Source organism: Grus americana, chromosome 14 (assembly GCF_028858705.1).
Source record: "Grus americana isolate bGruAme1 chromosome 14, bGruAme1.mat, whole genome shotgun sequence".
Lineage (NCBI taxonomy): Eukaryota > Metazoa > Chordata > Aves > Gruiformes > Gruidae > Grus > Grus americana.
Genome location: NC_072865.1, coordinates 19,180,550 through 19,391,410, shown reverse-complemented (window position 1 = coordinate 19,391,410; position 210,861 = coordinate 19,180,550). Strand labels below are relative to the sequence as shown.

At 47.5% G+C, this 210,861-nt stretch overlaps 2 protein-coding genes across 4 annotated transcripts; one reads left to right on the top strand and one right to left on the bottom strand.

Annotated features, from left to right (window-relative positions):
• Window positions 1-6,071: 6,071 nt before the first annotated feature.
• CTNNA1 (catenin alpha 1) lies at window positions 6,072-125,185 on the bottom strand. 3 transcript variants are annotated; one of them, XM_054841419.1, is made up of 19 exons: window positions 125,051-125,185; window positions 116,631-116,699; window positions 107,327-107,433; window positions 104,920-105,115; window positions 98,267-98,433; window positions 97,358-97,477; window positions 95,077-95,343; window positions 92,229-92,432; window positions 54,347-54,427; window positions 53,373-53,525; window positions 39,548-39,640; window positions 28,812-28,968; window positions 23,152-23,352; window positions 21,905-22,056; window positions 18,952-19,062; window positions 17,231-17,412; window positions 16,348-16,453; window positions 9,790-9,924; window positions 6,072-7,265 (listed from the first exon to the last, which is right to left on the bottom strand). In XM_054841419.1, the coding sequence occupies exons 3-19, from the start codon at window positions 107,429-107,431 to the stop codon at window positions 6,978-6,980; spliced, it is 2,718 nt and encodes a 905-aa protein (XP_054697394.1). In that variant the 5' UTR covers window positions 107,432-107,433; window positions 116,631-116,699; window positions 125,051-125,185; the 3' UTR covers window positions 6,072-6,977. The 3 variants fall into 3 exon arrangements, with proteins under 3 accessions (XP_054697394.1, XP_054697393.1, XP_054697395.1); XM_054841418.1 differs by lacking the exon at window positions 116,631-116,699 and having other exon boundaries at window positions 125,051-125,184; XM_054841420.1 differs by lacking the exon at window positions 116,631-116,699 and having other exon boundaries at window positions 125,075-125,168.
• LRRTM2 (leucine rich repeat transmembrane neuronal 2) lies at window positions 62,514-65,361 on the top strand. Its single transcript, XM_054841421.1, has 2 exons — window positions 62,514-62,932; window positions 63,278-65,361. The coding sequence occupies exons 1-2, from the start codon at window positions 62,929-62,931 to the stop codon at window positions 64,822-64,824; spliced, it is 1,551 nt and encodes a 516-aa protein (XP_054697396.1). The 5' UTR covers window positions 62,514-62,928; the 3' UTR covers window positions 64,825-65,361.
• Window positions 125,186-210,861: the final 85,676 nt, after the last annotated feature.

Below are 210,861 nucleotides of genomic sequence, written 5' to 3'. Positions count from 1 at the left end.
GGTTTGTGCTTGTGCAGGGGGCTCGGTGGTGTTTCCTGGCAAGGCTGGTTGGAGGGGCTCTCCGGAGGCCTCGAGTCCAGCTGTCGCTCGGAGCGGCGCTGCCCCTCGGGCCAGTCAGCGTGGCCGAGAGCAGCGCCAGGACGCCCAGCTCCCCCCCCAAGCTGTGTCACCACGCAGCTCCGCCGCGGCAGCTCCCCGGCCGCCCCTCTCCCCTGGGAGCCCAGTCCCAGCCATCTGGGAGTCAAAGCGTCTGGCTTAGCCCTGGTGCACTGCAGCCGCGGAACTGCTCCTTCCGTCGCGGGGGACAGCGCGCTGGCGGAGCACGCTTTGCCCCTCAGCAAACCACCGAGTCTTTCCGCTTGCGTTCTTCTCGCCCTTGGCGATGCTGCCAAGATGACGATCTCCAGGCCTGAGGCTGGCCAGCCAAGGGGTTTTCAGCCGTGATGTGGAGGCCGCTCTCCTTCCTGTGCCGGGCTGGGCCTCTCCCTTCACACCCCTCTCCCAGGTGCAGCTTCTCCTTTTTCCTCCCGGCTCAGGTCCCGTTCCCCCCCCAGTCCCCCTCTGCCGTGCTCCTCACGTGGATGGTCCGGTGGGGACGATGTTCTGCTCTGTCCTTGCAGGGCTGAGTCCATCTGCCCCCATCGGCCTTCCTCAGGCGAGGAAGAAACCCAGGACTTGCCCGAGGCCGGGAGATGTCTCCCACCTCCCCACCATGCCCAAAGACGATTACATTTATTATTTCATCTGTTTAATTTCAGTCCAAACCCCTCCTTGTTCTGAACCCTTTTTGGGGAGGGCTGGAGTTTTTTTAATAGAGATCAATTCCATTTCTCCCGTGTCCCCCTGAGAGAAACGTGCAGGGTGGGGGCTGCGGTGAGCCCGGCGACCTCCGTGGTGCTGCCCCGTGCCTGGGGCTGGGGGAAAAGGGCACTAACGGCTGGGTGGTGGCCACGGCGCGGAGAGGAGGACGAGGAAGAGCAGAGCTCTGTCCTGCTGTCCTGCCTGGCGCCATGTGCACGGGGGGGGGGGGGGGGGGGGGGGGGCCCTTTCACACCATGCTTTCCTCTTCTGGCCCACGCGGCCGAGTGACTGGTGCCTGCGTGGGGACCATCCCCAGCTGTGGGGCAGGCCCGTTCCTCTACCGGGGGCGGGGGGGGGGGGGGTGGGGGGCCACCCTTGTGGCCTTGGGGCAGAGGGCACCCCCCTGGGATTTGGGGTCTGCAGAAATGGAGCAAACTGCACAGTGGTTTGGGGGCAGGGGGTCGCATCGCTCCCCACCGTGGTGGTTTTCCTACAGCAGCACGTGGACACAGCTCTGGAATTCAGCGGCAGCAGCCAGGTGCTGGCCACTGGCTGGGGCAGCTTCAGCAGTTTTCCTGCTGGCCCCAGCTGCAGGGCGCTGCCCAGGGCTGTGCAATGCCCTTTGGTGCTCGAATACAACAAATTAAATCACCTGGAAATACTGATCACTGAGTGCGTTAGGTAAAACACAGCCGATTACCCAGGTGGTTTAGCTCTGGCAGGACCATGCACAATCATGTGAAGCCACTAGGAACCAGCACCATGGGGAGATGGCACCTCTGCCCCCCCCCCCCACCCCCAGGACCCCCTTCCTGCCAGCACGGCCCCTGCCCTGACGTCAGCCCTGGGGCCCTGTGCATCCCCCCCCCCCCCCGCCCCGCCATCACTGGCAAGCAGCCCCAATGTGCAGACATCACATCTCACATGTTTGTCTGCTGGCACCCCACGTTTCAGGATGTGCCCCCCCCCCCCGCTGTGGTGCAGGCAGCTGGACGCTCTCCCTCTCAGGGCTGACCCGCTGCTTGCAGGTCACTGGCAGGATAGAGTGGCAAGGGGGCCCCGAAATGCTGCTCAGCCGCCCCATGATGTCACTGGGAAGCAGGGACACGTCAGGGTGCTCTGACAAACACCAGGTCCTGTGCCGGGCCGTGCTCACGTTGGGTGCAGGAGTGTCCCGGTGCAGGGGCTGGCACGTGCCTCAGGCCCACCTGCAGCATGGCAGCCCCCCCCCCCCCCCCCCCTTCCCAAAGCCCCCCACTGCAGGACAGTCCTCCCACAGGTGCCTGGATGCCACGGGGATGGGCACGATGTAGGAGGAGCAGTGGCCCTGGAGGGGACGGGCACTGTGCGTGGCCCTCTCCATGCAGGGGGTGGCCACAGGGGTCCCCCCCAGGCTGGTGCAGGTCTCGGGGCCACCACGTCCAGGCTGCCCAGCTCTGTCCCTGCAGGGAGCAATGGGAGTGCTGCCAGGGCAGTGGCAGGGGGGAGGTGGTGGCAGCCGTGGGGCGTCTCAGGGGACACCAAGGGCCGTGCCGTAGGGCAGCCACAAGCAGGGTTCAGCCTTGGGGGCTGCAGCCTGAAACAGCAGTAACCCGCCACCCTGCCCAGTGTGCACGGCCCTGCCTGTCCCAAGAGGGTGGTGGAGAAGCACAGGCGAGCACTGGCCTGACTTCCCCATCTATCAATGCCAGCCCTGGCTGGTGTCCCCGCTAAATGACAGGTTTGTTCCCAAAAACAGCGTGGCTGGTCTGAACCCCGGGGTAATGACAGGGCTGCTGCCTGCCTCTCCCTTGGCGGCTGTGGGAGGACACGGGTGGGGACAGGGACAGGCCCATGCTGGAGCAGAGACGGGGCGTCATGGGCGGGTGCCACTGCCGTGACTCACATCCACTGACCGGGATTCCCGCAGCCTCCTGTGGGGCTGCACGGCATCTCTGCCTGCTGCCGGGATGCCGGGCTGTGGCTCGTCCGCACAGGGACCACATCCCCAGCATGACCCCAGCACGGCACGGGCAGGGACTGGAGGGGTCCCGGGGCAGATGGAGACCCCAGGCAGGGCTCGCCAGCCCAGGCACCTCTGTGGGCCCAGGGGAGAGGAGCTGGGATAGGGACTTCCCTTCACCCTTGATTTTTGCAGATAACAGGTCCCTCCTGCTCCCCACCCACCCGAGGTGGGGTAAGGCATTAAGTAGCAGTCGCTCCACACTGGCATCGTGCATGTGCCCAGACCAGCAGCAGCAGTTTCCCTTCGCACCCACAAGAGCTTCAGGATGGTTGTGCTGGCTCAGCCCCAAACCCAAATTGCAGGGAGGGGGCTCAGAGCAGAGGCCATCAGCCTGGGATGCTCGCCAGCCTCCAAAATCCACAGCACAGGAAAATCCTGAGCCTTCAGCATTGGAGCATCTGCTGCCCCTTAATGGATTTTTTTTTTTTTTTATTCCCCACCATTTGTTGGGGGGTTGGAACCCACATGCCCCTCACCACCCACTGTGAGGTTTGGCCACCTCAGCTTGTTTGGAACCTGCCACCCATCCTACCATTACGAAAAAAAATGCAGCTTCGGGAGGGTGCTTTGCTCCCCTCCCCGCACCCATCCTGCCCTGCTCACCCAGACTTCCCCCCCCCCCCGCCAGCCAGGAGAGCCCCCGGCCGCCCTGCCCCGGGCTGGTCTCTGAGCCAGGCAGTAGCCAAGGGAGAGCTGAATGGCAAAGGCATTTGTTAAATGGCATTAAACCTCATTGTGAAGCCTTCACACGTAATTAAAGCGGCATAAATTCAACGTGGCTTGATTCACCACTGAATTGAATTAGGAGCACTTGAAATTTGGAATCAGACTATCTCCTGGGGATTTAATGTGGTTTCACTAATACACTGTAGAGGATAATGCAGGTTTGTCTTCCTGAGCATCCCTGTGCAGCCAGGCCCCGCTCCCGGGGCAGGCAAGAGGGCTGCCGGGCTGGTGGGCTCAGGCACGGCCTCACCAGGCGCTGCTGTCCCACAGCAGCACAAAAAAAAAAAAAAAAAAGCCCCAAATCCTTCCTGTTAAACAAATAAATATTTTGGCGTGTTTCAAGTGGTGATGGGGGAGCAGCCGTGCCCGGCTCCCAGAGCCCTTCCCTGCCCAAAGCTGCGGTGGGTCCCCTCTGTCCCCAGCCCCTGGAGCCCCGTGAATTCTTCTGTGAACGGAGAGCGATGCCGAGCAGGAGGGGAAGGGACGGGGAGGTTCAGGGATGGGGAGGCTCCGCTGGCCGCACACCATCGGGCAACGCGGCTGAGCAGCTTTCCCACCTCGTACCTGCACAGCTTTTACAACCTGACACGGTCGCGCTCGCTCCCTCCTGGTAGAGGAGAGCGTTCCCCTCCAGCAGCCACAGCGGAGACCAACTGCACGCGCCCTTCCCCAGCGCTTAATTACATCAAGCAGTAATTACTGTAATTCTTTTCAATTGGCTCTCTAATAAAGTTACAGCTTCGCTGTGTCCAGACCCCCCCCCCGCTGTGCAGCGCAGCACCGCTGCCGCTTTCACACGGCAAGTTTTGATTAAGACTGGTATTATCTGACACATCGGATCGGCGCATTTACCTTTGTTTCAAACCTCCAGCCACCCGCTCGCAGCACCTCGGGTCTGGCGCTGGACAAGCCGGAGTGGCCCCCTTGCTGCTTCGCTTGGGGCCACAGGAGTAAGAGCTGGAACTGCCCCCACGCTGGGCTCCTCCCGAGCTCCGGGGTTGCTCTGAAACGAGGAATTGCCGCGCACCGGGCTCCTCCAGGCCTGCCAGACCAGGCTTTCGGCTGCGTGCACGAGTCGCAGGCATTTCCAAAGCCCCGTCCACCCCCTGATGTACACGTACGCCATCGGAGCTTCCTCGCAGAGGCCACTCCATCCATGTCGCCAAGTTCACTCGCTTGGCTGACGGGGCTGGGTTTAAGAGCTGAGCTTTGCTAAGCCACCGTCCGCAGCACCCACGCGCAGCCAAGGCTCGTCCCGGTGAGCAACAGCCGCACGAGAGCCAAGTGCCGATAACCTCGTGCTATTTATACTGCGGCAGAGAGATCGAAAATCGGATTTAATGGCACTAAACCCTCCCTCCGCTTTGGGCAGACTGGGTTCTCCTTTCCCCCAGCCCCTGCCAACCCATTCCTAAACAACAGAGCAATTAAATAAGTCACAGCCATTAAGGACTGACCTCCTCTACAAACCCCAGGCAATTCCCAGAGGAGCAGCAATTCCCGGATAAAAATGAGACTGCTGGGCTGGGGCTCGTGGCCTCGCGTCCCCCGGCGCCGCCTCGCGAGCTTCCCTCGGGTGGGACCGAGTTTCAATTCGTGGCCGATTTGGTGCTTCAAGTTTGTAAAATAAACATGTATTTAAAAGCTAAATATGCATAAATTTGTCTGTACATCTTAATATATGGTTGTTTTTTAAAGCTAATAAATTAATTAAATTGCATTTTGGGGGGAATAAGAGGCACTGAACAGCCCAGGGAACGTAGCCTTTAAGACAATTATATTAATACCAGGAGAGAAAAATATCCTCTTGTATAAAAGCAGTTAATAATTATATATAAAGCCAACAAGATCCACAGTTTATCTGTCTCGTTAACTCTTAGATGCCAGTGGAACGAGCTCACCCTCCCAGCAGATGCCTGTCGAGATGTTAAAGGCGTATGAAAACTAGTCCATAAATCAGCTGTTTATCATCTGTACTCACAGGACTAAAATGCTTGAAAACATCATAAATTTGGCAAAAATACCCCAAGAACTATTTAGCTTAATTCTGATCAGCATTTTGGTAACATGACAGCAATAACCTCGATATAGTAATTTATAAGCTGATCAAGATAAATAAAATTATAACGCTGCCAAGGATCGGCTCTAAAACGTAGATGCAGTTTAAAACATTAACTACAGAACAGGCTCCTTTCCATTTGAATGGATGCTTTACAGAAACAGCAAACGCGACTTTGACCCGCGCAAGCGCTTCTTCTCCAACACTGGACTTTATTGGTACGTGTAAACCACACTGAAATTCATAAAATTTAAATAAGACAGTGAAATTATACCTTGTAGCTATAGTTATCACAAATAATGTATAGTCTAAATTGCAGCCTGAGCAAACAGTATTTGCTGGGTGCCTTTGGAAGCCCGAGGCGGGATGCGGAGCAATTATGAGAAATGAGTACAAAGCCGATTTGCATCTGAATGCTGGGGAGGGGGAGCAGGGGCGGGCTGGGCGCCCGCTCCATTCACAGCACCACAATACGCCGGCTGGTAAAAGCAACTTTATTAGTGTCCCGCAGCAAAATACATTAGTAATTTGTAACCAGGCATTGAAATTCCCGTCCGGTGTCATACAGAAGTAATCAGCCGCCTCCGTGATTGTATGTGTTACGGGATTTGCTCGGGGTGCTCCCCCAGCAGAGACGCGTGTGAGAACCCCTCCGGAAGGCCGTCGCAGCGGAACCCCGGGGTGCCCCGTTCGCCGGGAACCCCTGGAAACGGGCAAACGGCTCTACGGCAGCCCCGGAAAAGGCGCATCACGTAACCGGGCACCACCGAGCCGCCGCGACCCCCCAGCAAAGCCCGGCCCAGGGTCTATAGATTGTCCAGATGTTTTCCAGTTGTGGTCCCACTCTTGCAGCAGCACAGGTAGCGCTTGCTGTATTTTCGTACTCCTCGGAGCGTACAAAGCTTGTTCCCTCTCCACCCCAACAGCAGGAATACACTAATACATACAATACTTTAATTAATTTTTTTTTTTAGAGTGAAAAGATCTAATTTTCCCCTCTTGATCACAATGAAAAACTGCAGTCTCAGAGTAGCATGATTCATCTATTAGTGTTAACCGCTAGTGTTACTGTAAAATCCTCTTTGGTTATAGAATATTTTATTTAAAGCAAGATTATACAAAATAATTTTCCGCTAGAAATACACCCCTGACATCTAAAAGCAATCTAAATTAACACACTTCCGCAGGCCGAAGCTATACTGATAGGACTTATAAATCTGAGTATTTCCCCACGTAATCTAAACAAAGTTATCAAAATTATATTAAGTAAATACATTTTGAGGAATAGTAAACTTCTGAAAAAATCCTTAGGATATTAAAAGTAGAGTTCTGGAAGTAGCAGTAGTGGGCTAGAGAAAAAAAATTAATCAAGACAGAGACCTCTCTTTAAATACTCTCCATCGCTTTGAATTCACTGAGAGCCTGCACCGGGTTCACGTGTTTCTTCTGGGACGCTCTCTTGATTTTAGTTTGGGTTTCGTCTTGTTTCTCCCTCTTGACCAGGGGTTTCTTCTCCGGAGCCTTCATCTTCCAAGAGACGGCAGGAAGATTGAGCGAAGCCATGCCCTGGGACTTCTGGTACTTGGTCGATGCCACGTAGGAAGCCTTCACGGTTTGCACCACCGCGTTCATCAAGTTCTTGGCTGCTTGGATAAGAGACATGGCACTGTCCACCTGCAAACGGTAACACACGAGCGTTACGCGCCGTAAACCCCCCACAAATACAGTATTCCAGAAAACACGATGGTCCTGGGGTGTAAAAGCACTCGAAACCTGATTTTTCTGAGGTTTCTTTTGAAGTCTGAGGTTCCAAACTCAAGGCGGTGACACTAAGCGGTTAAAAAAAGCGCAAGGTTTGCCCACGATCTGTGTCTTCTCCATATTAATGGCAATCAAAAGGATTTGTATGCTGCTGTTTGCTTTTGTGACTAAGCTTTAACAGTAGCTTATTCTCTAATGAAATTAATAAAGCTGTAGTAATATCTTAATCATTGATAATAAATATTTAAATCACGCTAGAATATTAAGTTGTATGGGAAAGGAAGGAACGCAACTGCATCTTCAGCCAGGCCCGGAGCCCTTTCCCAGGTGCTTCCCGACTTACAAGAGCATTAAAATGAGGGGGAAAGACAAACCATTTGCCGAAGCTTTAGCGCGTGGCAGAGATGAAGAGCCGAAAATGGGGCAGGGGGGAAGAGAGAGGGGAGGAGCAGCGGGGCGACCTCGGTTGGGGTGCAGGTGCCAGTGCTCTGCTCAGGGTGGCACCTCCGGCTGCGAACGCCCCACGGTCTGGGCAGGGTTTCGGCCCTGGGCAGGGTTTCTGCACCTCTGCTCAGCTTACACTAGAGCTCAGCTGCCTCTACACATTAAATTCCAGCGTTGCAGACATCTAAGGAAGGTTTGGGGAAAGGCCTTGAAGCCATTGCTCATCTCACGGCAAAATAAATTGAGCGGGAGGTTGGTTGCTTTTCTTACGGTGGTGGTGCCTTCCTTTCCATCACGCCGTGTTTTGAGTACCACAGCAGCAGAACTGATCTGCGCCCTCCAGCAAACCAGTGTCGTCTGCGTTCCTCGCCCCACTCGTCATGCTGGAAAACACTTTCATTGCATTTGACTATTTCCATGAATCTTCACAGCAGGAAGAATCATATTAAATGCAATGAAAGCAAGAAGGTACTTCTCTAAATGAATTTTCAGATCGCTTAGGGTGCAAGCTCTTACTGCCGTGGTTATAGCTCTGCTTTCACAAAATTTCTGCGGTATATAGATGGGGGAGGATGTTAACGTTGAAGGGAATTTTACTTTCAGACAGGTGAAGTCCCCAGACTGGCAGAGGTCTTCCCCTGATAATCTGATAGAAGCTGAACACTACTACTGGCAATATTTAGCCCCAGTGGACAGACTTGTGGAGAACAGATAAAACCAGGAGATTAGACCACAGATGCCAGCCTGTTCATATAACTAATTTATGGCAGAAGGGTATGTAAATTCTGAAGACACTGAATAACTGCACTAAAACCCTGGAGTACGTTATTATTGCATAATGACACATCTACTTCTTTGACAGCATGATGCCTTCAGCCTTCCAGCTAATAGGACATCAGGCATGCAACAGAGCCGCGCAGCAACACATGTTTCATTACATCTCGTCACTCGGCTCCGCTGTGCTGGAAATCCGAGCGTGCGGGACTGGCAGCAGCGGGAGGCGCAGCAGAGAAGCCGTCTCCCCTACCAAGGTGCTAAACTTCTGCAAGTGCGGCCCACGGCCACCGCTGCTTCGGCAGCGGGTTGCTGCAGAGCTCCCTCAGCTGCTGCCGTCCCGAGGCACGCATTCTACAATCCCAGCTTGTTTGCGGGGAAAAAAGAGATGTGCTAATAAGTTTAAGCATTTGAAATATCTAAATGGCAGAAGGTGGTAAGTTTTTTTCCCGTTTTCTTGTAAGGATTCAGATAGCAATATTGGACTATCAGCCATTTCTGTCCCTTCTTCAAACCTCCTACCCCAGTCACGGCATGGATGGGCAAAGCACCAGCGATCAAATGTACGCACCTAGGGCAAGGAAGAATACGCTGGAAGAAATGAAGAATTTAGCTCTACTTCCCTCCCCCCACATATCCGTCATACAGATTCCTCTTAGGAGGAAGCATTTCATGAACTACAGTGAAAAAATGACTTGCTAAGTAATGGCTGGAATAAGGAAGCAGGCTGGCCTACGGCAGCGTTCAGCCGTCATAAAACAGAGCAGCCACTAAAAATCCCTGCGCTCTTCCAGGCACAGCAATTTTGAAATATTAACATCTCTGGAGCATTGCAGGACCCCAGCATGTTCCAAGGCTGTGCAGAGACATGGGGTAGGTTTAGCTATGCTGATTAAAGTGATTTAACCTCACTAAGAGTGAAAAACGGTCTGGAAAAACACAGAGATTACACAAAGGTAAGGTGAATCTGTCTACAAACACGGCTGAGTAAGGAAAAGTGAAGTCTGTATTCTACCCCCTTTCAAACAGTATTTTCTCCAAGAACAATGAGGCAGCGCAGGCAGTGTTATAAACTTTGCAGGCATTAAAACTTTGGCTGAATGCTCCAAAATCTGTTGTCTATATTCTATAATGTTTAGCATAAAAGCTTAGCTTGGAATAATTGTTACCCCTGGAAGAAGAAACCGCATGAACCGGACACGTCATAGTTCATACATACCCCGGACACAACCAGCTCCCCTCCGAGGTTCTGAACTTCAGCCTTCACTTTGCTACAGATATTCAGCTGATGGCAATAGAGTGCGATGCGCTGCAGGTAGGCCAGGAGGTCCTGCTTGCACGCAGAATCGGGACACTGGAAAAACAAAGGTGAAGTTTGCAATCACGACAACTGGAACAGAAATTTAGGGAGAAAAAAAGACAACTCCGTTCTGTAACAGCGAATGTGCTCCAGAGATCATTCACCTTTCTGTTGAGCTCTGGTTTTCAAAAGACAACTGAGCAATAGACGGGCATCGCTAAATACATATAAAAAACCAGATGCGATAAACACGGGCTATCAGATAACACAGGCGCAGCCGCTGGACAAAACTGCCAGTTCAGCTGCACGGCTGCCCTTGAGCTCCCTGGGGGGAGGAGGAGGAGCAGGAGGGCTACCTAATCTTTCCAGAGCAGGTTTGTTAACTACGAAAGGTGTTTCCTGTGCACCAGACACAGCAGCAGTGATTTGACATCCAAGATCTCAAGTTGCAACTAGCAGATATTACCAAATCCAGCCTCAATTTCCTATCTTAAGTATTTTAAGCTAGGAAACGATAAACCCAACAGTTACTCAATTACATCCAGCAAAGTAGATCTTTTCCTGACTTCTGCTCCCATTTCTTAGCAGTGTGGAAACTAGATTCCTCACCAGGCATGAAATAAAATTTTTAAAGTGCTTGCTGGAGCACTCATCCGTAAGATAAAAGTAACTTTTTCAGCTTTGCAATTGAAAGACTACGTAGGTAACGGAGACTGCAGCACAGTTCAGAAAGCTGTTTTCTCGGGCAGAAACGCAGGGCCATCCCTTGCTTTGCAGAGCCGAGTGGCGAGATGATTAATGAGCCAGTCTCACGCTGGATTTCAAAACAAGAGCAGCCCTGCTGAGGGGCAGCCACAGTCCAAAACGGGATCTGCAAGCATAAGACAAAAAGGCTACGGGAAGCCTTTTACTACCCACGCCAGTCCTGCAGTAGCTTTAAAAACGGCAGCGAGCATGGTCCCAAAGAATAACGGGCCATCTCAGATCTACTGGCACGCGCTGGCTGTGTGAGGACTAGTGAGTAAAGCAGCTGGCACGCACTGAACTCCACAAACCCTTTGCCCACCAGGCTCCAGTGCTGCTGCTGCTGAACAAACCCAAGGGCACGCGTGCCACGCTCCTGCCCTGCACACGAAGCGCTAGCGGGGCACCTACGGCCGCCTGCACCCCATCACTGCCTGCGCTGCAAGCAGCACCCAAGACAGCAGATTTTTAAACCAGTCTGGATATACTGGTGATGGCAGAGGCTATTGCGATAGGGACGCAGGGGACGTTAGGGTCCAACAGGTCACGTTCTGGTGCCTCCTGGTGAGGAGCCCATGCCGACAGCACGTACATTTCTGACCAAGGCAGGAAGTTTAGAGTTGGGTGTTACGTGCATCTACAGAATGCTTATAGCTTCGACGTCCACATGTTTTACATCACATTGTGTCAAAAACACCGTTGCTTAAACCCCGATCTGAATCCCAGAGCAAGTACGAGTAGTTGTACTGCACTGCAAGCTCCCGTGCCATTTCCTCCTCTGAAACGGCCGCTTTGCACATCCTCTTCTCATCTTCCCACCGAGCATTCACAGGTCTCCTGGACAAAACCAGTACGAGACTCACAACGATTCTTAAGTTTTCTGCTCTAAGGCAGGCAATCCAGCTTTATTTCACCTCTAGCACCGCACCAGCAGATTAGGAATTGAACTGGCATTAACCAGGGACAGGACTAAAGGCAGACCCTGCAGCGATCTCCATCCTTCCTACATAACTGCACAGAAACTCATCAATCTCCAGCATCCAGGGTCGAGGCACGCAGTTCCCGGTCACTGAACTCAGGCTTTCCAGCACCCCCTACATGCACACGCTCACAGGCAACATCCAAATGCTTTTCCCGGGCCCCACAGCTGAGCTTGACGGCAAGCAGGGCACACCGCCCTCCACTTCTCCCCTCCAGGCAGCTGCTCATCCCGGAGAAGGCGGGCACCGGCTGCCTCCAGACAAGCACCAAAATCCCCACAGAAACCACGAGCAGCCGCAGTGATTTACCAGTGGTAGATGTGACAAGGAGAGAAGAGCGTTGCCCTGAGCAGCATTTGCTTCTCTTCACCCAGCACCTGCTTGCTCTTCTCACCAACCAGACCCTGCTGAGATTCACAGATCTGCGCAGGCTGCGAGAGCTCTTCTCCACTCACCCCTGTTCACAGCAAAACCCCATTTCATCTACTACCCTGATCCTGTACAACGGACCGTCAAATGTAGATTCATAATGGACATGGTATGCTTGGAGGAGTAACCTTCAACGTGGCACCAATTTACTACTTAATGCTTCACTCAAGCTCAGGTTTATTGCTTACGGCCAGACAGCCTCTCCTCTCCTTCCAGAGCCAGGTAAAAATCCCTTCCTGGGTGTGTGCAGTGGGGTCTGAGCCCTAATTCCCATTGCAGACCGTCTCTCCTTAGCTACAGCTCGAGCCGTACAAGATGGAAGCAGGAACCAAAGTCTCCCTGAACACAAAAGGCACAAAAGGAGACCGCACCAGAACAGATCATCATGTTGCACAAGCAACATGCACGCGGAGCATTTGCTTCCCACAACAGTTACTGATCTGCCACAACAGCCACTTCAGTCTGAGAGGAAGGTGAGCGCAGCTAATGAAGCCGTTTGTTTTTTCCAGCGCCAGAAGAAGTGAAGTTTTGAAGGCGATGTGGTGTTTCAGCACAGCAGAGAGAACACAGCTGTACCATACGCTGCACATAGAGGTGCCTCTGTAGGGCAGGCTGCTGAGCTGGGATCCAGGGCAGCACGCAATGCGCTACAACAGGATTTCTGGCAAGCTGGGACAAGCAGATCAGGCTGTGTAACGCAGGCTACAGAGATCTGGATGGCTTTACCGGCATTTGACCCTGTGCGTCCATAAACTAACAGAAATCACCTTCATGTTCCCAAGGAAAGCTCATGAAAACACCCGAAGTATCCTGCAACTCTTACATAGGTACGTTGCTTCCATCGGCGAAGTGAAAACCGTGAATAACAAAGCAGCAAAGCTTGCAGGTTAATTTTTTAAGCTAATCAATATTAGTCAGCAGTACAAGATGTTTTAAAGAAAGTCCACAAATAGCGTCGGCCAAAGAGCTAATGAAAAGCTGAAATTACCATTTTGGAAAATACTCTCCATCTCCCAAACAGCTCATCTAACAAAGTGAACGAGCAGCACGGCGGCAGATTGAATTGAATGTTGACAAATGCACAATACGGCACGTCAGAAGGACCGCTAAACAATTCAAGGTACTTTATGGGTTGTGAGTTTATGGAAACCATTTAAGGAAAGACACTCTCAAGGAAAGAGGCTGCCGCATGTTTACCAATGGCTGAAGGAGGCAGCAAAACATCAGTGGGGGAAGCAGTGGAATAGGAAATATTATTTGGTTGTATATATCAATATGACGTGAGCTGGAAAACCACATCCTATACTGTGTGTGCTATTTCTACGAGCAGAATAGCAAATTCAGTTCAAAGACAGATGATGTTTGAATAGAGATGTAACACAAGATAAAAAAGAACATCAAGAAAAGGCACTGCGGCTGCCTGCATGAGCCCTGTCCTTTCCTACGCAGGAACATTCAGATAAAACCCAAAAAACCCAAAAGGCAACAATTTCAACACTGATTATGAAAGATTACATTATTGTATTAACCTGCAACAGCCACAGACACAAAGAAACCCGTGTGCAGAGCTAGCTTGGGAGGATGCCCACAGCATGGTCACAGCAGATAGCCGCATCGTAGACAGAAACAGATGTGTGTTGGGGGACCCCCCACCTCCCCAAACCCCCAAGATGAGATGCTGCCACAGACTCAGTGGTGGTTGCTGGCAAAAGCTAAGCCGGCTGCTCCAGGTCAAATCCAGGATCCATGCCGGACAGAGCAAACACGCAGGCACATTCGCTTCCTACCACCACAGCTGAGCCTGCAGAGAAGCAGAATCACTTTTTTTTTTCTCCCTTTGCGAAAAGAAAAGGGGAAGAGAAGACAGAAAAGCCCTCCCACAGTGTGTGCTGATTAAGACAAGCACACAACCCCCATCCCCACGTGTCTGGTAGGTGTAAGCCAGCAACCGCAGAGACTTTTCTTCCTCCCACTGTATCCCCAGCTTAGGGTAACAACAATTCACAATAAAATGCCCCCGCCAGCCCTCTGTAACAGCTGGGCTTGGCACCGTTTGGTTAGAGAGGCTGAAAGCAGGCATTTAGGGGAGGCAGTTACCGTGGCAGGAGAGGCACGTGGCAATGTGTGCCAGCAGCTGTCACCCAGGTCAGCCGTCAGCCTGCGCGCGGAGCACCTCTCCGGACCAGCATCCGCAGGCACGGACCAGTCTCCACAGCAAAACCCTGCTGGAGTGTTTTTCTGGGAAGTGGGACAATCCCTACGCTTCCCCCCAGCTCCTTTCAATTTAATGATCCGATACTGATACAACCTCCCACCACCATCGATGAGAAAAAGCAACAGAATTTCTTCTGTTTCTTTGTAAGTAATTCAGCACTGAATAAAAATAACACGGAGAATCATTGTCTTGCTGCAAATCATTTTCATTTGTGTAGTACTCATAACTTCTTCATATTCCCCCATTCAAAACAAGCAGACTGCTGCTTTGAGTGAAAGATGGAACACCTTTGGGAAAATCTGCCGGCTGATGGCTAGACACTTTTCAACAGACGTGAAATACCTTGGATAATAGCTTTTATGGTTTCAAAGGAAATGTGCTGTAAAACTGCCTGACGGCAGGAGTTAGGAGTTCCTGACACACTAGCACGAGGGGTCATGATTCACCCGGTGTCACATGGTGAACAGGACATAAAAACCCATCCATTTGTTAAAAGCCCGTATTAGGCATGGGAAGGCATTAGTGCTCCGCTGAAACGGTTGCATTGTACGTCCTCTGTAACTGTCAGATAGTTCTACATTAACAGATCACTACAAGTTTCTACAGAGTATGTAAGCATATCTAATGAAATATGCAAGCTGAAAGTATTAGTAGAGTACAGAGTCGGAAAAAAAAGCTATATTCTTGTCAAAATGACTAACTGTACAGTCCTGCTCATATTTATCTTCAAACATGTGCTTAATCTTTTACATTTTTAAGGACCTTACTTCTACTAAAAGGAGCCATTTAGTTTTCTTCTATATTTTGAAATGGCTCAGCACAGAAAATTGTATCCCAAGTTTGCATAAAACATGCGAATTAAAGGAAAAAAAAGCATTGTAAACCTTCAGCCCAAGATCCCCCGAGATCTATAACACAAACGGCTCCTTGCTTCATTTACCTACAGCAGCAGCATACCTGCTCCTTCCAGAAATATGGTTGTCAAAACGCTACAGCAAGGAGACTCGTTTTAAAAAGCACTTTTCAACTTTAGCTCCCCATTGAACATTTCTCACTGCATCATTAATAAATTAGGGTGAAGACAACATCCTCTGGATGCAACATTTAAAGAGAGATCTGCATTACAAAGATTTACTTCCAAAGTGACATGGTTTTATTTAAAACCTTGCATTACGAATTTAAATTCAGAGGAGGACTGCAAAGCGAGCGACAGCTGTACAAAATAAAGTTTAGTCCATGATCTCAGACTTAACCTACCTGCATTTCAGGGTCTCTTGAAGGCAGAATATTATTACTAATGCTGACGTTTCTCTGCAATTTGGGCGTGGACCGAGACCAAAGGTGCTTTTGTTTGGCCCAACCCAGTTTCTGAAGTGGCTCAGGACAGGCAGATGCATTGCATAAAACCCCAAGCTGGCCCATGCTCATTCAATCCTATAGAATCCTTTTCAAATATCTTTGTACATATAGCTCAACAACACGCACAACAGTCTGGGACAGCATCGAAAATGCTCGGGTCGCTACGTGCCTTGCTCAAAGTCCTGATCAACTCTGACTAAACAACAAAAAAATTACCAGAGTTCTGACAATCTCATCGTTCAGTCTATGGGCATCTGAAAATTGTTAATATTAAAAAGCTGCCTCAAAAATAATATTAGAAGTTATGCAATAAGCCACATGCAATAATTATGGCTTTGCCTGTGCAGTCTCGTCATTGCTTTGGAAAGTACTGGGCACATTCTGAGCATGACGGAAGTGACATGAATTCAGTTTCAGTCCTGTTCAGTTAGAGAAACTGGCCTAGATACCGTGTGACATGAAGCAGTGTTGGCATATCGCTACCTTAAACAGGTAGGTGCTTGATTTAAGCCAAGGAGCTGCTGGAGTTACTGCTGGACATATTTAGCTGCCTACACTGTTTAGGGTGGCAGGAGAGCAGCGAGAAAGAAAAGGCTAGAATTTTCCAGCAGCAAATCTGGACAATCAATTTAAAACCCCCCAAAACCTCAAAACTAAACACATTTTCTTCTGTTCATCAGCTCTGCAGTACTAAAAGATCTCCTATTGCTCATTTGTGCTGGAGGCTTATGAAAATGAATTGTGACTTACGTGGTCAGCAATAGTCCGTCCCAGCTTGTCCATCCTTGACCCAGCCTCTGCAATCTTCTTGGCTGCACTAATCACATCTGACGTATTTTTCAGTGGACCTTTACCTCTGCAGAACAGAATCTACCTTTTAGCACCAGAAAACTGGAAGAGCGAACTACATATTGCTTTACTCATCCTGTTCCATACAGAACTGGAAGTGATTCCTCACCCAAACTACATGAATAAGGTTGCACAGAAATAGGCAGGTGTAACCATTACAGCACCTTCATTTTCAAGACAGTTTCCCTCTTTAAAACCCTCACCATATTTAGATTAAATCTAGGAATAAAACCATCTTAAATTTTACTGTTTTAAGCAACCTAATGATGATAAGAGATAACATTTTAGAAGACAGATTTGCAATTTTCATGGAATGCAACATCAAGTGTAAAAAATAGTGTTGTATAAAATCTGGTAAATGAATTTCGAAAAGCATCAAAACCCCTCTCTTTCTTTTGCAAATAACTGTACTAGGAACTATTTCTGCAGTATAGCAATATCAAGAAACCCATAGAATTTAATGTTGTAAGGAACTGAGCAAGTGTGTGCATATATATATATATATATTTTTTTTTTTTTCCTTGGGACAAAAATCACCCTTAAGAAAGAAAGACAGGCAATAACTGCTGTGTATCTATAGATAATTTAAACAGTTATTACCACCCAGTCACTGCATAGTAATGCATCTCCCAAGTTAATAAGCAGGCTTTAATAGGGTAACATTTAAAGGAAATTATAAGAAGACAGACTCTCTTAAGAGTACTTGCAAAATAGTTCATTGAAAGATCAGCATCCCAGCCAGTTCTGAGAGAAGGTGTTGTGTGCACAAATTAAAAAGACTCACCTGGTGAAGTCTGTCATTTCCATCATAATCATACACATTTGTTTTGCCAGAACAATTATATCATTACCGCTGTCATCCCATTTTGATACTTCAGCATCCAATTTACTCTTTTCCTCCTGGAAGCTTGCGACTTGCTCAGCAATCTTAGCTTTTTGTTCTTGAGGGAGCTGAGCCATGATAGCCTGAAAGAGAGAGCTTTCTTACATCGCCTCATGCCACCACTTGTGGAAGGCTTTTTGGAACATTTCACTAATAACCAATTTAAGTCATGTAGATGGGGGATAAAACTTGAAGAGCACTCCTCCACCTGGAGTCTCTACAGAACCATTTCCTTCTGTTTTGAACCAAAGCTTCTGCTCTTTCTTAAGAAAGAGTGCCCAGAAAGACAGGCTGACATCTGAAACACGGGCATTTGCATGAGGAAATTGTTACTCTGAACAAGTTGGCCAGATATTACCATCCACCAAAGAAAAACTGCATGAAGAGGAGGGACTCGCCTTTTCTACAAATTTTAAAGCGTTTTAAAAGGATGTTCCACTTGGCTATCTTTCGGTGTTGCAACGCACGGAAGAAATATTACGAGTCTCTCTCCTGCAAAAAGCTAGAGGTACTGTTTTGAAACATGCATACTGAGGAAAAGAGTAAGCAAAAATAAAGAGTATGTGCCTACCCCTGAATAAAATCTATTAGAGTAGGTTTACAGCCTGTATGAGACTCAATGCCCTTGCCTTCATAAATACTAGGAGCACTCATGCCTCCAGGAGCAGGTGAAAAGGAGTCTTCAGTACAAAATAAGCCTCTGGCAGCAGCCATGCTAAAAGGTAAATTAGAAATGTCTGCATTTAAATAAAAGGGGAGAGGGGGATACAGGAATAGAGAGTGCCTGTGCAAGGAAGGAGAACATAAAAACTACTCTCAGTTAGTATAATTCCAAAGCCAATGTGGCAGAAGTTTGATAAATAAGGCCTAGCTACTTCTTGCCTGGTTGCAGGCTAGAAGAACCTTCACAAAAAAATCTTTCGTGGCACTTTCCCAAGAGTGTAAATTGTTATTGATCCAGAAGGGGACATGTCAAATAAAAACAATAGGTGAGGCCTGTTTTTCCTTCAATGTACTGATTTTAAGTTTTCACCTATTAATGATTATATATTGCCTAGCAATGCTTTCATTTTTAACAGTCATAGGAAATGCAGTTAGTTTAAATGATTTCATTTTTGAGCTCCTCTCAACATTGCCTTGATTAAATGCTCAGTGGCCAAATACACATCAACACGTGCGTGAAAAGGCATTTTGTAAAAATGCCTGAACTGCAGAGTTACCTATTTCTTGCCCACAAACTTAGTATTTGCCTGTTGAAAATAACGTTGGTCCAAGGGAATGATTTGCCCCATATCTCCCTGCAGGCGCTCACCTAATTAAGTGGCAGTGTCTATGACGTCTGCAGTGTCAAAGTATAAAGACGTTCATCAGTATTAAATGGATTTTGATCTTTCAGAACATCCAAAATAAAACACAGATGTTTCTGACACCCATCAGACCAACACATGCTGCATTCCACTTAACCTCTTTTTCAGAAGGAAACTGGAAACAAAAGGATGCCAGTTTTCTGATCCAACATTTTCACCACCACCCCCAAAAAATTTAACCTGGATTTTCAAAGCATGTTGAACTGTTTCTTGAAGGCAGGTCATAGTTTTATAATGCTCAGATTTCTTCCTTACCCTCGCACTTTGTCCAGCAATAAGCTGATCATCTTCGGTCTGAATACTTGTTCTGCTTCGGACATCAAAATCCTCAGTCTCAAAGTCAGAATCATCCAACTCTTCAGGAGTCTGAGAAAAGAGTAATTCAGTCAGAGTCAAACAGTAGATTTCATGGCTCTAAATATCAACAATAATATTGTTTTTCAAGCAGAGAGAATGGAAATAAGTGAAGGTAAAAATTATTCCATGTTTTCAACAAAAAGGTAAATACAGGGATTGTACTCAGCTTGTGAACGTGTGCGATTATATATGCTTGACTGCTCGGGTTAAACACCAAAGGGATCCCCAAAATTACATACCAGTAACTAAACATCTGAGATTTGTCAGGACACTAATGCACTCAGCATTTGAAAGACAGAAAAAAAGTTTTTTGCAAAACGAACAGTATTTTTGCAACTTGGTTAAATGTAAAAGCTTCGCTTGAGATTCTGAAGCTAAAATTACATACAGCTTTAAGGCCTGGTTCAAAACCACAGACGTCGTCTTTAGCACAATTATGAATCAAAGCATCGACGAAATTAACAACAGATAAAATATATCGAAATTTATTCTTATCCCCCAGGAAAAGCAGAAAATTTTGAGCTGGTAAGGGCCAGCTTTTATGCTGTAGGCTAAACACATCTGACCTAGTTCCTGCTTGCCTAGGATTTATTTTTGCTACTGCCAGTCTATAGCTGGCAAACTTTTTATAAAGCTTATCAAGTTTAAACAGCATGTTTGTCAAAATACTACATCTTTGCCTAGAGTGGCACTTCATGACAATTTTGCAGAGCTGGATCAACAAAGAACTTAACTGATAAATGCAATAAATTGCGATTAACAGATAAGATGCAAATAAACTCCCTGTTCTTCAGATTTCTTTCCCATGATTTGTATTTTACAAACTTGTTTTCCAATACAGACATCTTGTGATCCAGAGATGGAGATGCAAAATAGTTGCCAAAAAGCAACAGTGACTATGCTGGCAATCAAGACCTAGGGTATTTCAGCCACCATCTCCTCTCCATGCCTTGAAGAACAGAGTATATCCCCAAAATCAGCCTAAGGACATACACTAATAAGTAGCTCAGTGTATCAATATTTAAAAAATTAAAAAAAAAATAAAGAAAACAGTTCTGCTGTATCTTTAGAAACTGTTTCTGATTCTCAAGGCCCCTTCTCATCCTAATGCCCAAACAACCTGGAGTATACAAAGTGTAATTCTGCCTTTCGGTCTGTCAGCAAGGGCAAAAACTCCTCTGGGGGTGATGAGAGATTGCCTGGGGATCAGGAAGAAAAGAGCTTTACTTCAATAACCTACAGAGATAATAAGATTTTAGTTCTGAAAATACACTGCATAAACACAAAAGTTAGGTGTGTAAGTGACTTTTCCTTCTGGTTCCTGGAAAGAACAAGTGCCGCTGGACGAAGCTGCCAGTGAATCAGCCTGTTTGCCCCGCTGCGCTCAGCTGCATCCCCCTGTGAGCGTGGTTACTCCTGCGGTCCGGTTTGAGACAAAGCCCCGGAGAAGTGGTGGCCTGGCATCTCCATTTGGATGGCTCTCTTCTCCTAAATGCATTCTAGACCTTACAGCCCTTTGGACAACAAATACTAACATTTTAATAGGTCACTGATGTGTCACCAGTGAGGTGCCGTTAGCTACTGGCAGCTGCAATAAAGCCGTGGCACCCTGACATCAGAGACGCGGCACAAGGGGAAACGTCACGATTCCTGGCATCGCTAACTCGGCTAATTACTGACGACGTGGAATTGGCAGTCATGCTTTCATGTCCTGAATAACAACAAGGACTTTAGTCGGGGGTGAATCAAATTAGTTGGCCTGTATAGCAGGAAAGCACTGATATCTTCATCTACCATTGGTTGTCTGTAAATCCTAAGCTTAAGTTTGAAAAAAAAATTGTATGGAGAGCACATATGTGCTTGTCGGCTTTTCTGCTGGTTTTCCATCTGATTCTTTGCTTTAAGCAGCAAACATGGAAGATACTATTGCAACGGTTACTATAATCACATATATTCTGGGGCTGTATGTCCCTAATTTACTTATCACCAAAATGCATCTGCCATGGTTACCATTCTGAAAGATGAATACAGTTTCTCCGCAAGGCATTTACGTTTGAGTCAGAGGGGTACAAGGAAAAAAGAAAAAAAAGAATAAACCCCTTACAGTTGTTTTTTGCTGTGTCTGGCTCCTGCCCATTTTTACCACGCTAAGATTCAAGAAATATGCCTGTAGCTCAGCCTCAACCAGAACCTTCTTTTCTGCAATCCTTCAATCAACTGCAGAATCCCTTCTGCGTCTTCCCCGCACACCTCCTTCCAGACTAATGCTGCCTGACCTGCCAGAAATTAGGACTTCCAAGTCACACTCGCTGCACCTGAAACACGCAAGCACAGTAGAGACAAAGCCTGGTCCCTCTTTACTGAGGTGAGCCAATTAACAAATTACATGCTCTAGGAACTGCAGACTGAACTCATCTAAACCACTTTTTGACTAACTAGAATTAATTCTCAAAATTTACTCAATAAAGAGCCATCAGGTTTTATTTCTAAGCTCTCAAAGCATCAAAAAGTACCCATAGTTAAGAATCCACTTGCTGTTGTTAAACCAAAGGTCACTGATTTTAACACGTCAAGCAAGGCATTAACACGATGTTACAAAAAGATGCGTGAAGGGTATTTAGCATCACAACTCTGGCTATCATCGATGCTCAGATCTGTTTAATGAATTTGAATCAAAACATACTTCTGAAGTATTCCACAGAGTGATTAGCAGTTTTTAAGACACAGAATGTTAATATGAGCTAAACGAAAATCTTACGCTGTCTGCTCTCAACGAAACTGATGCATGTCAGTTCAATAAAGGTGGGGGAAAGCGAGTGGAAAAACAGAGAGCTGTTCAAGTTACACTCACCCGGATCATCAGTACGGCTTTCCTGATATCTCTTATTCCGTCGTACACCAGTCGCGAAGCATCAATAAATTCGTTTTCATCCATTGGCTGAGCAGGGTCTGAACTCAGTGCTTCCACAGCAGCTTCTACTTGCTCAGTAAACCGCGGCATAACTGAATTAAGAACACAAAATAACAGTCAGTGTCCCCCCCGCTGCCATCTTCTGCTACACACTCCCGTAAAAGACACATGTGCTTCGTTGTTAACTATCACTGGAAACTGCAGTGCCTCCCCTGAAATTCAAAACCTTTGTTATAGAAGGACACCAATACTGTAGCTCCAGTCTTACGTCCACTTGAATTTCTGTTTACTCTTCTGCTATTTGTTTTTTTCCCCTTAGACAGTGAAAAGTTTATCACGCCCTTCTCATGGACAAGGAGAAAACACCTGGGGAAGCAGCTAGAAATTATGGGATAAAATCTTAAGCATTTAATATTCCCTACAGATGTACATATTTTTGGGGGGGAAACCCCCCAATATTACCACCACAAAGCTGAAGTTTAAGGCGGCACTGGAAGAGGGCAGGTTGCACTGCCATACATCGGTGACTCACTGCACCCCAGGAAGAACATCACAGAACCATTTACAGTCTGTTCGCTTCTTCAGTGGCACCCTTGATTCTTCATCAAAGTTGTAATTAAAGCAAAACCAACAACTACTAGTTGGCACAGCACTCACTGAAGCCATGAGAGTCATTCCTTACCCTATATGGATGTTACTGGCTAGTTCACAGGAAAACACCCTAATTTATTGGTTTGGGTGTTCCTTTAACATTTGTAAAGATATTTTACAAAATTTACCCTTAATGACTACCCAAAATTTATTCTACTCGGCCAAGGCGGCAGAAATCTTCTGTCTGGATCCTGAACACTGACAGAGCCCGGTACCATACTGCAAGATGATCAGCATAACTTTCAAGCCCCGACTCGCTGTTTGGGACTTGTTCCCCAGTGTTTTAGCGTTCTGCAGCTCAGTCAATGACAGCAAGCACGGTCACGGAGACCTTGTGCACTGCTGAGTTTTAAGCCAGTCAACACAGCAAAATTACATTTCTCATTTTGCAAGAGCTCTGCAAATAACTCCCACTAATTTTCATTATAGTATGGAAATGGAGTCTTCAACAGATTTCACAGGTACATTAGTATCCGGTTGCCCGTGCGCTCATAAGCAAGATGAATTCAGGGATCTTGGGAGTAACCGACTCTTACCTGTGTTGGACAGTAACTTTGTTGCTTCCAACACCTTCTCCGTGTAGACTCCAGGTTCGTAGTTATCCATTTCAGAAGTGACAACATGAATGACTCTAGCAGCACGTCCTCGAATTGCACCAGCTGTGCGGTCTAAACCATCAACATCTTTTTCTTGGAGAGCAATGACACATTTGTTTACATCTTCTAAAATATGATTCTCTGGTGGTAAAAGAAGGAGGATTTAGACAGTAATATCTTCTTTTCTGTTGCAGCCATCAGCATTGCAATTTCTCAGTTTGTGACCTGGTCTATAAAACCTCCAGTGAGACGCTGTAAAGCATTAATTTTTAAGCTTGCTATGACCAGCAAACAGCTGACCTTCCCAACCAAGTGTCAAAAAAACCCATCGGTCCATTCACCTACTGGCATCCACACTTCTTGCCCCCATTTGTACTCGATTTTACCAACAGAAAAGCCACGTTCAGCTGCATTCTCCCCTAACGTGTTTCTTTCCATATTCCTCCCCCGGACTGCCAAAGCCCTTACTCCAAATATTTGCAAGCCACTCCCTGTCATTCCACGTGTGTGGGACGATGAGGCACCCTCCCCAGCACCACACCTCATCCACTCAATGCTCTAATAGACTGGGGCACTTGTTGCACGTTTCTAGCTTCCTACATAGTGTTTTCCTACAACCACACACATACCATCAGAGAATATTAAACTGTTAGTCCTCCATTCAAATTTAAGACATGTAACATATGCGGTGATTTATGCAGAAAGCGTTCCAGCGACAGAGTACTCATTGCTTCTTAAGAAAACAAAAAAATAAAGCCAAGACCTCTGTAATTTACTTTTAGAATATATATTTTCTTTTTTATACGGAGATATTTTCCCCCATTTATCAAGTCCGAGAAGCTCAAAATGAGTATAAACCCCTAAGAGATCTCTGAAGATGCCTAAAGAGGTTGGGATCCTCACTGGGGGAAACCCACCCAAAAGGTCTTCCAAAATCTTAGAGACCTCTTTAATCTACCAGTACCAACGCTTTGACGGTGCCACCCAACATCAGCATTTGGGCTGCTTGGTATGAAACCAACTTGGAAACATTTCTGCTCTGTCACTTAAAATAGTTTCCAGCGTTACTTACCATTGACTTAATCATGCTACACTGCCAATCCGTGCCACTGAAGTGGCTTTTATTCCCTACGCAGGTAGTAAAAGAGCCATTTTGCAAGAGTTTGTAGAGCCGAGAAGCACATAGAGTTGACTGATAGAGGATATGTATAAACTGGTTGAAAGGATTGCTGCTGGAAGCGTTACGCTTAATTTACATAAAATTAACAGAGCCGGGTGCAATGTTGCGAGACTTCTGTAAGCAACCTGGACAAAAAAAACGCTTGTGAAATACCTCTGAAGCAACTCAGCCTGAACAAGTTCAGCTGAGGGCAGAATGCGGCCCTAAGAGAGAAGCGCAGGTTCATTAGTGATTTGACAAGTCAGTGAGCAGGCAGCCAAGGTACAAGAGCTGCAGCAAGGAGCACACAGAGTTTCAGTATTTAAAGCAAGAGACAGACATCCCTGCAAGCTGGAACAGTAAAAAGAAAAAGCATCGGCGTCAGGCCAAAACACAGACTGTTTATTGCTTGACTTCCTTAACGAATAAATTAAGCCACAGACTATTTAAGAGCTTCTTTGGATTATATTAATTTTAATAAAAGGCATGGACAAAACGAGGATGAATATTTAAATGCCTGCTGATCATTTAATGTCTTTTGCAGGTGCAAAGTTGCCAGAAAGACACTTCTATGGAAAAATAATCCCTCACAGGCCGGTCTGCAAGGGGTCCCGGGGCAGTACGGGACTGTCAGGTGCATCCACTGCGGTTACACTCTCCAGGTGGATGGTAACAAATCACATTTGACACTGTTCCGTGTGCTTGCATATACACACACTGCCACCTGTCCTACAGGCACATGGACCACAAGTGTCTGGCACAAAATGCCACCTGCTGAGAGTGGGGTGGCAGAACCCAAGAAATGCTGACGCACGGGTTCACCTCCAGTACCTTCGGGGACGTGATAACGCCATCCTGCATCCAAGCTAACGGCCTTCCTGCTGCTGAGCTGGAGAAAAATCTCACAGCAATAGAATATAACACAGAATATAACTCAGGCAATGGCAAAGGGATCTTGTCCTTTTTCCCTGTAGGGAAAAAATGGTGTGGTTTGCCAAGAAGGTAAGAGGAAAGGCAACATTTTTCCAATAAAACTGATTTTTAGAGCAAACAAAGAAATATGAAAAACTGTGAAAAGCTAACAGAATTAAAAGTCCCCCACAACTGTCAATCCTCAATCCACCCCCACCAAACACCTTCCACCTCCACCCACCTCCTCATTAAAAGGACTCAGAAATCCTTTTCCAAACATCCCAAGAAGCCTGCGAGGGAGTCTGGGGGCTAAAGGAGATCAAAACCTAAGAGCAACAGTCGGGAGATAAAGCCACAGATACATAAATGTAACTCTGCTTCTCCGCTGTGTGCCCTGTGGAAGGTCTTAGAACAATTTCCATGCTGGACCCTCTCTTGACAAGGGACGCTGGAGGAACCAGGTCAAGCGGCAGTGTCAGTAGACGTGGATATGGACCAAATACTTGAGTGTTCACACACTTGTAAATACAGTATTCATCTTGTAATGAAGAAGGACAATCATCGGGCCCAGCCGATATTCATCTGGAGGCTCTTAAGACAAAACAGCTCCGCTGTGATGGGCAGTCTCTTGCGTAAACCTCTGTCAGCGGCAGAGGAACAGAAGGCAGCAAATGGAATGATTTTTTTTAGAGGGTTTCAAAGGAGATCCAGGTAATTTCAGAACATTGAATTTGACAATTACATGGTGCTATCAGCAACCACTCTAAAGAGCGGAGACAGTGGGCGCACAAACACACCCCGAGTGCTTAGGGAAGGCACTGACAAGAGGGATAAGAATTACAGAAGGTACAGAAGAGCTTTGAAATCAGGAATAATGAAACAGGCAAAGACTCTGCAGTCAAGAAAGCGATGACTGACTAAGCGTACGACAGAAGTCTGCACATTTACAAACAGCATGAAAAAAGCGAGTAGGGGAAAAAAACCTCTTCACCACCTTCTACTACAACTAGGGGCATCAAATGAAGCAAATTGGCGACACTGTAAAAACGAGGAGGTTCTTCACACAGAGCACAGTTAAGCTGTGAATTTTGCACAGGATGATGGAGATGCCAGCGGTTTATAATGGTCAACCAAAGAGCAACACAAGCTTAAATGAGAAAAATCTGTCAAGGACTGTTCAGTGGATAGCACCGCTGATGCTGGAGCTCCCTGAGCTGCAAATCACTCGTGGCTGGGAGTGCATAGGAAAGACCTTTAGGCTACAGGACTCCTCTGCTATTCATCGCCTGTGCCCTGCCAACTAGCCACCGCCAGAGCGTTGTCCTAACTCAACAGGGCCCTTCTCGCACTACGCCCTTCATAAAGCTTATCTGCAACTCTGCGCATTTAAGTATCCTTCTTCTGTGATACTCTGCTATGATCTAAACCCAACATCTCTTGCATCAAGCCTTTACTTGCGGATAATTGTTACAATTCCGTAGCATAAGCTGAACAATGGAGCATATACTTCCTGACGGACAGCGCAACACTTCGTAGGAATGTGGGGGTGGTTTTTTATATAAATACACACACACATATAGACTCACAAGAACTCTTTTAAATTCTGCTTACGTCCCAGTTAGTAACTGATACAAACTGACACAAACATCCTAATAAGCCCAAACGGAACCTGGTATAAATCATACCCGTCACGATTTCATCCAAAGAGATATTCAGCAGACGAATTGGAGTTGTGGCATTTATATGGGAAACATTTATCAAAGTTCAAACAAATAATATTTAAAACAATATTTATTGCTTTAGTATTTTTCTAACATCTCTCTGATAACGCAGCGCATACAAATAATTGCTGAATGCACTCGAGCATCTGAAGTAGTCTCAAACTAGAGCATTTCCACGGCATCATTTTGGGTGCCGAGCATACGCTCGGAGTGAACTCTCTCCCGAGTCAGCCCGTGAGAAGCAGCGTTCCCTGCTTATTGCCAAGCCCTTGAGACTCTTCAGAGCAGCTCAGCAATGGGCCAACACCGTAACCTCTCCCCTCAAAAGCAGAGCACCCATCACCTCGAATGACCTACACAAGGACACAGACCACTCGGTTCCAGTGGCTGGATCCATTCTGAGCCACACCTGGAAGTGAAATACAGTAAGGCAGCTTTATACGGGCTGCGTTTTCACGGACTGACAGCTCTTTGTCTTTAAAATGTTTTGTACACTTGTAGGCAAACTCCAAGTGGAGCCGTGAACTTCAGCACACAATTCTCTCTAAATATATTTCCCCAGAAATAGGCTCCTTGCAGCTGTGCAATTTCAACTACTGCTGCAACAACGAGCACGCAGACAAAGAACTGGGACATTCAATTGCCTAATAAGTTTATGCTAACTCATTGCAAAGAAAAATTGTATTCAGAACCCAGGGAACCACAATACAACATGTATGATAATACAGGTGATTCATTGTAGAAACACTACTTGGGTTCTTTTCCTTCTTTTTTTTTAAACTATAAAATAAAGGATGGTCTTTTAATTCAGGATCTTAATTTTTCATCTATATTTTCTAGCTATGTTCACCTGGTACTTCTGACTCCACACATTTTCCTGTGTCAAATCTCTCTTTACAGCTGGAGTTTTTAGGTCACTCGAGATGCCCAAGTCTGCTTGCACCAGGAAAATGAGACCCTCAGTTTGTAGAGGTAATTTGCCGACGCTATTGCAGACACAATTTGTGTGGTTGTATCACCATGTCTTCTGACTAGAGCAGAGTTAGACGATGTGGAAATAAAAACGCCCCCCTTATTTCTAGGTCACAGCAGCTAATTGTGGGTCTTTATCAATGATGCTGATAAAACAGATTATCTTGGCAAGTACTCTGCCAAATGGAATTATTAATCTATTATAATTATCTAATCTTTTTTAAAAAGTTGAAAAACTTTACTAAAGCTGACATAGTTAAAAATATTCACAGAACATTTTCTAAAGGAACAGTTTTATTATAATTAACTTGTACACCCATGGCTTGATATTCATTTTTATGTCTAAGGTGAAGTGAGGGATTGTCTTTTTTCTCATTCATAACTTGAACATAAACATATTCTATTTCCTTTGATGTTACCGGTGAGGTTTGTCTACAGTAGCTAGATGGTAATTCATCGGTAGCTCAGCTAGCAAATCAAAATCTTGAGACATAAAGTGTCTTTCACTACGTTTAAGCTGATCTGTCTACTGACATGTAAATATATACATTTCTGCACGCACACGCTGTAAGTGCAATGACAGGTTTCTACAGTACCTGCTGAACAAAACTATCACTGTTTTCACACTATAAAAATACCTCTCTTCCTCACGCCAAGATCTCCTGCTCTATTTTCACACCTCACTCAGCAGAAGATGATGCTTGCCAGGTGAAGTGTACCAACACCATCCCCTCCAAAAACCCAAGAAGACTCCAGAATACGTGCAGAAACCACCCGTTTCCAGGAATAAGCTCAGTTTTGAGAATGATTATTTCTGAGATCCAACCCCTGATTACCTGATACAGCCAGGAAGTCATCGATGGAAGTGATGTCATCAACAGCATCCGTCAGCACACGGACTTGCTTCTCCCACTGCTCTTTGAAGAGATCCATGTTTTCCTGAGCCAGCTTGCTTTGGGGCTTAGCAGCCAGAGCCAGTGCAGCGTTAATGACCTGTAACACACCTCTGGATTTTTAAAACATATCCTTAACAAAACAATTCGTTTTCCTATGTTTATCCAATGAAGTCAACAGCAAACAAAGCCAGCTTAATAAGTTTTCAGGAACAAAACGCCAAAGTGTTTATTCTCTTGCTCTCGCATCCAACTCATACCTGCTTCCACATTTATTATGGTTAGTTATTGCAAGCAAAACACTTGGCAAGTATTCACGAGAGCTAGCTTCACCTTTCTTTAACAGCTCATGTTAAAAAGGTGTTGCTTTCTGAGTGCAGGTTGTGTTGTTAAATATTTTAGACAGGATGACATTTGGTACACCGGAGGCTGCATTTCCTAAGCTACTCGCCAGAACCTGAGAAAAAAGGTCAAAAAATGATTAATCTTACACATTCTGAAGTCGAAACAATATGCAAATGCAAAATTTAAGATAAATTTTGTATTTCTCTTCTTTTCCTTAAGGCTTTACTCTCTATCGTGCCCATAATTGTTATATAAAACCTTAAGATTTCTGTTACGGCTGTGGAAAAGCCAGATTAGCCAGGGAACAGGAGGAGAGAATAGTATTTGATGCTCCTCCTGAACAGCCCCCTTCTAATTTTCTTCCAACCCTACAACTGTAATTTACTCCAGATCCTTGTTTTTCTAAGCAGAACAAATGCCACACATACTGCTGGGTAACAAAGTTTATGCTGTGCCAACTAATTGGTCAGTTAAATGACCAAAAAAGCCTCTCTAGGTGTGGGAAGAAAGCAATCTCAAAAGCCTGCTCCTGTTCTTGCTGCACTATGCTCCAGCAGAATGACCTGGAAACATGCCAGGCGTGAGAAACCATCCGCAGCCAGACTGACGTGACAATCCTAACCTCATTTTTAAGCACCTGAGACTTAGAGCTAATTAACTTATAAGTTCAGTGGGTAATTTTTCTTCTCTGCTTTAGGACTGTATTAATTTCACAAAGTTGCCAAACAAAACATGCAAGCGCCAGATGTTTCTAGTGTTCCAAAATCTACTTTCTCTACCTGCTTCATTTAAAAGTGTCACAAAGCATTTAAAAAAATATATAACTCACTAAACATGGAAACGATGGTGATGTCAAACATATCACAATGGCACTGAATGAATCGGGCAGGAGAAGGAGGCTGATTGACCTGACGGACACTAGAAATTAGCAGTGACTGAGAAAATCCACAGAAAAGCTGTATTGTTCTCCACGCTACCATCCTGCCTCTGGAGATGGAGGCTGCAAGTCTGGGTCACTAATCAAAACGAGCTTGACGGGTCTGATAACACAGACAAATGCGAGAAACAATTTGGCATGAGCGGCAATCTGTTCAGGAGACCTGTGGGGATAAAACAAGCCTTTGAACCCCGGCAATAACAACAGCGCCCCCATCCTTCACAGAGAACGTGGGGTCCTCTGCTGCTTCCCCTTCCTCAAACCAGCCACTGAAGTCACATCTTCTGTGTAGGCAGCTCCGGGGATCAGGGTGTCCCTTCGGAGAGAGACCTGCTGCCAGCCATGGTCCATGCTGCTCTGCTACCCTCACTCATGTTGCCTCTTAATAGCACAGTTCTCAAGTCCCGAAAGCCCTGAAAAAAGCCTTGCAACACCCAAGAAAGTGATGTTTAAAAATTTAAAATCAAACAGAAATAGAGGTTTTCAAAAGGGAAACCTATTCTCCACTCAAGAGCCCTGCTTCTTAAGTCTAGCCACTGCCATTTCTTGCCCCAGTCTGATCGATGTGATGAATTATCCACCTGTCAATCAAAATCTAGATATCCAAGTTTTATGAAGATGAATCCAAATAACAAGCATCCTGGAAACAAAAAGGGTAAACCAGACAATGCTCCAGAAATCTGCTCTCAGCTTTTATCCTGCTAGTAACCGTAACTGCAGAGACAGAGAAGATGGCGATACCAAGGGTCAGGACATTTTCTCCTGCTCTCTTCTAGCTGCCCTGGCTAATATCAGATATGAAAACATCCTTTAAGCACTAAGGTCAGCATTAATGCCCAAGGAACACATAGCCTGTGTACCTGTGTGATGTATGTCTGGGCAGCAGCATCTGTCCGAACAATTCATCTTTGTCAACAGCACACGTCCAACCCCAGATGCCCACTTAAGCAACTCTTTGCACGTAATGGAAGAGCTGTCATTGATAGAAGGCTCTGCAAGTGCTCAAGAAACTCAAACAGGGCGTCACCACCAAATCCAAATGCAGGAGGCACCATCGTCCTCCCAACAGACAGGCTGTCCAGCTGAAAGAAGGAAATTGTTTTGTACAACAGCAAAAATGTATGGCCAAGGCAAATGTATTTGGAAAAAAACGGCCAAGCAAAACTAGCATGTAAGATCTCCCCTACAAGCAGACATGTCTTGCATTTGGAAAGCAGCCAGCAGTGCTAGAGATGAGGACAACCTGGTGGGGAAATCAAAGGCTATCAAGTGTCACTGTGGAGCTAAAGACAAGACTACAGCTTAGGAAACCCATACACTACATGCGTGCTCAGGAAGAAATTCAAGACAGCAGATGCAGCTCAAGAGTCCTTTTCTGTAGCACACGCTCTATCTCCACGCACAAAGTGGTTCCAACGTTGAGTTCTAGCTGGGTTGGTAAGACCCTTCACTCTGCCAAATATGTACGGCTTAGCATTTACGTGGGCAAGTCATCCTGGATGCGTCTTACGTGTCTGCTTGGGGTAACGTCCCAGGGCTTACTGACAAACCCCTGCACATTGTATATTCGAGTAAATCTACCAGGATGCCTGGTATCCAGCACAGAGTGACTTTTCCAACAGATGCTTAGAAAAACATGGGAAAAGGACAGGGATGCTGGATCTTAAATAGTCTGTATATGTAGCAGGATCATGATTCATTTATTATCTAAAAATGAACACTTGGGGGGAGGGGGAAGGGACTGATTATACACTATTGCTTCTCCAAAAACCATGAAGCATTGGGCAATTACTTTAAAATATGAGTAACTCTTACAGGAAGGAGATATATATATATATAGTTCAAAAAATAGGAAGAATATGGCCAGACTACCTGAAATGTAGCCGCTTCCATGTAAAACATTTGGCAATTTCAGGGAAATATTCTGTATTTCAGAGCTTTTCAAAATGCTGCCAGAGCACTGTGATCACAATGACTCACTGAATTTGTACAAAGAAAAGAATCAAACAGGGACATTTTGAGACTATCCAGAAGGAAATGAAGCATGGCAAGAAAACACACTATTTTTATCGGTGCTTTGTTTCATGTAGCAATTGCAATGTTCAAGTCAGACAGCCCAATGCTCGATAACGTGGTTCCAGCGAGTTACTTGGAGTCGCTCTCCTCCGCCTCGCAGCTTCCCGCGGCAGCAGCCAGGACTTGGCAACGCGCGCCTGAGATCAGGCAGGCTTAGGAGTCAAAAGACTTCCAAGTGAGGTCTCATTCTGTACCTCAAATCCTCTTCTCATGTTGTTCATGGGAAAAACTTGCTGCTTTTTTTTATTTATTATTATTTTCCCTATTGAAACCACAGATGTCAGACTGAATTTATATATTTATACCTTTGCAGGGCAGGACTCTCCCAGGTTCCCTGAAGAGTGACTTCTGCCTGGGTTACAAGACTGCAGCCGCTTTGCCCAGAGGCTCTCTAAACAGCACAGCTATTACCAGGACAGAAAACGCCTTAACCTGAGATATACTTGTGGGTAAATTAAAGCCACCAGGTCACCCAGAATTAGATTTTTTAGGCTTTTTTTCCAGCCTCAGCTTTAGAGCACCCCATCTGAAAGACTAAAAGACAGCTCCTGTACATGGTAGTGTTCCTACAAAGAATTGGCATGACCAAAGGAAGAAATATCACTTGGGAGAAGAGAAGCGTCACCTATTTATTGTGCTTTGCAATCCCTGCCTGTTGTATCTTAATAGGGTCTCAGGGTGCAGGCTGTCTGTAACCAATATAACTGTAAGCACTTTTTATTTTTTGCCTCAGTCTTTCTCATAGGAACTTTTTGTTCTTTCTGCAGCTGGTTTAACTTTGCCCTGTTTCCTCTAGCATTGGTTTTAGGATGCTACAGTGCCACAACAAGGATGAGTTTCTCAGTTTCAAAACCAAACACCCAGTCCTCTCCCCTCTCCTCACTACACACCTTTCCTTTACAACCAAAACATCTGCAGTTCCCAAATAACTCACTTTTTTGTTTTTCAATAATCATCTTTATTTCCCAGCTTTCTTATGGCATTTAGGTATGAGTTGGGCAGTAGCTCTGTGGCCTTCAAATCCAGGATACTTTACATTTGTGTAAAAAAAAAAAAAAAGCTAATAAAAGAAGCATCCATCAGCTATTATCTCAGGGGTAGAAGAAAAAGTGACATGCACAAACCAAGCCCTAGCTCGGATGTGAAAATCAGTTTTATTCTGGAGTACATGAAAGGGAGCTGATCAAGCACAGCACAGGATCGAGTTTGCTTTAGGAAGAAGATCCGAGAGTGAGCAAGGGCAGAAGCAGCGATCTCAGCTTTGCTTTTTGGAACAACCTCAGCACAAGGTTGAGTGGAAGCAGTCTCCTACTCAACCTGCCAAAACCAGTAATTGCACCAGGCAGTGCCCCTCATTTGCTCTATTTTATTGCTGCCTCAGAGTGCTCCTGTGATATGGAGGGTGAGTTATAAGGTAGAAAGTAAAAACATGATTCTCAGATCACAGCTTTCCAAATGGTCAACAAATGGATCCATGACCTTACCCCCAAAGCTGCCACACCAGCTGAGCCCAGCCAGGACTCTCCCCTTGCCCAGGTGGATTTTAATGCCAATATTTTTCTGTATTAAAGAAAGCATAGCTTGCTTACTGGCAATTTGTAAGAAGCTGCTCGTAATCTAATTTTACATTTGCCAGATGCCAAAGTTACCTCCAGTGTTCACCCTATTCATGTCTCCTTCCCTGCTCCTAATTGCATTTTGCTCTGAGTGGAAAAAAACGGTTCGTAAGCAGGACATTTAAGTCGCTTCCAGTTACATCCAACCCCAGGTTTGCATCCACACATCTACGCGTGCTAACCCTCTACATACTTCAATACAGCAAAAAGCACTCTGCAGACTCCGATGAGCCGAAATGCCTGGAAGCAAAACATACAGAAGATTGTTTTGCACTTTCTCCAGCTATAATGGCAGTGACCAGCAAGTGTACGAAGGCTGATACACCAAAAGAAGGAAAAGTTTGCTTTGATTTCCAATACTTTGTTCCGATGTATAAAAGGTACTTTGAGCACTTTCCTGCACAGAGTGACTGCAGGCATCTCTGCAGAGATATTTATTCTTGTTGTTACAGTGCTATAATGACCCACAGATATGCCCTTTTACTAGAATAACATGACCTTTTCCAGTTTAGCATATACTACTGTCAAAGTATTTACTATTTGCATACTGTGTATAGATAATTATCTTACCAACTTCCCCATACATAGAAAAAGTATTTTCATTTGTAGCTGAGGACTGATATTACAGTACCAGTCAATGTAGAAGCTGCAAGAATTTTGGTGCCATTTGTTTTGGTGTCCGTTTGCATTGCTTCATTTTGCATTTCACAGACTTCAAGCACTGAAGCTTTAGGGGTTTTAGGGACTCTTCTGGAAGCTGTTCCGCTACTGCGCTCCACAGCTCATACCGTGCCTGCGATGAACACACAGGGTCCTTACATGCTATCATACCTCCTTCTACAGAATTGAACCCCTTTCTCCTATCTTCGCTTCTTTTTATGCATCAGGAACTGCTCGAGTTTCTAATATTGTTTCTTTGATGGCCACTCCTGTCCTGTGCTGACTCTTCTTCACAGCAAGGCTGCACAATACAAAACTGCAACCCAAGTGTTAAGAATTTTTTATAGAAGTATTCCTACTCAATGCCAATAAAATGCTTCAAGCACCTGTAATTAAACAGTCTGGAGACAGATCTGCTAGTTAGTACATTCAAAAAATCTGACAGTCTTTCAAAGAGAAGAAAAAAGGGGACAATTGTTCGATATAAAGTCTTTACCGCAAGAAAAATGAAGTTATCTCCTTCTCTAACAGCCACCAGGGAACTGGCAGTAATTGGGGACTCGAGGAGAGAAAGCCTGCAGGTCGCGTTTGGCTTTGGTTGAGTTGAGGGGGTGGACTTGAGGGGTTTTTTTTGTTTCTCTGAAATGCTGCAACTTTTAAACAAAAGTTTTCGTGCTATTTGGAACCTCTACATGGGTTTCCTCATGCTTTGGTATTTTGTCTGTGTGTCAGTAGGTGTGATCAGCATATGTAACCATCTGCCTCATCAGAAATCCATAAGCAACAAATTGCTCTTCAAGCAGTTCAAAACTGGAATGTAAGGATGTGGAACAGCAATTATTAAAACAAGATGTTAATATGAGAAGAGCCAATTTATTTTTATTAAAAATGTAATTTAATCCAAGAATTATCTGAGCTCCGTTTAATGGGCAACACTCACTTGACTGTGCAGGGGACGGCGAGCTACACTAAACATGCCGTCTGTGCTAAGGTAGACAGCAGGGAAAGGACAGGCAGAGACGCTGCCCAATGCCCTCCCAAGGCTTCTAAAGAGGATGAGCTACTTGGGCAGCAGAGGAAAAAGGCAGCTGGCAGTGGCTCAGAGCGAGCCCTCCCTTACAGATGGAAGAACAGGTCCTCTGTGCCCGCACCAGGGAGGTGCGGGTCTACCCTGCTCCTGCAGTCTGCTTCCCAGAAGATGATCCCAGTCTCAAGGGCAATGGGCTCCAGCTTTTGCTAGCGGAAGCAAACACCCAAACTGATGGAAATTCCAATCCATAATTATGTTCTGAAACTCCCAGCCTGACTGCAATTTGGTTAGAAGCCTACAGATGAACTTCACAGAGGCTTAAAAGAATGAGAAAGTCAACATATAGCTGGGAGAAGCAGCTGCAAGTGACAGCAGACTGTCACATCAAAAGGCTGGAGCAATACTCTTTCCTTTCAAGAGCTGTACTGGGGCATTTTCACTGTTGCTTTCTAAACACCTACAGCTTGTACAAGCAGAAACACTCCCATGGTTAAGCTCTCTTCTCAGACATCTTTAATTCAAATGCTGTTACAAAACAGCTTTTGCAGGCTCCCAAAGCAAGTACTTCTTGGAAACCGAACTCAGAAGCCAGAGTTACGAGCGAGGATCCAGGTTTTTGAGTCGAGATAAACAAAATCTTTCACTAATTTACCATTGGCAAGCTCTGTGTTTAGCAAGAAAGCAAAGAAAAACTTCCCCTGGCACTCTGCTAGGCAAATGGAAGCACAGGCAACTATTCCAAGCATTTCACAGCAGTACTTTTCCACTTCCATTATGAAAGACATCTTAAGCATTTTTAAAAACACATTTAACTGTAGTGATGGAGGCCTTTTGCTCCTTCATCTTAACCCACCATAGGCAGGTGTGTTTCCCCCACCATCGAGCAAGGCATGAAGCTGCAGGACTGCAGGGAACTCCTACGAGATGCTGGACAAAGTTGTTTGTTTCACTGACATACAGACTTTCAGCAAGATGTGACCTCAAAAGAAAAGAATTCAAGCAGGCTTGTAAGTCAAAGCTTCATGAAGAAAACCAGCAGTGACCCCCTAATGCTGCCTCGTTCCTCCCCTGTAAACCCGACCTAGCACAAGTCACCCAGCTGGCTGGCTACGACAGAGCACGCACAGTTCTTCCTAACACCTCCTCCTGCACCATCAACAGGGAGCTCTAAATACCACATTACGTCGTCAACTTCGCATTAATTTCGGCGTTAACTGGCTGGGGACTCACAAAGAGGAAGGATGATGTTACTTTTGAGGACGAGCTGATTTCCAGTAACATAGCCACACTAAACAAATTGAACTGCTTGCTTTTGTAGAGACTTTTCAGATGAGAAATCTTCTGCATCTTTTTTTCCCCCTCAAAGAATTAAACTTCAAACCTGAGAATGTCTGAACCCTTAGGTGACACTGGCAATGAACGACTTCTTGTTCGTACTGACAAAACTTCCAAGTTTTCCCTAACCAGTTTGAAGTGTTACATGTTCTTACTCCCGCTGCTGGCTCAAAACAGCTAGTTATGGCAAGGGACCGAATAACTGTTCTATTTGAGATACAGCTTTTATAATTAACTCTACAGATTGATTTCTGCAGAAATCATTCTTTAACCAGGAGTTCCCTACTCCCAGAATGGCTGCTACTCGGCTAAGCTATTGAAGAGGTTACCTTGGACTCAAGTGCATTAAATTTCAGTTTCATCCTTTCAACTGCAGCAATACCTTGAATTAAATTTCATACATCATCTTTCTGTGTGATAATGATATATTCACTTGAGTTTCAGAGAGTATTGTAATTACTGATTGACTTGACTCATTCTGAATCCAGCAGCTTCCTGGAAAAATACCATCTAAGCAAAAAAAAAAAAAAAAAAGCAGATAATGTTGGATTAAATCTGTATTTTGTGCCTAATTCACACGTTTGTTCAGCACAGCCACCTGAAAGGATTCAAGAAGCAGCTGTGAATCTCATCACGAATAAACTGCAAAATAAACAGATAATGGTCTAAAAAAAGAAACAAAATCCCACTATGCTGTTCTTTATATCTAGAAGCATTTCAAGATTATAGGGAATAATCAAAGTTTGGGGACCGTTCAGTAACGCAGTCGAGGAGGACGAGAGTGTGCTGCCTCGCTTAGACTGGCACGAGACAAACTTCTGGATTGTTAGGAGAAAACACAGATGCCACTTGTAAAACAGTTTAGACAAGTGCCCCTAATTATCTCTCAGGATTCACAACATGTTTAAATACTCTTAGAGCATTAAAGAATCAACCAGAGAACGCGTAATGTAATATAAAAGCACTCTTTCAAGTGCTATGAACATCTATAGTGTTATTTACTAATCTCTTGGTGACAACCCTGAAATTAAGGCAAGACTGTGCAGCAGAGCATCTAAACTGCAGGCTTGGAAGTTCAGATATGTGACCTCTGTAAAGGCCAAACCCACCAGTTACAGACCTTGTCCATTTATAGATAATCAAAGGTTCCAATGGGTGTTAAAGATATTATCCATAATCCCTGAAGTCAAAGGTTAACAACTGCACTTCAGTAGATGTGACTATTGACTATAGTTTGTTAATTATTTTATGATGACTATCATGATGTTTATTTTATAAAGGAGCAGGTTTATTTAAATCAGCAGCTGTTGGAAAAACAAAGAGAGAAGAGTGCGAAATACGCACCATTTCAGCAGTGGGGAGGCCCACAGGGTTGGACAACTACCAGATACATTTAGATTCAAAGAAAACCTAACTTTAAGATGATTATTTTCAAAAGCATCAGCATTTGTCTGAAACAACATGCACTAGACATCCATATTCTTGGAGATAACACAAAAAAAAAATTTACATCCAGCCAATTGGTTACTTTAGGAAAGAGCAAGCCCTTACACCAGATTAGATGTATTTTTAAAAGCCTGTTCTTCCACATGCTTGGTTCCAACTGTAAAAATTGACCTTTGGTTTTAAGAAGCCACACACACCACTTGCCCCAGATGTGGGAGGCAAAGAAGGCAGCTGATGCAGGAGTGGGAACCACCCCAGGATGACAAAAGGCCTCCTAGATGATATTTAATGTTTTATGTTCGGGTGCCTATCTCCACCTATTGCCTGAAAATTCCCCTCCTGCTGAGGCGGGTACAGGTGAACATCTCTCTCTTCCTTTCGACTGGTTTTAAAAAGACCAATATGTGTGGAAAAACCTGAACAAATTCCATATAATCCTGAAACAATATTTCTTATTTTCATAAAATGCCATTTGACCTATTTTTTTGAGTATGTATTTTCCATTAGCTCCTCATTACCAACAGCAGCTTATCTGTATGTTTTAGATCTGAATTTCCCGTTGCTTTAAAAAATGTAAATTACAAGAATTGACAGAGCACTGTAGTCTTCAGGGGTTCATCCAAGTATCTAGTTGTTGACATTTAAAACGTCAGGGCTGTCAAAATGGAAGAGGATAGTCTAGTGCTTATGTAAACTTAATTTCCTTCTTTCCATTAAGAAGTTATTAATTAAAAGGTAGTCTCAGCCAGGTTCAAACTCTTCACATATAGCCAGCTTCCTCTGATCCTACTCTATTGAGATGATTTTTTTTTTTTTGGCATATTTATATTCTACTCAGGCAAAAAAATAATATATCTATAACTCATCCTACAGCATGCAGAAGAGCAGTGGTAGTATCTTCACAAGACATCTTCCCGCAACATGACTGTGCACAGCAAACCACTGAAGCTTCACCACTTTACTGTCTTGCAGGTTACTAGAATCCCCTGGCCAAATGAAATTAGAGCTGTTACGTAAAAAAACACCCATTCGTATCACTAATTACTTTGTCACGTATTTTAAAGTTTCTAAGTCTCGATGTCTATACTGCATTTCATTCTCTACATATATTAAGGAAAAAGTCAAGTTCTGCAGTAAGTCCGTACACAGCCACCAAGAGGGCAGGACACGTCCTAAGCAGGACCAGTTGCCCATCTTACGCAGGTTCATCTTATGTTCTTACGCTCTTCATTACCTGGGGACATAGGGCTTCAAGCTGGCTGGCTGACATGCGAACCAATTTCACACCTTCTTCGTTGTTCGAGATGGAACAGGCCAAGTTGGCAACCTGTGTCAGAGGTGGGAGAAAACAAAGCACAACTGTTAGAACTAGGTTTTGTTCCCTCTGTAGGAAACCTTTTACCAGTGACCAGTAACCCATCATGAAATACAAAGCATCCGCATTCGTTCAGTTCTGAGTTTGAAACCATTAATCAACATCTGTTCCTTCTCTAGCTGTTAAATCGTAACACAACAGATCATAAAACCAGTCACTCAAACAGGACAGACAGATCATTGTTACCACTGATTCAGTTAACTTCTCACCAGCAAAACATACAAGAGCATCACTGGCAGCACTTGAAGTTACAGTTAAAAAGCCTGTTCCCACTCGAGTGAGACAGCAGCAACCACAATTAAAAAAAACAATCCAGCTCCCATGCATCTGAGAATTACGTATTCCGATGTCCATAAGCGTAGGGATGCTCCCTTTTTCTTGAAAAATTTCTATATCCTACTGTGTGTCGACCCAAAACCACCTGGAGGCTCATCAAGCAATTCACCTATGCAAGCGGCGCAGTGGTGTTGCAAAGCTCGAGCTGTTTTGCTGGTGTTGCACGGAGCGCACCTCTGCGACAGGATACAGGTATTTGAATGCATTGGCTTAAACTACTCGATGCACTGCTTTATCTAGTCAAAGGCTGCAGCATCAGGCAGGCGTTCCTCCAGCCCTCCATTTATGCCACGATTCATCAAATAAAACCATTTGCTGGTACAGGTGATCTTGAAAATCCATCCAAAATTCTCTGAAATTTGAGTATCATCTTGTGATGCTAAAAACTTTACTCCAAAACCTTGACCTGTTGCACAGCAGCATCTTTAACTAGGTCATCTTGAAACAGAGGACCTTTTGTAAACACCGGCCTTTTAAGAGCACAGGGGAAGGGGACAGCACAGAAGTTTTTGGTAATTGAAGATACTCCTCATATCGGAGCTACTCTCAGGGGAAGGAAGTCTGAAGTAAGTTACATTTCTTAGTTGACAGGTGAATGACAAGCATGTTATTCTGAGCCATTTGAACACAGAAAGCTGTAAAAATAGCACAAAGTGAACTGAGATGAACACCAAGTACTGTCCGTTCAGAGACAGAGCAACCTGCAAAACCCCTCGGTAAGCATGCTGTAAAAGCATCCTCACAAGCCAGCAGATGCTCAGTAACACCAGTGAATCAGATTTCTCCATCTACTTTTCTCTATAAGCTGGGGAAGTTCCATTCTCCCTTTAATTAAACTATCCTGCACATTCGTACACAAGTCATTCTGAAGTCGTATCTGCAGCTTTCCCTCTCCCCAAACCATTCCCTTATGACAGATGTTCCCACACAGAATACATTACTGTCCCACAAACCATCAACCACATGCCAATGTATTTGAACAGTGTTTTTCATCAATCCCATTATTAATTTTGGGACCAAAAAGCACGTTCCCGTTGCAAAGCACACAGCCTCTTCCTCCCTCCAGCTCCAAGTCAAGTTACAAAGGATAAAAAGCAGTGCGCTGTCAAGAAGAGAGGTACATTTCCAACACCGAACGCCCAAGTAAATAGATGCAACAGCATACATTTGGATGAAAACAAACTGAAGTCGAGAGAGACTACGCAGCATCAACAAGACATAGAAAGCTCTGCCAGCTTTCAGGAATATTCGTGTCCTTCTCCACAACTTTCTTTTCCACTAGTCTTTGTAGACAAGACCTACATACCAAGAGGTGGAGTAGCAGTTAAGTCTTCGATCATTGCAAGGTCATGCAGTTTGCACCTAGCTTCCCAAGGCTCTTCCCTCCCTCCTTTCTGTTACCACATTTGCTGCAGTCTCCAGCTCAGTTCCTCTCCACACACCACCACCAAACAGCTCTACTCTCGATTTTATTTTGAGCATAGCTTTTTTTCTTTTGTCTCCTGTATATTTGCCATGTCTTAAATCCCTAGTTCACAGTGAGCTGTAGTATATTATGCTTTTGTTTAGAGGCTCAAAAAAAAAAATAATCAAGAGACAGTAAGATGTCATGATTTAAAAGTCAAATAAAGATTTTGCTGTTGTTTTAAGCACAGGTCATATTTTTGATACACACCAGTTTGCCAATATTTTTTATGGTCCATATTTTCATGTCATTTCTGCCTCCGCGGCAGCAGTTACAATCTCTAGGAGCTAGAAGAACACAAAGCTCTATTGAGTAGGGGCTGAATAAAAGCGACATTGAAGCACTACAAAATCAGCCTCTCCGATATCTGGAGATGTTGTGCTCTCTCTCAAGCCAAGTGTGATGAATCAAGCACACAGAAACCCCGCTCTGTCTGAATACAGAGAGGCAAAGAAGTTTATAATTGAGTGTCCCCGCCATGGTACGATGAAATTTTGCTTTTTTGCACAGTCATTTTTGAGCAGTCATTTTTCTTCTGAATACCTCACTGATGGCAATTCTTCTTTACAAATCGCCCGACTGGGACTGCCAACCTTTATGAAAGAAGCGTGTGTGCTTCCCTGACTGAGGGTCTTTGGCAGTTTAAGACAATCCGACTGTTGGCTGCCACATCCCATCCTACTGCTGCGTCTCCAAATCTCAACACTTCATTTCAGCATGCTCGTCCAAAAGAAAGCTATTCGCTTTGGCGGATTAGTTTCTTTGCCAGATTAACACACAAAATTCCCAGCAAACTATTTGCTGAACATGAGAGAGAAGCAGGGATGTGGCGGCAGCGGAGACAACTTCAAAATGCTGCGGACATGGTCCTAAATTCACAGCAATTGCTGCACCCACGGGCAGACTCCTTCAAACTATTGGAAAACACCCACAAACCTCTTTGAATTCAAAATTTAAGAAGTGCTATGTCAACTAATTCACCAGCTGTAAATGACATTACAATAAGGTATTTTAAATTGTCATTAAATTAATTACCAGGTGCTCTATAGTATGAATTCTAAAGCTGCATGTACTAGCTGAGGCGGATGGTTGTATGATTAAGAAATTTAATTTAAAGGTGTCTGAAAGAGCCCATCATCAATAACTCCTGTGAGATATTTGACAAATAGCTTCACACGCCCTGTCTGTAGGGAGCACAGGGTACTGCTGGCCAGTGATTTGACAGGCACGCATAATACATAGGATTTTGCGGCCAAGATGAAGATCAACTGCAGCCAAATTTGTTTTAAAGCACGCAGAGCGCTTGGAAATCATACATTTCTAAAGTAAAATAGAGCACCTCAAGCAAACAAAAATTCCCCTTAATCAAATGTAAATGAAATAGTTTCTCTGTGTCTCCAACAATGTAGCTGACTGACATAGTAAGTGGTCAGACTTGATTTAGAAAGAACACTTGTGCTCGAGAGCAAAATAGCAACTGAATTCCCGCTGCATTTGTTCATTCTTACCATTCAGTATCATCAAGCACCGCTGGCACAGGCAAAGGAGACAAAAAAAAATAATCGCAAATAATGTAATCGGCCATAATGAGCAATCTCTTGAAAAAAATTAAAAATACCTAGGGAATGAAGACAGACTAGAGGAGCCAGACTGACGCAGTTCAGAGATACCTCTTGCAGCACTGACAGACCAATTTAAAAGCATATTTTTGCTGCAATACCAAGGCGCTCTCAGTTCAGAGCACATACAACCACGTCCCAGAGACGTCTTCATGTATCCTAAAAGGCACGACGGACCCAAAGCAGCTGCTGATATTTCGATGAACGAGCTTAAATTTACCCCCGTGACAAAGGCACCGAGCACTCACGAGAAGCACAGAGATGCAGCCACTTCTACAAACTGAACTAATGAACCGGTGCCAAGTAAAGCTCAAAGCCGGACGAACTGAGCTGGGAAGTGGGTTTCAAGCACAGATCAGTTTTTGAAACTCAAATCTATTTGTGTTAACAATGACATCAGAGTACTGCAAGATGAGATGATGCCTTTGGAGGAGGCATTACTCACCTGGTTCCTTCTAGAGGTAGGCAACATCTCAGTGCAAAGGGTCAATCAGGGCTAATGTTATTAACAGGAAGGTATAATTCCAATATAAAAAAAATAAGTTGTGCCATCTGTCACAGAGTGATTCCATCACAAATTCTAGTTATTTTGATTCTTCAGAATTTACTAATTTTAAATCAGGAAAAATCTTGACATTTCTAAAGTGTTTTTTCCTCCATTAGTGACAATTTGTCAGCCTATGTTTGTGTTGTCAGCTGTTGCAGACAACTGCCTTCTCTGACAAAAGGCAGTTTGTACCTTTTTCACCCGAAATACATTTTTTTTTTTAACTTGAAATTTGTTCAGATAATGACTAAGGAGCCATGTCTTCCAGCAATTCAAAGACTATAGTAGCCTCAACTACACGAGCCTGGGGTCATCACTAAGCTTCTTAAATTACACTGTTGAAAATAATCAAGAAATATTGCTACAGCTCTGTACTTGTTAAACTTTCTCTTTGCATTGACATCCTAGCTTAGGTAGAGGGGTTACTCTACATAGAACTGTTTATTAAAGGATTGACAAATTGTTTTTTTAATAAGAGACAAAAAAATCCAAGAGAAACACAGAACTATAATCTCTAAGACATTGAATCGTCTTTTTCAAGGATTTCAAAGGCTGACAATGAAAGTTTGTATTAAAGTCTTTGCTTCGTGCACCCTGGATTGACTTCAGAGAAGCAACACCAAGTTTTTCCTCCTCGTTGACAGGTCATGTTTTTAGGCCAGCTTCTTCCGAAAGTCAAAATCCACAAAGCCCTCCTGCGTGGGTGCTGGATGCAACCATCCAGCAGTGGTGGCATCCAAAGAAGGGTTGTGATGTGTTTCTTGCTGCATAATTTAAAATTGTCAGAGCTGCCTCTGCCACACAGCATTGTTTTAAATAAGGATGATACATTGCTATGCAGGAGACAAACACACACTAATTGAATTCTAAGAGTCTGACTCCTCTCATTTGAAACTGCAGTTGTAAAAATAGCATCACAGAAGTAAGAGTTTTCAGATGGTCTTACCATTGAAAAAACTTAACTTTTTCAATTTAACATTAACTGGTAGCCTCTCATAACTGATGCTCACAAACCCTTATGCAAAAATAACAAAACCTACTCATTTATACACAGACACTTTCGGACTTTCAACACAGAAAGAAAGCTTTTCAAAGGTGTTCCTGGCATTTTAACTTCTGATTAAACTTCAAAACTTCAGCTTCTTGTTGTTCTGTTTTTTGCTTTTCATTTACAATTTCTCTGGGAATGCAAATTCCCACTTTTAAGTAGCTTAAAATCACTCATTTTAAAAGTAAAAAAAAAAAAAAAAAAAGAGTGGACAGCCAGCCATTCAACATTTTCCGCTTGAGGACCTGCTAAAGAAAAGCGTATCTGATATTCTCACAAAACTCAGATACAGCACATCTAATTTCTTCCTTCCCCATATTAAGAAAACAGTCCAGATTCACTTCATGACGGTTAAAGCCCATGAAATTAATTTATCGACAGAAACAATTGTTCTGGCAAAACTAAGTGGCAACTAAGGACTCTCAGAAGAGATGTGGCAATTATGTAATTTCCATGCCCCTTAAAAGCCTTTTTTTTTTATTATTCAATAAGTCCATACATTTATTTATTCACTCATACACTACAATATTTAAGATGAATGTGAGCATTTTAATGTCCATCCTACTAGGTACTGCATGAGGGAGAAGTCTGCATTACAGCTGTAATCCTATAAACTCACTAGTTTTGCAGAAGCACAGCTAATTATGAATTATGCAAAACAGTTTCACTTCTTTAATGCGTGGCGGGATGGCAGGAGGACTTTGGTTCAAGTCCGTAGGGACTCCGGAGCAAGTCACTGGGAGTCATGTTGTAACTACTCTGTGATTTTATATGACTTCAGTAGTTGCAAGTGGCTGCAGCTCCGCAGACGGTACCTTGCAAGAGCTTGTTGTGGGCAACAGAATCCCAATGTATTAATTTAAAATAGTGGAAGTCTTTAAATAAAAGAAGCCACATGCAGAAAAACTCCGGAGGTAAAGCACCAAGGGGAATAATGGACGAAAATTGAGATAACTGCTATTTCCAGAGCTCTGCAACCTCACGCAGAAGATGAGAGCAATTTTAATTTCAAGTCTAGTTATAAACACATGGAGGGAAACTTTCAGCTAGATGGAACGACACTGGCAAGCAAAATGTTTTCTTTTTTGATTCTAAATTTTTAGACAATGAGAAATAGGGGTTTTTTTATTTCAACAGGCTGGCAACTGATTGAAAGATGAAGGGGATCAGAGACAGTATTTCTGCTCCCTATAATACTGAGGCAATTGCTTCATATTTTCATGGGTAACCACCTTCCTTTTGGGATCGATTCTCAAAACTTGCACCTTACAAGTTGTGTTTGCGTGTCTAAAAATCCAGTTAAAGACTACAGCTTTGTGTTTGGCTCTCAACCCAAACAAGCTGTCTCCAGCTACCTGGTGCCGTTCTAGGTACAGCTGCCCATGAAAGCTCTGTTCGCTGCTGGTGAGCTCCCTCCATACCCAGAGGAAACGTCTTTTTCCAACAGAGTACAACCCCACGTGTTGTCAAGGTTTCTCAAGAAGGGAAATTTTCCACACAGTTGGGCAAAACCAGAGCTTGTGCATCACGGCAACCCGAACTGGGCTCCATTAACTGAGCAGCAAGGGAGAGCACTTCTCTCTCTTGCCAACAGAAAGATTTCTCAATCAAAGAGGGGGAAGAGGTGTTTGAAGGGAACTAATACATTTATAGCATAAAACACAGTCATGTAGTAAAGTGCTAGCAGTACAGGAATACCGTCATTCCCAGACTGGGAGATTATCCTTTCTATAGACCTGACTTTAGAGAGCAGAGCTGGTAAAGAAATACCAGTGTGCTACGTGGGCACCGTGCCCCTCGGAGGCGCAGCTGTAGCAGCAGATGTAACTATTGGCACGGGAACCATTCCTTCCTCAGACAAACAAGCTAAAGTGATAAAATGTTGTTATAAGCACAAAACACATTAGTTACACAAGTCGATCTGAGCTACCATGACAGAAATCACACTGCTGGTACGTAATGTAGATCTGATCTTAAGCTAAAACTTTCAAAGCGAATCCTCATCTTAGATGCTTCTTAGCAACACAAATTATTTTCTTTAAAATACAAGTGTTTCCAGTAGTAATAGTTGGATAGTACCTGAATAATTATCCAAAAAAGCCTCTATGTTTATCAAAGTAGAAATCATAATTCTTTCCTATCTCATTTTGCTTATCGCTCAGAGCGTGCTGCATTGTGATCTTACTAAAGGCTTCCAACTTGGTGCCTGTTATCGGCTGTTTAAACCAGTTTTTGGCAATTCAGAAAACTGTTCATGGCAAGTTTAATGGTAATAAGTACATTATGCTCTTAAGAAGGCAACAAAATAGTAAGAGGAATGAGCCTTACACAGACTTTGGGCAACTCCTTGATGACACTACATGACTAGTATTCCAATATTGCTACTGACTAAGATGATGAAAATCCAGACATGCATCGAGGCTTTTAGTTATATATCAAGAATTATAACATTTATGCTACATCTATAAAAACTGTACCCAAAAAACTACTTAAAAATGCTGTTGGAATTAACACTCAAATATCTGGAAAATAAAAGAGGCCAGGACTCTATAGCTTTTCACCTGCCTCTGAAGCCATCATGGCAACAGCATCTCTGCTCAACTGTGCTTGTACCTCCTGACCTCTTTTACAGATTTCCCCTTCCCCAAATGCTTCTGCTTCCAAAGGAAAAAGGAACCAAGTAAGTACAGGGCTGTTTCTATTGGGGTAAAAGGACATTAACACAGTTGTCCAAACCCTAACCTCACTCACTTCCCACTTCAACACCCTTCACATCTCCCTTGGCCCAACTGTTTGAAGACCAAGCCCCACACTCTCAGTGACTGCCCCTATGGAAAAGGTATGGCAGAAACCCCTCTCCTCCATGTAGCAGCAGCTAACCGGGATGATTTTCAAATAGAAGAATGTCTCCAAACACCCCAATTGCTGTCCAGATATGTGAGGGTTCAAATTCATCTTCAATCGCTTCCCCTCTCCCATCAGTTTCACCGTCAGATTACTGATAACCTTGCTTCTCCCATGGGCACTTACAATGAAATCTGGATAGAAAGATTATTCTGAAGTCTCTTATTCCTCTTCCAACATGCCTTTTAATCTGTACTAGCATTCTATGAACCCTTTCATACATAATTTGGTGTAGCATTAGAAGATTAGCCTCAAAAAAAACCTTACAAGAACAAAAGTTATCCTATTAAAAGGTCACTTGCCTTTATTTATGCATGATCCATTAAATTTGTATATCCAGTTTTGTTGGAAAATGGAAGAACTTTTTTCTGCTGAGGCTTTCCTACTTTACTGATTATGAATGTAAGGAAAGCATGTTCTACAAGTAGAATTTGATTTATTTATGAATTAGTTGACTAATAAAATGAACTTACAAGGAACGTGCATCAATTCTTAAAAAGTATCAGACTTTGGAGTGCACATTAGAGTTATACTGGTCATCTACTGAAGACATTTGTTTTAAATTGCTGCCAAGGTTATCTATAGACAAATTATGGAAAATGTGCTTGGTCTTGAGACATTTTGCTCTCCATTTTAAAATGGGAAATTATTCTCAAGTTGGACTAACACTCTGCCTCACTTCTCTGGACATTTCTCTTGTAATACAGAGTTACCTTCAAAATAAAAGCAAGTAAGAAACAAACTTGAGTTTGCAGATTTTTCTCCCTGTAAATTAGCTTACTGAACAGGAAAGATAGGTGCTCAGATACCACAGTGATCACTGATAATGACCCTAGCTTGGAAAATGCTGTGCTTTGAGAGATTAATATATGCAAAGATTCAGAAAAGCTTTTCAAGTCAATATTTGATTTGGGTGTCAAGAGCTCTGCTTGTTTGCACTTTTTACGAAAGATACATCATCTCTGTCTTCCAGTACTGATACATACCTCTGGTGGCAAACATGAAAAAAAAGAGTATTTAAAGAAGGAGCAAAGCTCGTCCACTCCCCTCCAAAGATGATCGTTTTATAAACTTTGGAAATCAGGTAGCTAATAGACACACAAGGAATAATCTTGTGAGACCAGATTTATTTCTGGATCTGCTGGATACTTCCATTCCATGCTTCGTTTTTAATAAACGTATAATGTGCACAAACCACTAAGCACATACCTCGATCAGACAGGGAACTAGCTCTGCCCAGGTTAGTTACATCTCCTGAGCAGAAGATAAGCAAGTCTCAGTTTTTCAAAACCTTTGCTGTGTCTGAAATCTAAAAGCTAGTTATTATTTTAAACCCAAGCTGTGTTTTACTCACTTTAGATTTTTTTTAAAAAGCTTTTCACATGTAAAAAACCTGCAGCTGTTAAGCTCTCTGAAGAATATATAGGCTACAAGTACGGGCAAATCAGGATAAATTGCAATAAAAATCTTGCAGCGTGCAAGGCTTTGGGCTTTTGGAGAGTGGTGTTTTTAGACGGAGGTCTGAAGAATTGCTCTAGGACATCAGGCTAGACAGTTAGGGCAACAGAAGGGGAAAATGTCAGTGCGAGAGGCTACGGATAGCTTATGGAGTTGCAAGTGCCCAAATGTGATTCTTTCCAAGCAAATAAATTTGCAGTCTGCATCTGTTCATGGGTTTTCACTGAAGATGAGAAAATCATCTCTCCATATGCAAGATACAACCCAGTGCATTAAAAAAAGGCACAGAGCAGTCTTTTCAGATAAATTAAAGCAACTGGAAAAATATTGATGCTTATGAAACATCATTGAGAGCTTTTGCCTCCTAGGTCTTACCAAAGTTTCTCTGACGAAGAGACATAAAAATAAAATTTAAGTTGAGAAAAAACATTTGACACAGGGGTACTGGGTTCCAGAATAAGATTATTCACTGTTTTTAAGAAATTACAAACTCTCCCTTTCCAAAATATTCTTCAGCAAGCAAACAGCTACTGCAAGCTTTTAACCCAGACTCTGTCCTCATCCACCTTTTAACAACCTAATTTCTTAAAGGTCTGAAAAACTTTTCCGTTAAAACTACGCAGTACAAAACTGTGACAGACAACCTAATTTTTTATTTTTCTAAAGCACTCAATAGCATAGCAAAAGTTTCTTCTTAACATTTATGGCTTTTTCACTTTTCAGAGAATAGCCAGAACTGCCACTGCAGTGACTATGGGGAGCGGTACAAAGGCAACTTGTGCATAAGCACACTTCAAAGTCTGGGATGAACAAAAAGTCAGCGTGGTGCTAAGTGACATCATTAAAAATGAGCCCCAAGTTGCAGGACAGCCTAGTTTCTTCCAGGGAGGAGCATTAAATCTAAGGATGCCAATGCCAAGCTGCCTTTCCTCAAGAGCAAAGTTAGAGGTCAGAGAGCCAAGGCTACTTTGCCCAGCATCGTAAACGTTAAGTATTTACAATCTGTAAATTAGGAAGACTTTCATAGTTCACAGATGAATTTAACTTTTTCTTACACTGGTTCCCAAAATGCCGTCTCTTCTCTTCTTCTTGTGCGCTGCATTTAAATTGGCTTCTCAATTCCTGAATTAAACTCCTTTAACAAGATTCAGGCAGAGTGCTAGCTAGTTAATGGACTGTTAGTACAGAGCAATTTTGAAAGCTATCTTTGAAACCTATTATTCAACTGAGACAAGTCTCATTTTATTATTTTACTGTTACTCAGTTTTCAAAAGGCAGGATAAGGGGGTCAGTATTTCACTATGTGAGAAAAATGAGAAGGAAGCCCTTTGGGACACAGCTTTGGTATGGTTTCTCTAGAAGATACAGAGCCAGTAGGCAAATCTGATTTTTGTGGTTATTGCACCTTTTGGTCAAATTTGGCTGCCTGGACTTCAGGAACCACAAAGCAGACAATGCGCTGCTGCCAAGAAGGGAATATTTCAAACTCAAATTACCCAAATCACATGCTTGCATCTCTTTACAGCAACTCGGAGGGCCCACAAACAGCTCCGTGCTGCAGGAGCAAGAACTCCCCATGCTAAGCCAGGGCAGAACCAGCACTGCCACTCCTCCTGTCTAGCCAAAACCTGCAGCAGTTTAGTGTCAAAAATACATATATATCACAGTCCCCTCTAGTGGCTGGTTGACCAGGAGAGCAGCACTGACTCTTCCAGGTCACAGGACAAAGGGGTACTAAATCCAAGGTGTAAAACTCCTCACTAATTCAGAGGGGGATCTGCTGAGTTACCTCGTGCAGAGCAGGTCTCAATGTGCGTTTCTTCCCATCCTTAGCATGAAAGGAAAGGACACATTCTCATCTCCATCTCAAACACAGGAGCCTGTCAATCACGGCATGATACACAACACAGCTCCATTCTGCACTGCAGCTGTTTTGTCACGTTTGATGTCTTGAGTCACTCAGCGGCATTTCTGAGGGTAGTTACGACAAACTCCCTGGCACACTTATCTTCCACTGAAAAGAGGTAGAAGCAATCACTTCTCATCTCACCAAGTGGAACATCTTCTGCTCAGCTCTTACACAATCTTTTATTGTTTCTCTGGGTACCTGCAGTCAAGTTTTCTGCCTGAGAGCAGAATCATACGGGAACTTGCAAACATCCTTCTCCATTCTGGCAGAGACACACCGAGACATTGCAAGTGCAACCCGCTCCGACCTGCCTTCCTTCACAGTAAATTTGACATCGCATAAGAGTCTGCAGTGGCTCTCTATCCCCTTGAGACAAGGGCTCTGCAGGAGTTATTCCCCTTCTGTTGAAGCTAAGCATATAGATTAATCCATCTACATTCACAGAAGAGGTTTATAAGCCATCTAGATCATGCTACTCCATAGTTATAGTTACATTTTAGACAGCAAAAGCAATAAACAAGCCTTCAAAAAAGTTGTTGCAGCAGCGTATCATTTCAGCAGAACCTTTTGATGCCAGTCAGAAATATTGTTTAATACATACTTTCAGGGGAATAGTCTTTCTTGAAAGACAGACTGTTTGGCTGACTAGAGGTTCTGTAAAACTCATTTGCAGCTTGGCATTTTCACACAAGGTAAGGTCAGTAAAAACCGCTCTCACATGCCAGTGAAGACAGCCACCCATTGCTTTTCAGACAGCCCATGGATTCTGAAGGAGTGGGGAGTAAGGGCTCACCCAGCAACAGCAGGAGGGAAGCTTGTGGCCAGAGCAGCGCGATTACTCCTTTGTAATTATGCCGATAAACCTGGTGCGTGGACACCACATGTCCACTGAAGAGGTGGCAGAGATATGGCAGAATAGGCGCTGCTAGTGTTATGCCAGTCAACTTCTGTAAACAAGTTCTAAAAATAATTTTCTAGATAAATTAGGCTTGCAACATGAAGAAGGGAGGTTTTAGACAAGACCTGCTTCAAAGTAGTCCCACTACTGCACACGGAACAGCCGTATCCTGCTCCCAGGGCAGGGCACAGCAGCACCATCTTCCGCCTGCTGTTCTGTCAAACAATGTTAGTTACTTAAAATTCAGAATAAAATAACCTGGAAGTTATATGAAGATGGCATTTACACTGAAATGCAGCAGGCCAAAAGCGAAGAATGGATACCTTTGAAAAATTAAAGATTTGCGTTGCTGAGACAGCAACTCTGAAGAGCTGGACTAGCTTGACGCACCCCAGACTATGGGGCAGTTGCTCACCGCATTCAGAGCCCGTAAGGCTTTAAAAAAAGTGAGAAAAAAAATATATTGAGCAAGAGTCAGAAACTAGTTCTACTGATGGTCGATAAGTCTTATTCTTGAGTAATTTACATCTGTCAAGTTGCGTGAAAGTATTCCCGAGGAGCCTAGGAGCCACGTGCACTCAATTATCAAACACTGTGATACTGAGAGAGCAGAAACACACGAGCCAGGATCTGACTGTTCCTGGGCAGCTGCTGAGTTCAGCACACGCGCCAGCTGATGCCTCAGCGCACGCCCAAGCGCACAGGAGGAGTTTTTGAAGTTTATTCCTGGTGGCACGTTTCTTGAACAATACCCATAGATGTCTGCTCCTTGCCATTTAGCATCGACAGGCACAAAACTCTCATGCGAAAACAACGGCAAGAGGACAAGGTTCCCAGGGGATGAACTGATGTTGCTCTTTGCAAATGCACTACCTGTTGGAAAACTAATGACATTTAATGCATTTTCGTTAAGACGGGTCAGTCCCATTTAAGATGATCTTCCCACAGATTAGCTTTAGTCTTGAGTAACACCAGTCTGAGCGCCTTTGGGGTTTTATTAGAAAAAGGTGGCAGGGATCAGGTTTGTCATTATTGTTTTTTGTTTGTCTGTTGTTTGCTCTTTACATGCACGCAAGCAGGTTTTCATTCTAAAAGTCTTCACATGAAAGGTCTGTTTATATTCACTGGTATTTTACTGAAAAAAGCCTACAGACTTCAAGCAATGGGTCAAATTGTGCAGCCCGACAGTCATGCCACAGTCTCCCTTACTCTGTATCGCCATCTCCAATTAACAAAGCAAGTAAAGGTAACAGCACAATATGCTCACATTGTATAGTATCTAAAACTGCACGGGCTATGTAAGAGCAGCTGCTCCCATTTGATAAGCTTACATTTTTAATTATTTAAATATTAAATTGTGTTTAAATTCATTAAAATAAAATTAAAAAGCAGATTTATTACAGAATTTGCCATTTGTTCAACAGGATTGAAAAATGTGTTTTGCCTAGTCTTGCCTTAATTTCGCTAGCGATAATTTAATTTTAATTTGTACCATCTTACCTCAATCAATTTGTTGGCATGTTCACGGAAAACCTGGGCATATTCTTTAACTTCTTTTTCATTCCCATTCTTGGCAGCTTCAATCAATACTAAAAGCGGAACATTTGTTTCCAGAAAAGAGTCTGATACATGGTCCATAACAGCTTTGCGGAGCTAAAATAAAAATAAAAGAATGAGTTATTTTTCAGTAGTGTTCCACTGCTGTTTTCCTTTTACTGTATGAATACGTAAAGCTTAAGTACTTTTGCCGTTGATCCTTTTTCCTTTGTGCGACCAAGGCTTTCCCTGCACTAAGTCTTGTCTATACACTTTTTGCTTCAATTTAAATTAAATCTCCTTAAAAAAAATGGATTAGTTATATAAGTGCAAGTCACCAGTTTGGCCACAAATATTGATTTAGCAGCTCATATTGGTTTTGTCTGAGTAAATTTGCTGCTTTCCCTCAGCTGATTAAACAACATGCTGATTTAACTTTTTTATTTTTCTACTAGAATAAAAATATTTTTCAAACTTGATCCATATTCACATTTACTTAAAAAGGGGAATATATTGCTTTAAAAGCCAAACAGACAAAGGACTGATGTTACATAAATGCAGTCCTCAAAGAAAATAAGCTCTCTGAGATGAATACCAGCAGAATTATAAAACATACCTGATTATGTTCAAAATCCATAAAATTTGAGTTGGTTTTCAGGGGGTTGGTTTGCTTGCTTGCTTTTAGTGTGTGTTAAATCTTTGTTGCCACAAGGATGATTAAGAATCCAACACCTTTGTTACACAGTTAACAGAGGATTACATTTCCACACCACACTTCCCTGTGAACCGGGCACTGGAAGCTTCGAGCTTTTAATTCACTAAATACAAGCAGGCAAGCCCACTGGAAACAAATCAACAGATAACCTATTTCCAAGAGGGCAAACATGCAGGAATGCACTTGTTTGTCTGAACAAGTATCAACTTTGTATATTAATTACCTGTCTGCGCAAGTCTCTGGTCTTTTTGGTCATTTTATCAATTGCAGAGTTCAGTGCATCACTTCTTTCTTTGCGTCCAGCCTGAAAAACAAGAGACAGAGGTAAACGGGTATTCAGGGTCTCAAAGTAGAACCAGCATTACTCATTTCAAGTATACTGTCAGCTTCTTTACTTTTTTTTGGTAGGTGATTATGCACACTAGCAGTAAGGTCTCCACCTCCCCAATAAAGCGCTCTCCTCCTGGCTGGTATGAGCAGTACAGGAACATCTGACATCTCAAGATTTTACCATTAACACTCCAGCTTTCTTTCAGAAAAGGACGGTTTCATAAATCTAGACGCCTTTTTGCTCCTCATCAGCCAGAGACCATATTCAATCTCAGAGTTTTTGATTTCCCTTTTCCTCCAGCTCAACCACCCCACAGCTGGCACTGCATCGAGCCCAGACCAGCCCCGCTTCAAGCCTCAAGCTTCCACAGCCTCGGCTGTTGAGATCGCCCAAGGCCAGGGGACCGCACACAAACATCTCGCACGCCGTTCAACCCGCAGGTACGAGCACCGTGCGAGCGGTCCACGGGGCCGCGCATCCAATACAACGGTGCTCCCCTGCGCACCCTCGTACCCAGCTATCACAGAAGACTGCCCTTGAGCAGTCAGTCGAAAGCCAAAAATCAATTATCTTAAAAGGTAAAATCCTTCGAAAACTTTTGTCGGGGATGAAATCCAACATTTCAAGTGAGTATCCAGGCCCACCCGCCGAGAGCTGGATTTCACCAAGGTTCGACACAGCGAGATTTGCAGTAGCCCCGTTGTTAAGGGGAGGGCAAGGGGCCACGAAGCAGTGGCACCTTCTGGCTTTTTAAGCAGACGCTGGGTCAAAAATACCCCAATTTGATACAAATTAGGAGTGTTAGAAAAAACAACAGTGGCATTCTGGTTTTGCTGAGAGTTTTCTCTGTATAATATAGTTTTTATTAGAGTTTTAAAACACACTTTATGCAACTGCAATCCAATTTCTGAAGTTCTAAGCCACGATCAATATAATTATCCTGTTGAGAAGAAAAACCATTTAGCATCACTAAAGCGAGGGTATGCCAGTTATCAATTCTCCAGATGACAGGCTGGTTTGAAATACCTGGATGGGCAGCCTTGAATCTAAAACACGGAGTCCACTCTACAGCAGAAATAAAAATTAAACAAAATCGGGGGGGAAAAATTAGGATGTTGTAAAGTCATTATAGTTTAATGAATTATTGAAGATTTGTCACCTCCCTGATCAAGTAATTTGATTCTCATCAGAAAAGGTAACTGAAAAGTGACTGAAATTAAAACGAGGAGCTTGTCTGACTATGCCACAGCCTTCAGCAGACCCAGCATTGGCCCATTCTTCACTCCACATTCAAGTATCAAAGCTGAAATCTCTAAATAAAGTGAAGATTAATGCGATGTATTTATTGAATAGTTTACTGTTCCCACGCTTGGCAGACACGAAAACCAAAACACAGTTAGGCTAAAGTCCCCGCTCAGACACGATCGCTCTGTCCCAAGCCGCAGCTCCAGGCACGCTGGCAGCGGTGGGTGCTGCCTGCACCCCAAGAAGGGCAGCGCGCGATTCACCCAAAAACAGGCAGTGCACAAACTAAAAGTCTGCTTTGAGACATAAACCTGCCATTGCAGCGCTCATGCTTTCTGCTGCTTTCACACCATTTTACCTATTGCAATGTGACCATTTTGCCGAACCCACGGCACCCCCTTGTACACATGGGCTGTTTTTTCCAGGAATATCTTTAGATCTAAGATATATATTCATCTATTTTGTAGAAAGCCAAACATTCAGCTGTTCCGAGAAGTGCCATTTTACTTCTCCCTGGGTGCCCCTACATTACCATTTTAACGCAAAGCAGGAGCACGCTTTTGAAACGAGTCCACCCATCGCTTCCACTTTGCCATCCCTGGCTTCACAGCCCAGAACAGCCTTGGCGCACAAGGACCAGATGCCTTTCAGATGAGAGGGAAGCCAAGAGATGGTTTCCACTAATGGACATTCGGTTCATGAGATCAGACCACAGCCAGTCCTATGTAAAATGCCCTGAAAAGCAGGCAATGCATACATTAGAGCCTAAGCGGCACCAATTTCGTACTGCTGATCCGCTCCTATTAAGCCGCACCACGTACTTGCACAAAGAGCTGTATAATCTAAACCCATTAGATTTTAGCAAGGCAGCTCCAGTTTATTTCCACCTTGTTGGCATTCAGAATTTTTAGCACAGAAGCTCGTCAAAAGTATTACCAGAATTTCCTTCTGAAGGTTGCAACATAAAACACCCTGCTAATTTAGCTGCGGTAATTTAGCAGTTTATCACATATAGCTACTAACCCGGCTTCTTCGTTCGGGCTGGTGCAGCAGGGCAGAACAGGACAAACACGATGGATGCCCATCGACGGACGTGGCTACAGAAACCCTGTTGTCATTAACATCTTAAATCATCACAGCCAACTCTACCCCAGAGGTCCTGGCCCAGAGAAAAGGATGACAAGTTTTGCCCATCTGAAGTTTCTTGACCTTTTTTGCATGAAATTAAATTTAAACCACTAACCGTGGGACCAATTGCACCCCATTAGGTCCAAGTGGAGGCAGGTAGTGGGACAGTGTCTGCTGGAGCATATGAAGAGCTGTACAGCCAGCAGCTGCACGAACCCTCCAGGGCATGTAAAAACACCGAAGATCATCCCTGAGCACAACAGTCACTTTGTCCAGGCCCCCACACATCTAAGCCCCGTGAATTTTACCCACTGGTTCCACCCTACAGCTCAACAAGTCCTGTTCGAGTTAGTGTCTCTCTCTCAAGTAATAAATTGTGTTTTAAAGGCTCCAAGTGACAGTTTAACCACCTCTGGTTAATTTGTTCCAGTAACCAACTACCCTTACTATAAAAAAAAAAAAAAAAAAAGAAAAAAAAATTGGTCCTTGTTTAGAGTCCAAACTTTCACTGAGGAGCCAAATAATGACCTGGCAGCACAAGAGATCCCAGCTATCAGCTTCTCTTATGCATAGGATTAGAAGGTCTCACAATAGTGAAACCTGAATATTCAGAGTCCTAATAGGATTTTTAGATACTCAACATAAAACTCTGCTGAGGGAATCACAAGCTCTGCAGTCAGTAAGCAGCTAATAGATTCAGTAGATTTAATAGGGTCATGTTGACCATGTCAGTCATTTTACAGTATGATACCACAGCTCTGTCCAGTATCACGGATAATAAGTTTAGCCACAGTGCAAATTTGCTTTAAATTAAATCAGATCTTTATCAAAGAGGCTAGAATTGGTGTTAAAAATTGCTCGTTTCCCCCACTCTCCGTAATCTCTGCTCTTCCATCATCTTTGCTACCCTGCTTGGAAAGCAATACAAGCAGTCACTGTCGCATCCTTGCTGTTCCAGCTCACACAGCTATCCCCACCAGGGTTTGGTTTTAATCGCTTAAAGCAAAGAAAGGGGATTTGTATACAGGGGGGCAAGTGGAATCACCATCTCTGTCACAAAGCATTCCCTTTGTGGGCCTGCCACCTGAATTAAAGAAAAAAAACCAAAGTGAATCAAGTTTTTCCTACAGCTACTGGTGTTAAAATCTAACCCCAACTGATTTATAAGGGTAACAGAGCACAGTGGTGGGGGTGCATGAATGCTGTCTTAAAGCCACCAGGATGGTATTACAATGAGGTACTCAGAAAACCATCTTTTTATAGCTAAATATCAAAACCTTTCATTCAATCTCAATGGTTCATCATCAGTTTAGGTTAAGCTAAGACCACAGAGCTGCTGAGAGAAATGTGCCTCCTGCGCAGCGCACCCACTCCAGCAGAGCCCAGCACCCCTCCTCCCCAGATCAGCACCCAGATGTGAGCCAGCTGTGCCAGCACTGTGCAACCAAGAGCTACTGCTGCCCTGCCTGCCACCCAGCACACAATTACCTAAAAAAACCCCAAACAGATGGTTTGCAGAGAGGTTTCTGTTTCAGGTAATCTGTGAATTGTCTTCTGAGCTGTTTGTACAACAGGCAGCATCGTGGCTAATGATGGTAATTTAATAAGTGAAAAAGGAGCGTTTGGCATACCTTCCTCTGGGCAGGCAGTGACAGAGGAAGTTGTGCGTCAGCGTGCCACTGCTGAGCCGTGCTTCATGGGGAGGCAGGAGATTTAGTGCTCAGATTCAGTTTGTCACATGCTTCATTTTTGCCTTGACACCTAGCCTAATTGCATGCCTACGAAGGATAACCATCCATATCCCTCCATTACCATATTAGGGCTGCAAACAAGTTCCAGATATAATAGTGCTGATTCAAGACCAGGAAGGGCAAGCAGCAAAGTATGACACACATGAATTTCAGCAGTGTTCTCATATCCGAGGTCTGCTGTTGAGGAAGCAGGACTATACACCGTTTTCTTGCAGGAAGAAGTCTCCCACGGTGAGCCCACAGCTCACCAAAGCACGGGGGCTGCACGGCATCGACTAGGAGTCAGCAAGAACCTGAATCAGAACAAAGACGCCTGGGCTCCCCCTCCCACGCAGCCTGCCGTGCCGCTACCACCCCAATGTCCCTCCCCAGTGCCAGGCTGCAGCCACGGTGGCCCCCCCATGCAGAGGGGAAGCCCGGCTCCCGCAGTCGTGCAAGGGCAAAGAGCGATCAAAATGTGCAACCAGTGCCTGGTGCAGAGAGCCGCCAGACAGGGAGGGGACAGTCACCACGCCTAGCCACAGCAGACGTGTGTCCTTTGCTCCCAGGAGGACAGTGACACCCAACCCATGGTGCCCTGTCTCACCCCTCCCATCACCCTTGCCCAAAGGAGTTCTGGGGCTAGGCTGAGGAGCTGGGCACGTCCATTGACGATGCATCACCTTTTTTTCCTCTGTCCACTTCTTGGGGCTCACCGCTAACCCAGCGCCACAGTAGCACATCCAAGTGACAGTACGTGCATGGTGACGCCACAGCCACACGTCTGTGCTCGTCTCCTTCACCTCACAGCCTTACTCGCACAGCACAAAGGCGCGCGCTCAGCAAAAAAGCAGCAAATAGTCCTGTGACCCCCAACGTGCTAACATCCGGCAAAAATTAACGCAATCGTCTCTTTAGGCAGAAAGGTGAGCTGTCTGTTCGCATGGTGTCACGCGCATGGATTCAAAACCCGGGTGCCCCAGCCTCACCTGCAGCTCTGGGGCTTGCCGTCCTCCAAGCCCACAGCACCAAAAAGTCACGCAGCCCACATCTACATCAAGTAAAATTAGCTTGCTTGTTGTTCTTAATCCACTAGGAAGGCTTCCACAAGATGTCAGCCTAACTAAATGACAACGCTAGCCTCAGGGTGCAATTCTACTTTTCCAGCGCGCGCGTTTAGCGGGAAAACCAGTTCTTTTGCTGCTGGAGGAGCGCGGTAAGGGAGACGCCCCTGAGAGGGTCATTTGGTCCTAGCAAGCTTATTCCCGAGGCAGACATGCCATCTTCCCTCTCCATGTTGGACGTGATGATTTAGGCCATTACTCGGAAGCGCCCTTTCTGGCAGAAGTTCCCAGATGGCACTCGTACGTGGTTTTCCTCAGCATGCAAGCAAGCTTTCAGTCTCGGGAGAAATGCAATCGCGTGAGTTTTGCGGGCAGCTGGAGTTTATTCCCAGCCTATTCCACCTCGACACCCCAGGCAGCTCCCAAGGAACAATGTGAATATAAAGAGAATCAGATGCACGCTTTCTGTATTATTTGTTATTTCATGACAAGTGCACACAAAACCACGTTTCGCTAAGAAAAGCGCCCATAAAGTTCGCATTAACAGTTTCCCAAACAGGAAACTCGCTGGCAAGGTGCTAAATAGCCCTTGTTTGGTTACGGGCCAAAGAACGGAGAGTTTTAGAAAGGAAGCAACTTACCGTGTTTGAACATTAACTCTTAACTCTGCCAAATTACACAATCTTAATGTGAGAGGAACCTACCAACAGATACTGATGCAAAAAAGGAAAACGTTTCCAAAAGACACCTAAATTCAGCCACCTGGTAATAGCAGAAAGAGGTAGCACAGGAGAGGAGTAACATTTGACCTTACAGCTGTTGTCATTTTATTAATTACAGCCTTTGGAATGTTGTTTGTAAATGTTGTGTTATCGAATTTGAATGTTATTTAAATTCAAATCAACCCTTCAAATCAGGATTTTGCACCAGAGGAGCTGCGATGGGAAGCACGAGCACAGGTACTTCAGCTCCACCAGACAGCTGGCAACTGACAGCTAGGGCTGGATTTCAGCTTCTCTCCTTCTACAGTGAACATTAAATGTGAAGAAACTCTTTAAATAGGTTTATGGCATTTATTTGCATGTATTTATTTCACTCTAGAGCAAATGTGGAGATATTTATTGAGGCTGAGCAATTTAAGAAATGTACCTAGCATTTCCTGATTTGCGTTATCATTAGTTACTGTCCTGATGGGTTGGGGGTGGGTTTTTTTGTTTTGCTTTGGGTTTTGGATGGGTTTGAGGGTTTCTTTTTTTTGTTTGTTTTTAAAGAGTTCACCTTCTCCATCCCTTTACTTAGCACGTCCCTTCAGTCTGCTCTGGATAGGACAGCCCACCACAGAAAGGTACCACCGCAGTCAGTGTTACAGTCATGACACAGGGCAGAGAACGGAGAAGCAGGCAGAAAACAGCAAGTCTTAGTTTAAATAAGTACCTGTAAGGAACCAAAGCTTCACAACAAAGATACTTTCTTTTAGAATCTTCTTTTGACACAATTCATCATCTTCCTCCATCAGCACGGGAAGTTTGTTATTCCCAGCTCATCCCATATCTTGAGGTTGTGATACCTCGCTGCTACAGAGCAAACATTTTCAAGTGCCTTCTACTACATTATTGCTTTATCTCTCAAGGTGAAAATAAAAAAGCTTATTCAAGTTCCTCAGAGTGGGAAGCTAACACTCCTCTGGCTCATCCACATCGAGTCAAGGCCAGAGCAGTTGCTCCAAAGGCTTTCCTGCACATGCACGCAAAAATCCTAAAACCATAAAAAACATAAATCAAGTCTGTTCATTTACCTTTCAGCACCAGCTGTCCTGGAGGAGAGTTTGCTCCAGTTGAAAGGGCAATGAACTTTTAAAACAAGCAGCCATGACAGCACATTTGCCACCTCCACGCTGTGCGGGCACGCTCTGGCCAGAGACCGGCTCGGCTGTGACAGCACAGACGGCTTTGCAGGGTCACCGTTTCTGCAAATGCAAATTTCTGAAACTCTAAAACACACGAGATAAACGGACCTACCCCATAGCGAGATGCTAATGGGAGTAATGTCCCCCCTTTCACGGGGGGGCTTATGACACCAGAATGTAATCGGTGACTGCAAGGGAGCCCTCAAACTGCCTTGAGCCCCGACGGTGAATGCCAACGTCACGACTTCTTCCCCTGCACTCCAGTTCCCAGGAAAAAGCAAGCACAAAAGCCACCGTTTGGGGGGAAAAAATAGATTTTCTAGTTTCGTAACTGCATGCTGTCAAGCTGGATTCCAATTAAATTTTCCCTGTGCCCTAACGCAAGCTTTGCTTTTTCCAGAAATTTCTCATGGCTTGAAACGTTAGCTCCTGTCCTTTGCTCCCGCGCTGCGTGCTGTACTTTCTGACACACTGCTTCATCTAAACGACTGTTCTCTCCCGTTACCACTTTTACAGGGACCACAGTCGCACACAGTTGTTACGTGTAGCTTTAAGCTGCCAAAACCCTCTCACCTCTGCGAAAAGCTGGTGCTAACCAGCATCCTCTGTTCAAACTGCGCGTACTTTGCATCTAAAAGTTCCTTTTATGCAGCGATATTTAACAGAAACCAGGCAGCAGCTAGCACTAAGGCACTTCCAACCGCAGCTCTGCGCTGCTTTTAACGCCAGCTGAATACAGCCAGCACAGATGTAGGAGGGGGGGAGCGGAGTGGTGCAAGTCTTTCCTATTCCTTCTATCGTGGGGACGAAGGACTCCTACCGTTGATTTTTTTTTTTCCTCCGCTCTCTATCAGTGGTCTTTAACATGATCACAGTATGCACCACAATGCTTTAAAACAGCAAAGCTTCTGGAAAACCCAAACAAAAGGAACGTCACCAGGTGACGTCAGCCTATATACAGCCCTGTGTGGTCGCAGCGCATAAGCAAATCCATTCTTGTACCGCTTCCCTGAAAAGCTTTTCAGTAAATGCACTCATGCTACTACAGGAGCTTCTCTCAGCAATAAGCCACCCATCTGCCATCAACAAGTTAGGACTAAAGGAAGCCACAGCTGCGGAAAAAGAAAACGTGAGCTTCAATTAAACAGCTGAGCAGCCACAGAGGATGAAAACTTGTATTAAGCATTGATTTAAAAATTGCAGACCTGTCAGAGGAGATCAAGCCAGTGATTTCAAAAGGAATATTCCAAGAGAGCATCGTGGATTCAATTTTGCACTAATATCAAAGGACACTAAACCCAGTAAATTATTCAAAGGCTATCTTACGTTAGAGCCTTTTACAGACTCACCGCGTTGAGTCTAAAACTACGACTGAATGCAACCTCCAATGTACTCAAAAGAATGGGTAAGTTCCTGCATTTCTATATACCTTGTATAATGAATGACCGGCTGTGCTTTAAAGGAGCAGTTAGGTGCTAAAGCAAATTTTTCTGCACTGAACCTTATAAAAAAAAAAAAAAGAAATGTTTTCTGATTGTGACCCTGTAATTCTCCGTAATAGAGATAAAGACTCATCCTAAGTGTAATATCCAAGTATTGTGTGTTTCGTAGTAAGTTGTTTCTTGCATTTAGAATTAGCTTGTCGGAAATGCATGGCAATGTTATCTGCAGTGAAATCTTCCATCGTGATGTTCAAAGTGTACTGATAAGGCTATCCTATCTTGTTGTTTTCCTAAATTATATTCTGCAGGCTTACATTTCAAGTGGCCATTAGGGGCTCGTATGCTGGCAGCACTATATGCAATGAGTATGGTTTTAAAAATGCTGCCTGCCTTGGGCATGGCTTGTCCACCAAAATGTCGCTGTGAGAAGCTGCTCTTTTACTGTGACTCTCAGGGGTTTCACTCAGTGCCAAACACCACTGAAAAGGGCTCGCTAGGTTTGTCACTGAGGCACAATTATATTTCTGAACTTGAAAGGGATCAATTTGCAAGCTTCAGTCAACTTACTTGGCTTCACTTAGATCATAATCAAATTGCAACAGTCAGAGAAGATTCTTTTCAAGGACTGTATAAACTTAAGGAATTAGTCTTAAGTTCCAACAAAATCTTTCATTTGCCAAACACAACTTTTAGCCAGCTGCTTAACCTGCAGAATTTGGACCTCTCTTTTAATCAGTTATCCTCTCTGCACCCCGAGCTCTTCTACGGCCTTCGCAAGCTACAGACCTTGCACTTGCGTTCCAACTCCCTGCGGACCATCCCGGTCCGCCTGTTCTGGGACTGTCGTAGCCTGGAGTTCCTGGATTTGAGCACAAACCGCTTGCGAAGTTTGGCTCGCAACGGATTTGCGGGATTAATCAAGCTGAGGGAGCTTCACCTAGAGCACAACCAGCTGACAAAGATTAATTTTGCTCACTTCCTCCGGCTGAGCAGCCTGCACACGCTCTTCTTGCAGTGGAACAAAATTAGCAACTTGACATGTGGGATGGAGTGGACCTGGGGCACCTTAGAAAAGCTCGATTTGACTGGAAACGAAATCAAAGCCATCGACCTCACCGTCTTTGAAACTATGCCTAACCTTAAAACCCTCCTAATGGATAACAACAAGCTCACCGTTCTGGATTCCAAGATCCTAAGTTCGCTGACATCCCTCACCACCGTGGGCCTCTCCGGCAATCTGTGGGAATGCAGCCCAAAGATCTGCGCCTTGGCCACATGGCTGAGTGGCTTCCAAGGTCGGTGGGAGCACTCCATCCTCTGCCACAGCCCCGACCACACCCAGGGAGAGGATATTCTGGATGCAGTCTATGGTTTTCAGCTTTGCTGGAATTTATCAACTGTTGTTACGCCCGTGGCTACGACGTACGCAGTTCCGACTACCGAGCACACGAAAAGAATAAGCTCTTCTCATTTCCATATGGGAGACAAAGAGATTCCAACTACGGCAGGCATGGTCGTTACCACCGAAGAACATTTCCCCGAGCCAAACAATGCCATCTTCACTCAGAGGGTAATTACAGGAACAATGGCTTTATTGTTTTCTTTCTTTTTTATCATTTTTATAGTGTTCATCTCCAGGAAGTGCTGCCCTCCCACATTAAGAAGAATTAGGCAGTGCTCAATGATTCAAAACCACAGGCAGCTCCGATCCCAAACACGGCTGCATATGGCAAATATGTCAGACCAAGGACCCTATAACGAATATGAACCCACCCACGAAGGACCCTTCATCATCATTAATGGCTACGGACAGTGCAAGTGTCAGCAGCTGCCGTATAAAGAATGTGAAGTATAATGCCTACATGCCATCAAAAATTAAATCAGATAAGTAACCTATTTTAAAATTGTAGGGGACCTACATCAGATTCTAATTTTTACAAATGTTGACATAAAGCCTAATTTTCCAAGCTACTTAATGGAAACATTGTTTATGGAGTGGTGCAGTATTTTTTATTTTTAAGTTTTTTAAAAAATAAATCCATAATATTTTCAGTGTTAAAGAAGCAATGATTACATTAAACTTGCACTCCTAATGTTTAAAAGTCTAAAGAGATGCTCACCTCAAACTATGTAAAATGTTTCATGTTATGTAATTATATGACTGTGTGTAAACATTTATACCCAAGGCTCCATACTCTACTTTTTCTAATGAAAACAGTCCGAGGGGAAGGATACTGGATATCTGCACAGAGATCTGCGGGGGGGACATACGCTCCATTTGTTCCACTGCAGCTGTAGGATCCCAAACACTCCAGCTGGCTCTGTTCACTTTAAAGGCAGCCGTGGAGGAAGATTTTCCTCCTCTGATAATTTTACTCCAGTAAAAAAAAAAGGGGGGGGACGGGGGACGGATGGACGGGAAACAAAAAAAAAAGGGGGGGGGGCACGCAACAAAAGTCCAGGTGGGGATTTAAATGCATCGGGGACTGGTACGTTTATTTGAAATACAGTTTTCCTATCTGCATTCATAGTTTGGCTTGCTTAAAGGGACCTTGCTAAAGCTCCTAAGAGATACAGAAAGGAGCAGTTCACATGGTCACAAATTAGCAGGACGGTCACAAATTAGCAGGACTCTCCAGGCGCTTACCAAGTAGGCAGCGTAGCTTATTTAGGAAAGCTCTGTCCGACGGGATCGATTCGAAATATTAAGTGCATTCAATTCTTATCAGCTCTCTGGTTTGACTTGATGCTGCTTTTCATGAATTCAGGCTAATTACTGACGACTATGAACAAACGGCATTTCAACACCTTTTCATGTGTAAATACCCTTAATGCAAGTTTTTCTTAATTAAAAGTAAATATCAAGGCGAGGTTAAGGAGAAGAGGAAAGGAAGGAAGGAAGGAAGGAAGAAGCCTCTCTTTGTCCCCCCGCTGCCCCCCCAGCTGAGGCTTCCTCTTGCCTGGAAGCGATTTTCATGCACTAACTCCACTGGTTTCTCTGGAGACAGAATTAGCCCCTGTAATATAAGCTCTCACTTGTCCTCCTCTTCCAAAATTCAAGGTAATTACCAGTTAAAAATAACCCCCCCACCCCAACAAACAAAACCATACCTTCTGATAAGTTAGGAAAATATAATTAGTTTATAGAATAGTTCACTGAAAAATGTTTCATTTCTTACTTGATATGGGGCAGAATCTAAACTAGTATGCCATTTAAAGAAAATCATATATAAATATATATGCATACACACGCACCTCATTCTTAAGGAGTAATTTGGTTTCTTTAGCCAAAAGTACCATATTGCTATTTATACTATATTATGAAGTTATATGTAAATATTTGCAGATCTATGCAGCGACGGTGGTACCCGGGTGCCACGGGGGCAGGGGGGGTCTGGGGGGTCTGCAAAAGATTACATTATTTTTAAGTCAACTGCTCAGATATTGTAAACATTCTAACCAAAGCTAAAAGGACCAGAGGGATGGAAAAAAATTTATATATATATATACATGTATGTATAACTAAAAAACGTGTTGTGTCCAATGCTGCAGTGTTAAACAATTACCAGCACACACCGATGAAGAAAAGAAATTCCTCACAGTGTTGACATACCTTGAACAAATCAGTAATTACAGTATGCTAATTGTGTTGTACTAAACTATTCTGCAAACTTTTTAAAGAGAAAAATCACTGCATAAAAATCTGTTTGCTATTTCACTCTGCTTTTATATATCTGTATTACCACTTAGTGAGGTATTTAGGGTGCAATTATACAACAGTTTGATGTTTTATTGTGAAATGAATTCGTCCAAGGCAATTATAGCAAGATAAGTGTGACTTCTGTTAAGATTTTACATAAAGATTTTTCAAGTACTGGTTTTGAAGATATTAATTTGCATCATTTTGCTTTTACATACAGTGCCCTTATTATAAAACAAGTATTTTGTTTACTTCTTGGGACTCTGTACTTTAATGGAAGAGATTCAGTGAAGTCTAATGGTTTTCCATAGAGATCCCTTTGAACCCTCGTAACCGTTTATACTGCGATGAGCCGATTTACACCTATTGTAGGAAATCAATTACTGCTTTTAACTGAATACAATAAATCCTGCAGGGCAGGTGGTCAGAGAGCAAATATTCTGTATGATTAAACCCCAGGTGAGCCAGAAGGCCAGACCTAAGCTGATAAATACAAAAATGTATTGGTATCCGAGGGTATTTAGCTGCTTGTAGAAAGACTTGCTTTATTCCTTACCGTGAGTAAGTACTTGCAGCTTTTCCCTTACATCCAGGCTTTTGCTTTGCTCCGGGCTGCCCCAGCAGCATCCCGTCCCTGCCCGTGCACCTCCCTTACCTCATGTTAACTACCACGATGGTCCGCACCGTGGGGAACTGGAAAGCAGACACTTTTGGGAATGATTTTCATGTACAGCTGTAGGGTACCAGCAGAGACAAAGTTCCAACTGAACTCATTAATTATACTGGCAGCCAAATAATCTTGCTGCACTTTCATCAACCATCAGATGTCAATACTGAACTCTGGTGTCCTCAGCTGCATTTGCAAGAAGGAATTCCACCTTTCTCCTCCAGGCCCAACAGAAACCCTTGCTGCAAGACAGCTGAGAAGTACCACGTCAGTCTTCCACACAGTGACGAGAACCGGCCGCTTGACCGAAGCGCTGAGGTTCCTCCCGAGGAGGTGCTTTCCCAACACCCCAGCTCTGTGCAGAAGCCTGCTCCGCTTTTATTAACTTACAATTATGCCCAAGAAGAGTAAAGACAGATGTTCCAGCAGTGCTGGATTTCATCTTCTTCTCCAACCCAGCCGCTCATACCAATTTTCCAAGCATTAAAGCACTGTTCCAGTGTCTCTCCAGCAAACACACCCACGCGCCAACTTCTCTCCCTCACCAGTATCCCCAGTTCCCACTGGTCCTGCAACGCTGCCTTGCCTTGCAGACAGTGAAGCAGGAGGCCAGCAGACACAGCTTAGCACGGCATCGTTCAATTTTACTTTGACTCTCTGTACTACACGTTAATACGCAGCCAATCTCCCAAATGCCGTGGTTTATGTCTGCCATTTCCAAAACCATTTGTTGCCAGGTTCCAGGCATAAGCAAAGCAATTCCGCAAACATTACATTTAGAGTAACAGGTATCATAAAACTCACAGAATGTCAAACACTAGCAGCGAAGTCAACTTGAATTCCCTTAGGAGGGACAGCAAACAGCAGGCAAAGCCACCGCTCTACACAAGGACACAACCAGAGGCTGTTAATTTCTGGTTGTGGGTTTGTTTTTTTTTTATTAAAAAGAAAGCTACTGTCTTCCATTCTCAATTGCTTGTGACTCTTCCAGGCAAGGAGGGTATTGTAATAATTGCGTTACTCAGCAGTCTCCTATTTATTCTGTTTATGGAACAAGAACCACGATGATTTGGTTTAAATTCATGGTATTTCAGTACGAGCACTGGCTGACGACAAGAGGTTGTTAACACGCTCTCCCCCAAATACCCTCTCTGTTGCACAGCCTCAGTCTCTGCAGATACTAAGTGGCATTATAGGCGCTTCACCACCTCTAGGCACAGCCTCATGCGAGTGTTCAGGGCCTTTCAGAAATGAAAATGTTTTCTACTGCTCTTGAGATCCTCGTCCCATCCCAAGATCTCCTCCAGCCTCACTGATCTCTAGCCAGCTTTTCTTCCTCCCCACCCTCATGTCAGTGAAATGCAAACCTAGCAGCACAAGTTCAATTTTTGAGTCATCATACTGGAACAGGTCTGAATTAATGCTTTCCGTTCCCCTCTCGTTAGTCGCTCTGCATTAGATCATCATTTAAATGCACACAGCTAAAAATTACTCGATAAAGAGTAAAATGGGTTAGCGTTTAGTCTCCGGCTGAAGTGTTCCTCTGCACAGAGTTCCCATTTCTTATCAGATGGAAGCATAATTAATGCCGCTGTATCAATGTTTGGTTTTGTTTGCTTTTCCCCCCAAGCAGAAATTATCTGATTTTTCAGTGATAAGCCTAGCCTGCATGCAAATCTAAGCATCTGAGCTTATGTACTGTTACCCCCCTTAGAAGACAGTGACCTCTTGCTAACACATAAAATCAGAAATATCCAGTGGCTTTAAACCGGAAATCTGCACTACACACTTATTTTTTAATGTGTCTAAGTTAATTTCTGTACTACTTTAATGAAAATAAAGTTGATTTAATTTTGTAATCTGCATAGCTATCAAAATCCATCTGTTCAGACCAATGAAATCTACCCAGAAGCTGAATTTCATCTTTCTTATGAAGTTTTCCATAAAAATGAAAAGTTCAGAGAGGGATATAGGATTTCTCCTCCCTCAAAAAAAAAGGAACAAGCAATGAAACAAAAATCAAAGGCAGTTGCACAGCAGCAGCTCCTCCCTCCTCACGCCTTTCTCCATTGCAAAGAATCCCGTACGCCGGAACTGGTGCCAGGCTTTGGTTTTTAAGCCATCACGCTAGCAGGATGCTTAAAGATAGTTTCAGAGTCATTTGGAAATTCAGCATTTCACATCTTGTATAAAAACCTTTTGAGAGGTATCTAGGGAAAGGTAACAGAAGTTTTGATGGATCTCACCAAGCCTCAGACAGGGCAAAACACCGAGCAGCTTGTGCACCTCTGGTGTAAGCAACGAAAAGCTGCACCTACTATCCTTCAACTGCTCCTTTGTAAAAAAAAAAAAAAAAAAAAAAAAAAACCAAAAACAAAACCACAAAACAAAAAAAACCAAACAACCCCACACCAAACACACAAAACAAAAACCACCAAAAAATCACCTCACTCCATTTTTCTGTTTACCATCACGAAAACATTAGTGAGTGAACTATTCTACCAGCTTAGCAAACAGAGATTAAAAAGGAGTCTTAGATGCATTGTATTTAAATTATGTTTAAGGAGCCACTTTCTGGTGGGAGGGGGTGTAAGTAATGGAGTAAAACAAAGTGCAGTGTACAGAAAAATTTTGTTATTAAAATTGTGTATACTGTAAAACTGAATTTGCCTCTTTCTTCCTCCCTTTTCAAACAGAGGTGTCATAAGCTCATTCTTTCACAACACGTGAAGACCAGCCTACATTCTCTGCAGTTTAAGAGCACATCAGCACCATCCAAAGCAGACCAGCCAGGTTTGGGCCAGTCCATTTGCCACAATCATATCAAATATAGCCTTTTCTGCTTTACTACAATGAATGAGCTGGTCTGCATGGGTTCTTCTCAAACAAGATGTCTCTTGACTAGCAAAAATTGTTTGTATAAGCAAGATGAAAGAGTGAAAAACCAAACCAAAGCCAAACCCTCAGCCCTTGAGGCTGCACCCCTGTGAGCACCTGCATCAGAACCAGCACAGGCGGCAGCATCCTCTCCGCTGTGCTGGCGTGAGCCTCCGCACCACCCGGCAGAGGCTGCCTGCAGGGCTGCTGACACCTGGCCCTAACCCCGGGTGTCCCCCTTGGGTCACCCGCTAGAACAATGGTTGGTTGCGGTGCCAGCCGGGAGCGTGGCGTTTCCAACAGGACCACCTTGCCAAGAATTTAGCAAGGGCAAACAAACCGTATCATTTAGTGATGTCAAATAGCAAGGTATCACTTCAGCTCTGAACTACAGCCATCTAGAAAGTGTCAGAAATACGTTCCCTGTACAAGAAGTGTTCTTTATATGGGCTACCACGATGAACGTAACATTCAAAATCACGGTACTTCAGTAACACGAGAAAGATTTCTGAGTTAGAGAAGTGACAAGTTCACAGACACAACCCAAAAGCCTTGATACAACAGCTGAACAAAAGAACAAGTTTCAGGATGTTACAAGATGATTACATGCACTGAACTGCCAGCTAAAATCATTTTAGTAACTAAGCCTTAGCTGCATTTACTTTTTTACAAAAGGTTTGGCTGGAACAAGTTCTCAAGGGTTTTAAATGTCAGTTGGCTAACTGCCTCTCAAATCCTTCTCATACTTCAAAGCAGCACATGATAAATCTATTTTCTTAAACTCTCAAAGAGACTAATTTTAAGATAAAAAGCATCTCTCAAATGCAAAACTAGTTGTTTTCACAAGCAAAGGTAAGATACATAAGAGAAAAAAACAGTATTCTGAATATACTATGCAAAACCTTAAATCCAATTAAGTAACAAGGAAATGCCAACATCACTAGTAACTTACTTTTAAGTGTAGGCTGTGTTGGGACAACTACCCAAAGATTGAGACTCAAGAATCTGACCGCTGAGGACTGCACAAAATAACAAAAAATTGCGGCACATCTAGGAAAGCACCGGCTCCCTCCTCCGGTGAGTGTACAGGCTAAGGACAGCGTTCATCCACCATAAAACCCTAATGTTAATATTTACTGTAATCTGTTCTTAAGGAAAAAAGCTCTGTGAAATCATCATTACCTAATCAACAATTTAATTACTGTGAAGATACTACGAAAACAATTGTACTATAATGAATTAAAGCTCTATCAGTCATATTTGACGTCAGGAACCATGTGCTCTGAGAGTTACTTTGGAAGAAATTCTTTATGCTGAGGGTGGTGAGGCACTAGCAGAGGCTGCCCAGAGAGGTGGCAGATGCCCCATCCCTGGAAACATTGGAAGTCAGGCTGGATGGGGCTCTGAGCAACCTGATCTAGTTGAAGATGTCCCTGCTCACTGCAGGGGGTTGGACCAGACGGCCTTTAAAGGTCCCTTCCAACCCAAACCAGTCTGTGATTCTATGAAACAACAACTAAAAAATTACTACTGTTGCCTCATTACAAAATGTCATGTTTATTTCTGTGACACATGACTAAAGAGGTTTGGTTACTAAGGGCATTCAGCAAACATTTCTGGGCTGAGAGGGAACCAAAACATTATTTCTGTTGATTAAAACTAGCAGAACAACTAAGTCCAAGAAATTTGACTTTTTTTTTTTCTTCCTTCTTTCTTAGTCTGCTAAATGGACGAGACCAAATAAATATACACAAAAATAATTTGAGACCTTCTGAACTGGCAGCATAAGAAACAGCAGCTAGGGGCTGAGCAGTGACCAGAGAATATACCTTGAGTTAAACACAAGATCTTCTCCCCAGCGTGCACCACAAACACTTCCAATACACACACAAACAAAACTGAAGTGGGATTTTCTACTACCAGGATATTTTAAGAAACTAATGAATCTTCCTTTTAAAAACCAAAGTATTTATTTTAAATGCTGTTCAAGTCACTTACCCCTATTTTCTCCCAGCAGGCTCTGCTACTTGTAGGTTCAATACTCAAACTAGCCAAAGTGCTGTTTCTCTTTTCCACCAATTCTTACCCCTAAAGAGCATGCAGTGCATCCACGGTTTGATACAGGTGCATTATGCTTTATACCAGTTTTAAAAAGCAGCCTTGTTTCAGGAAAAGTCTTGAAGTAAGTGGAAAAGATTCATCCATCAAGAAGGTCCTTAAATAATGAATGGGTCATAATTCTTTACAGTCAAAAGCAATTAATTTTCTGTATTATAATCAGGAGAATAAATCTGAAAAATCCATTCTAATGGCTCTGAATCTGAAGGTAGTGTTGCAGCTGAATTTTTAATCTTAAAATACAGGAGCAATGAGGACTTCTGCTGTTTACATATACAATCTTCTACCAAACAGAACAGCTTTACTGCATATTTAATAGGTAGAACGGGTTTTGTGAGACCGCATGAGATTAAAGACAGCACTAGATACAGGAAATGCATTTCAAGCAGAAAGGTCCTTCCAAGATACTTCTCAACCGTATAGCTACAAAAAATTCTTGAAATATCATTTATGAAGTGTACAAAACACTGCAGAAAAGCTTATTGCAAAAAGTAGTTTTACTCATGTGTTTGCAAAGAGCTAAAAATATTGAGAAGAGCGTTAATGTGGAATCCAGCTCAACCCTACAGCAAGTATTCTTATTAGGATGCATTTGCTCTCTTCCCTTTAACTAACTCCTAAATAATCCATGGCATTCCAGAACCTCTGCCTCAAAAGCCACATGCTGTTTAGCTGGGACTATCAACTTCTGCCCTCAACTAGATTGCTTCAACCCAGATAGCACCTTAGTTTTTAATCTTTCAGAGAAGAAAAAATGTAAAATTAATAGACCTCTTCATAAAGCTAGTAATGACACAACCTGTTAGCAGCGAGAGCATGGGGAAGGGGACAGGGACACAGACTACCAGTGCGCTCCCATCTCTAAAGGCACCACACCACAGTTAACTAGGGGAAAACACATATCCATTCCCCTGCACTGCAGGCACTTCCACAAGCTTTGTTAACAATCTCTGCTTTGAGTAAGACCAATTTTAGCTACTCCAGCTGACTCACCTGACCCAGAAGGGTGACACAGTGAACATTCTCAGGACGTACCTATTAAAGGATGCAAGCCAGGAACAAACTACTAAGTTGGGAAAACCACACAGCAGGCCGTTCTGCAAGCCCCCAGGTCTAACCAAATACCTCTCATTTGAAGAGCAAGAGATATTAAAGCATCATCTATGTTGTCCTCAGGATAAGACAACATGCTTCAGTAAAGACGCAGAACTACTTATTGATCGAGTCTAGCCCTGAAGCATGCCATCCCCAAACGAACAGCAACATCTGCTGTACCAAGGTCTACAGAGACCTAGGATTAACTCCATGCTTCAAATTCTGGTTGGATAATTTAAAGGTTAAGAAAATCCTCCTCAGTCTTTCCAGATAGTCCTGAAAATGGAAATAGCTTCCAGGTAGGACAGACACCTAGCTCAGCACCCGAGGGAGCAGCAGACCACTGCAAAGCAGAGACAGAGGAGCACAGGCAGCCAAGTTTGGTGACTCCTAATGACAGCTGGAAAGTCTATAGGGATCAAGTGTAGATCTTTAGGGTTCAGGGCTTCAAGAATTTAACAGCCACAGGGCAGGCAGGAAGAGAAAGCTATCTCTAGTTTATATTCTTCTCTATGGATGACCGGTTCAACTCTGGGACACATATTAGCACCGTGGCAGCTGTGGAAATAAGAGCACTTTGACTACATGACAGATGCCTTTTGCCTGCAATTAGCATCCAGTCCTAAGACACCAGAAACTTCAAAAAAGGCTGAGGTTAGACACTTGATTAGGCTGAGCTACAGAAAAAAATACAGTAAGCTTTGGCAGCTACTACATCTCTAACATGACACTACACTCCTGAGCAAAACAAAAGTAATAGATACCTTCGACAAGTTCCTATAGTCTATAGTGACAGTTAACTTTTAGGAGATGTCTGTACATCCTTGTCCTTTCAGTAAAAGTCGCACGCTGAATGTCCCACATGTAATGAACTTTTGCCAGTTATTACTTTCTGCCTGTGAGTGGAGACCAAGTCTGTAGACCAGCTAAAATATGTCAGTCCTTTGGCTGAGGGACATCTGCTGCCCATAGTTAAAATAATTCAATACCGACATAGTCCACTGTGTAACACAATGTAACAATGAAATTAGGACTAAGGCATTTCAGCTATTTACAGACCACACGTGCAACTTCAAAGTAACTTCTGTGCTAGGAACTGCTGAACAAGTTTCAGTGCCTCTTCTGCTCCATTTTGGATTTGTCAGCGATGCAGGTATTTACTGACAGATCTCAAACTTGGAGAAAACCACCACTTTGTTCCAAATCTGAGAAGCGTTTAGGGAATGAACTCGAAGCTCTTGCTCCCACGCTGCAGAGATGCACCCTTACCAGCAGGGACCAGGCCAGCCAACGCCACCTGACACACAGCGAGGTGGTTGTGCAAAAAACACTTGCACAAAAGCAGTAACGTTACATGGAGACCTGGCACGTGGAAGTGCTCAGCACCCTCCTCTACCGCAGCTTAAGAGCACTCCAGGACCTTCCCGTGACTAACAGCTGTCTGACAGCACGCCGTAAAACACGGTGGCCAAATGAAAGCACTCCACAAAGCAGAGAACGACTCCAGCGCACCGTGCAGATAAATTTCAGGGATATTACCCCTTCATACCTACAACTGTCTATGCACAACAATTAACTTGACAAAGCATGTCAATGAGAGTGTCCAGAGACACATGAAAAAGTTTTATACTACATTCAAATGAGCTGATGCTACTAGACTGCAGACTGCTTTCTTCTTCTTAGTGGGCACTCGATCATTCGAATATACCACAGGAAAGTTGCATCATTAAAAGAGGAACTTTCCGACACTTACTTTTACTCTCCATTTATTCAAAAATAGTAATCTTCATCAGGCAAATTAGTAAGAGATCACCAGTTTCAAAAAACAGTTTCAATTGTTTATGCAAACCTAGCTACGTTGCACCACATTCTGTTCACTGCAACTCCTGACTTCAGCCTGTGCCCTAACAGTCAAGAACAAAATTCAGCCCATACTCACTGACCACCAGACACCCACTGGGAACCAGGAAAATACAGGGAAACCACTCCAAAAAAGATGAGGTTACGTAAATAACAAAACTACCCAAATCCCCCCTCCCCCCCAAAAAAACCCAACTTTCATTATGCACACATAAGCAATCAATAAAAAATATAATAGAGCTTATACACAGTAAGTCTGCCTAAAATATATGCAACCAGTGATCCTGGGGTACTAACTGAAAGCAATATTTAAAAAATCAAAACTAAAATCTTAAAAAAAAACCCAAAACCCACCACCAAAACCAAAAAACCTAAACCAAAAACCACTAATGGGGAAGTTTACCTATGGAGGGCAGGAAAACTTCTAAAAATTCAGTTTCAAGAAGGGTTTGTGCCTCTGCAGATGGGAATCTCTGCACAGAGACAGTTTCAAGGATATAGTCTTAGTACCAGACTGCTCTGTTATTATGTTAACCAATAACTTAATGTTATCTTTATCTATATAAAAGTATATCACCTCTGACCATATCATCTTACCCTAAACCTATGTCTGTTTGTGTGCCTACTACTTGACAACTGCCTTTTTCTGAGCTTTTTACCCGTTACCAGCTGCAGGTCATCTGTCTTGCACTTCGGGTATTTCCTGGTCATCTAACCTTTAGCTAGTCTAAGTACTGCTCAGTTGCCATAATCTGATTAAAATGGGTAAACTATGCCAAAAATATTACTAACTTTTAATCCTGAGGGGATTTTTTTTGAATAATTACTAGATACCGTTTCCAACATTTGCTTATGCAAGACAAATATTTTAAACTACTGAAGGAATTAGGACTAAATGACAAGTCCATATACTTGATGCAGATTGTTCACAGACACAAGGTGCAAAACATGATAAAGAACAAGAACAGGTTTCAGTGATCTGAGCCAGGAAAAAACCCCACACCATTCTGAGCAGAAAAAAGGGCTTCTTTTTGATTTATATTAGAACAGCTTCTACCAAGGCCATCACACAGCCTGATTTCTATTTTGACAAGTGGTTTGGTTATTTCTTTTATGTAATGCAGTTATCATCAGGAAAGGCCTATTTTACCAGCATGTTACCAAAAGCATTCCACTGCCTTTGAAACAGATATTTCAAATTAGTAACTTATTTCCAGTATCTTCATTAACATTAAAAAAACCTCCAAAAGTCTTACTTCCTCATATGAGAGCTATAATTTGCAGAGTCTGTTCCTTAAAAAAAAAAAAAAAAAAAAAAAAGGAAAATCAGGAGAACACACAAGTTAGTCTTCTTCCATATTTCATAACATCTTTTAACTTTAATGGCAGCTGACCAAAATCTTCAGGACTGCTCCAGACTAAAAACCATTCCTAATCCCCACAACTTTCTCCAGAATTCCCACTCAGGGCAATGCTGGGAGCAGCGGAAGATGGTGGGGCTGGTTTGTAATCAGTTCACATCTTAAGGACAATCGAATCTCAGTGACGTGAAGTGATAAATTTCATCCCCAGCCCATGCAGGAGCCCAGTTACTAACTTGTATGTCTATACATACATAAATACATCCACCCCCTTGTGCTCCAGCTGCAGGGGTAACGAGCAGTTTCATTTAAATACCTTCACAGGCAACAGTAACCGAGCAAGTCTTTTTTTTAAGCAATGGTGAAATCAAACCTTTAAAATTACTGACTAGTGCTATCAATGTACTGTTTCTTGAGGGGAAAAAGTGGTATTGCAACAGCACAAAGTAATTTTTTTTTACTATTCTTTTCACATGTGATGTGGGGGAGGAGGGAAAGGTATGAAGAGAGAGGTCTGGTCTGGAAAACAAGATTCTCTCAAACATTTTGTACTACTTTTGTACCACTACCAGGTAATGGAGCTACAGGTGTTCTCTTAAGGCTTATCCTTGCATTTAAAGAAGTTAACAGCATCAGTTTTATGATACAGAGCACACAGGTTCTATACCTTTACACTACGTTTCCACCACTGAGGCAAAACTATCTATTCATACAGATAAGTAACAGTAGGAAAGTGCCAGGGTGCCAAGAAAATCATCCTGCAACAACGTGCATCTTTTCCTTAAGAGCTCAAAAGAAAACTGAAATTGGCTATCATACATCATATGCTGAAGCTGAGTTTTCCTAGTTTCCATTAAATCATGATACTGGGCCAAAGTTAGGACTCTACAAGCCAGACTTGGACCCAGCATTAACAAAGCAGGCACACCTGTGTCTTTTTGCAAAAATGTAAGAGGTTTGTTTCTTGTTACCTTGAAACAGTTTTCTAGCTGAGGTCCGAGAGCCAGGCTGAAGGGCTCTGACTTGCACCTGGTTGAGTTACCAGGTCCCCACCACCCTTCAAGCAGCACACTGCTCCCCAGAGCCCTCCATGAGATGGCAGATCATACCTAGTCAACAGATGGGAGGCAGAAGAGCATCTAGGCTCTATTTTACACAACTCCCAATGTGGAGAGGTTATTTGCAGTGGGTCTGGCATCCTACTCCTTCAGGAGTTAGCAAGCACGTATTCCTTTTCTCTTCCCTGCCCATCATGAGCAGGCAGGGTTCATGTTGGAGCTGGGGCTCAGGACTCCAGCAACCCAGGTCCAGGCTGCTCCTCTGCAGCGCAGGGGTGGACCAGGCAGGTGTCTCTTTCCTGGGCCATCCTGGACCACAGCCCCAAGGCCCAGCTCCCACCAACCCAGCAGAAGAAAGCACGCAATGGAAAAGCACCGAGTCTGCACCATCCTGCAACAAACAGCCTCCACAATCTTACAACGTGGGTCTACACAGACCCTACAGATTTGCTGATAAAAAGCTCTATTTTAAACCTACAGTGTTTTTTCTTGCAGCACGCAGGTGAAAACGACACTGGATCACCCCTGATTGCTGTGCAACCAGGTGAAGCCTAATCCAGGCTGCTTGGGAATGACAACCCAGGAGCTCAAGGAGGGCAGCACAATATTTTGTCAATACTTACAGCTGTTTCCTCACAAGCTATTTTGTTGAATGACGACTAGTTAAGTTTGGCTACAGGTCAATTCATCTCACTTTCCGTATGGCTGAGTAGATGGGAGTAGCAGGATGGATGGGGGAACGTCTCAGAATACCAAATCAGAGGGACAAAACGCTTCTGCAGGAGCCACGAGACAGCTGCTGGGGCTGGTGAGTAATCCGCTACTGCGAAGCCGCCTTTACAGGCTTGATTTTTCATTTTTATGTTAATTAGTAACCTTATCTAAAGAATATCTCAAGTTTTTCCTTTGCAAATTACATGAACTAATAGATATATCCAGAAATATGAAAAGCAGGCTGAAGTTTACACCCGCGGTAATTGTAAAAGCCTTGAAATATTTTAGTTTTTATCATATTTTACATGCATGTGAAAGGCTTTAGAAATAGAACAACTAAAATTGGAACAACACAGACCCCTGCAAAACTCAAATTAAATAGAGTGAGCCAAGACAGCATATGCCCTTTCCAAGAGGAAGAGAACGCATTATAAATCTGGGAGTAAAGCCACCTAACTCCTGGCAAGACAGCTCAGAGAAACAGATAATAAAACAATCCTACCAATACAGTCATAAGACATTCAAAGCTAGATTTAATGTATCCTTTATTCATTATTAGGAATATAAATAGCTTTGGTTTGTGACAGATTTTTAAGTATTTCCTGTAGGAAGGGATTCAGCAGCCTTAACCTGCAATATAGCAACAAAAAAGCTAGATATGAAGTTGCCTTCGACAGGAAGCAAAAGGCATTAAAAAAAAAATAGGGGGAAATAGCATGAAAAGCTGCCGAACTGGCGAGGGACTAGCTACTGAGCACCTCTAGCCTTGCCAGCACCAAAAAGCAGGAGTATCTCCTCGCCTTCCCGCACTGCATCTCTAATATCTTATGTGGAGACAAGCAAAGTTAAAATTGCTTGAAACACGGCCGTCCTCGCTGACCGCCAAGTTGTCACCACCGATGGCAGTTAAAGAAAACCAGCAACCTTATTCCCATCACCTCCATTTACCTAAAGCAAGTGACTCACCAAGGAACCGTGCAGGATTAGAGAGGCACTAAAAACGTGGCATGCATAACGTCATCTTTTACAGAGACACTATCAAGTCATTATTTACTAAGCTGACTAATTAGCCAGCCACCCTTGCAGATAATGAGAATGCATTAAAGTATTTAAAATTCCAGTGCAAGCCTGACACATACAAAGTGGCTGCCCTTCTTCAAAAGAAAACGAATGTCAAAGGAAATAAACTATTTAGGAGCAGTAAGCACATTTGAGATGGAGCAGGAAGGTAGCATCACCCAAGGTAAGCATTCGGAAAAAGGAAGCAAAGCGAAGCAGAGCGCTACGGGATGCAGAGGTATTTCGCATTTTTATTGTATCAGCTTCTACTTGTAAAGGAATCATTAGATAGATGACTTAAATTAGCATTAGATAAAGCAGCAGCTATTCAAAACAAACAGAATTAATGTACAGAACTGTACGATCTGGCACAGAGAAACAGGGAAATTTAATGTACTTAAGCTGACAGTGATCTAAAAAACCCAGCTGGTTAAATTCAGTTTTTACACCAAGAAATAAGCTTTAACTGAACACAGACTTCACTGCAGTCTAGTATTGAAAGCACCCTTCCCTTTACGTAGGCACTGCTCCAGAAGCGGGTAATATAACCAAAGTCACAGAGCAAGTTTACAAAAGGCATAAAATTAATCCATCTACTGGAAACACCACCAGGAATACTCCCAGGGGATACAAGTTCCCTGGGTACCTGATAACAGTCCTGCTCTTCCAAAAACATTTCCTAAACTCCAGCTGAGAGTACTTATATTTTTTTTGGGGGGTGGGGGGGGGTGGGGGGTGGAAATGTTTCCACAGCACTACAAAACTGATCAAGGATAAAAATTGAGAGGAAGTTTAGAGATTAAGAGATTTCAACACCTGTCACAAAAAAGCCAGTTTTACATTCTCAGTTAATAAGTCGTCATGATAGCGTATGGGGGAGTATCAGGACACAAAGATTTGCTGCTTAATTACTACCTTTTTCTCTACACACACATTCCTCCTAGGATCTCCTTATTCAATGTAGTCGCAGTTCCCATAGAGTCCCACAGCACCTCCATACCCAGGAGCAGCGTTTTGGGGTGAGAAACGCTGTGTATGACAACAGAAGGGGGAGATGAGCAGAAGACCACTGTACCCAGGCAGGCCTGGGCAGCAATCTTACCGGCAGCTACGAGAGCGCCAACCTGCTTCAGACCAGCTCTCACAGCACAAGAACATAAAGTTTTAAGTTTGTGAAGACCCTGCCTTCCTCAGTTAAAAGATCCCACAGGAAGAAATGCGACCATCTTGTAGAACATTCGCTCCAATGGGGTCAACTGCTCAGGTGCATGACAGAAGGGCTTTCAACTTTTTCTTTTTTAAACATTCCAGTTATTTCTGCATTAACTTCTCATTTTCTTGGCTTTTTTCAGTCCAGTGACCTCTAGAATTGGGATTCTTTGACTCCTGGAGAGGTGCCCAAAAACTCATTCTGCCTCTGAGGAAATTCACAATTTGGCATTTAAGGGGAACAGTATCAAATGATACAGCTGCAGTCTTATTTTGTACTTGACATCAGAGCTCTCATGTCACCTTCTTCCCCCAAAGTGACTCAATAAAGTGAGTCCTCAAAGGAGGGGTTCAAAGGCAAGAGCAAGCAAGCCCCAAATAGCAGATTTTTCCCCGCACAGTCCAAGAAGCTGACTGGTGAGGTGGGCAAAGATACACACAGGAACCCTTCAAAAAACAGGACATTAAACTGAAGCCACAGAAGCCACCTGGGCAATCTAACATAGCCAGTTGCTCAACCTCAACACAAGTAGAATTATTTGGTAGGGTTTAGCGAAGATGTTTTGAATAACATTAATGCATACTTAAAAGCAATGCACAGTATTCGATTAAATACATGGGGCTAGCACATAAATGGAGGTACATGACTTGGGCTGCCACTGACATTCACATCTGTAATGCTGGGAAGCTCGAAAAGGAGAAACATCCATTGTGACCTTCCAACACTAGGTACAGGACAGACTGTGTGTGCTACAAACAAGTCCCAGGGTTATCCTCCTAGTCTGGAAACAGGGTTTTTTTAAAAAGCATCATATACCAATGTTGCTAACTAACACCTGGAATGAACCTGAAACCTGTCAATACAAATGGTCACAAGCTGATATCGGGACAGAAGAGAAACTTCAAAATATAGACAAGTCTCAAGCACATAATGAGGGGTGTCTTGAAGACGTCACAGGAAGATACTTCAGGATCTCCAGCATTCCTTAATACTTCTGTGTGTATTTCTTTTGAGATAAGCTATGCAGCTACATTCATACATTAAGACAAGATAAAAAAAAATTTAACAGCATCAGAATTATCTGAAGTCTCGATTAGTTTAAGACAGTAAGTGCCCCAACTTCCCGAATTTGCCCCTATGTGCAGCCTCAGACTGCACAGACAAAGATTAATCTGTCATTATAAAAAAAAACCAACCAAAAAAACCCCAAAAAAGGTGCCTGCATTACTTGTAGGTGGGAACCTTAGTCCAAACTTCTATCAACTTAACACAAAGGAAATAAAGTTTTTTTGTTTGGGGTTTTTTTTGTTTGTTTGTGTATTTGGGGGTGGTGGTGGTGTGTTTGGGGATTTTTTTAGGAGTCCTTTTAAATACCAGGCCAAAATATGTTCGCTAAAATGCAGGGGATGAAAGGCAAGCTAGAAGGAACATCTGGAGCAGGCAAAAAGCAGAAAGGGCTGGGTGGCCAGAGACTCCCCCCCCAGGACACCTGCCTGCTGCCTGAACACCCCAGCCCAACAGAGCTGGAAACTCCGTCTGCAACCACCAGATCGATCTGTTTGCATCCACAGCACTGCACCTCATCTCTCTCCAGTTGTTTCACTGCACACTCCCACATCACCTGCATTTCCTTTGCTCCACAGAGATACTTAGCTCTCAAGATACCATACCTACAAAGTTAAACAGTTTCTAAACCAAGAACCTTGTGTTTTCAAAGCCTTTCTATCCTCCTCCCCCCACCCCCCCAAGAGCTACCAGGCTTCATTTTCCAAGTTCTTTCCGCAGGTTTCATAAAGTAACTGATAATGTCAATTCAAGTTATCATATTCAGTAAACCACAGATGACAGCACCTCAGGCATACAGAAGAGACTCTGAGCTGAGAAGCAATTTTTTTTTTTTTCCCTGGCCACATATGGCAGCAGTAGAGCACCCAACGAATGGCAAAAACCTTTTTCTTGACAGTCAGAGGTTAACATATATGCAGTATGAGTCAATAATCCACAAACATGCAACATTTGCATTCAATCTGAAACAGAGACATTAAAGAAAAATATACTCAGCTTATGAAAGGCAAGCTCAGAACCACACCGCTTTGCCTTTTCACTGACTACTGCTAATTTTGCAAATGCCCTGGGTTTCCCCTTATGGCCTGTTGCCCAGGGAAAACTTTTTTTAATTGGTGCTAAGCAAAATGCATCTTTTAGCACAACTTTGCAAGGAAGTTCTTAGTCTGAGAGGCTATAGGTTTGTTGCCATTACTCTAAAGAAACTACTTGTAAAAGAGTGTCAATTTAGCAGGAATAATTTTTGAGTATACGGTCGTCTCCAAAGTCATATAGTAAGTTTTTTCATATAGCTTTGAGCAGAAGACTTCTAACCCTGTCTCTGTTCTGGTTCTCCTCTGCCTATTTGCCTGTAACTCCTGTCTCTCCTGATGAACAAACACGTCTCTGGGCAGACCAGGAGGAAGCCAAAATTTTCTCAAATTTTCTCTTTCTCTTTTCAACAGCCTTCCAAGATACAGCTTAACCCTCATCCTTTCCTCAGACATGAGAAGGATTAAGTCACTCTTCCGTCTCTTTTTACATTCAAGAGGACTACTTGGATAAGCCACAAATGCTAATTATTCTGTATAGATTCAGTTGACTTTCTGGGACAAAGTAGGTCTAAAGCTCCAGGACACATTACGAGCATTACAGAACATCAGCTTTCTTACACAGGATAAAACAGATGAAGCAAAGAGCACAGTCTAGATGTTAAACAACACACCTAGAATAGAAACTCCGGATTCCTGTCAAGAAAGATTTCCACTGGTTGCATTGGGATCTATAAAAAAGTTGAAGAGATATTAGAAAGCAAAAAAAATAATAGAGCATAACAGGTTTTGCATATCCCCAGAGAACCGGAGAGGATATTAGCAGTACCAGACAGTAACAGAGCCATGTGTGCACAGACAGCGACTGTTCTCATTCTCTCCCTTCTTTATCTTCTGAATCTCATCTTGTAGGAAGATAGGAACTTAATCGAAAGTTTGTATTAGATCAAGGCTAAGGAAAAAAACGGGAAGCCCAGAACCTGAGATGCAAGTATTCTGTTGTAATGCAAGATTTGTAGTATTCCAACTTTGTAATAATTCCATCATCCCTTTCCTCCAACAAGAGCAATTCAAAAGCCCAGTTGTGTGTGTAATACTTCTGCACACTGAGAGCATGATCCTGCTGGGGGCTAAAAGACAGTTTATCCACAGATCAGTAGTCACTGTGCAAACTTACATGCTCTGATCTGTCTATACTCCTCAATTTTGGCTTTGAATACTCAAGTATCACCAAATGGGAGTTTGATTAGGGGTGACAATATATAATCTTACATAGGCAGACAGAGTTCAAATATTTTCTTACAAAAACTGTAGGATTCAAATGAATTAAGTCACAAAACACAGAATTTTAAAGCAGAATCCGTGCATAGCACTACAGCATATTTATGTAAAATGGTTTACAGCTCAAAAGTAAAACGCTGCTAAATGCCAACTACCGTATCAAGCGTGCACAGCTTGTTTTTTCAGTTAAATGTTATTTGAACAACATTAGATTAAGAAAGGTTTGGATTTATAGTGTAATATTAGAAGATATTAGATATGTGGTAACATTGGAGATAGATACATGTCCGACAAGAAAGGAAAAAGAGATGTTGCATCAATACCAGCCTTAAGGGGTGGGGGAGGAAGGGAGGGATCAGGTCGGATGGAAACCTTCATTGCCACACAAGGTATCTACAGGGCTCAATTCTCAAGTTTAGAGATAGCATTAGACTTCGCTTCTGCTGCACGCATGAATGGAGTAAGGATTGGCAGTGAGGGCAGCAACCTTCCTTCTTTTACATATATGAAGAGTCTACATCAAAAATGCTGAAAAGCATGGAAAGACCACAAGGTTGAGTCCTGCTGCACAAGACCATTTAGACCAAGTCCCAGCTACTGTCAAGTCTATTCAATTGAAGAGTTATTACTAGCAATTTTGTGCCAAACAAGCAGCAAAGGCTGAAGTTAGCGGATGGAGAAGAGCAATGATTTAAGATTTCAGTAGACTGCCAAGCTCATGCTGGAACTAGACTTCAGGTGTGAGTTGGGCTTTGTTGGGTTTCTCTAAGTAGGCATTAAGCCAGCCATATGCTTCTTTAAGAAATGCATTCTCGCTGCATAGCACAAAGGCTGCCTTGGGCCTAAAAAAGTATTCAGGACTTTCAAAGTTGTGCCACTTGCTCAAACAAATTGGCTGGCTGCGCTGCCGTTCACCACCAGCCACGACAAAGAACTGAAGCCCAGACGTGCTGCCCTCTTTCCCCTCTGAGGCTGAGCGCCCTCATCACAGAGGCTGTGTGGGATCTCTAAACCAGCAATTCCACGTGTGTGTTGGGACAAGCTCAGAGTAACTGTTGGGATGAAGGGGAGCTCTGAAGAGCTTTAAAACCCAAAGCTCACAAGGCTGACAAAGCTTTGCATGAGCTGGCTTCCACCTATTTCCATAGGCCCTTGTATTACTACCTTAGAAGTTCCCAGAATGCCTTCTAAAAACGTACCCCATGTAAGTCCCAGGCACCTGGAAACTTGTTTTTGTGCCAAAACACCCAGCTGATGCAGTGTGAAATTCTCATCATCTTCATCGGGCTTCACGCCAAGGATGCTGAATTATTTAGTCTATGTCAGCCTGTAAGCATTAAACTTAAAAACTGTTATCGCTTCAGAAATATTTTGTTTTTAAAAGCAGCATCTTTGTCAAACTGATAATGTCTATGGAAATTAGTGCCCAGCATAACAGCATAGCTCTCTCTACTGAACAGCAAAGTCCATGACAGGAAAATCTATCCAGGCTTTCAAACCACGTCCATCACGTCAGCATTCAAGCATCTTAAACTGACAGAAACAATATTAAAAAAGAAAGTGCAGATTATCTCAAGGCAGAATTTTTATCAACATCTTTATCATAAATATGGATCAGTCTGCCATATTAATTCACATCTCTTTCCACAGAAACAGTTGCTTTCATTAAAAGGGCTATGCAAGAGCCCTTTCGAATACATAGATACTTGCTGTAAGTAAGTTTTAGTCATGTGAAAAATTCACACATGTTCCTTTCCAAGCTTGGATCTTTGATGGGAGTACAAAACTGTGGATCAACATTATTAATAGGCAAATTCATAATGAAAATACATCTCCATTCTGTAAATCACAAGTGCGTCAGGAGTAGAAATACTCTTTGCTGGTAGTTCTGAAGACAAAATTATTTCTGCCAAAAGATACTGAATAGATAAGCTAGGCGCTTTCTTGCCCATTCATTTTCAAGCATCAAAAATCTCAAGGACACTTTGGAAAGAAAAGCAAAATAGTGCAATTAAGATTAAGAAAACAGTACTTGTTCAGAGAGGTACACTTCTGTAAGCACACTAAACAGGGAAACAGGGTGCAAAACAAGCATTTAGCAAGTTATGAGACCACCAAGGCTAAAACTATAAGTGCTGAGACCTACTTCAGATACTCTGAGAGCCAAGTCAAGCTGCCCAGCACGCAAGAATTCCTACTAAGAACCTGGGGTTCCGCCACTCTGCTTACCTTCAAGCTGTGCTATACAATTGTTAGATTTTAATCTGATTTACATTAAAAGAAATACAACCTCCGGCCCCAAACACACCCAGCTATGGTACTCAACCACTTGAAGCCAAACAGAAGATGGAAACAAGAGAAAAGAAAAGAAAAAAAAAAGTCAGTTGAAATAATCTGTGCCTGGAATGCCTGCTCTGAAACCGGCCCCAAATGGTTTTTCTCCATTTGCTGCCAAGCACCTCTAATGCAATCCAGACAGTCAAGGACACAGTCAGAATGTTAATATGAAAGCATTAAAATTCCCATTGAAATAAGACCTGTCAAGCTACTTTATGTAACATGATTTATCGTTTCCAAATGTAGTAACAAGGGATTTTATTGTACAAGAGCATGTTGTACACAATGGGGCTCTGGGTTCACATTCCACACTAGCCAAACTAGAATTTCTGACAAAGTTTATGCCAGTACATGTCCGAGTTACTGGTGTGTGTATGAAAGGGTAGCTATATGCATTAGAAATTGTTGGGGTACAGAACAGGCTTAAAGCAAGAAGTCTCTGCACATTTCTGTGCATACTAAACTGAACTGGACACTTCTGCTTGCTGCTGCTGAATGGCTCTAAACCAGTGCTTATGGAAAGAAGTCAAACTGTCCCCATGCCTCAAGGCACTGGCAGCAAGCAATAAAAATGAACTGTCAAAAGCTTAAGGAAGTTTTTATTTCTGGTCTTACATGTCAATCAGATAACTGATTCAACATAGTCAAACTGAGAGTAGGCTGAAAACTTCTGGTGAAGTTTCCAGCGGATGTCCTGCACTTTCTAACCCGCTAAACCCCAACTTCAAAACCCCAACCTCAAAACCCACAGTCTCCTATATTTACCACAGCAGCTAAAACCAAAGCAAGCTGCCCAAGTTCTGCGCTAACACCACCCATGGAGAGTTACAGCACAGAGCACGTACCCTGTCACGAATTAAGTTTGTGGCTTTTTGTGTCTGTAGACACATTTTCTTACCTCTCCATTTTACATACCAGCCTTCTCGGAAATGCAGAAATATTTCAGCTCCATCAGGACACTGTTCTTTTTTATACATTCAGTTTAAGTAGCAGTTTAAGCTAATGTAATGGCAATGAAAACTACATGTATAAATTTGAGGCAGAGTTGGAGACATTGACAAGAATTGTACCTGCTTTCTACACCGGGGGAAGTATCACACCAGCTGCCAGTGGAAAGGCAACACTGGCATAAATTGGTAGTAGTGTTAAAAATATATTCTGCTTCATACTTTTTATGTGGAGCAAACTGCAGCCAGTCAACATCTACCTACACAAGATTATGGAGTTAGACACAAGAGACGGTTTCTGTTGTATTTTGTTATATTGCTGACCTCAGCTTTCTTACTAACTTCTTCACTGATGTACGATTAATCTTGAATATCATTCAAATTTTGTCCTCTTCCTCTGCCAAAGTCTGGTATCGATATCCAACTAAATTCAAACATGCTTTGAAATTTTTTCATTTAATAAAATACACACCAAGAATGCCTGAGCACAGAATCACACAAAGATCTGAATCTTGCCATGAACAAGTTCTGTTACAAACTTAGCTGTGACTGATGTGGTCGATTATTGCATTCCAGGCAGTTGATCCCAGATCCAAGACCTTGTACTACTCTGCTTTTACAATGCTAGTCAGAACCAATAATGAGTTCTGTTAGGCCTTCCCGTTCTTGCTCTGCCATTCAGCACTAGCAGTAAGAATAAAGCTTACTCCGAGTAATAAAAAACCCTCACACATATAGACATTCTTGTTTGCCATTTCAATCCAGGAGGGATCTGCAATACAAGTTTAAAAAGGAAAACTATTTTCTGTTGGAATTGTGAGAAGTGAGCAAAAGCCATAATGGAAACCAGCTCTCCCTAGGCGAAGTGCAAGATGAGGGGAAAAAGCTAAAGAACTGGCTGCTACAATTAAGGGATGAACAGCTGGCATTTTAAGGAATGTGGCTTATAAACCAAGAGGCTGGGTAATAAAGTGGCAGATGAAGTTCAGTGGACATAAGTGATACACAAGGGAAAGACCTTCTAACTTAACATCCACAGAAACAGCCTCCTACCACTATGACTCAGAAGCTAAATCTGGATGGTAGCAGTTTCATCAAGATACCACCTCAGTGCTCAGCAGCCGTCCAGAAGCCAATCAAGTGTTCAGTGTTATTAGTACAGGACTACAGAACTGAACCAGAAAATACCATTACTCTGTGTAAGTCCACAGCATGCCTGAATCCTAAGTGGCAGATGCAGTTCTGGTCCCCAAATCTCAAAGGGAATCTGGAGACCCACACAAGGCACGGGGGGAGACTGAGGAACGTGTCTACACCAGCATTTTGGCTCAGATCAGAAGTGCAGTTTTGAAACCCATCTCCTGATCACTGCTGCTTTGCATACTGTGGTTCTTGTGCCCAAGAAGGATCTGTGACAAAAGCTGGATCCCCTTTCAGTGAACCTAAATAGGGAGACAGCCACCACCACACTAAATGCTAACTGGCACCCAGTCCACAGGGCTAGACTACAACCGGCAGATGCAAACTTCTTTGAAACACAGCTAAGTGCGGGCATCAAGTCCTAACTCGTTCTACAAATCCCACCCTAATCCACCATGCTGTATGATAATGAGGGCATAGCCAAAGCTGAGAGGTAATGTTAAATATCTCTTATGACCAGCACCTAACAGAACCAGGGCACTTCGTTCTGGGGAAGACAAGACAGAAGTCTCCTACATGATATGGCTGTGAAACAAGTGGTATAGGAAGGGATGAGCAAGGAGTAACTAACTGCTCAGGGTCTGTTCAAGACGAGATGGAGGAAACATCCAACAGAATAGGCAGAAGGTCGTTCTGCTTCAAAACAAAAGGAGATGCTTCTTCACGCATCACCTATTTAAGCAGGAGAACTCCTTGCTAAAGAAGATTAGGGATGCTGTAATTTTATTAGGGTTCAGAAAGACACTAGACAAGATTCACTGCAGAAAAGTCCATCAAGAGCCATTAAATGCAGTCAGCAGTGCTAGCTCTGGAAGTATCTGAGCTGCAGACTGCTAGCACTTGGGGAATACTTCGGGCAAGTAAAACTACACAGCTCCCTTGTTACTGTCCTCTTTCTTGTAGGCATCCACTACTGACCACTGTTGAGACAGAATATTGGCCCTGATACACAAAATTTAGTGTGACCAAGTTGGGCTACTCTTGAAAGTGGCAGGAGAGGTGCGCCAAATGGAAAAGGAAATAAAAAGCACACCAAGCTAAGAAAAGAGGATACAAACTTTTGTAACAAACTACTGAACAAGCAAACCTTGCCCTCCTTTTAGGGGCACAATCACAGGCATTATCACCATGCCAGCAGATGAAGCAGGGGTCAAGAGATCCTACAATTCAGTTTCTAACTGAAAGCTCTTATTCAGATAGAAACTTCTGCTGCACATCGTAATGTAGCCTGCAACGCTTGCAGACTTACAGATCCTTGGAGACAGAAACACAGAGACAATTAAACTATGGGTCCAAAACACTAAACTTTGAGTTATAAACTATCTAGGAAACAGCCTTTTTATTGCCAGAGATCTGAAAGAAACCCCAAAAGCTAGAGGAAGTCACTAAAACAGAAGGCATTTAAAATCAAAAGGGAATCAGCCTCAAGACGTTCCCCTGCTTCAGCCTTTCCCGTGCATTCCTCATGCCATCTTCTCTCTGAATTTTTACACTTGGCCAATAAATACCTCTATTCTAGCACTCTGATAAGATTTATGATGCACTGCAAGTGCTGTGCAATTAACAGATTTAATGCCTGATTCATTTCCTCCTTCAAAGGGAGACTGGAGAAAAGCACAACAGGAGATGGCTGGGTACTGTAGCTGTGGGTATATCATACATATACATGATATGACATTTCCTCTACCACTACTGTAAGTCAGCACATCTCCACTCTTCCTGTAGAGGTATCAAGCCTTTTTCACTGGTTAGATTCCCAACTATTATTCATTCTTCAGCTTAATCATTGAGGGGTTTTTTTCTATCCTCAGTATGGATTTTTACACACCATCCCACATTTTCACCATAATTTATCAATTGCTTTTTCCACTCCATTTCACTGAATTTCTAATCTCATTTCCCCAACTATGCTGTCTACAATCATAACATAGCAGTGACTTTAAAAAATTCAGTATGCTCCACAAATTTCACAATGTGTTAAAAGAGATAACACAGGGAATACATTCTTTCCATCTCAGCGTGATTACTTTAACTTGCATATCAGAGGCAACAGTACACAGCCGAGGAGGAGGATAGGCATTTCTGCAAAAGGAAGTCAAAGCTCTGCAATCTTACATAGGTATTGACCAACTTCCAGTGAGGGAAATGCCACCAACTCTTATGTGCAATACCGAGCATTTACCTCTTCCATGCTTTTAATTAGCATTTGGTGGATGTTTTATTCTGAATCATGTCGACAGGGCTTCAACCCATCCAGCAGCACATTTGTCTGAGGGATTATTACAGATGCATCATATACTAATAAACACCCTGCTCTGAAAGGAATTTTAAATGGCACAACTCGGCGGCTTGCTTCCCAGCTGCAGTCTTAAGTTCTATATAATGTCAATGCTGAGCGCAAGCTACTTTCACAAGCAATTAAGACAGACTACATGAAGTACCTAGCTCAACCCGCAGGCTATATAAGACTTGGCTTTCAGTTTTGTTCAATTACTTTGTCCTTGTCTTTGGTAAACAGAAATCCTTGTTTTACTTTCTCTCTACTACACACTGCATCTGTTCTCCAAATTACAGCACCCTAGTCTGCACATGGCAGCCTTTGGACCAGTTTTACCCTATGCTGATGTAGTTCTCACCAAAAGATTTGAAGGCAAGGTGCAGAACGCAGCAGTGTTCCTAAATAAATTTTACTGTCTAAAAAAGAAAAAGGTATCTCTGAACTAAGTTTCACCTCAAACATGCTCAAAAGGATAAATAAGACTTCGCCTCATCCCATTAGGATTTCTTCAGCCAATTTTACTTGCCACAGTGCTACAAGCCATGTAGTTTGCTTAAGTTGTTGCCATTTCTGCAACTTTTTTTCTGAAATCAACCTTAACAGTATTTAAGTTTAAACTCTAGTCGTAGTTTAAATCTTACGATATCCCAATCTCATCTCTCAACACAGCAAGAGCTGTTCAGATTAAAACCTAACAGGATAAGAACAGGCAATGGAGGGGCAGGAAGTCCAATGTTGTATCATGATGCCCTCAAACGCAGAAGCTCGTCTGCATGACTTTAACACTTACTCCAACCACAGAAACACTCCCCGGCTTCAAATACTGTGTGCACTTTAAATGCCTAAACACTGGAAAAAACCGCTCAGAGTCCAGTATTTGTACCAAACTGTTCTCAGGATTTCTTACTAAATATTTAACTTCGTACATCACCTCAAACTGAGTAGCAGCAGTAATTAACTTGATTCTGAGAATCTATGCCTTCAGCTAAAAAGATGACACAGTTAAACTTTCCATGCTTCAACAGAAGTAGTACTACTTTTTCCATAAGCCAAGTTACCTTAAGTAAACCGAGGCGGAAACACAGAGAAATTCAATAGAATTAGTGTACAAGCCAATATTAACAGTCATAAAATAAAAACAGTGCCGAAGGGTTAGCACTTTATGATGATAATAATTGCTTGGAAGACTAGAGATCAATTTTAAGATAAGCATCATTGATGATTTAAGTATGCTTGATCCTGCCTCCCAAAAAACCTTTCAGGACTACTGGTTACTGTTCAAATTCTGTTTGGGAACAGAACAAACGAGCATCGAGACACACAGCTTCGATTCCACATTTTAGATAATCACATGGAGTTAAAAACCACACAAACTAAACAAACAGAACAGAAGATACTCACATTCCCCATGTATTCTGAAAGTAGATCCTGCAAGGCCTGTCGCACTGCATTACACTCGGCAACTATACGTTCCCGTCGGTCATCACGTGTGCAGGATGAATCAGCCATCAGGGCTGCTCCGCTAATGATGCTCTCCAGGCGCTCTTCCAGGGAAGGCCTGAAACGTTCTTCACTGAAGGTCGACGGATCCACAATAATTTGTTTCTAGTAAAATAAAGGGTTTAGAAATTAGTAATCAGATCAAGCAGTAAGTTGCTGTTAAAGACAACCACTGTTTACAGGAAACCCCTGATCAGCAGAAAAAGGCCAACACCACACTATTTTGGCACCGAGGAAGATTTTCATGAGTAGTTTTGTAAAATTACTAAAAGGTTCCCCAGCAGATTACATTGCTCATCATTCCTTGTGCTGCTCTGACAGCTAAACAAAACTTGGCCACAGGAAGCCTTGTTATATGAATGGCAAAAATCAAACGTGCCACCACAAATAAGGTTCAAAGTACAGAACTCTTCTTAACTACATGTCAATCCAGACATGCCTTCACTAGTTAACTTGTCAGATATAATTATCCCATCATGAACAAAAAAACCCAATGAAAACAAATGCCCAAAATTAGCCCTATATATAGTGCTCTATTGTCCTAGTTTATCCAGTCTTTCTTTTCTTCACCAGTACGCAGGTAAATACACCAGTATTCTCAAAGTGAAACATCAACGTGAATGTTTCAAACAGCACAGAAATTAATTTCTTCATGGCAGAAAACTATCACAGGTTTATCTTGACAAAGTCTTTGTAAGCGCAGCTCATACTGAGGGAGGTATGGCTGAAACAGCAGTACTGATCTATCTGCTTTTCAAGGGGCCAATCCCACCACCCACAGAAGTTCACCAGAAGTAGCAGTGTTGTATTTATCACCTTGTGACTACTTTCAGGTGGCTTATTTAAACAGGTTTGCAATTCATTAAGGAAAAATTCTTCAGCCATTTCAAGATTTGGTGGTTTGTTTAGGGTTTGGGTGGGATTTCTTCACACTGTGGGTGCAGGAGGGGAGGATGTTGCTCACTCTTTATAAAAGAAGCCCCTAAGTTTTTTTTGAAATGGGAGTTTTCACAATCAGTTTGTATGCCAGATAACTTCAACAGCAACATCACAACCACTGCTTCTCCTGCCAGCCAGCACATTTTGTCTCCCTACGGTGTAACGACACAGCCTTCACAGCAGGATTAGAACACGGCACGTGTTCTCCAACATGCTCCCATTTTTCCTGAAACTTTTAGCGGTGCGGATAATACAACAGTAATATGCTACAACTCCAGAACTGCACCATCAAAAACAGAGATAATGATTATCTTGTTATCTTCTGGTAGCCATTTAATATTTTACCATCACAGTAAAAGCACCGGAGTATTTGGGGATGTGTGTGTGCAAAGCCTCTATTACAAGAGCGCAATAATACTCAAACGTTAGCAGGAAATGAAGTGCAGGGATAACATCTGCCAAGAACCTGAACACATTTGTTTTGTCATTCTCCTTTGGCAGGAATGAGACGACAAAGCTATCACACACAACGTGCGTTGAAGCTGGCCTGCTGGACAAGCCCTGCTGCAATTAGAGAGCCTCGCAAAGCGGAACTAAAAGCTCCAAAGCTCCATGTGAACTGCAACACTCAAAGTCTCTGGCCATATATTAGAGAGTTCATATAGTAAAATATGTCCATATATCAGAAATCACATTAAATAGTTTGAGCTGGATTAGCCAAACCATGAACCTGAACTGAATTGCTTCTTCAATTCTACATACCTGAGTCAGTCCTTAACACTGTGTGCTGTCACAGGACCTGCCTTCCCCTCCCACGGATACCTGCTCAGACCTCTGATCCCTTGGCTGCCAAACTGAGACACAGTCTTAAGACTTACGTAGCTGAACATGCAACTGATGGAATTTAAGAAAAGCAGACTTAGAACTGAAATCATAGTCACAATGATCAAGACAACCACGACATCCTCTCATTACCCAAGGGATCACACAGAAAGGCTTCACATCAGGCACAGGGAGAACTCAAACAGTACTTTATCCTGGTAAAAGACACACGGCCAGAGGAAGTAATGTAGGGGAGGAACGAGAGTGGTAAGAGCAAAAAGGTGAAGGTGAGCAAAATCTGGCAAAACCAAAATGACTAAACACCTTTTGAGCGATAGCTTTGCAATATTAAAGTTTTAGAGGTGAGTTAGTGCCAAGGTGTTTAAAATTCAGAGGCTGAATCAGTGGTAGACAGCGAATATTGCCTTCAAAAGGAAAGCGTTCTCAGTAAAAATGCATGGCTATCCTCAGTAACTTACTGAATGCAAGATAAAGAATATGACAGATCACTACAACACATCAGTGTGAAACGACTTCATTCCCAACCAAAGATCATATTAAACTTCCCACTTCATGTTCCTCTCAATAGGTAGTTTGGGCAATTCCAAATACATTATTCACTTTTAATAAGTCTTTCTGTCACCTACAAGAATATATTACATAAATATATTATGAAATAATCAATTTCAAATAAACCAAGGGCTTACATCTAATGTAGCAGTAGGCTAACTGCCATTTCAGAGCTAGTTTAACTTGACAGCCTTCAATCACCAAGAACCACATATATAACTTTCTATATTCCATCAATCCTAGTTTGGAAAAAGACTTTCTTAAAAATAAAAGCCTACTTTACTGGGACTTGCTGTATTTTGGTAGAAAATCATCTTTCAGGCAATATAAATAAGAGCAAGCTGTTGCTAGTAAATCAGGTGAACGAACACAAGAGTTGGAGTTACCACCTTTTCTCCATAAAGGGTTCAAAACTTACATCAAAGTTGTTCAGAGCGTAAGCCAGCTCTCCACCTCCACCCTGCTGCTGGGCAGCATCATCTGATGCAGTTGCTTGAGCAGCGTTTGAGATGCCTGTGACTGCCTGCTGAAGCTGCTTGTAGATCAAGTCCCTGTTAGCTTTGTAAGCAGCTACATCAGGGTGCTGCAGACAGGCCTGGGATGCCGTATACAGAATGGGAACATTCTTCTGCAGAATTCCTCTGGCTGCCGCCATTTGATCACGGTGACCCACATCTTTCAATTCCTATTAGGAAAATTAAAGAAAAAAAGCATTTGAGAACATTCCACACATTTAACATTCATACATCTTCAAAAGACAGGCGGGTTCTTTGCCTAGTATGCTCAAATCTAACTATCTTCTGACTTAGTATCCCTATTCTTAAGGGCTCAACTAATTTTGAAAACACAACAGCTTCATAAAGACAACAAAAGAAGTACTGTAGGGCAATTCACAACTCCACAATTCAAAATCTGAGGTTGGATTTTGGTCCTCTCTACAGCAGAGGACCAGCATTTTGAAAGCTGGTAACACCTGTAAATCAGGAGCATGCAGAAGTTGCAAGCACACATTTTTCTCCCCACTCCTTCCAGTTTGCATTGCATCTAAAAAAACTGCAAAGAAACCTAAATCCTCAAAACAGAATATTCTACTTTTTTAGATCACTTAAGAACCAAGCTTATTTTTAACTATCAAACAAGAGGTTTCTCCTGCAATCTTCTCTTGCACACGAGAAGTAAGATCTTTAAATTAAACTCCAAGACTCACAACCAGAATGTTTTCTTCAATCACACCTAGAAGATTGAGTTTACTCTCCTCAAGAGACTCAGGTACTTAATTTTAGAACAACAAGTATATAATCTCATTCAACTTCTTGTTCATCTCCAATGAGACAAAATTAATCCAATGACTGTAACTGCCGCTAATTTAAGATTAGCGAGCAAGTCCATACGTCTTTTCCCAAACACTCACAGCTGCAATTCTCTAAAGCACCATCACCTCTGTTTTGGAATAAAAGCACTATGATTAGATAAAGCTTCTCAGTCCAGCATGAGCAGTAAGTTTATAAAAAGAAGAACAAATACAGTTATTAGCAGTACCATAATTTTAAAGTTACCTCTTAAATCTAACAAAGAGGTGATGAAAATGAAGAGGAAGACTGCATTACTGAGAAAAGGGAGAAAAACCTGACAGACTCTTCAAAATGAATGGGTAACACATGACCTCTGTAAGATGCACACTAAGCAGGGAGGGCACTCCAAGCAGGCTTACAGATTTACAGATTTAGTACAACCACTTCCCACAGCATGAAACAATCCATCACAAAGCAGTTTAGAACATTTATTGCATTGCCATCACAACCCTACTCCCATTTACTGCAATCAGATTTTAGATACATAACCAACTGGCAATCCATTTCTGACTGTGCCCAGTTTATTTTCAAAGATGAATCTGTGCAAAAAAAAAAACCCCAACCAAGCAGTGTCAGAGGTGCATAAGCAGTTTTGGTTTGTACATATCAGCAGAACAAACAAACAAAAAATGCTCTACAAGAATTATGCTATTTCTGATAAATGGGACTGCCCACACCTCTGCTTTCTTTTGAAAGCTTACCTACACAAGAGTGAGTCACAACAGCGCTGTTGAACAAAACAAATTTTACATGCAATTTGAGGTTAAGCACAAGCTATCCAAACACAGAACACACACACATAACAAACAGGATTTTAAACCCCTTCTCAAATGTGCATTTCAGTGCAAGACCAGCCAGAATCACCACTCGCTTTCTTGGAAAGAGTTGTAATTCTGTGCCCAGCCATGACTTTTTTGTTTTAAGTGGGGACATTCAGCCCATGAGTGCGAACCACAAAGGCAGTGTGGTCTAGCGGTGAGTGCACCAGGCACCGAGTCACATCTCGATTCTCTTTCCTTACCCACACCCGCACTGCTTCAAAATGGGAAGTGCAAATCTTGGGAAGCAGCATTTCATTAAGGTACTAAAGCATTAACACAAACAAATGTTACGAGAACAAATTCCATCAGAAGCAGTACGCTACAGCTGAGCACACTTTCTGCTTACCAGGCAAGCTCAAATTGCCTCAACATGGCACAGTGCAACACAAAGTACCCAGTAACAAAGTAAAAAAAAAAAAAAAAAAAGTATCAGCAGCAAAGGGTACTGTGTCCAAGAGCAGCAAGGCTGCCTTATTTTGGAAAAGGAAGAAGTAATATACAGAAGAAAGAGCCGCCATCACTCTACCTGTTGTCTTTTGGCTGCCATTATGTTAAGCTTGTCCACTTCTGGTTTGAGGGCTTTGTACTGGATACCCAAATCCTGCTCTGTGCCAGCATTTCTTAGTTTCAAGATACCTTCTTCCACCTAAAAGAATATATATTCACATATTTTTCCAGGAAATACAGTCCACAGTTCAGGAAATAATTGAGAATGTACTTTATAGCAGACAGAAGAAGCAATCTTCCTCTGCCCCTTTTTATTTTTTGGAGATACTTCAAAGGCTAATAGTACTCAAGGCTTAGCTACTACTTCTTAGTCACCAGCTACCAGAGACAGCCAAGGACACGCATTTGAAAGAACACAAAGGAGCCCAGGGCCCTGGCAGAGCTGCGGCAGTGGCTGAAGGGCATGAGGAAAGTCCTCAAAGCCCTGCTGCAAAAGTGGGCCTGGTATTGAAACTCCTTTCATTTTAAATTCTGCACAAACCAACCACCCACCCTCTAGCTTGTGGGAAGAAAAGGCTTCCTCAAATATTCCACATTCATTTTATTTAGTCTACCAAAGCTACTCATCCCTGGCAGCTGCAGAGGAGCACTGGTTATAAGAAAGCCAAATTATTTCTTTCAGATGAAAAAAAAGCTGGTTATCACCTGCAGTTGCAGACCATAGTTCATTTAGTATTCTGAACTTTTAGTATGGAAAAAGTGCAACAATGTCAAAAGCTATGACAATCAGTGTAAAACCAAGTGACAAACATCCATTGCACATGTTTTGCTCAGAGGAAAATCCCTAAAAGTCTCCCTGCTCCAGAAACGAGGCGCTGACAGAGCGCACACCAGGGTCAGCACACATGCACGAAACAAAGCCACTTGACAGAGCACGCCTGGCGTGCCGGGCATGGCAGAGTGAATCACAGCAAAGAACTATACTTACTACTTTAAGCTGGACAAGCAGCTTGTAGACGTCTGCCATGTCGGCCAAAATCAGCAGTCGGGTAACAGCGGAGAGGAGGGCGCGTGCCGCTCGGACCATGTTCCCTCGTTTCACAGAGGAGCAGGGGTCATCTGCAAACTCCCCCGAAGCGCTCTTCATCAAGTCACCTGCACGTGGGGAGAAGATGGGCTGACTATAACATCACTCAGCTTTTCTCAAGGGGCTGTAAGGGTTACTGAGCAAGTCAATCCAAGTTTTGAAAACAAAACACATTTGCTTAAATACAGCCAGCAATTAAGATTGCACATGGCTACCTCTAAGTATGGTTACTGCATGGTATCTGGGTAGAGGGGCTCGTGCAGGGACGAAGGGCTGGGAAATAACACTTTGGTCCTTTTTTCCAATTGTACTGGTATTTTAACATGCCAGAATCCTCTAGAGAGGCAAATTCAGCATGCCTTCGCTGTTACACACAGGACTGCAGTTATTTCACAAACTACAATGCTTTCAAAGCTCAAGCAAAAGCTTTGATTTGTGTGCGTGTAGGAGTTAAGCAGAAAGCAGCAGAAAGTACTGTAAACATACAGGGAAACGCCACAGCTCATGGGACTGTAAACAACTCGGAGCGATGACCTGGCTGGATATGCCCTGGTTTGCATTCAAAGCAAGGCACCGCTTAGTAAAACGCTTCAACGTTTCATAGCCTGTGGGTCTGCATCTGGTGCAGGAGGAAAGAATTTGGGTTTCAGATGGTAACAATGCAATTGGTTAACTATGAAAAGCAAAGGCCACTTTACACAGCTAGAGAAATTCCTCCAGAAGGCATTCGGAAAGCATAAGAGTAATGTCTGCATATAGTCAGACAAGTAAATTCTGGATTTCTCCCCCCGCTTTCTGGGGCAGCATTTTGCTTCCAGTACCACAGTTCCTACACAGCAGGAAGTTTTGGAATCCGCATTATTATTCTTGGATCTCTTTGCATTTCAGAAGCATTTGCTCAACAGCTAGGATTTAGTTTAGGAAACACTAGGTACTCAAGGCCAAAGATTTGCAGGCAGCTGGAGGTGACCAGAAAGCAAGCAAACTGTGTTATAACTAACTGCTGTGTCAGAGGCTTCCCAAACCTGTATGAAAAAGTGCCCATATGGCCAAATGCCAAAACAAAAATAGCAAGTCTCAGATAAGAAGAAAAGAACCTCCAATAGTGCTTCACAAGTAAAAGCGGACAGTGACTCCCATCGAGTCCACCACCAAATGGGGCTGGGTGAGATTTGCACCAAAATCTCTAGACGATGCAGTGGCATCACCCTGCCAGCGGCTTGCCCACTCCTACAGCTAGGCTATCGGTGGTGCGTGTCCCCACTATGGGAAGTGTTTCACTTTTATTGACCTTTTTTTTTTTAACTACTCAAAAATACCTATAACTGGTGAGCCTGGGGTTAACCATCCACACACTTACACAATTAAACAATTAGTATCTTGCCTTAGAAGAGTTTCTAGCACCCAAGCACTCTACACCTTCATAACTAAATACAGCCCAAACACAGCTGCCAGCCTGTCCAAGCAACTACATCAAGATACTCAATTTTGTTCAGATGCTCCCTCCTGTGTAACACCCTTCCATCATCTTAAATAATACGAAGAAGAGTGGCATACAACATTTTAAGATAAAAAAAATATGCTACTTCAGTACTGTGACATATGAAAAAAGCTTCTGTCCAAGTACAGACCAGCTATAAATATCAATCTAAAGCTATCCCTTACCCAACTTTTTGAGAAACATAACTCATTATTTTAACAAGTGTTAAGAGCCTCAGATTTCCAGATGGGTGAAAGACGATGCATCTCCAACGCTGAAAAACTGCAACCAGCCCTGAGATGATAAAACCCCTACATGGCTGACCTGATCCTTTCTTTATTCCTTCTGGAAGAGGCTAATAATAGTGCAATTAGTGTCACCACCACAAGTATGAAATCTAGTAACAATCTCGGTATTTAAGGATATATGCCAGAACCAAAATTCACTACAAATATTTCCTCCCTTATTTACTTATATGTAAAATTCCCACATTTCCAACTCCCAAAAGACAGGAACGTTGTTTTCATTTTTTCCTACTTAAAACAACTTAGAGAGGTGGCCGCTCACTTCATCTGGATCTCAGAAATTGCAAACAACGTTAAAAACCAAAATTACCTTCTACCCATCTCTTAAATTGCAACCGTACAAGCCAGTCCTGAAACAAAATGCTATTCCTTTTTATTTTAACCAGAGACTTGAAAAGATTTAGTGAGTTTCAAACAGCTTGTCAGGGTGCCAAAAGATAACCAGCTTCCCAGAATTAAAGGAAGATTTTATTTAAAGTTGTTGCATATATATAGATTTTTCTGCAAATTAAAGAAAGCTGGCTTTCAGAATTCTTTTACAAAGGAAAAGCAACACGGTAGTTATTTTAGCTAGATTCAAAGTGCAAGAGGGAACTCTACGGTGGCCTAAGTATGCAGTTACTGCATTATGTGTGTGCATCAGCGGTTCAAATTGGATCCAGCATAATCTTCTCATTTTCAAATTTGAACCAAAGGCAATACAGGAAGTTTGAAAGCAGGATTTCAAGAGTTAAAAGAAACACACTGCAGAAGAGTCAGACTATGAGACTCAGATTATACAGCTGGTATGAACTCATATATGAGTAATCTGTTTTTCCAATATAACCTTAGATTTTCACTAGATATTACAAGGGAAAGATAATAAAATAGAGTATAGAAAAGATGAGGCAATGGTAGCCATACTATGATCTTGTCAATAAAGCACTAAGAATTCAATTAAATCTAATGGAACAAAGCCCATTTCAGAAATAGTAAGATTTTAGTCCATCAAAAGAAAATTACCATTTTCTAGTCTCATTCCCACCATGCCCACGGGCTCTGACAGCACTTTCAGACAGCACTATTAATCCTCCTCAGCAGCACGGTACACGATGACCATGACAGAGAAGGTTTTCTTTATACAAACACTGACGGAACGGGAAAGCAGCAGAGAAGTTAGGCAAGGCAGGGAAGACCTAGGACACACACAGGCACTGATGCTTTTTTCCAAGCTAGAAATCTGTGCCCACACCTCACCTTGTACCCTTCAGCACCTTCCAGTTCAAAGTCTGCCTCCAGGCTTTCTTTTTTACTTAGGTTATGGCTTTTCAAAGTTCTCAAAGTTCTTGGCTGAAGGATTACTTCTAATACAAGCAGTACACTCCCAAAACGTTTTTCTTGTGGGAAAACAAGTGAGAACTCTTTGCACCCTTCCAAGAAATTAAGCTAATTGGTCACAATAGAATTTTAAAGTTGAGTTTTCCAAGAAGAATTCAGTGCTTAAGTTAAAGTTATTCCACGACTGGCCTCCTTCAGGATTTCCAAGGAACAGAAGCCACACATCTTGTATGAAGTACAGTTGAAAAAGCATTTTACTCCTTCATAATTTGCCTCTCACTGTTCAGTTTTGGAGAAAGCTTTGCTCAGAAACACAGGGCAGAAAGACACCACGCTGAATCAGTGCAGTCACTCTCCTGCATTTGCAACCATGAAACATGATCAAAGTCCACAGGATTCACAAGACCATTCATCCATTCTCTTACCTCAAGCCCTATGCGCAGGCTTAAACTTCTTAATTTGAAGCCTTAATTTTTGGTCTTTTATGTAAAATTACCATAGGAAGAAACACAACAGTAAGACCATAGCTAATGCCCTGGATCCTCACAGTAGTGTACAGATACATACAGAGGCAGTGAACTGTGGTCATCAGTACGCCAGAACAGGAACAGCCTGGTCAGCCTGACCAAAAAGAAATTCTGTTCTTGACCCCGGAGTTTGCAACCTGTCTCAGTGCCAAGCACCTGGGTAAGAAACTGGTTCAGTTCCAAAACACCTCCCACCAGCACCAGAGCGCTGACCATTTCAACATACAATCAGTCTTCAATGCTTCCTAAGAAGGTAAAACCCTACAAAGGGCTTACAAGGGAGAGTAAGACTGGACAAGACCAATACTGCCCCTTCTATTACCCAGCAAAACTCCAACGGTAGAAATCAACGTAACAAACGCTGTAAGGCTGCTGAAATCAGAGACGTTCACATCAGATGTTCTCCCAGTACTAGGTCTTTTCTATAACCACAGCAGGATCTATTCTGCAAAACACTTTTGTTCTTTGTCTCCACTACTCTGTCCAAAATTTGATTTTAAGAAGTTTCACTACTTTAAGAGTAGTCAAAAGTCCAAAGCTTTAAAGGGCCAGGAGTCTTACTTTAGGATATTTCATGAACTTGTTTAATATTTAAAGCAAGTTGTAATTTATTCTTCCATTTTAAAAATCAAGACGACTTTGAAGATCCACTTATATTGATTTAGTGTGTAGCCATACTATCATTCATTCTAAATAGCTCTTTTCACTTCTTTGTTTTTACCCCCAACAAATGGGATTTTATGAACAAGCGTGCTCACTAAAATCGTGTAGCCTCTCAATCTTCTTCTTGCTAGGCTAAAAGAAAAAAATTTTAATTTTCTCTGATGAGACAAGTTATCTATTGTCCTAATCATCTTCATAACCTCTGTCTACATTCATCCATCTTTTTTTATTATGGTAACTAAACCGCTCCCTACTCTAAATAGAGGCATTATTAATTCTATTTTCCTGTCTTCTGCTCAAGATAAATGGTGCTACACATCTATAATCCCACTGCTGCTGTCAGACATGCAGATGCCGTCGGTTCACGATCACCTCGCTGCTGACCAAGACACCCAGATTTTCCTCTCCACTTTTGCCCCCATTGCAAAAGGTAGATAAAAGGCATCAACACCTGAAGTTTTGCTAAGCGTGCGCACAGGCTTTGTATTACACTTTCCTCATTTCTCCACGAATTCAACTGGTCTACCACAAGAGTGGAAACACTTCTGCAGTGCACGGACTGTATATAAACACGTACGTACTGCATATAAACATGTACGTTGAGAGTTTCTATCTCCTTGCTGTCACTAGCACTACTGAGAACTGCCATCCTCCTCTGGGCGTGGGCAGCAATAAGCCTTCCCTCTGTTGTATCTCATTTTTCACCATTTGCTTATAATTTTCTCAAAGGTTTGCTTGTTTTTTTAATTTCCTTATGAAGAGCTGCTCTGCTAAACCTGACTGAACACTGGTACCATGACGGGGCACAGGCTTTTCCTCCGGTCGCGCTGCCCCAGCAGCCCAGCTCTGCTGCGACTGCATCCCCACAAACAGCGGTGGGCACCAGTCGTGTTCATTCCAGTCACCCAGCTTCAGAACACAGAGACAGCTCTCCTCGCTATGCACCAGATTTCATGCAAGCTGCAAACAGTAAAAAGGGAGGAAGAAGGGAAATGACATTAAGGTGGGAAGTTATTTCGCTCAGCACCTCTCGGCTATGATCTCCACCTCCTCTGTCAAAGTTCAACAAAGCAGGGAAGGTTTGGCACCAAGTCTGTGTGTAGTCTCAAAATCAAGCAGGGGTCGAGAAGCAAGTGAAAGGGTCATCCTCAAGGGTTTTATATCACACTCTCCTTCCTACCAGCTTCTCACTGTAACATGCAATGACAAATTCAGCTAATGGAATTTCTCAGTCCCAAGGATTGAGTACAGCTCCCTCATTCACTAGTATTACTAAGAGTCATTTGAAGGTACTCACAGATGAGCTCTGACTCTCAATTCTGAGCAGCAATCGAGCAAGCACCAAGAATTAAAGGCTTCAAGACAAAGGGGTCTTTTGCTTTTGTTTGTTGTTGTTCAATTAAGCCAACTCAATTAGCCCCTTCTATTGCCGCCTTCTTATGTTGATCTTTCTTTGGTCTGTCAACCACGCTCATCCAGAACTTAAAACCATTTTCAACTAATATTTCATCACTGTGCAACTTCAGCTACAAACAAGTAATTAATGCTAATGAGTTTTCCTTTTTTGCAGCAGCAGCAGCAGCCGCCACCATTAATACCAGTTGACTGGGTTTCACTGAAGCATAGAAAAGGCTCATGACTGGAAGAAGGATAAATGATTTATGAGCAACAATATTTACTAGTGCGTATTTTAGAGTAAGCCAGCTCCACAGGCTTTTCTCACAGGTCTTCTCCAAGAAAGTAAAAAAGAAAATGATAAAAATCAACACTAGATGTGGGGGAGGAAGCCTGGAATATTTAAGCAAGGTCCTCACATTCTGTTTGTTGCCATTTACATTTTGCATATTCAAGACACTCAGCTTTGTCAAGTCAACACTCAGCTCTTCCTCCTACAATGCCGTTTTGTATACATTCAAATATTGAAGAAGTTATTGACATATTTGAGACATAGCTCCATAACATTTACAGGCTAGGAGGTAAAGTCGGGGGGGGGCGTGTTTACTTTTTAGCCTAAACTGAGCTTGAAATGCTCTTCAAAGATTTAGCCCTTCTGCTTCTCTTCTCAGTCTCTCCTTGGGACATCCAATTTCCAGACCTGCCAAGTTTATATTATTCCTCAAGGAAGCCAGCAAGACAAGCCGAGAATCTGCGCAACTGGAGAGGCGCAGAGACATTAGAAATAACAGCAAAAGGGAAACGGGAACATTTCTACTTACTCTGAAAAAGCATAGTTTTACAAGGTATCAGATATATAGCTCTTACCTTGCTTACGAACATCATCCACAGCCGCCACCAGCTCCTCTTTAAGGAACTGGCTCTCTTTCGCGATTTTGTCTCCTTTGTCCAGGAAATTCTCTGTTGCTTGTTCAACTGAAGCAGCCAGAACGTGGGCCTTCTTAGAACGCCCTCGCTTTTTATTAGAGGGGCCCTTGTTGCTAGTGTTAACCAGTGTTGTTACCTAAAGGTGTAGACAGAGGGGAAAAAAACCAAAAACCAAAACAAATTTCATGAAACAAAGGGCACGTATTTTTTTCTAGACAGCACATCACCAATACCTGCACTATTGCCAGCTCCAAAGGTTAAACTCACAAACAAGTGGTTTTCACGTCTCTTTAAACATTACCATGCTTCTTGATTCTTTAGATGGGCATTATAAATTCAGCTAAACTGCTTAGAGATTTTTCCTTAGCAGCAGCAGACCTGAAATTTTGATTTTAAGAATTGAGATCTATTTGTATTTTTGATAAACTGCAATCTCAGTAACAGGCCAAAGCTATTTGGCACCACATAAAAAGAAACCAAGTTGGGGATAATTAGTTTGGTATAGCTCTCCAGGCATAAAAGACGCCAAGCAAGGTTGCAGCCATTATTTACAGAAATCTAGCAACATCGGACCTTTTTGGTCCTGAAGGGTTCTACAGCCAAAGGACTAACTGCAGAATTCCTAGAGCTCATTATTTCCCTAAAACAACGAAACCCAAACTCTTACAATCCTGCAATCAACAAATATTTCCAAGTTTTATGTTTTAGACTGAAACCCTGCTAGAAGCTGGTCACCAGTGACCAGATGACCACAAGACACTCCGTTAGCTCAGGATCCATCCCCTTCACACACAGATAGATGTCACAAAATCCACACACGCTTTTCCATTTCCCTCTCCCACCCCCCGCCTGCCCTCTTTTGTTAGGTTGAGGAAAATGCATACAAAGCTACTTCAGAGGGACATTAAATTACAACACTACAAAATATTACTAGTCTGGAAAGCCCAAGGACTGCTGACATAAAGGTCCTCAGAGCTGAATTCATCTTCTCAGTAGGGTAATTCAGAGAGGGAAAGCCATCAGTTGGGAATACCGCTGTCGGTTAACAGGGAGCATTTGTATCGGGTAGTCTCAGTTCATAACGTACTGCAAATAAAGAACAAGCTGCAACAAGGCAACTTACCCTCCCTTCCTCTCTGTATTTTGCCAGTCACATCATCCACAAAATTTGGGATTGCCAGTACAGCCTACTGTGGTACTTGAGGAATAAGTTACAGACACTGAACTTGGACAAAACGGTCCTATAAACAAGTTTGCTCAGTTAAGTTTGCCAAATTAGGACAATTTCTCTTAAGGAAAGACTGCATCGGTAACTCTGGCTAAAAAGCTATGTAGTAGGTCATCCAACTGCCCATCTGAATATCTGGAGGGAGCAAGTGGCAAGTACAGACAGCAGCTTGGTGATTAAAGGGATGTTAATACTGGAAACAGAACTTGATTGTTGCAGTTCGAGTTAGCAGGAGTTGTGTCCAGTTCATACTGTCATTTTTAAAATTTCATATTCAAGAAAACAATGCTAAAGAAGTTAAGCGTCTCCATTGCCCCTTCTCTTCCAGACCTCCTAGAAAGTCTCTTCCAAGAATCTTCAAAATGCCCAATACGTAAATGTAAGCTATGCAAGACCTACTCTAGCTTTCCTATATTCTTCAGAGCATTTCACTGGGCAATATACACCATGCAGAAATGAGTTTTTACCCACAAATCCAGCATAAAGCATAGGCAGAAATTAAAAGAAAGCATGCAAATCTTGTAAAAGACAGACTGAAACAGTAATAAATGCCATACAAGCATATTTCTCAGGTGGAACTCAGTTAGGAGGAGTCAGCAACCTGTTTAAAACACAAGGCAGTTCTAGCTGGGTTGCAAACATCCCCCACCACACATTTCACCATTTACCTGAATCTCCTTCCAAAGGGAACTGGAAACACAGGCAATCTCAAAGAAAACTTATGAGATCCTACTTCGTTACAAGGGACTTTTGTCATTCCCAAATACCAGTTTCTAAATGCTACATAGCACAGGTTTTTGAAAACTCAACAAATAAGCAGCATACCACCCAAAATACAGGTGAGAAACAGCACAGCAGCAACTGAACACTAATTACTAACATGCAATTCTGCACTTCTAATTGAAATACTGTGTTTTCTCAGGTGCTGAAGAAGCACGGTCTTTCTAGACTCGTGCCCAATAATTCTGTGACAATAGAACTGAACAAAGAAATTACTTTTTTCCACCTTTAAGTTTTGGAGTGTTTTTACTTCTGAAATTTAAGCTTTGAAAGTTGCTTAATTGAAATAATACATCAAAACAGGTAATCATCCTTATGAAGGTTTTTTTTTTTTCCTACCTGTGTAACAAGAGGCTCAAGTAGCCTTTCAACCGCCAGTGTTCTTATCTCCAAGCTTTTGGGGTCCCATTTGAAGTTAACGTTGCCTGCAGTAACAGCAGTCATTTCTAGAAGAAGAAAAGAGCTATATGAATACAATTTTTTTTACTATTATTAATGCTGTTGGAATGTATTTTGAAAATAAATTAAAATGCAGTCTATTAAACACACATCTACTCAGTGTAAATTAAGGTTATATAGTCTCTGGAAATATCAGGTTTAGTTCAACTGGTGATAGTATAAAAAAAAATAGCTTGTTATGACAATATAGAGACATTATCTGTATGTTTTGGTTAGAAAGTAAAAATAAAACCAAACAAAACCACAACAGAACCTATTCAAAAGCACAATATTTTATCAGGCAACGCTGGGTCTACTCATCAGTGGTCCAAGCACTGACAGAGAACCTCCCAGGTAACGGAGGCACTTTACCCAGGAAGGTGGAGGAAAAGCAAATAAACCCTTCCCAATTTCTGCTGCCTCCCTCCAGGGCTGGCTGTCCTATGCTCCCAGACCGGCTCTGGGACACAGCCCGAGGTCTTGGGGGAGCAGAAGGGAACACCTCAACTTCAACAGCACCAGAAAGCTGCCAGTTTTCTCAGCTCCACCGTGAGTCACTACCCCAAATGCTTTGTCAAACAAGGAGCCAGGTTCTAACTCTACTCATCCAACCAATCCGTTCATCCAATTTGCCTTTCGGATGTACAAAGGTAAAATAGTGAACATAAGCCTTATAAAGCCAGAAAATCCAGTTGGTTCATGTTCAACAGCTTACGTATCTACTACACTTCCCCGTAACATTTACATAGGAGGGAAAAGCAGATTTGCATGAAAAGATCTGTTAAGAGCTGTCACGGAACTGTTCCTTCCCATTACAGTTTTATTTCAACATCCCAATGGAACAGCAAATATGATTATGGGAAAAGTTTAGTGAAACTACTAAAATAGCTCTGCTTTTGAAACCAGTAGTCTAAAAAAAATAAAAATAAATGAACTACAACAGACCACTAGATTAACGCTGTGATGCTGTACAGCACAACAAAGCAATAACCAGGACCATAATTTCAGTAAAAAAAGGGATCTAAGTATTTACAGGTCCATAAAACCAGTTCATACCACTTCAGACTTAGATTCCAGCTCTTCCTGCTTTGGGTTGCCCTCAAAATTCAAGATTAGACTAAACCCACATTTATAAAAATGTCAGAAGAAAAACATTTCCAAAGTCTCCCTTCCACCCCTTTTCCTGAGCACCTACTGTTAAAGTTGTTTTCAAGCTTATTAGCTGATATTTTTAAATCTTACTCTGGACAGAGCATTGTCTGCATAGCATCTCAGCAGACAGATTGCTCTGACAGCACCAGATGTCCCCGAGCTGCCAGACGAGCACAACGTCCCATTATTTTTAAGAAGCAGGAGGCAAGGCACTAATTTTGGTAACCAACGATGTTTACAACACATACCAACAACCAACCATTTTATACCGACACTGACAGTTACACATGCAGAAACAGCACAGACGTGGCTGCTTGTTTCCCATTGAAGAATAAAAATCTCTTGGACACTCGAGAAGCTGAGCCTGAGAGGGCGTAGGAAAGTCCGGGCTTAGCATCACTTAAGGCTACAGTCAACATCACCTTCGTGGAGGGCTGATCCCGAGACATCACACAGGCACTCTCACACCACAGACACAGTTTAATAGATCAAATACACCGTACACTACTGAAAACACATCTTTGCCCTGAAAAGCCTACACGCTGTCATACACTGAAGTACAACTTTGCAAGGTGCAAAGCAGGAATATTCACCTAACCTGCATTCAGCTTTCCACTTACGCCTACGCTCCAAGTGCCTACACTGCTGGAAAGAAAGAAAACTTAAAAAGCTGAAAGCTTAAAAAAAAAAAAAAAAGAGAATAGGAAGAGACTGATTCATGCTAGCATACATATAACATTGCTGATGGTTTTAAATCAAGAAGTGTGAAGGTGCTGATGAAGGGTCCCAGCTCCCACAGCAGAAGGCATGCCAGGCTGCAGCTCCAGAGACCCCAGTGAGCTGACTGCAGGGGGGTGGAGAATGGCCACCTCCTCTTCCTCGCCCTACCTCTGACACTCATCACTAAGTCCTGCGAACTCAGTAATGATCCTTCCCTCCCGAGCACCCCCTTTTTCTTTTGCTGGTCCAGCTTTGCACTGGCTTGTGCCACGGCCCAGATGCTGGCACAGGACAAGTGGTGCAATTTCCTTCACCCCCCACCAGGTAACATCCTATCCTCAGCAAGGAATTTCACTGTTTTATTCCCTCCTGAGCAGCTTCCTACACAAGAAGCAAATAAAAAAAAAAAAGAAAAGAAAACAACCCAAAAACGATCCCATGTTGAAAGCCTTTATGATTTCTGAGAAACATACCCAGGGCTCTGGAAAGCCCATTAGGTTTCTAGCTAAAAGCTGTTTCTGTATGTTTTATGCTGTTATGCCTCTCGCAGAAACAAAGTGCAGGATGAGATAACTGTGAGAAGATACACTAATTGTATTAGTAGGATAATGAAGGCAATTCATCTGAAAACACGTTAGTATGATAGCTCACCAATTGGCCAAAAGTAATGGTCTATAAAGGCACTTTATTTTTATGAACTTTATTGAAATTTATCTAAAAAGCATAGGTTGGTATCAAATACACTGCTTGGTAGCAATGACTTGAAGATCATTTGTACAGTGTAGTAAACATATTTATTCAGTTAAATACTTGTGAAGAATACAGTACCAGGCTATAGCTTACAAACACACGTAAAGGGCGTGGGTTTAGGGGATAAAAGGACAACTGCTGGGGCCATGTTAAAGCAGGGCTGCTCTCCCACCACGAGCCCATTCTAATTCTCTGGAACCTGTCCTGTCCCTGTGACTATTCAAGCTCCTGCTTCACTGAATTTAAATATGGTAACAGGTAGTAAACCAAGTCAGAGGATATTGTAGCGGAGTGCTTAATTGTTGGCTCCTGAAGTGCACACGATTCCCACGATGCCTGCAATAACTGCAACATCATAAAGAAAAGAGGACATCCTCTGGAAGATGGACCCAACTGCAGGCCAGCGTAGCACTGGTTTCAGGCAGTTGGGATGACCTAGCTGATATGGAAATAGGTTCTCCACTCCACATACCTACCATGCACAGGACAGGCAGCAGTGCATGCACTCAAAGCAGGAATTTCAAGGACAAAGCAGCACAGACCACACAGCAGAAGAGAGCAAGCGACGCTGAATCTGGAGTGTTGGAATATATAGAAAGACACCACCGCACAAGGAGTTGCGGTTGCCCAGCCTGTGGTTTCATAAGCAGCAGGAAAGCTGCTTAAAAACCAACATTCATCCTCCTACACCCCTCCAGGAACTCATTCCCATCTTCACGTCACACCCCCTCTGTACTGGCACAGCTTCCCCCACGGCTGAGCGATTAACCAGATGGGGAAGAACTGATTTGGCTGGAGGGAAAAAAAGAATCCATTTTTGCAGGGTGGGCTGAGATCCCCATCTGGTTCACTGTGCCACCACAGATACCGCTGCGAGCGGAACCAGTGAGGCGAGAGGAGATGGCTACGTCAGCTGGCACCGTTGGCAAAGCCCTTCAAGTGGAAACACAGGGCAAAGTTGGATGTTGCAGCAGTGTTGAACCAGGCACCACTGAAAAAAGAGCATCAAGCCGCTAAGGGAGCGCATCTAATGCTCAGACACATGCAGCCCCAACCTTAAACCATGCTCACAGCCCAGCACGTTAACTGTAAACCCTTCAGGTTACACTAGGTTACACTAGTGGTGGTGCTCATTATCCTTAGATGGTTCAAGAGTAACGCAATTATCACCTGCTGGGGTTTAGTGCACTCACAAGAGCATGAGGGTGGGGAAAGAATAGGAGTTTAGAAGAAGCCACTTCCAGATTTCCCCACTGCCTCCTGAAACGTCACAATTTCCAGCCAACAAGCAACTCTGCAAGCAAAGCCATGCCAGGACAACTTGCCCCTTGCTTTACACAATCAAGATTTCTGCAACGGCTAAAGCTTGAGAAGAGGTTTCCATTATACTTTATGCTAATTTAAGCAAACGCTGCCACAGACCTACCACTCCTTTCCCTGCCACAAACCTGCCTCAAACAGGCACACATCTGATTTGGAGCCACTTCAGGGAGCTAAAATGGTCTCAGAGTAAGCCAGTAGCTATAATAAAGTTACCATCCTGATGGAGGAGATGGGGCTGCACAGGGAAGAGGACGGGGCTGCAGCAGCACTGAGATGAGCTCTGCCCCCAAACTGGACCCCAGGGCAGGTCCCAGCCTGCCCAGGGAGAAGCAAGGGCACAGACCTGAGCAGAAGGATCTATTAAACTGCTGCGGCTGCATTTATATACCACATCGAACGAGCTGGCCTGCCAGGAACACACTGAAGCTGATAGGTGTACAGTACTCTTTCCAAAAGCCCCAACTAAAGGTCGTAGTGTTTTCAAAAACTGGTAATTCAAAGTTTTAAGAGTAACTTCAGATACCTACTTCCAGAATACTGGCATACAAATAATTTCTACACTTCGACAAGCATAGGAATATAGCTCTGTGGCTTCTTTGCAGAAGTGTCCTGAAGGCACCCAAGGCTTTTCAAAGAGCTGGTGAAGGGGCACTATTTCAATAGCGAGCTCCACACACCAGCAGAATCACAGAAAGGCCTAGTGCTCATGGTTCTGCTTTTCCAGGCTGCACTCCCACGTGCACCCGAGGGCAGCACTGGCTGTATCTCAGGCACTACTGAACTAAGACGTTCAACCTGCTCTGTACCGGGAGATCCTGCAGCCTCCCATCCTCCTGACCAGGGCAATCTCTTTTGGTTACACATCTCCTGTGCTGCAACTTAAGTCCCACCACCCTGTGCTACCTGAAGAGTCTTTTTTTTTTTTACATGCCATATTCTATCAGTCTTCAAATTAACTCTCCTGACAGGCTGCTTTGTAACAGTTTTTAACTACATTCGCTGTTCTCTTTCGGTTTTTCTTAGGAAAAATCATATTCAACCAGTGGTCTCACTGCCACAGCAGGGGGGCTAACCTGGGCCAAGCACAATAGACCACATGCTGAACTCTAGTATTACACTATCCAAAAAGAAAAACCAAAACCCAAAAGAACACAGTACAAGAACATTTTATACCTGGGAGGACATTCTCTATTTTAATGCCCTTTCTGCTACCCACATAGTTGTTACCCATTTTGTGCAGCTGATTGTGCCCAGGCACGGCAATATGTACTTGACTGCATTATTTTGCAGCTTATTTCTTTCTCTTATATGTCTTTCAGTAGTCACAGTCATTTTGAATGATAATCTTGTCTTCTACCATGCTTGAAGACTGTCTTTGGATGTTCTGTGCAATGTAATGAGAATATCCCTTATTCCACCACCCAAGTCATGAGCATGGAACATGGCAGGATTCATGACGATGACCCAGCTTCATTTTCCAGCCAGAAAGTGAAGCAGCTTCCCTGTTCCCAAGGGAATCCTTTTGGGTTTGTTTGGTTTATTACCCAAGTACCTAACCCATCTGATAACAAGCAGGGATCCTTTATGCCTATTGAAGGCGGAGGACAAGACAGAATAGATAAAGATCTGTGGGAATTGCATATCTAACATATACTGTTAACATAAATCTTCTGAACATTTTTGGTTTGAAGAAGGTTAAGGCACACTTCATATTAAACCCAGCTAGCATGCATGGGTTTCATCATGCCCCACTGACGGTTCACAACTGTTTTTCATATAATTAAGCATTCAGAAAAAAATGATTCATTCTTTCCCTTCACAGCCTCCAAATGCATTTGCCTGCCCCATTCCACTTAAAACACTACTCCCCTCAGTGGCTGAATAGCTGCTAACCAAGGATGTTTGGTATACATGATGCTTTTCAAAGAGGATTTAAATGGGATCGATTTAAGCCAGTTTTATTTAACACCAAGCATACACGACTAAAAAAAAAGTCGTCAGCCTTCAACCTCACATTTCATCTGCCCAGCTACCAAATCTTCTCCTCCACCATAAATGCAATGAAGCTACTACCTCCTTAGAAATCCTTACTATTATAATTTCACAATCTGAAATGTGAATACAAACTCAGATGTTGCATTGACTATATTCTTTGATTATCAAAACATTTCTGCCATTTGAGTGTATTCAACTCTGCTACACACTTTTTCACAGACTGTGGTAACCAGCCAAGTAAAAAGAAGACATTCCAGCTCGGCAGAGCCAGTTTCCCGCCAGTACCATTCCAGATCCAGCTCTCATAACCTGTTTTCATATGTTTTTCTCTCTGTTGCTCTTGTGGAGAAGGCCTAGAGAGGGGCATCTGAAACAGCTCACATCAGAAAGCCTTGCACAGCTAGTTACAAACAAATGCTTCTCTACTTTTCCATTTGTTCAGCAAATCTTTAGACCTTGCTACTAAGTTAAGAGATGCACCCTAATCTGGTGTCCCTGTAAAAATCAATGACGTTAATAACTCTGTCTTCTCTTCTGCATGGGTAGAAGGCCTGCCCTGCTCCCTTGTTACCGAAGCCAGCAGCGTGCCATAGAGAGCCCATCACTTCCCCTCTGGAAGCACAGCCCACCTTATACCATGTACCACCACGCAAAGTCAGGCGTGGGGCGTATCACCAGATTAAGATGCAACACACTTTCCAGAGCAGTATGTGCCATGTCCTAACAGCTTCCCAACTGCTACAGCACCATGGATTCAAGTAACTTGTTTTCATTCCAAAACCAGGAATACACTCAGTAACAACAGGTTTTCACACCTTCGTTTTTGTCTAGCTATCATTAAGAAGATGGAAGGCATGCTCTGCACAAGCAGCTTCATTGTGGTGTTCCTGGGACCACAGCAGCAATTTCACAACTACAGATAAACCATTTTTTGGAGATGCCAATGCTAACAACAGCCTCTTGCCTTCAGTTATGTAAGCGTTAGGCTCTGATCGTTTCATTTTTGCCAGGATTGTTTTGCCTCAAAGGAGCTAGAAAGGAGGTGCACAGCAAGCCAAATCACACCAAACATGGGCAATTAGTGGCTTATTTATGTCACACTAAGGCTCCAGTTCATGAATCGCATCCTAAGAGGATGCAAGAACCAAACTCATACCCATTTAACTCTCCAGATGGATATCCTGGTATGTCCCAACAAGCATCCAATTTATTTCTGCACAGTTTTCAGTCTTCAAAACTCAAGCAGGATCTCAACTACATAAAGAAAACTGACTGGGTATCAAGACACCGCTTTAGAAGACAAATGCACTTTTTATTAAAAAAACAAAACAAAAACAACACACCACAATCAAAAAATAGAGAATCTCCTATATATTTAAGATTAATTTTAACATTCTAGATGCAAAACATTAAATTTGGGAAAGGGAGAGGATGTGTCATTAGCAGTGAGCTGTAACTATCAATAATAAATCCACTCATTCTGTCTTCACAGTAATGTTGGTGCATTTTATGCTGAATACCAGCAATACTAACACCACAAAAGATAACTTCCTAAATTAGAACAAGTAATCACTAGGTTTTTAACTGCTGCATTTTAGCTGTCTGCTCTTTGGATCAGGACTGCAACACTTTGGCCATGCAGGAGGGCAACACACTTGCATTTTGAGCAAAAAGCAACACACTTCAACTGACTTATCCCTGCAGCAATAACTTCAAACTCCCAACCTCAGCCCTCTCTCAGCCATGTCTCTCACATGTAAGCCTGGACGGATAGCACTTTCAAACAAAACAAGGGGGCTCACCCTGGAGAGAGGGATAGTAGAGCCCAGGTGAGACTTGTACATCTGCTGGACCACTTTGATTTGGCTGCTGAGAGCCCTTCCAACCTCACAGTGTCTCTTCCCACCCTTGAGCCAGAAAATAGTGTAAAGCTTCCCTAATATCATTAGGAAAGAATGGAAGAACTGCTTACTGCCACTCTCAGAACCACAGGATGCATTTCAGACCCTAGGGATACACACGCAGTGAAGATGTAATAACTAGGCTGTGGCTACAGAGCACGGCTTTTCAAACCCCAAACTACGTCAGCACAGGTTCCAATTACCAACCTTAAGTTAGCAATGAATGAATGCAAGAAGGGGCAACTTTTTAACAAATTAATTTTTGCCACAAGTATTCCTCAAATAAGAAAAAGTTTGTTATAAATTAGCCTGCTTTATCAGTTGGCACAAGAATTTGCCAGTGCTGCAACATTAATTCTTGCTTAGCTTGCAAAAAAAACCACTGATGGCTGGCAATAAAAGGAAAAGAAAACCTGGGTATTTTTGTTCTGATCTTCTTCAGTGCTCAGTCTGCAATAAAAAGTGCCATTTAAGCTATGGAGTCAGAAATAACCAGAATCTGACCTCATCAAACAGTATTTTCATTCCTAAATTGATAGGTTGTTATACCATACCCTTCAGTGCTTTTAGCTGACCGTATCTTCTAAATCTAGACCTTCATTAACAATTTTTAAACAGTCAGAAACATACAAATACTGGAGATGTTTGAGCTGACACACGTTTTGAAAAAATGAGACTCCTACAATCAGATGTTTGATAAGAGACAATTCGCTTAAATATGGAGGAAATGGACAGTCTTGTATTAACAGAGACAAAATACCATATCCTCTCAATTGCATGCCCAGCATAGTAGCAACTAAAGACTATGTAACAAAAATTCATAGCCTTACAAAAGTAAAAAAGAAAATTCCATAGTCTTCTCCATTTGCAAAAGCTTCTAAAAGAAGAGCAGCCACTGAAGCAAAGGAGAACATGAGCATAAAGATTCTTCAGGGTAAAATGTTTTCTCAAGTTTTTCAAGAAAAAGTCATTTAGAATTCCTTTTTCAGTCTTTCACTTTGATTCAGGAACACTGTCAGTCTTCTCTAAAAATTACAAAGCAATTATTTTTTAAAGAAAAAAGAAATAACAAAACGCACAAGTGATAAGGCCAAGAATTTCACTTTATGCTCACGGCAACCTTCAACAACATCTCTTAGCTATAAACAATGAATTAGTTTCACAGGAAGAAGAATTGCACCATCACTGCACGCCCCCAGACAACTCTCAACTTGCAGCTCCACCAACACATGCTGCGAGTTAAGAAGGAAAAAAAAAAACACCAAACCAACACAAAAACAAACCCCAGGAAGAAGAGCAAACATGAATGTAACGCACAAGCGTTGTTTGGATGAATTAAGCATCTTCTAAATGACTGCAATTACCTGGAGGAACATGTAAGGTAGGATGCTCTAACACGCGCTGTCTCCTCTGCCTACGAACTGTCACCAAGGCTGCAGACACGGAGAACACAGAGGACACTGATGAGAACTTTGCAGCTTCTCCAGAAGAGCAAAGCAAGTAATAATAAAAACACACTGGCACAATTAATTTTTGGATGCTTACCAGAGTTACCTGCAAAGCCATAACCACCTTCTGTCAAGTGCAAACTCGCTAAGGGCGCACAGTGGTGCATGAGAATCAGAGCTAACAATGATCCACCTGGACAGGAATCCTTTTGAGTCACTGCCTTAGCATATGGATGACCAATTAAAGCAACTTTTGGGTTTTCTTTAAAAAAAAAAAAAAAACACCAAAAACCCAAAACAACACACACACAAATCTCACTGACCCACGCACATTTCATAAGAGCAACAGGAAGGAACCGGAAGGTTTGACAGGAAAGAGTCATCGCTTGGCTGGTCTTGCTGGAAAAAAAAAAGGGGGGATTTTAAGCTAATAACCTAGCCATTTACAGATTGGAAACCAACTTATATCTGATTAAAGACACATTTTCTTTCTCCACCCCTTCTCCTCACCCCCAGGAACAGGAAACAAGACAAAGCTACCAAACAAAAAACAGATGAACTAAGAAATCCTGTTCAGTTGGCTTTGCACCAGCAGCTTTGCCTCTGGTTCTGCTGAACAGTGCGTCTTTCACCAGTAACCACTGACTTTTCCCTAGGCCCATGATAATAGTCTGGTAAACATAATCAAACTCTCTTAACCAATTCCTGCAAACTAAGTAAAACAGCTTAAAACACCTGATGCTAAAGTACTGATGCATACAGACCAGAAATTAACTTTTTTCTTGAGGTTATAAGCTTTTAACCTTGCACAACTAATTTGCATTATTCTGTTTTGCTACAAATAAACCTTCCAGCTTTTTTTTTCCCCCTACTGTTTTATAGCATCTTATGTCATCATTTTCTCTCCCTAACCCCAGCTAGAAGGTAGAAAAAAACACCCACACAATCGTATTGCACTTTTCACTGTACCAGTACAAAATAAAGAGTATTTTGATTGAGGACTCCACCAACAGTGGAAGTGCCATAGAGTAACAAATGAAGGATATGCTCACATTCCTAAAAGCTTTCACCACATCTCTGCTTTCAGGATGCATTGTTTAATGTTCATTAGGAAATGCATTTCCAGCTGTAACGACACTGGTTTGTAATTAAACACATCTTCCAAAAAATGGAAGTGGCAGTAACTACAAAGCCATACTTTGTACTGAAATTTAAACCGCTCCAGAGCTTTTCACAGAGCCAAACCAGATCCTTCCTTTTTACTCTCTCAGAAAATACGTCGTGTCTTTCATTTTACTTGTACCTTGTACGAAGCCTTTCAACTCTAAAGCAGGTTTCTAAATTTCAAAGAAATTAAGTCATTGTATGCAATAGGCTCGGTTCAATGACGGGACAGACGGTCTGCACCTGCAGACGAGCCTGCCAGCGTTAGAAGCTGAGCAGCACTCCTGCCAGCGCTGGGCACCGGCCACGACAGCCGCTGGACAAATCTGCAGAACAGAAGTCAGCCCGGGCTTGCACTCCTGGCTCAGGAGGCTCCTACGCTGCAGGAGCCTGGCACAGCACCTTAGGGAAGCTATACTACTCAACTGCCCTTTTCTCATTTATTGCTGGTTTTATTGCTTGCCTGTTGCTTTCCCTTTTAGGGATGGCTTTATACACGGCCACCGCCCAAGAAAAAGGTGGGAGGAAAATACAGGGAAGCCAAATGATTGTGGGGGTCAATAAAAAGAAAAGCGGCAAGGGTCAAAAATTATGATCAGGGAACCAGAGTGGGACACCAGACACTGCCCAAGAGCATCCACTGAAGGAGCCAGAGGATACTGCTCAACAGTGTGACAAGCAGTGGGAATGGAAACGACCTCGGGAGTTCCTGTCTTATTCCCTCCTGGTGTTGTTAACAGCCAACTTGGCCATGGCCAGGCAAAGGGCTTGTGATTTAGGGCCTCAGACAAGGGCTAGACTAATAAAAAGTTGATGGGGGTCATGGAGACAGGACACTAGGCTGGATGGACCTCTCTGCTATAGTAATCAGATTGCACCAAGTTCCCCATACACAACTTCCAGTTCGTTGTTCAACTTGTCATCCTTTAAATTAATAATTTAAGTTTTCAGATGCTTAGACGTTGAAACACCTGGCCATCAGGTACTGGTTGAAATGAACTTTATGGTAAGTTGTACATGAGGTTTATATGAGACTTGTCACTTGTGTACATGTCCACAGTCCATCGTGAATTACCCAAGATCTTGGGCAACTCTTCAACACCAAGCAATGAGACTCACCAGGCCTAAGTTATGCTAAAGGAAATTAGTTTTACAAGTATACATGACAAAGATATACTTGCAAGAAAGTGGGTAAAGACCAGGCAGCTTGTACATCTTGATTAGTTGCGTTTACAGAAAGGAACACCCACTTACACCTTCTTACTTCTCAGCATACCACCAGTTCTGTCCTCTGCTGCTCAACAATGCTGTTTCTGAATGTTATTCTAGTCAATTAAAAATAAATATTTACCCATCTACAGCTTCAGCCGAAGATCTTAAGAGCACTTTACAAAGATGAATACTGACCCGCTCAGTGTTACACAGGTTAAACGGCATTTTATAGCATACAGCTCAGCCTTGTTTACATGAAAAATTAAACTGACTCTTTTGGCTACATAAAGCTACATAGCTAGCGCAGCCCTCATGCAGACCATTTAAGTGGATCTTCTGTGCTGAGTTTGTATCATCCAGAAAAAAATAGGGAAAGAAGAATCTCCCCCTCAGAGCCTTAGATCTACATAGATATCACTTATAAAAGTACCCAGCATAAAACAGTGAATGAAAGCTCTCTGAACCCTTGCGGGAGAGGGAAAGGCAGGGGGAGGGGGGGGAAAAAAACACATATGCCATTAAGGCCACAAGTTCCTGACAGCATTAATTCTTACTGACTCCTTATTAACTGAAAAGAAGCAAATTTAGTATTTACCTAAATGCCTTCTCAATCTTGTGCTGAACAACAACAAGGACAGAAGTGTCTGGCCTACGCTCTCTCCTCATTTCCTTCAGTTAATCTCCAGGAAAAGAAAAAAGTCTTTTTCTCCTGATCCTTCATCAGCTATCCACAAGCTCAATAGTTTCAGTCTCTTTCTTAAAGTAGCTGTTGAAGGCTACTCCAGAGTAAGGTGCACTAATTGGCTTATGGGCTCTTCTACCCTAACTTCCACTAACATCTCATTTGCCCCCCCGACATCAGCTCCACAAAGAAATTCTTCTGAAGTACATACAGTCACACACGTACCTGTTCCATAACAGGGCACAGACAGCTTAGAAAACTGGGTGTTTGTCAAAAAGGCACACTACGAGCTTAAGTCGCATCTCATATTGTCAACAGCGAAATCTTATGAGCCACACTGCTGCTAGTTCCTCAGCTTATTTGCTCTCAACCCCCTCGCTGCCTTGCAAACACTACAGGAGTTTAACTCACTCTTAAATTGTAACGTACATCGACACTCCTCCCTCCTTGTGTCATTCAACGTATTAAAACAGATCTGCTGTGGAACCGATTGGCATCCAGCTCGGTTTCCTGTTCTCAGTACTGTTCCACTCTCTGCCTTGGTAACTGTTACGCCTTTAGCTATAGCTGCCCTCAAAAATGCTTTTTCCAATCCATAGATGTCTGAACCTAAAGCCTTCCAAAAGGGATTCTCACGAGTCTAAATGATTAATCAAGTAGCTGTCTTGTAAATTAGAGAAATTATAACAGAAGGGAGTGTCAATAGGCTGGGCGAGAATTTCCCTTTGCAAACTGTGTTAGTTTAGATCTGCGTATTTAATAATTTCTATCACTTTGTAAAGCGCAGGGAAAAAAAGGTTACTCCTCTCTGATTCCACCCGAGCTATTTATAAACACATGTCAAAGGACTAGCAGATGTTTTCCATAGTACATCTGGGATTAGCGAACAAAAATATGTAATCATGTTTAGAGAAAAGGTAGCTGGCTCTTTAAATAAAAAAGTCAAGGAGGAATTATGATTCATATTTAAGTATCAGATTTGCCAATAGAAGAGTCTATGCTAACAGAAAGATCCCACTTGCAGTGACCGCATTCCTCCTGCGATTCCTTTACCCCAATAAATCTGTTTGCACCAAGTTCTGCTTTGCGGCACAGCAGATCACTCTCAACACTTATCTTTTCGACACGGCTCCTCCAGTAAGGGTGCTGGTACACAATTTTGTGGGTAGGCTCTATTTTAAGTCTCATACACTGGATTAAAATAGTACGGAGTTAAAAGTAGTAATTATCAAACATCTGCACTTTCTCTAAAGCTGCAACTCTGTTTAACCAACGCATGAGCTATAAACTCACTGAATAGAGCTATTCCAGATTAGCTATAAAACTAAATTAGGGTGAATTCCCAGAGTAGTAAAGGATCCAAATCCTGAAGGTTATATACGTTAAAGTTCCACAGCACAAGAATTTGAGTGATTTCCAGTTAAGGCACGACAGTAGAAAACAACAACAGGCATTTGTCACCATGTTGGACAACTGTCTCAATATGGCACTGTCCTAACAAAATAATATCCAGTCTTCTTTTTCATCATGGAAAATAAGGAGGTGATTGGTGACAGCCAACACGGCTTCACTAGGGACAAATCGTGCCTGACAAACTTGGTAGCCTTCTATGATGGGGTTACAGCATCAGTGGATAAGGGAAGGGCAACTGACGTCATCTACCTGGACTTGTGCAAGGCATTTGACACTGTCCCGCATGACATCCTTGTCTCTAAATTCGAGAGACATGGATTCGATGGATGGACCACTCGGTGGATAAGGAATTGGCTCGATGGTCGCACTCAAAGAGTTGTGATCAACGGCTCAACGTCCAAGTGGAGAACGGTGACGAGTGGCGTTCCTCAGGGGTCGGTACTGGGACCAGCACTGTTCAACATCTTTGTCGGTGACATGGACAGTGGGATCAAGCGTACCCTCAGCAAGTTTGCCGATGACACCAAGCTGTGTGCTGTGGTCGACACGCTGGGGGGAAGGGATGCCATCCAGAGGGACCTTGACAGGCTGGAGACGTGGGCCCGTGCAAACCGCATGAAGTTCAACAAGGCCAAGTGCAAGGTCCTGCACGTGGGCCGGCGCAATCCCAAGCACGACTATAGCCTGAGCGAGGAATGGATTGAAAGCAGCCCCGAGGAGGACTTGGGGGTATTGATTGATGAGAAGCTCAATGTGAGCCGACAGTATGTGCCTGCAGCCCAGAAAGCCAACCATGTCTTGGGCTGCATCAAAAGAGGTGTGACCAGCAGGTCGAGGGAGGGGATCCTGCCCCTCTACTCCGCTCTTGTGAGACCTCACCTGGAGTACTGCATCCAGCTCTGGGGGTCCCAGGAAAAGAAGGACATGGAGCTGTTGGAGCGAGTCTAGAGGAGGCCACAAAAATGATAAGAGGGCTGGAGCACCTCTGCTATGAGGACAGGCTGAGAGAGTTGGGATTGTTCAGCCTGGAGAAGAGAAGGCTCCAGGGAGATCTAACTGCGGCTTACCAGTACCTGAAGGGGCCTACAGGAAAGATGGTGAGGGACTGTTTATCAGGGAGTATAGTGACAGGACAAGGGGTCATGGGTTTATGCTGAAGGAGGGTTGATTTAGATTAGATGTTAGAAAGAAATTCTTTACTGTTAGAGTGGTGAGGCCCTGGCACAGGTTGCCCAGAGAGGCTGTGGAGGCCCCGTCCCTGGCAGTGTTCAAGGCCAGGTTGGATGAGGCTTTGGGCAACGTGGTCTAGTGGAGGGTGTCCCTGCCCACAGCAGGGGGGGGTTGGAACTAGATGATCTTTGAGGTCCCTTCCAACCCAAACCATTCTATGATTCTGTGATATTTCCTTTAGTGTCCAGCAAAGCCAAGAGATGCCAGTAAAACTGAATACAGCAAGTCCTTTAACAGAAATATCATGGCCACATAGGTGCTCACTATAGACTAGCCTTGCTATCCAACTACGAGTAGACTGGTTTTGCCGCTAAATATTTTTGTGAGCTTCGCTAATTCTCCGCATAAGAAAGGTAATTTAGAAATCAAATAGTATCAGTAGATATAATTTCAAGGCAGGGCTGAAGTCCCACTAAAGTGGGAGTTCAAACATTTCTACTAATGTGGATTCCTTTGCAAGATCAGTTTCTCAATCTTACAGCTGCAGAAGGAAGATATTCAAGCTGCTGAAAAAACACAAATTAATTTTCTATTACTACATCTTCCAGCTAACTTTATCAGACCAATGGAAGCCCTATGAATAAGCTGCACATTAATGTCTGCCATTACATATGTCAGCACAGAAATGCTGATGTTTCACAAAGCTTGAAAATTTACTGTGAGGCAAATATTTAGGTTGGTATTTTAAATCATCAGTTTGGGTGCAAGATTTCTAATCTCTGCCTGCTGCACTCCCCCCGCCACCTTGCGTAAACTTTTAATCTCTGATGCAGAGGCCTATTATTAGAGCTGACTGAAAAAAACCCCAAAGACTGAAGGCATGTTGTTTATTATGGAAAAAGGTTAGGGCAAAGCCTTTTTAATACAAAACCTAATAAAGCCTTTGTCTGTTTCTCCTGAGAAAAGTCAAAAAACATTTCCTTGATGTTTTAAAAACTGTTTCTCTGTCAATAAAAAAAAACTGACTCAACACATAATTATGCCCTTTTTTAACATAAAGTTTCAATTCAGTGGGAGAAACAAGTCCTATTAAACATTTAACCTGCCCTTAGCACCCCAAGACAGACCAAAGGGTACCTAAAAGCCCATGCATATTGTAAAGTAAGCCGGGCTTTCACCTCCATTTAAACCCAAAGTTGCCTACAAACCAACCCAGGAGCTGAAAAATAAAACTAACCAAAACAAACCACGGCCTTTATCTGGGCTTGAAAGTACTGGAAGCCTGGTGTAGCCAGCAGGACTGAGGACGTGCAGAAGCACAAGAGTACAGCTAACAGAGCCTCTCCCACCTCCCCCGCTTCCCCGCTCACAGGGCAGGAAAAAAGCAGGAAACGAGTAACTCAAGCACCGACAATACTTTCACATAACCCTCATCTCAAAAAACAAAAGACAAAGGAAAAAAAAGGGGGGGGGGGGGGGCAGCAGCAAAGAGCTCCCAGACTAGTTCAATACAGATAACCCAGACATGCCTGGAGTCATAACTCCAAAAGCTGGAATGAGGACACGGCCATGGAGGCTCATACCCCAGACCGGGGGAGTGAGATCACCCTGGTGAGAAGACACCCGTGGCCTCCTGGGCAGGGCAGGCCAGCCACGGGCAGGCAGGCAGGGAAGCGTGCCTTGACCACATCCAATTCTTCACCAAATACAAGCGTGCCACACGCCTTCCTGCAAGCTTTCAGTCTGAAAAATTTCACGTTGAACTACTGTGAGTAATGAATAAAAGCCAGCTGACACCTACAGCCCTGTGACCCCACCACCACAGGGACGAGGGCCGTGCATAAGCCAGCGGCTGAGAGTTGATACGCTCTCCCTACTTTTCGGCTGTAAAAAGTAGCACGAAACTTCTTGTCAGCAAAGGAGCAGCTCTCGCCTTACTGCATGCTAGCAGATTAGAGGTGGGTGTCAAAAAACGTGGCAGAGCCAAGCTAAGGAGAGGGGGGTGTTCCCAGTGCAGAGAGGCTGGTTCGTGTACCGAAACAGAAACACCAACTCGGGCGAGAGGGAGGATGCTCACTTCGGCTGCACCGAGAGGAACTCGGGGGGCCGAAAGGAGAAAGAAGGAGACGCACACGATGGCCAAGCCCAACTCGGTGTCGCTAGCCGGGCAGACAGCCCGGCCCACAGCCGCCCTGCCCGGGCCCACTGCCGGAGAGCGGCGCAGGGGCGGCCCCGCCGGGCTGTGCCCGGCTGCGCGGGGAGGAGCCTCTCCCCACAGCTCCGCTGCACCGAAACTTCTCCAGGAACAGGGCTTGCCTCTCGCTTTTCCTCCGGAAAATAACGCTCATCAAGCCCAAACACAGCCGGCTCCCGCCCCACCACAAGCCGGCCTCCAGCCCCCACCACCACCCCCCCGCACCGGCCTGGCCCAGCGCGGCCTCCGAGCGCAGCCGGCCCGGGCCCAGCCCCACGCCCCACAGGCGGCGGCGGCGGCGCGGCCCGGTGCGGCGGAGGGGAGCGGAGCGGGCCGGGCTCCGCTCCACTCCACTCCACTCCCCCGCCATCCTCCTCAGCCTCCCGCCGCCCCTCACAGAGAACGAGCGCCCGGCAGGGCCCAACCCTCCTCACGGCGCAAAAGTTTCAAAGTGAGACAAACGGGACAGCGGAACCGCACCCGAGGACCCCACAACTTTACCGGGAAGCAGGAGGATCGCCTCACCGCCGCTTAACTCGCTTACGATCCGACCCTCGGCCGCTTTGTCTCTGTATGTTTCTCCCTCTCTCCCGACGCCGCTCCCGTCCCGCTGAGGAAAATCGGCTCTTCCGGGCACCTCCCCGCCCCGCGTTCCCCGGCCCGGCCCGGCCGCTCTTCCCGGTACCGCCCGCCGCGCCGCCCCCGCGGCCTTCCCGGCACCGCCCGCCGGCAGGTGAGGGCTGGAGGCGGGCGGGAGGCCCGCGGGGTGTCCTCAGGGCACCCCGCGGGCCTCCCGCCCGCCTCCAGCCTCTCCACAGAGTCGTGATGGTCAGGCTTCAGCCCCTCAAGTGAAAAGAGAGGTTCAGGTTCTCTAAGCTTTGGGTGGATGTCATTTTGTGAGGTAAAATAAAAAAAAATTTTAGGTCGTAACCCAGCTTCGCCTACCCTGAGGTAGCACAGGACGTGAGAGGTCTGTGGAGAACTGGGAGGTGACGGGTAGTGGGTTTTGAAGGAGGTGGAGGGAAAAATTACAGCTGGGTTTCTCTGGAGTTTTGTGAATCGGTGCTTTGTTTTGAAAACCTAAAGTATATTCACCTTCTTGAATCGGTGCTTTTAGGAAAAGTCTAGTTTTCGTGCATCTCTAATAACAAGAATACAGGGGAGAAGAAATGCCAGAGGTAGAAGCAGGGCCCCGCTCAGAAGAGAGGCAGGTTTTAGGGACCCAACCTCAATCCACAGAGTGTGCAGATGAGGAGAGTTGTCTTTAAGTGGCAATTTGTTTCAAAAGGTTTCTCTGAAAAGTCTCAGTGAGCCTCTTGTCTGAGAGGGACCGTTTTTATCATACGACAAATTACTCTGGGATTTTTTGTGGTGTGTTTTGAGATGGGTTTTAATACAAATGTCTCTACAGAACTCATACTGGATTGTGAAACCAATTGAATAAATTTAATACCATTCATGACTCATTTGCCAGCACTTCTGAGGTACCTGTATCTACTCACTCCATCCTTTGATATTAACCAAAATAGAGAGAGATTGGGCAACCTACCAGGGAGGTAGGTTAATTTAAGGTACGTAATTTAGCCAAGGGAGATGGGCACTCAGTGAGGATTCCTGAGGGGGCCACCTCCCAGGTCAGTGTCATGGCAAAGGCACGCCACGGTTCAGGACTTCCCTCGTGGTCCCAGTTCAATGGCGTTAGCAAGGCCGCGTTTCCTATTTTTGCCATACTCCTACAAGCCTTTCCTGCAGGAAGATAGACGGTGTCCTGCAGTGATTTAGATTGCATTTTTCCTTCCTTCAGGTTTAATCCAAGAAAGGGATCCAAGACAAGGAAATAAATGGAGTACTGTTATTTTACAATCCAGAAAGAAAATAGAGATCAAGAGTCCAACCTTGTCGGTGAGTGAAGTTAATCGAAAGAAAGTGAGATCTGTAATTAGGATACTGACAGAGATACATGTTATTAAAATAATATAGGGTCTTCAGCACCTTAACAAACAGGCTCTCCTCTGGAAACACAGAGAAAACAGATTTTTTAAAGCTCTTTGTATTTCCTGCTTGTACCAAACCATTAATATTTTGGTGTCAGTTGCACCAGGGATTCAGACTACTCATTTCTGATCTGTAGCATACTCTCAGTAAAATTGAGTTTACACTTCAATAGCTTGCTTTCTTTCATTAGTCCTTTTAATATCATGTCTTGGCCTCCTGTGGTGGCTTCCACATTCAGCAGTTCTGCACGTCTCACATCCTTTCAGGACAAAATGTCAGATTTAAAAAAAAAATCCCTTTTAAAACTACAAACTCAAAGGTAGAAGGCCTGGAGTTGTGGAGAATCACATGTTCTGCACTGCACCACTGAAAAGCGAAGCAAAATGTAGATCAGCTGGCAGCTCTGTTGGTTCGCAGAGCAAGTTAAAAGACTCAGCAAACAAAAAATAAAATTATGTAAAAATAGAGCCAGCTAGGTTGAGATTGGACTTTGTCTCTTAATTAACAGCTCGCTCTGGAACATGGTGGCAGGCTCTGTCAACGAGACTAAAATGCAGGGTGTTGTTTAGACAGGCACCCAGGAACAATAGCTAACACTTCCCATCCAGTAAATGTCATTAAGACAGCATCAGGCTGTGCTGGCAGCTTGAAATCTAATCCATTTTCTGAAATGAGTTAGAAGTTTTCTGCTTGACCCTGTATCTCCCTTTTAACAGTGTTTGTGGTTTTGTAATCCCATTTTCCTGGTTTTGGGGTTTTTTTCTGTTTTTTTTTTAAATGTTTCTCTCGCCCCTTTTCGCTAGGTGAAAACCAAAGTAGGCCAGGGGAGAGGAGAGGCCAGGAGGAGAGGCCACCACAGCGATACTGCGGGTAGGTTGTTAAGTGTATAAAATAAACAAATGCTTTCAGTCTTGCCTCTGTTAGGGCAATTCGAGACGTAGCACGTAAGAGCAGAACATGGTTGGCGATTGCGTGCTCCTGGCAGCGTATCTGCATTAGTCAGATGTGTGCACAAGGGCAATCCCTGACTAGTGCCACCTGAAGACACCCGTGTGGGCGTAGTCACAGCAGGAAAGCTGCCCTTTCGCTGTTAAATCCTGGGGTAGGTTTGTGTGCCAAAGGGGTTTGTTTACGAAGCACCTGGTGTAACTACGCTGTCTGCTAGTCCCAGCATACACGGGGTCTAAATTATATGCTTCAGCTGGAACTGGATTTTCTGTTTCTGGGACAACATTGCTGAAATGAAGTGGTTGCTCCATGCATATGTTCATGCCTGTTTCAAAATATATGTTTGATCTTTGTGATTTTTAAGAAGAGTATTTCACTTTTGTTATTAGTGAGAAGTGAGCGTTGGAACAGAAGTGAGGGGTGCGAAGACAGGACCACAGGGGTGGGAGATAGCAATGGGGGGAAATTAAAAGGGAATGAGAGAGGGAAGGAAATGAAACGAATGAGGAAAAGTGGACAAAATGTAGAGCAGCGTAATGATGGGCAGAAGTCACTTCAGTAGAGGCTGAAAGGGCAGCAGTCAACCAATAGAAAGAGAGAAAACTAAAAATACCATAAAATAATCTCAGGGTCCAAATACCAGAGGGTTGAGGCTATCTGCAAGCTGATGTCATGCTGTGCAGCGAGACAGCCCCAGGGCAGCCGCACTGTGCCACCAGCTGTGCTGACTGCAGAGGAGCAGTTACATGGTACAGCTTTGTCACCTCTGCACTCCCTGCGGAGACGCCCGTCCCCAGTCTGCCAGTGAGGGGGCTAGGAGCAAGGCATGGACCTTGGAGCTGAGGGGGCTTTGCTATGGGGATTACTCCAAAATGCAGTGTCCTCTGAGGACTGGTGGCTCTGATGAAGCCACCAACGTAGCAAAGTGACAAAATTGAGGGTCTGGAACAAAAGTCAGATCGTGCATGCTATGGTATCAAGTCGCGGGGGGCTTAGTCTCGGCATTCCCATGCAGCTGGGAGGCATCACCATTCCTCTTCAGGGCTCAGATACATCAAGAAGTAAGATCATCTCCCAAAATCCAGTTAGGAATCAACATCCACGCAGCCAGGAAGCAGATCCCAATGTCCTGGGGCCACGCATGCCTCAGGACTGCCTTAGCAGGGTGGAAACACATGTATGCGGTGCTTCTGGTGGGACTGCAGCTACGCCACCTAAGCTGTACATCGCAGCAGAATAACTAAAGCACCCACCTCGATTAAACAAACCTCCGTCAGGATGAGAATGGATTTACCAATGCATCTGCACTGGGGCTCCTGGCACTGCTGGCTGCCCGGGGATCAGACCTGGCTGCCCTGATCAGTGCTGCAACGCCTCCGAGGTGCCAGCCAGACCTGCAGCCATGGGTGCTCGCTGCCCCAGGCTTACGACTGCTCTGTTCACCATCACTGCCCACCCCCTCCAAGAAAAACTGTCTACTAGAAACATGCCCAGGTTCATACTCGGGAAGCCACTGGATCCTAACCAAAACACTATCTCTTCCTCCATTGCCGAGTGCTCCTGGAGCCTTTAGAAAGAGAAATCCCAAAGCAATCCATAACGCCAGCATGACCACGAGCACAGGGGCTGCCCGCGCCGAGCAGCATCCCCCCACGCACACACACTATGGCACAGGCATCCTGAAAAAAATCAGGCAGAAACCATAATGAGGAGAAATCATGCTTTCCCAAAAGGCTCAGCATGAACTGGGTTCACTGGTTGCTACTTTGGCAACTAGGGAACAGCCTAGCAGGAGTAGTTTGCATTCACCTCCAGTTCACACAGCCTTTGTGTAATAAACTGTCATAGCCCCAGAGAAGGGAACATTCAAAAAAGTGCCCTGAGGCAATGCATAGCAGAAGCCTGAGAATCCTACTGCATGAGTCACTGACCTCCACACACTGCATCTATTTCAGCCTTTAATTAATAAGGTTTTACATTTCTATGGCACTTTCCATCTGGAAAGATCCTAAAATGCTGTGAAGACTGAGGGCGTACAGCACTATTGAAACGTAGTTCCCAGAGAGGTGGGACTGTGCAGGGAAGGAAAGCTTAGCCAAAGGCACTGGGGAAAAAAATTCTTACTTTTAAATGGATCCTCTGTTACATCACTGTGATGTATCTATCCACGGAGAATAGACAATAAGGTTTTAGTTTCTAAGGCACCGCTTGAATAAATAGGCATCATAGATTGCTTTCTTTATCCAAGGGGGATGCAGTGCAAAACAAGTACTGGGCGATTTTAGTTTAGGGTATTATTAAAAGACCACAACTCAAGCTACAAATTTAAACCATCATTGAATCAAGGCTTTCCTCCCTTCTGATGAGTAAGTTATTCCCAAATGCTGCACACAAAGCAGAAGCCAGTGGAGGAAACAAATCCCATGCTGGAAGCACCTGACCCTACACTCGGAGCACCAAACTCTGTTGATGCTCCCTGGAAGCTCAGCAGCATTGCATGAGGCTTCAGCAAAGTAACAGCTGGTCCCAAGCACCAAGTGGGGCAATGGAGAAAACAACACAGAAACAGTCCTCCTGTCCCAAAGCTGACATGACCCCTGAGGGGAGTTAGGGCTTTGCTAAACTGACATGAATCCCTTTGTTTCTATTTCAAAAGTTGAATAGCTCTGCTCGGCTGACTTCCCTCTGCTGAGACTTATTTCTGCCGATGAGCAGGGCCTGGCTTGTGGTAAATCGAGGGCAACCGAAACGACTGTCAGCCACAGCTGGGATCCCTCTTACTAAGTAGTTGGCCACAAAGAGTTTTCAAAGGAATGTCAAAAATCTCTTTTTCTCAGTGCAATTCTGACCTATTTTTATCTGCCACTTTCTGGAAGAGATACACGGGCATTGCCATGGCTAGTTGTAAACTTTCATTGCTTCCCGAGGAGAAATTACAGGCAAATTACAGACTAGTGCACTCTTTTTATGTCTCTCCTGCTAGGGGCATGTCAGCGCTGCTGCATTCCCTTCTACCCCCAACACATTCCTCCCTGCCGCGTCCTCTCTGTGCTTACTGACTGACATTAATGACCTGCCTCCATAATTAACACATCTAGCATGAGTCCTCAGTGCTATGTCAAGGGGATGCTGGAGAAATGCACATCCCGTGCATGCCGAGCGGGACCGTTCCCAACTTCCACCCCCACCCAAGCGTCTCTCTTGGCGACACCGCGCTTGAACTCCACCTGCTATGTTAACCCAGAGCGAGGGCAGGGCTGCGTGCGTACATTAAGCCTGCGGTTGCACCATATCTGATATTTCCTTCCCTGTGTTAGCTCCTGCTAACTTGCACATGCCATACGAAGCTCTACATCGCTCCTCTAGGCACACGAAGAGGTGATGTCCTCACCTGTCAACACTGCAGGCTGGCGTGGAAGAGCACCCTTAATCCTTTCAGCATTTCTGAGGAGAAGATATTACTAGCAGATAGTAATTATCCCTCTCCCATGAAGACAGACATACATACAAGCAGTTTTTATCCTGTTGTACTAGCAGGGAAACTGAGGCAGAGCAGGTTAGCGTTCGTATCCCTGCAGATCCCGTATCCTGGCCATTCCCAGCCCTGAGTCCAAGCCGAGGACCATGCTGCCTGCACTGCACCAGAAGGCTGTGAGGCTGGAAACCGCACAGCCATGTGGCTTTTTAGGCACCAAAACTTCATCCACAGGGAGAAATCCTATTGTCAAGGTGAAAAGCATTGCTACCGAAATGTGATCAAAGAGAGAGTTATCAACTTAAGTGTACTCAGGAGTTTCTGTTCCAGACAAGAGAATTATCAACGAGAAACCAATCTTATAAGGTAGCTGCTATTGACAGGGAAATAAAAGGAATACAGTTCTTACCAGACAGGCCTAAGTTGCTCCAAATTGCTGTCAGCTTGAAATATCTGGCTGGTAATTTGTTTCCAAATTCTTTCTCCCTAAATTTGATTTGTTGCTGTACAGTGGATGATCTATTCTGCACAGCAGCTCAAAGAGCATTCCCGTTGTCCTTTCACTGATTGTTTGTGAGCTATCACTTCTGGGAGTTGGCAGCATTTATTATAAAAAGGGACATCACTTGAAAAGCAGATTTTGTCTGAGGATGCGGTATCTGCTGCCGTTACAAATAGCAGCTAAGATTACTGGGAGGAAAGTCATCAGGGAAAAATCACATTTCCTCCCTATCTTTGAGCTTGTCCGCATGGGCAAGTGGCCATGCTGCATGTCTTTTCCCTGGGGTGAGGGAAGAACAGGGCAGCATATTCTGACAAGACTTGAATAAATCCTTTTACCAGGGTCTTTTTTAACCAGGAGAAAAATTAATAGGGTTTCCCACCTCCTGTGGTATTGTAGCAAGAGGATGAGCATCACACCCAGCAATTTTTTTCTGCTGATCTCTGCTCTTTCTTATGTGAGGGAGGAAAAGGTAACTCTGACTGATGAAGCATCCTGCTGGATTCAATGATGTCTCCTACGTGGTACGTCTGGGGCTTTCCCATGCCTCTGAACACTCACCCCCAGCTCTCCAGAAGCTTGGTCACTGCATAGGATATATTTCTGCACACTTGACACAGGCAGAAATGCCAAACTCAAGTCTCACCTATCCCGCTGGATCCATCCAGCCTGTGTGCAGTTGCCAATGAGAAGAGCAGTATCCTTGCCTCGGCTTTCTCTTTCAGGAGCATTCATGTTTCTTTGTTTCTTCTCCTGTCCTTTTCTTACTTATCTCAACCCACTTTGTCCAATAGTTTAAGCAAATTCAGAGAAAATCTGGTTTTAGGATGAGCTATCTTGGGTTAGTTACACAGCTTTAAAGTGTGGGCAGAACAGATAGACTCACCCCAGCCCGCCTGAGCCCAGCTCACAGGGCATGAGGTGCTGAAGGGCTGTCTGTGCAACTTCCCAGAAAATATAGGGTCTCGCCCATCTCGTGCATATAGCTGTATTAGGTCAAAAAAAAAGGGGGTGGGTGGGAAATAATGTATATACCTGGTACTTGCTTATTTCTGGATCTTTCTGGGAAAGTTTTGGCAACTTGAGCTTATTTCTGCTCACCAGCTTGTTGGCGGGATCCACAGGTGGCATTGCTGTGAAGAGGGAGCTGCAGGCACGATGTCAGGCACTCCAAATCACCCCAGGAGCCTGCGCTGCACTTTGGACAGGTCTTGTTGCCATCCAAAGCACGGAGAGAACTGGAGACTTGGGAGCTGGTGGAGAGATCACGCTCCACCCACCTAGGCACTAGAAAACCAGTAATTGTTTCAAGTGCTTGAGAGCAGCAGCAAACAGCGCTAATTCAGCTGGCTGTAATTTTGCCACACAGTTTACCCTGACATCACGTCAGGGAAAGCTCCACTTAAGCAATTGTAACATCACTGAAAAGAGCGAATTAAGAAAGGAGAGAAGGAACATAAACCTCCCACTATTGTTATTTTCAGAAAGCAACAACAGGAAGAGCCAACTGAAAGACCTTGAGGCTCTGAGCTGTTTTTCCTCCCTGGAAACCAGCCACCTAAGACACAGAAACACACTGAACCATGGGGGAGGTCTGCTCCGTGCCCACTCCAGGGGATGTGGGCCCATTCCCATGGGCAGGTCCCTGGCTGCCCTGGCTTTGGCTGCCCTCGGCATTTGCTTTCCTCTGCTTGATGCTGCGCCCTGTCCAGAGTGGCAGATCTCCCAGGTGCCACTGCGATGGCTTGGGACAGCACTGTGTCCCAGAGCACAAGTATTGCAGCGGGGCTGCTCAGGAGCCAGCACCTTTTCCTCTTTGCAGGAGCAGGCTGAGTCTTTCCGAGGTGACTGAATGGGGTGTCAGCTGGGCAGGAGCAGCGCAAATCAATCTCTCACTGCTTAAAAATATATCTGTATATTAGATCCAAACCCTTTCCTCTAGAGTCTTGTGGCAGAAATGGAGTTTTAAAATGCTCAATTATTTATAGCTGAAATGCTGGGGAAAAGAAACCAACCTCATTTGTCCTGCCGGAACAGAGCGTGCCAGTCCCCATCACCCACTGCTTGCACAATGCCCAAGAGTAACAAGATCTGGACGGGGTAACGAGGAACAAGGAGGAAGGAGTAGTGCCCAAAAACAGGGTGCAAGCACCCCAAAGAAGAGCCAGTTCACACAGGGACACAGTCAAACCCAAATTATCACAACCCTGAGGTGTGCCGACTGTTGCTTTCATACCTGGGTGTTAATTATCACCAGTTAGGTGCGGTCTGTGGTTCCTTAAGTACAGGCTTCTTCTGGCAGATCAGGGAGAAAGGACAGGTTTTGTAGACCCACAGATGTTGTGTCAAAGGGATGCTTTGGGGATTTAACAGCTTTTAGGAGGGAACCTGTGGGAGTTCCCCCAGAGGAGTATTGTCTGCCTAAACTTGCCTTTTTTTTCCCCGCGCTGTGTTTTGGAAGAGCTGCCTCTTGCCGAGGGTCCAGCGTGGAGAGCGGGCATCATGGGTCTCTGCCCAGTGAAGGAAGGGACCATAATCCGAGGTGACACATGTCATGAGGAGCAACGAGAAGAGATGAAAGGGAGAGCAAAGATGAGAGACCAGAGGATGGAAAGACAGCAAGCATCGCATGACTGCTGGACAGGGACTGGAATAATTTTGCATGGCTTCTGAACATAAATTAAGAATTATGGCTGTGTAGAGTCTCCCTCCCTTACTGAGTTCCCCACTGTTTTTGCCTGGTGCTCAGACAGGCAGTAGCATGTGGAAGGATGGTTTGAAGCCAAAATGAAGTACCTTCACTTGCCTAATTTAGGCCAGTAGAATGACCAAACAGCGTCCCCTACTCCCTCCTGGGGAGCAGACTCCAACCTCCCCATCCTGGGGAACATGGGTGTTGAGAGGGGTCTGAAATCCCAGCGCCTTTTGCTTTGGGGTGCATCTCCCTGAGCACTGGTGAAAAACCCCAAGGATGATGAGGAAAGTGCCCGTAGCCATGGCAATCCTCTGCAGCCGCATCCTTCCCCGCTGCAGCCCCACGGCCAGCAGACATGGGGGCCACCCCTTGCCCTGTAGCAGGTGGGGACTGGTCCTGCCACCTGCATTTTCCAGGGAAAAAGGCACAATCCGAAGGAAACGCTCACCCCGGATAACTTGGAGGTGGTCACCATCACCTGTGTCACCCAGCCAGGTGCCACCAGCTCCCAGGGGTCAGGGACAACTGTGCCGTAACAGGACCTGCCCAGTGCAGACACCATCAAGAAGCCCTTTTGGCCTAGCTCTGAGACAAACATCGCCCTGCTCCGGCTCCACAGCATCCTCCTCCTTTTGCAACACGATGCTTGGGCACGCAGGAGATTTTGGGCTATGTCCTCCAGTGAAACCAGTAGAGTTGCAGCATTTGGCAGCTGAGGAACTGGTAGTTTGGCTTTCTATTAGGGTAAAGCTGTTTAATTCCTTCCCACCTCAGCGCTGCCTTCCTGCACAACTCCGTTTGCAAGGCCTGCACACAGAATATTAGGGATTAATGAGACAGATGATTAAATATAGCTCTGCTTAAATTCAGTCCCGAGAGGATGGATGTGGAACTGCCCTGCTGTGAATTAAGCAGTAAAGTGGGAGAAAGTAGAAAACATGGCAGGGAAGTGGTTTGGTTTCATTAGCACTCTTGTGCCTAACGATCCCAGTGCCTCTGCCCACTTAGGGTGTGATTGCAACACAGTTTTGGTAAACCTGCGCAGGCTCTGGTCTCGGCTTACTGCAGCTGTGCTGCAATCCTCTGCCTCCCTGGCTCCGCTGCGGCTTGGCCAAAGCCTGGCACAAGGGCCAGCAATGCAATCAGGAGGGGAGAAAAAGGGCAAAACATGGCTTTTTATTAAACTAGCGCCACTTTCTTGTGCTAATACTTGGTTTAAAAATTCCATCCCACATGCTCACCTCCAGCACCTCCTCCAAACCTCCATTGCTCTGTCAACTTAGCAGTTCCCACTGGGTATGGATGCGGCCCTGGGGGCTAGTGCAGCAGATACTTTGTGGTGCAGAGCAGCAGCACGTATTTTCAGGGCAGGCAGAGCCCCGCAGTATCTCCTGACATTTGCGGAAGCCATCTGAAACTCCGTACAAATCTAAAAGTAGAGAAGTTGGGAAGAGCAATAATAAACCCCTCCTAGTGCATGCACTTTGAATCCACAGCTCTCGAAGGGCTCAGTAACCAGCACCATTATCCCTTCCTTACGGATGGGGAAACCGAGGGAATGATTTGCCCCGTGTAACCCAGGAGAGCTGGGAATGCAGCAAGATCCCAAATCAGGGAAATCTCAGCCCTTGAACCATAAACGTGTCGTCAGATGTCAGCATCAGAGGCTGTAAAATCTGAGCCCCGCTGCCCTGTGCGGTTGGGGTGTTTTAATGCTGGCAGGTCTGGGATGCAGTCGAGACTGCCCAGCTCCGTGGCCTCTGCTAGCAGCATCGGTTTCCTTCCAAGAGACGAGGATAAAAGCTTCCTGTGAGCATCACTAAAATCGTTGAGAGCAGATAACTCCAAACCATCCATCTGCTTGCAAGTCTCCACTGAGCGATAGCCATGAGAGCGTGCACAGGCTGAGCTCCCTCTGCTCAGAGTGGCGGTGCGATACCCATTAAAACACTCGGGTTTGTGCTCTTCTAAACCTTGTGTCTGGATGAAGTGGTTCCTCGTGCCGATCAGAAAATAGCCGATTCTTGATTGCACACTCGTTGGGGTTCAAATCCCCCTTTTCTCCCCCACCGCCTGGCAGCAGAGCATTTTATCCTCACCCTGCTCCTGCTGCCAGCTATAACACAGGTACAGGGGACCACTCAGCCGCTTAGAAGCGGAGCAGCCTGCTTGTAAACTTAATATTACTTGAGGTTTGCTCAGAGTTCATGCCCCAGGTTGCAGTTTGATGGAGTAAGCCAGTCCCAACTGCTTCTGATGGATATAAAAAGGATATGCAATCAGACGTGCACTTAAGCAAGTATATTACCAAGTTAAATGACTTCAGTTTTACTAAGCTAATTAAAAATGCAACAAAGCAATGATCAGATTAAGGTCATAATTAATAACTCTATAGGTTCAAATTATCCAGTCACCAAATAAATACCGCATCTAATCAGAGGAAGCCACGGCTGATAACTAGAGGGAATTAGTGTCCCACTCAGAGGTCTTCAGGAGGCAAGGGCTGCCTTTTGAGCAGTGACCTCGGCTCTCAGCGACAGCGCGTTAACCTTCCTATCGAGGACACCCTCCTCCTAAGGCTGGCCTGTCTATAGAGCCCAGGCTGCTCCCTTACAGGGGACCACGTGGACCCAGGATGGGTGAGAGCCACCTCCCAGGTGATCAGGGCAAGAGCCACCACCCACCAGCAGAGATCTGTCCTTCTTCTCTTCTCTTTCTACGCAGCCATTTCTCCTTCTTGGCCATTTTAATGCTTTGAAAATTTCTTCGAGTATCCCAGTTTGTGGGGTGGTTGGTTGGGGTTTTTTTCTAATACCAAGAAAGAATCAGGCAATTAATCTGGGCTTGTAAAGTGTTCCAGTAGCTTTTAACCCAGAATATAAAAGCCAATTGCCTCTCTAGGAGCCTGCGGTTAATGAAAGGTTTCCCAGGCCAGTTCATGCTTGTAGCGTACGGTGTTGGAGCAGGACGCCGCTCCAGCAGCTCAGCGGGACTCTGCCACACCGTGCACAGCTGGGAAGGTCAGAATCTGGTGGGATTGCTCTAACACATCCATCACCCAGATCAGCAGAGCAGCCTTAAAATAGCACCCGAAGAAGGTACCTTACAGCGGGAAAGGACAGGGTGGTGATTTTCCCAGCGCTCTGACCGCTTCTCCGTTGTACAAGCACCAGCAGCTTTAGCTGTGTGGCAGAGCCAGGGTGTAACTCCCTGCTCACCTACAGCCGCCGCAGCGCTTGCGGGAAGGCTTACCCTGCGCCTGGCGAGGCAGAGACCCCCAGCATCCCAGCAGCTTGGTTGGCTTCTGCCACCTCTCGCTCCGCTTTCTGCGATAAAGCCGTTTCTCTGGTTTTGCTTTGATGAGAAGAGCAGGAAACACAGGCGTCACTCGGTTTACAAGAGAGGGTTTTGGCAGAGCTTTTGGGGAAGCTGCTGTGGCAGGCGGATAAGCCCGAGGGATTTTTAGCATAAGGAGGGGAACCAGCCTGGGTGGGCTGAGAGAGACAGACCCTTTGGGGGGAAAACCTTCCCCTTCTGCTCAAGCAATCAAACCATCAGGGAGGGGGCTGTGAGCAAAGGAAGGGCATTTCCAAGCAATGCCGAATTGGGGACTTCATGGCCATGAGACCTCTGGAAGCCAAAACCCATCAGAGGGCTGAGAAGGGATTAGGCAAATTCAGGGAAAAAAAAGCTTTATTAATGCTCACCAAGAACAGGGCTCCATGCACCATCCCAGCTCCAGAAACCTTCAGCCCCTCAGAGACCCTTGAATTGTCCGTCAGCCCCCAGGAGCTGCCGAGGACAGGCTGCCATGCTGGGGGGCTTTGGCCCAGCACCACATCCTTTACATTGGAATTGCATCCAAATTTAGATAAAAAGAAACTGCATAAAACTTGCAAGTGCTTATGACTGCCTGTCCAAGGCTGATGTGCTGGCACAGACCAGAAGGCATAAGTGATTGCCCGTGCAGGCAGCTGCCTGCCCCAGCCCCGGGACTCTCCTACCTCTCCTCCTGGCAGACAGAGGACAGACACGACCACAGATGCACACCCGGAGGAGCCCTCTGCATCAGCCTGGCAGGGCTTTCCCCTGAACTTTTTCTTCAATGATTTTTTTTACTTCATACTATTAACAAAAAAAGATAAATCTGCTGCAAAACTGGCACTTAGCTGTTTCTGCTGGCAGAGGGGCAGGCATAGGGTAGGGATGCAGAAGGTGGCCTGGCAGGCAGCAGGACCATCTCCGTTGGGTACCACAGCCTCAGTGCTCAGCTCCACATCCATATCCATCACCAACTGCTTAGGGAGTCGTGATGGATCAGGGGACTGCATCCCCTCCTCCCCAACCAAGTTTTTGGGAAGATGCTCCTAAGCTATGTCAGCAGCACCCTGAGCGGTATGATAAGCCACAAGTCAATGCCATGACAAGCCATGACAGTCAGCTCTCCCAGCAAAAAGATGCAGAAACCCACATCACCGAGCATCTCAGCCCACACAAACCCGCGCCCCCCCGAGCAGCCCCAACCCTGCTGGCCCCTGGCACTGCCGCAGGGCTGAGCAGCCGGGGCACGGCCGCCTCCCCTGCAGAGGAGCTGCTTTGCCAGCAGACTGACCCGGGTCATTCTCATGGTGATGGCTGGGAGATGATTTATTTTTTCTCCATGCCAACCTTTTTCTGCCGGGTTTCCTTCCTGCCTGGCATTCTGGAGGGAAGACAGCATCGACACGCTCACAGCAGCTTTGCAGCATCCTCAGGCTTCTTAATTAGAGCAGACATAAACACCTTTGACACAGGTTGTGAGGCTTCTGTCCAGTTACCGAAGCACCAAACAAACAGGCTGCAAAATTAATAGCTCAGCTGGAGCCACCGGAGCCAGCGCTTGCTGATGGCCTCACCTTGCCACAGCCCATGCAAACCCCACGGGCTCTTTCAGCTCCCCTTGCACCCAGCCCAGCCCATCCCCACCCCAGCACGGAGGGAGGACAGGCAGGAGCACAACTGCAGCATCCTGCACCACCATCTCCCTTGGTCCAGCACAGTTTTGCTGGCTGCAGGCAGGGGGTTAGGGCCAGGCAAGCAAAGTAAGTGTTCTCCTTGCCAGGGAGCATAAATCACCTCACTCTGTGTCTTTACCACCACCTGGCTACTCCCTCTCTAAGCCATTTGTAGGTGAGCATGTGCAGATGATTCCTCATCCCCCCCACCTCAGCAAGAGGCAGCTGCTTGTGGTCCCTTAAAACGCGACGTGGGCAGGCGGCACCTGGGGATAACATCCACCTGCTGCTGGGCAGCCGCTCAGAAAGACACGTTATCCCGAATTTATCTCACCGTGGGCAGACCAGCAGCTCCAGGCTGGGGAGGTCTCTGTGCTTCCCATGGAGACACGTTTCTTCCAGCCGGCAGAGTCCATCCCTGGAGCTGAATACGGCCGCCCATCACCTGCTGCACCTCCGCACCGCGGCCAGGCTCCGGCAGCCAGCCGGGGATGCTCCGGAAGGGCTGGCGAGGGGCTGTGTTCCCTCCCGTGGCTGAGGCCAGGGGCTGATCTGCCTGGCAAAGCCTGGAGATTACAACCTCTGTGCAAAAGCAGTTTATTTTGACAAATAAAAGAAGGAAACAGCACAGTTAGAGGCGGCAAAGCTTTTGTGGGTGCGCAACAGTAGAAGAATCCCCATCACTTGTCCTGGCTTCAGCAACCCAGAGAGACAATAAACTTAATTGCTTTTGTAAATTAAATGTACAGATGATTTGCTCGTGGCATGTGTGAGTTTTGCACTTTGGTATCGAAGGGAAGTTGCCCTTTCTGCCGTTGGAGGCGTTTGATAGAAGCACACAAGCACAGGTCTGTTCTGCACTCGCCGCCAGCAGCGTTTGCTGCCGTGGGCTGCGCCCCGGCTCTGCCGCGCGGGGTGGGCTCACAGCAAGGCTTTGCTTTACAGCCGCTTATTTCTCTGCACATCAAAACCCGCCCTGCCGAGCACGGCGTTGACCCGCGGCCCGTGGGGCTCGCAGCCGGGCCTGGAAGAAACCGCTCGTTCGAAGCTCAAACCCAGGTGGGCTGACAAACCCCCGCGAGAGCGGTCTGCGGTTCGCAGCGCCGGGGGCAGCCAGCCCAGCCCTCCCCTGCCCTCTCCCATGCCCGAGATGGGGAAAGCTCACCTTAAAAACATAAAGAACTGCAGGCTGCTTCATCTGCAAAGTTAGTGCTCTTTTCAGAGCTTGGGGCACTACGTAATGCTGGGACCCCCCGGCGGCAGCTGTGCGTCCCCCCCCCGCCACGACCGTCCGCCCTGCCAGGCGATGGGCTGGGAAACGCCAGCGTGCCAACTGCTTTCCTAAAACTGAATCCAATTTTACATTTGGTTTACGTACATTCCATTTCCTAAAAACAAACAAAAGAATTCCCCAATCCCCCCTCATTTAAATCCTACCCCCCGATTTAAATCCCTCGGCCACTGTACAAAGACAGGCAGGAATGGCGCTTCCAGAGTTTATCATTAGTTTATTGCTGCCGGCGCCCACGTACCCCCCGCCTGCATACCCCCACCTACACCGGGGCTGGAGCAGCCCAGAGCGATCATGATTTCTTTCTAAACCCCCCCATTTCTTGCTGAATCGCACCCAGCCACCCAAGCAGGTGCTTTCCAAGTGCGGCAGGAGTCCTGGCTGAAAGCTGGCCCCGGGCGTGACCCCCTGCCCCCCCCACTGCTGGGCACACCACAGAATCCCTCCGGCTTTTACCAAAGCAGAACGGGCCGACTCCACGAAACCATCCTGCTAGAGCGTATCTCCACTTTTAAGCATGGCTGGAGGTTTTTGCAAAGAGCCCGGCGTTGGGTTTGTGCTATATTGACACCCGGTGACTTCAAGACCCTTCTTGGTCGCTCTCCACGTGGTTGAGCTCCGAGGTCCCTCCACCAGCTGATGCCAAGCCCCTTGGGTACCCGGCTGCAGGGGGGCACAGGGGCTGCCAGGCATCTCCCCTACCCCGACTCTGCTCGTCCTCATTATTTCTCCGAAAAGCCCAGGGTGCTGGGTCTCCCTGCTGGGATTTGGGGCATTTGCATTTTAAATCCTCAGGATTGGGCCAAGTTAATGTTTTAAGGGGGTTGTTGGAACGCTCTGTTAATGTGTACGGGGTGGGTTTGTCCTCTTGTTGCTCTGAGCCTGGAGCAGCTGTAAAAGAGGAGCCAAGAGCAGGAGGGTTTGACAATTACACGATCCTGTTGTTAATTATCTTAATTATGAAAGTTATGCTGCTAGGTGACACCTCCACCCGCGGCCTGTGCTGCAGGATGCAGGTCTTGAATCCCCAGGGCTGCGCACCGAGACTCATCCAGACCCTTTTCGGGGCTCCCGGGCAAGGGGGGATGAGCCCTGAGTGGTGCAGGGAGAACCCCATCGCCCAAAGGGCTCCCCAAAGCAGGAGGGAAGAGGTGGGGGTGCTGGGGGTGCTGGAGGTGCTGGGGGTGCTGGGGCACCTCTATGCCGGGGCTCCCCGAGCCGAGCCCGGGGATGCATCCCAGCTCAGGGATGCTGTGGGGGCTTTCTGGGGGATTTATGGGGAAATTTGAAATGTCCCTTCCCGTTCTCCTCTGCCCGCAGCCCCGGGGTGGCTCCGGCTGGTTCCATCCCCTCCCAGCCGGTTTCATAGCCTGGAGTCGCTGTTTACGAAAAACTAATGTTTTACTGTTAGCTAATCCGGCTTGTTTGCAAAAGCCCCGAAGGCTCATTTTAATTGCAAGTAAATGATTCTTAACGATATAAATCAGAGCCAGCAGAGGCCGGGAGTGTTTGTGATATCTTGCACTGTAACCAGGAGTCAAGAAATGAATTAGTCTCAAATTGAAAAGGGGAAGTTTTCCATCTGAAATTGGGCAAATATGAGACTTCATCAAGGAAAGATAATCACTTTGCGGGATAATAATGAGCCTTCAGCTTATCAGTTTTGCATGGAGAATCCTTAATATGCCTGTAGTGGATTTCGCTGCCATGAACGGTGCGAGAGACAACTCAATAAGAAAGCTAATGGAGGAGAAGAGCTGCGGCAGCCCCCAGCCCTGGGTCTTCCCCGGCCCAGAGGCTCCAACCCACCTGGCTTTGGAGAAAAAAGTCAGGAAAATGACAATAAATCACATAGATTGCAAAGTATGTGGCTGGGGAGGAAGGTTCTGCTTTGGTGGGTCCCCACCATGATCTGCCAGCACCTCCCGTGTTTTATTGTGGGGGGTAAAGGTGTCCATCCCCAAAGAGCGTTCCTGGCTTGCTCTCCACCACTCTGCCCGGGGTCCCAACCTGCCCGGCTGGGATCAGCAGGAGTTTTTCACTTGGTCTCTGCGCCAGCTGGATTAGCCCCGGAGAGGATAAAAACCTGACTGCAGGCATGCAAAGGGATGGGGAGATGGAACAGCCGAGGTCTGGAGGGTTTAGGGTGCTGCTCCCCACCCCATTCCTCTCGTCTGGGGCGTTCCCCAAGCACAAGGGACGGAGTCAGGCTCGCACTCAGCATCCCCTTCTCTCCCCTTCGCAGGCAAGGAAACCTCAGCCGGGGCATCGGGGGGCTGTTTGGGAAGCAGCCGGAATGGCCGCAGCCATGGGCTGTCCCCAGGGGGGGTGGCAGTCCCCCGAGGGTGATGGTGGTCCCCAAAGCTGTCCTGGCGCAGAGGCTCAAGGGGCCAGCGGGAACCAGGGCTGGCTCCTGCACCCCCTGCTCCAGACAAGGGCCCATCTTCAACCTGGGAACTCAGCTGTAATTACTTTATAGTCCTGCTGATTTCTGATGAAATTAGGCAAAAGCTTAGATTTGAGCTGGGGACTTTGTTTTCTCAGGAGAAAAATGGAAAAGAAAAAGGGGAACCTGGGACATTTGATTTGGTTTAGCATTCAGGGAAACTTTTTTTCCCTAAACTCCGGCTGAAAATGACTCAGTATTTTCCTCCCCAAATTGCTCCCGTTGTTTGTATTGATTTCCACTTGCTGATGCCCAAAGTGTTGCTCACGGAGCTGCCGCCTCTTTGCATGGCTGCGTGTGTCCCCACAGGGCAGAAAGCACCCCGTCTGCACCCCGCCAGCTCCCTGCCAGCCCGGGGGGCTCCTCCTTCTGCCCCGGCCCCGACACAGCCACCCCACGCTGGGGCTGCCTCCCAGGGCTGCTCCAGCCAGCCAGGCTGCGGGCGGAGGAGAACGGGAGGGGACATTTCAAATTTCCCCATAAATCCCCCAGAAAGCCCCCACAGCATCCCTGAGCACGAGGATGCTGCGGGGACCCTCCCAGCGGGGTGCTGGGTGCATCCCCGGGCTCGGCTCGGGGAGCCCTGGCATAGAGGTGCCCCAGCACCCCCAGCACCTCCAGCACCCCCAGCACCCCCACCTCTTCCCTTCTGCTTTGGGGAGCCCTTTGGGGGAGGGGGTCCTCCCTGAACTGCTCGGGGGTCATCCCCCCTTGCCCAGGAGCCCCGAAAAAGGTCTGGATGAGTCTCGGTGCGCAGCCGTGGGGATTCAAGACCTGGGACCTGCTGGGACACCCGGCAGTGGGTACGGGGGAGCAAGAGGGAAGGGGCGATGCTGGCAGTCACGGTGCCGGGCTCAGGGAGAGGCAGGGACTCCTTCTGCCTGCTGCAGGGGGGTCCTGGGCGAGGGTCCTGCAGGGACACCACCCACAGCCCGGCTGTGCCCAGGGAGCACAAATGGGGCTTTGGTGAAGCTTTCAGCCGGGATGTATGATGGGGAGAGGGGTGCAGAGCTGGGCTGAGCACGGCATCACCCTGTCCCTGGCAGACGAGGGGCCCAGACCCAGCACAGTGTCTGCGTTAACCCCCCTCCATCCCCGCAGCACCAGGCCTGCAGCCCCAGCCGCCTGGCTGGAGGACGGTGCTCCGCGGTGGGGGCACGGTGCAGCCCCCGCACAGCGAGTTCCCCGTGTGCCAGGACGGTGTCAGCACCAGCACGGGGCCCGGGGGCAGGTGGGGCTCATCCTGCCTGGCCCAGCTCGGCTGTCACCCGTGTAACCCAGGGACCCGGCCGGGAGGGGCATGGGGCACCCATCCCACCACAGCCACGCACGAGGACACGAGCGGGCAGTGGGACCAGCTGGATGCTGAGGGCTGCTGCAAGGGCAGATCTTTTTCACAGCAGAGCTGCTGGACCTGCTGGCCAAAGGGCTCAGACATCGCGCTTGATTTGCCCAAATGGCATCCGCTAACTTGCAGCCAATTAAAAGTGGGATGTAATTGCGCTGACTGTACTAGCTCAGGCTGTCGGGAGGATACAGCCGGGCTGGCCGGCACGGAGAGCCCGGTCCTGAGCCAGACAGCAGGTTTGCAGCCACCGGCGCTGTGCCAGCTCGTCTCACCGCGCCCTGACCTCGCCGCTCAGAGCTCAGCACACAAATGCACATCACCCCCGGGCCAGGATGGGGGTCCCTACCCCCCCCCCCCCCGGGCAGGGGCAGTGACTGGGGGCAGCGGGCTGGGGAGCGGGCGCAGCTGCTGCTGCTGAGCGAAGCTGTGGGTTCATTACCAACCTTTTCAAAACCCATGCTTAAAAATATCCCCCGCTCGCACGGGCTGGCTCAGCTGCGCGGCTGGTCCTCATCTCGCTCTCGGGATATAAATAGCCGGCGCTGAATAGCAACGCTGGCCCAGCGCTTTTCACGCTGCTGCACAAGAGGGGACGGTGGCACGAGCCCCCATGGGTGGCCAGGGACGTTGGCTGAGCAGCCCGGCCGTGTCCCGCCAAGTCGGGCTGCGGCTCCGGGTGTCCCGACGGGAGCCACTTCCAGCCAAGAGCTCAAAGCAAAATGCAAATGGGAGAGCAGCCAGGAAAAGCAACTGGTGCAGTTTTGGGGTGAGGGTCGAGGAAGAGAGCCGTCCTCGCTGGCTGGGGGCTGCAAACCCCTCTGGACCCCCCGGGGACCTGCCCCAGGGACGGCGCCGGCAAGGGGAGCCGTTTCTGAACAAGCTTGGCTTTCCTTTCGCAAGGTTTCACAGGCTTGTGTGGGAAATGGGTAATTTTGTGATGAATTTTGTAGCAAAATTGGAAATTTGCCATTTGCAGAAGAGGGGTCTCCTGCGTTACGGTGCTTTGGTGGCAGTGGATGAAGATGCTCCCACACCACGTGTCCTCCAGCAACCCCTGATATCAGGGCAGGATGCTGTACCCAGGAAGAAAGAAAATAGATGCTAAAACAAAAGAAAAAAATATTTTTCCTTTTTTATTTTCTACCAGGAGGTTGGTATTTAATAATGAAGGCGAGGCAGATGCTCAGTTATGCCCTCGTTAAACGAAAGGTGTAAATGTCTTTGCTTAATCCACTGTGCAGCTATCAGACTAAACGCAGGGCAAAAGATTTCAATACCTTTTCTAAACAAGCGGATGCTCTCGTTATTCTCCAGTGCAGCTGCAGCTTCCTCTGTCCAGGAAGCTCCTAAACTGCTTCATCATCATCCCCCCAGACTAACCCCTGTGTCCCACAAGGAATTCATCATTCGTTTCCACGTATCAAGAAGCTGATCCTTCACGCAAAGGGAAAAGGAGGAAAAGCCCACGTGAAGCCTGCCCTCGTCGTGGCAGTGCACCGCGTCCTTGGAAGCAAATTAGTCCCAGTGCCACCAAGAGATGCCGTGAAATAACCCTGGGTGCTTGGTGGGCTGAGCTAAGCAGGAGGCAAAATTCATGCCCAAAGGCAAGGTGAAGAGTTTCCCGGTTGCAAATGATATTTTTGAATTGGCGGTGCAGTCTCTCCTGGGAAAGGGTTGGAAAAATCCGCTGCAAACTCAGAAAACGCCCATATCTCCATCGCTGCCCATCCGGGCTGGGGCAGCCAGCCACCAGCGATGGCTTTGGTGGCACAGGCAGGGGCCGTACCGGAGGGTGGCGCTGAATCTGGGGGTCCCTTTCACCCCGTGTCCTTCTGAGCCGGCATGGGTGGCTCTGGCTGTGTCACCGCGCAGTGTGGCTGGGGACAGCCCCCGTGGTGACAGAGCTGAGCTCTGCGGCGCTTGGGATTCCCACTGCCGCGAGGGGTCTGGGACATTCGCTCTCGCTCTGTCTCCTTTTCATTTGCACCGGCAGCCAAAGTCTGCTCCGTGGCCGCCTCCGTTTAATCCAGAGGAGAGGGGCGTTTAATCATCGCACGCGTTTCCTCCGCTTAAATTGTTTCCCCTTCCAGCGTCTCTGCCAGAGCAAAGGGGATGCTCTGAGCCAGCCGCCTGCTTCCATGGCCAAGGAGACGTCACGCATGCTTGTCATCCCAGTCATGTTTGGCCACGTTACCTCCGCCCTTTAAAAAGTATTTTTCCCTGAAAAAGGGTCATCTCATAATTGGGAACACAAGGCAAAGCTGAATTTTGGGCATCCCTGCTGAGAGACGGCTGAACCAGTGCACAGACTGGGAAAGGCTGTCCCGGGCACGGCACTGGGAACGGCCACAAGCCCCTTCATGGCCAGAAGTGGCCTTTGCCTCTGTCCCCAAGCCAAAAAAAGCTGCGGCTTAGTATGATTTCATGAGTCATCCCCAGCACGTGAGTCACTGCTGCTCCCGGGTTTGTCATTTCGTTGGGAATGGGCTCTTGCTCGTTCCTCTGCCGGGGGCACGGCAGGGTAGGAGCCAGGGCAGGGCGGGAGGGGACGCCTGGGCCGGGCTCTGCGGCCATCCCTCCGGAGAAGACATCTCTCTTCTTAACTGAGGCACGAAGCCAAAATAAGCCCTGCCAGAGTGACTGTCCTTTGAATCTCTAGCTGCTTTCAGGAAACCTGGAATGGTGGTTGCACTCGCATTGTAAGCAGATTATTTCTTTTCTACACCGGGCTTTTTGCCTGCACACAGTCATCTTTTTAGCTAGTTAACTTGGGGGTTTATCAGTCTGATCCCTCACCTTTATCAGATCTCAGTCTTGCTGAGCCAACGAGCATCTCTTACGCTTCCTGGGCTCCCAGAAGATCTCTGCTGCTTGTTTCAAATGCGCTGAAACGATGCCAGGCTTGGGAAAGCTGCCGCTTCTGGAAATCCCTGCAGCTCTGAGCGACCCGTCCCCAGCCCAGTGCGCAACCGGGAGCGAGCAGCACCGAAAGGCCTCGTACCCACCGTGCTGCAGCCCCGGGGGCGTCCGTCCTGGGCAAAACCCGATCCGGGGTGATGCGGGGCCCTTGCAGAGCTTTGGGGGGTGTCAAAACAATTGCAACGGGAGAGGCCAAGGCTGCTCCTGCAGCCCGGGCTGCTCTGTGCATGGTCCCCACGTGCACACACACACGCACGTGCTTGTGCATACACACCTGCACACACACACACACGCTCTGCACACCGGACTCTAGTTTTTCTCACTCACGACGCACCCTGAATGATGCTCCTGGTGCCCTGAGCGATGAGGAGACGCTGTGGGGGCTGCTCCCCAAGCCCCGGGTCCTCAGCAGGGTGAGGGCGACCGGCCCTGCTTCACGGGCGACCGGAGCAGGAGTCGCCGAGGAGGAGGGATGGATGCAGCAGGAGCAGCAAGGAGCTCATCCCCCCTGGCCGCAAACCTCCTCCAGCCCCGGGGGGGTCACAGCGAAGCCGCCGTCCCCATGCCACCCCTGGGAGAGCGTTGCTGGTTCAAGCCCCGGCAGCGTGAGTTGGGAGCTGCGATTTATTTTGCTGGCTCAGTGAGATACCGCCGGCGCCCGGGGTCGCATCTTCCCTCCATGGTTTTTGGCAAAGCTGCGGCGCTGCCTGTGCTAGGGGGTGAAAACGAGCCCGGCGTGCAGGTACAGCTGCACCCAGAGCTCCGCTCTGAACACCTGAAGTGCCGGGAGTGCTACACCCTGAACCGCCCTGCCTCAACGCCCCGCTTGCAAAATAGAGATGAAAATAGCTCGGTACACGGCAAGGGAGCTGGGGAAATAGATGGGTTGTTTGAGAAGCGCTCAGAGACTAACAACGAGTGCCCGCGGCAGCCCGGGCAGAAATCAATACCCTTGGCTCCGCTGAGCAGTGCAAAACCTGGGTACCAAAGTGATGCTCGCTGTCCCGCATCCTTCGCAGCCGGTCCTTGCGGCGTGCAGGCAGAGCAACGTGCGTGAAGGGCAGGATCCTGCCCCACGCCACCCTCATCTTGGCATTTCTTGGCTCGGCTGCACCCGTCTCTGCAACCTGAGGAAATCCTTCCAGGCAGGAGAGCGCACAGCCCTTGAAGATCCCTTTGGGGGTATCGCCGCCACCAAGCCAGGATTTAATACACACAAGGGTATTTCCTCAGGCACCAGCGTCGGGCGCGCCGTGGTACACAAGGGTTAACGGCACAGCCGAACCGCCCCCCCCCCCCCCCCCCGGTCTGTTTTCTTAATTTAAAATAAGCTTTTTTCACGGGAAGCAGCTAGGTGTGTGGAGCGAAACTCATCACTCCAGGGATGCTCAGCACTGCTGAAGCCAATTTCAGGAGTAAATACGTATTTTTAATGTATTTCTTTTTATGAGGCAGAAAGGCGACATGGCTGGGTGGTGGAGAACTTACCTGAGCTAATGGCCCAGCTGGAGCTCTTCCAACCAGCCTGTTTAAGGAAATGGATAGTTTGGGGCTTTGCTTGGGCTTTAAATGCTTTTAAATAGATCTGTGCTATTTATCTGCCAGTCTCAGTCCCTGCCACAGAGAAGGAGATGGGTTCTGCTGGCAGGACCCATGCTGGGTGGGAGGAGAAGGCCAGAAGATGCTGAAGGTGGACCCGGTGATGGACGTGCTGGCAGAGGGCTTGCTCCTTTGAGCCTTGCGTGGTGCACAGCAGCAGAGGAGCTGCCAGATCCTCGTCCATGGTTTGCCCCCAGGGAAATGAGGACTTTCCCTACCAGGCAGAGACCCACCAGCGTGTCACCCTCTGTGGGGGCCACCTCTGGCACAGGCTGCTGGCGTGGGACTTCAGCGAGGGACGGCCCTTTGAGCGGCTGTTCAGAGGTCCCTGCGCTTGCAGCTGGATCCAGAGCTGCTTGTGGACGTCGGGCTTCTTCCCACTGCCGGTGATGAACACTGCAAGAGGTTTTTAAACCCCTTCATGGCTTCCTACCAGCTCTGTACCTCCACCCCGGGGAGGAAGCGGCACTATTGGACAGCCAAAGTGATAATTAGCTTTTTCATTTGGGCCCTGCGACATCTAGGTCAGTCTATGGATTACGTGATATTCTGCCATTTCTTAAACACATTGGGAGGTTGTTCATAAGACAGAGGTGCTCCTGCTCTCCTCTCACCTGGAGAAGAGCCTCTCACCAGCCCGGATGCCTGACCCTGGTCCCCAGGCTGGCATTTCCTCTCCTCGTACCTTGCTCAGACCTCCCTCCTCCTGCAGCGTGTCCCCGAGACACTCACGGCAATTCCTTTCTTGAGCACTTTAGTGGAAACCACCGGCTCTCTGCAGCAGGAGAGCTTTGCATCCAACGATGGCCTTGTGCCCGGGCAGCGACGGGTGACGGAGGCATGGGGCGGGTTGGCCAGCAATACGCTGAAACCAGCTTTGATGCGCTTTGCAGGAGGCTGTCGGGCATCTGCTTGGAGAAATCATCTCCTCAAGCATCGCGCAGAGGGTGAATGTTTCAGAGCCATGCTTACGGCTTTTAACACGGGGCCAAAATCCGATGGGGCTCTGAATTCTGGCCTGTATAAATGAGAGCAAGGTTTAGTGTGATGGCGAGAGCCTGCCTCAGTGATGCCACCGAGGATTCCTGGGTGGAGCTGGTTGCACATGGTGGGAACAGCCACCCATCCCACCCACGGAGGAGAGCCCTACGTGGGGACCGGAGCTGCCAGTGCTCGGTTTGGCCATCCTGCAAGGCAGCATACGGCGGCACAACAACGAACTTCATCTGAGCTGTGGCGCTGATCTGATCGCAGAGTCCGGGAGGTGAAGGTGCTGGCTTAGAGAAAGTAGCTCTTCAGCTAAATTCCCTTGTGGGACTGTGTCCAAACAGCTTCAATAACGTTTTCAGCCCCGTGACGGGCTTGAAAATAAAATTCCAGCAATGGATTTAAGCGAGCGTGTCTTTGTGAGGCTGGATGATTAAATAGCGGTGTGCTGCTTTCAGCTCCCCGTCCCTCGCTCTGATGCGGCTTTCAATTAGCTCCGGCGCAGGTTTGGCTGCTCCCGCTGAGCCGGGAATGGAGCTGAGATGAAAGGCGCCGGGTGGGATGGGATCGTGGTGGAGACCTGGCCTGGGGGTGCAGGGGGAGCTCCGGGGACGCTCGGGGGAGCCCTGGCCAGCAGCAGGATGCCTCGCAGCCCCTCGGTGCAAGTAGTGCACACTCCCTGCACACACTCCCCACACACTGGCTAATTGGGACGATGGATGGATGGCCACCACCGGCCACGTCGAGGGATTGGGATGGGGATAAGCAGCTTTGCTGAATGTCAGCGCCAATGCCTCCTGCCTTCCATCTTCTGTGTGGGCCATGCTTGGGAAAAGGGCAAGGGCAGATGCACCAGGACCTCAGGAACCACTTCAACATTCCTGCGAGGAGGGCCAGCAGCGGCGTGCCAGGCTCGGGAGGGCACGTTGCACCCGCACACCAGTGCCCGAGCAGCTGCCGTCCCACTCCGGCAACACATCCCAGCACAGACATTCAGCGGCACAGCCAGGCACCGCTACATGGTGCTGGTGGCTCTGTCTGGCAAGCACAGCGCCAAGGAGAACGAGCTGGGACAGAGCATCCCGGCCTGCCTTCATCTCCTCCCAATTAGCAGAGGAGACCACGAACCCGAGACTTTGCCGCTCTCCCAAAGGACGTGCCGAGGGGTGATGCGTGCCCAGTGCAAGGCTGCTCTGGGAGCCAAGGGAGTTGTAAAAATAGCTTATTTGGCCCTTAAAAGCCGTTCTCCCAAATGAGATGCTCACCCAAGTCCTCGTTGGAAACTCCTTGTTAAAGGCTTGGTCAGGAGCCGCCGGCGGGCTCAGACACGTGGGCACAGCTCAAAAACACAGCCTCCAACACATCACTCCTACCCCCCCCGCTCCTTCCCCACGCTTGGTGGGCATATCTATATCTATAGATACACATGTGTACATGTACATATATTCACAAAATGCTTTTCTCCCATCTCAGCCTTACTCTGCCGTTTGAAGGGCTGCAGGGACTGCAGGGCACAGCAAGGCTGCAGCTACCTGGGAGGGACATGGGGTGCAGGCAGCTGGAGCCAGAGGCAGGCAGGGCAGGCAGGGATGTCCCTGCCACAGCTTCAGTGTCCCTGTCTGCCTGCAGGCATCCTTACATCCCTGCCCATTCCCACCCCCACAGCCGCTCTCCCGAGGGATACGTTTGAAGATCCTGGCAAGCAAATGGCCAGGGTTTCGCTGCACCCGCTGAAGGGAATCAGGGGAGATTCCCCAAATGAGGAACATCTGGAGCTTATGTTTTCCCCCAAATCAATTACAGGGGATTTTAGTGGGAAGGCAGAGAGGTGGAATTTCTTGCAGTAAGCAGAGACCCTCCCTCGCTCCGTGGCGATGCCGGGGTGCTCTGAGGACCGATGCCCCACCACAGGCACAGCCCCGACAGGCACCGCTGAGGATGGGCGATGTCAGGAAGGGTGAAGTGCTGCTCGTGCCCAGGGAAATTTATACAGGAGATTTTTATCTCCCCCCGCGGTGTCCAGCCAAGGTAAAACAGCGGTGTTCAGCCGTGGCGGCAGCACCTGCGCTCAGACCCCCGTGGGCACCTCGGCACCTCTCCAGGGCTGCCCGGAGCCCCTCCGCGTGTCCCTAAAGGGGCTTGGGGAGAAAAGAAATCACCGTTGTCCTCCCCTGTAAATGGCAAGAAGGGCCAAGACAGATCAGCTCAGAAACTCACTAGAAAATAAATTATTTTATATATGTATTTCTATATAAAAGAAAGATTATATTTCTGTAGAATCTATATATAGAAAAACTCATATCGTTGCCCATGATGTGACTTAGAGGCCCTTGCCACCCCTTCCAGCTCCAGGGGCGCGCCTGCGGTACCCGCTCCTGCTGCCCACCCTGAGCTTGCCCCGTGGCCAGCTCTCTCGCCAGGGTCATCACCGTGTTTCTTGGCAAGCACCTGGGATCACGGGGTTTGGGGGGCTGACCTCTTACCCCCACCCTCGTCATACCCATCCCTCGTACATCACACCCACGGCATCCCTACCCCAGCAGGCACAAGGTCCTCCCGGGAGCGGGGACATTACGGGACATCCCCCCTGTGCGGGATGGCCACAAGGCAGAAGCCGGCTGTGGCCAGTGCACAGCCCAACCGCGGGGCTGGGTACCCCCGTGCCAGCTGCATGGCTACAGGGGTGGCAGCAATGCCAGAGGGCATCTCACCATCCCAGAGCAGGGATCTTGCCATCCCGTGGGACATCTGGGGGCTCTGAGGACCTAGCAGAGCACAGATGCTGCTTTCACAAGCCTGCACTGGGCTTTTGGGGACAGCCCCCCTTTCCCTGCTGAATTCCAGCCTTGCAGGAACCGGATACTTCCTTGCAGCCTGTTGAGCTCCACAAACATCTGCTGAGCTGGAGGTGAAAGAGCTCGGAAAAGCCCCTAAACACCGGTACACGCCTGAGCGGAGCCAAGCGCCACGGCAGCAGCCATCTGAGCAGCCGGAGCCCGGAGCCGAGGGACGCGAAGGAGCCCAGGGGATGCTCCTGTGCTCCCATCCATGGCACACACGAGGACTTTAACGAGAAATTGCTTGTTAATGCGTGCAGAGCTTTGTGATTATTGAGCTACAGCGCGACATACTCTGCTGGCACATTACAGGGCTTAGAAATAAATACAAGAGACAATTCTTTAGGTTTACGGCGCGAGGGGGCTGCTAATCTGCCAGGGGCGTTTTGTCTTGCCAGGCTCCCGGGCTGCAGCAGGCACGGGCTTTGCGCCTTCTCTGTGCAAATTAAATATCAACTGCAATGTAATTCTTTCTGCCTGCTAATTTGGGGTTGGGGGGTGCCACGTTAATGCCTGGAGTAGCTGTTTGCTCCTTTTCCCTGCAGTCCAGTACGCCCCTTTGCTAGAGCTGCACCTCCCCTTTCCTCCCAGGAGCTCGCTATGCCCGTGCCGGCCGGGGAGCGCTGACCGTCCCCAGCATCGCTCTTAAGGACTTCAGTTTTGCAGTGCATGAAGCTGGCTGCCATGATGCACGGTGGTGCCACCACCATCCCCAAACACCCCGTGGGGTCCCCTGTGCCACCAAAAACCATCGCCAGCTGTGACAGCTCGGTGCAGGCAGGAACACTTGCAATAACCCAGTCAAGATGCAGAGCTCAAATTATCACAGGCACCCCCGAGCCCTTTGGGGAGGTTACCCCAATAAACCCCAGGTGAACCTCTCTGTAGCTGGGAGTGGGACAAGCCTGGCTGGACACACAGAAAGGGTGACTGGGGAGAGGGGGGTGGCAGGAAGACCCCGATGGTTGATCTGTGCTGAGCGCAGAACCCCACTGCCTCCTGCGGAGCGTGGGCGACGCACAGCAGCCTTGTCCCAGAGCTGGCGGTCTGCCCGTGAGGGACTTCCCGGGACAAGCTGTGCCCACGGGCACAAGGGTGGCAAAGAGATGGGGGGGGTGGGGGCCTGAGGGCTTCTCCCCGAGCAGAGCGGACTCACCCAGGCTGGATGTCTCTGCCTGCATCCCCGAACCGCCCTGCCAGGCTGCGATGCTCTTTCCACAGCTCCCTGCTCGATTATCTTTGTGCTGCAGGTAATAACCGGGGCGGTTTGTCCATGTCACCCTCTCGCCGGAACAGCATCGCCTGCTGCAGCTCGGTCTCTTGGAGGCCGTGACTCGTGTCCCCTCGTGTTTGCTCTGCGACGGGCACCGCTGCTGCGGGTTAGTGCTGTCCGCCCCCTCTGATCGGTACAGGACAGAGTATTTAATCCAGCCTGAAGTCTCCTGTGCCGTGGTGGGACAGGTCCTGCTGCATCTCCCAGGGCCTTTGTAGGGGTTTAGCAGAAAAGGGAGGATGAGAGCTGGGCTGGAAAAGAAGATGCTTGCAAAAGGGGCACCTGTGCAAAGGGCAGGCAGACACGGCGTAAGGACTGTACGCTGTTTTCCCTGAGGTCTTTCTTCCTGGACTCTGCAGTGCTGGCATGCAGCAGGCGCAGGATCTGCTCCTGGGCACTTGCTCCCATCGCAGCGTGGTGTTGATCAAGGTTTGGTCCCCAGGGCTCAGACTTAGCACGTTAGGAGCTGCGTTCTCAGCCGATGGACAGGGCTTGCACAGCCCGCGGTGGGGTGTGCCAGGGACCCCATCCAGGCTGGCAGCAGGGATGCGGGCGAGGAGGAGCAGGGTGCCCTGCCTGACCCTGCGCAACCTCGACTGGGGGGGTCTGAGCCCCGAGGCTGCTGGAAGAGGGCGGGGGTTTGGGACACAGGGATGAACAAGGCTGCGTACCAGACAGAAGAGAATCCACCCTCCCCCCAGCTTACGCACACAACTCGTTCCCCTTCAGCCCCACTCAATCCCGTTCGTTCATCCCTGGGTGATGTGTTGGTGATTTACCACTTGCCTTTTGGTAGAAGGAGAGCCGAGAAGCCAAGCAAGCCAGCATTTCCCAACGGAGGAGGGTCCCATCCCCCAGGGAATTGACCTTGGGAAGCACCCTGACCTGTGCCAAATGAAGAGGTTTGCCAAGGGCATGGCAAAAGCTGGGCAGGGACAGCATGATGCCCTTGGTCCCACTGAATCCCCCTCCAGCTGGGGCCACCTCCTCTAAACCGTGACAACCCCAAACCCAACCCCTCAGCACACATAGTGCTACCACCACACACAGGAGCCGTGCTGGCCCCAGCAAAATCGCTGCCTAAAGACAGAGATGCAGATGCTTTGCTCCAGAAGGCCAGTCCAGAGCCAAGGCTACAACCCCAGTGTCCAAACGGAGATGCTGCCCCTCGGTCACAGGGTCCTGCCTCTGGCTTCACCCAACGTGCCTCAGCGGGCGATGGAAGCCCCTCGATCGATACTCAAAGCCCATGCTGCACTTCAATGGGCGCTGGATCAAACTCACAGTTCCCAAACTTTGTCCAGCCAAACCAAGCGATGCTGTCAAATACAACTGGGACACTGCTTGGCTCCCTGCTAGAGATCATGTTTAAGTGGTTTATTTAAGAGAAAACCAGTGTTTTGCTGGATGAAGGCAGGAACACCAAATTTTTCTCTCTTCTCAATAAATCTAAGTTCCACTTGCTCCCAAGTTGACCTAATAATTGTAATTCTAAGTTTAATGTAAGTGTATTGGCTGCTGGTAAAGGTCATTCCACAGAAAATGACTATGTTTGCCTCTTCTCCAGGTGCATGAATACTAAACATGTATAATTCACAGGGCCATTCATTGCTCCATTCACAGGGAGCAATTGTATCCACCCGGCAGGAAGCCACAGCCTCTCGAAGCTCTGCATCCACCACGGTGGGAACACGCAGCCACCCCCGTGCCAGGCTGCCCGCTGTGCCCTGCTCTTACACCAGTACGGACAGCAGCAGTGAGCACACCCGAGGGAGATGCACCCAGGTGGAGGAGCTCCTCCACTTAGTAAGAGAGCTCCAGGAGGAGGCAAGTAGGTTGAGGAGCATCAGGGAGCATGAGAAGGATAGACTGCTGGGATCACACCCTGCATGGTATACGGAGGATTCCCTGTCCTCTCCTGCCTGAACATCTTGAGGGCAGGGGACAATGGTGACAAGTTCCAAGCAGATGCATCTGCCCTGCGACTCCCCCACCTCCCCTTGCATAATGGGTACGAGGAAACAGAATCAAATAATGGTCATCTAGCTTGGAGGTGTCACCAAGGTCAAGTCAGCCCATGCCCTGCATCAAAACTGCTTCCATAAAGAAAAAAAGCTGGGTCATTGTCATAGGAGACTCCCTTCTGAAGGGAACAGAAGGTCCAATATGCCAACCAGACCCACTTCTTAGGGAAATCTGCTGCCTCCTGGGGCCCAGGTTAAAGATGAGAAGAAAAAGCTTCACATGAGCTGAGTAGTGCCATAGCCTGCTCAGAGAGCTCCTAAAACTAGGGATTAACAAGGTGCTAGTGGCTTGGGGCTTCAGAGTTAACGGAGACCTTTCCACCAAGGACAACAGATGCAGCAACAAGTACTAGAGAAGAAAAAACCACAACGTACAGCAGAAATTGGCCCTTGGCAATGCAAGGAGATGGCCATGCAACATCAGGCTGCAACAGCAATTCACATCATCCTCAAAGAATTGAGCCTCTTGTCCTAGAACTTGTAATTTCCTCAGTTGTGCTTAGGAGCTGAAATGACTCAGTATGTTAAGTTGCTCCCCTCTCCCTTTGCTGACTGATTGCAAACAATGTGCCGGTCTGCTGTGCATGCCATGCTCCAGAGGCAGAATTAGCAGTGGATGCTCATGGCAATGGCGCAGCTTCGCTCTCAAGGACCTGCTGATGGTTTCTGAGGTGGGGGATCTTGTGGTGACCCACCTTCCACCTACAAGGCATTTCCCCAGGGCAGCCCTTTGCTGGAGGCTGAGCAGCCCCCAGATCAATTGCCTGGGTGCAGAGTTTAATTTTCACTTGTCTCACCGGTGCGAATTAGTTGCACATGCAGAGGCTCCAGTGGGGTCAGCCGATCTGTGACCTCTGCAGCACCAGGATCCTGTTAGCAGCCTGAGGAGCCATCACCATGCAACAGCCCTGTTTGCCATGTGTGCATCTGCTGTTGGCCACAAACCTGTGCAGGTGGAGGAGGAGGGAGAGCTCTCCTCTGCCACCACGGTGGGCACTGGACCAGGCAGAGGAGCTTCTAATCCTTAGCAGCACCTGTAGATGCCAAACATCTCATGAAACCCTGGTTAGCCAGGGCCCTGTCACTCCTCCAGCACCACACGCAGGGACTGGATGTGCTTCTCCCCTCCTAAAATTAAAGGTGAGGCCTAGCTCCCCCTATGTACAGGGCTGCTTTAAAGCAGAGCTCTAACGCTGGCACAGGGATGAGGAGGGTCTGCCCCCACAGCAGCTACACCAGGTCTGCGCTCTCAGGGCAGCGGTGTCACTCACAATTCACCCCCTGCAGTTTTGGGGGCCCTGGGGTGTGCTCCTCCATCCCCACTAGATGCTCAGTCCCAAGACACAGTGCCCTGGGGACGCACACAAAGGTTGTCAGCTCAACGTACATGAGCACAGCCCCAAATAGTCACAAGCTTGGCTTGAAGATGGATACAGAAGCTGCTATTTGCCTTTCTGCTTATCTGAGGCTTTTAAAAGTTCTATATCATCAAGTTTTGTGGTCAGCCACGGTCCCCACATCACCTAGCTCCAGAGCCCACTGGCAGCTCTGCTCCAGGTGGGGACAGTTTCTGCATGGTGGGAAACAGGAGCATGCCCCTTGCAGGTGAGATGCTGCTGGCAAGCAAAGGCTCAGGGAACTCACCCAGAGCTACGTGTCAGCAGGCAGAGCTAGGCATGGTTCCAAGCTCTAGCACCCAGAATATCCTGAGCCCAGCCTAGGCTACACTTGGACCTGCTGCCCCTCCTGCCCCTTAACACCATGCTCCTCAAGGCTCAGAGAAAGGCTGCTCTGGTGGGGGCACAACCCTACCAGATGGGGCTAGGCTGCTGCACCTACCTTACATGGGCCAAGAAGCGTTAGAACCAGGACCTGTGACAGCAGTAGCTCCAACCAAAGCCTCTCCAGCTCCCAAGAACCAAAGCCAACAACCACTTAGCCCCTGCCCAACAGTACACACAGAGGTGCATAGTTTCTGCTCACAGCAAGAGAACCACTCTGACCAGGGGAGACATGCCAGGCCCTGCTTTTGTTACTGGTCTTAATTGCCCTGACCAGCCCCACCTGGGACCCAGCTCTATACAAACTCTGTTCTAGCTCTTCCTGTTCCAACTCTTCCCTAGCTAGCTCTCAGGGAGCAGCAGGGGCTGGGCTGCTCTGCAGAGGTGGCCCTAGCAGTGTCCCCACCACCACCACAGGCAGTACCTTATGAGGCTGAGCAGCATGGTGGTGGCAGCAGGTTTGTCGCTAGTCTCAAGCATGGTGAAATAGCACCAGGAGCACTTGAAAGGAAGGTTACACCACCACTCTGAAGCTGTGCAGGAGGTAGGGCTGGAGATAAAGCCACCCGCATTGTGTGTCTGCAGTCCCCCAGGAGACCTGTCTACAAGCCAGGACAGGAGTAGGCAGGACACAGGTAGGACAACAGCATGGTCTTAGCTGGGGTGGGTGTTTGGGCTTCAATGGGGCTCCTGGCTGGGGGGGCCAGGTGGGGCACCCAGGGTGCAGGTGGCTCTCATGGAGTTGTTGCTGCTCTTCCAGGCATGGCTGAGCCCATCCCAAGGGCTGTGTGCAGTGGGGCACCTTCCTCTGGGTGTTGAGGAAAAGCCAAGCCTTGGTGGTGTCCTGAGGTGGCCAGGTCCTCCTGGGTGCTGCTCAGAGGTGGTGAGGCAGCTGTTGTGGTGGTCTTCTGTGTTGAGCCTGCAAGCGAGGGCTCCTTCGTGGAGCCACAAGGCAGATGGTGCAGTTGCTGTCCCACACGAGCTGTTCTCCCTGCCCTGCAGCATCTCCCAAAATCATAAGGGAGGCTGCGGGACATGGGCACAGCTCCCGCAGGTTGGGCTTCTCCATCCTCGTGTCCTTCAGATGGCTGCGGCAGTATGAAGCGAGGAGGGAAGTTGGCAGTCCCTTTCTTGGAAGGTGTTCATTCATGCACTGACATGTTTATTTGCATAGAGACATTTTAGGCTTTTTTGTTGTTGGCTGACTTATTGTACAAGTTCTCAAAGCTGTGATATTGAATTATAAATTGAGACACTGTATCCATGAAAGATTGCTCTTTGACTATAGGCAGCATTATCGAATATGACAGTCACAATAAATGCATGCTATAAAGCCAAACTAAATATGCTCTGCAATCCAAGATGTGCAAATCAAGCAAGTAGAAAAATAACCGTAATATTTTTTTTTTCCCACAAACGAATCCTGAACCTTGGGTGATGATTTTGTTTAGCTTTATGTCTTGGCTCCTTGGCAAAATACTCAGGCAGCAGATAATGAAATGACCTACTTTTGCTGTCTTTGTTCATGACAACACATAAATTAAGAATTATGCCCTTTCAAATTAAACTTATCGTTTTTGCAGAAATTAGAGTGTAAAGCGGGGCTGCGTGCTGGAGGCGAGGGAGGGGGAGGCGGGTGCTGGCCCAGCTTCAGTGGGGTTCCCCCGTGCTCTGCCCTGCTCCCGGGAGTGGGGGGCTGAGCATCGGGGTGGTCCTGGGCTGGTACCAGCCACTGCCCGTGTCTCCTCTTCCTACCAGCTCATCTGACTCACGAGCCTTTACCTTCTGGTGAACTTCTGGAGGCCTCAGAGCCTAAGCGGTGCCATTTAGCCGATTATTTCAATAATGCTCTGGGTTTAACCTAAAAGCTAACTCGAAAACTATCGTAAATGGGTGACGTTTAGGGAGCGCCCAGGGACACCCTCCCTCTCCATGGGAATTGTTTTGCCTCCAACGGCATCCGATGTGCAACGTGTTGTAATGCTTTCTGACTGGGTGACAGCAAAATAATGTTTGCTTTAATTGAATTTCAGATTGGGAGCGCGGGCTGCAGCCTGTGGTGCTGGGGGGGGATTGTGGGTCTCATTTGGGATGGGGGGCTGAGCCGGGGGCAGGATCCAGGCTCCCAGCAAGGGTGGAGATAATATTGAAGGAAAGCCTAATTATTTGTTAAAGGGAGTGGTGGTGTGTGTGTGGCCACTGCTGCCTTGGAACTGGACGGCTGCGTCGGAGCGAGGTTGTTTAATAAAGCTGTGTGATTCCCTGAGGACGCCGAAGGCGTGACCAAGGGGGGAGCGTGGCCCAGGAGCGGGATGCCGCGTAGCCCTGCAGCAGCGTGCCGGCATGGGGTGAGGTGGGCTGCCGAGGCTGGCATGGCTTCTGTCCCCTCCAAACACCACACGTGAATTCAGTAGCCTACAGAATCCATTAGGAAACCGAGCGATGTGTTTCTATAACCAAGAGGCTAACTATAGCCCTTGGAGCTTCCCATTCCTGGGCCCACCAGGCATGTTAGAAGTCTGTGTGCCTCAGGAGCGGGTCCGGGGGTGACGGCAGGGTCCCTGGGGACCCGGCTGCCTGTCCTAGCCCTGGTCCCCTCCCCCCGGGCTGCTGATCCAAGAGCCCACCCAGCCTCTCCTCCCAAAGGCCACCGTCGGGATATGGGGTGGCAGCACCTGGTGGGTCTCCATCCCTGGCAGAGACTAGCGGGAGCCTGGGGCAGGGTGTGGGGCGATGTACAGCAACACACCCCTGTGACGTGAGCAGGAGCACCTTAAACACATCCCCGCACCCCTGAAACCCCCCCGGCTCGACACACACACTCCCAGCTTGTGAGTGCTGGGCAAGCGGCACTGCGCCGTGCGGGGGCTTTGCTGGGCTCCTGCTGCAAACAGCAAGGGTGATGCTGGGTTGCACCGGCCCTGCTCCCGGCCCTGCCTGCATTGCTGGCACGTCTGGGACCCGAGGAGGGCTGTGCTGCAGCTGGCGGAGCACTGCAGTACGCCAGGAGGCTGAGAGGCGCTTACATGGCTTTCTCCTACATCGCTGTGCTCTCGTTTCCCGGCTAGCTGCTCGCTGCTGCTGGTTTCTCAGAGCTCCCGACTCCCACGTGCTGGCAGAAGGATTTGGGGCTCAGAGGGAGATCCGGCCGTGCCACCCAAGCCCTGTGCGCGCAGTGGGGGTGAGTGGTGCTCAGAAGCAGAAAAAGACCCATCATGGACCCCAAACCCCAAAGTGTTCTGCAGTGATTTCCAGCAGTGTCTGTAGCAGGGGCTCAGCGTACTGCGTGGGTTTTGGGGATGCTCAGGCTCTTGTGTGGTTTGGGCAGGGGTAACCTTTGCCCTGCTGGAGAAGGAGAGCAGGGCAGACCCTTGGGTGCTGCTGTAGGGTGCTGCACTCTGCAGCAGAGACCCCCTGAGCCGTGGGGTGAGCAGGGCTGACAGCTGTGACCCCACACCGGTGGGACCCTCTCTATCGCCTCTTCAGTGCTTCACATCGGTGCTCTTCATGTTGCCAGAGTTTTCCGGACTGTCCCGCAGTGCTGGTCCTGGTCCGGGCATTGGGTGGCCCTGGGGGCGGTGGCTCTGCTCCCTCTCCAGGCTGGCTCCTGTGTCCCGCTGTTTTTGAGAAGCGGCTGGCAGGAGTGCCTGTACTTCTTCCTTTCGGTCTGTTGTTTCCAGGTTCAGTGAGTAATTCCTGATGAGCTGTAATTTCTAAAATTAAATCCGTAAGATTACAAACAAGAGGCCTGAATTAATATTCCTGCAGCGTGTGGTGTGTTAACTCCTTCTGGGATGTCTCCCCTGCAAGCCTGGCCCTCCTGCTGCTGGGGGGACCAGTGCTGCTGTGGCCAGTGAGAGCCCAGCGGGACCCTCTTGGTTCGGACCTAGACCCAGCTCAAGATGGATGCGTTGCTCTGGACCACAGCTGCTCTCGACACTGATCTCATCTTTGAAAATACCTTATTTAGGTCAGATTTTTTTTTTCCAGGCAGATCTTCTGCCAGTCTTTTCTTAATCTGAGCCATCTAATTGGGGGCCCTTAATTTGGCTGAACATGCTGTTAGCCTTATTGAAGCAGCTCCAGCCTCGTGGCTTGATTTTTCTTTTCCCTTTTTGCAGCAGATTGATTTTCCTGCCAATGTGATCTCTCCCCACTGAAGTTCCCATTGCTGCAAAGTTCAGGCTCCTCTTTGTTCTAATTATCGCTGTCTCCACACAAAGCGAATGAAGCAAATGCTCTGGTCTATTTTAAGGTGTAACTGAGATGATAATCCTGCACAGCTGGGAAGGCTGCAGGAGGCTTCTGCTCAAAGGATCATCTTCCCTTGCCCAGAATCAAAGGAGCAGCTAGACTTTGCTGGGAACACCCAGGGGAAGGCCATGTCTACCCGGCCAGGCTGTCCTCAGCAGGGAGCAGCATTGTTCTCCCCTGGCCGAGGCTGGATCTGCTCTCTTTTCCCTGTGGAAAAACTGGGACCTGGGGATGCCCTGGGGATGCTTCTTGTCCTCCTGTGTAACAGGAGCAGAAGATTAGCGAGAGGAGTCCTTGCATGGGCTGCTCCATGGTCCCTCTCATCCCAGGCTGGAGAGCAGCGTTCCAGCAAGGAGACCTCTTGTTGCCCTTGTTTAGTTATTCCTGATTCTCTGGTTAAGGCCCCAGAGAATTTAGGTTTTTTCCTCTTACCAGCTTGCCAACAATTGCTGCTTCCCATAATAACATCAGGGAGCAGGAGCAACGCAAACTCAGCTGCCCTAACTCCAGGTGAGACGCTGGCGTGTTGTCCTTGGAGCTGGCCATGCCCAAGCAATGGAAGATGTGCAGCTCTCCCTCCACCCACACCAACTTTTAGCCCTGACCCCCTAAATCATACCAGCCCCATCTGCCCGTAAGTGAAATGCTTGGGGAGCAAACAGTCCACGGAGCCTGCAAGCAGCGAGCCATGGCACTGACATGGCGGCCATGTCCTTGCCCCCGGATGGATGGGATGCTGCTCTGGGGAAGGAAAAATAAAAGGGGATGTTGGCACCTCAGCTATTGATCCTGTTGTGTGTTGGGAGTCAGAAATAGAGCCCGAAAGGATGAGGTGACTCATGTACCTGTGTGGCTGGGAAATGGTGATGCTCTGTGTGCTGAGTGGGATGAGCTCTGTGTTGGGAGCTCCGAGCTGCTCCACAGGGGTGGGAGATTTGGGGCTGGGGGACTCATGATTCAGAGGCATCTTGGTGTGGGGTGCTCACGGATGGAGGCTGGGAAACAGGGGTGCCAGATGCTGGAAATACCCCAAATACCAGAACAGCCTGTGTTCACCCAAAAAGCATCTCCAGGGCTCAGCCGGACCCTAAGCTAGCGTGATGCTATCCCCATTGTGTTTGGTTTTCTAGCCTGGGCTAGGCAAGCTCCGCATGAAACATAAAAGAGAAAATTCAGCCCTGCCTAATTGCACAGGATTTGCTCTTCCTGAATGACCCAAGCACAGGGCCATGCAATTTTGGGGGAAGAGCAGCAAAACTGGGAGCAAGTTGCAGCTGGGTTTGATTTGAGCTGGGGGCGTATGAAGCTGTGGAGCCCACTCTGAGCCCAATGGCATTTTTCAAGTGAAATACTCCTTTACTGCGAAGATTCAACTATTGACAAAAAGGCTATTTTTTGAGAAGGTTCTTGCTGACAAAATATTTGAAAGGGTTTTAAAATAGTTTGCATGGAAACGTGGAAAAGCTTAGGCTGGAAGGAGCTGTGGAGATCATCTGTTCTGCCTCCCCCTCCCCAAAAAACCAAAGCCAACCTGAGCTAGATCCAGCTTTGAATTTATACCCTATTTTTACTTTTTTCATTAAAAATCTGATTTTTTTTTTTTTGTCTTGAAGCAACCTTCAAAATCTCTGTCAAAACAATTTAACTGAAACTTCTATTGAAAGTAGCTGAACAGGTTGGTGTGAAAAGAAGTATTTCAAAATAAAATGTTTAGTGACCTCGTCTGGATTCCTTTTAGCAATTTTTATTTTATTTTTTTTTCTACCTGACTTAGAGCAGGAAAATATTCTAAAATCTTCAAGTCTGGAGGTGAGAATGAGCCATGGATGAGACAGTTCTATCTCGCACTCCTACATGGGATGCTTTCGCAGCCGTAGGGCAGCGACTGGCTTGGGCAGCGGCACAAGTGGCCGTACGTTTTGCAGGTCTGCAGCAGACACAGTAGCTGGATGATGGTACGAGCATCACCATGGGCTCAGCTCCCCCCAGCTGGACCCACGCAGCGATGGGCTGGGGCAGACGGGGAGCTGGGCGGCAGGAGGGGTGCGCAGGCAGACCCCCGCCGCTGCGATTTGGGCTGGCTGTGCCTTGCCCCTCTGCGGAGCATCGCAGCGGGGCACCGGTCCCTTGCAACGCCACTCGCCGTTCTGCAGCTCCCACGAGGTCCTTGCGCCCTGGCTGGTAATCTCTACTTTGGTTAAAAATGAAAGAAAGAGTTTAAAACCTTCTCGCTATGTGTAGGGTGAGAATGGGACTTCTAAAGGGAAAAAGACCAGTACGTGCATAAAAAGGATCTGTATTTTATTACTCTCATTTTGTTTTTTTCCTGTTACTAATCTCATTATGCTTAGGAGTATAAATTTAGGTTGGCAGAAATCTGTATTGCTAAAATATTTTACCTTAAGTTCTTAGAAGCTCTCTCCATCTGTGAGGATAATACTGAGTATTAATTAACTAGCTAATCCTATGCAGTGCTTGGAAAACATAAAACATGACATAGAAGCAAGTCCAAAGTGCGATTCCAACCTAATAAAAGCAAGCCTGTCCTTTTTTCAGAGGAGAAGGCTTTGGGATTTCTTTTTTTATTGAGAACAGCACTCAGCTTGCTTCAAATACCTGCTTGAAGCTGCAAATCACTTTTTAAATCAGAAAGAGTGAAGCAAAGTGATACTGAAAGGTGGCCAGGAAGCTATAAGTGCACTGCTGGGTGCTTCTGCCCAAGTGAGCCCAGCAGCTATTTCTCTGTTTCTCTGTCCTTGCCATGGCAGCACGTCTTGCAGGTGAAGGGTTGGAGAGCTGAGCTACGTGCTGGTACGTGTGCCCTGGACCGGGCACTGATTTTTTTGCTCTCTGGGTCTGCTCCCCCTACACACGTGGCTGTTCCTGGCTCCTTATCTTGGCACGCTGCAGTCATAAAAATCTCATATTTAGCAACAAACCTGCTTCCCCTGTCATCTGAGGGAGTTTGTCTTTGCAACGCGGCGAAGCCGCTCGGAGGAGGGCTGTGGCATTAGGATTCAGGCGGTGTCTGAGGAGGCACAGGAGTGAGCGCACATAAATAACGAGCTGGGCTCTGTATTGACGGGCTGGCAGCATCCCCGCTGCATGTCACCGCCTCGGCGTCCTCTGCCACATCCTGAGGTTGGCAGGCATATATATTTCAATAATGTGGGGCAGGGTGCATAGTATAGAGAAAATAAGTCTGGGGGCAGCCCCGGAGCCCAGGTGGAGGCGAAGAAGGGTGAGGTTGGGGATGGGGTAGGGCTCTGTGGGGAAAGGGCAGCCCTTGCTCAAGCAGGGGTCTGGACTTCTGTCGCTTTGCGCGCCAGGAGATTGCTCGTGCACCTGCAGATCACGGGCTGGGGATCTGGAGAGCATTTAGGGGCGTCTGGAAAAATTGTGGGGGGTTTGCCCCTATGTCACATAGGTGTTTTGGAAAGTCCTGCCTCTAGTGCATATATTCGCACAGGCTCTGCAGAAGCCTGGCTCTGCTCGCCTCCAGACAATGCCAAGTGAAATGATTATCTTCTAATATTGTCTCAAAGTGCCGAGCTTGACATGAGCAGGCTCGTTGCGTTCACGCTGTATATTCACAGCTGCTGATCTGGTCCTTCCCCCCCTCCCTCTGTGCAAAAGGGTTCAGTAAGGTGGGGTGGGTGTAACCAGCACCAGCGCTGCTGCCCCGGATCCCCTCAACCTTGGCTCTGTTTGTCAGAGCTGCAAAGGGGGTATCTGCAAAATCTTGTATTAATTGGAGTGGGGTAATTGAGCTCCTGGTTGCTGATGAATTCTGTCTTCGTGCGCCAGCACGTGCAGCCCAAGCCCGCAGCTTGCCGAGGCAGCAGCTACCAGGATGAGGCAGGGTGGGAGCTGCAGCCCTGTCACCGTGCTGCAGGGTGGTTGTTATCACGTTGGCGCAGGTGTGGAATATGAATCTGCCGCCTCTTCCCGCTTCCTATGGTGTTTTCAGAAGTGTTTATGCTGAGCCATCCGTTAGGAGATTACAAGATCTCTGGCTGGACTCTGCAAGGGGATGAAGGTGGGGTGAAGGGTTGGACGTGGCATAGGAAGCTCATCCACGAGGTGGTGGGGTTGGTGTCCTGCAGAGGGGAAGGTGCTGGGGTGAGCACAAACCAAATCAGATTGTTGTGCATCCATCCAAATGCTCCTTCCTGCCCTTTCTAGTAGCCGTGTTATCTTTAACACCTTTCTCATAGCAACGCAATGATTCTCCCATTCTCTGCACCAGTGAAGGGCAATGGGGTGACCTGGAGCAGGAGGCTATGGACCAGCTCTGTCAGGACTGGTCCGCTGCCGGCTCGAGCACCCTTCCCCGCTGCACGCAGGGGCCAGGTCTGTGTGTCCTGCGCTCCCCAGGAGGAGCTGCACGGTGTTCCTCCAGTGTGCACCCTGTTAGTACTGTGCAGCGGAAACTCAATGTCCACTTGTGTTTAGTAGGGATTAAAGAAAGACGATATACTTCTACATAGCATTTTCCACTGGGGAAAGAAGCTCCAGAGCAGAGTGGTTAATAAACCTTGCTGCCAGAGCCCGTGTGTGTCCGTGCTGTGGACACTTGCACTGTGCCCACTCACATGGCATGAATGGCTTCACCAGGACTTGCTTCCAAAGCCACGGCCATGGCTAACCCAACACCACCCCTCTGAGTGGCACGTGGATGTGGTGGCCAGGGTTTTGGGTAGTCACAGCCGATGTAGTGTGCTCCTTCGGTGCTTCCAGCCTGCCCGGGCTTTAGTCCCTCAGATGCAGACCTGAGCAACGCGGCTGCCATACCTGTGCATGTTAGAGCTAAGTGTTGTGGGTAGCTCTGAAGGTCCCAAGGGCTGCTGGGGGCCTGAGCTATGCTAGCCATCTTGGTGCTGCCCTGGATGGCCGTGAGCAGGTCAAGCCTGGGTTGAACCTTCCCTACAGCAAGCGAGAGGGGTTCTCCAGGCTGCGGTGCAGAGACGCAGGGAGTGGAAGGAGCCAGTGGCTCCATGCAGAAGCTATAAGCATCTGCCAAAATATCAGGCTGGAGCCTGGATTTTGGCTTGTTCAGGAAGCGATTTGGAGCGGGGATGCTGGCTGAGAAACGGATGCTCTTTCCTCCATCCCACGCAGCACAGGGACTGTTGGACCAGCAGCGTGGTTCCTCCTCTGCTGCTCGAGGCAGCCTCGCAGCCAGCGTCTGTCCCACACGGGAGTGCTGCTGAGATGTAGGCTCTGCAGGTCGATGGAGATGTGAATCTCTCCTGGGCTGTGTGGGAAACAGCTCAGGAACAGCTGGAGCCACTGCAGAGAAGCCCATGGGCTGTGACTGGTGGTTTGCTGTCTCAGCCTCATATTCTGGTGATCTTTGCAAAGACAAGTGATTTATTTGTAGGGCATCACTCATGCCAGCAGACTGATTTTAGCTCCTCGGTTTGCTGAGATGGTGTCAGCCACTGATGTGATGCTTGTCGGCGTGCAAAGCTTGCACCGGGTGAGGGAGCTGCCAGTGCTTGTGGCCCTGGGATGCTCTGCACCCCCGGAAAATCGGCACCCCATGTGTGCAGACTGGAAGCCTCCCCAGCACAGCAAAGCCCAGCGGGCTCTGTGGTCTGGCTCACAAAGCACAGAAACCATTTGGGCAGTGCGTGTCTGGATTGGGGCTGGAGCACTGCTGGTGTTTGCCCTTCAGAGAGGCGATGTTTTCTGCAATTACAGCAGTCGTGAGTGCTGACACCGTTCCTGACTTCAAATCAAACTCCCACACTCTCTCCTACTTTGTGCTCGCTGTTTTTCTTCACTGTTTTCAACCCTGTAAAATGCTGAGTGCAAGCTAGGATGCACAGGGTGATAAACCGAGGCTGGGGACGGAGGTGTGATGCAAACCGTGGGATCTGGTGGCCAGCACGACATATGGCAAACCGGGGTGCCCATCCTCAGCCCCACCTTGTCAGCAGCCTCTGACCAGCTGGTTCATCTCCCTGCACCCCCATGAAACTGTCCGTGGAACCAGTGCAGAGGGATGTCGTGATGTGCAATGGGATCCTGCGCTGAGGGTAGACAACTGGAGTGCCAACAACTGGGTGCCTGGTTACCCAGTGTCAGCAAACCCCTGCTTTTAATTGCAAGAGCCATGTCTAGAACAGCCTGTCTACTACGAATATTGCTCTGTTGGTCTTGAATTGGTGTTACTATTTGAAAAACTTGCATTCCTCTTGGAGAAACCCAGATCAAAAGAAATATTTTAAATCCGGCCAGGTAGAGCAGTGAGCTGGGGAAGGTGCTCCTCAGTAGCATAAACCAGAGGGTTACGATGCATGAAGTCAATTTTGGCCCTGAACACGGAGAGCAGAAAATTGAAGAGTGTGAGGAATTTAAAAGGGGATCTGAGGCCAAGTGCTGCCTGTGTGCCAGGGGTTATAAAGCAAGGGACTATTTTATACAGCGCTGTGTGAGGAGACGCTCGCTGCCCAAGAAATGCTCCTGATCTTGCTGCAAGCCAGGACCTTGATTTGCCCGTTGTCCTGGGAGCAAGGCTGGGGCAGGGTCCCCACCCAAACTGCCTTGTGCTGGGATCACCTCTTCTCTCCCTCCTGTTTGTCCTTCATGCTCAGACTTGGCAAGTGGCACCTGCCTGGAATTCCTCAGCAGAGCTCTGATAGTAGCCCAGGATAGTCCTGTACTACCTGCCTGGTCCACAGCCGCCACATCTGAGCAGAGTCACTCCTGCAAAGCAACAGGCAAGGTCAACCCCAGCAACGAACGTGCTAGGAAAGCTGCTGCTTTCAACCTTCAAACTGGCTTTAAGCAGTAAATAAACTAAGTATGCAGACCTGGAGGCGCTGGAAAGAACAGTGTCCTCCCTGGTGGCTCTACTCAGAGGTATGAGGCGTTGCTCCTCAAGGTTGGAAATGCTACCTGAGAAATGCAGTCTTGATCCTAGACAGTCATCAGCAGAACCAGATTTTGGAAGCCCAAAGCTGGCGTTGTTGCTGCTGGACCATGCTTTTTACTGTCTGCACAGGATCTCTGCAGAAACTGGAATATAGTCCCATATTCTGGGGTTGTGAGATTTTTTCCTTTCATCTCAAATTATTGATCCAAGTAGTAAATATCTGCTCTTCCATAATCCAGAATCGTGGAGCCGTGGAAAGATTATATAATTTTAACTCCCTTGGTATTGGCAAGGTTTAGGAGGAAGAAATACCAGTGCAAGTATGCACAGAGCCTGGGAACTGTGTTGGGGAAAAGATTGTATCAGCCAAGGGGCTGGGAGATGCAGCTGCGGCTCTGGGGAACAAAACAGCTCCAGGAAAGCAGTATCTCCTGCAGACACACGATTTAAACGCTGTTGCATCCTGCCACTGTGCTAACCTTCCAGCAGGCAGCAGCGGGACCATTTCTAGGGTAGCTCCCATTGCTGGGAGCCCTCCGCACAGCCTCGTTGCAAGTCATTGCTCGTGCAGGCGTGTTACGAGCGTTTTAGCTTCACGCTAATCTGATGTGACGTGCCACATCTGTCCTGCTCGCAGTGTGAGCATGGCCCGTGCTAGACAAGGCAGTGCTAGACCTGCAAGCCCTCCTGGCATAGACTCACCTCGCACCAGCTGGAGGTACTTTTGTTGCGGGGCTTATGCCAGTTCTCTCAGACATAAGCTGGAAGTGCTTTTTGCTGCTCTAAATGCTTGAGGATTTCTGCCAGTATCGTAATGTCACATGGAAATCTCCCTCTGCTTCTGCACGCATACCTGTTATTACTGGACCGGTAAATGATCCTAATGTGGACTTGGCCAAACCTCTCCAGTTCGAAGGATCAGTGCAAAATCGGAGCGTATACTTCCTCAAGACCCAGTTTAAAGAAACCTTTTTCACCTGCAGACTGGCTGTGGTAGGAGCACATCTCATCCTGGCCTTGGAAATACCATCTCCAAGCATGGCTGGGCAGCCCGTACAAGGCATCGCCTCCCCGCAGCAATGCATCCACCTACTCATGGACCTAGGGGTGTTGCGCTGCCCATCGGCGGTCAAATCTGAAAGCATTTAGTTCCCCAGCTCTGCTCTGACCTTAGTCCATCTTTATCTCATAGCTGAGCGTGTTCAGTGCTGCAAAGAGCGCTGAGCATCTCTGAGGGATGGTTCCCCCTCCACGTGGGTTTGCTGCCTGCATCGCATCCCTGGGCCAGGAGGTGTAACGTGGCCAGGGGATCCTGGCTGTTCCGTGGAGACGGAAAACTTGTACCTTAAACAAGATCCTTGGTCGTGGCAAAACACCAGAAGCAGCCCAAATGGGTCGTAGGCAGTTACCACGGGCACTGCACTGGGGTGTAAAAATATGCGCTGCTTGGGCCAGCTCAGACACAGGTCCAGCTCCTGCCTGCTGGCCTCAAATGCCACCGCTCAGCTCCCTGGGGTGAAACTGGGATACAGCCTGTGTTGCTCATGCTCCCCTGAAGAGCTGCTTCAGATCTGTTTATAGACACCTGTGAAATCCTCACTCTGCTGAATGAAGTCAGAGACTGAACTCCTGTTGACTTCAAAGGCAGGAGGATTTCACACTGAGCCTGCATCTCCCATCCCCTCCTCCTCAGATCCTGCTCCTGGACCCTTAGATATCCTTCTCTTTCAACTCTAGATGATTTGTACAGTTTGGAGCTATATTTGGGTTGGAATATGCTGTGTTTGCCCCCTAACATCATTTGATGGGCAATTTTAAGCTGGGTTTTGCATCACTTGTCAAAGGGCTGTGTCATGCGTAGGTGCTGTGTCAGATGCGCTTCCTATAGGGAGCTGCTCTGCAAGCAGATGTGTCTGAAGGCATCTGTGCCCTCAGGGGTTTTTTTCCTGGATTTTAGATCTGTTCTGACTTGGAAAAACACTGTATTTCTCTCCCTAGAGAAGCATGAAGTTCTGCCCTGGCCCTGTGGATGAGAGCCTGGAGAATCTGTTTCAAGGGCAGTCCCAACCCTGCCTGGTTTCCAGCTGAACTTGATCTAAATCTCCATGGAACCTCCCAGTTTTGTCAAATCACTAATTTCTACCAGAAAACTGTTGAGTTCTGAATTTTTCTGGCTACTGGCGATGTGTCTAGACTCTAGGAAACAACCAAGAAATGTATTCTCCTTTCCCCCTTGTGTCCCGAAGACACCCGTGAGCCAGGCAGGGATGCTGGGGTACCTCTGAGGACATACAGCTTGTTCCTCTGGAATGCTTTTTGAATTTGCATAGTGTCACTTAAATCAGAATCTGAAACACTGTCTCTAATTATAATGAAGTTTTTCTCTACCACTTCATATTTTCTCTCAGCTTCACGATATTCTGATAATTGCAGCCTTTTCCCCATCCCTCTAGCTTTAATTTGCAGCCCATCACAACGTTGGTTAAGAGAATCAATCTTTAAGGTCATTACCTCAAGCTCTTTCCCAATATGTTCTCCTGTAGTTTGGATAGATTGTGGTGTTCTTCCTTCAGATCTTTATTTTTCTCCTCTGTGGCTGATTGAGACAAATTACCCCGGGGCGAGGAACAAGCCTGATGCTGCGTCCTCAGCGCTGAACATCACCGGTGCTGGCTCCAGCGAGCACAAAGCGGCCCTGACGAAGACGTGCCCTCTGAAGCATTGCTTGCTGAAGGCATTTGGTAATAATATGGTGGAATTTCTCATCGCGGCTCCACAAGGGAGTTGGTATCTCTGCAGCTGTGATGTTGAAACCTGAAGGTGGGCCCAGGAAACACCAAGCCATGCAGAGCATCCCTCCATGGGGGCTCGCTGCACTGGGGTCCTGCTGCTGGCCATCCTTTGGAGGGACCACCGGTAAACCTGCAGCTGGGTTTGCACAGGAATCTGCAGCTTTTCCTGCAAAAGCCACCATGGTGAGTCGAAAAGCAAGTGCTGGCCCTCCCTGCCCGCCCTCTTGCACCCAGGACTTCAGCAAGGATCTGAGCCGGGGCTGTCTCCTGCTTCACCACGTTCTCTGCTCACAAGAAGCCGGATATATCTGTGTCCGTGCAACAATGTGGTTTAGCTAACTGGCGCGGTGCGACCCTGTTGGCAAAGCAAACCGGGGGCTGTTGCCTGTCATGGGTCGATTTGATCTGTAGGAGCTCTCGGGCTTCCCAACGCGGTGCGGACGCCGCAGCACGTGGGTCTGACGTGGCATCGGTGCGATGTAAGGAATGGGCAATGTCAGAAAAATGTGATACGGCTTTTCATTTCCTCTGCCCTTCAGTGTGTGGCAAGGGCAGTTCAGCGTAATATATAATTATAGCTGCGCAGCAAACAGGGCTGTATACGGAGAGAATTTTCCCTCCTGCGTGCTGGCTATAAATCACCTCTCGATGCTGAGTGCTACCTGTAAAAGCTGAAGCTTTTCTTCGTGCCTTGGCATCCCCGGTGGGTAGTAACGCTGCACGAGGCTCTGTTTGTATTCAGGCAAACTCTTCAATAATTCCAGATGTCATGTATTGATATTTTTATTTCTAAAGGCTCAAAGTAACTGGTTTGGCCCAAAACTTAACTGTACCTTTACCACTCCTGCGAACCTCATTGCTCCTCACCCCGCAGCGCTCCATCCTGCCCGGGAGGTGGCTGTGGGTCGTGACGCTGCTGCTGTACGGGTGATATTTTTATTTTCTGATGGCAGGGCTGCGGGACTGAGGCTTGCTGTTGTAGTCACGGCTTTTTATTACAGCCCTTTGGTTTGTCCCAGGGCTGGGGAGCAGGTGAGGGACGAGTCTGTGGGTCAAGTTAAGCATCCAGTGAAAAACTGTGTGTAACCACAAACGATTAATTTTTTTTTTTTAATGTGTTGGCCTTTCACTGGAGATACAGAAAAAGGAGGAAAATCAGTTTAAAGACTTGAAACATGAAGTCTCAAGCGAAGTATTTATTTTAACACCACCCCCTTATCTCTGTTCCTTTTAAGCAAAGTGAGCTTTTATAACCTTGTTTGGCCACTGTCTAGATGGCTTTAAGGATGGCAATAACTGTCTTTTTGGGGGCGGAAAGAGAAAAAAATTAGGCAATATGTGCTGGAGAAATTGCTGCTGTTCTTCTCGGTGTCTGATCCCGTTTCCCCGAGGACAAAGACCAGAGCGAAGGAAGGAGCGGTGGCGGCTGCCCGGTCTGACCCGTCCTCGCTGCCTGCAGACCCCGTTCCCGTTCCCGCACCCCGTTCCCGCGGGGCAGCAGCACTGGGCTCTGCCCCCAGCGCTCCGTCCCCCCGCGAAGGTGCAGAGGGAGTTTTGGGAAGGAGGGCACAGAAAGCCCTGGGGGCAGGGGGGGCTGCCCACCCCACCCCCCTCGTGCAGGTCTCTGCCCTCGGTGTCCTCTGTCCGTCCCGGGGCGGGGAACAGCATTGCTCCCCAACTTGGCTGCCAAAACCACCTCTGATTCGATGCCTCTGCCGAAACGTCAAAATTCAGACAAACTAGTAATTTTTCTGCAGAGTACAAAATCCCAGTGGATCAAGCACAAAACCTGCAGTAAAGGACACATCCTCCCGGCTCTTATTTGTGTGCTGGCCCTTGTCTGCGCTGTCTCCGGCTCTCATTAGCGGGGATTTATTCCTGCCGCCGGCTCGGTGGGTTACTTGCCCATGCTGCGGGCAGGCTGTGCCGTCCTGCCCTTTCCAGTGGGGCGGGCAGCTGTGGGTGCCGTCCCCGGGACCCCTGCCCTCCCAGGGACCTGCCTCAGAGCAGCTTCCCGACTGGGTAAGAAATCAGATTTGCGGCTTATTCCCCTGTTCCCTGCTTAATTTGATCCAGCAAAAGCAGGGCAGCAAGCAACACTTCTTCAGTAGCTGCGTTCAGGTGCGACCCCACGGTGCTCACAACCTCTCCTGCGGCTGGGGCCGGCGTTTGCTGCTTTCCTCTTTTATTATCGCACCGCAGAGATGCTTCCCCAAAGCTTTTAAAACTGCGGGTCCCATCCTGCAAGCGCAGGCGTACGATGACTTTCCGTACGTACGCTGTGCCAGCGGATACACACGCACAAGGTTATTGCTGCTCCGATGCGCAAAGCCGGGCGGCGGGGCTGGCCGGGCCGGCAGCGCCGGGAAGCTCCCCGGTATTTGTTTGCTTTCCTTCATTTCTCTTGTTGACTTTATAGGAGCAATATGTGTGCGCGGGGGACCTGAATACAGATGTCCCTGAGCGGCTGGGAGCTGAATCATGCATTGCCTCTTTCTTTTTTTTTTTTCTTCAAACCTGGACCCCGCTGACATTGAATTAAGGGCTTTTATTATCACTTGTGCAGGGATTTTTCTTTTTCCGACTGTTCTCCACAGAGCGGTGGCTGTGCAGCCGCATACAAGCGAGCTGCCGTCCCGACTGCCCCGCTATTAATAGCTGCTTTTCTTTCATGTGTGAGGCCCAGCACTTTTATTGCAGGCAAGAAGCAGCTCTTTGGATGTACTTTAGATGTTTCCAATTCTCCCAGCAATGTCTTCTCCTATTTCAAATTCTTGCTGCCTATTTTTATTTCCTTTTATCTCAAATCCTTTTTTTCCCACCCAGAAATGATCCCGCCAGAGGGCGATTTTGTCGGTAATATTGCTTTTGCATTTTAGACTTTTCAAGGACTAATGAACTTTATTAGATTATAATGAACTTATTACTCAGTGCTGCTGACCTGCTTTCTAAAGAACTTGAATTATTATTTGGAGCAGGCCTGTTGAGGGACTGTATTTTTTTTTTTTTGCAGAGCAGTGTGGGTATATTAACTATTCAGAGTTGGATTTTTGTGCTTGACTTCAATTATCTAAGATTGGTGTGAAACGCTGCTGGAGAGCCAGGGAGCGGGGACGAGTGCTGCTCCATCCTCCGAGTGGGCTGGAGGAGCTGTGCCGTGATGGGTTATTTGGTTCCCATCTCTCGCCTCCCTCCGCAGCATCGTTCATTGTCCATCCCGTCCCCGAGGCTCAGCCCCTCCAGCTTCTGTGCTGCTCCCAAGCCAGTTCCTACCCTCGCTAGCGGAGGGATGCTCTTGGGGTAAACCCCCAGTGGATCTTGCACCCCTGTGCTGGCTCTGAGGGTGCTTTGACCCCAATTTCCTCTGTTTGGGGAGTCCCCGGCCGAGCTGGAGGTCAGCCTTGAGGGGCAGGGCAGGTGGGTGAGCGTGGCTCCGGGGGACGACTGCTCCCCACCACCCCGCGGGGTCCCAGCGGGCGGGTGGGCACGTGCTGGGATAGGCTCAGAGTCCCAGCAATCCCACATCCATCCGTGGCAGCAAACCAGCGCTGTTACATCGCACGCGCTGGGAGCAGGCAAAGGCAGCTGGCGTGGGGGGATGATAAGCCATCACAGCCAGCAGTGGGAGGAGGGGGTCCAAGGACTGGTGCTGAGTGACGGTAGCCCCAGCCCCAGACACTCTTGCCCTGGGAGACAGGTCGGTGTCCCCTCCATGAGCCAGAGCCTGGCTCGTGTGAGTTAGACTCCTCCAGACCCGCCGTCCCCAGCCCACCGGCGTGTCGGCCATGCACAGCACCCAGGCCATGATCCTGGCTTATCCGGGAGACGCAGCCGGAGCGCGAGCAGTGCGCGAGCTCCCACGGCTGTAGCTTTCCATCTTTCCGTATACCGTGCTTCTTGGCGTGGATCAGTCGAGCACCTTGCCCTCCCAAGCCACGCTCTCACCATCTCCTCTTGCTCGGTGGGTTTTGATTCCCAATTTTCACCTTTTGCTGCCTGCCTTCTGCTGTGTAAATCCTTGATATTTTCTCTGCGTGCAGTGACTCCTCATCAGTCCCGCTGCGTGGCTTGGGTTTGTGTTAGTGTTTTCTCAAACCCTTTTAAAACTCCTGAATGTCTGTGCTCTCTCGCAGCACTCCCTCTCCTCTCCGCAGCGCGATGGTTTATGAGCGGTGGGGGGGGATGTGTGTGGAGTGAATGGATGAGTCAGGCGTTGGCAGGGCACCAGTTCATTGCAAATCAATTTTCACCTGCCTGAAGCCTGTGCTGCCAGTTCAGAGGAGAAAAGGGAGTGGGGGGGGAGAGAGGAAAGAGCCCTCCCCTGCACCACCAGCCATCAGGATTTGGCTGCAGCCTTCTCCAGAGTGGCAGGAGAGAGGTACAGCAGGAGCCAGGGAGGGGGAGAGGAAAGATAGGTCCTGGCATGAATCCCCAGCCACCGAGCAGCAAGAGGAAGGCATGGGCAGGAAAGAACAAGCTGCTCCTTGCTGCATCACTTATTACATCAGGGCGAGATCCCACAGGAAAGGCGCTCACAGCGTGCCCTCTCCGGAGGGGTTTTGCTGGTGGGCGGAGGCTGAGGTTGCTTGGTGCTCCCCAGCAGCCCACAACTGACCCAAAAAATGCCACCGAGCGAGGGTATTGCCCCACAGAGGTGGCTGCAGGACACCCCCCCTGCAGTGCAGCATCTCCATGATGTTGGGGACAACTGGAACAGAGCGTGTGGTTGAGGGAGGGTGAGCAGGGATCGAGAGGTGCTGCCGGGACTGGGGGAGCCCTGCAGCCTTTGCCCCCCTTCCCCCTGCAGCAGTACCAGATCCTCAGCCTTGCTCCTGTGCAGAAACCCACCCTGTTGTGGAAAAATCAGCAAAGGTTGCTGCTGTGGCACAGCACGTGGGGCAGGGCCGGCCGGAGCTCGGGGGGAAGGCAGGGAGGCACAGTGGGAGGGAGCTCGCAGCCCACTTTGGGATTTGGGTGCTCTTGGGATGAGGACTGGCTCTTGGCATCTCTGCCTTCGCCCCCTGAGCGTGGTACCCTGCTTTGCCCCTGGACGCTGGCCGCTGTCTCAGCGTGATGCAGAGGGCTCCTTATCTCTTGCAGCGTTCCCTGGTTGCCTTGTTGCACGAGCGCTTACCTCCCAAAAGCGTTCCCAGGTTGTGCTGGGCACGGTCTTCCCCTAATGCTGCCCTGGGAGATGGAGGGCTGTGGCCACGGGGTCGATGTGGGGCTGGCACACGGGGTCATGGCAGCAGGGAGGGACTCGCCAGCTCCTGTGCTGCTGGCGGGCAGAAGTTGTTGCAGAGCAGTGGTGGAGCCAGGAGACCTGTGCGCTGCGTGGGCAGACAGCCCCCACTAAACCTGCCCGGCCTCTGGGGCAGAGCTCACCCGGAGCAGTGCCACCCCCACGGGCTTCAGCCGAGACCCAGGGCTTGGCACAAGCCGGATGGCTTCTCTGTGCGGGGGGGTTCGTTATGTCTCTTCGCTGCCTTGGAGCCGTCGAGCTCAGGAGCCCTCGCTGACAAACCCGCGGCAGAACAAGGCACCCGGTGCCTCTTCCCGAGCCCCCGGCTGGCCCCGTGCTCCTGCGCCAACCTTCCTCCCCAGCAAGCCTTGCTGGGGACCCTGCCGAGTCCGGGAGTCATAAATCAGAGAAATGAGCTTTTCTTTCTCCTTTTGCTGCTAAAGTTAGAACAAAATGAGCAAGAAGCATCTTTACAGCATCTCTCTGTGCCAGCCTGCTGGTGAGCACCGGCTAAGAGCGGTTGGGAGGGTCTCACCCCTCCAGTTAGCGAATGCACCCCTATGCCCAGGCTGGCAGGACGCTGCTCTGTGGCGTTTGGGAGTTGTAGGGATAAAATACTTGTGAAATGTGCAAGCAGAGTCCCAGGCAGTGTTTGGTGAAGAACAGCCCAAATGCTTTCTGTGTGCTCATGGCATCCCTGAGCCGGTCCCCGAGCTGCCTGGGTTTTGATCAGCCGAGATGCGATGCAATAAACAGCTTGGGTGACCCCTACCAACAGAGCAAAGATTACAGTCACCTCTTCTGTAATTATCTTTTCTCATAAAAACCCACATGCTGAATTTAATAAAACAGAGAAGGGAAGTGATGGTTTGGTAGGAGCCTGACCTGTCCCTCCAAACCCAGGGAGATCCGGGACCCCTCTTGGCACTCGGGAGGAGGGGACGCTGGCAGCTGGCTGTGCTTTGCGCAGGAGGGTGACGCTGGGTTTAGACACGTTACCTGGATGTGGGGGGATGTGAACTGGGCAGGCAGTTTGAGCAGCAGACACCTGTATATGCAGGAGAAACATTTTTTGTTTCAATGCAAGGTGCAATTTGACCTTCACCTGGGATTTGAGAGCCCAAGATGCTTTTTGATTGCTGGCAGGTCTGCTCAGTGATGGCAAGCAAATGGGGAAGAATTCCCCAGGGTGTCTGTGAGCCTGCCCTGGACTCCCAGGAAGCTGCGTTTGCAGTGCTGGTGATTTCCAGCCTCTCCCCTGGATGCAAACAGGGTGTCGGAGTCCGGTCCTGTGCTGCCTGTAACGCAGCATTCAGCACAGCCTGTTGCTGTCGCAGGTGCCCGCCTGCAAAGCTCCACGTAGGCAGCGAAACGCAGGCGGGGTGATAAATAACGTACCGGAGATTTACATGACCCTGCAGCTATAAAGCTAAGGGGAAGAGTTAGCGCTGGGCTACTCAAAAATTATGGGGCATCGTAAAAGCAGCCCCTTCCACACTGCTGCTGAGCTCCCGGCGGGGGAAGGATGCTGCTTGAGCTGACATCCGCTCGGAGACTGATGCTGCTCCATCCCGGCCGCGAGGCCAGACCGTTACCTGTCAGAGGGGGTGGTGGGTGGGGAGAGAGCCCTGGGGCAAGGAGAGGGGCAGGGGAAGGGGCTGGATGGCTCAAGCAGCAGCGTAGGCACCGGGCTGAAGGCAAGGGGAGCGGTGCAGCTGGTTGCAGGGACCAGTGCTCCCATGGCAGAGCCTGGCCCCGGAGCAGCTGCGGGCTGGGCCAGACACCATCAGTGCTGCCGAGCCGGGTGTAGGCAGCCGGGGTGGTGGGGCACCCGCGATCCTGCTCCGCTCCTGAGCCAGGGCTGGGTCATTAATGTCTGTGCCGTTATTAGCACCTTGCAGAGGGAGTCAGCCAGCGTGCCAACTCCCAGCCTCTTTTCATGTTTTATTTAAACCTTGTGTTTCTTCTTAGCGCTGCTGGGGAAAGAAGTGGCCTGTGAATCTCCAAAGGCTCGTGTCCTGCTCCTGCCTTTCAGATGCCATTAGAGCCCGTGTAACGCTTACTCCGGGGTGGTGATAGCGTTGAAAGCTGGAGGCAGGACGAGGGCAGCTGCCTGCAGGGCAGAACTGCCGGGCTGCGGGGACAGACCCTTTCCGATCACAGCTGCTTTGCTCCGGAGCTATCACACCTCACTTGTGTCCTTCACACAGAGCAGCTTTAATTTTTAGCACTCCCTGCTTATCGCTTGATCTCAGACCATGCTCTATTACTTAATCTAACACGTCTGTCCGCTTCAAGGGGGGTCATCAGACGTGCTGGATAACACCACGTGTGGGGCAGGTGGTCTCTTTATATCCACGCCTGTCCGTGCACGTGTCGGCTGTGAGCAGCCACACGTGGTGCAGGGGACATCAGGGTCCTCCCCGTGGCCAGCAATACCTGTGCATCAAGGTGGGACCTCAGCACCACGTCTTTCCCAAAACCGCTGGGACCTTCGCAAGGAGAAGGGTAGGTGGGCAGAGCCAACCGCTCGGGCAGCGGCAAAAGGAGACCGATGCTGCTGGACGTGCATTTATGGATGGATATCGCCGGCAATTATGATAATGGCTGGGATATCCAAACTTGACGTCTTCCTCATGGATGATGAATAAGCTGTCTGACTCTTGTTCATTTTTTATTCAAAACTTCAATGCTGGCTAATCCGGAGCTCCCGGTACTAAATGCTAATGAGAAATGCGCTGTCTGACTCCCATACTTAATAGCAAAGCAACTCCCGGGATCAAGGGGGTTAAGTATTGAAATTGTCTCCTACATTAAATAATTAGTAGACAAACAGATTGACTTCTCAAGCCATCACTGGCCCCATCTGTTTCCTGCACATTTGCTCCCTCTCTCTTTGCTTGATCAGATAATTGGGTAGGGCTTCACCGAGTGGCACTTTCCTTTATTTGGGCAGTTGCAGCGTGTCAGGAGGGGAAATAACGATGATGTGGCTCTAATTGAGGCTGGCTGCGAAGCCAGAGCGCGAGCACGCTGCAAGTAGCTGGTGGCAGTAAAGCTGCGGTGGGACAGCTGGCGTTGGCTCCTGGGTTTGGTCCGAGGGCTGGGGCGGGAGGTAATTAGGCAAACGATGCAAGGGGCGAGGGAAGCGGTTGGGCTCGGTTTGAATCTTTGCTGGAAGAAGGTGTGAGCCCGAATCTCTGTGCGTGGGTACACATGTGCACGGACACGCGCTTGGAGAGAGAGAGCAAGGGCAGAAACCCCGGGGGAAATAATCCTGGCGTGCCTCAGTCCAGCGTACGCTGAAGTGGCATGAAATGCCAACTCCATGGCCCAACCAGAAGGGAATGCTTTAAAAAGGCCATTTGTTGCACCAAAATGTTTTTGTAAATGTTTCAAACAGGGGGTTGAAAGCTTTTTATTCTTTTATTTCCTTTTCGGTGCTAACGCTTGAAGGTTTCCTGTAATTGCTTCCCTGTTTTTACTGCTCTGTGGCTTTTCTGAAATATTTTTGTTTTAATTACAATATTGATTTAGATACAATGCTAAGACGACCCCTGAAAAAAAGTAAATGAAAAGCAATTACTAGAGAGTGCTCTAATGGAAAGGAGCCTCATGTGGGGAATCAGCCCAGACCTCAGCAGTTATTATTATTTATAGAGCCCTGGAAACGAGCACTTGGCCAGCCTGGCATGAAGAGTTATAGATGGGCAGGCTGTTTCCATCAATAAAACAGGCGTTCGCCCAGCGCCTGCAGGCAGGGACCTGCTGGTGGTCGCCATCCCGGGTCTGGCTCTGTCCCAACATCCAGTTCCTGCAGGAAGGCTGCCCGTGCCACTCCTCTGTGTGCCTGGAGCAGCGTTTGCACCCAAATGAGCCCCAAACCACCCGGTAAAGCCTCGGCGTTGGCAGAGCACGATGGGTCCCAGCCCGTGGGGGGTCAGGAACGTGCCCGGTAAGGGCAGAGCATCCAGGTTCATGCCACCAAAGGCAATTTGAGCACAAAGCCACGTAAGCAACCTTTTTGTGGTGTGTTTTGTTTTGCCTTTTTTTTTTTTTTATTTTAAAGACTCTCCCATAAGGCTGTTGCCATGACAGATCACTATTCAGCCAGAATGCTGTGCGAGGGTGATGTGGGCTGGGAAAGAAAGGCAGGCGTTGAGAGAGGAGGTGAACGTTATCTTGTCAAGGTAATAAAAGAAATGAACCTGAGGCATGCCATAAAGAGGAAGTTGACTTTTTCCTAAAACATGTAAGACGTATTGCTGGGAAAACTCTATTAAGGATTTTAAAAGGTGAAAACCTTTTATCCAGTTGACTCTTGAGAAAGGTTCCTTGGCACCGAATAGATAAATAGAGGCTTTTGCCCTTAGCTATTCTAGCATGAAAGGAAAGTCTTATGAATACTTGCCAGATTAATGAGACAGAGGACTCATAAATATGTCAGAAAAACACAATAGTGGGAGATGAAATAGATGCCTCCTTGGGATGCAAATTAATATTCACGAGGCTGAGGGCTTTGCCAGAGGTCATCCCCCCCAGGGTGGGCTGTGCCTGCTGCCCCACGCCAGGGCTCAGCCTGGAGGGAGGAGCTCGTCCATCCTCTGATGAAGGTTTCACCTTGCTGGGGCTTGGCTGGGGCAGGCAGAGGAGATGGCCTTTGCTGTCCCTCCACGGTGGCAGGGCTCGGCCATCCCACGTCAGCGGGGTGCCGTGCAGCTGGGTTTCATGTCTGCTGTAAAAATCCGCTCTTTGTGGCGTGTGGATTGGGATGTTCACAGTTTGCCTAGGTAGGAGCAAGTCCAGGCTGTGGAATAAAGATCAGCAGCTCCCTTGGTGTGTTCCCAAAAGGCACTGTAGCCTGTAGTGGACCACAGTCATGGTCCAGCATCCTACACCAGCCAGGTAGGGTCACCTCTTGTAGGAGTTGGCAAAACATTATCTGCTGCAGCTCCTCTGCTGCACCAGGCACCTCTGCAGAGCGTGGCCGGGGCTGTGGGGTGCTCTGCTTGAAGCGAGGAGTCGCTGAGAGGTGTGGGGTGAAGAAGGGAGTGGGAGACGATGCCCCCTGTGCTTGCTTGGTGAATGGTTGCAGAGAGGCTGCTTTTCTTGGGAAAATTATGTTTTTCTCCTGGCTCTTTTCCTCTCACGGTTTGCCCAAGGTGTTCAAACCGCGCTGCGGCAGGTGACCCCCGCAGTGACAACTCCCCCGGGCTGCTCCTGCCAATGCCTGGGAGCTGCTCGCCCCAGGGGCCAGTGGCTCCACGTATTCGGGATGGGAAAGAGAGACGAGGAGCTACCCCGGGCTCGGCAGCTATTTCTCCTGTGGGTTGCACAGAAACCATGTTGTTTCTTGCTGACAAATGCCCACAGGCTTGTACCAGGGGCGATCCTGCTCGGGATCCCGTGCGCGTCCCTTCCTGCCTCCGCATCCCCCAGAAAACACCCAGCATCGGGGGCAGGGACTAACAGCGACATTAGCCTCATAAATACAAAATCAGGGCCGCTGGGAGGAAAGCGATCCTACCAGACGTTGCGTGTATGACGTGGCGAGGTACTTCATGTCGTACAAGTGAGGCAGAGCCGTGGAGCCGGTGCGGGAGCGCTGCCTGTACCAGGGAGCAGCCCCGCAGCGAGGGCTGCGCGCAGGTGGGTCACGCTCTGCCATGGCCACTCTGAGGTTATAGAAAGGTGTTTAACGGCGTCAGGCTGGATTTTTCAAGTGCGGGTTGAAAGCGATGCTCACTGCTGGCCCGAGGTTTGTGGGCATCTCGCCTCCTTGCACCCGCCGTGCAAGCCTGTAGCTGGGGGGATGGGCGTGCAGGGTCAGCTCTGCCCTTGCGTTCGTCCTCCCGCCGGCCTCTGTGTGCTCCAGGGATTTTTGGGAAACCCCCTGAGGATGTCAAGTCGCTGCATGGCAAAACAGAAGGAGTCCCTCCAGCGGTCACTGCGGTCCTCTCTGGGGGCAGGGGGTGGGCAGGGGGGGATGCGGCCGAGCACGAGGTGCAGGGACAATCTGTGCCATGGGCAGGGCGAGCTGGGTGAAGGCTCCTGAGGGCTTGGGGAAGGTCGTCCCTGGTAGAAACAGCCCCGCGTGTAGGTGTTTAATAGGACTATCACATCGAGCGGCACTGCATTAATCGTCATGGTAACACGGCAGCGGTAAACAGTCTGAAATCATCCCGGAAAATATCACGCCAGTGTTCACATCGGCCCTAATACGAATTAACGACCGAGCTGGCAATGACTCACTGTAGCATAAGCCGCAGCCACAGTATCGCAGAAGTCCCCCGAAGGGTAATTGCAGAGGGTGCCAGCCCGGGAGTGAGCCCTGCACCCCCAGAGAGCGGGATTTGCTCAGTGCTGTCCCGCACAGGCATCCCCTTGCCTGCAGGCAGCTTTGGAAAAGCTGGAGTAAAGCAGCTGGAAATACCTGGAGCAGAGCATCACCTGCCTCGCAGGAGGGGATGCGGGATGCGGGCAGAGCCTCGGGGCTGCGGCAGGACCTGTCACTGGGCTGCTCGGGTAGCCTTGTCCCCCTCAGTGCCACTCATCGTCACTCAGCATCTCATTAAGGTGTTTTCCACAGCAAAATTGGCCCTTTCCAGTGCAGCGGCTAAACTAGCAGCTCACTGTGGAGTTCAGCCCACGGCCGGGCTTCACCAGCCTGTGCCTCCAGTGGCAACCCCAAAGGATTTACACCGTAAAACCTCCTTCCTAGCACGCTGTCTGGATTTCACCCTGGTCCCCAGGTGGATGACAGACCATCACATGCAGTTTCCCCCTCCGTTGGACCCAGTGAGTCTGTGCCACCTCCCTGGCACGTTGCATTAGGGTGCCTGAGCATCCTGCCCCCGAGCAGCATCCTGCCCCCCAGCCACCGGCAAGCAAGAGCAGCAGCTGAAATATGTCCTCAAGCACGGCGTGTGCTGCTGGTCCCCAAACCCACCTCCCTCAGGGATATCCCTAAGCTCTCCAGAGATGTAAGCCTTGGCAGAAAGCGTTACACAGGCGTTCGAGGTGTCCTGGAGGAGAGCATCTCTGCAAGCCCCCCTGACGGATGCTCACAGTTGACCACAGCTTCACCAAATCGGTGGCTCAAGTCTTTTGCCATCTTTAAAACATTGCTGCCTGAGGCCAACACCTGCCCTGGCAGGTGCACGGAGAGTGTATCCCAGAATTGCTGGCAAGGGGGAGATGGGGGGGTCTGTGGGGAGTGGGGTACAGGCACAGGGAGCTCCGTGCAGGGTGGGAGGTCACAAGGACACAGGGGTCGTGCCCGGGTGAGCAATTTCATCAAGTGCTGCCGGCAAAATAGGGAGAAGAGAGGCCTGGAAATTTGTGATTGGAGTCTAAAGGAAGGTGTTGGGCCCCAAGCATCCCCCCGGGCCCTTTTGTCATGCAGTGCTAATCCCAGCTCTGTTCCCTGCATGGGGGGCGATGATGGTTGCAATCCACAGCCAAGCCTTTCACTTGTCCCCTTGGCTCTCTACAGAACCCTCCAGACATCCCTGGAGGCCACAGAGCACCGAGGATGCTCGTGACACCTGCGACTGCCTCCAGATCTAACTCCTTTCAGCCTAAATCACCGCAGCCAGGAGCTGAGCTCTCAGTCCTCAAGTTCAGACTGTCAGATCTCATTCCCCACTGAAAAAAGGGTACCAAAAGGGCAGCCTCCGGCTCCGTGGGCAGGTATTTCGGGTCTCAGGGCTGCCTGGGTGCAAGCGTGCCGGGTGTGTGCTGGAAGGGCTGCCCCAACCACAGCTTGAGCTGGGGCCGGACAAGGAGCATTTTGCTTTTCCTGTCATGTTTAATCCCTCTTGGTCCAATAAATGCATGTGTCGGTTTGCCTGCTGCATCCTGCCGTGCTCTCTGCCTCTTTTCTGTGTTCTGGGTACTCCGAAAGGTGCTGCATTAATGATCGCAATATAGTCACGATAGCTGTGTCACCTGGATGGCAGAGGGCTGGCTCTGGGACCTTTCCGTAAAGCCTGCAGAGGTACCAAACTCCTGTAGTGTGGCATCTTCTTAAGATCAGCTCCGCCACGGATGCAGGATGGCACCCACTGCATCCCTGCCATGGTGGTGCTCGCCCCCAAAGGAGCATCTCGCTCACACAGAGAGGGGAAACACCTGTAACGTGCTGGCAGATGCTGTCACCGTGCGGGGCCTTTCCATGATGTCAGGCACTGTGTTTGTCATCGTCATGGAAACAAGGAGCCAGTAGTAAACAACGGGAACCATCCCCGAGGAGCACCCTGCCAGGCAGGGCTGTGCAGCAGGACTGGCCACCGGGGAGGAGATGGCTCGAGGGATCGCTGGACCTAGCCAGAAAACATCCCAGCAGCTTCCCTCCAAGTAAATTTCTGGTCCTGCTGAGGGAGAAGCGAGGAAGGATGGGGACCACCACGGCCCCGGCCTCAGTGTCACCTCGCCACGCAACAGCTCACCTGGGCTCAGCTGGGGGAGCCACCAGTGCAGCCCGAAGGCTACCTCATCCCTTCCCACTGAGTCCAGAAGATGGGACCCAGAGCCAATTTTGGCCAAGATGTGCTGCAGGTGATGCGACACACTGTGAGAAAACAGCAAGCGATTCCCCTGCAGCAGCTGTGCTGTGTACTGCAGGTCTCGTTCCCAGAGCCGCTGTACAGGGATGCAGTTGGGTGCGTGTCCCTGTGGCCACCGGCCAGCCCCAGGAGCCTGCTGTGCCACCAACCATGTGGCCATGAATCCTAAAGCCTCAGTAGTGGGGCAAGGTGCGTGCAAAACACAACTTCTTCGGGTCAGCCGCAGTTTCTGGGAGGGAAAGGCCCATGAAACCTCCTTCAAGTGTAAAGGGACGCTTTGTGCCGTCGGCGAGTGGAGGGGGACCAGTAACACCCTCTCCCGCAGCACAGCCCGGGACTGCGGGTCCCCATCAGGGTGTCATGGGCAGGGTCACCACCTCCATCAGGGCTTTTGTGCCGTGTCTTGTTTTCAGCGTTTCAGAAACCTGCTGGTTTCCTGATGCCTTCCACGGGGTTTTGGGGTGGAAGGGAAGGACATCTTCCCCATCAGGCACCTGGACTGCTCTGCACCATGGCCGAGAGCTATCGGTGCTCGCGCTACACCTCAGGCTTTGTGCCCATGAGCCCACCAGTCCGGTGCAAGGCAAGGTTTCTTTCAGAAAGCCTTTTTCCACATCAGTTTTTAGTATTTGTCGTTTCATTAAGACCCCAATTCTCCTGCTTGCCCCTCTTAACTTCTCTTACTGAGTTTCTTCGTGCTGTAATTTCAGAGGCAGTTTCAAGGTTAGAGCAAACTCCTCACGCTGCAGTGACTGCAGCTCTCCAGGGAAAGGTTAAAGGATGCAAATTGTTGACAGAGGGCTTTTCAATTTAGCATGCAAAGATCTGATGGTTGAAAGGTGAAGCTAAACAAATCCAGGGTAACAGGACGGGTGATCAGCAATTGGAACAATTTGCCAAGGCTCATGATGGATTCTCCTTCACTGATGATTTTAAAATTAAGATTGGATGCTTTTCTAAATGATGTGGTCATGTTCAAAAAGCATTAATTAGGGGAAACGCTTCAGAGGAGTTCAGACTGGTCCCACCTATGAAGCCATGAGTCCTGCATCCCTTTTCCATATCTCCTCTTTCTCAGCCTTGATCATGTAATTGCACGGTCCATGGGGCTGCCACGGGCCACCTGGCAGAGACTTGTGGGATGCTTTTGGGCGGCCCGGAGTGGCCCCAGCCAGCTCCTTCACCCCGCCCCCCCCACTCGTGACTGTAGTCACCGCAGCAGCGCAGGCTGAGCCCACCGCAGAGCTGCCCCCGGCACGGTGCTTCGCCCAGCTCCCTCCTGCCTCGCCGATGCCCTTCGTTGCCAAAGCCTCCGGGAACGGTGGCCCTTCTGGGCAGGGCGAGAGCTTTGGGAGGCTACCGTGCTTATCAGCGGCATCTCCCCTCTGCTCAGAGCTGCCCCAGCCATCCCTCCATTGTCAAATGATGGATGGCATCTCTGCCCTCTCACGGACCGATCCCACATTTCATTAAGTATAAAGCCAGCAGAAAATACCAACTTTTCCCTCTGTGAATATTACTGTATGGGAGCACAGTACAGAACATTTTGGCTCAGTGGCACCAGCTCCTCCCTGCGAGCAGATACTCGATGCTACAAGGAAACGGTGGAGTATTTAAGTTATTTTTATTGCTTAATGTTTTCAGCGCACGGTCTCCAGAATGACTGTCCTCTTCCCTGCTCTGTAACTCGGATGTGCCTCTTGGGTTCATTTAAACTGTTTGCCTTGCTCTCATTTCCTTTTTTTTTTATTTTCTACTGGAATTTAGTGCCCAGCTGACAGATCTTGCAACCAGCATCCAGTCCTCCATCCTTCCAGCAGCGCACGTAGTGCTGCCTCCAGCCTCACAGCACGCCGGGTAGCCCTGCCCAGACCAGGGCCACCTTTACAGGGGGTAAATATGTTCCCCCTGGTTTCTCACTTATATTTTGTGGCTTTTCTACCTGCACGAGTGCCTGGTGATGTCTCTGGCTTCTTAGCAGTGGTGAGCACTGGTTCTCCATGCTTGAAAATCAGCGGCGCAACCAGCATCTTGTTGCCATTAAGTGTCATTCTTATTTATTAGCATTAATTGCAATTGTGCTCATCGTACTTCTTTATTACTTGGGTACAATATGGGCATCAGCTTCCAGCTGTCCACTGAGACCGCGAAGCAGTTCAGCCTCTCCTGCAAGTGTGCGCCAATTGAGCACAGCCAGGGAGTGAGAGTCTCTATATATTTTCATCATTCTCTTGCTTTTCATTTAATTTAGAGCTGTGTCCTTCATAATGTTCAAACAAACCACTGTGTAGCTGTCTTGGGCATTCAGATCTAAGAATCTTCGTTTTGTGGCGTGTGTATGGAAAGAAAGTAATAAATGTCTCCTAGCTTAATGGTCTAAAAGTCTTTCTTGCTGTGCAAAAAAACTCAGCATCCCAAAATCCATTTTCATTTATAACATTATGAGTAATTCTACTGGCAGCAGTTTTTCCTTCCCATATATATTTATTAGAGGGAGAAATTCCCTATCCTAAAATAATGTTCTTGCTTGGATCAAATAGTTTTCAAACTCTGACTCCATGCTTAACCCTTTCATTTCTTTGCATGTGCTGTTTGATCACACACCGTGTGGGCTGGAGTGTTCCAGCAGAAAAGGTGACACGCAGGAACGCAGAGAGCAGCCTCAGCAGATGACAGAGAAGCAGACAGAGGCAGTGCTCAGAAAACAAAATCAGAGCAGCTTCAGAACGAGAGGTGCCATTTTTGCGCAAGCAGGAAGCCACAGGGACTAGCACCCCTTTCCCCAAAGAACAGAGATCTTCTGCCCATGCTCCTCAATTAATGACCATCGAGTTGTAATTAGGGTATTGCCATCTGCACGCAGACACCCTGAGGTCACCTGGGCTGCTGAGGGACATGGGTGGGTGTCCCAGCCCAGCTAAGGGGACTCTTGCTGGGTGGGCCGAAGGTATCTCTGAGCTTTTATGGACCTCAACGTGGCGGTAATCGTACAATGGTTCATAGCTTCTTCTCAATGTGGTGATAATTGCGCAACGGTTCATAGCTCCTAAGACCAAGTCACCTGTGGAGGGGCCACATCCCAGCTAAGTTTGAAGGTAAGGAGGCCTTGAGAGGAGGGGATCCCCCTGTTTTCTGATAAAATATTCCTGTAGCATCTATTTCTGGCAATGTGGGAAGGAGAGGGAGAGAGGTCCGTGCTGCCTGGGAGGAGGAGGAGGATGATGAGGCCACCATGGACGGGGCTAGAGACCTCAAATCTCGGTCCGCTCTGACCATTTGTTGGTGACTGGGGGCACTGTCTCCTGATGAGCAGGGTATTTTTCATCATGTCGGTGACAAATGGCTCTCGGTTGAGTAGAAAAATGGTTTATTGATTACCTAGCAGAGGTGCACGTGGGGATTGTGCCACTAACGAACTGTGCTTGTTCTGCCAGCTGCTCTCTGCAGGGGCTGCTGGGGAGAGACAGGGGACTTGGCCAAATGTGGCCTCTTCCTCCTGTGGCCATGGGTCCTGCAAAATAGAGAATGGGGTGCAGCGGAGCTTAGGGGAGCCTCATCCTGCTCCTCTCTCTGGCTCCCTTCTGGGGCTTGCTAAGCAGCGACAGATCGCTGTCCCCAAGGCAGGGCACCGCCTGGTCTCCAGGGACTATCGGTGACAATCACCAACATGTGGCAGGACCATCTCTGCAGGTTGCCTCTTGGCAGTCAGTCCCTCTGCGTTCCCGTGTCTCTCCTTTCCATGCCCGCCCAGTCTGAACCCAGCTCTGGCAGAGCGCTCTAATGCTCGGTTTCAGGCAGGCAGCAGTCCTGCTGAACTTGGCTGGTCTATTCAAACCAGACGTGTCTGGGTGCTGTAGGGTAGGAAGCCACACCAGGTATCTGACCTGCCTGGGAGGATGGCAGTTGTGAAGGATTTCTCCCTACTCAGAGCTTCATTGCTGGAAAAAAACAGCCCAGTAACTTTGTTTTCCTTTTTTTTTTTTTTTTCATCTTTAGCCTCTGTGTGTCTACCCACAGCACACCTTGAGCAAGTTGAGCATAATTAATCACAGTTTGCTTCCTCATGTTCGCATGGGATTCCTAATCCGCAGTAAATCCTTTGGGGAACAGATGCAATTATGAAAGAAACGCTTATTAAAAAGAACTATATGTGCCATAAAAAAATGTCAGGACAATTGTCCTTTAGTTGTTTGTAATGTTGCCAGCTGTAATATACGATCCTAGTGCTACATCCCAGCTGTCTACGTCCCCTGGTACGGTGTGCTTCGGCACTGGCTTGTGCTGGATTTCGTGTGCAGCTGCGCAGAGCCCCCAGATTTCAGCTGTTCTTCCTTCTCTCTCCATCCTGCTCGCACCTATTCTTAACTCATCCAGCAAAAGCCTGTCACAGCCACGAACCTCCTGTAGCAAACGCTATATTTGATCTCTCCTGACTGAAATGGATGATGAGCTGCTTGGAATTAATATCTTCTGCATGTGTCAATGTGACCAGCCACTGGAAGAAGATATATTTGACAGTGATTTGTTGGTTTGGCTGGCTTGGCGGAAGAAAGACCACAGCAACTGAGCTGCAAATGCATACCGCACTTTTCCATCTTTTTCTGTTTTCTTGCTTGGTAAGGAGTGAAGGAGGAGGTTACAACCAACATCCGTGTGTTGGGGCCTTGTTCAACAGTCCTGAGGTGGCATTAACCCCCCGAGGACAGTGAGTCTAAGGAAATGAGAACTCTGGGGTTGTGCTCTTGGAGTTGGCTAATCAGTTTTTCACTCGGTGGCTCAGCTTTTCACCCACTTCTGTAAAGACTTTGAAGGAGCAGCCAAACAAATACAGACACAGAGGTCTCCAGGGAAGCTCTTTAACAGCACAGTGGGGTAGCCCGTGACTGAAGCCAAATAATTCTTGTGCACAGGATGGTGTCAGAACAGGGAGCGACTTGTCTCGGAAGAAGAAACAGGAAAAGGGAGATGGTTTTGCTCTATGTATTAGGGATGTGCACGCTTGCTGCAAGTGCCAGAGAATAAGGGGACGTGAGACCTACCGAAAAACCATGAGCAGTTAGTAAGTATGGTCATGTATCTTGAGGCTACTGACCTATGTGTCTTAAGGTGAAGCAAGTCTTTTTGTGGGCAAATAGAACCATCCAAACCTTAGGAAACAGAAGGACAGGAGATGCAGCAGGAGGCTGTCTCAGTTCAGCTCTAGCTCATCACTGACCTTTGGCAGAGGAGGAAAGACTGCAAGGACTAAAAGCCAGGTCACATTCCCGACGGCATGTTGGGTGGCATGAGGAGGCAGGGACGAAACCAGACAGCTCAGGGTGAGAAATGCTGTGCAATCAGCAGGGACTATAAACGATAACAAGGATCAGTTGCAGATAAGTAAAGTATTTTCAAACTGACCAAAGCCAGAACTTTATCCTCAGTCAAGGAACAGGCAGAAACCATCTCAGGGCTGTTACAACGCTCCAGGAGATTGGCAGAGGCAAAGGCGAAATCTGTATTTACAGAGAGGTAAAAGGAGGAGGCATGGAGAATTGTTATTAGCATTGTAATCTAACTGGTTTGAATTCAGTTCTCAGAAAAATATAATTTCTAAATACAAAAAAACCCCAACACCACCCCCCCAATAAGAAAAAACACACACGTGTCAAGCCAATCTGATTTCCCTATGTGATGAGACTAAATATTTTGGATTGAGAAGAAGCCAGAGATGTCAGATGTCTTGGCTTTGCTAGGATTTTGCTGTGTTTCATATGATATTCCTTTTAACAAGGTTGGTAAGCAGGTCTCCATAAAACTACTGTGGGAGAGGTGCAAAACATGGTTGGAAACCAGACAAGAGAAGTTAATGATTTGCTGTCAAACGAAAGGATGGATTGAGTGACTTTCTGCAGGAATCCATCCTTGATCTAACAGGAGTCAGTATTTTCCATAGCGATCTAAATGATGGAATATTCTCTGTTCAGTCTGCAGAGGTTCAAGATGGGAATTAGTGCTGCAATTGCAGAGAAGGAGATTTCTAATCTTGTAACAGTAAGGACAATTAAGCACTGGGATGTTTTGCCTGGGGAGGCTATGGAGTTTCTATCATGAGAAGTGTTTAAGAAGAGTTTGGCGAAATGTCTCTCGGGAATAATCCAGAGCTAACCCTACATTGAAGCAGGGCCAACGCTTGAGGTCCGTTCCAGCCCTGTTTCCTGTGATTCTGCATCATTCCAAAAGCAGTGTGGCATCTCCTATGACTTTCAGGGAAAAGTATGAAAAATACCACAAAAATCTGAAAATATGTGATGACTTTAGAAATAAAGCCTTGTGCTTTTGGTTACCAAAATCTCAATATATTAACCCAGTTCTCCAGACAAGTGGCAGAAATCGAGTAGCCTGGCTTTTAAGCCTTGTTGTCTGGAGATCTGCCGGAGCTCTTGCTGGCTTCCTCCACCCTGCATTTGGAAAGCCCGGGTGGTAAAGGTCTTACCTCTGTGGAAAGGCGTTGGATTTCTAAAACTGAGATACGAACGAGGGTATTTCTATGCAACAGGAATGAAATTTTTTTTTCCCATCGACTCCTCTGGCAAAGACAGCTGGGCATTTGGAGCGATGGTGTTTGAAATGCAAAACGCACCTCATTGGAGAGTTGTTTCGTGCAATTCATCTTCAGAGTACACTCTTACTGCTTGTTTGCAATGTGCAGCTATAAACCATGCTTTCTGAAAGTGCTCCGGCTGGCTCAGCGGTGAGGAAGAGGGGAAGGATGGTAATATCAGACATTTCAATCCCCACTGCAGCCTACTTTGCTCAAAGCAAGATGACTTGCAAACATCTAACACAAATGAGGAAGATGAATCGTATGCAAGGTCAGGCGCAATGCCAGGAAACTGATAGAGGCAAAAGCAGTTAATTGCTTTAGATTCCAACAACCCCAAAACGTGCCCTGTGTACAGACATCCATTCCTCGCACGGCAGTGGACCTCACCATCCAAACCAGCAAACAGAACAGGCAACGGAGGTGCTTGTCATGATTTTTAATGTCAAAATTAGATTCACTGTTGCCTTATGGTCTCTGTAATTACTAGGCATCACTCATCATTTTTCCCAGCTCAAGGGATACTCTGGTATTGACCTCACTGGGAAGATATAAATACATTACTGAATGGAAATATCACCGTTTACTATTGTGGAAAGGTCTACATCATAGCTCAAAGGAGTCTGAAACCTTTATCTCAGTGTACCTACAGCAGAGGAGAATGCCTGATACTGTTGATACGATGGCAAACCGCTGCTACTAAGGTCTTATCTTAGAGGAGAAAAACCTATTACAGGTTATTAAAGGAGAGCAACAATAGCAAACCACAAGCTTCGAAGGAACTTGCTACAGTCAAACAGCTAAAAATAAGATGCTAGGCTAGCACAGATCTGCCAGCGATGGAGGTGGCCTCACTGGTCCCAAGCTGGTTGGGCCACAAAATCTCTTGGGAGCGTGGCAGGACTGCAGAGAGCCACAGAAGACAAAAGAATATTATTTCCCGTGAATGTGATGAGCACCAAAAGCAGCAGAGGCCAGCAAGATGCTCTTGTGAAGCCTTGCATGGAGCATCGTGGTGGCAAGGTGCTCTTGTGAAGCTGCGTGTGGAGCATTGTGGTGGACATTCATCTCGGTGGTTCACTCCTGAGGCTGCCTGTGAGAGACAAGTGGCTTTCCGGCTTGTGTTTGTCACTCCAGAGCCTGCGATGGGGATACTCTGCTGTGCCTCCCAGCTGGTGGCTGCCCTGTGAGACACCCCATGGGTCTGGCGGTGCTGCCTGAACTGGGCCTCCCTCCTGTCTGCTAGGGACAGGGGTCCCTTGGGGACCATCTCCTTCTTGAAGAACGAGGTCGTTGCAAAGGCGGGGTGTGCCACGGAGTGCCAGCTCTCACCCGGGCAGCTGCCCGTGCTCCCCAGGACCTGCCCGTTAGTGCTGGGTGAGTGGCATTGCCCACTCCAAGCCCCCAGCGCCCTGGAGCTAGGAAGCATCTCTGATCCACAAAAAAAGGGCTTTCTAGGTAGGGATCTTTGGAGGTGATCAGCTGTCCTCGTCCATGGGAGCCACGTGCCTTTGCTCTCTGGGTCTTTGGGCAGCCGCACAGTAACGGTCTATGCAGGCAGGGCACGTGCGCAGCAGGGCACACCTCCTTCCGTGCGATCTGCGTCACCCTTTAAGTGACAAGCCATGACCAACGATGCTCAAGCTGAGAACGTGTCTCCCCACCAAAAGATTTTGATTTAGCCCCCAAGACGGCTACCCCATCGGCCCCCCACATCCCTGCACGGCGCAGCCCCAGCGAGGGGAAAGGTGAGGCCGCCTGTCGGAGGGGTCTCACTCTCCGGCCTGGCTAAGCTCTCTGCCCTGGGAAGGGGAGCTCCTCTGTGCCCGGCAGTTCGTGCAGAGCCCCGTGAGCCCCACTCGAGCACCGTACCTTCGGTGCGGTACCGCCGGGGGCTGGTGGGAGCCAGCCGGCCCCTGCTGCATGGCAGCTTGCACGTTCAGCAGCTGGAGGGCTGTTAGCAAAGGTTCGCGGGGCTGGCAGGGCTCCTTTATGATTTCCAGGCTTTTTAAGAGGCCCCATAAAAGAGCCCCGTTCATTTTGAAGGGGAAGCGGCTGTTTGCAGACAGGCAGGGCAGTGACAAAGCAGGAATCGGATCCGCAGACCCTTCCAGACGCTTGGCAGCGGTCAGGTTGCTGCTGTTTTTTCAGAGATTCATAGATTTCATCCAGGAAGGACCAGTAGCTCACACGTGCTTGGCTAAAGTAGGTCCCGGCTGACAGGGGCACTGGGACTTGATGGAAAATAAGGAGAAGGTGAATCCCACCATCTCTCGGTGACTTATTCCCATGGCTAATCACCCCCACAGTCTCATTCATTTTTAAAACGGTGTGTCACGCAAATCTGTCGGCTGGTTTGGAAAATCCCTGCCTGTACCCTTAACCTCCCGCAGGAGCCCCCACGCATGGAAAGCCGCACACCCCCGAGAGCTGCTTTAGGCACCGGAGGGAGAGAGGACCTGGTGCCCGGCAAGCCGGGGCCCTTCCCGGGGTGACAGCCGCCGCAGGGACGCTCGCCGCGCCGGGAGCCATGTCACCAACCCTCTTGGTGCGGCATTGCTGGCGGGGTAAACAAAGTGTGCAGGCAGCGTCCTGCTGTCCCTCCCCGCCGCTCTCGGCACCGCTGGCACCCCAGGGCAGGAGGGGGGGACCGTGACCCGCCCAGCAGTGCATCCCGGCGGGGAGGGACTCTCCTTTTTGAGGGGAAGGGAGTGGGGGGGCTCCTGGTACAGGGAGGAGGTGGAGGAGGAGCCCTGGCCTTGGAGGACACGGCAGGATGGGGGGAAGGAGAAGGGATGTGCATGCAGGCACTCATTTTGCCTAGATTTGTTTATTTTTTTATGATGCCTAAAGAAACAACCATGACTGAGCCCTCCGCAAGGGCTGTGCTCCGAGCGAGTGTGGGGAGCCGTAAATCAGATGTGCCCTCGGCTTTGGGCAGGGACACGTGTGGCGGAGGAGATCCCGGGGGATGTGGCTGGGCTCAGCCCTGCCTCCAGCACGGCCCCGGGCAGGGACCAGCCTCCAGCCCCCAGCATCAGTGGGGTGAGGAGCAGGACAGCCCGGGAGAGCCGCTCTGGGGCCGGGCCCCCCTCTTCCCGTCCCTGATGGACCGCGAGGAAGGGAAACCATCCAGAGCCAGTCCGAGCCTGCATCCCGCGGGGAGAGCTGGCCCTGCAAATTACAGTTTCTCTAGCTGCAAGTGCTTATTACAGTTTATTGAGCTAGGGAGGTTTCTCTGGTTTCTATTTTGGGCCAAGCTCCCATTGTATTTATTTACAATCAGCAGAGCAGCTTGTAGCCATTGGAGTTGAAGAAAATTGCTGTGAAAAGCAGGAAATTGGCTTCTCACCTTACAAGAGAGGGAGCGGGTTGCACGGATGGGAGCTGCACCTCCCCCCGAGGGACCCCAGCCCTGCGCTCGCTGTGCTGCACCATGGGGTGGCCTTTACCCCCAACCCCACGGCGTCGGCGTCTTGTCTTGGTCCATGTTGCTATGAGTTCAGGTCTCACAGGCGTGCCTGGAGTAACCTCCAACGCTGGCTGGAGGCTACGCAGCAGCGTGTGCTCGGTGCCGCATCTCGTACCAAGGCACAAGTCAGCAACCCTAGCGTCAGCTCGTACGTGTCTTTGAAAGGTGCCTAAAGTCTGTCAACAGTGCAGTTATCCTGGGGGATATATCTCGGGAGGGTGAAGGAGTGGTGAAAGCTTCTGCAGAAGTCTCTGGGGTGCATGTTCTGTGTATGGCTCTGGGCTCTCCTGTGCTGCAAGCTGGCCTCGCTGGCAGTGCTTCACACCCACCTAAAGTCATAGAAGTTTCCAAGCCCGGACCTGAGAAAGCTGCTGTGTGCTGGGGTGACTGCCCTCAGAAGACCCTGTGGTCCCTCTGGTTTAGGAAAGAGTTTACCTACCTGGCTGTGCCGTGCCAGTGGGGTGCTGAGCACGCAATCCTCCAGCAAACCCCGGCTCTGAAAGCAGAGGGGCTCGGTGCGGCTCTGGCTGTCCTCAGCCAAGTCAAGTCCCTCGGAAGAGGAAAAACGTGCAAGTGCCTGTGCGGCATCTCTCTCTGGACCTATTGTAAATGTCACGGCAGTGTCTATAAGTGGCCTAACATATTAAAGATCAGGCAGCAAGGGGAGGGAAGATGACCTTTTGCATTTTGCCCAGAGCAGGCAAGGGTAATGTAATTATAATTTCATGTAATTCATCTCCTGACACTGTGTAATAGCTGAACTTCACTTGGCTGAGCCAAGGATGGAGTGGAGAAAGACAGGAGGAGGGGAGCCCCCAGCTGGGTCAGCCTCCCCCGGGCAGAGCCCCCCACCCTCACATGCCTCATCTGCCATCACAGGGGTCCTGGGTCTGGCCCGGGTGCAGATGGATCCTCTCCTCTTGGCGGGAGGCTGCCAGGGCCGTTAGCTCAAAGCTGCTGTGTTCACAGGCCAGCAGATAAAATGCTTCCCAGCCCGTGGGAGCATCTGGCGCGGCCGGGGCTGTTTGCTCCGCCAGCCTCAATCTGCTCCTCTGCGTGGTTTAAGCTCTCCTCCTTCCCTTCCCTTCCCTTCCCTTCCCTTCCCGATATTGTTTTCTGGGGTTGTGCTTTTTGCATCGCACCAAGCACAAAACCTCTCTCTGGCGGCGGGGGGAGGCGAGGGGTTGTGCCCCCCCAAATCCCAGAGCTGCGAAAGCAGCAAACCCACCCCAACAAAATCAGCCCTGCAGGTTTTACCCTTAAATAAGGCTTTTCTCTTGTCCAAGCATGCTATACCTACAGCCCGCATAGCGCCAGGCTACTGTTGATTAGTTCCTTGTTAATTTGCTCTGCTGTCCCTGGGCTGGACCGCTTTGCTGAGGTCTGCTCTGGCTTGTCCATAGGAAATGCAGTGATGGACCCAAGCGCTTGCAACCCCTCTGGGCCGGTAGCAGGGGATGCCACGCTCGCCGTGTGTAGCGCAGGTTTGGGCAGGTCGTGTCTGCAGGGTATTAGCAGAGCAGATACCGTGTTTTCAGAAAAAAAAGTTACACTTCTTTAAAAACTGCCGCCACCTGAAATTTATTTTTCATCACTAACTGATTAAATTCTGCTAGTCAGAGATTTTATCCCGGAGAAATCCTCCAGGAAGCTCTAATAGCAGAGTCAATCTTTATAATATCGGGAACAATAAAACAAGAGACCTCATTTTGCTAAAGGTTTTATCTGCGGGTACGTGGCTCCGCATGCCTACCAGCCCCATTATCATCCCAGCACCCAATAGGAGTCATTAAATATTTATTTAAAAGGTTTTAATTCCTGAATGGTGAAATAGAAACCGTCAAAGATTAAATGGTTTTAAGATAAACAGTCTGGAGGAGAGAGCACCATGTTACGTGGCTCAGGGGACCGGGCAGCGGGATGCAGGAGCTGGGTCTGGATGCTGCGTGCTCCTGCGGGGAAGATCCCGAGGCAGTCGGATAAATTAACCACAGGGTTTTGTTAGCAGCTGAATACGGTGTTGGGTGATGCTGAGCCCAGAGGAGCTGTGAGATCTCCCTGAGCTGACGTGGGGACCCGACGCCCAGTGTCTGCAGCGTGATGGGCATGGTTTGCCATGGGAGGAAGAAACAGGGATACTGATTAGCAGGAGTTATCATCACATTTGCTGCACTCTGGACTCTCAAAGCCCAGAAAAATGCCCCAAGTCCAGATACTGCAGGAGAAACTCTTTCATCAGCATCGGGCTGTACGGGCAGCGCTGCTCTCCACAAAGGCTCCATCAGAGAAAACCACCTCATCAACAGCAGCCTCTAATTCATCTCCCCTGCCTTGCCCCGCACGCCTCCTGCGGATCCCTCATGGTAGTCGTCTTGAAGCCCTCAGTGAATATATTGTTTCTTATTAAAAATTGCCCCAACCCCAGCTAGACGAGAGAGACTAGCTGAGGTTTCCCACCCTGCGTCCGGTCTGGGTTTGCCTTCCTGGTGGCAGGGCAGGATGTGCCCGTCTTACAAGTTCTCTGCTCCTCGCGTTCAAGTCTTTCATGGTTTCTCTACCTCTTAAAAAAAGACGCGTACGGGCTCCTCTCCTCCTCCAGCTTTCCTGTGACAGCAGCTCCGGCGGGCAGCAGACATACGTGGGTGAAACGGGCTGCGCCTCGGCACTGGGATTCGGCACCTTTGGTGCCATTGAAGGAATTGGGTTTCCACCAGGAGGTCGGACAGTGGGCACCGCATCTTTTCTGCTAGGAGGAGCTCCTGAGTTGTGTCCCCGCGCGTTTGAACACGTAGAAAAGCGGGCTGGGGTGGGTAACACTGGCAGCTTCAGCGCTGGCGAGGCAGGAGCCAGCCCCACGCTGCTTGCACCCCCCTGAGCCCTTTTAAATGTGGAAAGAAAAACTCGTGTTTTCCACGTTGCTGCTGACAGCCAAGCTGATTTGCCTTTCCAAATCTATAGCAACACCTAGGGCTTTTATTGGGATTTTTTTCTTTTCTTTTCCTTTTTTTTTTTTTTTTTTGAGGAGAAAGTGGAAAACATAGCGGTTGAAACAACACGGCACCTCCCATCTATGGATTGAATATAATACTTACCCTGTTATTTTATAACATTAAATAAGGAAGTGTCCTACTTATTTTTGAAGCATAGATTTTTCTGCATGATGAATGGGAAGGAGTTTTTTTGGTCGATGCGATTGAATTATGCTACAAAGCATTGAAGAGCTGAGCTGCCATCCCTGGGCTCCCACCCCTCTCGGCTCGCTGGGGAGGATGGGGACACACCGGCCAGTGTGGCATCGTCCTACAAACTTCTCTCTCCCTGCTTGGATTCCTCCAATTTTCTTCATCGTTGCACTTTAGCAGATGTTTTGCCAAATGCTTGATCTACCCCGAATCGAGAGTCTCCACATCACACAGAGACGATGATCCGGTTCCCTGCGGGCGTTCCATCCTCGCCGCGGCCACCCCAGCCACGGCAATCCGGGTGCGGGTGGGACTCCCCACCTCCCTCCTGAGCTGATCCAAATGTCCGTCCAATGTCCGTCCGGCAGGACTGGCGGTGCTGGCATGAGTGATGCGTGTTCCAAAATCGGAGGGCGCTTTGAATGCTGCAGAGCATTTACATTCAAAAGTCTTTGAAAGGTTTGGGATTTATCTCCATCCTGGGAGGGAGCCTTATTAGTGGCTTTTGGGTACACCATTCCTGAATAATGAGGACAATCCTGTCTCGGGATGATAAATCCCAATATAATGATACCATTGTCTTTCCTTATTGTAACTCTCCGTCAGCCCCTCATTTAGTTGCTGTTTTACCCAAAGATTTTGACAGCCTGTTTTAGCACAGGAAGGATAATACAATGCTTTTTAATTGCCACCAAATCTAAAATAAGCCCTTTCTTCTGTGGCTAATGAGCCACCACGCAGTCCTTTGGGGACGATGGTTTGACCGTGGCCGGTTACGTCTCCTCATCCTCATGGCCATGCTGGATCTCCCGCTGCTTTTCCATCTCCTGATGGGTCCGGCACGTCACCCGACCACCCGTAGCAGCAGATGCTCTCTGCTCGAATCCCTCCTTTCCTACACCTGCCTGCTCCGCATGGGAAGAGCCATCAATGTGGAAAGGGTTTTGCAGCTTTTCAAGTTCTCCTACAATTATTGTATGAAAGAGGGTGGCTGACAGAAACAACCTTGGTACAGAAATACTGCTTGGAAATAAATATGTGAGAATATGTTTGTGTAATGACAGGTATGGGGAGCGCCGGAGCTGGACTAAGCGGGCAGGCGGCTCATAGGTCATTACGAGTTCGAATCAGTTACCAGGGGGATGCAAAGGGAGCCGGAGATGGATGTACTGTAAGAAGGTTTTCTGGAGAGGATTTGAGCAATTTCAAGTAGCTGCCATGGCTGGGATTGGCTTGAAAGTTTCCTAATGAATTTCTTTGTCAGGAGGAAATTGGGCTGTTGACTGGAGGAATGTGTGGAATAGAAAAGCAGGCGCTCGCTGTCGAAAATCCACCAGTGAAAAAATCCAAATAAAGCTAAAATTCCTTAACCTTTTGACATGGATCCCCTGGAAGCTGTAGTTTGCCATTTTTGTGCCTGTAATTCTTCTTGGGTGCTCAAGGCAGCAGCAGGCACATCCCTGCTCTGCAGAGGAGCGGTGGGGCGTGGGGGCAGAGACCTGTCCCAGCTCAGTTCAGTGGTGTGGAAGAAGTCGGATCCAGGAACCACAGCCATCCCGGGATGCGCAGAAGCACAACCTGGGCTTTGCTTCGCATGGGGCATCCCCAAGACCTTTATTCCCGGGCTCACAGACCCGTGATACACACGTACCCGGGCAGCAGCATCCCTGAGTCGAGGGCTCACGGCTCCCGGGCACTGCGCTGCAGCACTCAGCTTGCTGCCAAAAAGCCACATGTCCCCAAGGAAACTTTGGAGAGTAATTTCTCGGTATAAATTTTCCAGTGGTTTGCAGTCAGCAGTAGGCAGAAGCCTCTGCCCTGCACACCACCCCCATGGGGCTGGCAGGGAGGAGCACTCGCAGATGCTGGACCGGTATCTGGAAAGGGCACAAACGCTGGGGCGTGCGCCTTTTTTCCTCCATTCTAATTTGCTGTGCTGATTTAATTTTGTTTTTTTCCCCAGAGATTGGTGTCCCAATGGAGGAAATTCAGAGCAGCCTTGCAGGGATTCGCACGGTTCCCAGGACTCATCAATGAGGTACATCCCCCAAAACGAAACAGTAATAGTGCTGCGGTTACCTCTGTTATGTGTGTAAATCTCCCAGTCTTGCCAGAAGAAAAGTTCCGCCGACATTACGTGTCTTCTTGGTGTTGGGGTCCCAAACCTGCTGAACGTTTGGAAAGAATCGTATGGGCTTTGTGTGCTTTGGACTGAGATGGTAGTTGGTTAAAGGAAGATTCCTCAGGAGTCTGAGCCGCCTTTTGTATTTATTGTAGCTCTAGTGCTTTTGAATCTCTTCAAAGGTCTAATTTTCCTGCTTGTGTCTCCACGGTCCAAATTTAGCAGGGACAGGGTGCTCAGCAAATAGCCATGAGAGATGCCACTTGCCCAGCGACAGCTTTGCGGTGTCGGTGCTCACAGGGTGGGTGCTTGTGGCACCTCGCTGCTACAAAGGACCCATAAACCACTTCAAGTCCTGAGATAATCTCCGTAGCCTGGTGCAGAAGATAACTGAGCAAATGGTGAATCCAGACCCCTGCCCTGCTGGGGATGTCATCAGCAGGTGCAGGGATTTGAGGTGGACCCTGCAATCGTGTGTCTGACTCCGTCTGCACCTGTTTTGCTCCGTCGGTGCCATGAGCGCCGACCTCGCCGTGCTCTGCTGGGAGCGGGCGTGATGCCTTTGATACCAGCTGGTGTCTGGACATAAAGGACAACATTTCTGTTGAAATGGACTGCCCGGGTACTCCTCACCCCAGAGCGTTTCAAAGTCAGAGCAGAGCAACTCGTGCTGAAGCGGCTGCAGCGTTCCCCAGACCCGGATGCCACAGTGCTCCCTCTCTCAATCAGCACGGCCGTTAAACCGAAGGCCGGGCTGTGCAGCCCCCTACGAGCCCGCGGAGCAGTGGGGCACGTGGCGGGATGTACGGTGACAGCAGGGGTTTGGCTGGTGGGGGCTGCGGCCAGCAAAGAGGGTTTGCAAAGGAGCGGGCTACCGTGGCTCTGCTGGCTCGCAGCGGTCCAGCCAGGGCTGGGTCTGCCAGCAAGCACTGGGGGACGTGTTGTGCCCGTTCCTACACAACCCCCGTGACATCTGCCACCCATGGTGGCCACTCCATCACCGGGGCGAGCGGGACGCAGTAGTGATGTGTTTTTCCTAATCCCTGGTAACCTGCAGGTGGGGATGCTGGTACCTGGGGTCCGCTTTCCACCTTGCCCCTCCATTGATTTCCCACCAGTTTCCACTGGAGCGGGCACATGGCGCCGCTGGAGGCCTCTGCTCAGGGTAGCGGGACGTGGGGATGCTGCAGAAGGGTGAGGTACCCACAGGTCCCTGTCCTGCTCGCTGGCTGCGGGCACAGACCCAGGGACTAAAGGAAGGCGTAGTTTTACACGGAGCTGCCCTGCTGCAAGCGCGGGCAGGATAGGTTCGTGTAAAGGAGCCGGCAGCTTGGAGAAGTTTGTCCTTATGATGCAGGAGCAGCCTGGAGGTTCCTCCAGACTCTTTTCCCCTGTAATGTGATGTTCAATGAATATTGTAAGAATGAATACAGTTATGCCCTGAAAAAAGAAAACTCATTTATTTATGAGGCTATTTGATTTCCTCTGAAATGCCTCATCTAGCAGCCCCCCTCCATTAGAAACCCTCCGAAGCTATGCAAGAAAAAGCCATATCTTATTATTTAAATTAATAAAGCAGCTGCAAATTTTTGCTTCATTTTAAAATATGATTATAGAAAATATCCTTCCATGGACCATTTTTCCTGTGGTTTTCTTCCTGAATATTCCTAATTATGGCCATAATTAATTTTAACGAGTCACCCACCATCAATTCCACAGTAATTTGTAAGTGTCCTGCAGCTGACTTAAAAAAAAAATAAATTCAAAGCCATGCCCTCCTCTGGCTGCCTCTTTAATGAAACCTGGGATTACTTAAGGAATTGGCACTTGGCCCCAGCGATGCAAAATTGCCCGGTCCTCAGTCAGAGCCGATGCTGTCCACCCATTGATGGATGGCATCATTCAGAGCTTTTATAGGCACAGCAAAAGAGGCCAATCTGTCCAGACTGATAGATCTAAATCTTTTATAATATTTCATAGTTCTACCAGACATATGTATGAAGCCAACGTGATGCTTCATTTTCCCGGGGAAACAGTTCCTCCGAGGCCAAAGGTCAACACCAAAGTCCCTGGACAAACTTTGGCCTCTGGGGAAGGAGGTGGGGAAGGTCTGGATGGAGGTTGGGAAGGTCTGGGTGGAGGAGGTGAATGGAGAAAGGAGAAACTATGGAGTCTCATCTCCATCTCCCGCACCGTGATAATGTCAGGTATCTCTACAAGAAGAGATTCCAGCTGTCTGTAGACACCCAAGAGCGTGGGAGCCCTCAGAGAGCACCTCAGACTAAACTTCACCATGTTATCCTCATAAGAGCAAGGGAATTAGGTGAAATACCAAAGTCAACAGAATTTAAGAGCAGGGCTGGCAGCTGGGACAAAAGAGGAGGGAGGGATCGATCCGCGGAGCAATCCCGTGTCTTCGCGAGGATGGTGTCAGACGGAGAGCCCCCATTAGAGCACCCACCGCCCCGGGACTCGGGGTCACCGTTTGCTCGCCAGCAAGTGCAGGATGGGCTGGGCAGCGGCACGCTGCCTTCAACCATTTGTTTTAATAAAGAGTGTCGCTGATGTCCTCATTAGAGCCTCGCAGCAGAAAAGCGAGGGCTGGAGGCCAGCGAGCGGCTGCACGCTCACAGGGGCTTGCTGCTGACATTTTGGAGCTAATCAGGCCTGCCACCGCTAGCCAGGGGTTTGACATGGGAAATAAAAAAAAACAGGTAACGACAAGATCCTCTATATTACGGCATGGCTGGTGGCCAGGTCTCTCCTCTAATTCTTGTACGAGTATATTACTGGCGTTCCCCTCCTTTGATTTCCTTCGCCTTTGCAAGTGCATCCAGAGCCGGTGCAGGCGGCCGCAGGGTTCAGGACTGTGGCAGCAGAATTTGGGATGTGTTCATGACTACTCCTACAAATCCAGGCGTGGGCTATTGCCGCTGTATGCCGCTGCTGGGAAAATGAATTTTTCCTGCTGGGGCGTCGCTGTGATCTTCCCGCAGCACGTCCTGTTGTTTAACTCCCCCAGCTAAGCTGGCGGGGACCCCGGGTCTGGCTGCGCTGGTAGAGCCGCGCGGCGCTGCAGGAAGGTGGAGTTGAGAGGCGTGTAGAAAATCCTGACCTCTTACGGCAGCTATGCCAACCATCCTTGTTACAGCCCCTGGAAAAGCGCTTATCGCTGGGTCTTAATCTGCAGTAGCTACAAAAGGGATAATACGTCTGTCTGGGGAGCGCTGGGAGGCTTAGCAATGTTTACAAAGAGCAGGAGGGAGAGGGACAGAGTTCAGAAACCCTGAGTCTGTCCCCGGCGTTAAAGGGACTGGCTTGAAAATTGTGAAAATACTGAAATATGGTCTAGCTTTTATCTCCTGGTCCTGCGCTGCTGACTGCACAGGTCATGTTTGCTGAGCGCTGTGCGCAGCCAAAGTCTTCCCGGCTGCTTCCAAATGATGCGCGGAGGTTTCTCTGCGCCCCATGGCTGGCGTCGTGACGAAACGCCCGTCTCTCCTCTTGGGCCATGCATTTGATACAGGCTCCTTGGGATGGCAACAGTCCCTGAAGGAGAAATACCCAGGTTAACATCAGGAAATCACAAGTAAAAAGGGACCCAGAGCCATAATTTCACGTTAAATGCTTAATTTCCATTGTATTTGATGGGTGTTGGAGGCCCAGGCAGACATCTCGGTGGCAACGTGCCCGACTCCCGCGCGCAGGGAAGCGCGCACATTAGCATCGTGAGCAAGGAGAGCGGGGAGGGGTGCGTATTAAAAGCATTCAATTGACTGTAAAGCCCACGAGGACGTAAGAGACGCTCGCTCTTTACATATGCAAGGTTTAGTGATGATCGCATTAAACTGTGAGAAAAATGTTTCCTCTTTACTGCAACCTGAAACGGTGAAATATGGGCTGACCAAGAGCTACGGCAACCATTTTATCCTCCAATTTACTGCTCTCACTTCCAGCCTGGCCCCGAGAGCCCGGCTCCCTTTGTACCGTTTTTCTATTAGTGGGTTTTATTTGTGGCCGGGAGCTTTGTACTCGCAGAGCAAAAAAACCCATCTTTGCTCCTAAACCATCCTGCCTGGGCAGCGCTCCAAGCCCCTGCACCAAAGCTGGGGAGAGCTGCTGCTGGGGTCCTGCCAAATTATAGTGCCAGGAGCAGGGGCTGAGCCGTGGGAAGCTTTATGTCACACTGCCATACCAAGAACAGGTCAGGGAGAGCAACCGGGTCCAGCCGTGCCTCAGTTTCCCCATCCTGCTTCCCCCCCCCTTGGGGGCATCGCAGGTTGATGAGGGGTGCGAGAGGCTCGGACACCCCGTGCTCCGGCATGGCCACCCAGGAGGCACGTCGCCAGCCCAGGGCACCCCGGGGACACCCGGGGCTGCCCACCAGAGCAGGGAGCAGTCCCGGTTTTCGGACAAGTTCATTTTTCCAACAAACTCCTGTGAGATTTGCTGGAGGTACCAAACCCACCTCTAAGCATTGTTTTCCAGCCTCTGCCCAGCCGGGGTCTTCTGCGGCTTTCTCTGGCCTCATTCCCAGTCCTCCCAGTCCCCGAAGAACAAACCCAGTTGAAGTCGCCTTGTGCTTAGCTGAAGGCATTTAATCACTGTCTCGGCGTGATGGAAATACGAGCTACTCCTGTGCCAGTCAGGACACGCTTTTCTTGCACGGACAAAGATGAGCAAGGAGCCATCTGAGCATGAAATAGTTGTCAGGCTTCCAGAGGGTCACAAGATATATGGATTATGAAGTAGAGACTCCCACAGATCTCAGATTATCAAATATAAAGACTGCAGAAGATTGCTTCAACGTGTTAGATCACAGGAGCGCTGTCCTGAATGCAGAGCTGGGCTGAAGCACCGGCCCGAAGGCTGGCTGAGTCCATGGGACTCTTGCTCATAAGCTTTGGGTTCACCCCAAATTTAGCCGTCCCTGCACAAAGCTTCTCGGGCATCAGATTGATCTTGTGCCTGTTTCTATCTCCGGCTGACAGGAATGGGCAGGTTTCACGCACGGGTGTGCTACGTGGAGCAGAAGCCATCTAAAGGTTAGAGCACTTGAAGGACTGCAGATGGGGATTAAACAGGACACTTCAGGCAGGTGGAACATAAACTAATAGGATTAGTGGCGTTAGGAGCTAATCGGTGGGAGCTGTCTCATGCGCACGGATCAAGCGCCTTTAGAAGAACAGGCGGTCGCCGGGGGAAGCCCAGCAGCGTGCTGGCAAACCCCGAGGGGCTGTCGGAGATGGGGACCCCTGCGTGCCTGAGATGCAAGGGGATGCTTTTGCTGGCGGGAGGACACTGCTCTGCCCTTGCGCCTCTTTCCTAAGCCCCAGAGATAATGAGTAGCAGTGCCGTCGTGGGTGGTAGTGCTCGGAGGCTGAGGAGGGCTCGCTGGTGTTTTGCCCAAGGTGGGTTTTATCGCTGCGCTTGGCTCCGAGCTGCGATGTGTAACAGCCTCTCGCAGGTGATCACTGCACCGGCCCCTTTTCCAGGTTATGGGAGATGCAGTTGAGGGTCACCTCCCTGCTGCCGTGTCCCCGTTCCCCATGTGCGTTGCTGGCAGCCGGGAGCATGGCGCTGGCCAGGACAGCCATGGCTCGCTGGACCGCTTTCCACCAGGAGCATCTGAGCCCCTGACACAGATGATGCCTGTGAGATGCCAGGGCTGCAAGAGCGGGGCGTGGGCTTGGTGACCCAGGAGGTCCCTTCCAGCCCCGGGTCCCTGTGCCCCTGCCAGCCAAATCCTGAGGTGAGCCTCAGGCAGTCCCTGTTCTGGACTTAGGGGACACAGAGAAGAGCCAAGGCGGCGGCAAGAGGTGCGAGCATGCCTCCTTCTCCACATCTCTGCTCTGCCTGTGCCCCCTCTCTCTATTCCTCCAGCCCCCCCAGCTGCTCCTACACCTGGGCAGTTTCACTGCTGCGTTCTTACAGCTCCTGAGCGAGACCGTTCGTTAAAGCCAGCCCTAACAGGGAGCACGGCTACACACCACCCTCCGGCTCGCTACACAACTGCTTGTTCTTCACTTTCACTGCTGCCCACCAGTTATTCCTCCCCAAAGCCCAGGCTCAGCCCAGTTTGAATTAATCGCAGGAGTCAGACGTCAGCTGCTTTCATGTAACGCTTCTGTGTAATTCCATCTTCTTGTTTCCGCTCCCCCACTAATTTACTCACTCCAGGTTTGTTTAAATCAGCCCAGTCTTTTTTCTTCTTTTTTTTTTTTTTTCTTTTTTCCCCCCACAAGGTCTCTTTGTAAACTGTGTTCCTCATCCAAGGACGTGGCGTTCCCCAGGTAGCCGGGGTGAGCGGGAGCAAGCTCCAGGGGACTGTAACAGTGGGGCGAGCGCCTTTGCCTGGGTTTCGCTGTGCTAAGCACTGCTCATGACTTGCCTCCTTCCCTAATTACTTCTGTTTCACTGTTTTCTTCTACTGCTTCAGCGAAGAGATAAGCCACACTTTCGAAACAGCCGCCCTTGCAGCATTAACATATTTAGATATTTTTAATTTTTTTTTTTTCAAAGATATATCATGAATTTTTGGAGAACAGCTATTCTTTACCATAAGATGAAGAATTATGCTATATACTTATCGATCTCCAGGAGATCTAACACTTAGAAAAACAATCCTGCCGGAGGAGTAGGAATGGTCCTTCATCTCCTCTGCCCAGCTCGGCACCGCTGTGTGCCGAGAGGTGCCGGGACGTGCCGGCGGTGCAGGGCCGTAGCCCGGGGATGCACCAGCTCCCCGGCACTGGCTGCAAAGCGCGCTGGCCCCGCTAATGAGCTGCCTGGCGCTGCACGCTGAGAAGGGCCTAACTCTCTCTTACAGCACTCCTTCAAACAGAAAATGGCTCTTCATTTAGCTCTTGTGTCGACAGGGCTCAAATTAAGAGGCAATTCAGGCGGCTTCCAGAGTGAGAGATGCATGCGAGTCCTGAGGAGGAGGTGGCGGGACTTGCAGGGAATCCAGTACCCCAAATTCCTGCAGTGGATAACTACCTTGGGCTTACTCTTCACATTAGCCCCATCTCGTACTCATGACTTAACCCACCCCCGCTTGCCAGCAAACATCCTGAGCAGAGTCAGACATGGGCGATCCATCACAAGATGTGAGAGTCTCGGAGCGGGTTTTGCAATACCTGGGCCCTGCGAGAAGGGCTGTGGAGGTATTAGGACCAAAAAATCATCTTATTTGCTTATTGATTTCCAGTAAAATCTAATAATTAGAAAAATAGTCCTGCCGGCTTGTGTGTACCGTGCTTACAAAGGAAGGAGGCAAAATCACTCAGAGGATGACAGTGCTTCGATACTCTCCCTGTAATTTCTCTGGGCAGACAGACAAGTCTCCCTGCAGCTGGCATCAGTCTGTGTCTCCAGGGAGAGAGCGGAGAGCGTCAGCGCCGGGAGCCTGGGGCATCCCTGGGGCACGTGCGGGCCAGGGAAGGACTTGTGTGAAGATAGGGCTGCCATAGACGGGACCACGAGGCCGGCGCTGTGGCGTGGGTACCCGTCCCCTGGGCTAGCTGCGGTGGCATTACGAGCCCGTAAGCGATCTCGCCTCTGCCAGAATCGCCCGCAGCTCCTGTTTGCACCGGTGGGGAGATGCTGCTGTGAAAATAGGTGGTGCCGTGTCTCCGAGCGTGTAGAGGATGGTCCTGCCGTGAAAAGGCCGTCCCCGTGGCCAGCGCTGGCACAGCGGCAAAGGTGACACTGCCGAGGATCGGATCTGCATCCTATGCAAATAAGCAGAATATTTGGCTTTCTGCAGACTCCTAATATAGCGCCTTCTACCATCTGTAAATAACACACTTAAATAGCAGGTTATCAAAAACAAGTCTCAGGGAATTATCTGAAATCAGCCTGTGTAATGAAAGGCGTGTGAGCTGGAGGGCCACATCCTGCACGGGAGTCTGAGAGCTGAAAAATAACAGCAGCGTTGTATCAAAACACATTTGCTGTTCTGCTACCCAGACGCTGAGCAAAACACCCCCAAGCCCCTGGCATTACAGCGCCGGGCACAGCAACGGGCCCTAACCCACAGCTTTGCACACTTTGCACGTGATCGACAAAGTAATGGGGAGGTTTTTGCACGCGAGCTGATGTTTTACCTTTGGAAAATCAAACTTTGACACATTCTCATCCCAAACAGCTCGTCGTGTGCTTCCCAGCCTTGCTTGCTCCTCCTGCTGAACTGCGCTACCTTTCGTCACGGCTGCTCTCTTGCGCTTCCTCTCTTGCCATGTTTGCTCCTCTAGGTCTAGGAAAGCTAAAGAAGCATTAATGCTGGAGCGCATTGCACTTGCCAGAGATTTTGGGAATCTCCCGGAGCTGGCACCCCAGCATGGGCATGCAGAAAGTGCAGCTCCCCAGGCAGGTGTCACCACCTCCAGTGACGATGGGCACCATCCTTGGCCTCAAGAAACCACCCGTCCTGTTTGATAACGAGGGCAAAGGGATAAAGCATCGCGGCTAAATAACGGACAAACGGCTTCCCAGCCGCTGGCTGCTGACCATTCCAGTGGAGGTTTCACGCTGCGGGACAAGGACCACATCTCGCTTAGCATGTGTGCCGTGCTCAGCCCCAGCATCTCAAGGCTTGCCTTGCGTCCTTGGTGTTTATCAGAGGAGCAATAATTGGGGAAGGAACAGGGAGGAGGCTCTGCCCGGCAGCCAGGCGTGCTCCGGGGTAGGAGCAGTCGTTTGTAGAGATAGGCTCTGGGCACAGAAAATGCCGGGGAAGGGAGGCTCCTCTCCTTTCGGCTCGAGTTAACTCTTGTGTGGGTCAGGAGCGATAACTTCATCTCGCCAAGTCTCGCTCATTAGCATTCTGCTCCAGTCTGGGTTTCATAAGCTGGTCTGACTTCGTAAGATAAAAAAGTAATAACACTGCCCTCTATTATTTATTAGCAGCCTTTATGTCTCCTGGCAAAAAAAGTCCTTCCTTCTCTCCGGCTTCCTCGCCGGGCTGCTCCGAACAAGGTGCGCTGCTGTCACTCCACAGCCGCTGTCACCAGGATTTCACGAGGCTCAGGAAACCCGTCTCGTGGCTCAGGAGTTATCCTCCAGACATGACAGGCACTCGTTCAGCTCCTCTCCTGCCTTCCCGGACGCCCGGGGTGGCCTCGTGCTCCAGCTCCAGGCAGCCTGGGACACTTCCCCGAGCCTGGTGGGGGAAAGCACAGCAATCGGGGTATGGCTGGGCGGGATGCCCACGAGAGCACTCGCCTTTTGCCCCGATTTCAGGGCTATTAAGCCCTTGCATTTAAAATTATTTTGCCTTCAACCTCTGAAATTACTGCTCCAAATGTAACAGGGCTTCATTGTTCAACCTAGGCTGTGTGGGTGTCTCAGAAGAAGGTGATCCGTGCTGGATCCTTTGGGGTCCTGTGGATGTTTTTTGGGCAGATAAGAGTCCCTGGTGTCCCAGCCAAGTTTTCCTGGGGCGTTTGTCCCTCCTGGGAGCGGTGCAGTGTCCCCATCCCTGTGCTCAGCCCGGACACGAGGGACCCGAGCTGCACAGCACGGGTGTCCCTGCATTGCCTATGGTTTGTGTCGACTGGATTGACTGAATTAATTACAGCTGAGGTTCAATATTGAAATTACTCAGAACTCCGGATAGCCAAGCTGAATCAATTAGTTTATTACCGAGAGCCAAAGCCAGTCGAACAGCAAAGGGACGTTGCACCCTCAGAGAGGAGGCAGAGCAGCCACCCTCCGTCAGAGATCAGCCCCACGATGCATGTTTAAAGCAATCTTTGTGGTTTTGCCTGACACCGTATCTTTGTTTTAGCCCTAATACCCGGCAAGTACCTGATTTAGCCTCTGCTGTTTGTCGAGGCTGAGCCAGCTCCTCGGACAGCTCTGCAGGAGCACGCAGCATCCCCGCAGACGGCAGCGCACAGGGGTGCCGTGTAACTCAAACAGAAGGGAAGCCTTGATGGCTGAGGTGTCTCTGACTCACCTATATGATATTTCTAAGCCCCAAATATAGATGTGAATATCAGCCATAAAAATACATCACTAACTAATATGAAGATGTAGGACTCAGGTTAACATATGAATATACACCGTTGGCGTGCTTCATCAAGCATCCTGGGATTT

Coding starts and splice junctions, on each gene's coding strand:
- CTNNA1 (XM_054841419.1), bottom strand. CDS start 107,431: ATGACTGCTGTTACTGCAGGCAACGTTAACTTCAAATGGGACCCCAAA. Junction 92,433..95,076: donor ACGCTCTGAACAACTTTGAT/GTAAGTTTTGAA, acceptor TTATTTTACTAG/AAACAAATTATTGTGGATCC. Junction 17,413..18,951: donor TTGCTGGACAAAGTGCGAGG/GTAAGGAAGAAA, acceptor TCTCTCTTTCAG/GCTATCATGGCTCAGCTCCC.